General features: G+C 43.1%; 1 protein-coding gene and 1 non-coding gene across 8 annotated transcripts; both read right to left on the bottom strand.

The window, feature by feature from the left end:
• Positions 1-113,610: 113,610 nt before the first annotated feature.
• FGF1 (fibroblast growth factor 1) lies at positions 113,611-220,210 on the bottom strand. 7 transcript variants are annotated; one of them, XM_070374540.1, is made up of 5 exons: positions 219,814-220,210; positions 210,006-210,160; positions 137,168-137,370; positions 123,688-123,791; positions 113,611-116,876 (listed from the first exon to the last, which is right to left on the bottom strand). In XM_070374540.1, exons 3-5 carry the CDS (start codon positions 137,334-137,336, stop codon positions 116,685-116,687), a joined length of 465 nt encoding a protein of 154 aa, XP_070230641.1. In that variant the 5' UTR covers positions 137,337-137,370; positions 210,006-210,160; positions 219,814-220,210; the 3' UTR covers positions 113,611-116,684. The 7 variants fall into 7 exon arrangements, with proteins under 7 accessions (XP_070230641.1, XP_070230637.1, XP_070230638.1 ...); XM_070374536.1 differs by having other exon boundaries at positions 113,611-116,879; XM_070374537.1 differs by having other exon boundaries at positions 113,611-116,879; positions 210,006-210,256.
• Positions 155,227-155,350, bottom strand: LOC138988693 (small nucleolar RNA SNORA36 family). Its single transcript, XR_011464959.1, has one exon. It is a non-coding gene; the product is annotated as a small nucleolar RNA SNORA36 family (small nucleolar RNA).
• Positions 220,211-288,358: the final 68,148 nt, after the last annotated feature.

Here is a 288,358-nt window from a genome sequence, read left to right on the forward strand (position 1 = left end):
GGAATTTAGGACCCATGTTGCCAGATTTTCCAGTTTTCCCCGAGAAGCCAGAAATACATAATCCTGTTTGGACTCTCTCAGTGATTGAATGTTGGTTCAAAAATGTCTGTATGGACCAAAGCCCATCTGAGAACCATGTCTGAGTATGGACCACCTGTCTGGGATAACGGTTTGACTCATATACTCCAATTATTGGTTCACGGCTCAAGCCAATTATTCTGATGTCCACAGTCCTTTCACTTTGAATGTGCCCCAGACCAACTTTTCCCCAAACCCTCCCCTCCTCCTCTTGCACACTTTTGCTCAGTTACTAGCACTTGCTTCTACCCACTCATTGGAGCTGGACATATGGAGGGAGGGTATCCTTCTTTCCTCCCACCCCCGCCATTGAATCCACCATCAAATGCCACCAACATAACTTCCTCAGGTCCATTATTATCCCCCCATCTTTTACCACCACTATCATAGTTTAGGCTTCTAGCATCTTTTGCTTGGACCAGTAGCTTCTCAAGTGTTTCAGGCGATGACTCAGAGTAACTGATTCTTCCTGTGTATAAATTATTATTCTAAGCCAAATATTTCATCTTATTTCCTTGATAGTGGTTGGTTTTGGAATGGATTTGTGACCCAGTCTGGAACAGTGGGATGAAAGGAAGGATGTGCTGGGAAGCTTCTGGAAAAGTTTTCCTTGCTAAGAAGGAGACTAAAGAAGAGATGATTCCCTTCTTACTGTGGTCCTTGCTGTGCCTATATGTCACTCTAGGAAACTGCTGTCACCACCCTCTGAAGGTGAGGAAAGGCAGTCTGCGGGTAGAGCCCACCACAGAAAGTGGTAGAATGGAGAGAGAGGGCACCTGGGCCCATGGTTATGTTGGTGAGCTACTGAGTCAACCACTTCTGCTGTCTGTCATCTCAAAGCGTACAGCTGTGTTGGTTAATGAGTCTCTTGATTAGTTCAGCTGATGAGAGTCAGGGCTTTGTGCAAAGGCAGCAGAGGCATCCTGACTGGTACCCTTGTTTTCTGCCTCCAGGTCTGTGCTCCATCACTCCACGTGACACCTGACTGGCAGGGTGGTCCCTTTGGATGCTAATCTGACCACATCACCTTCTGTTTATGCCTCCCGTTGCCCAGGATAAAGTCTCAGGACTTTGGCAGAATATACAAAGGCCTCTGTGACAGGCGCCCTGCCCCCACAGCCCAATCAGGTCACTCTCTTTAACGCGCCCTCTGTACCTACTTTAATCTGATCTGCTTGCAGTTCCCTGCGTAATGATGCTGTTTAACTCTTTCATTCATTTGACAAATCTGTACAAGTGCCATTTCTGGGCCAGGAGCAGTTCAGTGCATACCAACTACTATCCACAGTCCTCGGCTCCAGCCACCTCCTCTCCCTGGAGTGCTTCCCTTCTGTCTTTATCTGACTTGTGCTTTTCTTTTTCCAGTGTGGTGTTTAACCCTTGTAATCTCTCTCTCTCTTTCACACACACACACACACACGTACATTTGTATATGCATACTTTAAATTGTTTATCCAGCGGCTTTTCAAAATTGTTAAACATACAGTAAATGAAGAATAGTACAGTGAATATTCTTATACCTAGATTCACTAACATTTTGCCATATTTGTTCTCTCTTCCCTATCCCCTCTGTGTACATACATTATATGTATACAGATAAGTCCTTTTCTGAACCATGTGAACATAATTTATAGACTTGATGACTCCTCACTCATAAATAGTTGAGCTTGTATCTAAGAAAAAGGAGATCTTTTATGTAACTGCAATGCTATTATCACATCCAAGAACTGTATCAATACAGTATCTAATATGTTGTCCACATTCATATTTCTTCAGTTGTCCCAAAAGTTTGTGGCTTTTTTTTCATTCAGAATCTTCTAGGCTTAATTCTCATAGTTTTTGGGAGCCTTCCTTGAACTCCTTCTGTTCTTCCATGCCTTGTGCAGGTTGCCACCAGGACATTAACCACTCTGTTTCTCTGGGCTCCTTTCTCTTCACATCGCATCCTTTGTCATTTGATTCTTCCTGTTCTCTGTGCCTAACACAGTGTGTGGCACATAGTAGGTGCTCAGCATTTGTTGGCTGAGTGGGTGATTAAGTGGCAGAATTGAAGGTAAGGCTGTTTTCCTTCTTTCCATATTTAACTGCTTTTTGCAGTGATGTTAATAATGTAAGAGCAGAGAGACCCACCTGCCAGATGGTGAGGAGAGAAATGATCCAGATAGAAAATTGTGAATAGTGGAAAGAGCTATCAATTAGTGATGGCCAAGGCCGTGCTCTTATAGGATCATGTCCCAGGGAACTGAGAGTATCAGTGGAGAAAATCACCAGCCTTCTAGCTGTTGTTGCAAAGCCCTTGTTGTATTTGCAGGTCCATGTTATAAACAGACCAAGAATCCCTTCCAAATGAAATGACCATAAAACCTCACATCTACCCAGAGCTGTCCTTTTCCCAGAATGTATTTGTTGGCCATTGGGATAGGTTTGATCACAACCAGGTGAGGGAAGTGTGTCTTAGCTCTGATGACAGCATTCCTTCCCTGCCATCAGAGCTAAATAGTTTGACATTAATTTTTGGAATCAGGTCTGAGAAATTATCGAAGTTTATAGAAGTAATACCATAATGAATATTTGGATCCAGAGACTCTAAATATGAACTCAAAGAACATGTTCATTCTGCTGCCGCTACTTCCTCAGCCAAGAAGAATGTGGAGGCAGGATTGGGACTGGTGAGGTCACTGAGGAAGCTTCTGACTGTGGGGAAGAGACCACTTACTGTCTTCCTTGGAGGTCCTGTATTTCTTTCCTAACTGTCCACCTAACTGGTCTCATAAGACCCTCTGCATTCCCTGGGTAGGGGTCACTGATGTTAAAAAATAAATTCATCATAAGCCACTCAAAAACATAGGAAGATAGTCTTCCCAACTGATCTAAAGACAAGGCAACCCAGTTACCTCACTCCTCCTCGGGACAGCAGCTTTGAGCATCTCCAAACGGCCAGGTGTCATGGGTGCAATGGTAAATAAGCCACTGCCTTCTGGAGCTCATCACCTACTGGGATAAAGAGATACACAAAGTTTCCATGTTTATGGGGAATGTAATGGGAGCTGTGTGGGCCACCATTCCAACTTGGGGAGGGCGAGGCAAGGAGGGGCCAGAAGGCAGAAGCAGGTATAGGGTAGGTAGGAGTTAGATAGGTAGGCTGGGGGCATTCTAGGCCTAGTGCAGGGAATGAGGCAGTGATGGAGACTTTGATCATCATGGTGAACACAGGAACAAAGTAGGCATTGCCTCTGTGCAGGTGATCCTGAGAGTGTGCCATTTGAAATGTTTATTTTTTTGGCCAGGTTGAGTCTTAGTTGCAGCATGTGGGATCTTTCATTGTGGTGTGGGCTTAATTGCCTCGGGACATGTGGGATCTTAGTTCCCCGACCAGGGATCACACCCGCATCCCCTGCATTGGGAGGCAGATTCTAAACCCCTGAAGCACCAGCAAAGTCCCGAGTTGTGCCATTTTTGTTAACGTAAGATGCCAGCAGAAAGTCTGAAGGCTACCTGTGAACCGACTTGAGTAGACTTTGCCTCCTTGGCTCTGGGTGATCCTTTAACATTACTCCCACTAAGGGTTAAAGGTGGGAGACCCCCCCTCCAACCCCCCAAATTAAAAAAAGTCAGTGAAGGTAATTACACCACCATCTATTTAGCTGCTGAAGAATTTACCATTCAAGGAGATAGGACCCTGCCTCACCAGAGGCGTTTAACAGTCCAGTACTATCACATTACCCAGATTGTATAAAGAGTATGAATGATTTCCGCTCACAGACCTCTAATGGAGGTATCTCTTTACAAAGCCCCTACTTCAGTCCAGCTGAATGCCTTAGCAGTGCCTCCGAAATCCCGCAGCCCTAATCCCTTTAGCAACAAAGATCTGTTTCTTTGCTTAGCATGAAGTAGGCCTCAGAGGTCTGTGTGTGTCTTCGCCTGTAGACCAGAAGCCTCCTGTTTACAATTTCCCTATTCCTGTTTTTAATGTTGTTCTGAGAGCAGCCACAAAGGACTAGTTTTGTCCAACAGGAACAAGGGAGCTATTAGAGAGATGGAGGAAGGAAGGAAGGGCGATCGCAGGGAGGACTCCTCGAGGGATTAGCAGACACAGCTGTTCCCGAAGGGAGAGGACCTTTAGGCTGTTTATAATTTCCGTCACATTTACATTTTTTAATATTTTATTTCCTTAAATTCTTTTTTGTTCTGATCAGTTTCTTATCCACCATTTAAATCAAGCATCTTGCTGCCATATTGACCGACTTAGGGACGTGTTTCATATAAATTTAGTTGTGATTTGGCTTTTTCCATCAGTGCTGTGCGGCTCTGGTGTGGTGGTCTCGGCTTCCTGTGAGGTCACAGACTCCAGACCACCAGGTGCCTGAGGAAATCACGAGAGGGGACCAGTTTCATTTCTTGTCCCGTTGTGCAAACCATTGGAATTCTTTAGGCTGTATGTGATCCATTTCGATTCCGTGCATCCTGTCCTCACTCACTTTTCAAATGTACCTCATTTTGTCCTGATGTTATCTTTCTAGCCTGGGTGTTATAAAGCATGTTAAGTACAGGTAGAGACTCTTTCATATTCCATGTTGCAAAAACTCAATGACTTTATGAAAATTACTCATGGTTTCATCCAGAAAGCAAGCAGAGTTTCCATTTTTGGCGCCTTCCAGTTCTTGTTTTTGTGCATGTTCAATTTTTGCACACTTATAATAAAACCATAACATTTTAGTTTTAATTTTCCGTACTATGAGGCTGTGTATATTTTTTATATCCAGTGACAACCAGTCTCTTTTTTTAAAACTCCCTTTCTTTCCTTTCTCTTACCCTTTTCTCTGTTATAAAGATTGGCATCATAGACATCTTTTCACACCTAGTTCGGTGCTCAGATAATCATACGGAAAAAAATTTTTATCCTGCATTGAGACGATTGCTGTTTATTTTATTAAAATGGATTATGTATTTCCCTTACATCTGCCTTCTTCACTTAGCAGAGGAAATTGCATTTAATGTATTTTTAACCTCACATGATCTGTACAGGTTCATTCTGCCTGAGAAAACTCTGACTCAAGTGGCAGATGCCCATTTATACGGCTATTTTATTTTCATTCTGTTTTTGTTAAGTTTGACTTTTTCCAGCAGAGCTTTAGTCAGAAAACAAATGATTTTATCAAATGTCCAGTCAGCCACTGTTGACCCTTTGGGCTCTTGCTGTCTTAGGGTACATTTCCGGACTCAAGTGTCTTTTAGATCTGACTGACCTGCTAGTACTGTTACAGAAGTATTCCTGACGATTGTCTCAAAAGCTCTGCGTATACGGTTTCCTTTTGTAGGGGCCTGGGATGTGAGCTAATCTTTAAGTCCAGGAGACTTAAAGTCCTAACTCACTCAGGGACAGCTGTTCAAACCCTTCCTTCCTGCTCAAAGTAGTAACTAGTTTTCAAGAGGAACTTAAAAATCTTTTTTAATTAAAGAAGAATATGGAGTTCTTCCAGGATTGCTTAATTTTTTTAATTTCTCTGAAGTGAAATAGTACAAAGCACGTGCCATTCCAAGTACACTGTCTGAGTTCAGCCTTCCTGGAAATGTGGACCATCAGGTAAGATGCATAGCCTTGGGGATATTATTTCCCAGTACTGGCCAGGAAGAAGCCACGATTCCAGTTGCTTTAGTTTCCCCACGAGTCTTAGAGAGGAACGCTGAAGATATCTGAGGGAACGTGAGCTTCCACAGGCCTGTCACCTGCTGCTGCTCCTCTTGTACAGGTTCTTGGCAGGATTACAGACGGGAGATGCTGATTATTGTTTTGGTGATATATACATTTTGGGGGATCATTTTCTGATAAAAAAAAGTTTAAGATGTCTTCACATTCCAAGTATAAATTAAAGGTCCTGTGAATTTTAATAAATGCTTTTATTAAAAAACATAGAATTGCCCAGTATACACATATCCTGTAGGTTATGAGTGTTTTGATTTTGGTGGCCTGTGCCAAAGACATGCCCTTGGAAGATGCCTTGATTGGAGATCTGTATTTCTTCTTATGGGAATCTGGGTCTTCTGTCTTTTAATTATTATTATTTTTTTAGTTGGAGTATAGTTGAGTTACAGTGTTGTATTAGTTTCTGCTGTATAGCAAAGTGAGTCAGTTTTTTGTTTTGTTTTGTTTTGTTTTTTGTAGCCTGCCAGGCTCCTCCATCCATGGGATTCTCCAGGCAAGAACACTGGAGTGGGTTGCCATTTCCTCCTCCGGGGGATCTTCCCAACTCAGGGATCTAACCAGCATCTCTTAGTTCTCCTGCATTGGCAGGCAGGTTCTTTACCACTAGCTTCAGCTCTGTGAGTCTGCTACTTTTCTGTTATATTCACTATTTGTTGTATTTTTATTAATAATGTGTTTTTTTTTGTTAATATAAATTTATTTATTTAAATTGGAGGCTAATTACTCTACAGTATTGTAGTGGTTTTGCCATACATTGACATGAATCCACCATGGTGTACAAGTGTTCCCCATCCTGAACCGCCTTCCCTCCTCCCTCCTCATCCCATCCCTCTGGGTCATCCCAGTGCACCAGCTCCAAGCACCCTGTCTCATGCGTCGAACTTGGACTGGTGATCCGTTTCACATATGATAATATACATGTTTCAATGCCATTCTCCCAAATCATCCCACCCTCTCCCTTTCCCACAGAGTCCAAAAGACTGTTCTTTACATCTGTGTCTCTTTTGCTGTCTCGCCTATAGGGTTATCGTTACCATCTTTCTAAATTCCGTATATATGCATTAGTATACTGCATTGGTGTTTTTCTTTCTGGCTTACTTCACTCTGTATAATAGGCTCCAGTTTCACCCACCTCATTAGAACTGATTCAAATGTATTCTTTTTAATGGCTGAGTAATACTCCATTGTGTATATGTACCACAGCTTTCTTATCCATTCATCTGCTGATGGACATCTAGGTTGCTTCCGTGTCCTGGCTATTATAAACAGTGCTGCGATGAACATTGGGGTGCATGTGTCTCTTTCAGTTCTGGTTTCCTCGGTGTGTATGCCCAGCAGTGGGATTGCTGGGTCATATGGCAGTTCTAGTTCCAGTTTTTTAAGGAATCTCCACGCTGTTCTCCATAGTGGCTGTACTAGTTTGCATTCCCACAAATAGTGTAAGAGGGTTCCCTTTTCTCCACACCCTCTCCAGCATTTATTGCTTGTAGACTTTTGGATCGCAGCCATTCTGACTGGCATGAAATGGTTACCTCATTGTGGTTTTGATTTACATTTCTCTAATAATGAATGATGTTGAGCATCTTTGCGTGTGTTGATTAGCCATCTGTGTGTCTTCTTTGGAGAAATGTCTGTTTAGTTCTTTGGCCCATTTTTTGATTGGGTCATTTATTTTTCTGGAATTGAGCTTTAGGAGTTGCTTGTATATTTTTGAGATTAATTCTTTGTCAGTTGCTTCATTTGCTATTATTTTCTTCCATTATGAAGGCTATCTTTTCACCAGCAAAGTGAGTCAGTTATACACACATGTATCCACTCTTTTTTAGGTTCTATTCCTAGAGAGGTCATTATAGAATATTGAGTAGAGTTGTCCATGCTGTTCAGTAGGTTCTTATTAGTTCTGTGTGCTATCTATATTAGTGTGTATATGTCAATCCCAATCTCCCAGTTTATCCCTCCCCCCTGAGATATGGTTATTTTGATGAGAGGTAGTGGGAGGTATGTCCATAGGGCCACGATGGCTGGCAAGGATCTGTATCTAGACATTTAAAGAAACAGACCAGACCATCAGTGGGTGACACATATCATAATGCAAGCATCCTACATTCACAAAGACTGTGTAAATGAAAATGTGTAGGAGATAATGGTAGGACCCTTTTATAACTGTATAGTATATGTCAGTTTGGCTAATTCCATAGACATGTCTAGCAGTTGGATCATGTTATAGGTGAAGGATAAGGAAGAAGGATTTTTATCCCTTTTATCTTTTCTCATTTGCCAATAGGCAGACAGTTGAAAAGAAATATTAACCAAAAAACAAAAAGGGAACTTGGTAAGATATTAATTTTTTTTTCTAAAAGGTAAAAACTGCTTTGGGGGAGGCAAATAATAACCATGCAAATGAGACAGAATCTAGCAAAGTAAAAACAAAAATTGACATGCCCAAATTACACTCCCTAATAATTTATGTGAGCTATTAAAAATTAATTTGCGAGATGTCAGTTTGTGCTCCTGTGGCCTAAATAAGAACTGACCCTTAATGGTGCCAACTCAGTTCATTGAAAAATGAAATCGGAAACTATTTTTTTCATGTGTGTATGTATCCAGACAGTCAGTAGAGGACAGAAAAGATCACTGGGTGAGCAGTCAGGGGAGCGGGTTGAGCTTCTAGAACACTGCTTTACTAGAGCGATTTCTCTTTTATCCATTTTATATATTTATCTTCTGTACAAGACAGTGTGTTGTTTTATGGGAGATGTTGGGGGAGGGGCAGTGGAAGGGGAAACATTCTGTTGCTTCTAAAAATTATTTGGAATTAGCAATTTCTTTTTCTTTTTTGTTTTTTTCAGTTTAAAAAATTGTTGCACTGTTGTGCTAGTTTTAATGCTGCATTGATTAACAGAATTTTATTTGGGTTTTATGGGACAAAGTCATAGTTATGGTTATGAATGGAGTTTTGCAAAGGTGAATGCTTTCGAATTGTTCAGATTTTGAATCTTTCAGAGGTTGGAGGTGATTGAGAAATATTTTTCTGTGTTGAGTATCAAGAGAAAAAACAAGTTCCAAATGCCCGAACATCTATCTATAATACAAATCACCCAGAGCTCTGAGAATGTTTCCTGTAGGAGAAAATCATGATGGCCATCCCCATAAAATGTTAACTTTGAGTTGTTGACGAACACTGCTAGACCACAGTCAGGGTCCAACAAGTTAAGTGTGTGGAGTGAAGGAACCAGAGGTCTTCCTTCCTATTATTGATGGTTTGCCTTTTTCTCGTCCTGATAAAACATTCTTTCCTTGGGATTTAACCAGTGACACGGTACAGAATTAGATCCACATGTGCCTGCTGATTTTTTCCATTCTCTTCATTTCCAGTTATTTTTTCTTAGAGTCTGAAGAAAAGGGACGGAACATCAGCCCTGGATTGCATACATCAACTCTGTTAGAGAATTCTTTCCATAACAAATACTTTTTCCTTTGTAACTTGGAGTGCTGAAGTTACACAAAAATATCCATTATAATCTTCACTTTCCTTTGCTTCTCACTTTCCAATAAGGTATCCTTTTGGGCTGAAACTTTCCATGCTCAGTTTCAGCTCAAAGGTGAATTTATTTTGGAAAGTTCACACTAATCTAATTCAGGGACTTGGAAGGGATGTGAGAGTAAAAATATACCTTCTTCAATTCTACAAATAAATGTTAAGACTTCAGTCATAGATAACTTCAGAGCAGCCAAGCAGCGGAACAATAAACAGGGCTTGGAAAATCTCTGTTAAAGTCAAGCAGGTTGAAGTGATTAATCACAAATTTCCTGCATGCACTGAACAGCCTGGGCTTCCTTGAGGCTCCGTGGTCCCTTCTGAAGAACAATGGCCACAACAGGGAACTTGGAGGTCTGTTTGGAAGAGATGAAAGATTTAGTTTGGATCAGAGCAAACTATTTTATGGTCTACAAAGTTTTAAATCACACTGATTATTGTGGAAGGCTCTTCTTTGGACAAACAGGCTAGTTGAATTGCTGCCGGAACTAAATTACCCAAGCCTGTGACATGATGTCTGTGAGTATAGGTCCAGGAACCCTAGATGTTGACGTGTAATGGTCTAGAATAGGGGTCCCCAACCTCCAGGATGTAATGCCTGATGCTCTGAGGTAAAAACTGATGTAATAATAATAGAAATAAAGTGCCCAATAAATTAGTGCACTTGAATCATCCCGAAACTGCCCCCTTCCCAGCCCATGGAAAGATTGTTTTCCATGAAACTGGTTGGGGACCACAGGTCTAGAGCAAGGTTTTTTAACATCGGCATACCTAATTCCTTGGACCAGACGCTACTTTGTTGGGGGAGGGAGCTATTCTGTGCATAGGATGTGTAGCTGCGTCTCTGGCCTGCACCTACTAAATGGCAGTGGTCACCTCTCCCTCACCCCACTTCCCACCCCACCTAAGTTGTAACTATCAAAAAATGTCTCCAGAGGTTGTTGGATGCCTCTAGGGGTAGGGGAAAGCCCCTAGTTGAGAACAACTGGTAGAACTGAGTTTAGCCCCATCTGAGCAGGGCATTTACAAGAGAGGAGAATCCATGCAGTGTAGAATCTGGCATTGCTAATGGTTTTCTGCATAGCAGAGCTGGCCTTGTAAAGGGGTAGCCCTCCTGTTCAGAGCTCCCCTCCCTCACTTGAGCATCTTATCCCCTTTCTCTTCTGCTACTTTTGGGAAAGGTCCCTTCATTATACTTCCTAAGTTTTTGCATCTTGAATTCTTCCTTCTCCAGTGAAGCCTTTCCCTCAACCCTCAAGTGTGTTTCAAAATCTCCATCTTAGAAAAAAATAGCTGCTTTCATTATCAGAATTATTAATGTAAAGAAGAACATTGGCTCACTCCATCAACAAAAGGTAGCACTAACCATATATACCGCGTATGCATTTTACATCTTAACGGTGTCATTCTGTTGTGGGTACCGTCCTATCTTCATCTTCTAGGTGAGGAATAAGACACAGCGAAGTGAAGTAACAGGTTCAAAATCCCGCAGAACCAGCACAAAGAAGATTGGGATCTAGACTCCTGAGCCCACCCTCTTAACTGCTGTGCCATACTCTCCCACGTCTCTACAAGGCCTCATTACTCTCATAACAAGGCAAGGTTTTAAATAAGCCTTTAAGAGTCTAACAAATACTAAGTAAGACAAGGTCTTCATACTGTATATTGGGTAATGCACTGACGAACACAGCATCATAGCTGCCCACAGGATGGCCAGTGGTCAGAAGACAGAAATGAACCTCAGAGAATGGTACAAAATGTGAACCGTTACTGTAATAAAAGTATGAACCAAGGGCTGTTGAAGTAAAGAGGTTGGTTCAGTTCAGTTCAGTTTAGTTGCTCAGTCGTGTCCAGCTCTTTGCGACCCCATGGACTGTAGCACGCCAGGCCTCACTGTCCGTCACCAACTCCCGGAGGTTACTCAAACTCATGTCCATTCAGTCGGTGATGCCATCCAGCCATCTCATCCTCTGTCGTCCCCTTCTCCTCCCGCCTTCAATCTTTCCCAGCATCAGGGTCTTTTGAAATGAGTCAGTTCTTAGCATCAAGTGGCCAAAGTATTTGGAGTTTCATCTTCAACATCAGTCTTTCCAATGAATATTCAGGACTGATTTCCTTTAGGATGGACTGGTTGAATCTCTTTGCTGTCCAAGGGACTCTCAAGAGTCTTTTCCAACACCACAGTTCAAAAGCATCAGCTCTTCGGTGCTCAGCTTTCTTTATAGTTCCACTCTCACATCCATACATGACTACTGGAAAAAACATAACCTTGACTAGACAGACCTTTGTTGTCAAAGTAATGTCTCTGCTTTTTAATATGCTGTCTAGGTTGGTCATAACTTTTCTTCCGAGGAGTAAGTGTCTTTTAATTTCATGCCTGCAGTCACCATCTGCAGTGATTGTGGAGCCCCCCAAAATAAAGTCTGACACCGTTTCCACTGTTTCCCCATCTATTTCCCATGAAGTGATGGAACCAGATGCCATGATCTTCATTTTCTGAATGTTGACTTTTAAGCCAACTTTTTCACTCTCCTCTTTCACGTTCATCAGGAAGCTCTTTAGTTCTTCTTCGCTTTCTGCCATAAGGGTGGTGATTCTGCATATCTGAGATTATTGATATTTCTTCCAGCAGTCTTGATTCCAGCTTGTGCTTCCTCCAGCCCAGCGTTTCTCATGATGTACTCTTGCATATAAGTTAAATAAGCAGGGTGACAATATACAGCCTTGACATACTCCTTTCCTGATTTGAAACCAGTCTGTTGTTCCATGTCCAGTTCTAACTGTTGCTTCCTGATGTGCATACAGATTTCTCAGGAGGCATGTCAGGTGGTCTGGTATTCCCATGTCTTTAAGAACTTTCCACAGTTTGTGGTGATCCACACAGCCAGAGGATTTGGCATAGTCAATAAAGCAGAAATAGATGTTTTTCTGGAACTGTCTTGCTTTTTCGATGATCTATCGGATGTTGGCAGTTTGGTTCCTCTGCCTTTTCTAAAACCAGCTTGAACCTCAGGAATCATGGTTCACGTACTGTTGAAGCCTGGCTTGGAGAATTTTGAGCATTACTTTACTAGCGTGTGAGATGAGTGCAATTGTGCAGTAGTTTGACCATTCTTTGGCATTGCCTTTCTTTGGGATTGGAATAAAAACTGACCTTTTCCATTCCTGTGGCCACTGCTGAGTTTTCCAAATTTGCTGGCATATTGAGTGCAGCACTTTCACAGCATCATCTTTGATGATGGTTTGAAAGAGCTCAGGATTTGAAAGAGCTCAACTGGAATTCCATCACCTCCACTAGCTTTGTTCGTAGTGATGCTTCCTAAGGCCCACTTGACTTTGCATTCCAGGATGTCTGGCTCTAGGTGAGTGATCATACCATTGTGATTATCTGGGTCATGAAGATCTTTTTTGCGTAGTTCTTCTGTGTATTCTTGCCACCTCTTCTTAATATCTTCTCCTTCTGTTAAGTCCATACCATTTCTGTCCTTTATTGAGCCCATCTTTGCATGAAATGTTCCCTTGGTATCTCTAATTTTCTTGAAGAGATTGCTAGTCTTTCCGATTCTATTGTTTTCCTCTGTTTCTTTGCACTGATCACTGAGGAAGGCTTTCTTATCTCTCCTTGCTGTTCTTTGGAACTCTGCATTCAAATGAGCAAATCTTTCCTTTTCTCCTTTGCTTTTGGCTTCTCTTTTCTTCACAGATGTTTCTCTTCTTTCACAGCTATTTCTGTCTCCTCAGACAGTGATTTTGCTTTTTTGCATTTCTTTTTCTTGGGGGTGGTCTTGATCCCTGTCTTCAGTACAATGTCACGAACCTCCATCCATAGTTCATCAGGCACTCTGTCTATCAGATCTAATCCCTTGAGTCTATTTCTCATTTCCACTGTATAATTGTAAGGGATTTGATGTGGGTCATACCTGAATGGTCTAGTGGTTTTCCCCACTTTCTTCAATTTAAGTCTGAATTTGGCAATAAGGAGTTCATGATCTGAGCCACAGTCAGCCCCTGGTCTTTTTTTTTGCTGACTGTATAGGGCTTCTCCATCTTTGGCTGCAAAGAATATAATCAGTCTGATTTCGGTGTTGGCCATCTGGTGATGTCCATAGATGGAGATCCATAACCAGATGGATCTTTCGAAGGAGGTTGCCATTATCTTCATTACCTCCACTGTGGTTTGGCCCCATGTAAGCAGCAGGGAGGTGATGGAATTCCAGTTGAGCTATTTCAAATCTTAAAAGGTGATGCTGTGAAAGTGCTGCACTCAACATGCCAGCAAATTTGGAAAACTCAGCAGTGGCCACAGGACTGGAAAAGGTCAGTTTTCATTCCAATCCCAAAGAAAGGCAATGCCAAAGAATGCTCAAACTACTGCACAATTGTACTCATCTCACATGCTAGTAAAATAATGCTCAAAATTCTCTAAGCCAGGCTTCAACAGTATGTGAACCATGAACTTCCAGATGTTCAAGCTGGTTTTAGATGTGTCCATAAATGTATAGAGTCTTCTCTTGTGTTGTTGGAAGAGGGTGTTTGCTATGACCAGTGCATTCTCTTGGCAAAACTCTATTAGCCTTTTCCCTGCTTGATTCTGCACTCCAAGGCCAAATTTGCCTGTTATCCAAGTATTTCTTGACTTCCTACTTTTGCATTCCAGTCCCCTATAATGAAAAGGACATCTTTTTTGGGGTGTTACTTCTAGAAGGTCTTGTAGGTCTTCATAGAACAGTTCAACTTTAGCTTCTTCAGCATTACTGGTCGGGGCATAGACTGGATTACTGTATAGTGAATGGTTTGCCTTGGAAACGAACAGAGATCATTCTGTCGTTTTTGAGATTGCATCCAAGTACTGCATTTTGGACTCTTTTGTTGACTCTGATGGCTACCCTATTTCTTCTAATGGATTCTTGCCCACAGTAGTAGATGCAGTGGTCATCCAAGTTAAAATCACCCATTCCAGTCCATTTTAGTTTGCTGATTCCTAAAATTTCGATGTTCACTCATGCCATCTCCTGTTTGACCACTTCCAATTTGCCTTGATTCATGGACCTAACATTCCTAATATTCCTATGCAATATTGATCTTTACAGTATTGGACCTTGCTTCTATCACCAGTCACATCCACAAATGGGTGTTGTTTTTGCTTTGGCTCCATCTCTTCATTCTTTCTGGGGTTATTTCTCCACTGATCTCCAGTAGCATATTGGGCACCTACCGACATGGGGAGTTCATCTTTCAGTGTCCTATCTTTTTGCCTTTTCATACTGTTCGTGGGGTTCTCAAGACAAGAATACTGAAGTGGTTTGCCATTCCCTTCTCCAGTGGACCACATTCTGTCAGAACTCTCCACCATGATCCGTCCGTCTTGGGTGGCCCTACACTACATGGCTCATAGTTTCACTGAGTTGGACAAGGCTGTGGTCCATGTGATCAGATTGGTTAGTTTTCTGTGATTGTGGTTTTCAGTGTGTCTGCCCTCCTATGGAGAAGGATAAGAGACTTATGGATGCTTCTGGATGGGAGAAACTGACTGAGGGGGAAGCTGGGTCTTGTTCTGATGGGCTGGGCTGTGCTCAGTAAATCTTTAATTCGGTTTTGTTGATGGGTGGAGCTGTGTTTCCTCCCTGCTGTGAAGGTGATGGCCACCTCCTTCAAAAGGTCCCATGCATGTACTGCTACACTCAGTGCCCCCAGCCCTGCAGCAGGCCACCACCAACCTACATCTCCACTGGAGACTCCTGGACACTCCCAGGCAAGTCTGGGTCAGTCTCTTATGGGGCACTGCTCCTTTCTTCTGGGTCCTGGTGCACACAAGGTTCTGTTTGTGCCCTCCAAGAGTCTGTTTCCCAGTCCTGTGTAAGTTCTGTCAGCTCTTTGGTGGGGGTAATGGCGACCTCCTCCAAGAGGGCTTATGCCATCCCCAAGTCTGCCGCACCCAGAGCCCCTGTCCCTGTGGCAGTCTGCTGCTGACCCGTACCTCTGCAGGAGACATTCAAACACAGTTCTGGCTCAGTCTCTGTGGGGTCCCTGGAGAGGAGCTGGAGGCTGGAGAGACTGTTAAACCTCAAGCGGGGGAAAACCAGTCATATAGATCCCCTAAGCGTACAACACTGTAGTGCCCCCTATGAGCCTGAGCTATATGGCAAGGACCATTCTAGGCATGCGGGATGGTTTTTCCAGTGGGGGTCTTGCAGAAGTGAATCAGGTGATCACATGCATTTAGGTAGGAGATGCTAGATTTGAAAGGAATATGGTACCATGAGAGTATCTGAAAAACACTGGACTAACTTTGGGATAGGAGTCAGGGAAAGTTGACCTGAGGAAATGGTGAGCAATGTGAGAGGTGAAGAATGAGGAGGCATTAGCCAGTTGAGACGAGTATGTATATGTGTGGACACATGTTTGTGTGTATATATTTAGGCACATAGTTGGGTGGGAGATGAGGACGTTTGCGGCAGAGGATCAGCACACGCAAAGGTCCTGGAGTTAAAGAGAGCACAGGGAGCACTAGAGGAAACCAGAGAGGCTGGAAGGCAGAGAGTGAGAGGGAGCAGGGGCCAGAGCCTGCAGGGCCTTGTGGGCCATGATAAGGATTTTACTCTTTAGTGGAAGAGCAGTGAACATCGTTAAGGGATTTGAGGAAGATGGGTGACATCATCTGACGTGAGTTTTTAGAAGATCTCTTCAGTGCATTGTAGAGAGTTGACTGAAAGCAGTTATGATAGATGTGGAGTTGTTGTGGTAGTTCAGATAGAAGATCATGTAGCACAGAGGCCCATAAACATATATACTTTCGTTCTCTTTCATTGAAAGATTTTGCTGTTTTAAATGCTGCCCCCCACCCCATTAGGGTCCTATTCCCAGCCGACTGGTCCCATGCTTATCTCCTTGTTTCCTGTGGTCAGCATTCCTTGACTTGTAGGTGGATCTCTCCATTCTCTTCCTCTGTCTTCACATGGCATTCTTCCCTGTGTGTTTGTATCTCTGTGTGTCTGCTCTACAAGGAAACCAGTCATTGGATTTAGTGGATTTAGGGTGGACCTAAATCCATTACGGTGAAGGACAGGGAATCCTGGTGTGTTTCAGTCCATGGGGTCACAGAGGGTGAAGGACAGGGAAGCCTGGTATGCTGCAGTCCATGGGGTTACAGAGTCAGACACGACTGAGTGACTGAACAACAACAACTAATCCACTATGCTTTAATCTTCAGCTTTACTTAACTAACCACATCTGCAAAACCCTTATTTCTTGATAAAGTCACTTTCTGAGGTTCCAGGGAGGCATGATTTAGGGGACACTGTTCAGCCCACGACCTGGACTATCCTGACTGTGTGTCAGGATATTATATGAACTTAGTTTCTATCAGGGAGAAGGCGATGGCACCCCACTCCAGTACTCTTGCCTGGAAAATCCCGTGGACTGAGGAGCCTGGTCTGCTGCAGTCCATGGGGTCGCTGAGAGTCAGACACGACTGAGCGACTTACCTTTCACTTTTCACTTTCATCCATTGGAGAAGGAAATGGCAACCCACTCCAGTTTTCTTACCTGGAGAATCCCAGGGGCAGGGGAACCTGGTGGGCTTCCGTCTATGGGGTCACACAGAGTAGGACACGACTGAAGTGACTTAGCAGCAGCAGCAGCAGCAACAGTTTCTATCAGAAGACATCTGCAAAAAATTCTTCCAGAAAAGCATTCTGAAGTTATAGCCATTGACTAGAGCAGAAAGTGCTTCTCTCTTTGTCCAGGCAGGGTCTATCTTGTTGTCAATAACCTGCTTTGGTCATTTATGTTATCTGACTGGCTCCCATAGCTATTTGGGTTTACAACTCCTGATTTAGAGTAAAAAGTGAGCAATATCGTGATGCAGAGAGAATGGGAGGCTGCTGAGTAGTGTGTAGCAAGGGACCTGATTCCATAAACATTGTTGAATAAATGAATGGCTCTGTTGGAAGAGTGCAGTGGGGCTGTTCTGGCGGCTTTCTCTCTGGAAGACCACAGATGATGTCTGTTATGTCCCCGTGCATCAGCCATTACCTTGGAAACAGGCCATCCTGACAGCATGTCAAGGAAGTTGTTACAGGGAATTATTTCAGCCAGAAGAGATCTCTGCAAAGCAATCTGTTCCAGCCTACTGTGTCATGGAGTAGTCCCCATGTCCCCATTTTTTTTTTTTTTTTTGCTGGAAATGCAGTGGCAACCAGCATGAAGCCTACACCTGTCATGAGCTAATGTGTGATTCCTGCCAAGGTTTGCACTTGGGCTCCATTAACAGGGAAGAAGAGACCTTCCAGGGAAGTGTGTTAATGTTTAACCCTTTACCCGCAAATTCTCTCTCCCCGAGAAATCTGCCTCTTGCCAAACCACCCCAAGACACATGGAATTTTGCTTTTTAACATTTTTTTTTCATTTGGGAGGTAGATTGGAGAAAGGCAAGTTAATAGATATTGACCTTCAAGGGCAAGTTTCATGGACCTTCTTGAAAAATCAAGGAAGAACAAAGCTGAGCCTTGTCCTGGAGAGTGTTCCTTGGCAGAAATTATATAAAACTGAGATGAGAACCAAATCTCATTGGTGTCAGATATCTCCTTTCTGTCCAGCTCAGCCAGTGCAAAACTTGGGTGTCTAGGAGGGAGGTCAGCAGATCCTAAACTTCAAAATGACAATCTGCTGTTTCTGTGTATAGCAGAGGGTAGGGGGCAGTTTTCAGGTGGGACCTGCATTTCACTATGGTTTGTTTCCTACCATGAGATGTGGGTGGGGAGAGATTGGTGGGGAACGCTCCTCCCCATGCCTAACCTTTGTAGACTTGGGAACGCTACCCATCAGATCAAGGGTGGGGTAAATGCAGTTAAATGGTATAGAGGCTGATGGTTATGTTCATGTTTGCAGAGAAAGAGCTGAGTACCTGGAAGGACGGCTGAAACTCAAGGGTAAGAGCTGGAGAACCAGAGCTTAGGAGTCTGGGGGTTCTCAGTGGTAAAGGACTTGGGCTTAGAAGGTATACTCTGGGAAGTATTAGGGAGTGAAGAAACTCCAGAGAGGGTGGCTCTGTGCTGAAGACAGAGGCTGGCTTACAAAACATGGCTCTGCACATAGTAGGCCCTCAGGAAACATTTGTTGAGAGGGAGAAATTGGGCAGTCTCCTGGGGTGGAGGAGAGGTTCTTTATTTTGTTTAAGTGTGTTCACGGGGAAGGACCCCATTGCTCGAAAAGACCTATCTGATTTCTTTAAACATTTTAATATCATTTCTAATTAGGGCTTCCCTGGTGGCTCAGCTGGTAAAGAATTCGCCCGCAATGCGGGAGACCTGGGTTCGATCACTGGGTTGGGAAGATCCCCTGGAGAAGGGAATGGCTACGCACTCCAACATTCTGGCCTAGAGAGTTCCATGGATTGTATAGTTCCTGGGGTTGCCAATAGTTGGACACAACTGAATGGCTTCTACTTTCTTTCAGTGCACAAATATATTGTCCCTCATCTGCAGGATGAAGTGTGTTTTCTTTATATGCATGTTGTGACTGTGACATGTAAAAGTGATTGGTATATAGCAAGTGCTCAGTAAATGTCAGCTATTATAATTTTTTAAATGTTTGTTCTTTAACCCAGAAATTCTGCTTCTAGAAATTCACTCTAAGAACATAATCGTGGATTTATACAAAAAAATTATTCCTTCAACATTTATGATATCAAAATCTAGGTACAATCTAAGTATCCAAGGAGGAAGAACTGGTTGAATAAATTACAGTATATCCATGAAATGAAACACTATTCAATAATTAAATGCCAATATGTCTCTGCATATGACATGAAATAATGTCATGAAATATGGTTAATAAGTGATAAAAAACAAAAATATAACGGCTTCCCCATTGGTCCAGGGTAAGAGTTCACTTTGCAATGTACAGGACACCAGTTTGATCCCTGGTCAGGGAAGATCCTACATGCCACGGGGCAACGAAGCCTGTGCACCACAACTCCTGAAGCCCTTGCACCTAGAGCTCATGCTCTGCAACAAGAGAAGCCACCGCAGTGAGAAGCCTGTGTGCCGCAACTAGAGATAGCCCCTGCTCGCCACAACTAGAGAAAGCCTGCGCACAGCAGCAAAGACTCAGTGCAGCCAAAACATCAAATAAATAAGTTAAAAAAAAAGAACATTTCAGGGTAAGACTGAGGTTTCCTTTAACCACTAACCCAAATCCCAGGGCCCTTCCCCCATATTCTTTATGGGAACTTAGGTTTTTCAGATTGGTCTGTAGACTTGCAGACCTTGATATGCCTTTATGTGTGTACATATGACTATATAAAACATATGAATTTGCTTGTAGGTGAGGAATGATGATATGTAAATCATGGTGGGCATTATTCTGCCAGTTGCTTTTGTCACTCAGTAAAATGCTCTAGAACCTCTCCGGGTCTGTCTGTATAGATCTGCCTCCCTCTTGCTACCCGCAGCACTGTGTTCCTTGGGTTGACTGTGTCATAGTTTATTGATCCATTTTCCCTGTTGATGGACATTTAGGTTGTTTCCAACTTTGTGCTGTCACCAACAGTGCTGTGAATAAATATTCCCATACATGCCTTCTTGTCAAGTATGTGGGTTTAATCTGATTAAATACACATCTGGAGTACGTCTGCCATCCATAGTAAAAAATTTGTGAGCTTTGACAATTGACTGTGCTCTACCATAAGTGGATTTTATAGGGAAGAGATAGGATAAGATAATTGATAAGAAAAAGATAGATACCCCAAGACTAGGGTCTCTGGAGACAAATCATATACCTCAGGCAGTGTTAACAGAAAGCTCCTAGAGTCTGGGGGAACCATGTGTCTTGCAGGAACTCTTGAGGGGTCTGGAACATAGTCTCATTGTGAACAAAGCACAGAAGAAACCCTGTGGACTTGAGAGACACATTTGTCTGTGCTACTACCTGAGACAGGCTGCCTTCCAGCCCTGATCTAGCCCTTTCTCCACCATGGAAAGCCATTGTTCTCTAGATGGCACATGCAATATATGTTTGCTTTGTTTCTTTCAGGTATGCTCAGGGGTAGAGGACTTAAGTGCATCTATGTTTGTATTGTGTATATGTAAGTATGTATTTGTCGCTGCAAACCCAAATCTGTCTGTTTTTGGTTGCTACATACGTTGTGGTACATTTCCCAGCTGTAGGTGGGGAAAATTCCTGCAGATGGCATTTGCATCTGATATGGGGTTGATTTTTTTTCCCCCCCTTCCCTCTGATCTGAGGTTGGAGCCTCCTCCATCAGTGAGATGCAACCCACCTACTCTATTGAGCAACGAAGACTGTATCTGTTTTAGACACAGGAGTCATGTCTCTTTGGTGATTTCTTTTGTCATCCTGAAGCATTCTCTGTACTGTCCACCAAATTGCTTTAACCACTTTGGTGCCCTATGCTGCCCAATGTTAGGTTGGCAAATCATTTGTGGACCAAGTTAATAATCCCATCACTAACATGTCTTCTCTGTAGGTAACAAATAGGGATATCATCATTTCTTAACCATTTTTGTGTATGCCAGGCTGCATCCTCCCAATCTAGGAGCTTGGTGCTGAACAGACAGGGTAAGGAGGTTATTGGCCATGGGACTGTTTTCCTTGCACTGGTTCTTTCCGAAGACTAGGATAAATAAATGTAGGTTCAATTTTCTTCTTTTAAAAAAAACTTTTGCTGTTATTGAAAACTCCTCTGTGATCACTTCTAACAATACTGTGGATTCTTAAAAGTCCTCAAAGATGACACCAAAGGACCCATTCTTATCAGTTGTCTTGCTGTTGTTAGTCACCTTTGACAGACTTCTTTTAGGCAGTTCAGTTTACTGAAATAGAACTTGGACTTCCAGGGGAATCCTTTAACATGCTGCTCATAGTTTAATTTGACTTTCAAATTCCTGGCCAGACCCAGGAACCTTCACAAGTTTTTGTTTTTTCCCCCTGTTCTACCTCAGTGCAACCTTTACTGGGTAAATTCAGGTAACATCTTCTTTCTTTTTGTGCTGTTTCAGTGTCCAGGCTTTGGAGGGACTTTGAATTCTGTCTCCATTATTTGCCAGCCGTGACCTGGGTTGTCGTTTAAAACATGTGAGCCCTGGATTTATCACCTGAAAATGCTGATAATGATAGTCTATGTTGCTAGTGTATTATGAGAATTAATGAGGCAGTGTGTGTAAAACAATGCCAGGTGCACAGTAAGAGTTCAGAAATACACGGTGAGGATGATGAAGGTGACTTTACTGAGTATTTCAGAGAAATCACCAGTCTAGGAGCTGAAAGAGGGGCCTGGGGGCTGTGGGCAATAGAGGTGGAAAACAATCACTTCTTTCCCCCAATAACTATGCTCTCTTTTCATGCCCACAACTGATGAGCCACAAACTTATCCTTCTGATGCTTTTAGGTGGTTTTCTAGAAAGTCTCAAGGCCAAGACTTAGAATAAACAAGATATTCTAAAAACTTAGAATTCCCATTATTAGCTGGAGAGCATATACGCCAAACCCCTAACCCTCCCCTTGTTTTTGCTGAGAAATGGCCCATCTTGTTTTTAAGAGAGCTTCCTGGGTCTGCTTCGATAGAACAGATTTGAGAGTCCACCCACAGGCTGTTCAGTGAAGGCTGATTGTGACAACAGGTCACAGAGACATCCAGCTCAGGCAGTTACAAGTGGTGACAGAACTCAAGACCTTTGAAGTCTCTAGTTTAGCCTGAGACACTGAAAACGCAGAGTCTCAGTCATTGGAGGGTTTCCTTATTAGGTGTATCAGCTTCTGTGAGTTTCCTGAGAAATCATTTATTATAAATCAAGAAAAGGGAAAGAGTGTAAAAAATGTCTTCCTGAAAAAGGCATTTCTCTAACCCACTCCACGCTGGTCCAAATATCTGGCGACTGCCAGAGTCAACATAATCTGTTGCTGGATTTCAGGCCAACCTGATGTGGTCGATAGCGGTATTGAGGTTAGGTGATTTCCTCCTTTTTTCCATTTTCATCTTGGCCCAAGCACCTGAAAACCCATGGAAACGATTGTGCTAGGCTAGTGATTTTTGAGCTTTTTGAGTTTTTTGTTTGTTATTTTTCTTGATCTGACACCCCGATCTGTAGTCAGCACCTGGAAGTGGCAGGACAGATACCTGGGGAGTACAAACGTAGAAAGAGTTTGAGAACCAGTGTGGTAGGTAGCCTTATCCAAAATACAAGTGGGCAGAAATACGATAGCATTTGACTGTATGACCAATGGATTCTTTCCCAAGGCACATTTGCTTTACAACTCAGCTGATGGCATGTCCAGCTTCCCACCTCACAGGAAATAAGTTGTTTCTTACCAAGCAGTGGAATTTTTTAATAGTTATCAGACAGGGTTTCCTTCTGGTCCATTTTTCTCTTGTTTAAGTTGGCTCAGTGGAGCCGAAATCCATACTGCTGCCATCCCTGGAACCTCTCATGGTAGGCACTGTGTGCTGGCCTTTTCTTTGTCTGAGAGGAAACCAGTATTCCTCACAAGCCTGTTTTATGGTTGACATGGAATTCTTGGACAAGTCTCTCCCTCTTTATTTGTAGAACTAAAATTCATGCAAAACTTGGACAAAGAGTTTATTTCATTCTCATTTCAAAGTTTCTGGTGGTTGAAGAGATGGACGGAAGAAGGGCCGTGAAGGGCACTGTTGTAGAAAAGAGGAACAGAGACCGTGAACTTACCAAGGACCGTGACAGAACTCACACAAACTTAGAGGGAGACACGGGGGGCCCATTGACAGTGTCCGTGGAGGTATCAACAGAAAGATGGACACCCCCCGGGAATCTCAGGAATGAGTTCCTCTTCAGTGATGGAAATTGCTTCTCAGCCCACCAGGGTGCTGATAAAGCGTATTAGTGACTGTTCCCAGGACAGCAGAATATCTTGTCTACGTTGCCTTGAAACAAGGTATTGGGATCACTGCACTAGAATATAATTCACAGCAACTGTGTTTCTTTTCTCATGGACCATGTTGGTATTAATGTAATTAGAAGAGAAGATGCACAGAACTGTCTCATGACTGTCTGCAAAGTCCATTTCCTGCAGCCATCTCTGCCATTCCTTTTTGTCTTGGAGTGAAGAATGCAGGCCCAGAGAAACTCCTGCCCGTGTGAGTGAAATCCCTGGCCTCTGCAGAGGGTCTCTCCTGCCAGCAGTGAACTTACTCATTTGGATGGTTACGCCCTTGGCACCAATCTAAGCGGATTTATTTCTTCCTCACGTTGCATGAAGTTCTCTATGCTCTATGTGTCCTAATCAAAAGACTAAGTAAGGTCAGTGTAGGGAACAAAGAATTATTGGCAAATTTGATACGTGTTTTTGTTTATACATTTTTTCCCATAATAAATTGCCCAGGAGAGTGACTAGGTCTTGCTTGCGATTGTTAGTTGTCTTTTAGTTTCCTCAAACATTAATATCTCAGAAGCCCTGCATTTCACACAAGGGAGCCAAACTCACCTTCCCCTGGACCCATAGGAGCTTTCAGTCAAGTTATTAGACCACGTGTTCGTTGGTGAGAGTTTTCAGTGTGAGCTCTGGGTTCTAGGTCCCTCTAGCATTAAGCACAGTGCCTCATGGGAAGGTTGTTATGGATGGAGGAAGGGAGGTAGGGAGGAAAGAAAGGGTGGATGAGGCAGACGGAGGGCAAGCGGGAAGGGATCCATGGATAGTATGTGATAGAAGAGTGGTTTTTCAAACTTGGGAGTGCGTAAGAATCCCTAGCTGGGCTACTGCACCAACATAGATTCCTGAGACTGGCTCCCGTGAACTTCCAATTTAGCTATCTATGTTCTTGACAAGTCTCCCTGGTGTTTTGACGCAGGTAGGCCACTGGCCTCACACTGAGTAATGTTGTTATAGAAACTGTGAATGTGACTAATCAGTTTTACCTTGTGGAGCGTGACAGTGGGTGGATCAGCCGGAAGAAATGTTTCCCAGAGCTGTGGTCCTGACTCTTGATGGAGAAGGAGAGTGTATTGAGTTTCACAGCATGCTGGTGAGGGGACAAGCTGATTTACCATTTCATCTTTTAGAGGATGTAAGGAGGTAGTAATCACTGAAAGGTCATCATCTTTAATCCCACAGGTAAATTTATCACTGCGCACCTGGCCATTTCCTTTTCCTGGGGCTCTTTTCTTCCCTTGAGATTCAAGCCAGCCATGTCATATGACTTTATTCAGGGAACAAGAACGTGTAGTATATTGTAAGCTTAAACTTTGCGGGAGTTGGTTTGGCTGCCTCCTCGAGATGGAGATGTTATATAACAGTACTGCTGCTGTTTGCCCTATGCCCCAGCTCTTCTCTGGAACTTGTATTTCTTGCAAAGTGGAACCTGCCACTGACTAACGGGATTCTTTTCCGGCATTTTGATCCCTTGTCTGGCCTTTCTCTGCCCTCACCTCCCCACGTCACCTTGTGTGGGGGCCGCTGTTGTGCGCCGGTGCCCTGCCAGCCCCTGTGCTGGATGAGGTGGTATTACTTGGTGTTGCGTCCACTTGTGGAAGGATTTTATGTGAAAATAAAAACTTCTCCATCAGTTAAGTTACTTATGTGCCAAACTGCCTTCCATGTACTGGCCTTTGGCAGACACAAAAGATCTTTCACCCTGCACCATCCTCAGTCTCTGGACTGAGGCGAATGTCTGTTGCTTTTGGCTTTTGTGCTGGTTGCTGGTAGAGAAGTCAGCAGAAGGCTCCAGATAAGCCCCGTCATTGGTACAAATAGGAAACTGAATTGACTCCCGGGCAGCTGTGTTTGGAGGTCTCTTCTGCTTTTGTGATCCTGCGAGCCAGTGGCACTGCCATAGCAGTCTCTGATTTGGAAAGATTTCATTCAGGATGCTGGCCATGGGATGTGGCCAGAGGAAGCCTGTGTTGATTATCTTGCTGGAAAGGCCAGATGGCAGTGGACTTTAGAGTTCTAAGTCCCACTTTGCCCCAAGGTGCCTGAGCAATTGCAGCCCACTGACAGCTTGAAGTATGGTGCGCTGGGTAATTGGCTTCCTCATTTAGTAATTTGTCTGCTTTCTTTCCTCTTCCTCTGCTTCCTCTCTTCTTGTAAACTGATAGCCTCCTGCCTCTTCAATAGACTGATAGAGAATCCCCTGAGCAGCAGCTGAATGGAGGGGGTGGCCAGAGCCCCAGGTGGAGGGTTGTTTGGAAAATGACACAGAAAAATCATCATGTTTCTTCCCTGCCTTTCCTCTTACCTATCTTGCTTTTGTCTCTTTTTCATTTTCTCCTTAGCTTCTTCTATCACTGTCCCCTCTTGCTACTTCACCCTCATATTTTTCTTTCCCTTTTATGGATGAATTTCCCTATTTTGTCCCCATCTTTTTACTTTTTCTGTCCTTCCATTTTTCTTTCTTTTTTTGATTCCCCTCATTCTTTGCCTTTGCAGTTGATCTACTAAAATTCAATTCAGAAAAGGAAATTGCACCACATTTATTCAGGCCAACCTACCTTTTTCTTTCATTTTTTTTTCCTCCGAGGAAGAAAAAAATTTGAAAGCATGTTTCCGGCCCTTTCTGGCACCTTCATCCCTTCTAATGTGTGTTTGTCTTCAGGTGTCGGAAGTCCCAGAGCACAACATCTCTGCTTCATTGAAAGTACAGATGCACCACTTTGAGCTTTTACTCCTGGACCTGGAGAATGATGTCTGGTTTCAGTTAAGAAGTCATTTTGTTCTCCAGGTGGAATTCAGATTATTTCATTGCAAACTTAGGAGCAGACCTGACCCTAGTGTTGGGAAGAGTTAAACTCCTTTGCCCCTCTAGATTGCAAGCAGGCTATGTCAGTGTTAATCACCTCTTCCGGATGTTTTCCCCAGAAGTTGGGTCATCCTGCTGGCAGAGATAGAAAAAGATCACCATCTCTGCCTTATGGTAGACCAGTTGGCTCTACCATCACAAGGCAGCCTGAGTGAATGCTATGGACAGGGATTCTGTTCAGAGGTAAAAGGAACAGCTAACTGCAGTTTACCACACTTGCCCATTTTTTACTTTAATTATAATTTACAGAGGGCATCTAGGTCTGTTTTAGAGGGCAGGCTCAGGAGTCAGGGTACTTGAGTTCACATTCCAGCTCCACCAGCTGTGTGACCTTAGACAAATAACACATCCTCTCTGAACTTCAGTTCCCACATAAGCTTCCTGGAGAACTTTGTCTTCCCCCTTTTTTAGAGCTGTGTCTCTAGTATTTAATATACACAACACATAGTAGATGTTAAAGAAATGAATTTCAGACATGAATGTAATGGTTAAGAGCAAGGACTTCATGCAGACTCTTAGGGTTCAAATTCCACTTCTGCCACTTACTAACTTTTTATATTATTAGTTTCCTAGTTTACTATATTAGTGTCCTAGAACTGCCATAACAAATTACCACAGACTTGGTGGCTTCAAACAACAGGAAATCATTCTTTCTCAGTTCTGGAGGCTAGAAGTCCAGCCTCCAGAATCAAGGTGTCTGAGGGCTGCACTCCCTCTGAAGGCCCTGGGCAAGCATCCTTCCTTGCCTCTTCTAGCCTTTGGTGGCTCCAGGTGTTCTCGGCTTGTGGGTTGCATCACTGTGGTCTCTGCCTCTGTCTTCACATGTGTTCTCCTCTTATGTTTTCTGTGAGGACACTTGGCATTGGGTTTAGGACCTGCCTGGATAATCCATGAGGATTTCATCTTGAGATTTTTAACTTAATCGAATCTGCAAAGACCTTTTTCTAAGACAAGCTTACGTTAATAGTTTCTGGTTAGACCATCAACATAGCTTGTTAGGGCCACCCTTAAACCCACTCCAGGGCTGTCATGAGTATCAACTGAGTTACCATATGTAAAGTGCTTAGGGTAGTTTCTTACAGATGGTGAGAGTGAAATAACTGCTTTTTCCCACCTCACAGTCATCCTCTAACAAAATAGCTGAGACAAGTGTGTGTAAATTTGTACAGTGTGTGGCACACAGTAAGAGGCCAGTGAGTGTTACTAATTTAGTAAATTGGTATTGAAGGCCAATATCTAGTTAAGTAATAATAAAGGATAAAGAATGCAAAAAAGGCTTTTTCCTTGACTGTGCTTACGTTCTGGTAGTTTTCATTAGTATTCTTTCAATGACTACCACCATGATAGACTCGAGCCTTGTAATACTGAACCACCCTTGCAAGATGCTGAAGAATGAGTTTCCTTGGCGGAAGAGGTCAACACAGACAGCCCACAGCTGAAACCAAATTTCTGCTTGTGGTTCCAGAAGCATGAAAGATCAATTTTAGCTTTATCAAAACTGAGTTCAAAGGTTTGGGGTTTGGTTTTCTAGGGAGCCTTTTTTTTTTTTTAATCTGGTAGATGTGCAAGGAGCATCAATCTTATCTGAAAGCTGCAGCTGGCTCTTGGTCTGGCAGTGGTGGCAATCTGCTGGGGGCAGGGCACAGGTCGCATCCTGGCCCAGGGTAGGCAAGACTGTTGGAGAGGAGGCTGAGGCCCGTGGGCAGTGGGCCACAGGGTGCATTAGCCTCAGAGAACAGTCCTGCTAGTCCCTGTTGCTGTGACAACAGTGAGCCGTGCCAGCAGCCCCAAAGAACGAATTAAATGAAAGGAAATTGCTGGTGTCCTCAAAAGAGAAATTAAAGCAGGCTTCTCAGGAATCTTGGGATGTCTCTTTGACCTCCATACTCATGTTGAACTTGTCAGCAAGAGACACTCTCGGGGGTGCCAGTTGGAGGGACCTGCCTTACCCACTGGATGTCCTTCAGAGAAGGAAGGTAGATGGCACAGTTCACAGACACTGGCTCTCCCTGGCTGGCCCTGGAACAAGGACCCCACTCTGTGGTGGCGGCCTGGGCTCAGCATCAGCGGTGCTGGCCTGTTTTATCTCCCAGCTCATCCCACATCTGTTGAGTTTGCCCTGATGAGACGCAGTGACCTGGAAACTCACACAGAGCTCTGTTTCGGAATAGACTGTATAGAAAATAAACATGTGGGATAAATAAAGCACAAGGCAGGAAGTAATGGTTTGAAAAAGTTACCAGGAAAACCACGGGTGAGGTCAGGTTCAGAAACTGAACGGCGTTCGGAGGCCCTTGGTCCTGACATCACTCAGAGGGCTCAGTAGAGACCTCCGAGTGGAGCGGCTGCTTTTGGAATTGGCCCAGCACTCAGTGTGCTAGCAGGCAGAAGAGCCCTGACCTACTTTTTTTCCTTTCTTTTGTTCTTTTTTTTTTTTTGAAGAAAGTTTTGCTGCTTGTTGTGAGGCCTCCAACAGGGCAGTGAACTTGAAGAAGTAAGCTTTTTGCGGGGGGGGGGGCTGTTTAATATGTCAGGTTCCATGTCTCCCTCATGGAGATGAGCCAGCCCTCTTAGTGGGCTGTGTGGGGATCTGGCTGAAATGAGAGCCTTGGCATAGTGAGCCCCCTCCCTCTGGCCCCTTCGGCTCAGGCTGTATCCCAGGGCACCGTAATGCATGTTTGGGGTTCTGCCCTGCTGGGAAATTGATAAAATGGCCTTTTGAGCAGTCAGACCAGAGGGCAGGCTGCAACAAAACCTCCTGGTAATTGGATCATGGTTTGTCATGCCCTGTTGCACATGTGCCAGTGCCTTCTCTCTGTACTTAGAATAGCACCCAGACTCCTTGCGGTGGTCTTCAAGGCCTGACCTGACCTGGTTCCCGTAGACAGCTTCAATCTCAGCCTCAGCCTCTTTCATGCCATTCTAACTACTCATACATTCTTTCTGCTCCTGAATCACCTCAGGCTCATTTCCTCCCCAGGCCTTTGCACATGGTGTTCACTTCTTCTTGGAAAATTGTCCCTAGATCCCCACATGCTGGCTCCTTCTCTCATTGCTGCACAGATGTCACTTCTGGAGAGAGATCGGTGCCACCATCTTGTCCAAAATGGTCCTACACCCCACTAGTCACTTTCTATCCTGGCACTCTGCTTCCTTTCCTGCATGGTTCTTATTGCTCCCTGACATCATTGATTTACTTCTTTGTTAACTCATTTATCGTTTTTGCCCCTCACCCTCAAATATCAGTGACTGTGTTGTTCTTGGTCACCAGTTTATTCCCAGCTTCTAAAAGAGTGCCTGGCTGATAGTTGGTACTTAGACTTTTGTTAAGTATGTGAGTGATTACCAAAATCGTGGGCTTTCTGAAATGCTGCCCAGAGGAGAGATTCAAAATTCTCAAGTGACAGATGTCTCGACCCAAGACATATATTTTAAAAGATGTGGACAGTTTTTACAGAGATGCTTTTGGCCAAGAGTGCACCTAAGGGAATCTGGAAATCAGTTTGGGGTTGGAGGTAACTGTTGGGATAGTTTCTGTTAGAAGAAATGGAAAATCCACTTAAAAGCAACTTAAAAATTTAGGGCATTTCCTAGCTCAGTTAACAAGCAATCCTAGGGTAGGGCTGTTGCAGGGTGATAGCGATAGTGTCAGGGCCTTACTTTCCTTCTACCTTCCAAGGGCTACATAGCATCCATGGGGTTGCAAAAAGCTGGACATGACTGGATGACTAACACTTTGATTTTTCATCTTCCATTCCACCATTCTCCATGTGTGGCTTTTCTCTTTGGGTGTGTCCTCATGTCATAGGATAGATGCAGTCACTAAGGGTATCATCTCACACAGTCAACTTGAAAAGTAGGAAAAGGAATTGGTCCTGTCTGTGGCCTTTGGGACAAAATGAGTTATTGAGCAGACTTTTCCTCCTGTCTCTTGACCAGAATGGCAGTGATGTTCATTCCTTAAATAGTTACTGGCAAGAGGAATCTACTATCTTTGGCTTTGACTAATAAAAATTCACCCCCTGGTATAAGGGAGGGGCCCAACTTCCCATGGTGCACTCGACTTACAGATCCCTGTGTCAGATAGAGGCTGCTTGGTTGACATCAACAAATTTCTTTACCAACTGAAAGGCCTTTTCAAAGCATACTTTGCTCCATGAGCAAGTGACAGGCTTGGAGGCAGCCTTAAAAACCCGATTAAATAAACCTTGGGGCCAAGTTGGCAAAAGCTTAGAGGGAAACAGAGTGGAGCAAAAGTGGGTAAAAGCAGAAGTAAAGGGGGAAAGATAAAGTAGAAAGCTTATGTGGTCCATGAGGATAGAATTTTATCAGGAGAAGTGTCATTTCCCTTTGTCTGGTTGCCTTGGTTGTCCTCTTTGTCAAGGCAGCTCTGCAAGTTCAGCAGATGCCCACCAGGCATCTGTGATACATTAGATTCTTTCTTCAAGCAGTATTTCACTCAGTCATGACTCTTGTTCATTCTCAAAGGTTTCCAGAAAAGGAGATGCTCTCACTAACCTGCTAGCCCTTCAGCCGTGACTTCAAGGGAAACTTTTTGCCTAGGTTGCACCCAAGAGAAGAATAAGCCCTCTGGGTCTTGCTATGCTTTGCTTGGAGGCCAACCTCTGCCAGTCTATGACCAAATGTATTTTTTCAGGATATCACAAAGGATACCTTAGTTTTCTGGGTTTCACATTAACTGTTACAGGTCTCATCATCTCTTTGGTTCTTCAGTGGTATTTTTATGACACATTTATTTAGTGAGAAGAATCATAACCACATTATCTTGTATCTGCTAAAAACACTTGGTTTCAAGACAGCATTTCACACATGATTTTTGTCAGCATCTCCTTTGTTCTGTCCATGAGTAAATATTACTCCTCCAATTTTGCTTTAACCAAATTCTGTAGGAGTTAGCACTTGGAAAAATCTTTTCATTTCGACTTCCCACCAGATTTTTTTCAAAAAACGGTGACCTAGACTCCCACCCACCTGGCCTCCTTCCTTGTATCACACAACTATAATGGACTGTGCCAGTCTTACACAAGCTGATAATATCTTTGTGGTTGATTTTTGTTTGTTTTTATTTTAATTCTTTATTTTTCTTGTCATTATGAAGCATTTCAGCCTACACAAATAATACAGCAGACATCCGTTTACTCACCACTGAGATTAACACATTAACATTTTGTCATATTTGCTTCAGATCAGTTTTTAAAAACATGAAATGCAATAGCTAAAGTCCATCCCCAGAAGATTAACTGAATGATATGTACCTTGTTTGCATGCATGCTGTCTATCTAGTTGTTCACCTAATTATATCGTATTTGTATGTCAAGGGTTTAGTTAAATGGTATTCCATGCATAGACTTTTGGAATACGCTTAACTTTTGATATTGTGTTTTTTAGATGTATCCCTGTTACTTCAGTATATCTACTTCATTTCAGTTCCTGCTAGTGATCTGCCATATGGATATAGCACAGTTTGTTTATTCACTGCCCTGTTGATGGATATTTTGGCTTTTAAGAAAAGCATTCTCCATATTTCATTTTTTCTTAATGTATAATTGTCAGTAAGGCCAAAATGAACTTTCTTATACACATTTCTTTGTGCACATATAGGAAATTTTCTTCACTGTTTACTTGTAAGTAAAATTGATGGGTCATAAGGTAATATATATTTTATAATTAAGTAGAGCTTAAGAAATTGTTCTCTAAACTGATTCAATGAATTTATAGTACCATTGCAACCCACTCTAGTACTCTTGCCTGGAAAATCCCATGGATGGAGAAGCCTGGAAGGCTGCAGTCCATGGGGTCGCTAAGAGTCGGACATGACTGAGCGACTTCCCTTTCACTTTTCACTTTCATGCATTGGAGAAGGAAATGGCAACCCACTCCAGTGTTCTTGCCTGGAGAATCCCAGGGACAGAGGAGCCTGGTGGGCTGCCGTCTATTGGGTTGCACAGAGTCGGACGCGACTGAGGTGACTTAGCAGCAGCAGCAGCAGCAATGTACAAGAGCTGTCATTTCTTAAGATTCTCACAAGCATTTAATATCAGTTTAAAATATTTTTTCCATTCTGATGGGTATGAAAATAACATTTAATTTTTTTAAATGTTTGCATTTTCTGGAGTGTTAGTGAGTTGAGCATTTTTTCATTTGCTTGTTGGGTATTTCATTTGTTTATATTGTGAACTGTCTGTATCCTTTATCCATTTCTATAGTGGGTTTTCTATTTCCCACTGATTTGTAAGGAGTTCTAGTAGACTTTTATCAGCTCTGAGTCTTTCAAATATCTTCTCTTAGTTGGTTGCTTATCTTTTATATTTCAAATCTTATATATAAAGATTTTTAAAAAAATTTTATGTAGGCAAATTGATAAATCATTCTTTTTTACTTTGGTCTTATTGTGAAAGTGAAGTTGCTCAGTTGTGTCCAACTCTTTGTGACCCCATGGGCTGTAGCCTACCAGGCTCCTCCATCCATGGTATTTTCCAGGCAAGAATACTGGAGAGAGTTGCCATTTCCTTCTCCAGGAAATCTTCCCCACCCAGGGATTGAACCCAGGTCTGTCTCATTGTAGGCAGATGTTTTACCATCTGAGCCACCAGGGAAGTCCTTTGATCTTATTGTAGCTTGTTCAAAAAAGTCTTTCCCTATCACAAAATGAAAATTTCTTCTTGTTCCTTCTAAAGGGAAAGAATTGCTGGTTTTTCATATTTCCTTTTTTTTTTCATTCTCCTAGAATTAATTTTGTGTATGGTGTGAGGCAGAAGTCACATTTATTTTTTCACATAGATTCCAGTTGTCCTAATCCTATATTTTGAACAATCTTATCTTTATTGTGTATGCAACACTCTTGGCCCGTCTGAAAGTAGAGGTGAAGGCAATCTATTTGTTTTATTGCGCAAGGCCAATCCTGTAGGAATTCTTCCCATACCCTGTGCTCATGCGTCTCAAACTTTAGGGCACCTGAGACTCACTAGGGGAGTGTGTCAGGAATGCAGATTCCCAGGACCCACCTCTGACCACTAAAGGAGAATATCTGCGGGTAGGAGCCTAGGAATCTATATGTTAAACAGATGCCCCAGTTGAGTTTGATGCAAGTGGCCTGTAGAGCACACTGAGAAATCCTGCCTTTAATTCCAGGAAGTTACAGTTATCTATATCCATACTGCACATCTTCCAGGGGACACAGTCGAAAATGTTATGTTTTCTCTTCTTTTATACACACATACCCTTACAGTCCGGAGAAGGCGATGGCACCCCACTCCAGTACTCTTGCCTGGAAGATCCCATGGATGGAAGAGCCTGGTAGGCTGCAGTCCGTGGGGTTGCGAAGAGTCAGACACAACTGAGCGACTTCACTTTCACTTCTCACTTTCATGCATTGGAGAAGGAAATGGCAACCTACTCCAGTGTTCTTGCCAGAAGAATCCCGGGGACAGGGTAATCTGGTGGGCTTCTGTCTATGGGGTCGCACAGAGTCGGACACGACTGACGCGACATAGCAGCAGCAGCAGTAAATCTTCTAAGGAAATCAGATAATATTTGTTAGGCAGGTAAAATGAACATCTAGGAGTCCAGAGAGGTTAGAGACCCTATGAAGTGAAGTGAAAGTCGCTCAGTTGTGTCCAGTTCTTTGCAACCCAATGGACTATATAGTCCATGGAATTCTCCAGGCCAGAGTACTGGAGTGGGTAGCCTTTCCCTTCTCCAGGGGATCTTCCCAACCCAGGGATCAAACCTAGGTTTCCCGCATTGCAGGTGGATTCTTTACCAGCTGAGCCACCAGGGAAGCCCAAGAATACTGGAGTGGGTAGCCTATTCCTTCTCCAGCGGATCCTCCCAACCCAGGAACTGAACCGGAGTCTCCTGCATTGCAGGCAGATTCTTTACCAACTGAACTATCAGGGGAGCCCTAGAGACCTAGAGCACAGGCTGATTTGCTGCTCAGTTTGACCACCATGTATATTCCATTTTGTTAATTCCTCTCTTTGTAATCTTGCTGTTTCCTGCCAAATCTATTCTGTTAACTCTGGTTGGACCTGGAAGGAAGTTTTATAATTTAAAATAGTAATAATTCACCCACAAGCCTCCATCTTGGGTGGTGGTTTCCATTGCTGCTGTCATCAGGGCTTTCCCAGGGGAGAGGTTGTATAGCCTACAATCTAAGCTCTTTCTTAGGATACCTAGACTCCTTGGCACCATGGGGCCAAGGCAGCCTTTCATACTTTAGGAGCAGGAAGATTGTGTTTCTCAGACTGGCATGTATGTGTGTGGAACGAAATGTGGATGAGTTACTGGCAGCAACAGAGCTTTGTCTGCTCATTTCAAATGTTAAAGAGGCCAGAGAAGAAACATTTCTTAATGCAAGAGTACAGGAGCTCCATTTACTGAGACAGTATGTAAAGTTAGGTGAACACTCAGAAGCCTTTGTTGGAACATTTATATTTTCACTTGTAAATGAGTCACTGTTTTCTCTGTTTCACTCTGAAGTGTACTCTTAGTTTGATACTGTAGTGGTTTTGACTGTCAGGGTAGCGTAACAAGTATATGCGAATCATTAGGAAATACCTATTTTTCTTGTTGCTTCATTTTCAGGCAAATTTCAGACCTCCAAATGAGAACAATGGGAAATCTAATCTTTGAATAAATGACTCTCAATATAATTTCTAGACATGAAACATAACCACTCTCAGATCTTTTCCTTTGACTTGAGATGGGAAATCTGATCCTTTCCATTGATGTGGAGAGTGCCCTGTCTTTTAATAGGTTTCATGGTGAAGTATAAATTTTGTCTTGTTTTGAGTATTATTAGTTCAGATAAGGCAGAGGGGAAAGAGTGACTATGTAGACAAATATGACCAGTTGTTGGAAAACCAGTAGGAAATCCCAGGAAAAGCATAATCTTTGTAACAGGTGCATTTCTGTCTGACTTATCTCTCTGGATCTCTCTTAGGAAAGGCTTTGTTGTGTTTGCCTAGTGTTGACAACACTGATTGCACCTCTGTAGCCACAGATAAAATAAGTTGTTCATGATTAACCTCTTGGACTTTGCACAGACACCTGCTTATGCAATTTAGTGATCCCTGGTGGCCAGAAATGCTTGGACTAGCTCACATCCGCAGTGCAGATACTGAGTGCAGGGCTCAGGTCACCTGCATTTATAGTTGCTGGTGCCGAGGTAGATTTTAAAGTGGTTGCAGGACATATGAGCTACAGTTGCATGCACAGGGCAGTCATTGAAACCAAGAATGAAAAGTCAGGTATAGAAATGAAGTCTAGAAGACACACAGAAAGTTGACTAGTGATCTGTGTTTATTATTTTGAAAAATAGAGCTTTAGAAGGAGGCAGAACCAGAACTTAGACTTGGATCTGAGTCATACCAAAGTCTGTATTCTTATCACTACCTTGTATTGCTCCTCTAGGGACTGTAGGAAAGACCAATGCAATTCATCACCAAAAGACTTGACTGCCCATATCACCCAGAGAAAATTCTCATATTATACAAGGATTTCTGTATATATGTATTTGACATTTAAATAGGATCTTAAGTGTAGAACTGTTAGAATCAGTGACCACAAGGTCCCTATCAATAATTACATGACAATGGGATTCTGTATCCATTGATACTAACTACATAGTTGACCAGTCCTTATTGGTGTTAAAGACAGTGAAATGTACACTTTCCTCATCTTTGGGAACATGTAGAATAGAAAAAGGGGAGCAAGAACTGGCAGGATACATTGGAATCCAGCCATGACCACACAGTAAAGGCAAGTGGATATTCCCTACCAGTATACATACATTCTTTTTTTTTTTTTTAATGTACAAATAGTCTTGTATCTCCAATATGAAACTGAAAAAAGCTTTCTTTGACCCACATCCCCCTTCAGACACTGGCCGATTTATTTCCTGTTCACTGTAACTTTTACAAATATTTTCCATAGCCACGAATGTAACATGTTCCTTCCCTTCAGTTTTCTCCTCAAGGATGACCCACATGGGCTTCAGACCCTTACTCACAGATACCCTCCAACACGAAGTCTAACTGTTGTTTTCTGTCTTCATTTTACTCAAATTCACAGTAGCAATCAACTCATGATTCCTTCTTTTTTTGAACTTGGGTCATAATTGACATAACATTACACATTAAGTGGACAACATAATAATTTGATGTCTTTGTATATTATGAAATGATCACACAATAAGTCTAGTTAGTATCTATCACCATACATAGTCACATAATTTTTTTTTCCTGTGATAAGGACTTTGAAGATCAACTCTTAGCAAAGTTCAGATATGCAATACAGCTTTATTAACTATAGTCACAATGCTGTACATTATGCATGCTGCGTGTGTGCTCAGTTGCTTGGTCTTGTCTGACTCTTTACAAGCCCATGGACTGTAGCCTGCCAGGCTCCTCTGTCCGTGGGATTTCCCAGGCAAGAAGACTGGAGCCAGTTGCCATTTCCTTCTCCAGGGGAATGTGTGTTTGTGAGCTCGGAGCTTAGGTGTTTTTGTTTGTCTTTTTAGGTTCCACATATAAATGAGATCATACTACATTTGTTTTTCTCTGACTTATTTTATTTAGCATAATGCCCTCAAGATGTGCCTGTGTTGTTGCAGATGGCAAGATTTCATTATTTTTTATGGCTGAATAATATTACCTTATAAATATATGCACCACATCTTATTTACCCATCTATCCACTGATGGAGACATAGGTTATTTCCATATCTTGGCTATTGTAAATAATGCTGCAGTGAATGTGGGCGTGTATATATCTTTTCGAGTTAGTGTTTTCATTTTCTTTGGATAAATACCCAGAAGTGGAATTACTAGATCATGAGGTAGTTCTATTTTTAAATTTCTGAGGCACCTCCATAATTTTTTCCATAGTGGCTGAACGAATTGACATTTCCATCAGTAGTGCACAGGGATCTCTTTTTTTCCGCATCCTTACTGGATACTTGCTATTTGTTGTCTTTACAATAATAGTCATTCTAACAACTATGTCAGCATCTCTTATTAAAGTTTTGTTTTTGTTTTTTTTTCCTCTACCATTTTTCTCCTAGCTTATTCTTTGATTCCTTTTTTTATTTCTTTTTTGCTGGCCTCTTCTCTGGTGAACCTCTAAATTTTGATAAGTCCAAGAGTTGGTTCTTGCAACCACCTCTTTTCATCTCTACTTTCCTTAGTCCTATTATGTTATAGACCTTGTGTAAACTGAAGATATCAACTCTATACCTTCAAGTGTAACCTCTGCCTTGAGCTCCTGTGTCATATATCCAGCTTGCAAGTAGTCCATTGTAAATTTTTAAATGGGAGACCACCAAGAAATTTTATTTACTTCTTAAGCATCATATATACTTGATGCTTCTTTAATAATCTCATAAGCACCTCAAACTTAGTATGTCTTAATATACCCATCCAGCCGCCTTCTTCCTGAGTCTTCTCTATCATGAAGAGAGACCATTATCTACCCAAGTGCTCAGGCTATAAACCCACCAGTAATCCTGGCATTTTCTCTTTCTCTCACTCATCACATCTAATCTTTTAGCAAATCGTGTTTACTTTACCTTTACACGTGAATCTTTCTGCTTCTCTCCATGGTATAAGCCACCTCAACTCTTTCCTAGACCATTAAAGTGGCTTCATAACAGCTTTCCTTGCTTCCACTATTGATTCCTGCTACAATTCATTCCTGCTATATGGCAGCCAAAATTACTTATTTAAGAAGTAAATAAAATTTTTTGGTGGTCCCTTATTTAAAAATTTACAATGGACTACTGCTAGTAATATCTAACAGACTCCTATCAGACCAATCCTCACGTAGATAACAGCTATAAACTCTGGAAAAAATAGATAAACAGCTACCTGGAGTCATCAAAAGCAGATACAATTGGGAAAGAGTCTGCGTTTAAAAGTGGGATAGAGCAAAGATGGGTTGCCCAGAGACCTGGCTGATATCTGAATTATGCTTGTGTGGGGTAGACCCCAGTGAGCCCAGAATAAGCTTTATAGAACTCAACAGAGATATCAGCTGCCACCCATTGCAAGGGAAGCAGAGCTTAGAGTTTCATGTTAGTCAAGTCAATTGGCCTGCTAAAAGTGAGCAAGGTGATAATAATAAAACTACTTGGAGAAATACAACAGAGTCCAGGGATTTTACAGCATTTCATTCTCTCTGGTCAGGAAATACTACAAAATTACCAGGCACATGAAAGAAACAGAATAATGTGACTCACACTCTAGCGAAGACAATCTTTGGATACCCATCACTGGATGATCTATTTGTAGTATTTAGCACACAGAGGTTTTAAAGCAGCTATTATAGCTACATTCAGGTACCTGTAGGAAAATACTCTCACAATGAATGAAAAAATGGAAATCTCAGCAGAAAAAGAGAAATTACAAAAAGAACTAAGTCAGAGTTCTAGAACTGAAAAATAAAGTATCTGGAAAAATTTACTGGATGAGATTAATGGAACATTAAAGATAGCAAAAGAAAGGCTTCATAAACTTAGAGGTAGATCGATAGAAATCATCCACACTGAAGAATAGAGAGGAAAACAATTTCAGAATCTCATGACCTGTGAACGATATAAAAAGGTCTAGCATACATTTAATTGGAGTTCCAAAAGTAAAGGAAAAATCATGGAACAGAAAAATATTTGATGAAATGATGGCTGAAGATGTCCTATCTTTTGTTAAAGTCATACACTTAATAATTTATGAAACCAAATAAGCCCCAAATTGAATAAAGAGAAAACTATACCCAAGGCAAAATATCATAAATCTGAAGAAAACAAAAGATGAAGAGTAAATCTTAAAAGCAGCCAGAGAAACAGAGTTCGAATGACTGGAGGCTTTTCCCACTGTTTTCAGGCTTCTAGAGATGACTGTAATTTAAAAATGCTGGAAGAAACGAAAACCAACCTAGAATACTGTTTTCCACAAAAATACTTTTTAAGAATGAATGGGGCACAGAGAGGACATTTTAAGATAAATAAAGTCAAGAAACTTCATTGTGAGTTGACTACACTACAAGAAATGCTACAGAAGTTCTCCAGGTTGAAGGGAAAGATACCAGAGGGAGATCTAGTCTATCAGCAGGGGATGAAGAGCATTGGATATGGTAAATATGTAAATAAATAGGAAAGCCGTTTTTCCTTCTAGTGCTTTTAAACTACATATGACTGTTTAAAAGAAAAATTACAACATGTTTGGGGATTTATTAATATCCCACATTTACAGAAAACTGCTTAATAGCCCACATTTACAGAAAACTGCAGTGTTAAGAATGGGAAAGGAGAAAATGGGTATATACAGTTGTAAGGTTCTTATGTGAAATGGTATCACATTAAGAGGATTGTGAAATGTTAAGGATATATATTGTAATCTCTCCAGCAACCGCTTAGGTAAAGTAAAACAAAAAACAGAAAGAGATGTACCCAAAACACCAATAGATAAAATGGAATTCGAAAAACATTTGATTAACTCAAAAGAAGGTAGGCAAAGAGGAACCAAAACAAAGAGGACAGGCAGAAAACAAAATAGTAACGCGTTAGACCTAAATCCAAATAACCATGAAATGTAAATAGAATAAACACTGCAGTTAAAGCAGAGATTAACAAGCTGCATAAAAATACAAGCTCCCGTATATTCTGTCTATAAGTAACCCATTTGAAGTATCAAGGCACACACGGATTGAAACTAAATGTATAGATTTAGTTATAACATGCAAATAGCATAAAATGACTAGATTGGCTTAATATCAAGTAAAGTAGACTTTAAGAAAAAGGGGTCAAGAGAGACATATCATAATGATAAAATGGCCAATTCATAACTGATCAGTCATAAATATGCATGCTCCTAATAGCTTCAAAATACCTGACAAAAATTGATAGTGTTAAAGGGAGAAACAGACATATCCACAGTCATTATTAGAAAATAATGATTTTATAACTCTTCTCTCAGCAATTAATAGAACATTTACACAAAAAGATAAATAAAACTATTGAGGAAATGAATAGCACTATCAAATCTTTTGATCTAATGGATATTTACTAACACAGGGTAACAACTGCAGAATACATGTTTTCAAGTGCATATGGTACATTCATCAAGGCAGACACATCCTGGGCCATAAAACACATCTCCATAAATTTACAAGGCTTAAAATTATATGCAGAATATTTTCTGACTATAATAGAATTGAAATAGAAATTTAAAACAGTGGAAAGTCTAGGAAAACTCCAAATATTTGAAAGACAACACAATTCTAATAGGCTCCTTTTTCTTTTTTTTTTTCCTTTTTCTTACTTGAGGCTCACCTTAAAATTTACATCCCTTTATGACGGCTTCTCTGACTGCCTGTTTAAGGTGAGCTCCCTAATGAACTTTATTATATAACTTTGCTTCACTTTCACCATAGCATTGTTCACATTACCAGATATTTACTTGTTTGGCCATTGGCTTAACTGTTTTCCTCCACTATTGTGTAAGTTCTAAGAAGGTAGAGATGTTTATTGTTCACTGCTAGGATGGTGACAAAACACAGAAAGCGCTCACCAGGAATTGCTGAATGTGTGAACAGTAAACATGGGTGCTCCACAATCTATCATAAGCCCATCTAGATGCTGATTATGAGAATCTTGATAACATCACCAATGACAATAATAAAGAACATTCTATTGATATTATTATTGCTCAGGCACTTTAAATGCCATAATCCTTTCAACTGCCCGTGCAGTAGTACTTCTGGTATCCCCAGTTTACAGAAAGAGAGACTGGGCTACAAAATATTATAATCAGTGTCACTTAACTAGTGAAGAGGAAGATAGAAAACCTGGGTTTTCTGATTCCAGAGTGCTCATTCTGAGCAACCAGTAGTTTGTGATGGAAGAAAGAAAGGCTGGTAGTTCTGCTTGCATGTGGTTTATGAAGCAGCACAAACTCTGTCAATTCTTAGAAACAAGGCTTTGATCCTCTGCTTCAGAGCCACAGTTAACTGTCAACTAAAGATGTGGAAGACTCTTTTCAGTATTAAAGTCAGTTTCATGTTTCTGTAGACCAGTCCTGATAACGACAGCATTTTAAACCAGTGAAGAAAGGATGGGTTAGTAAATGCTGTTGACACAACTGACTAATATTTGGAAACAAAATTATATCACTGCTTTATGTAATCTAAACAACTTCTAAAAGCAAGATTTAAAATATGAAATCATACACAAGGATGTGAGAGAAAAAATGTAGGTGAATATTTAAGCCTGAATGAGGTGGGTTTTCTAAGTATGGTAGTATGCCCTAGTTGAACCTGAACTGGGATTCAGATTTAGTGCATTTTAGTGATCAAGTGGGCCAGCACAGAAGGTACAGCATGCATCTGAAGGTTGGGAAGTAATCCTTTCACCTGGTTTTTAACAGCTTTTAACAGCTGTTCCAGCCTTCCTCTGCCTCATCTCCCACTATCCACAGGAAAAAGAGACTAGGGGTCTTAAACTATAAAGTGATTAACTCATTCATCCTTACCTTCTTGTCATGGGTTTCAGAGGAAGTGGTGTCCGTCTTCTTGACCCAAGCCATTCCTTCTACAAGTACTTTAAAATTTATTAGTTTACAACAGGAAATAGTACCATCAAGCACACAGGTGTCATCCTAAAATGTGTGAGGTGATATCTGATTGTGGTTTTGATTTGTGTTTCCCTAATGATTGGTGATGTTGAATGCCTTTTCATGTTGGTTATCTATATGTTTTCTTTGGGAAGATGTCTATTTAGATCCTCTGCCCTTTAAAAAATTGTGTTTGTTTTGTTTTTTTGCTACTGAGTTGTATGAATTCTTTTTTTATTTTGGATATTAATCCCTTATAGATATATGACTTGCAAATGTTTTCTCACAGTCAGTAGATTGCTTTTTTATTTTGCTAATGATTTCCTTTGTTGTACAGAAGATTTTTAGTTTGATGTAAACTAGTTTATTTTTGCTTTTGTTGCCTTTGCTTTTGGTGACAAATCCAAAAAAATACCATCATGAAAAATGTTGTCAAGGAGCTTATCACCTATGTTTTCTTCTAGGAGGTTTATGATTTCAGGCTTACATTTGAGTTAATTTTTGTGTCTAGTGTAAGAGAGTGATCCAGTTTCATTCTTTGGCATGAAGCTGTCCAGTTTTCACAGCACCATTTATTGAAGAAATGTCCTATCCCCATTGCATAGTCATGGCCTTTTTGTCATAAATTAATTGACTGTATATGCATGTGTTCATTTTGGGGCTGTCTATTTTGTTTCACTGATCTGTGTGAAAATCTATTTTATGCCAGTACCATACTCTTTTGATTACTATAGCTTTGTGATATACTTTAAAGTCTGGGAGCATGATGTCTCCAGCTTTGTTCTGCTTTCTTAAGAATACTTTAGCAATTTGGGGATCTTTTTGATCCCTGGGTTGGGAAGATCCCCTAGAGTAGGAAATGGCAACCCATTCCAGTTTTCTTGCCTAGAGAATCCCATGGACAGAGGAGCCTGGTGGCTACAGTCCATGGGGTTGCAAAGAGTTGGACACAACTGAGCGACTAACACACAGCACAGTGCTTGGCTTATAGTGGATTATGGTAAATATTTGTTTAAGGATAAGTTAATATCAGCTAACATTTATTTAACATTTACTATATTTTGAGCACATGCTAAACACTATGGATATACTATCTCATTTACTCTTCACAAGAACCTATAAGATGTAGACTATTATTTTCTTCATTTAGCAAATGAGGAGACTAAGAAAACTGGCTCAAAGACTACATGGATAGATTGAGGCTGTACAGTTAGTAAGTAGCAGAGCCAGGATCTGACTTCTGAGCTGGTGTGATCTTTACACTAGGCTGCAGTTACTGTGTGACCTTGGGCAAGTCACTTTCCTTCTCTGGTATTCCAATTCCTCACTGAAACCAATGGGTCAATCTAGATTATCTCTAAAGCCCCTTTCAGCTTTTAGTTTGGTTTAGTGCAGTCGCTCAGTCGTGTCCGACTCTTTGTGACCCCCTGGACTGCAGCACATCAGGCCTCCCTGTCCATCGCCAACTCCCTGAGTTTACTCAAACTCATGTCCATGGAGTCGGTGATGCCATCCAACCATCTCATCCTCTGTCGTCTCCTTCTCCTCCTGCCTTCAATCTTTCCCAGCATCAGGGTCTTTTCAAATGAGTCAGTTCTTCACTTCAGGTGGCCAAAGTATTGGAGTTTCAGCTTCAGCATCAGTCCTTCCAATGAATATTCAGGACTGATTTCCTTTAGGATGGACAGATTGGATCTTCTTGCAGTCCAAGGGACACTTGGAGAGTCTTCTCCAGCACCACAGTTCTAAAGCATCAATTCTTTGGTGCTCAGCTTTCTTTATAGTCCCAGTCTCACATCCATATATGACTTCTGGAAAAACCATAGCTTTGACTAGACGGACCTTTGTTGTCAAAGTAATGTCTCTGCTTTTTAATTTGCTGTCTAGGTTGGTCATAACTTTTCTTCAGTTATAAGTAGAAGACAAAGTTATAACAAATTCCATGTGTATGAAAATATCCTTAATAGAAAGATTTCCAAGTCCCAAACAGTGCTCCATTTCTCTATAAACACTAATCATAACATTGATGTTTCCATTGAATCAAAGAGCTTCGATGGCTTCTTGAAATTCATTGCCTTTGTATTTCGCTAACACAGTAGACAGGGACATTGAGCATGTTCTTTGTCACCAGCCCCATAACATACTCCAGCTAGTTGAAGCAGAAATGGAAATTTACTGAAGGATATTATGAGATTCACGGGTTCTCCAGAGGGCTAAGCAGTATCAGACTATGGCCAGGGAGGAGGCCCAAGCCACCTGGACAGACTGTCCAGGGAAAGTTCTGGGTTTGCCACAGCCAGGCACAGAGTGCAGTTCACACTATGATACTAGGCCCTGGATACCTAAAATTCTGCCAGGGCTGCCCCTCAAGCTTACATGCTTGGGCCCCCAGCCTCCCACAAAATGGATTTTGCATGTTACTCTTGAGAAGAGAAGGCTCTCTGGCTAATTAGAGAAGACTAGTCCCACACCTCGGAGAAAGAAATGGCAACCCACTCCAGTGTTCTTGCCTGGAGAATCCCAGGGATGAGGGAGCCTGGTGGGCTGCAGTCTATGGGGTCACACACAGTCGGACATGACTGAAGTGACTTAGCAGCAGCAGCAGCAGCAGTCCCATACCTGCACTTCATCTTTAAGGGAAGCCAGATATGTGGGTAGGCATCTTCTACCTCCAGGAAGGAGAACTTAGGATGTGGTCCACTCCCTAAACTGGAAATCACCCAGGGGGTGCTGGGTGACCACATATTCTGGGGCAGCTGAGCACTACGTAGATTTATTTCACTGCTGTAGAAAGGCACCTGGACCTCGTAGTATAAGTATATGGCTAAAACTGGGAACCTCCTGGGATTTCCCTAGTAATCCAGTGGTTAAGACACCATGCTGCCAGTGCAGGGGGCACAGGTTCAATCCCAAGTCTGGCAACTAAGACTCCACATTGGCACATAGAGAGGCCAAAGCCCCCCGCCCCCCGAGAACCTCTTCAAATCCAGACATTGAAATAATAGCTGCTGACACGCACTCTGCATCAGGCTTTCTGGTAAACAACGTATACTTTCCACTTAGGCCTCACAGCGCTCCTGTGAGGAGTCTGCTGTTGTCCTGAGGCCCAAAGAGGAGGTACTGCGTCCTGCACTGCTCGGCTAGTAAGTGGTAGAGTGTAGCCTTGAACCAGATGAGCCTCCGGACCGTTTTGCCTCAGGCAAAGAGACAAGCGCGTCTGGTGCCAAGTCACATCTGACTCTGGCCGTCCTCAGGTCTGAATTTAGGGCGTGCTTGAAGCACAGAGAATTTCCTGAGAAAGGAGATGGACCAGGTTTGTAAGAATCTTCGCACATCTTCCTTTTAAATGTTTTCTGAGGTCAGCAAGTTTCAGGATGCTCTTATGTCTAGTTAAAGTTGAAGCTTTGAAAATGCTTTGGATCTTTGTCCTTCACCCTAGTGTTCTGGGAACTGGGTCACTATGGAAAATGATCACGTTAAATCCCTGGGGTTCCTTTTTAGTTCTGTGCTGCTGCCTCAGGTTCACAGTTGCTGTAAAGTTCTAGAAACCTGATTTAGGGGAGGAAAATAATTTTTCTTGACCCTCTTAGGATTCTTGACTGGGTCTGAAAATTAACCTGACAAAGGCGAATTAACAGGAGAAAAGTATACAAATTTAATATAACTTTTACATGACCCAGGGATCCTTCAAAAGGCAATGAAGACTTGAAGAGACTAAGTGTTTTTATGCTGGGTTTGAGCGAGAGTGGGCAGCCCTATAGAAATAGGATAGAGCAAAGAGTATGAGGCAGTAACTGTAGTAACTGGGAAAAACTTCTCAGGGCCTGTTTGTTTGATGTCTTCTCCATGTTTCTCTGACTTGGAGATAAAGATGCTTCCTTCCTCTGGATGTAGAGAAGGTATCTCCTACAAGAGGGTCTGATCTTCAGGGAAGAAAATGAAAGGAGAAGGTCAGAGAGACCTTCCTGCTTCTGCTATTCTTTCAAACTCCTTCAGCTTAAAATAGTCGTTATGCCAAGGTGCTTTCTGGTAGGGTAGTATGTCTTTGACCCCATCACTTGATAGAGGTGGTTCCTGGTCTCATCCCTTCACATGTATTCTTGCAGCTTTCCCAGACAGAGTCAGCAGCCACTTTGGAGAAACAAATATTTAAGACAAAACAACCTCACCTTCCACCTTGCCATAAATATATGAGCATAAACTCTGGTTGTGAAATTCAATGCTTATTTGGCCTACGGCGAAACCATAAAGGAGTTTTACAGGCCCCATTCAGGATGGAGATAAATGCATAAATGAAAATACACAGAACTTAGGGAACACACATAATTAAAGATGGCCAGAGGGAAAACCCCCCCTCCCTGGGCAAACAGCTCTCCTGTATGGTACGGGTTAGAGAGAATTGGCAGGAGGCAGGAAGAGGAGATGCTGCTGCTTGAGAGTGAGATGACGGGTAGAGCCAGGAGGGGCAGGAAGTGGGAGGAGAGGCCCGAGCAGAGGGCCATGATTTCATTATGAATTCCTGCCTATTCTGAGCAGATTGTCCCCAAATTTGTCATTAAAAGTACAATTTCCTCTATGAAAACTGCCTTTCCAAGGACCCCAGGAAAGATACTGAGAACAGGAAGCGGGGTACCCAATTATTCATGTGAGTAATGAACTTTATTCTGTATTAATTATTTATGATTCTGCATTCTATCCAATCTTTGTTTAGTAATAGAGTTATCACTTTTTGTTCCTTCATTTGTGCATTTCTCCAACAGACATTTATGGACTTTCCACTATGCTGGGACACTGGGCATACTGAGGAGGGCCTTTTTACTGTCCTCTGATGCTTACATTCTGTCAGGAGAGGCAGACATTAAGCATCACATTACACACTGAAATTACAGAGTTATCAGGTTGTCATGTGCTGTGATGAATCAAAGGGTGTGATGAGAGGAGGTAACAGGAGAGGCTGAGGTGTCCGAGGGTCAGGAAAAGTGACATTTGAGCCTGAGGACGAAAAAGCAATCAGTTGCAAGGAATGGGTGTGAAAAGATATAAAAGTGGTTTCTAAGCATGGGTTCATCATCTCTTGTCTCATTGTCTTTAACTACATGAGAGTTTTTCTAAGTGAGATCTGGAGCCACCTGTATCAGAATCACTTGGAAGTGAGTTAAAAATTCAGATTCCTGGGCCTTATACCAGGCCACTAAATCAGTATCTCTAGGAGCAGGGCCGAACAATCTGAACTTTAAATTTAGCGCACTCCCCTTCCCCCAGTCATTCTTACCCGCACTACTTGATTTGAAAATCACTTCCTTGTTATCGAGGAAGCTTTATAATTCTTACAAAGGTTTCTGCTTATTTCACTGTTTGATTCCCCACTGCAACCTTACATGATACTCAAGCCTAAGTATCATTATTCCACAGTTACAGGTGACATACCTGAAACCTGCAAAAGTAAAAGGTATACGGACTCATCAGTGAGCCTTGTGCCCTTCTCCTTATACCACACTGTGTCTCAGCAGTGGATTAAAATGATACTCACTTTACATGTGATGTAGTACACCCGGGAGTGGATTGCAGGCTTGAAGACATATTTCCTGCACCATGATTGTTACTGGCATAGTATCATATAGTAGTTCAGCAGTTCTGAAGTCAGACATACCTGGAGTCTAGTACCAGCTCGTCCACTTAACACATTATTGACCTGGGGATTTTGCAGAAATTAAGGCCTGTGGCCAGCGACTTGTTACATAAGTGAATATTAAAACACTATGGTCAATAATGTTTGGGTAACAAAAGATGTATTAATATGTCTCTGGTCAATGTTTTGTTTATGGCTGTGTGACCTTGAACAGGTTACCTAACCACTCTCTACTTCAGTTATGTCATTTATTAAATAAGGATAAATAACAACGCTTACACTATTGAACTGTTACAAAGATTAAGTGAAGCACTGCTGTGAAACACTTAAGTATAAGCTTTTGAGTACTTAGTAAATACCAAAAGATGACAGCTATTGTGCCTATAATATTTCAGTTCAGTTGCTCAGTCATGTCCAGCTCTTTGCGACCCCATGGATTGCAGCACGCCAGGCCTCCCTGTCCATAGACAGCTCCTGGAGTTTATTCAAACTCATGTCCATTGAATCGGTGATGCCATCCAGCCATCTCATCCTCTGTCGTCCCCTTCTCCTGCCTTCAATCTTTCCCAGCATCAGGGTCTTTTCAAATGAATCCGTTCTTCACATCAGGTGGCCAAAGTATTGGAGTTTCAGCTTCAGCATCAGTCCTTCCAATGAATATTCAGGACTGATTTCCTTTAGGATGGACTGGTTGGATATCCTTGCAGTCTAAGGGACACTTAAGAGTCTTCTCCAACACTACAGTTCAAAAGCATCAATTCTTCACTGCTCAGCTTTCTTTATAGTCCCAGTCTCACGTCCGTACATGACTACTGGAAAAACCATAGCCTATAATATTTACAATCCACTGAATGTGTAGTAGTTACCAACTAACTGAAACCCAGATAGAAATCACAAGAGATGTTACACATGTAAGGTTTAAATAAACGTGTGAGTCATTCAGGCAAAAACATCTGAGACAGCTTAGTATCAATAAGCACATCCAGCACCCAAATCTTGGTTTCTAAATACCATTATTCACAAAGAAACTAGGTCTTCGTGAAGAAGTGCCACTTTTAAGTTCTGGAGAAGGAAAAATACAAGCTGGTCTGGAACATTTTCTTGTCCCATAAAATAATGAAGTGCTTAAAGATTGGGGACATGTCAAAAAGACGATGCTCTGGCCTGAATTGGCTCCCACTTCTCAAATTTGGAACAGTTTGAAAATCAGAAAAATAATGACAGTGATGCTGACTATAAAACTTTGAGAGAAAAAATTCGTGAGTTTGCAATGATTTAAAAGGTGGAATAGAGCCAGAAAAGCTTTTTTTAAAAACAAAAAACCAAAAGCGAAATTCCAGCAGCTGTATGTGGAAGGAATTACAGAGTTAGAAAAGTCACAAAATTACTGTTTTATGGCACTTTTAATAATCGGATTCAGGTAAGGATCATTATTGGAGGCTAAAATCTTTGTTAAAGGTTGTTGGGAAAATGTACGGAAGCAGTGATAGATTTTATTTTCTTAAACTCCACAATCACCGTGGACAATGATGGCAGCCATGAAACAAAAAGATGCTTGCTCCTTGGAAGGAAAGCTATGACAAACCTAGACAGCATATTCAAAAGCAGAGACATCACTTGACTGACAAAGCTCTGTATAGTCAAAGCCACAGCTTTTCCCGTAGTCATGTACAGATGTGAGAGTTGGACCATTTAAGAAAGGCTACACACTGAATAATTGATACTTTCGAATTGTATAGAAGACTGTTGAGAGACCCTTAGACTGCAAGGAGATCAAACCAGTCAATCCTAAAGAAAATCAACCCTGAATATTCGTTGGAAGGACTGATGCTGAAGCTGAAGTCCAATACTTTGGCCACATGATGAGAGAAACTGCCTCATTGGGAAAGAATCTAATGCTGGGGAAGATTGAGGGCAGGAAGAGAAGAGGGCAAGAGAGGATGAGATGGTTAGACAGCATCACTTACTCAATGGACATGAATTTGAGCAAACCCTGGGAGATAGTGGAGGACAGAGGAGCCTGGTGTGCTTTCACCAATGGGGTGGTGAAGAGTCGGACACAGCTTAGTAACTAAACAATGACAAATACTAAACAAAGAGAAAAATATATCTTTCTTATGGGAAGACTTGGTAAATACCAAATAATCAAATGGTCAAATTTAGCTTCATAAATTAAGATATACTGACATTATGTGCTTTCTGATGTGCTGGCAATAGGAAATACACAACCTCACCCACCTGTGGCATTATTGCCAAAATTGTCTAACCCAAATCAAATTTTAGGAAACATCAGATAAAATCCACAAGGATATTCTCCAAGAGAATCAATCTGTACTGTTCAAAAAATTTAGTGTTGTAAAATATAAAAAGAAAAACAGGGGAAGAATTTCTAGAATCTAATGTTCTAGCATTAATGATGTAGAATGGTTAATGATTTAAATTAAAGGAAACTAAAGACATGGCAGTTAAATGCAGCATGTAGTCCTTGATCAAATTCTGGCTTTTAAAAAGCTATAAAACAACCCAAATTTTCATCATTTAACAAAGGAATAAACAAAATGTGGTATTTCTGTACAATGTGATATGTTTTTAAAAATTTTTATTTACTTGCTTATTTTTTACTGTGATGGGTCTTCATTGCTGTGAAGACTTTACTCAAGTTGTTGAGCACAGGGGCTCCTCTCTAGTTGTGGTATGAAGGGTCCTCATTGTGATGGCTTTTCTTGTTGCAGTTCATGGGTTCTAGGGCACAGGGGTTCAGTAACTGTGGCTCTCAGGCTTAGTTGCTCCGTGGCATGTGGGATCCTCCCAGATCAGGGATCAAACCCATGTCTCCTGCATTGACAGGCAGATTCTTTACCACTGAGCCACTAGGAAAGCCCCAAAATGTAATATTTTTCAACCAGGAAAGGAATGAAATAATACATGCTACAACATGAGTGAACTTCAAAAATCGTTATGCTAAAGGAAAGAAACTAGATATAAAGGACTACATACTTTATGATTCTATTTCTATGAAATTTCCAGGATAGGCAAATCTGCTGAGACAAAAAATAGACTAGTGGTTGTTAAGGAATTGGGGGAGGGGAGAATGGGGAATGACTGATAATTAGTTACTGGGTTTCTTCCTGGGATGTTGAAAATGTTTTGGGTTTAGATACAGGTGATGGTTATACAACCTTGAGACTATATTGAACTGAGTTGAACACTTGAAAAAAGTGGATTTTGTGACACATGGATTATATCTTAGTTAAAGCTATAAGGACATTGATTGGGGCAGTTGGGGAAATTTGAGTATGAGTTGTCAGATGATATTTTTTCAATTTGAAATTTCTTAGGTGTGATAATGGTATTGTGGCTGTATAGGAGTATATTCTACCTCATAGGAAATACTTAGGGATGTATTTAAGGATGAAGTACTGAGGGATAAGGGCTTATCTGATAGCTCAGTTGGTAAAGAATCTGCCTGTAATGCAGGAGACCCCGGTTCGACTCCTGGGTCGGGAAGGTCTGCTGGAGAAGGGATAGGCTGCCCACTCCAGTATTCTTGGGTTTCCCTTGTGGCTCAGCTGGTAAAGAATCCACCTGCAATGTGGGAGACCTGGGTTTGATCCCTGGGTTGGGAAGATCCCCTGGAGAAGGGAAAGGCTACCCACTCCAGTACTCTGGCCTGGAGAATTCCATGGACTGTACAGTCCATGGGGTTGTGAAGAGCTGGACACAACTGAGCAACTTTCACTTTCACTGAGGGATAAAATGTCATGATATTTGTAAGTAATCAGGAAAAAATAGAGAATTGGGAGAAAGCCAGTGTAGTAATATTTGAACAATTGGTGATCCGGGTAAAAGGTACACAGGAGTTTATTGAAGTATTATTTTAACTTTTTTTTTCTTTTTTTTTGTATCTTGAAATTTTTCAAAATAAAAAGATTGAAAGAGGGGCCCACTTATGATATATCTATTACTCACCAGACCGAGGATGAAGACCGTTGCGGACTGTGACAAGGAAATCAGAAGCGTAGAGGCACAGGCCTACCTCCTGAGAGAATCCTTGAAGGAGAGGGGATTGTATGCCTCCCTTCAAAACTTCTCTCAGACTTCCCTGTCTGAGAAGTGGCTAAAACACTGCCCTTCTACTGAAGGGGGACCAGTTGGATCCTTTATCAGGGAAATTTCACATGCTGTGTGGAGTGGCCAGAAGGAAAAAGAAAAAAACAAAAAACTTCTCTTGGTCTCACTGGCATCAGAGACAGATGGTCAAGGTGTGTTCCAGAAAGTCATTCTGTAATTGGGCTTCTTAGGTAGAGTGGTAGCATCTTAACTGTGTTGTCTGACTTGATAGCACTGTCTAGGGGGTCTTAAGATCTTCCAAAGATGAAGTGTTAACTGTATCAGTGAAATCAACAGAGTGATAAGATTAAAGTAGGTTGGGAGTGAGGGCTTAAGGACTGGAAGGAAGAAGGAGGTGGGCATGCATGCGTTTAGTAGGGAAGGCAAATGGTCCAGGCCATCAACCAAGACTTGCTATGTTTGAGTAACAAGCAGGAAGGGAGGTGAGCCAGTGTCCCAGCCCCATTTGTGGAGTCTGAGTAGTAAAACTGATCCTTGGGAGCGTCCCTGTTCTGGTCGCAGCTGCTCCTGGATGCTGGTTAGAAAAGCCCCCTATCAACCCACCTACTCACATTACCCCTTTCAACCAAGGAAACATTGTCATCAGTGGCCTCTTTTTTTGGCCTTTGTTCTTTTTCCTTCAAGAATGCCAAGAGAGCGTCTATTAGAGCTGAACTAACTGGTGGTTATTCTTGGACCAAGATGGGAGGTGGGGGGCGGATCTCAATTTGGAGGAGGGGTTGGAGGTGTGGAAATGGCCAGGCAGCAACAGCCATGTAAGGTAGGTTTTGTGAGGCCAACCGGGGAGGGTGGGGAAGACTGGTTTTCTGGTTCACCCGGAGCTCTTGGACCTTCTGTTTTTAAAACAGACGTGCTTCATCCTTCCCAGAGCTGGGGCCAACGATGGGAACTCAGAATGCAAAGTCGCAGCCGGGGAAATTAAGCTGCAAGAGCTCAGCGCCTAAAAAATATTGACTGTTTCTTTTTTTAAGCTAATATTCCAAATTTCTTATGAAAGTCAACTTAAGACATCCAGGACACAGGAAACAAGGCAAGAGGCCGCAGCCAGCTGCCTCAGAGGACCCGGGACACTTTCTTAATAACATCCAGATGGTTCCACAGAAATTGTTAACATCTTGAAAAAGAAAAAAATCAGCTGCAGGAGAAATGAGATTCAAGTGGTTTAGGAAGGACAGCCTGGAGGAGAGTCCCAAGGGATGAAAGTGGGTCTGAAATAGAAACCTCTGTGGTGGGGTTACTGCTTCCTATGGCAAGGCTGCAGGGGAGTGGGTGTCAAAGTCCAGGTTTTTAGTAGAGCCTTTGGGTTGGAAGGGAGCCCTAACAGAACTGAACTTCTGGTCATGTGTATCCATTTGCTAACCTGGGTTTGCCATAACTTTTTACATGAATATTTTTTCTTTGTTTTTTTTTTTTAGGATTATTTACCTCCCAAGTTTATCTTTTAGGCTCTAAGAGGCCCAATGCTTAGATCCCATGAGGTTTTAAGGAAATGGCAACCCACTCCAGTTTTCTTGCCTGGAGAATCCCGGGGACGGGGGAGCCTGGTAGGCTGCCATCTATGGGCTTGCACAGAGTCGGACATGACTGACATGACTTAGCAGAAGCAGAAGCAGAAGGCAGTATCTAACCCTGAAAAAATATGATAGTATTTTTCTAATCATGTGTACATGAGAGATAGATGGCATAATATCAGTGTATTTTTCAACATATGAAAAGAAACTCAAAATATAAATCAGTAAATGTCTAATTAAATGCCTGCAATAGCTAACATTATGGCAACTCAATGAGCTCTTAAATTTAGTGTCCTTTAGATAATTTATTTCATTGGAAAACAATTCGTACGTTACAGTTTTGCATTTCCCATGCATTTGTGCAGACATCAGTTCCCTGGACTCAGATAACTTTTTAAATGAAAATTTTAAATCCTTCTGTAATTTTACCAGGGAAGAAACACACGTCTTTTAACAGGGAATGTGAGTGTTTTGTAATGCATTTACATGGAGTGGGGAAGAGAGTGGAGCTCTCAAATGAAGAGCCCAAGGGTGTAGGAAAGCCTTAACACAATCCCCTTTTTCTAAAGAGGTGTGTGTTTCTTCCGGCCTCTCCTCTCAGTCACCTTCCCCCAAGGAAGAGGAAATGGCTTGTTTGTGGAATGCAACTGTTGGCACGCAAATCACTTATTTGGAAACAGAAGTAGGGGTGAGGGAAGTGGGAGCCGCAAATTCAGGGCTCAATCAGCATTCAGCAAGGTGCCCCACCCCTCTCACCTGGGCCACTCAAAGCCCATTAGAGGCACCTCTTGCCTCCCACCTATTGAGTTCCCCCCCTGTAATAGGATTGGCTTGTCTGACCATAACAGTAGGAGATTAGAACTGGAGAGGCTGGTGAGGGCAGGTTGGTTGGCCTTCCTTGCAATTCCCATGTCCTAAATCAGGAAGCACGTAGGAGTGAAGAATGAACAGTAAGAATATACACATCCTGAAACTTGCTCTGAAATGCCTAGGGTATTTAGTATGAAAAATCTGTGTGTAACTGTAAAAAACAAACAAAAAAACCCCCCAAGAACAGCTAATACAGGAATCAGACTTTTCTATAACAAGCAACATTAAAAAAGAAAGACCAGCAAAGAGAGCTCAGAATCAGGCTATGGAACGCTAACCAGGTAAAGTCATTAAATGGAGGCATCTCTTTCCTTTGGGAGAACACTGACATTGAAGCTTTGGCTTCTTGGGATTCAGCTGGAGGACTCTTCAGTAGAATGCAATGACTCCTTCCTTCCTCCGCAAACTGAAATCCGGGCTATTACAATTCCAAATGGACACAGAGTCCTGCCAAGTTTATAGGAAATTGGAATGACAGCGTAGGTTCCCACCGCTGGGGATAGCAGAACCTGAAAGCTCCGAGAATAAGTAACATTTCCCTTGTGATTCCCAAATGCGTCTATTTTTATTTTAAGGGCTCTGTGCTTTCATTCAGTTTTGTGAACTGAGGAATCCATATGGAATTTTCACCAGCTCTACTAAAATAAAACCATGCAATTTCTCGGCAGTGTACTGAAATAGCCACTATGATAGGTCAGAAAGAATTGCAGAATTCACTTCTGAGGATCTGTGAGAAATCAACTCATCTTCAACAGGTACTTTCTAGGTGCACGACAGAGTACAGTATCAATTGCTAAATTCATAAATGGGAGATACTGTCTTTGACATGGTATAGTTCATCATTTAAAGGAAGTCATAAAGTGGCTGCTCTGAGATGGACAGCTTATATTAATATATATGAAATAGAAATATACATTTATTTTAAGGGCAGGATTTTTTGTGGGGCCCAGGATGGAAAGAGACTCTGAAGTAATGCGTACTTACTCAGTGGTGTCTGACTCTTTTTGACCCCATGGACTGTAGACCTCCAGTCTTTTTTGTCTATGGAATTATCCAAACAAGAATACTGGAGTGGGTCCTCCTCCAGCGGATCTTCCCAACCCAGGGATCAAACCTGCGTCTCCTCTGTCTCCTGTATTACAGGTAGATTCTTAACCTGCTGAGCCATTGGGTAAGCCCATGACTCATAAGTAAGTCCCCATGTGTAAAACCAGATATATTTTTACTGGTAATTTTTAGAAAATTTTCTTAAAACATATATATTATTAATCATTATTTGAAACAATCTTGCTTGCTGATTGATGCTTATTTCCAGCTTCTTCAACTTGAACTTGTACCTGCCTGTTTTCCTCTGTAATACAAACTCCACAAAACAGGGCCTTTCCTATCTTAACTCTATACTCCAGAATCAGAATAGTGCCTGAGACATAGTAGGTGCTCAATAAATGGTTTCCCTCCCATTCAGCCAACAACCAGAAACTTCCCTTCTCCTATGCTTTTAATGGGTTCATTATGGAAAAAAAACAAAAAAGGTTAGCTGTGAAAAAAAGGCATGACATATTTTCATATAGATGACTAGGTTTTCTGTTGTCCTGGGGGCTATTTGGCCTCATGCCATCTGTGAGCTGGGCAGTGTGCAACACCATTGTTTTTCAAGTATTTGTCTGCTCCATACCAAGCACTGTTCTACGGAGAAAATATCCTGCATCCACGGGACTTATAATTAAGTAGGGAGAGATGGACAGTAACCAGTAAATATATATTCTGTCAAGTGGGGATAAATACTATGAAGAAAAGTAAATAGGGTAATTGGGTAGTTGGGGAAGGTTTCCGACTGGGGAGCTTTTGAGAGTGCCTTGCAGAGAGTGTAGGAGCCGACTTGGCAGATGTGTGGAGGAAAGCTATGTGGGCAGGAGTCGGCTTGCCTGACTTGTGAAGAGGGGAGGGGGCTGAAGCACAGCCAGGGAAAGGCATGGGAGGTGATAGCTGGAGAGGAAGGCTTGGAGCCTGGTATGGATATGGACTTTTACTCCACATGAAATGGGGAGGCCCCCAGAGGGTCTAGAACCAAGGGCTGTCCTGACTTGGTTTAGTTTTTCCAAGGTGAAAAGAATGAGTGGGTTGGTGAGAGGAAGCACCAAGTCAGGAGGCTTAGTAGTAACTCTGGTGAGAGGTTCTCCTGGACCAGTGGGAGTGGTGAGAAGTGGTCAGGTTCCAGATGGGCTTTGGAGGCAGGGCCAATAGAATTGGCTGATGGTTTGGAAATGGGGTGTAAGAGAGGGAGCTTTCAGACTGAGCACTTGGCAGAATACCCTGTTCGTTTAGTGAGCTAAAAAACTGGGAGGTGAAGGTTTGGGACTCAAGTCATGTCTTAGGTTTCAGCACCTGCATAGAACCTGTAGGGCACAGGCTCAGTAGGCAGTAGGTGCCATCCTAGCTTGACACATTCTCTGGCTGGTGATCAGTGAGTCGTGACTAGTCAAGGGCCTAAGAGCATGGGGCCAAACACGCGGCCAGTGTCAGATGCTGATACTGATGCTGAAATAAAGTGGTCCCAAATGCTCAAGTCTAGAGTGATGCTTCTCCATTGTTATCAGAAAAGGGAGCCTCTAATTCCCACCTCTCTGAGTCATTCTCAGGGGTCTGTCTGAAACCTTCATGTCACTGATCTGTTCCTTTGACTCAATATTCTTATGCTATTTATTAATCAAGGAACCATAAAGTGACTTACTTTTAATAAGGCAGAAGACCACACATGGAGGTTCACTTTCAGATTTAAACATTTGGCTTTTTACTGCTACCTGATGGTCTGTAGGCTAGGATACGCAAAAGCACTGTACTTGAACTCCTAGTGAAAAGGTGTCCCACGTCTGGGAACTTGCTGTAAGTGACAGGTATGGCCAGTGCAGGAGCACTTCAGGGCCTTTGTTGAAGAGACTCCCTGAACTACCAGTCTTTGGTGTCTCTGAAGATGGGTATTCAGTAGGAATGCCTGGAGAGCTGCTGCTTGTCTTCTCTGCAAGAGGAATTAGTCCTTCTTAACCTTGGGCAGTTCTGAAATCCCAACTGCTTTATGACTGTTAACAGTATTATCCATAGTCCCCAGGGATACTGTTTAATCAGCTGATGAACTCCTTTTTCCTTGATTCTAAATCTGAAGCCCCATGGGCTTTTCCCATAGTATAAATAGCATTCTATTCCAGTGTGTATTATCTCATTTACAGGAAATAGTCTTTGAATTACATCACTGACCAGTTTTGCTGTTTTCTGTTGACATTTATTGTGGAAGTATTGTAAGATTGACATGGATCCTGTCCCCCAGAGTTAGTATATCCCATCCATGTTTAAGATTATAGAGCTGGGTTCAGAGATGGGAGAAACAGTCGAATGAACTCCAGGACATTTTGCCATTTTTTCATTGTTACAATATTAGCAAAACATTTTTTCTAAGCTTATAAATGTGGGTATATGGCAAAATATGATGATTTTCTTTAGCTATGCCATTTGCTGAAATGATGTTTATATTTGAAAAATAGGTTAGGGGGCAAGGGAAGGTAGGTTAGATCAGTGTTGGAGAAACCACTCAGCATCTCCCAGTGTCCATCCAGTCTTCTGTTCTTCTGTGGTAATAACACAGACAGCCCCATTTTAAGCTGTGTATAGCCTCCTTACACTAAGATGTCATTTCCAAGCTTCCCTTGCAGCTAGGTAGGCCATAAAATGGTTCTGGCCAATATGAATAGATAAAAATGTCTAGTGGCAGCTTCTAGAAACTCCACTTAAGGGGCCTTATGTGTGTATACTATGCTCTTCTTCTTCATGTCTTCTTCCATCCTGCTCCCTGAAATGTAGAAGCTGCCATCTCAGACCATGAGGCTGAAGCTATGCACAATGAAGTAGCAAGAGAAAAGGCACAGCCTACTGTGCCCTGTCTTTGAGACCTTGTTCTAATTTTAAAATTTTATTTATTTGGCCTCACTGCATGGCTTATGGGAATCTTAGTTCCCTGGCTAGGGATTGAACCTGGGCCACAGCAGTTGAAAGCCCGGAATCCTAACTACTAGACCAACAGGGAACTCCCCTGAGGCCTATTATATGAGGGGGGAAATGAACTTTAGTCATATTTAAGGTGCTGTTTGAGATTTTGTGGGCCTTATAACTGAGCCTGATCCCAGCTCATACGAACAACTAACCTTTCCTTGAATTTAGAGAGCTCAAGGCAGAGTGTCATTCTCAGCTGAAGAGAACAACGTACCCATTCTGCCAAGTCACCAATCTTTAACTTCTCCAAGATACTGCATTGTATCATTAAGATCATTTTTATAAAAGCCTCATGTCGTGACATCATTTATTACCTGAGAACCAAAAAGTGAAAATAATGGTGTTACACCTAACGTGATTTGAACTCACATCCCCTCAGCCACAAGAACTTGTCCATCTCACACCATTGTCCTCCACTTTTGTGTTTCTGTCACTTGGAATCTAGATATAGATGAATAAAACCAACAGAATTTCTAAACACAGGTGAGAGGGGCACCCACCACCTCTAGAGGCTGGTCTTTATGATCACAGAAGTAGCACATGTAAAAAGTCAAAACTCTGGAAAAATGTGCTCCATGTCCCCAGTCCCACCACCTCAAAGTCACAAAAGCTTTTAGGAACATCCTTACAGAATTTTCCTATGTGTATAGAGCCTTTCTTTTTTTAAAAATATATATGTATAAATGGGAACATATTACATATACTATAATATACTTCATTTTTAAGTTGAATAATTATAAACGTCTTTCCAAAACAGCATGTACACATTGACTCTGTCTGATGCACAGCACAGTAGATGCCACATAATTAATTTAACCAGTCTCTTGTTAATGGCCATTTGTTCCAGACTTTTGCTGAGATAAATGTTGCTGAACAGATTTGCTCGTATGTCTGTCTCTGTGTGTATGAACCCATATAACTTTAGGACAATTCATGGAGTTGCTAGGAGAGACGGCATGTTTAAGATATAAGCAGAGTCCTCTACATTTATAATCCTGCCAACAGAAGCAAGGCTGCTTTTTGAACTCAGTTTCCCCTCATGAGCCACAATTTAGCATTCAGTTTTATTTCCTGTTCACTTACTACTTTAAAAATTTGGGTTTCTGTACAGAGCAAGCATGACATGTGACTAGTCAAAAGACAATTGAGAGGCAAATGAGTGATCTGCTTCCGCTTAATACTGTGCACTGTTTAAAGGGCATTATGAGCAAAAACCCCACCTTATTGCTGAGCATATGCTAGCCATTATTCTTGTTTAAGGTCTGGGCCTAGTGAAGGGGATGGCTGAAGAGCTTTGGGGAGAAAGAATCAGGAGTGCAACCAGGAATGTAAAGGTAGCCTTCTAGGTCCGAGGCTACAGAGATGTTGTTTTACCACAAAGACAAAGGAACTTTGAATATCACTGGAAATAGGATATTTTATATAAGGGCTGGGAGAAGGTCCAAATTTAGGGCTTATTCAATATCCCATGATCTCTAACCACCCATCCCTACATTAAACACTTGCTCTATTTTCTCAGGATCTTTTAAAGTATGCGTCTTTTAAAGTATACCTAAAGTATGTGTTGGTCATAGAGTGGTGTTGTTTTTTAAGTTATCCAGTGCCCAGCAAGCTGCTTGGATAATGCGTGGGACAAAAGGGGAAGCTTTGCATCTGTTCTGCTTTTATTCATGCTCCCTAGACTCCTAACTATGGTTTAATTTAGAAGATGAGGTCCTCATATCAGAGGAGGACACAGAAAGTCAGAGCATTTTCCCTGCACTGGTAAATGGGCTACTCTGAAGCCCAGACCCCAGCCTCACTTCAGGGGACAGGCCCTGCCCAGCTTTCTGAGTGAGTTTGTCTTGGAAGTAGGCAGCACCCTCTCCTGGGCTAAATCCAAATGTTTTCTGTTGGTCCTGAAGTCATCTAGGATAATAACTGGCATCTCCCTTTCTCTGGCAAGCTGTGCCCCATCACTGCCCCCTCCTGGCCCCTGCTATTTTTTATCTGAATGGTGCTCACATTGGATATTCTACAGCCTCAGGTGACTCAGACGGCAAGGAATCTGCCTGCAATGCGAAAGACCTGGGTTCAAGCCCTGCATCAGGAAGACCCCCTGGAGAAGGGAATGCAACCCGCTTCAGTATTCTTGCCCGAAGAATTCCATGGACAGAGGAGCCTTGGCAGGCCACAGTCCATGGGTCGCGGAGAGTTGGACACCACTGAGCAACTCTCACTTTCACTTTCACCTTTCACATTGGATATTAGAGATTCCAGGTAAGATTTGTTAGGGAGTAAGAACTTATTGCGTACTTACTATGGGCAGGACACCAGGGAAGAGGTGTGAATGTAAAGAAATAAAAGCTTGTAGTTAGTATAGAAATGGACTAGGAAGAATGAGTAGCTAAATGCAGACAAAGTACTGTTTTAAACTATTCTAAGACAGCAAAAGCATGGAAGAGACTACTGATGACAGAAATCTTGGAGTGGTACAGTGATGCTTGTTACCTAGCAGTCTCTTCGTGAAATGACAGATGCTAGGAAAGTCATTGCCCAAAGGAAGGGGATAAATCCTCACCCCTGAGAAATAGTCTCTGGAAATAGATGTACTAGAGGTTTCTTTTACTGAACCAGTTAAAATATGACTGCAAATTTTAAGCCTTTGAGAACCCTTTAGCATCTAACACCATTTTCTACATTCTTCTCTTTTCTTCACTAGACCTGAATATCTGAATGAAATTTTCAGAAAACTAAGAGACTATGATAGCGCCTTCTCAACTTTACTGTGTTCTAGTTTCTGTTTCACCCAGGCTTTTATTCTAATTGGCATAGAGGTTCTGTTTTATCTAACTGCATCTGCATGCTGAAGACCATGGACATTGTTCATTTTCTCTCATAAATCAAGGATTGTGTCTGTTTTGTATGTTCAGTTTTCAGTGCAGCAACAACAGCATATATAGTTGTTGCTTAGTGGGTCTTTACCTGAAGCCAGGAGCAAAATGACATTACACTGTTTCATCTGATTGATGCCCACAATTACCTGATGGAATAAGTACTATCTTTATTATCCCTGTGTTTTTTTTTTTAAAGATGAGGAATTTAAGGTTCAGTGATGTTGGGTAACTTGCCCAGGTGGCAGGGATAGAATCTGATGGAGGACCAGCTCTAGAGGCCTTGTTTTTATCTACAGTGCATATTTCAACCATAGCATTTGCAAGTAATTAATAAATGTGCAATTGAGGAAATAATCATGTTAGCAGGTATAGTTCATTTTATAGAGATGTGACATGAAATTGAGCTAGGGAGGAAGTAAAGCATGTCTGATGTCTGGGGAGTGTTTTGTAATTGAGGAGGTGGTGGGCGCAGAGTTGGCTAACTCCTAACAACACACTCAGCACAGACCCTCAGAGTCATAGTCAAAACTTGAATGCTTACTCTATTCCAGGAAGCATTCTTGCTCAGAACCTGGCATGTTGTTTCATTTCATTCTTGTGACAGTCGCACTTTACTGGACAGGCTCAGAAAGGTGAAGTAACTTGCCTAGGGCCCCACAACTAGTGATTGGTGGAGTCAGGACACTTGACCGCTGCTACCCTGAACTTCTCTCGGGTGCCGTGAGGGAGCTTCTAGCAGCCTCACTTTCTCAGCCCATAGGGGAAAGATCAGATTGTACCCCCCTGCCCCTGGCTCCTGAAAAATAAATGTCCTGCTGCCTCTCAGAGAACCCCCTCTGAAATGGGAGTGTGGGCAAGAGGAATGGAATGTGTCAGCTCCAGGCAAACTCAGAATAGGCCTGTTGTTTAGTTGCTAAGTTGTGTTGCACTCTTTGTGACCCCATGAACTGGAGCACGCCTGGCTTCCCTGCCCTTCGCTATCTCCCAGAGTCTGTTCAAGCAAACTCATGTCCATTGAGTTGGTGATGCTATCCAGCCATCTCTTCCTCTGTTACCCCTTTCTCCTCCTGCCCTCAATCTTTCCTACCATCAGGGTCTAGAATGGGCCAAGAAGTATCATACCAAGAGACTTCTGTGGTGGTCCAGTGGTTAAGACTCCACCTGCCAATGCAGGAGACACGGGTTTGATCCCTGATGTGGGAAGATCCCACATACCTCGGGGTAACTAAGCCTGTGCACTGCAAATAATGAAGCCTGCACTCTAGATCCCTGCGCAACTAGAGAAAGCACCTGCACAGCAATGAAGACCCAGCGAAGCCAAAAGAATAATAAAATAATTTAAAAAAGAAAGAAAAAGTGTGTATCAAGACCCAGGAGAAGACTGTAAATATATTCGGACTTTTAAGTCTGTAAAATGTGTCCTCTTACTGTCTTTAGAAGCAGGAATGGGTCTTGTAATTTCATAGTATCTGACTCTGCAGGTCACACCATCAGTGGTTAATAGATACAAGGAAGGAAGAGAGGAATGAATGGATAAATTGATGAATGAATGAAGGATGGGCACGGAGAAGGCAGCACCTGTGTTTGGGTAGGAGTCTGCTTAGGAACCTCTTTCCACCAGAAACATATATAAAATAATGACTCTGATGCTCTAATGACAAATATCCACAGCATATGTTTTCAACTGGATTTTGAGTGTGGAGCTCTAGAGACATATTACCTGGGTTCAGATTCTTGTTATGCCACCCCTAGCTAGTTATCTGCAGTGAGTCATGGAACCTCTCTAGGTCTCAGTAGCCAGGGGAAGGTTGTTGTGAGTTAATACAGGTGATGTGCCTAGCTCCAGTGAGAATTTGGTAAATGCCAGATACAGTCGTCTCAGTCATAGTGTGCCTGGCCAGCTGGAATCCGTGCAGCCACCGTGCTTGACTTCTCAGTCCCAAGGTGAACCCTAATGTAGAGCAACAACACCTGGCCCCAAATATAATTTCCTCTTGCAGCTCATTGCAGCCATGAGGAAGTCGCCAGGGGAGGGCTGGGGAGGGCGGCGCAGCAGCACCATAATTTCCAGAGCCCTTCTCCTAGACTGACACATAATTGTCAGATTGTTTTATGAGCGCAGCTTCCTGCCCCCTTCCTGCCTCGCTTCCAAATGTGCTCATTCCCGAGGAAGCCTCACTGCTCCCTCTCGCCCTTAATCGCTCCTTTCCTGCCCGCCCCGGGGCTGGGCCGATTTCCTAAATCACTCGGAATTGGCTTCCAGTGCTGGCGCCCAGGGTGGGCTGCAGGAGAGAGCGCGTTTGTTCTGAGTAGCTTGTGACCTAGAGGTCAGAGATGCTTCCATTCTGTTTGATGTCTTTCCCAGGGGGCCTTCCTTCGCCTACCCCTTCTCCTTCCCTCCCGAGCTGACTTTAATTCTAAGGTCAGGAAGAGATTAAGGAACCAAATCCTGCTGCTTTTCCTAACCAGTGCACGCTGGGGATGCAGGCAGGCAGGAGTGGGAGTGGGGGAAATAGTAGGTGCTGGAGAGTGAGAACCCTGCCTCATTCCTCAGCCCTTCAGCCCCATGCCTCATGCATACCCACTGGGGTACGGGATGGGGGGCCGTTCAGAATACTCAGACTGAGAGCCCTGAAAGATTCATCCAGGTGATTCTTTTTCTGGGCATGCCCCTCTCTCTCCAAAAGCCCACACTTAAGAAGAACTGATAAGTCCTAACATTTTTAGCTTAAGTTTTCCCACTTGAGGAATTTCAGAGGAAGCAACATGGAGCGTTTTGTGTTGTCAGTGTATTTTTTTTTTTTTAATTGCTAAAGCAATACACAATCACGGTAGTGATTTCAAACAAAATCGTTTCTAGACGTAACCACAGTTCACAGCATTTTGTATATCCTTCCAGAAATGTTCTCAGCATACACAAGCTTACATATGTGTATATATATTTAACACAAATGGGAGCAAATTGGACATCTTGTTCTGCAACTTGCTATTTTTCACTTAGCACATTTTGGATGTTTTCCATTTCAATAAATGTAGATTTACCCATTAAAAAAATACGACATAGCGTTCCATTGTGTGAGTGTCTAATGTATTTAGCCAATTTCCTGTTAATGAATATTTAGGTTGTTTTGTTGTTTTACAAATAATGCTCTAAGTATCCTAAATCTATATCCATATCCTCGTTAGAGTACTTCCACTTAGGTGTATTTTTTGGATTAAAGTGTCTGGAAAGTTAACATTTTGACAGATGTTGCCAAATTGTCCTTCAGAAAGGCCAGATGAGTTTAAACTCTAGAATTAATGTATGAGAATAACTGATTGGCTGCAACGTCACAAATAATGGTAAAATCAAACTTTTTAACATTTCTAATCTTAAAATAAATATATTTTTATTTAAATTAAATTTTCCTTTAAAGTGGGCTTCCCACCTTACTCTCAAACAATGACCATTTATTTCTGTGAATTTCTTGCTTATGTAAATTTGACCATTTTCTTGTTGTACTATTTATCTACATATTAATGATTTGAGGATCTCATTATATATATTAATGAAAATAATCCTTTTCTGTCACAAGTATTATCAGTGGTTCCCCTTTGTATCATTTACTATTTGGTTTTTTTAAAAAATTTATTTTTTTTTAATTGGTGGAAAATTGCTTATCAATTTTGTGTTGGTTTCTGCCGTATAACAATGTAAATCAGTCATAATTATATATCCCTTCCCTCCCTCACCTCCCCTGTCCCACCTGTCTAAGTCGTCACAGGCTGGGCTCCCTGTGTTATTAAGTTGTTATTAGCAGCTTCCCACTAATTATCTGTTTGACACATGATAGTGTATATATATCAATGCTTCTTTCGCAATTCGTCCCACCCTCACCTTCCTTCACTGTGTCCACAAGTACGTTCTCTGCTAGGTTCATCGCTTCCATTTTTCTAGACTCCATATATATGTGTTATACAATACTTGTTTTTCTGCCTGACTTCACTCTCTGTAAGAGACTCTAGGTTAATCCATTGTAAATTGTAATGGATTTACATTGTAAATGCCATTTGTTTTGTTTGTTATTTTTTCAGATAATATTTGGAAAATTATCTTAATGGCAAATTTATCAAATCTTTCTCTCTCTCTCTCTCTTTTTTTTTTTTCTGGACATGCTTAGAAACTAACATAAACTAAGATTTTTTTTCCTTAGATCACCCATGTTTTCTGTTTTTATATTTAAATTTTAATCCTACTAAAATTTAAGGAAGAACAATAAATGATATGATAGAGGTTGACTATTTCTCGCATCGTGAGTTGTTTCATACTGTTTGTTAACTAATGCATGTTTTCTTGTGTTGTGTGCTTAGTCGCTCAGTCATATCTGTCTCTTTGCGACCCCGTGGACTATAGCCGTCCATGGGGATTCTCCAGACAAGAATACTGGAGTGGGTTGCCGTGCGCTCCTCCAGGGAATCTTCCCAACCCAGGGATTGAACCCAGGTCTCCTGTATTGCAGGCAGATTCTTTACCATCTGAGCCACATGGAATGCATGTTTTATTAACACTTTAAAAAACGGAGCTTCTTAATACAAGAACATCTACCGTTCTGTAATGATGGTTTTCCAAATATGTGCAGCTCTTTACAGAAGAAAATAATTTGATCCTTCTAACTTATAAGGATGCAGAGACCCATCTTCAAGAAAGAAGCATAAATTAATTGTTAATGGTTGATGAATCTTTGTGAAATGAATAAATCCTAAGATGGATTTCCAGAGGCTCTATTTTTCATTCATTCAATCCAGAAGCCTTCTTTGACACTTTTTGCAGTGGCCTATGGGACTACAGATGGGGCAACAATGGAAACAGTGAGAGGCTTTATTGTTTTGGGCTCCAAAATCACTGCAGATGGAGACTGCAGCCATGAAATTAAAAGACACTTGGTCCTTGGAAGAAAAACTGTGACGAACCTAGACAGCATATTAAAAACCAGAGACATTACCTTGCCAACAAATGTCCATCTAGACAAAGCTATGGTTTTTCCAGTAGTCATGCATGGATGTGAGAGTTGGACTGTGAAGAAAGCTGAGCTCTGAAGAATTGATGCTTTTGAACTGTGGTGTTGGAGAAGACTCTTGGAGTCCCTTAGACTGCAAGGAGATCCAACCAGTCCATCCTAAAGGAAATCAGTCCTGAATATTCATTGGAAGGACTGATGTTGAAGTTGAAACTCCAATACTTTGGCCATCTGATGTGAAGAACTGACTCACTGGAAAAGACCCTGATGCTGGGAAAGATTGAAGGCAGGAGGAGAAGGGGAAGACAGAGGATGAGATGGTTGGATGGCATCACTGACTCAATGGACATGAGTTTGAGCAAGCTCTGGCAGTTGGTGATGGATAGGGAAGCCTGGAGTGCTGCAGTCCATCCAGTCGCAAAGAGTCGGACTTGACTGAGCAACTGAACTGATGGGACCACAGAAAGTATTACCATAAGTATTTGCCCTCGGGAAGTTTATAATCTAATTGGAAAGTGGTGGGCCTTTCATTTTGTGGAATGTGCCTATATTCATTTATTTAAAGACTAACAGAGTTTTGCCAAGAAAATGCACTGGTCATAGCAAACACCCTCTTCTAACAACTCAAGAGAAGACTCTACACATGGACATCACCAGATGGTCAACACCAAAATCAGATTGCTTATATTCTTTGCAGCCAAAGATGGAGAAGCTCTATACAGTCAACAAAAACAAGACCAGGAGCTGACTGTGGCTCAGACCATGAACTCCTTATTGCCAAATTCAGACTGAAATTGAAGAAAGTAGGGAAAACCACTAGACCATTCAGGTATGACCTAAATCAAATCCCTATGATTATACAGTGGAAGTGAGAAATAGATTTAAGGGCCTAGATCTGATAGATAGAGTGCCTGATGATCTATGGAATGAGGTTCGTGACATTGTACAGGAGACAGGGATCAAGACCATCCCCATGGAAAAGAAATGCAAAAAAGCAAAATGGCTGTCTGGGGAGGCCTTACAAATATCTGTGAAAAGAAGAGAAGCGAAAAGCAAAGGAGAAAAGGAAAGATATAAGCATCTGAATGCAGAGTTCCAAAGAATAGCAAGAAGAGATAAGAAAGCCTTCCTCAGCGACCAATGCAAAGAAATAGAGGAAAACAACAGAATGGGAAAGACTAGAGATCTCTTCAAGAAAATTAGAGATACCAAGGGAACACTGTACGCAAAGATGGGCTCGATAAAGGACAGAAATGGTATGGACCTAACAGAAGCAGAAGATATTAAGAAAAGGTGGCAAGAATACACAGAAGAACTGTACAAAAAAGATCTTCATGACCCAGATAATCACAATGGTGTGATCACTCAACTAGAGCCAGACATCCTGGAATGTGAAGTCAAGTGGGCCTTAGAAAGCATCACTATGAACAAGGCTAGTGGAGGTGATGGAATTCCAGTTGAGCTATTTCAAATCCTGAAAGTTGATGCTGTGAAAGTGCTGCACTCAATATGCCAGCACATTTGGAAAATTCAGCAGTGGCCACAGGACTGGAAAAGGTCAGTTTTCACTCCAATCCCAAAGAAAGGCAATGCCAAAGAATGCTCAAACTACCGCACAATTGCACTCATCTCACACGCTAGTAAAGTAATGCTCAAAATTCTCCAAGCCAGGCTTCAGCAATATGTGAACCGTGAACTTCCTGATGTTCAAGCTGGTTTTAGAAAAGGCAGAGGAACCAGAGATCAAATTGCCAACATACACTGGGTCATGGAAAAAGCAAGAGAGTTCCAGAAAAACATCTATTTCTGCTTTATTGACTATGCCAAATCCTTTGACTGTGTGGATCACAATAAACTGTGGAAAATTCTGAAAGAGATGGGAATACCAGACCACCTGACCTTCCTCTTGAGAAACCTATATGCAGGTCAGGAGGCAACAGTTAGAACTGAACATGGAACAACAGACTGGTTCCAAATAGGAAAAGGAGTACGTCAAGGCTGTATATTGTCACCCTGCTTATTTAACTTATATGCAAGAGTACGTCATGAGAAACGCTGGACTGGAAGAAACACAAGCTGGAATCACGATTGCTGAGAGAAATTCAATAACCTCAGATATGCAGATAACACCATCCCCATGGCAGAAAGTGAAGATGAACTCAAAAGCCTCTTGATGAAAGTGAAAGTGGAGAGTGAAAAAGTTGGCTTAAAGCTCAACATTCAGAAAACGAAGATTATGGCATCCAGTCCCATCACCTCATGGGAAATAGATGGGGAAACAGTGTCAGACTTTATTTTTCTGGGCTCCAAAATCACTGCAGATGGTGACTGCAGCCATGGAATTAAAAGACGCTTACTCCTTGGAAGGAAAGTTATGACCAACCTAGATAGCATATTCAAAAGCAGAGACATTACTTTGCCAACAAAGGTTCGTCTAGTCAAGGCTATGGTTTTTCCTGTGGTCATGTATGGATGTGAGAGTTGGACTGTGAAGAAGGCTGAATGCCAAAGAATTGATGCTTTTGAACTGTGGTGTTGGAGAAGACTCTAGAGAGTCCCTTGGACTGCAAGGAGATCCAATCAGTTCTTTCTGAAGGAGATCAGCCCTGGGATTTCTTTGGAAGGAATGATGCTGAAGCTGAAACTCAAGTACTTTGGCCACCTCATGTGAAGAGTTGACTCATTGGAAAAGACTCTGATGCTGGGGGGGATTGAGGGCAGGAGGAGAAGGGGACGACAGAGGATGAGATGGCTGGATGGCATCACTGACTCGACGGATGTGAGTCTGGGTGAACTCTGGGAGTTGGTGATGGACAGGGAGGCCTGCGATTCATGGGGTCGCAAAGAGTCAGACACGACTGAGCGACTGAACTGAACTGAACTGAGAGCCTTTTAGTTTCTGGGTCCTTGAAAATGTAAAAAACGAAGATGCAAATTTGTTTAATTGATTCTTTTAGGAAATAAGCTATTGAGTAAATGGATGTTGGAACAGAACAGCAGAAAAATCTTGTAAGGGAGCTGAATTGTAGGAATGGGTAATCTGTGTGCATTTGTCGTAGAGACAAAGTCGTTTCTGAGGTGAGCCCTCTCAGATCTAGAATTTTAGAGTTGAGGGGTGAAAAGGAGAATAACTACTGAATATTATCTCCATTTTACTGAACCCAACCTTTGTGTTTTACCCATGGTCACTGCTCAGTGGCAGAGGTAGTCCAGCTCTTTCTACTCAAGAGTTGTGGTAAATATTAATTGCCTGTCTAGTAGCTACCACCACAGCCCTTCCTGTGCCGGAATCACTGGTTTTGTATGGGGTGAGAGTGCCAGCATAACACAGTCATGCCATCTCATCTCCTTTCCTAAATCTCTCTTTTAGAGACCCTTTTGCAGCTGAGGGGCTGTGTTAGTTTACTTGGGCTGCCACAGACTGGGTGGATTAAATAACAGACATTTATTTCTCACAGCCTGGAGACTAGAAGTCCATATTCAAGGTATTGGCTGGACCATTTTCTCCTGAGGCCCCTCCCTTGGCTTGCATACGACTGCCTTCTTGCTGTGTTCTCACATCATCTTTCCTCTGTGTGCAGGCATCCTTGGTATTCTCAATGTATTCAAATATGCTCTTCTAACAAGAGGGCCAGTCAGATTGGATCAGGGCCTATGTTAATGGCTTTGTTTTAACTTAATCACCTTTTCAGAGGCCATGTCTGGAATATAATCTCATTTGAGATACTAGGGGTTGGGCTTCAGCTTATGAGTTGGGGGTGGGAAAGGGGTCTCCGTTCAGCCCATAAAAGGGACCAAACCTAATTGGCCATGAAGACCTAAGGAGAAGTCTACTGGATGCTCCTGGAGTGGATTTTCTTTCCAGATCAATAGACCTTTGTGAAGGGAAAGCTTGGGATGGTGATGCTTGGAGCAGTGGCAGCTATCTTGTCATCACAAATTGAAAAATATAAATACAAAAAGCCTCTATGCTGGGTATGATTAAGCAGAGGGATAGATAGAACTGCAGCCTTCACATGATTTTTGAGTTGCTGAATGTACTGTGAGATCATCCATTTCCAGACTTCTTGTTAAATAAAGAATAAATGTCCTGACAATAGTAATGCCATTATTAGATTTTCTGTTATTTGTAACTGAAAGGATTCCTAACTAATAGGTAACTTCATTATTTCTTCAGTGAACTTTACTTTCAGGGGAAGCATAGCTCAGCTTTCTCTCATAGCTCAGCTTTTTCCCAAGATTATCTTGGGACATGCAGATGCTGTGTCTCTCAACAGCCTGCAAAGCCTCATCAGCCAAGAATTCACCTTAAACCTTCCTGAGAACTTTTCCCTTTTTAAAAAATGTCTTTTCCCAACTTTGCACTCTGAAATGATTTGTGCCTTTGGATCTGCAGGTGAATTTTTTTTAATGGTTTTTATTTGTTTGGCAGTGTTGGATCTTGGCTGTGACACACAGTCTTTGTGTGGCGTGAGAACTCTTAGTTGCAGCGTGTGGGGTCTAGTTCCCTGACCAGGGATCAAACCTGGTCCCTGCACTGGGAGTGTGTAGTCTGGGCCACTGGACCACGAGGGAAGTCCATACTTTTGCCTTTAGTGCCAGTTCCCCAAAGAGAGAGTTTTAGGGACACTTTGTGCTAAATGTGGCTCTTGTGTGTTTATAAAATGACTCCTGTAAAGTTCTTAGGTTTTCAGGGTTCTCATGTTCAAGGATTTGGTGAAAAATTCTGTATTCTGTCTATGCATGAACTCTGATTTTTATGGACCTTAAACATACCCTTTCTTACTCTGATGATGAGAGCAAGAGGTTGAATGTTCAGGGAGGTTTTGATTTTAGATCCTTGTTTATAGCTTTACTGTGTTCAGTTATTATTTAAAACATGAATACAAATTGTGGTAACTTGGAAGTGGGCAGTAAACAAAGCCTATCTCTTAAATCTTCCTCTTTGTAAATGAGCACCCTAGTAGTCTATTCTTTTATTAGATGCTGTTTTATGTCTTTGAGTTTTCTGCTCAAGGAAGAGTTTCCTCATCTTGTGAAGGAAAGAATTGGTGGAACAGGAGGTGCTTGGCATGGCAAGTAAGGAACAGTCCTTGAAAATTATTCTGTCTAGGTCTGAATTCTGACTCTGCCTCCTACCAGTTTTGTGACTTAGGGTTTATTACCTAACCTCCCTAAGGTTCAGTTCCCTCCTCTAAGAAATGGGGATGAAATTGGGGTTCGTGTCATAGAGTTGTTGAGAAGCTGTCAGTCAGAGGCTTGGCTGAGTGCCCAGCGTATCGTAAACACTTGTGAGGCATCTCCTATCACTGTTATGCTAAGGTTTCCATGCTGTGACATCATCATGGATTTTACTTTCTCAGAATTGCATTTTTAAAACTTTTTGCTGTAAGTTTAGGTTCAAAGAAAAGTTGCAAAGAGGTACAGAGAGTTTTCATAAACCCCTCACCCAGCTTCCCCAATTTTTAAGATCTCACATTGCCAGGGTACATTTGTCAAAACTGAGAAACTAACAGACATGGGTAGGTTACTGTCAACTCCGGAACCCAGTTCCTCTCGGGCTTCTGTAGTCTCCAGCTGCTCAGTCTTTCCTTGCTTTTCATGACCTTAACAATCTCAAGGAGTGAACCCTGGGCATTTGAGCAAAAGTAGAAAAACCGATGCTACTTCCCTCAGCCTGTACCTTTTCTGTTCCAGAGTTTTCTGTGTCCACAGACAGGAGCAGAGGACACTGATCAAAGGAAGTGAACTGCACCCTTCTCCTCTGAGGGCATATGTACATCTGCTTTTGGAGGAGTCCCTTTAGGAAGACTCTACTTGCAAATGGGTTCTATGTATTGATTGCAGAGTGAAGTGTCCCAGGGGAAAGTTTTGATATATTTGTGGTCAGCTTGGTAACTGGCATATCTTCTCATTTCTGTTGAGAAGTGGGCGACATTAGAAGCGCCCTCTGTCCGCCTTCATCCTGAACTCATCCCTTGGCCCCATCGAATAGCTCTATAGCCACCCCTTCAAGCTTAGGTGTCCAAGGGACAGAATTCATTTCTAAAGGGAAGAGAAAGTCTCTGATTGAGCAGGTCCACAGCCATGCACACTAGTACCTTCTGGGGCGTCGTACTTTTCCATTCATGGTCATGTTCATACATCCCTAAAGGACATCTGAGTTCCGTTAAGTCCAGATTTACATTCTTCTCCAACAAAGGACAGTGCTTTAGAAAATTTATTTAATGTAAAGTGCAGTTTTAAAAAGTTTTAGGCCCTAGAGTACAGGAGTTTGTGTAACTTCATGCCCCTCTTTCTGGGGCAGAATAAACAAAACAGGGAAATGGCAAACTCTGTAGGCTTATCCTCCCTCCTCATGGATGGCAAGGTTGGTTTTTTTTTTTTTTGCTCATAATACTGTAGGAAGAAAAAAGAAAGATGATTTTCTCTTGAATGGAGTTGTTTGTATTTATATTTCTGGAAGCTGATTAGTTTTGGAAAACCTAACTCCTTCCTTACCATTTATTCACTTTATTCTTTCAATTTGGGAAATTAATTTCATTGCTTGTGTGTGTGTGTGATGTCTTCGGAGGGAACCTGGCCTTGATGGAACTGTTCCTTATGCAGATGTGTGTCAGGCACGTGTGCTGTCGTCGCCTGTGGGACTGATGTGTGTGTTGGGCGTGTGTGTGCCTGTCCCCTCCTTAGGGTCTATTGTCGCCTGTGCGACTCATGTGTGTGTTGTGCACATGTGTGCCTGTCCTCCCCTTAGGGTTTCTTGTCACCTGTGGGATTGACAGCTCATAGCGCCCAAGCTAACCAGACCTGGACCCAGAGCAAGGGGATATCCCTGAAGGCAGGCAGTCCTTCCCAAAGTGAATTTCAGAGATCCTCAATTAAAAAAGAAAAAATTAACAGCTTAATTGAGATATAATGTACGCCCTAAATTCACTTTAAAATTGAGGTTTAATTGAGATATATAATGGCTATCACAAGATGTCTAGTTAACATCTGTTACTCAGAGATCTTTTTAGAAAGAGTCTTTGAGCCAAGAGATGCCACTTTGAGGTGGACCAGGTATCAACATAGAGGCCACAGGGAAGGGAGACTTCAGGAGATCAGAGAAACAGAGAGATGACATGTACATAACAAATGGTCATTGTATTTAAGAAAGAAGTAGGTCTCGATATTAAACATCTCAAAATGCTATACAGTTGTCAGTCATTGATGAGAATAATTTGTGGAAGGAGTTAATCAATACTTGACTAGTTTCTCCCTCTTCAGTGTTAATACATTCAACCTGAAAAAACTCCAAGGGATTATCAGATTCTTGGATTGTCCTGGAGTTACATGGTATAAAAGGTTGCTAGAAATAAATGGGTCCTGAAAGGAGTTTGGAATTGTTTTTTGTTGCAGTTATACTGTTGCAACGGCATTTGGTCTACCTGGAACCAGAAGTTCCTGCTAATAACAGCTTTGTTAAAATTCAAACATCTATCACAGGTTTTAACTGCCACTTACAGTTGATTTTTGGAATGCTATGAAAAATTGTCTTGTTCTCATTTCAGAGGTGAGGGACACAGATTGAGAGGCTGGGCACGAAGTCACACAGCACATGGTTGACAGGCACGACTCCTGGCCACAGGCCTTTTCACGGGCTCTGGGAATCTGTGTTCTGAGCTTCTTTCCTATTCCTCAGCCTGCTTCCCTTCATAAATAGCACTAGGAATGGGACTGAGGACCCAGGGGTCCTGGAGGATCAGCCAGATTGTTCTTGGGATAAACAGTCTTGGAGCAGGCGAGGTATGTGGAGGTGAGGCCAGGCCTCGTGGAAAAGTGGTCAGCCTGGAATGGGGCTGGTGCTGACTGTTACCCCTCACTGCCCACATCCCCTGCCCCAAGGTGCCAGGTTAGCATGTAAAAGAGGCCCCACCCTTTAACTTCCTTTGCTTTGAGACTCCCTCTTATTTTCATGCTGCTCTCTCCAGTCTTTCATCATGATTCTAATGCCTATCCTGTCAACATACTATCTTTGGGAGTCTCTGAAAAGGCTTCACTTCTGGAGAACGTGCCAAAGGAGACCAGGGGTGGCTCTCCATCCTGCTCCAGTCCCCATGGCTCCTTTCCCTCAATGAGCCTGTTTAATGAGTCAAGAATATTCCATTAACCAAAAGAGTGCAGCTGCCAACAGGAGTGCTCCAAAGAAAATAAATGAAAACTTGTCTACTTTGCACTGTTTTGATGGGCAGTCTCTTTTTTCAATCATGGTGCCTGAGCTGTTTCTTTTCAGGTTGTAGCAGAGTAGAACAAACTCACACTGGAAGGCCTGGCAGTATTTTCATGTAGTGATAATTCACAGCTCCAAATTTACAGGACTACATACTGCTCTCTGCTCACTGCCTAAGGCACTGCCTGGTAAGAAACTAAACACTGAAGGAGGTACATTGAATCTTTGGAACCACTGGCTTGCAGATCCAAACTGATTGCAATCATGACAACAACAAAGAAATAACAACAATTGTTATTTTAAAACATAACCTATTAGCAAACCTCTCATGAATGCTGTTATATCTCTTCAATAAGTCCTTGGCAGCTGAATTTGAAGGAGTGAAGAGAACTCCCATCAAATGACCAATGCCATCATTCTCTCCAGTTTGGAAAATACAGAGTTCTCTTGGTAGATACTGAAGACTCCAAAGCTGGAATCTTGAAGCAGCTAATGCACTTCCTCAAGTTCCAAATATTCCTGCTTATTATTATAAGCACTTTTCAGATGAAACTGCTCATCTTCAGCTAGCTAGTCTAGAGAAGCCATGTAGTAAAGTGGATAAGAGTCTGACTGTCTCAGACAGGTTTGAGTTCAAGTCCCACGGCTGCCACTCATACTGAGGGTATGTTCCCAAAGCTCTCTGAGCCTGTACTTCACCTCCTCCAAGTCCATACATGTTGTTACAAATGTCAAAATTTCATTCTCTTTTATGGCTGAGTAGTATTCCATTGTATCTATATTCCACATCTTTATCTGTCTTCTGTTGATGAACACTTAGGTTGCTTCCGTATCTTGGCAACTGTAAATAATGCTTCTATGAACATTGGGGTGCATGTATCTTCAAATTAATGTTTTTGCTTTTTTTTGGATGTATATACCCAGAAGTGGAATTGCTAGGTCATATGGTAATTCTGCTTTTAGTTTTTTGAGAAACCTCCATGCTGTTTTCCTCAGCATCTACATCAGTATACATTCCCATCAACAGTATACAAGGGTACCCCTTTCCTCACATCCTCACCGATATTTGTTATTTATGTTCTCTTTGATGATAGCCATTTTGACCCATGTGAGGTGACATCTCATTGTGGTTTTAATTTTCATTTTAAGCATAGTTATTTTAAAGTACTTATCAGCTAGCTCTGAAATTGGAATCATCTGTGAATCTGATTCTCTTGTCTGCCTATGATTCTTTTTTTTTTTTTCTGCCTATGATTCTTATCCTTCATTTTATTATTTTGGTGTGTCACATTTATTGATTTGTGTATGTTGAACTGGGGCTTTCCAGGTGTTCAAGTGGTAAAGAATTCACCTGCCAGTGCCGGAGACATAAGAGACATGGGTTTGATTCCTGGATCGGGACACTCCCCTGGATTAGGAAATGGCAACCCACTTCAGTATTCTTATATGGAAAATTCTATGGGCAGAGGAGCCTGGTGGGCTACAGTCCATAAGAATTGCAAAGAGTTGGACACGACTGAGCATGCCTGCATGCACACACACACACACACATTTTCATGTTATTAATTCCGTTCAGTTGCTCAGTCATGTCTGACTCTTTGCGACGCCATGGACTGCAGCACACCTAATTACTGTCCCTTTATTTCAGCCTGAAGAACTCTTAATTTTTCTTGTACAGCAAGACTGGTAGTGATGAACTTCAACTTTTGTCTGTCTAGGGAACTCTCTTCTTCAATTCTGAAGAACAGCTTTGCTGGGTAGGCTGTTCTTTATTGGCAGTTTTTTTTTTTTTTCTCCTTTCATCAGTTTGAATACACCATCCGCTCCCTTCTGGCCGGAAATGTTTCTCTGCAAAATACCCTGAACAAGGGTTCCCTTGTACATAATAACTAGCCTTTTCTGAGCTGCTTTTAAGATCCTCTGTCTTTAACATTTGACAATTTGATTTATGTGCTATTATGGGTCTCTTTGGATTCTTTTAAAGTATTGTTTGAGCTTCCTGAATCTGGATGTCTGTTTCTTTCTCCAGGTTAGGGAAATTTTTAGTCATTATTTCTTTGGATAGCTTTTACTGCTCTCTCTTTCTCTCTTCTCTGAGACATCTGTATTATGTATATTAGTCAGTTCAGTTGCTCAGTCATGTCTGACTCTGCAACCACATGGCTGCAGTATGCCAGGCTTCCCTGTCCATCACCAACTGCCGGAGCTTGCTCAAATTCATGTCCATCAAGTCAGTGATAACATCCAACCATCTCATCCTCTGTTGACCCCTTCTCCTCCTGCCTTCAGTCATTCCCAGCATCAGGGTCTTTTCAAATGAGTCAGTTCTTTGCATCAGTACTGGAGTTTCAGCTTCAGCATCAGTCCTTTCAGTGAATATTCAGGACTGATTTCCTTTAGGATGAACTGATTTGATCTCCTTGCAGTCCAAGGGACTCTCTCAAGAGTTTTCTCCAACACCACAGTTCAAAAGCATCAATTCTTGGGTGCTCAGCTTTCTTTATAGTCCAACTCTCACATCCATACATGATTATTGGAAAAACCATAGCTTTGACCAGATGGTCTTTGTTGGCAAAGTAATGTCTCTGCTTTTTAATATGCTGTCGAGGTTGGTCATAGCTTTTCTTGCAAGGAGTAAGAGTCTTTTAATTTCATGGCTGCAGTCACCATCTGCAGTGATTTTGGAGCCCCCAAAAATAAAGTCTCTCACTGTTTCCATTGTTTCCCCATGTATTTGCCATGAGGTGATGGGACCGGATGCCATGATCTTAGTTTTCTGAATGTTGAATTTTAAGCCAACTTTTTCACTCTCCTCCTTTACTTTCATCAAGAGGCTCTTTACTTCTTCACTTTCTGCCATAAGGGTGGTATCATCTGCGTATCTGAAGTTATTGATATTTCTCCCAGCAATCTTGATTCCAGCTTGTGCTTCAATCAGCCCAGCATTTCACATGATGTACTCTGCATATAAGTTAAATAAGCAGGGTGACAGTATATAGCCTTGACGTACTTCTTTCCTGATTTGGAACCAGCCTATTGTTCTATGTCCAGTTCTAACTGTTGGTTCTTGACCTGCATACACATTTCTTAAGAGGCAGGTAAGGTGGTCTAGTGTTCCTATCTCTTGAAGAATTTTCCACAATTTGTTGTGATCCACATAGTCAAAGGCTTTGGCATAGTCAATAAAGCAGAAATAGATGTTTTTCTGGAACTCTCTTGCTTTTTCAGTGATCCAACAGTTGTTGGCAATTTGATCTCTGGTTCCTCTGCCTTTTCTAAATCGAACTTGAACATCTAGAAGTTCCTGGTTCATGTACTGTTGAAGCCTGGCTTGGAGAATTTTGAGCATTACTTTGCTAGCGTGTGAGATGAGTGCAATTGTGTGGTAGTTTGAACATTCTTTGGCATTGCCTTTCTTTGGGATTGGAATGAAAACTGAAAATGAACTTATGTTTAATGAAACGGAGATAAATAATTTATCTGCATAAATTTATCTCCATTTCATTACATATATGCGCCCAGTTAATAGTATGATAAGTCTTTTCAGCTATCTTCACTCTTTTTTATTCTTTTTCTTTTTTTGTTCTTTAGATAATTTCCACTATCCTAAATTCAACTTTATTTATCTTTTCTTTTGCTTTAGCTACTATGTTGTTGAACCTCTCTATTGAACTTTTAAGTTGTTATTGTATTCTTTAGCTCTCTGATTTCTCTTTGGTATTTTTATACATATATACATACACACACACACACACACACACACACACTTTTCTTTATGAAATTCTCACTTTGTGTATTGGTCTCCTGACCTTGATGTTGTTGTTTAGTTGCTAAGTTGTGCCTGACTTGCAGATGCATGGACTGTGGCCAACTATACTCCTCTGTCCATGGGATTTCCCAGGCCAGAATACTGAAGTAGGTTGCCATTTTCTTCTCCAGGGGTCTTTCTGACCCTGGGATTGAACCCATGTCCCCTGCATTGGTGGGTGGATTCTTTACCACTGAGCCTCTAGAGAAGCCCTGACCTTAGTGACCATTTTATGACCATTATTTAGAACTATCAGATGAATCACTTATCTCCATTTCATTAAGATTGTTTCTGGAGATTTATTTTATTGTTTGGAACATATTCGTTGTGTCTTTATTGTCCTTGACTCTCTGTATTGGTTTCTACACCTCAGATAAAACAGCTGTCTCACTCAGCCTTGACAGACTGTACTTGTGCAGGAGATGAGCCCAGCCTGAGCTCTTAGTTGCCTCTCAGATCTTTGTGATTGTCCAAGCCAAACAACTATATGTATGTTTCAAATTCTCTTCAATTACAGGTTATTATAAAGTATGATTATAGTTCCCTGTGCTATACAGTAGGTCTTGTTGTTTATCTATTGATATTTTATATTTAGTAGTGTGTATCTGTTAATCCCAAGGTCCTAATTTTTCCTCCTCCTCCTCTTTCCCCTTTGGTAACCAAACATTTATTTTCTGTGTGAATCTGTTTCTGTTTTGTAAATAAGTTTATTTGTATCTTTTTTTAGATTCCACATGTAAGGAATATCATAATTGTCTTCCTCTGTCTGACTTCCCTTAGTATAATTTCTGGGTTTATCCATGTTGCTCCAAATGGCATCATTTCATTCTTTTTTATGACTGAGTAAGATTCCACTGTGTGTACGTGTGTGTGTGTGTGTGTGTACACATATGCATACCACATCTTCTTTATTCATTTGTCTGCTGATGGAAACTTAGGTTGCTTCCATGTCTTGGCTGTTGTAAATAGTGTTGCTGTGAACCTGGGGGTGTGTGTATCTTTTTGAATTACGGTTTTCATCTTTTCTGGATGTATGCCCAGAAGTAGGATTGCTCGATCATGTGGTAGCTCTAGCTTTAGTTTTTTAAGGAGTCTCCAAACTGTTTTCCATAGTCAAGTCACCATCTTTGTTCTTAGTGGTTCCTAGTAGATGAGGATATGCCAAGATCTGTCAGTGTATGAAAGACTTGGGAAATGCCCATATGCTTGTTGACATTCCCAAAGTACTACTAATTGCTTCCCCTTTCAACTCCCCACTGCAGTCTAATTGGAAGACTGACATTCAGACAGCAGCTGGGAAAATGAGGACTTTATATATGCAGTCTGGCTTCTGTAAGGAAGAAACTGAGATCTGGGTATTTTTGTTTACTTACTCTGTGCTGAGCCGGAGAGATAACTTAGGCACACAAGCACTCCCACAGACTAGAACCATCTCTTTATTTTCATGTGGTCCTCATGGACTCTTGAACGCTGAGGCCCATTAGTTGCCAGAACTAGGTAATTTGGGAGTGAGTCTCTTAAGTAGCAGTTATAATTGTTGGGGAGCTAGATGTATGGACAAGTTCCTTCCAAGGAGAAACTGGTAACTTAGTTTTACTGTTGGAGTAAGCCGTGGGTAGACAGTGGAAGATGTGCCCACCAGCTCTGTTGGGTTTCCAAGAGGATCCTTGTCAGTTCCTGCCTGCAGGCTGATTAGAAGCCAGACCCTCAGAAAGGAGCTGGAGAAGTTTGCAGTCAGATCGCTTCCAGCGAGAAACTGAGGAATGGGCATTTCTGTTTGATCCTTCTGAGCTGAGCTGGGTGTTGGGGGAGTGGTAATTGCCAGAGTCCTTATGTACCCATTTAACAACTGTTTGTTTATTCGCTATAGTTTTGTAGGATGTTTGTGAATGCAAGCCCCTTTGGCTCTCAGAGCTAGGTGATTTGGAGACCATACTTCAACTGGTACCCTTAAGAGTTGGGGCACTAGATTTGTGATCCAGTTTCTTCATTCCCTGGGTGAAACCTGAAGGTCAGAGTTCCCTCCCAATTGTAAGGAACCATGCCAGGGGTTGGGTTTATGGGGAGAGTGTCTCAGCCTTTCCTACCCATTTTAATGTGGGTATTTTCTCAGTCACCAGTGTGTAGGAGTTACTCAACCAGGTTTTGGATTTCTCTCAGAGGGAACTGATCCACCCATTCCTGTATTGAATATACAGGAATGTGTATATTCAGGAATATACTGGAATATACAGGAATATGCTGAATGTGCTCCCATGGGAAGAGGGAAAGTCAGGGGCCTTTTATGCCACCCATTATGTTTAATGGGTATAGAGTTTTAGTCTGTCCCCAACAATGTGAATGATCTTTATGTCCCTGAATTGCACCTTTAAAAACATTTAAAAAGACAAATTTTATGTATATTTTACTATGATAAAATTTTTTAAATCCACAATGAATAGAATGTCAAAATTGCTTTCACATTACTAATAGTGTCTTTTGATGAACAAAATAATTAGTTTTGTATTAATAACAGAACTGTTAATTTTGTAGATCAGTATAACCCAATTGGTCAGTTTTCCCCCTCTATGGTAGAATGGTTGTGTCCTCTGTAAGAAATCTTTGCCTTTCCCCAAATCATGATGATTTTCTCCTTAGTTTTCTTGTAAAGTCTACATTGTTTTATTTTTCACATTTAGATCTTCTGTCTGTCTGAAACTTACTGATGTGCAGTTTAAAGTAGAGTGTCAGTGTTCATTTTTTTCTATATGGATATCCAGTCAACTCAGATCCTTCTATTGAAAAGAGTATCTTTGCCCATAGTAGTACAAAGTCATGTATGGGTCTGTTTCATTAGGCGGTCTATTTTTGCATGAATTAGTATAGACAATGAATGCCTTCATTAATATGACTTCATAGTAAGTCTCGATATTCGGTAGTTTAAGTCCTTCAGTTTTATTCTGAATTCAAGATTAGCTATTTTATTTTACCTCCTTGTTTTTCCATAAAAATTTCAGTATCAGCTGGTCAGTTTCCAGGAAAAAGAAGAAACAACTATGCTGAGATACTTGCATTGTATCTATAGAAGAGTGTGGGGAGACTTGTCATAATTGAGTAGTGAGCTTTCCTATCTGTGAACATATTGTATTTCTTCCTTTTTTAGGTCTTATTTTTCTCAGTAAAGTTTTATAGTTTTCAGTGCAGCAGTCATACAGATCTTTAATTATTTCCAGGTGTTTCATGCTTTTTGATCCTATTATAAATGGCATCATTTTAGTTTTCCTATTTATTTTCTGCTTGTAGGCTATGAAGTCAAGTGGGCCTTAGGAAGCATAACTATGAACAAAGCTAGTGGAGGTGATGGAATTCCGGTTGAGCTATTTCAAATCCTGAAAGATGATGCTGTGAAAGTGCTGCACTCAGTTCAGTTCAGTCACTCAGTTGTGTCCGACTCTTTGTGACCCCATGAACCGCAGCACGCCAGGCACCCTGTCCATCACCATCTCCCGGAGTCCACCCAAACCCATGTCTATTGAGTTGGTGATGGCATCCAACCATCTCATCCTCTGTCATACCCTTCTCCTCCTGCCCTCAGTCTTTCTCAGCATCAGGGTCTTTTCCAGTGAGTCAGCTCTTTGCATCAGGTGGGCCAAAGTATTGGAGTTTCAGCTTCAACATCAGTCCTTCCAATGAACACTCAGAACTGATCTCCTTTAGGATGGATTGGTTGGATCTCCTTGCAGTCCAAGGGACTCTCAAGGGTCTTCTCCAACACCACAGTTCAAAAGCATCAATTCTTCAGTGCTCAGCATTCTTTATAGTCGAACTCTCACATCCATTCATAACCACTGGAAAAACCCTAGCCTTAACTAGACGGACCTTTGTTGGCAAAGTAATGTCTCTGCTTTTTGTCAGCAAATTTGGAAAACTCAGCAGTGGCCACAGGACTGGAAAAGATCAATTTTCATTCCAATCCCAAAGAAAGGCAATGCCAAAGAATGCTCAAACTACCACACAATTGCACTCATCTCACACGCTAGTAAAGTAATGCTCAAAATTCTCCAAGCCAGGCTTCAGCAATACGTGAACCATGAGCTTCCAGATATTCAAGCTGGTTTTAGAAAAGGCAGAGGAACCAGAGATCAAATTGCCAACATCCACTGGATCATCGAAAAAGCAAGAGAGTTCCAGAAAAACATCTATTTCTGCTTTATTGACTATGCCAAAACTTTTGACTGTGTGGATCACAATAAACTGTGGAAAATTCTGAAAGAGATGGGAATACCAGACCACCTGACCTTCCTCTTGAGAAATCTGTATGCAGGTCAGGAAGCAACAGTTAGAACTGAACATGGGACAACAGACTGGTTCCAAATAGGAAAAGGAGTTTGTCAAGGCTGTGTATTGTCACCCTGCTTATTTAACTTATATGCAGAGTACATCATGAGAAACACTGGGCTGGAGGAAGCACAAGCTGGAATCAAGATGGCTGGGAGAAATATCAATAACCTCAGATATGCAGATGATACCACCCTTATGGCAGAAAGTGAAGAAGAACTAAAGAGCCTCTTGATGAAAGTAAAGGAGGAGAGTGAAAAAGTTGGCTTGAAACTCAACATTCAGAAAACGAAGATCATGGCATCCGGTCCCATCACTTCATGGAAAATAGATGGGGAAACAGTGGAAACAGTGGCTGACTTTATTTTTCTGGGCTTCAGAATCACTGCAGATGGTGATTGCAGCCAGGAAATTAAAAGACGCTTACTTTTGGAAGGAAAGTTATGACCAACCTAGACAGCATATTAAAAAGCAGAGACATTGCTTTGCCAACAAAGGTCTGTCTAGTGAAGGCTAGGGTTTTCCCAGTAGTCATGTATGGATGTGAGAGTTGGACTATAAAGAAGGCTGAGCTCCGAAGAATTGATGCTTTTGAGCTGTGGTGTTGGAGAAGACTCTTGAGAGTCCGTTGGACTGCAAGGAGATTCATCCAGTCCATCCTAAAGGAGATCAGTCCTGGGTGTTCATTGGAAGGACTGATGTTGAAGCTGAAACTCTAATACTTTGGCCACCTGATGCGAAGAAATGACTCATTTGAAAGGACCCTGATGCTGGGAAAGATTGAGGGCAGGAGGAGAAGGGGATGACAGAGGATGAGATGGTTGGATGGCATCACCGACTCAGTGGACATGGGTTTGGGTGGACTCCAGGAGTTGGTGATGAACAGGGAGGCCAGGAGTGCTGCTATTCATGGGGTCACAAAAAGTCGGACAGGACTGAGCTACTGAACTGAACTATATATAGAAAAAAAGGGTTTTTATATCAACCATAAAGCAGTGACCTTATCAGATTTGCTTATTAAACCTAGTAGATTCTTCTACAGTATTCAAATGTTTAATCATGCCATCTCTAGATAAGGACAGTTTTATTCTTTTTAAACCTTAGCCCATCCCCCATTTTTTGTATTTGCCACCTTATTGTTGTTATTATTCTGAGAAAGCCCTCTGATAAAATGTCAAAATCAGGTTTCTTGGTCTTATTCCAGCTCTCAAGCATAAAGAGATTTCAATATTTGACTAATATTTCGGGTAGCCTTTGCTGGACAAAGCCCGCTGCCCACACACCCGCCCCCCCCCCCCCCCCCCGCCGCCTCCCGCCACACACACACATAGGGCTTAATATAATAATGAGTTATTCTTTCTCACCACCCCGTAAACTGCTTGGATCGTTCCTCTGCTGGATTCATGTTAGTTTACTCATGCGCTTCCTTGACTATTTGCATCTAGGCTGTAAGATCCAAGATGGCCTTACTCATATGTCTTGTAGTTGATGAGGGCTGCTGGCTTGGGCATTTCCTTTGTCCTCCAAGTGGCTTTACATCCTCCAATTGCTAAGACTGTTTTCTTTAAAGATGTCCTAAGAGCAGTGTTCCAAGAGGCAGTTTGTTGGGAATTCCATGCCAGTCCAGTTGTTAGGACTTGGTGTTTTCACTGCCTGCACCCTGGGTTCGATCCCTCATTGGGGAAAAAAGATCCTGCAAGCCGTGTAGTGTGGCAGACAGAGCAAAACAAAAAAAGCAAGAGGCAGCTTGTCTTTTCAACAAACCATGGTTGACAGTTGCAATTAGGGCAGCTAGAAGGAGGGAGAAAGCAAAATTAAAGACCTGAAAGTTCTATAGCTAATTCGCTTATAATGAATAATCTAATGCAAGAGTCCTTAGAAAAAATGAAATGTCTGAGGTCTTTGGGAATAATCCCAGATACAAAGAAGTGGATAGAAATGTAGGAAATAGGAAAAGTGAAACTATCATCTGGAATTAGAGAATAGGAACTTCTAGCCACTCAGCTTTTGAAAATGACTTTTCTTGTAGTGAAGACTAAAAATATAAACCTGCCCCAGGTGAACCCCTGACAGAGTGATCAATGGGACATCCTGGTACCACTTCGGTTTTTTCACAAAGTTGGATGTAAAATAAAAAATTTTTAAAAACCTTTGAGCAGGTTATTATAAAATAGTTTCAAAAGGAGCTTTTGAATTGGTATGACTCCAGTGATTTCCAAGGAGGCATGTGTCCATCTTACTTCTACCTGGGTATTATGCTGCTATAATGTCAGGTTTCTAAGCAAAATATTACATTCAAAGAATTTTAAGGGGAAAAGGGGTATTTATTAGTAAGTTGCCACTGCTTAGTGAAATCAAAGGGGGGTATTTTATAAATTTCTAATAAACCATTTTGATTATGCCTGGAAAATTGCATCTTTAAAAATTAAAGTATGTGTACCTTGTGGTACATGGATTTAGTTGCTCCAACCAGGAATCGAACCCATGTCTCCTACATTGGCCCATGGTTTCTTATATGCTGTGCCACCAGGCAAGGCCAGTACCTAACATTTTGAGAGTCTGTTTGCCTGTGTTGTTTGGGAGACTCACCATAGACTAATAAATAGGCTGGAACAAGTTACCTGAACCACGGCCATTCACAGAAACTCAAGGTAGTTCGTCCCTATTACCGGCAGTTCCATTGTGGACCAGGCATATTTTTTAGATGGGAAACCAAGTCCGAGTGGAAGGCATACAAGAAAAAAGGATTGGTTTGCTGGAGTGGTTGGAGTTTGACCTTGAATACAGCAAGATATTTGGGTAAACCAGTTCCCATGAGCCACAGAACCAAGATGATACAGAGAGGCCATGTAGTGGAGACAAGGAGAAAACTTCAGAATGGAGGGGAGTCAAGACTTTGTTTTAAAGCGTTGTATCTTAGGAGATTGAAAAGGACATAAGATGGAGAGGTAAAAGTACTCAAACTCATCAGGTTCCCCACTACCACAGTTTTGTGGCCCTAGTTGGGCCTTAGTTTCCTTATTTATTAAAAGAAAGTTAAAGAGTTTGGTGATTAGACTATGTCTAGATTTCAAGCCCTAAAACTGTCTATGAGGATATATATGTTCTTCATTTATGTTTGCTTTTTTGTTGTATGATGCTGTTGATAAAGTCATCAACTAGTCTGAGACTTATAAATGGAAACTAAGTTTATTTTGGTTGCATTTCAACTAGAGGCAGTGGCCAGGCACAGCAGAAAACCCAGTGTTTTTCAGAAAAATTCTTGAAGAGGGGGCAAGAATCAGAGACTGCTCGACATTCATTCCTTTTAGAAGATTTTTCTCTTATTCTTTCAATAATTTTGTGTTACGAAAGTACAGGATGACTTTGCTAAAGGAAGCTATAAAAGCTCTGATATTCAAAGAGTTAAGCAAATCCCACAGAAATCTTGTAATTTTCCTTACTTGTGAACAATAAGATGGGTCCTCTAAATGATCATACTGAGCATAAATATAGAAAATTATTGAAGTTGGCAGTGGATTATTTGACCAGACTCTCCAACTTTAAAGAAACCATTTCTGTCTCCTGGGACATGCCCCCTAACTCCCACCCCACTCCTCCCACCCGCCTCCGCAAGCACACATACCTCCCCATACCCATCCGCCTCAGCGTGGGCAGGTGTGTAGAGCAGGGTAAGAGCTGTAGGAACAGCTGTAGTCACCCAAGGAGAGTGAAGAGGCCGAGAACAGACCGTTTTGACAAAAGAGGGAAAAGAGGGGACCAAAAGAGATGTCGAAAGATGGTTACGGCTGTGGGCCAGACCTGTGTCACTGTCCTTTCTCTCAGAGGAGACAGCCCATGGCTCATTCACATGTCCTATGTCTATTCTACAAATCACCAATTTTCGATGTTTTGTGTCTAGGATGTCAACATTTCCAGGATATATTAGTGTTCCAGCTTGTCTAGCAATCTGTCCACATGCGCCATTAATTCCTAAGTAGGTAAGATAAAATATCTGGCCTTGGTGTGTCTGCCACCTTCTGATCTGTTCAGATTGATGAAGATACCCATTAAACCTTTTGGAAGGGATCCAAGAGGGTGGACAGCAGTGTCACAGCCTTGGTGACTTGCTCTAGGCCAGAGAAAATCTGTGAGTGTTAGAATTCATCTCCCGGCTTTTTGATCTCTCATTTTCATTGGGAAAGAAAATGGGCTGTGTAGCTTTTTTCTTATAGGGGACCAAGAAAGGAAGGGCTTCTGGTTCTTATGGGCAAGAAAGAGCGCCTGAGGTTCAGATGAGACCTAGAGTCTTGGATTCTGCCCTTGGGCTTCGTGTAAACACTTGGGACCTTTTCCCTCAGTCCCACTCAATTCTCACCAGTAATGAGATGGAGTTGGATGCTTTGCCCCCAAAGAGTCTAGTAGTTCCCTCCTGTATCCACAATACCAGAGACAGACTCAAACACAGAGAAATACTGATTTGGTTGAGTGAATGTTTTTATATTTCATTTTACCAGTTCAGAAAATAAATGGACATGGTTTCAGTTTGAACTATATTCTGAGGCTTTATTTATATATTTAAAATCTTAGTTTTGCCTTTGAAAGAAAAAAAAAAAAAGAAATGCTTGGGTTCAGTTCAAAATTCACAGAATATCCAGCTTTTTGGTACACAGTATGGTTCAAATCCCTATTTATTCTCAGCTGTTTGCTTCAAAGAGAAGTGGGGTGACATTGTCCCTTTACAAGAAAGGCCTATGAAAAATTGGTTATTATTTATTATTCCTCCTCTATTTCTCTCTGGATAAAGATGAATATTCCTAAAATTTAGTAAAGTCTAGGTAGATGATCTCTTTGTCACGTCCTTCCTGTTTTATTCGTGATCTGGCACAACTCTTGTGGTCTTACGGGTTTTCTTTTTTTTTTTTCAGGCAAAGTGTTACTGTTTCTTTTTCTTCTCAAGTGTTCAGGATGGAACCTCTGTAGTAATTCCTGAGGCTCTTGCCCTCAACAGAAGAACAGTGACGAGGTTAATGAGGTGTTGGAAGATGGCAAAACCAGCTCCAGTGTTACGCTTTCCAACTTTTAAATTAGGAACCCTGATGAATGGCTTGCTTGTAAAGTATTCTTTCCCTGGGTGACACCCCTACCCAGCCAGGAGAGGTGAGGAAGAGCATGATGAGATCAAGCAGGCCAGCTCCTCTTTGCTTTTTCCCATCTGCCTGACTCCCACCCAGCGCCTTTAACTGTCATAAATAATGCCCCAGGGGCTTTCAGAGGCTTCCAAAGGCCAGGGCTGCCAGTGCAGCGTGAATTGCCACAGAAACATGAGCTAGCTGGGAGCTTTCTCTTTCCATTTTTCTCCTGCAGACCATTGGTTTGGATCCAGAGTTTCCCACAGCTTTTTGGTGTGTTTATTAGATGGAGCCTTAGATGTGGGCTCTGGTGGGACTGGCTCCTTCCAGGTACTCATAGTCATGGAACCAGAAACGTTTTTTAGGGGGAGTGGTGGTGGAGGCTATCATTGTTAAACAACCTGGGAAGCTCCACTGGGAGAACACAAATTTGTCGAGTTCGTACCTCAGAGGAAGCGCTCTGAGCGTTCCCATCATGTCGTGACAGATGTGTAATCTGATCATTTCCAAGACCCTGTTTTCGGCAGCAGTGGGACACAGCCACATTTCTTTTCCCAAGTGATTCACATTTCATCCAGGAAAGGTATCAAGGCTAGAAAGACAGACAGGGTGATTACATGTGGATGGATGTGATGCAGGGAAAAGAATTCCTTCTAGGAATAGCAGCACGGACCCTTCATTATAATTTTACAAAGCGTGTTTTCCAGTCTGTGATCTTTGGATATTTTAAGAGATAGAGAAATGCATAGAAAATACAGGGAGGCACGAGCAGGGAAGCAGTGATCGGTGGTTACAAGAACCAGATAGCAATGAGTGCTATTTCTCCTTGTACCCGACAGTTTTTTTAAACTTAGCTTGAAAAAATATTTGTGAAGAGTAGTTCTGGATTTTAATATGTGCTTAGATGCATGTGACTACCACCACAGTCAGGGAACCCCCCCCCCCAAAACCTCTGTGCCATCTCTTTATAAGCATACGCTTCCCTTTGTCCCAGCTCCTGGCAACCACTGGTCTGATCTCTACCCCTCGAGTTTTTCTTTCTGAGAATGTCATTAAATGGACACTTACAGTGTGTCATCTTCAGAAACTGGCTTCTTTCACTCAGCCCTTGGGATTCATCCCAGTTGTTGTGTGTATAAGTAGTTTGTTCCATTTTTATTGCAGCTTTGGGATATACAACACCTGTGAAGGACATTTGGGTTATTTTCAGTGATTTGAGTCTCTCATTTTTTAAAAGTGTGGTAAAAAAATACATATAACACAAGACTTGCCACTTTAACCATATTTAAGTGTACAGTTATATGGTATTAGTTACATTCACAGTGTTGTGCAACCGTCGCTACTGTTTGTTCCAAAACATTTTCATCACTTCATACAGAAACTCTTTAACCACTAAGCAATAATTCTCCATTCCCTCCAACCTCTGCTAACCTCTTGCCTGCTTTCTGTCTCTGTAAAGTTGCCTGTTTTTGGCTATCACAAGTAAGTAGAACCATACAATAACTGTCCTTTTGTGTCTGGCTTATTTCATTTAGTGTAATGTTTTCAAGATTAATTTCTGTTGTGGCCTGTATCATCACTTCATTCGTTTTTGTGGCTGATTAGTATTCCCTTGTATGTATATACCACATTTTGTTTATCCATTCATCTGTTGATGGACACTTGGGTATCTTCTACTTTTTGGCTATTGTGAATAGTACAGCTGTGAACTTGGGTATACAAGTATCTGTTTGAGTCCTTGCTTTCAATTCTTTAGTTACTCCCACTTTTTAGTTTAAATTGGTAGGGTGGGAGGTGTTTGGTCTGAATCTAGTCATTGTTCGTTGTACTTAAAGGATTTGAGGAATTCCAGCAATTTTTTATCCTTTGGTCTCCTCAGGTTCCTGGGAGGAGGAGGCAGTCAAAATTTGGGTACAGGGAAAGTGGACTCCAGGTAACAGGCTAGAGCCCGACAGTGGAACCAGCCTCTGTGTGCAACTTTCTCAAGCAATGGTGTAATGTCTTACTTGGGTCAGAGTTCAGTTCAGTTCAGTTCAGTTGCTCAGTCGCGTCTTGACTCTTTGCGACTGGATGGACTGCAGCACTCCAGGCTTCCCTGTCCATCATCAGCTCCCAGAGCTTACTCAAACTTATGTCCATTGAGTCAGTGATGCCGTCCAACCATCTCATCCTATGTTGTCCCCTTCTCCTCCTGCCTTCCATCTTTCCCAGCATCAGGGTCTTTTCCAGTGAGTCAGTTCTTCACATCAGGTAGCCAAAGTTATTGGAGTTTCAGCTTCAGCATCAGTTCTAATGAATAATCAGGACTGATTTCCTTTAGGATTGACTGGTTGGATCTCCTTGTAGTCCAAGGGACTCTCAAGAGTCTTCTCCAACACCACAGTTCAAAAGCATCAATTCTTCGGCGCTCAGCTTTCTTCACAGTCCAACTCTCACATCCATACATGACCACTGGAAAAACCATAGCCTTGACTAAACGGACCTTTGTTGACAAAGTAATGTCTCTGCTTTTTAATATGCTGTCTAGGTTGGTCATAACCAGAGTCTTCTCTTGTGTTGGAAGAGGGTGTTTGCAATGACTAGTGTGTTCTCTTGGCAAAACTCTATTAGTCTTTGCCCTGCTTCGTTCTGTACCCCAAGGCCAAATTTCCCTGTTACTCCAGGTATTTCTTGACTTCTTTTGCGTTCCAGTCTCCTATCATGAAAAGGACATCTTTTTGGGTGTTAGTTCTAGAAAGTCATGTAGGTCTTCAAAGAACTGTTCAGCTTCAACTTCTTCAGCATTACTGGTTGGGGCGTAGACTTGGATTACTGTGATATTGAATGGTTTGCCTTGGAAACTAACAGAGATCATTCTGTCGTTTTTGAGATTGCATCCAAGTACTGCATTTCAGACTCTTTTGTTGACTGTGATGGCTACTCCATTTCTTCTCAGGGATTCCTGCCCACAGTAGTAGATATATTGGTCATCTGAGTTAAATTCACCCATTCCAGTCCATTTTAGTTCACTGATCCCTAAAATGTTGATGTTCACTCTTGCCATCTTCTGTTTGACCACTTCCCATTTGCCTTGATTCATGAACCTAACATTCCAGGTTCCTATGCAATATTGCTCTTTACAGCATCAGACTTTACTTCCACCACCAATCACATCGACAGCTGGGTGTTGTTTTTGCTTTGGCTCCATTTCATTCTTTCTGGAGTTATTTCTCCATTGAAAATAAAATGGGTCAGAGTGGTCTTTGTTAAATATTTTGTGAGATCTACTTTGCATGGTCTTTGCCATATTTCCCCAGTGTTTGCCATGCCATTAGGCGAGCACTTAAAGATAGGGGCAGAAAATGCCAAGTGAAAAATAATTTTCTCCTTCAGAAGAATCTGCTTTTTATTTGTAAAATATGTCTGGACCTACCTAGGCTCAGATAACTCAGCAAATTCCTTTCTCATTTAGAATAATTGTCAGTAGGGCAAGTCTGAACTGTAAGTATAGGGAATAGATAGATTTTGATTACCTTCAAGGATGTACCTTTGAGACCAAGAGCTTAATAGACTTTGCTTAATTAAGAGATAGGTATAATTTACTTTTAAGTAGCTGCATTTGTATGTGATAGGAGCTAAAGTCATTTTTTAAAAATGGGTGTGTTTTGAAGTAGTGAAAAGTTTCTCCTCCTATGTTACTAGTTTGCTTGTTAAATTTCCCTTGATAAATATTGTAGCGATTGTTCAATCTAGCTTTTCTTATCATAAGTTTGTGTGTATGTGTTTTGTTTTTAATGTGGAAACATTCTTTTGTCCCTAAAGGATGACAAGCTCTCTCTTTTACCAGCCTTCTGCTGCAGCCTGCCGCCAAGTCTAAGATTCTCACCCCTGGAGGGCCTCCTTTGGCTTAAATCCCTTCATTTACTGGAAGCTGTTAAATCTGTAGTGGTGATGGTGGTGTGTGTGTGTCTTTCTATTTCTGGGAGGTTCTTTAAAAAGGCCTGTAAATCTATTTTGAATCACCTGAATGATTACCCTGTGACTCAGCCTGGCCATTTTGTTTTGGTTCCAAGGTTTGCATGGGTGTTTCTACTCACAGTGGGACCAAGGGAAGGCCATTGACATCCTGTTGCAGAGTAGACTAAAGATAAAACATGGTGTCCAAATTGAGTCCTCAGGTGGCTCCTACTGACAGAGTCATTCCAATCTCTAAAGCTTGGTGTGGTTGGCCCCTTATTTTTATTGCAGTCAAAGATGCAGCAGAGAGCCAACTTTGTAAGTCCCAAGTTCAATAGGATTTCTTTTCCTTGTATGGGATGTTTTTGATATTGTATTTTAGGGTACCACATTAAATTGATTAGCCTTTCAAAATAATGGAACAGAAGATCCAATTGTTTTATTATTTAAAAGCACAAATTACAAAAACAAAACCAATAATTTATAAAGCTGTTTTTGTAGGCTAAGTACTTCACTTCTAGTTAATCCTCACAACATTTCTCTTGAGTTGATACTCACCGTATTTTACAAGGGAGTGGTGGGGCTTACAGAGATTAAGTCACTTGCCCATGTCATTCGGCCTAGGCAGCCTGACTCTAGATCCATCACACTAAGCCTCATTTTGTGAAAGAGAAAACACACAACTGTTATTGAACACTTTTCAGTTTCAGTTCACTATCTCAGAAAATCATATCGTCTGTCACATTTATGTCTGTGTTTCAGATTTTATTGGCATTGCAGTTCTTTTTAAAATTTCTTTATAAATAAGTCACATATGGTTTCCCAGGGTGTCACAGTAGTAAAGAATCCACCTGCCAATTGAGGAGACTCAAGAGACGTGGATTCGATCCCTGGGTCGGGGAGATCCCCTAGAGTAGGAAATGGCAGCTCAACTCCAATGTTTTTGCCTGGAAAATTCCACGGACAGAGGAATCTGGCGGGCTACAGGCTATGGGTTGCAAAGAATGGGACACAACTGAGCATGCACGCATGCTAAACACATATACTTATTTATAAATTTGGTTTAGTAGTCATGTAAGAACTATAAGCATAAGAGTTTATACCTAGTTTTATATATTTGTGCATATTTAAGTAATTTTATAATAAAAATGGCTTAAGTCAACACTGGCAGTCCACAGTATTAAGTCATTAACACCCTCAACACATTAACACTGTTTACTTTAAATAAAATCCCTTAATAGCCTAAGAGACTGGACATATTTTGATGGACTGGGAGTGAATGCTCATAACACAAGGTGCTGTGTAGAAATGACTCTGCCACTGGTTATGAGGTACCAGTAGGGAGCAGGTTGGTATTTTTTTCTTTCAGCACTTTGAAGACCAGATTCTACTCTTCTCTGCCACTTCTGTGCTGAAAAGTCTGCTGCCAGTCTAAAAGCCACTTTATGGGTAATGGCTCTTTCCTCCCTCTGTTTTTGAGATATTCTCTATGGCATTCTCCATATTCACCGCTAGATGTGGATATAGTTTTCTTTATATGTATCCTAAATCTTTGGATGCACATCTTTCATCAAAACTGGAAAATTCTCAGTGAAAATCTCTCCGGATACCCTCAGTCCATGTTTCCATCCTGTTTTCCTTGTCTCTGGACCTCTTATTGATCTTACCATGTTACATTCTGGTTAATTTTTTCAGATTTATTTTTCTGTTTACCCAGATTGTCTCTTCAGATATGTCCATAATATTTAGCCCATCTGTAAGGATTTTTTTTTTTTTAGTGGAAGGGAGAAATATATTTTATCATTTACATTTTTGAACTTTATTGAGATATAATAAATGTACAGTGAAGCACATCATTTGAATTGCATAGTTAGGTGCTGATAAATGCATGCACACAGGGAACTACCACCACAATCAAAAAACAAAGCATTTTCATCACCCCTAACAGTTTCTTTGCTCCCCTTTGAGACATTTTCAACAATTATTTCTTCATATATATGTTTTTCTGGCCCCTTTTCTTTCTCCTCGTCCTTTGGAAATCCAGTTTCATGTGTATTGAGCATTTGGACATTGTCCTCTTAGGTGTCAGGGCTTCTCCTCAGTTTTTCTCCAGTCTTTATTCTCTGTGCTCTTTGAGCGTTTCTATTGCTCTGTCTTCAAGTTCACCAGTTCTTTGTTCTGCTGTCCACCCAATGTGGTTGAACTCATATAGTGAACTTTAAAAATTCAGTTTTTTACTTTTCACCTCTAGAATTTCCATTTGTTTTGTTTTAGTTTCCATTTCTCTGTTGAGGGTTCCTAGCTGTTCATTCAGCGTTATAGTCTAGTTTCCTTTAGTTATTCGAACCTATTTATAATTACTGCTTGTCTGTGTTTCCTAAGTCCAATATCTGGAACTGTTCAGAGTCTGTTTCTATTGGCTGCCCTTTCCCCTGAGTATGGAGCACACTTTTATATTTCTTTGAATGTTCATTACTGGTTGAAAGTTGGAACTTGCAGATAGTACATTATGGCAACTGTAGATTCTGTTGTATTTTTCTGAGTGTGTGTGTGTGTGTGAGTGTGTGTGTGTATTTGGTTCTGGTAGGCAATTAACTTTCCTGCACTCCAACTGCAAACTTTGTCACCCTTCTGATATGAAGCAACTAGAATCTCTGTTCTTACAGCTTCCCACTGCTACTTTTTTTCCTGATCCTTTGAGACTTTTTTCCTTGTTTCTGTTTAATTTGTTGGTCATTCTTTTTTGATTTTCTTCTCAGGATTCCAATTGTCCTAATATCTAGCTGTTTGGCTGATTTGGGGGCTCTGTTCCAGATCTTTCAAGCCTATAAGTTCCGACTTTCTGACACTTGTGCACAGTTGGAAAGTTTACTCAGTTTTAAAAAAAAGGCAGCAGACTTACAGATAGGGCTGCACACAGCTGTCGTTAAGGAGCAGATTTGTCTCTGGCTCCTGCCCACTTTTTCACCAGGCCTTAGTACTTCCTCCTGCACATGCATAGTTGAGTGCCTGGCCTGGGATTTGGGCAGAATTTGTACTCAAAGTTGTATACTCCTGTGGGGTTTTTTTGTTGGTGTTTTTTTTTTTTTTTATTTTTTTGCTGCCAGTGTTTTTCCTCTAGACTTCTAGCTACTTTTTCAGCCTTGAACTTTGATCTCTGGCACCTTCGCTAGTAAGGGTGTGATTTTCCACTGCTTTTTTTTTTTTTTTACAGTTAAAGCTGTAAGAGTTGGGCATTACCTCCAGCCAGGAAGACATAAACTCTCAATTCTTACCCTTTCCTGTGGCAGTTTTTGGAGAGTAAATCCTCCTTCTTTTAGACTCTCTCCAAGGTCTTGAAATGGTTGCTCTTAAAAAAAACAAAAACAACAAACTTCTTTAAAATTGTTTTTATCATTGTTATCTGTAAGAGGGTTTCATGATCATTTTAGTCCTCTTACATTCCTGGAAATAGTCCACCCATTTGGTTCCTTTCTAAATTAAATCTGCCTAAGGGTCTATAGTAGTCTTTTTATTTCTCCCATTATAAGTCCCTTTTGAAAACTATTTTAACTATATTTATTTTATGTTCTATACACAATTAATATCTAATAGTATTTCCAGCGTCTGAAGTTCTTGGGTGTTGAGCAGTGCTGCTGACAAGTTGTTGTGTCTATTGTCTCTCTCTCATTCAACTTTTTATAAGTACTTTTTGGATCATGAACCAATGATCTGGAGTGCATTAAACATGGAAAAATACTACATCCTGATTTGAGGGTTTGAAACTGCAAAGAGGTTTTTGTTTGTTTTTTCCTGATGTCCAGAGAATATTATGGACCATTGTTTTATTAATTTCTATGGCTAGGGGCTCTTAGAGGTCAAACATGTAGTAAAAATTTGAGTCTAAATCTACTTGAGCACAGGCTCATGATAATAAATTCTTGGAGGGAAGCTCCTCTGTCTCATAATACAGAGCTAGGGAAAGCCATATCCATAGCCCAGTGGATAGACTTTTCTTGATCCATTTCTTCACTGACAATATGGCTCTTCAAAACTTCTGGTGAGCAGTAGTCTTGATAATAGTTTCTTGCCTACCTCCCACTCAAGAGTCTGTTGTGTACCCACTTCTCTATAGAAGCTTTAAAGACTTCATTTACTTGATTACCAGAGGGATCAGATGAGTCCCTAGCACTGCCAATTCCTACTTACTTCTCTGATATTTCATTTTCTTATTTGATTTGACTTTCTATTCTGGGAAGTTTGGAACAGAAAAGTATAGAGAAGAGTGTAATAAGGACCTGTATACTCATCACATATTTTTATTAGTTAACATTTTGCCATATTTGCTTTGTCTGTGTTTGCTGAACCATTGTGAAGTAAATTATATATTACATCATTAACATTTTACCCCTAAAAGCTTTAGCATGCGGGCTTTCCGGGTGGCTCAGTGGTAAAGAATCCACCTACCAGTGCAGAAGATGGAGGAGACACGGGTTCAATCCCTGGGTTGGGAAGATCCTCTTCCAAGGACATCACAACCCACTCCAGTATTATTGTTTGGATAATCCCATGGACAGAGGGCCTGGTAGGCTATAGTCCATGGGGTTACAAAGAATCAGACTGAGTGAGTGAGCACACACAGACGCATACACTTCAGTACACATCTACAAAAATTAGGCTTTTCTCTACACAATCATATTGCTATTTTCATGTTTAACAAACTGTATTAATTAGGAGTCTCTGAAGAGATAGAACTGTGAGAGAGGGAGAGAGAGGATGTGTGTTTGTGGCTGGAGTGGAGGGTAGGGGTGCAGAGAGAAAAAGAACTGAGTAAATGGGAAGAAGAAAATTAAGAAGTTTTACCAGACATTTCCTTAGAAAAAAAAGTCATGTATTTCTAGACTAAAATGGCCCACCATAAACTCAGCACAGTGAATAAAAAAGATCCCATACCAAGGCACATTATTATAACCTTTCAAACTGGAGGTGTTTGAAAGAAGATGTTGAAAACTTCCAGAGACAAAAAGAGGTGATAATTGATCAGGAATCAGAATGGCATCACACTCTTCCCATAAGCACTGTACACTTGGGGAAAAAAGAACAGCCTTCATGTTTCTGAGAGAATAATTTCTAACGCTTTCTTACTTGTAGTGTTATATGATTTTTATAACTATGTACCTATGTTAGTTTGATTTTTAAAAATATTGTTTAAATCAAAATTAATCAATTTCAGAATTTTAAATACTGTTTGTAACTACCTGTGACACATTTCATGATGCATTGTAACACTGTCATGTTGGTAAAGGTCTGAGTCATACTAACTTTTTTCAAGGGCAAGGTGTTCCAACTCTTAAATTTGCATTGTTCATTGGAGTGCCATTATCCATGCATGGCTGTTTAAATTAAAATTAAATTTAAGCTTCAGTTCTTCAGTTGTACTGGTCACATCTCCCAATGCTCTGTAGCCACATATCAGTTTGGTTCAGTTGCTCAGTCATGTCTGACTCTTTGCAACTCATGGACTGCAGCATGCCAGGCTTCCCTGTCCATCACCAACTCCTGAAGCTTGCTCAGACTCATGTCTGTCAAGTTGGTGATGCCATCCAACCATCTCATCCTCTGTTGTCCCCTTCTCCTTATAAGGCTAGCGGCTAACATATTGGACAGCACTGCACTGTCCTAAATCATTCTTGAATCCCCCTCTTCCCAGCTCATCGCCATTATCTCTAGGCAGTGTACCATGGAGACTGAAGGTGTGGGCTTTGGAGTCAGACTGCATTAGCTCATATCTTACTAGCTGTTTGACTTTGAACATATCATATAACCTCTTAGTGTTTCAATGTCCCCATCTATAAAATGGGGACACTAATAGCATAATCACATTCTAGGGGTTGCAAGGTAAGACTGTGATAATGCATTTAAATGAGATGCTTAGTACCATGCCTGGCCCACAGTAAGCCCTCATAGGTTTATCCGCTGTAACTACTATTGTCATCATGCCTTGCTGCATATCCCTTCAGCCACTTCTGAGCTCACATGTGGTCCTGGTGGACAGTCCCCTTTCAAGCTGACAACTTCTCACCTCAAGGCCTGCCTCCCTCTTTATCTCTGCCTGAGAACTTCCCTGGGTGCTATGTGACTTTGCTCAGGTGAAGGCAGAGAAGCCCAGAAATGCTGGGATTATACCTCTAGCGGAAGCTCACAACCATAGAAGGAAAGTGCCCACTTTCTTTACTGGGGCAATTCTGAGGTGTCTTCTCCGTAATCCTTGAGAGGCTCCCAGGGAAACCGAGTGCCCCACCCCCACCCTCTGTTCCACAGCAGATGTGATCAGTGATGCGCCGTTTTTGACCTTCCTCCCCTTCCTCTTTTACTTTCCTTCGTTTACTTGTGCTTCTTGGGATCTGCTCCCAACCTTGGTGGAACCCACACTAAGACAGCCGATCATCAGCACTACCACCACCACCATCAATTCTGGTTCTCATTATCTCAAGGCCAAGCTCTTATAGTAGCTTCCTGGCTTGTTTTCCCATCTTCTCTTCCATATTATAACCAGAGCTATCTCAGTTTAAATGTAGAGTTATGACTTACCTGCGTAAAGACTCTGATGCTTCCTTCTTGCCGACAGGTGGAGACTGAACTTAGTCCTGCAATAAAGAACTTTAACAAATTCCTTAGAGCCTACCTTACCAGCCTTACCTCTTGTTAGTCTTGCTGTACACCATCCTTTAAACATACCATTCTGCTTTGCACGTCTGTGTCTGAACACATGCTGTCTTCTCTGATTGGAGTAATAATAATAGCAGTGCACAGCTGTTAACCACCTACTCTGTACCAAGCAGAGCCCTATGTAGTCTGCACAGGTGAGTTCTTTAATCCTTAACTTTATGAAGAAGGTTTTTATGTTCTCCTTGTATTAGGGATGTAGAAACCCAGGCTTAGGGAAGTCCCATTCTTAATAGCAGAGTTTGGTAATACCAAGCTGATATCCTGTATTTGGCAGGAAAGCGGCATGACACAGGCCTAGTTTACTTAAAGGAAATCAACTTTACTCGCCCAGGAGAGAGAGATTTGGGGGTGGGGAGAGAGACAGAAGGAGAAAGATGAATAGCATGGGCGATCTGCCTGCCTGTCTTCTCCATGCGTGTGTGCTCCCAGGGGAGAAAGGGTGGCACGGTTCTGCTGTTACCCACATTGTCCTGGGGGCGCCTTGCCAGTGAGTGTGACGAGAGTGCTTGCTTACTCACAACATTCCTATGACATAGCTGCCTGAACCCTTCCCAAAGACTTCCGAGAGATGGTATATCCATCTCCCTGCAGGCTTTTCAGGGTTGCCTTTGACTGTGTGACTTGTTACAGGCTGACTCTCCACTGCCTGATCCAAGGACGAGGTGAGACTCCATGGTCTTGCTTTCCTTTCCCACTTTGCCACCTGGTAGACACCTGCTCATCTCTTGCACAGCACCTCCTCGGGTAAGCTTTCTCCATCTCCGTTGGGAAGAGCCTTTCCTCCCACCCGGGCCTCTGTGGCCCCTGCACATGTTTCTGTCAGTGCTGTCCCGTGTGACCTTCTCATGATTTGTTTCTGTACCACGTTCCTCAGCCAGGCAGTAGCTTCCTGAACCCCCTCCTCTTTCCTTTCTCCAGTATCTGCTACAGTCCCCTCTCCATAGCAGTGAGAACTATCTTGGTTGTCAGCAAGGCAGGTCTCCATGCCTTCTAGAGAAAGGAGGGAGATCAATTCTGAATGGTTATTGTAATCAGTCATGTTCTTACAGAATCTGGAGACCGAAAATAATCTATTCTGTCTCTTTTCTCTTTCTCTTTGGTTTCTATTTTCTTTCTGTGGGGTTGCTATTTGATGATAGGTCTTTAAGAAGCCAGTTACTGCAGGGTAATGTGCCCTATCGAATTTTCCTTGTTAGATCCATGAAAACATGTTTTTGTTATCTGTCTTCGTACCCAAATTAAAACATCTCCGTCAGACAGCCAACCTCCCCCCAACCCTGAGACTGGCACCATCCCTGCAGAGTTTCCAAGTTATCATTCTGTTTTTCTATCTTGTGAAGGATGTGGTTTTTGGTTGTGTGATTCTTTTTAAGCTGCTTCATTTGTTTTGGGACTGATTAATAGCATAGCTACCCAAACTTGGACAGAAACGTCAAATTCAGAATCTCTGGAAGCAACAGCACCAAGATGCTAATTAGTTCATGTTTTCCATATGAATGAGACTCAAATACACAATCACTGCTTCCTTGTTTTATCTCTCACCCTTGACTGTGCTGGCAAACCTTGCTTTTCCTTTTAGCTAAAAGAGGATTTATTGGGAACAAAAATCCTTTTCCTGTACTTCACCTGCTGGATGGAATGAATAAAAGCCTCAGGGGAAGATCTAAATATTTGACAAATATAACCTCAACCCCCAAAGTTTTAAATCTGGAATACATTTTACAGTCTAAATTTGAACCCAGGCCAGGGACATGCATGCTGATGCTGATTATTTGTGTTCTTTGGCAGAGGGTCTAGAGAAGTGATTTAATTCAATTGTGTGGGAAAGGGAAGGGGGAGAGAAAGATCATGTAAACATAGTGTCCACTTGGGTATCTATGTGCTGGACAGTGGAGTCCACCTGACTTCCCTCTTCCATCACTGGCCTCTGTCTTGCTGGCTGGCCTCAGTTTACACCATGCTCCCCATCCCATGCTCTCCACTCTTGAGCCTCACTGGCACTGTGCTCCCATCTGCCACAGGGCCTTAGCACATGCTACTGCCCCTGTCTGGAATGTTCTTCACAGCCCACACTCCACCTCTTTACCTAGTCAGGCCTTACTCTTCTTGCACATAACAGCTCACTTTCTCAGGGAAGTCCCTAAGATATTTATGAGTGAGATAAATCCTCCATTATGTATTTTGAGGACCCTGAATACTTCTCCCTTGTAAGCACCTGTCACACTCGGAGTTGTATGTTCTCCTGTATGGTCCTTTGTGTAAATTGTTTCCTAGGGTGTGGCATTTTTATATGGGGAAAATGATATGCAAGCGTTCGTGTTTTTCCTTTAAAGTTCTGTGTTTAATAGATGTTAGAAAAAAGTCTATATAGTAGTAGCTTGTCCCTTTGTGAGTATTTCTGCTTACAGTAGGCCTAAAATAGATAAAACTGTGAATCCACCTTTCATAAGCCATATGAATAAGGCAATGGGCATATAGGCAGAAATTTTGGAAGCAGTACGCAAATAACTGCAATTTGGAAAACAGTCTGTTCATATGTTTCCTGTCACTAGAACATGGGCTGCAGAAGAGAGTCTCATCGTGCACCGTTGTACCCACTAGGCCTGGTGCATATTTTGGCCTTCATAAATATTTGTAGAAAGCCTGTTACATGACTAGATGAACAATTTAATGACTCAATGTGTGCCCCTCCCAGGCACATCAGGGAGCCATAGGTCAGATGACTAGAAAGAAGGCCAAGATTTGTCTTGAGGATCATCCATATGGATGCACACAGTAGAGACAGGTTGGGACTTTGTATACTTAGAACATTCAGCTTGGGATGCCGAAAGATTGTGGAGGGTCTTGGGGATGTAGGAGACCTCTGCAGTTATCCTGCTCAGAGTGGTGCTTCTAGCATCCTGGGCAGGTACAGTCACAGACAAGCTTCCCTAATAACAGACTCTGTGATGAAAATTAGCATGCAGGAAGTTTGTTAGGATCTTGGGATGAACACCTGTGGGAGGAGAGGAAGCAGGACAGGGCAGAAGGAGAAGTTGAGGCCATCTCAGCATAGAGACCTCAGCTGACTTTATGAGAAGGTCTGAAGCTGAAATGATCTTTCAGAACTGCCTAAACCTGGCAGCTTCACAGACTGCCTCAGAGGGACATGCTCTTGAGCAAGGCACCTTAGGCCACCCATCTGCAGGTAATACTCTCAGCAGCTGGAGGATCATTTCTGAAGGGAGACCTGAGGGATGCCTCACAGAGTCAACCATAGACGGCCATCTAGAATCCATGCGAAAATCTCCAGGAGTGGCAGATGGCAGCCACTGTCTGTGGATTTGCTTCAACCATGGAGTGGCTGTAGTTGTTAGAGTTTTTGCTTTATACTGAACCCAAAACCACTTTCTCAGCAAGTTCCAAATACCTGTACTCATTTTGACTATGAGCAAGAAAAGGAAAATGACCCTTGCATGATCTGAGAAGAGCTATGATGAAAAGTGAAAGTGAAGTCGCTCAGTCATATCCAACTCTTTGGGACCCCATGGACTGTAGCCTACCAGGTTTCTCCTTCCATGGGATTTTCCAGGCAAGAATACTGGAGTGGGTTGCCATTTCCTTCTCCAGGAGATCTTCCCAACCCAGGGATTGAACCCGGGTCTCCTGCATTGTAGGCAGACACTTTACTGTCTGAGCCACCAGGGAAGTCTATGATAGCTCATGTCAAATCTTCTCTTGACTGAATCACCTAGTTTCTTTTGCTGTTTTTTGGTATGTGTTTTTCTGGCCCCTTGCTATTCATCTTTTAGCCTCCATTTGCAAAACTTCATTTAATATGTAACATCTAAAATGAGATACAGTAATCCAGATGTGGCCTAACCAGCCCAGACTACAATGGGACAATTACATAACATCATCTGTGCCTTATAGAAGTAAGCTTGGAGGCAATTGAGATTCTTCTGTCTTTTTCAAATGAATTGCTGTGAAGCAAGCTCTCTCCAAATGTGGGCTTATGAAAACAATCACTGGGAACCTAAATGGAGAATCTAGAAGATCATTTTATGCTCTCTCATGTTACATAGTATGTATAATTATATTTTTATAAAAATAATAGCAAATGTTTATTCAATCCTTATCGTACGCCAGATACTGGGTCAAAAATTCTTGCATGCCTCCATCTCATTGGATCCTCTCAACAAACCTGTGAGGTTGGTACTCTTTGTATCCTCATTTTGCAGGGGAGGAAACAGAGGATAGAGGATTAAGTAACCTGCGCTAAGTCACCAAGTCAGTAGATGGAAAAGCCAGGATTCCAACTCTGCCAGTCTGACCCCAGAGCTACCTTCTTCTGTATGTGGATATTATATTGGTTTCAGTTCAGTTCAGTCGCTCAGTCACGTCCGACTCTTTGCGACCCCATGAATCACAGCACACCAGGCCTCTCTGTCCATCAACATCTCCTGGAGTTCACTCAAACTCATATCCATCAAGTCAGTGATGCTATCCAGCCATCTCATCCTCTGTCGTCCCCTTCTCCTCCTGCCCCCAATCCCCCCCAGCATCAGAGTCTTTTCCAATGAGTCAACTCTTCGCATGAGATGGCCAAAGTACTAGAGTTTCAGCTTTAGCATCATTCCTTCCAAAGAGCACCCAGGGCTGATCTCCTTCAGAATGGACTGGTTGGATCTCCTTGCAGTCCAAGGGACTCTCAAGAGTCTTCTCCAACACCACAGTTCAAAAACATCAATTCTTTGGTGCTCAGCTTTCTTCACAGTCTGACTCTCACATCCATACATGACTACTGGAAAAACCATAGCCTTGACTAGATGGACCTTTGTTGGCAAAGTAATGTCTCTGCTTTTCAATATGCTATCTAGGTTGGTCATAACTTTTCTTCCAAGGAGTAAGTGTCTTTTAATTTTATGGCTGCAATCACCATCTGCAGTGATTTTGGTTTGGGTTGACTTAAATTAGTGACTGACTTAACAATGTCTAAAGAAAGGACCTTGAACATACATGATGGGCTTCAGAGAAGCTTAGAGGGCTTAGAAAGATGTTATTTTATAGGGGACAAAGCCAAAACACTTGATGCTTTCAGATAAGGACTTTCTTCATGGCTGTTGTAAGCTTTTAAGGGTGAGGACCATACTTGTTCATCTTCTAACACTGTGTCTAGCACAGTATCTAAGTCATGTTTATGCTCATTACCAGGGCATTGTCTCTCTGCTCCATGTTCATTCTTCTCTGCTTTCTTTTCATGGTGGAGCTGGACCTTGTAATCTTTTCTCCTTCGCCAGCTGATGCCACTTAAGGTTTGTCAGTAGAGGGCGCTGGAGGGCTGCTGTGAGAGAAAGGGGCTTTTTTCTAGGGTTCTTGTGCTTTTCTTTTTGCTCCTATGGCAATGGCCAGTGGGCAGCTTTCTGCTGAAGACCTAGTGGTGCACAACCTCCAGTGAGTGCCACTGACACCCCAGTGAGTTGCTTGCAGAGTTTTGCCAGTACTTCTGTGGGCAGCTCCCTGAAGCACCGTGCTGAGAGCTTCTGTCTCCTGTGTGCCACGGCCACACCTTTGCCCATGAAGTCTGAATGTTGTCCTCCAGAGAGGGGCTTCTCGCTTATTTGTTCCTTCCTTCAATACTTTTCTCAGTCTTGGGGGTTGTAACTGCTCCCTACATCTGCTGTTCAGTTATCTTCAGAGGTCGCTTTACCCCTCTTTGTAGACAGCCCCTTTTTACTAGCTAAAAATTCTTTCCATTGATATTTTCCTATTTAAATTATTGGTGTGGTTTCTGTCTTCTTATCAGACCTTGACTAACCTAGTCCCAAATGCTCAGTAGGTAATGGGTGAACTAATGAGGGAATTGAGGTAAGATGCTTCATTTTCAGCTTATTGATGCTGTTTATCTTGTGGACTGGACTGCATTGACTAGCCTTCTGCCCAATCGAATTCTTCCCAGATGTTTCAGTTGCTTGGGAGTTACACATTTTCAAGTGTTATGTAAAACCATCTCTCTTTTTCATACCAATTAAATATGATGTGACAGGTTCTCGTAGCCCCAAAGATAAACCAATTTCTCCCTCGTTTTTCCTCTGTGCACTGCCACCCTGGATTGGGTTTTTGTCCTGTATTATCAGAAATCATCTGGTCAGTTTTAAAACAAGCACCATTTCCTAGGTGATTTGGGGATCCTCATGTAGATATTCTTATTTTGAAAATGTCATAGATTTTACCTTTCATTTCTATGTTGTTCAGTTGCTAAGTCATGTCTGACTCTTTGCAACCCCATGTACTGCAGCACTTCAGGCTTCCCTGTCCTTCACTATCTCTCAGCTTGCTCAAACTCATGTCCACTGAGTCAATGATGCCATCCAACCATCTTATCCTCTGTTGCCCTCTTCTCCTCTTGCCCTCAATCTTTCCCAGCATCGGGGTCTTTTCCAGTGAGTTGGCTCTTAGCATAATGTGGCCAAAATATTGGAGCTTCAGCTTCAGCATCAGTCTTTTTAATGAATATTCAGGTTTGATTTCCTTTAGAATTGACTTCGGAGAAGGCAGTGGCAACCCACTCCAGTTCTCTTGCCTGGAAACTCCCATGGATGGAGGAGCCTGGTAGGCTGCAGTCCATGGGGTGGCAAAGAGTCAGACATGACTAAGTGACTTCACTTTCACTTTTCACTTTCATGCATTGGAGAAGGAAATGGCAACCCACTCCAGCTTTCTTGCCTGGAAAATCCCAAGGATGGAGGAGCCTGGTAGGCTGCTGTCTACAGGTTCGCACAGAGTCGGACAGGACTGAAGCAACTTAGCAGCAGCAGCAGCAGAATTGACTTACTTGATCTCCTTCCAGTCTGACAGACTCTCAAGAGTCTTCTCCAACACCACAGTTCAAAAGCATCAATTCTTCAGCACTTACCCTTCCTTATGGTTTAACTCTCACATCCATACATGACTACTGGAAAAAAGCATAACTTTGACTATGTGGACCTATGTTGGCAAAGTGATGTCTTTGCTTTATAATATGCTATCTAGATGGATGGTGGTGCTAGTGGTAAAGAACCCGCCTGCCAGGGCAGGAGACCCAAAAGGCTGAGGTTCGATTCCTGGGTCAGGAAGATCTCCTGGAGAAGGGCATGGCAATCCACTTCAGTATTCTTGCCTGGAGAATCTCATGGATAGACAAGCCTGGTGGGCTACAGTCCATGGGGTCACAAAGAGTCGGACACAACTGAGCGACTAACACAACAGGTATGTCACAGCTTTCCTTCTAAGGATCAAGCATCTTTTATTTTCACGTCTGCAGTCACTGTCAACAGTGATTTTGGAGCCCAGGAAAATAAAATATGTCACTGCTTCCCCTTCTGTTTGCCTTGAAGTGATGGGACCAGATGTCATGATTTTAGTTTTTTGAATGTTGAGTTTTAAACCAGCTTTTTCACTCTCCTCTTTTACCTCTTTAGTTCCTCTTCACTTTCTGCCATTAGAATGGTATCATCTATTTATCTGAAGCTGCTGCTATTTCTACCTGCAATCTTGATTCCAGCTTGTGATTCATCCAGCCCATATTTGCAGAGCATGGTGTGCTCTGCAAATAAGTTAAATAAATAGGGTGACAGTATACAGCTTTGTTGTACTCCTTTCCCAATTTTGAACTAGTCAGTTGTTCCATGTAAGATTCTAACTGTTGATTCTTGACCCACATACAGGTTTCATTTCTATAGGCAATGACTAAATTCTGAACATAGTTGATATTCCCAGGCTATGAACAGTCCTGTGTCTACAATTTACACAAAACGTGTGAGCATAGGATAACATTCCTATCACATATTGTGGAGAAGAAAGTTCAGTAAAGTAATCTAATGTCTTGCTCTTATGTATCTCTGCTGCTGCTGCTGCTGCTGCTAAGTCGCTTCAGTCGTGTCTGACTCTCTGCGACCCCATGGACTGTAGCCCACCAGGCTCCTCCATCCATGGGATTTTCCAGACAAGAGTACTGGAGTGGGGTGCCATTGCCTTCTCCTATGTATTTCTAGGTTAGACTAAAATGTTTTTCCTGAGGCACATTTCATTTCCACATGAAATGTGAAAATCACAATGAAGTGTGTTTCTGTGATGATTTGTACAAATTGCCTACCTACAGCTACATCCCCAAACACTACAGCCAAGTGAACTAAATCCTGAAATTGAATACAGTTCCAAAGAGGTAGTGCCCAACCCTTCATTAAGGCTGATAGAAAAGCACATCAAGGACGTGGTGAGGTTTTGCTTGTTTATGTAATAAAATAGACACCAGTGTTTAGCTGCTGAGTGTATAAATTTAGCCTGTGTGACAGTTGGAAGCTAAGAAGGAAGGAAGCAATTTGGGAAATACCTCCTCCCCACATCACAAATATTCTCAGACTCCTTGGAAGACCCCAAAACACCAAAACAAGGCCCTACAGTATATGCATTTTATAAAGCAAATCCACTCTCTAGCTTCAGGCTGTGTGTGACCTGGTTTCTCTCTTTAATTTTATAGCTAGAGTGGAAAGCTAACAATGTAGTATGTCATGGTCAATATGTCAACCACAGAGTAAGTACCATGTTACAGAAAGATCCCAATAGTCACTTAGTATCATTCCTTTGTAACTTGAGAGGGTATTGGATGAATCACTGGGGTCCAGAGTACCTGATGTCAGATCCCCATGTCTTAAGCACTCAGTTGTCTGCCTAGATTTTAGATTAATTTTATGTACAGTGGCAAAGGGAATCTTTCTCAGGGTGAAGAAGAGGTTTAGGGAGCCAAATCGGAAGGAGGGGAGTGTGCCACATTTTATGAGCCATCATTTCAACTTTAATACTTGTCAAACAAATCCTTAGCAATTGTGAAATGGAAAACATACAAATCCCACTGCTTGGCTGGGCTTCTTACTTTGCACGAATGCTCCTGAAAAGATTTTTTTTTTTAATTTGCAAAAGTTCAGTTAAGGGCACATCTCTGTTTAGTGTGTCACTTTTATCATGCTTGTTAATATCCTAACAACTCAAAAGCAATTAGGTTTGGGATTCCCCTCCTCTCTTCACCACGGGCAGACAGGCCATCACTGTCCTGCCAGAAATATGAAAGGTGACCTCATTTATATTTTTCTCTTTGCAGTCCAGTTCACCCATAAGAAGCATCCATAAGAGGTCAATTCTCAACCACCCTAAACCCCTCAAATATTTAGAGCGTAGGGTTACACTCTCTGGTTGGTTCAGCAAGGATGGGAATTTTTGAATCTCTGAGTAAGATGTAGTCCAGTTGCAGTGATGTTTATCTTATGACTGAGTCATGAATGGTATATACTTTTTTTTTTAGTAAATAAGAGCATCATTTCTATAAAGTGATGGAGACTGGAGAGGATGCTTAGAGGCCCTGGGTTTCTAGCCTTTTCCTGGCTTAGTCCACTTTTCATGTCTTGTTCAGAAAAGATTATGAAATAGGAATTGTGGGGTCAAGAGTAAGGCATGAAGTGAAGACAGTGGGAGTTAGGGAGGCGATGACCTGAAACCCCAAAGTCATGAGATTTCTGTAGGAGGAGGTTGTTTTTGTTGTTGTTTAGTCACTAAGTCGCGTCCAAATCTTTGTGACCCCGTGGACTATCGCCTACCAGGCTACACAGGAGGGGAGAGGGTCAGAGTCTCTGTAGCTCTGAGAGCAGAAATCTGCTGAGACCAGCATTGGAGGCAGCACTGAGTGCCCATGGGATCTGCATCACTGCATTTGCTTTGCATGATTAGTAGCAAACCAGCTAAAAGAATTCATTATGCCCTTAAAACAGATGGTTCCTGGGTAACAGGATGTCTCTTTGTATTGTTTATTCAAGAGCAAACCATGTCTTATATATCTTTTTTGTTTTAATTAATTTACTTTTTAATTGAAGGACAATTGCTTTACAGAATTTTGTTGTTTTCTTGTCAAACGTCAACATGAATCAGCCATAAGTATACGTATATCTCCTCCCTCTTGAGCCTCCCTCCCTCTCTCTCCCCATCCCACCCCTCTAGGTTGATACAGAGCCCCTGTTTGAGTTTCCTGAGCCATACAGCAAATTCCCATTGCCTATCTGTTTTACATGTGGTGACATAAGTTTCCATGTTACTCTGTCCATACAGCTCTCCCTCTCTTCCCCTCTCCCCATGTCCAGAAGTCTGTTTCCTTTGTTTCTCCACTGCTGCCCTGCAAGTAAATTCTTTGGTTCCATCTTTCTAGATTCTGTATATATGCCTTAGTATACTATATTTATCTTTCTGACTTACTTCACTGTATAATAGGCTCTAGGTTCATCCACCTCATTAGAACTGACTCAAATGTGTTCCTTTTTATGGCTGCGTAATATTCCATTGTGTATGTGTACCACAGCTTCTTTGTCCATTCATCTGTTGATGGACATCTAGGTTGCTTCCATGTTCTAGCTATTGTAAACAGTGCTGCTGGGAACAATGGGATGCATGTCTTTTTCAGTTTTGGTTTCCTCAGTGTATATGCCTAGGAGTGGGATTGCTGGGTCAAATGGTGGTTTTATTCCTAGTTCTTTAAGTAATCTCCATACCATCTTCCATACTGGCTGTATCAATTTGCATTCCCACCAACAGTGCAAGAGGGTTACCTTTTCTCCACACCCTTTCCAGCATTTATTGTTTGTAGACTTTTTGATGGTGGCCATTCTGACTGGTATGCATGATCTCTCATTGTCGTTTTGATTTGCATTTCTCTACTAATGAGTGATGTTGAGCATCTTTTCATGTGTTTGTTAGGCATCTGTATGTCTTCTTTGGAGAAATGTCTGTTTAGGTCTTTTCCCCGCTTTTTTATTGAGTTGTTTGTTTTTCTGATATTGAGTTGTATGTGCTACTTGTATATTTTGGAAATGAATCCTTTGTCAGTTGTTTCATTTGCTATTATTTTCTCCCATTCTGAGGGTTGTCTTTTCACCTTGCTTTTAGTTTCCTTTGCTGTGCAAAAGCTTTTAAGTTTAATCAGATCCCACTTGTTTACTTTTGTTTTTATTTCCATTACTCTAGGAGGTGGGTGTGGAGGATCTTGCTTTGATTTATGTCATTGAGTGAAGAGCATACCATGTCTTTGAAAACACTAAAGTCAAACAAAATACATGAGCCTAGTAGGGTCCAGTCATCTTTGGGAAGGAGATTGGTTGCATTAAGCCAGTGTATTTTAATCTGTGGTTGTGACCCTGAATGCTGTGACCCCATTTAATTGATGTTTGACCAGCATTTTTTAGGGGAATGTAATAGAAAAATCTCAGTGTGCATTTCATATGTATAATGTTTTACATTTTTTGGTTTCAATTATGTGAATGTTAAAAGCAATATGTGTACTATGTTAGAAAATGGAATAGAAAATGTAGTTGTTATAGTTGCTTAAGCTCCAAAAACTAGACAACTACTAATTTAGGCAACTTTAGAAGGAAAAGGAGGGATCGATCGTGATACATAACTCACAGAGTGAGCAAGCACCACCCAACTATTTTTTATAGTTACATGTACACATGTGAGCATGCATGCATGTGCGAGCATATGCATATGTTTGCATATGTGTGAGGGTGCATGTGTGTGATCTGATTCTGTCACAATGTCTAGGATGCAGTGTCCTTCCTTCTAAGAATAAGAAGTCATAATGTTGTTCAGTTGCTCAGTCATGTCTGACTCTTTACAACCCCATGGACTACAGCACGCCTGGCTTCCCTATCCTTCATCATCTCCTGGAGTTTGCTCAAACTCATGTCCGTTGAGTTGATGATACCATCCAACCCATCTCATCCTCTGTCACCCCCTTCTCCTGCCCTCAATCTTTCCCAGCATCACGATCTTTTCCAGTGAGTCAGCTCTTTGCGTCAGGTGGCCAAAGTATTGGAGCTTCAGATTTAGCATCAGTCTTTTTAATAGTATTCAGGGTTACTTTCCTTTAGGATTGACTTGTTTGATCTCCTTGCAGTCCAAGGGACTCTTAAGAGTCTTCTCCAACACCATGGTTCAAAAGCATCAATTCTTTGACACTCAGCCTTCTTTATGGGCCAGCTCTCACGTCCCTACGTGACTACTGAAAAATCATAGCTTTGACTATATGGACTTAGGAATTTATTTAAGGAGATGTTTTTTATGTGTTAATTTCAGAAAATCCAATGGGCAGACCTCTAACCCTACATCAAGGTTCTGGAAGATGCAAGAGATGCTCTTCTTTCCATTGACTGAAAACTGTAAGTATAGCCTTAAATTTTTTTTCAAGTTATTGTACCTTTGCCAAGTGCAAGCTGGTTAGCTTTCCAATAGTAGCATAATTTTGCATGCTACGATGAAGAATTAGTGTTGCAGGGCCACCCCAGACAGGTCATGGTGTAGAGTTCTGACAAAAAGTGGTCCACTGAAGTAGGAAATGGCAAACCACTCTAATATTCTTGCCTTGAGAACCCCATGAAAAGTATGAAAAGGCAAAAAGATATGACATCAGAAGATGAGCCCCCCCCAGGTTGGTAGATGTCCAATATGCTACTGAGAAGGAGTGGAATAAGTACAAAAAGAATGAAAAAAGGCTGGGCCAAAGAGGAAATGATGCCCAGGTGTGGATGTATCTGGTGGTGAAAGTAAAGTTCAGTGCTTTAAAGAACAATATTGCATAGGAACCTGGAATGTTAGGTACATGAATCAAGGTAATTTGGAAGTGGTCAAACAGGAGATGGCAACAGTGAACACCGACATTTTAGGAATCAGTGAACTAAAATGGATGAGAGTGGGTGAATTTAATTCAGATGACCATTATGTCTACTACTGCAGCCAAGAATCCTTTAGAAGAAATGGAGTAGCCCCCATAGTTAACAAAAGAGTCTGTAATGCAATCTCAAAAATGACAGAATGATCTCGGTTCATTTCCAAGGCAAATCATTCGACATCACAGTAATTCAAGTCTATACCCCAACCAGGTTCTAATGTCAAAGAAGCTGAAGTTCACCAGTTCTGTGAAGACCTATAAGGCCTTCTAGAACTATCATCAAAAAAAGATGTCCTTTCATCATAGGTGATTGGAAATCAAAAGTAGGAAATCAAGAGATACCTGGAGTAATAGGCAAGTTTGGCTTTGGAGTACAAAATGAAGGTGGGCAAAGGCTAACAGTATTGTCAGGAGAACACACTGGTCATAGCAAACACCCTCTTCCAACAACCCAAGAGATGACTCTACCCATGGACACCACCAAATGGTCAATATAGAAATCAGATTGATGATATTCTTTGCACCCGAAGATGGAGAAACTCTATATAGGCAGCAAAAAGAAGACCTGGAGTGGACTGTGGCTCATATCATGAACTCCTTATTGCAAAATTCAGGCTTAAATTGAAGAAAGTAGGGAAAACCACTAGGACATTTAGGTATGACCTGAATCAAATCGCATGATTATACAGTAGAGGTGGTGAATAGATTCAAGGGATTAGATCTGATAGAGTGCCGAAGAACTGTGGATGGAGGTTTGGAACATTGTACAGTAGATGGTGACCAAAACCATCCCAAAGAAAAAGAAATGCAAGATGACAAGTTGGTTGTCTGAGGAGACCTTAAAAATAACTGAGAAAAGAAGAGAAGTGAAAGGCAAAGGAGAAAGGGAAAGATATACCCAGCCTATTGCAGAGTTCCAAGAATAGCAAGGAGAGATAAGAAAGCCTTCTTAAGTGAACAATGCAAAGAAATAGAGGAAAACAATAAAATAGGAAAGGCTGGAGATCTCTTCAAGAAAATTGGAGATACCAAGGGACCATTTTTTACTAGAATGGGCACAATCAAGGACAGAAATGGCAAGGACCTAGCAGAAGCAGAACATATTAAGAAGAGGTGGCAAGACTACACAGAAGAACTATACAAAAAGGTCTTAATGACCTGGATAACTGTGATGGTGTGGTCACTCACTGAGAGCCAGACATTTTGAAGTGTGAAGTCAAGTGGGCCTTAGGAAGCATTACTATAAGCAAAGCTAGTGGAGATGATGGAATTCCAGCTAAGCTACTTCAAATCCTAAAAGAAGATGCTATGAAAGTGCTACACTCCATATGTCTGCAAATTTGGAAAATAGCAGTGGCCACAGGACTGGAAAAGGTCAGTTTTCATTCCAATCCCAAAGAAGAGCAATGCCAAAGAATGTTCAAACCATCATGTTATGTGATCATTTCACATGCTAGCAAGGTAATGCTCAAAATCCTTCAAGCTAGGCTTCAGTGGTACATGAACTGAAAACTTCCGGATATATCAAAGTAGCTTTAGGAAAGACAGAAACCATAGATCAAATTTCCAATATCCATTGGATCATAGAAAAAGCAAGGGAATTCCAAAAACATCTGCTTCATTGACTATGCTAAAGCCTTTTACTGGGTGGATCACAACAAACTGAGGAAAATTCTTAAGAAGTTGGGAATACCAGACCATTTTACCTGCCTCCTGTGGAACTTGTATGCAAGTCAAGAAGCAACAGTTAGAACTGGACATAGAACAATGGACTTGTTCCAACTTGGGAACGAAGTACATCAAGGCTGTATATTGTAACCCTGCTTATTTTACTTATATGCACAGTACCTCATGGGAGGTGCCAGGCTGGATGAATCATAAGCTGGAATCAAGATTGTCAGGAAAAATATCAACAATCTCAAATACGCAGATGATACCACTCTGATGGCAGAAAGTGAAGAGGAACTAAAGAGCCTCTTGTTGAGGGTGAAAGAGGCGAGTGACAAAGCTGGTTTAAAACTCAACATTCAAAAAACTAAGATCATGGCATCAGAAAACTAATTTCATGGCAAATAGATGAGAAAAAGTGTAAACGGTGTCTAATTTTATTTTCTTGGGCTCCAGAATCACTGCTGATGGTCAGTTTCATGAAATTCACTTTCATGACTGCAGTCATGAAATTAAAAAATGCTTGCTCCTTGGAAGAAAAGCTATAACAAACCTAGACTGCATATTAAAAAGCAGAGACATCACTTTGTCGACAGAGATCCATATAATCAAAGGTATGGTTTTTCCAGTAGTCATGTGCAGATGTGTAGGTTGGACCATAAAGAGAAGGCTGAGTGCCTAAGAATTGGTGCTTTTGAACTGTAGTGCTAGAGAAGATTCTTGAGAGTCCCTTGAACCATAAGGAGATTGAACCAGTCAATCCTAAAGGAAATCAACCCTGAATATTCATTAAAAAGACTAATGCTAAAGCTGAAGCTCCAATACTTTGGCCACCTGATACGAAGAGCCTACTCATTGGAAAATACTCTGATGCTGGGAAAGGTGGAGGGCAAGAGAAAAAGGGGGCAACAGAGGGATGAGAGGGGGTGACAGAGGGATGAGATGATTAGATGGCATCACCGACTCAGTGGACATGGGTTTGAGCAAACTCTGGGAGATGGTGAAGGATAGGGAAGCCTGGGGTGCTTCAGTTTATGGGATCACAAAGAGTCAGACACAACTTCGCAACTCAACAACAACAACAACAAGTTAGTAACGGTCCTTGGCTCTTCAGGTGGCAAATTTCCTGCATGTATTTCCCTAATGGATTCCTGGAAAAGCACTGTTATTGCCTTAGGTTTCCAAACAAAATGAAAAAATGTTTTTCCTATCAACCTTCAATGTCTCATATCTGGTAACAAGCTAAGTGAAGGAAACAAAGCAGCCAGAGCTCAGGGATGCCAGCTAAGTCCTTGCGCAGGGAGATGAGACACGGTGACGTTGAAAAACCAAGAGAAAAGTTTTCGCCTATAAGTGTAACATTTACTAATATTTTTAAGGTGCAAAAAAAGAGAGACAGTGATGTGAATGACAGGCATCTTCTTCTTCTGAGGTCTGCTTTGCAGCCCAGGAACTTGATCGGTTTAAGCAGTATGCTTTACAAGGTTGAGGACCTGGGCTCCATCTCCTCCAGCACAAAGCACAGACCCTTATCTTCGGTAACATGGGATGCTCTAGTCAGTTTTTTGTAAGTCCACATGGTTAGCCATAGGAGGCTTTAATTATCACCCCTTCCGAGGAAACAGATTTCCACCACCTCTACCATCATCACATTGAAAACAATCAGAAGCGTATACGCTCCTGATGCTTTGTGCAAAATGCCAGGCAACTCGTAGCAGTTGGCTTGAAAATGAATCCACACGACAGGCATCTGACAGGCAGATGGCTCCGCAACTTTCTCACGGGAGAGAGAGAGCAACAGGAATGCTCCATGCTTGAGGAACGAGAACATGTTCAAAACAGAACAGGGAACTGCCGCCCACTTCCTTCATGTAAGTTTGGAAGGCTTTTTTTTTTATTGATTTGAAGGCTATCACCCTGAACTGACATGGTTCTGCAATTGCAGTGTTAGGTTTACCTGGCCATATCCTGACACTTGGATAGAGGTTTATCTCAAGCTGGGGGCTGCTAATTCTTCCAAAACCTTGGTTTCTGGGAGTTGTTTATTCAGCAGTAATCTACAGATTCTCTGGTCTTTACTTGACTGAAAGAAATGAATCCTCAGCATTTTTCATTATAAACATTATATAATGCCCTGGGAGAGAATACAGCAGCAAACCAGGCAGACAGTGTTCCCAGGGGCACCAGGACCCAGTGAAATGCCTGGCACACCTTTGGCACTTACTCATCGAGCGAATACACAAATAACGACTGGGCTGAGCTTGTCAAGTTCACAGTAATGTTTCTTCTCAATGCTTTGCGTCTTTGCAACCACAGACTTCTGTCTCATCTTTTAGCCACAGTTTTAATTTTTCTTGGCCAATGTTATACTTGAATTTGATTCATAAACTAAAAATTATGGACCATTATAAATATCTTAGAATTTGTCTCTGGGTACCTTTTCCTGGCCAAATCTTTATAGTCAAGAGATGTCAAGCCACACTGCACTATCCCCAACTTCCCTGCAAAGACTTACTAAAATAAAATAAAATTGTCTTATCCGAGTTACAAAAACAGAAAAAGTTATGAAATGTTCTGCTGTACAAATGCAGAATTATATTAATAATGTAGTGTTAACTTAGTTCCTCAATTGTAGTATCATGCTGAACTTTCACATATTGCCATTTTTCTTATTCATAATAGTTCAATTACTAAGGAATTACCTTTCAATTAATAATTACTGAAAATCATTATAAGACATCAGTTTTTATACACAATTATATCATTGCTTGAGAGTCCCCATTTTCAAAAGAAAATTTATAACACCACAGTGAAAAACAAAGAGAAATCTCATTTTCGAAGGTAAATGTAGTAGTCTAAGTAGTAGATAATTAAGGAGCTTATATAGCATATGCTATTATTATCATTCTCAATGGCTGAATACTAATGAGTTTAACTGCCTTTGAGCTATATATTTTTAAATATGGGTAGAAGGTACAATCTCACAGTAAATTTAAATGGCTTATTAAAGGCCTTTACATGGCAACAGTGTCATGTCAGAGATGAATGGTGTTTCTAATTTGCTAGCCACTTGGGTCAAGTTTTCTTGAAGCAGGAAGCATATTTATATAAGTAATCATCACACAAACAGCCTTTTGGGAAAAGCTGTTTGTGAGCGTTTAACATTTTTGAAGTATGCTTTTGTATATCTTCTAAATGAGCATTTTATAGGCATTGGGCCAAAGCGCTTTAAACCCACAATCCTTAACTCAAGCATAACTGCCTGAGTGCAGGAAGATCCATGGGGCATGGGGTCTGGGTTTGAGCCCCTTTATATTTGAATAACACTTTTAGGGACCTTGCTATTTAATGTGTGGGGGTGGAGTGGATAGGCAGCAGCATCTGCAGCACCTAGGAGCTTGTAAGAAACGGGGAAACTCCACCACAGACCCACTGAACCATAATCTGCAGTCAAACAAGATGCTCTATGGTTTGTAAGCAGTGCCCCGAGACCCCAAACCTGTACTTTCTGGTGCCCACACACAGGTCATGGTGTCCCTTTCTCTTTCCTTCTCATTTCTAGAATATCCTTTTTGGAGAATAACATTCTCTCAGCCCATGCTTCCCCTATCTTATCACTCCCACACCCACTCCCCAGACCCAAATGAACTTTGCAACACCTGACAACCTGATTTTTATCAAGAACCCACTTCTGCTCTCCACCTGACATCATCCAAGGGCTTCCTGCTGCTGAATGACCAGGGGGATCTCAAGACATTGTAACAGCTCCTAAGGCTGTGCCTTCATTCTGCTCTCCTGTGCCTGAGCCTCCCACAATCCTCTCAGTGGGATTGTGCACTGAAATCCCACTCGAATCCAGTCAGCTTCCCCTTGCCATTGGAATCCCTTCTGTTCTTGAGAGAGGATTTCTTCATCCATGTTTCCACTCATGGAAAGCTGCCTTCCTCCAACCTAGCCATCAACTTTTCTGCTGACATTCGTGATGGATTGAAAGGATGAAAGGGAATCATGCCAGATGTTCGGGGGACTCACAGGCAGGGTTTACTCTGTAGAGGGAATTGCATGCAGTTACTCCCAACCCACTTGGCAGCCCCCTGCTCATACTTCATTTGGCCCCACCCATGCATTGAGAGGCTCAGCCAGCAGCAGATGCCCAGAGGCAATTGGACTTCCAAACCAGACCCAGACTGGCCAGCCAGCTGGCCCCTAAAAGCCATTTGGTCCCTCAGTTCCAAACTGTGCCAGGACGAAGGGCTCTAAAAATAGTGAACTGGGCATTTAGAAGCGCGTTACAGGTTTAGGCTCTGTGGGCCAGGGGTTAGCACGGCCAATGGTAAAGGGTACAATCTGGGGTCAGCCAGGTGAGGACCCCTTCAGATTCCTCTGGAGTGGTCAGCACCCACAACAGATTTCTTTAATCAGAGGAGACTGGCAGGGGGAGAAACAAGATGGCTTTCTGGCCGAAGTGAGTCCGAGGACCGAGTTTAGACCTTCCGTTCTTCTTGAGACCAACGAACCAATGCTTCTCTGCATGCTTCTTGGATATGTAGGTGTTGTAATGGTTTTCCTCCAACCTTTCCAGGAACAAACATTCCTCATTGGGTGTCTGCTAAAAAAAATAATAAAACCAGAGAGAGTAGAATAATTAGTGAGTGGTTTTCGGTGGGGTTCCTCTGTTTACTAGTTGTGTGACCTTGGGCAAGTTAGTGAGGCTCTCGTGCTTCACTTTTTTTTGTTCATTGAAGCAAATACTGGGAAAATAAGGGAACCTGTGCCTGAGGCTAGAAATGAGGACTTCGGTGAGCCTTCAGTGTGCGTCTGCTGTTACGCAAGCTCTTCTCGTGTCTGTTGTGCTCAGGACCCTGCACTCTCCCATGGAGGAAATCCTGAATGACTTTAAGTACCTCAAGCACAAGGCTGAATCTTTTGTCTCTGTGGAGACCTGACACCTAGGTTTGACCGTGAGAAACATCCAAAATAGGGGAGACCAGATTGTGATGCTGTGGGCCCTTCTTAGGTGTGATCCTGAGGAGTAAATGAAACCTGCCGATTTTACTTTACACCCTGGTGATTTTCACTAACAACATCAGGATTTTACTTTAGTGCTATTGTGAACATGCTGCTGCTGCTGTACTGCTAAGTCGCTTCAGTCGTGTCCTACTCTGAGCGACCCCATAGACGACAGCCCTTCAGGCTCCCCCGTCCCTGGGATTCTCCAGGCAAGAACACTGGAGTGGGTTGCCATTTCCTTCTCCTATACATGAAAGTGAAAACTGAAAGTGAAGTCGCTCAGTCGTGTCCGACTCTTCCCGACCCCATGGACTGTAGCCTACCAGGCTCCTCCGTCCATGGGATTTTCCAGGCAAAAGTACTGGAGTGGGTTGCCATTGCCTTCTCCATTATGAACATGAGTGCACAAAATATGTCCTGAGCACAAAACACATCCTGAACATAAAGGGTTTTTTTTTTTTTAATGAAAATAACTTTATATGTTGCTACTTATCAAAAGAATGGTACTTGTAAAAATCACAGCTTCACTTTAAAAACAGAAAGAAAAAAATCACCCCAAAGCATATCCATTCAGATATAGGCATCTGTTAACAGTTGATGAACTTCCTTCCATACATCTTTATGTATGAGCATACAGAGACTAGATAGGCCATATGGATATAGATTTAGGATGTTATCAAAATGGCATGTTATCTCTGCTGTTTTAAAAATGGGTGATAAACCTATGAAAACATTTAATCTCACTAGCAAGAAGATGCAAATTAAAAAATGATTTAACTTATGTTGGTTATAATAATCTTAAAAAGATTTACAAGGCTTAGTATTGGGGAGAGTGTGGGGAATAGGCACTTTTACATACAGTTGGTGAGATAAATTGGTGGAAACTTTTTGAGGGGACTTTTGCATATGCTGAAGCTGAAACTCCAATACTTTAACCACCTGATGTGAAGAACTGACTCATTAAAAAAGACCCTGATGCTGGGAAAGATTGAAGGCAAGAGGAGAAGGGGATGAAGAAGATGAGAAGATTGGATGGCATCACCAACTCGATGGACATGAGTTTGAGCAAGCTCTGGGAGTTGGTAATAGACAGGAAGGCCTAGCGTGCTGCAGTCCATGGGGTCGCAAAGAATTGGACACGACTGAGTGACTGAATTGAACTTGCATATGCATCAAAATTTAAAGTATTCATTACCCTTGACTCAGTGATTTCCCTTCTAGGGATTGACACTTCTGAGATAGTTGAGCCAGTGTAAAACTATATTTTCAAAAGCTGTTCTTTGAAATATTGGCTATAATGATAACAAGGGAAACAATATAAGTACCCATGGAAAGGTGATTGGTTAAGTGGAGAGCAGTATGTCCACGTGAAAGGATCCAATGCAACTGTCAGTTTATTAACTGGATAGATAGTTAAAACATTTTAAATTGTGCAATTACATTGAAAATATCTACCAACGATTACTTTTCTTTTTTTTTTTTTTACTAAAATGCATGTTAGAATGGGAGGGATTCCAGTTCTTGGCACTTTCTATTTGTCAAGATTTCAGAATACATTAATTATGTTTGGACATAAGACAGGAATTTTAAAATACATGTGCTCTGTATTGACTTAGCTCCAATTCCAAGTCATGTGATGTCTGTATTATCTGTTCACTCAGCAGCGATTGGCAAGTCCCTTTCTGGTGGTTTCCAGTCCTATTGTTTATTCTCTACTGGTGAGCATGTTTGTCTGTATAGACTGTCAGTCCTTCTGAGGAAAGAGATGGAATCTTGTCAGCCTTGTGTCTCCTCCCCAACACAGAGAACTTGCACATAAGAGGTGCTCACCAAGTAGGTGATGAATGTACTTTCATTCTTGAGTTCATCTGAAGTATTCAGTGAGGTTATCTCTGATTAGTAAGGAACTACATAAAAGGATTATGCAGTGAAAGTGACAGATAGATTCAAGGGATTAGATCTGATAGAATGCCAGAAGAACTATGGATGGAAGTTCCTAACATTGTATACGAGGCGGTGATCAAAACCATTCCCAAGAAAAAGAAATGCAGAAAGGCAAAATGGTTGTCTGAGGAGGCCTTACAAATAGCTGAGACAGAAGAGAAGTGAGGCAATGAGAAAAGCAAAGATATACCCATCTGAATGCAGAGTTCCAAAGAATAGCAAAGAGAGATAAGAAAGCCTATCTAAGTGATCAATGCAAAGAAATAGAGGAAAACAATAGAATGGGGAAGACTAGAGATCTCTTCAATAAAATTAGAAATACCAAGGGAACATTTCATGCAAAGATGGGTACAATAAAGGACAAAAATGGTATGGACCTAACAGAAGCAAAAGATATTAAGAAGAGGTGGCAAGAATACACAAAAGAACTACACAAAAAAGATTTTCATGACCCAGATAACCACGATGGTGTGATCACTCACCTAGAGCCAGACATTTTCGAGTGTGAAGTCAAGTGGGCCTTAGGAAGCATCACTATGAACAAAGCTAGTGGAGATGATGGAATTCCAGCTGAGCTGTTTCAAATCCTAAAAGATGATGCTGTGAAAGTCCTGCACTCAATACGTCAGCAAATTTGGAAAACTCAGCAGTGGTCATAGGACTGGAAAAGGTCAGTTTTCATTCCAATCTCAAAGAAGAGCAATGCCAAAGAATGCTCAAACTACCTCAGAGTTGCACTCATTTCACATGCTAGCAAAGTAATGCTCAAAATTCTCCAAGCCAGGCTTCAACAGTACATGAACCAAGAAATTCCAGATGTACAAGCTGGATTTAGAAAATGCAAAGGAACCAGAGATCAAATTGCCAACATCCATTGGATCATACAAAAAGCAAGAGAATTCCAGAAAAACATCTACTTCTGCTTCATTGACTATGCTAGTCTTTGACTGTATGGATCACAACAAACTGTGGAAAATTCTTAAAGAAAGGGGAATACCAGACCACCTTACCTGCCTCCTAAGAAATCTGTATGCAGGTCAAGAAGCAACAGTTAGAACCAGACACAGAACAACGGACCGGTTCCAGATTGGGAAAGGAGTGCATCAAGGCTGTATATTGTCATCCTGCTTATTTTACTTATAAGGAAGTACTTCATGTGCAATTTGGGCTGGATGAAGCACAAGCTGGAATCAGGATTGCTGGGAAAAATATCAGTAACCTCAGATATGCAGATGACACCACACTTATGGAAGAAAGTGAAGAAGAACTAAAGATCCTCTTGATGAAGGTGAGAGAAGAGAGTGAAAAAAGCTGGCTTAAAACTCGACATTCAAAAAACTAAGATCATGGCATCCAGTCCCACCACTTCATGGCAAATAGATGGAGAAACAATGGAAGCAGTGACTGATGTTATTTTCTTGGGCTCCAAAATCACTGCAGATGGTGACTGCAGCCATGAAATTAAAAGACACTTGCTCCTTGGAAGAAAAGCTATAACAAACCTAGACAGCATATTAAAAACCAAAGAGATTACCTTGCCAACAAAGGTCCGTCAAGTCAAAGCTATGGTTTTTCCAGTAGTCATGTGCAGTGTGAGAGTTAGACCCTAAAGAGAAGGCTGAGTGCCTAAGAATTGGTGCTTTTGAACTGTAGTGCTGGAGAAGATTCTTGAGAGTCCCTTGAACCATAAGGAAATCCAGTCAATCCTAAAGGAAATCAACCCTGAATATTCATTAAAAAGACTGATGCTAAAGCTGAAGCTCCAATACTTTGGCCACCTCATAACAATGAACTTACTCATTGGAAAATACCTTGATGCTGGGAAAGATGGAGAGCAAGAGAAGAGGGCCACAGAGGACGAGATGGTTGGATGGCATCACTGACTTAATGGACATGAGTTTGAGCAAACTCCGGGAGATGGTGAAGGACAGGAAAGCCCGGCATGCTGCAGTCCATGGGATTGCAAAGAGTTGGACACGACTGAGTGACTGAACAACAACAACAACAGCAGTGTAATAGGAGGTATTCTGCTCCTTATTCATCTCTAGTCTAGTGCAGTGACAGCTGGATGAGAAACTTTAGACCATTTTGGAACAAGATAGGATATAGATGTCATATTTGATTAGGCGACTCTGCTGCCTCTGGAGGAACTTACCCAGACATTACTGTCTGATGTACATCATCGGGGTGGGAGGAGGTTGGCAGTGTTGGACGCAGGTGGGTTATCCACTCTCCTGCAGGGAGGACTCACCCTATGACAGCCCTCCGTGGGTGTCAGGCCTGGGTGCTGTGATGAAGCTGAGGACGGCCACGTCCCCCACCTGATGTGTCTATTACACAAGAGCAGTTGACACACACAGAATTGCTGAGTCACAGGCTGAGTCAGAGGCCAAATTGGAAATGCTCTATCTGTGCTTCAACCAGGATTTGTCAGCACTTACTGTGCACTTCGTGCAGTGCCATGGGCCTGAGGATTAACAGCTGATTCATGCCTCTTGTTCTAGTTAATTTTTTATATTTAGCATGAAAAAGAATGAGGTGAAAGTGTTAGTCACTCAGTCATGTCTGACTCTTTGCGACCCCATGTCATGCTTTCCCCCAATTACGTAGGCGACAGATACCCACTATAGAAAATTTGGAAAATACAAAAAAGCATTCACGTATTATAAAGTCATCCATTCACCATTCCCAAAGATAAATATATTAATGTTTTAGAGCCTTTCAAACTTTTAAAAAAAATATGTACTTTCCACGTATAAAAATTTGTATCTGGATAAATAAATACCTACTATTGGCTAAGAGCATGGGGCAGAGCTCTGAGATATTTTAGAACTTTGCTTCATCAATGAAGGCAGATGAAAATTAGAATGATATATTAAGATCACCCTGGGCATATTTCAGGTGAATCAGTGACATCCAAGACTATGGTTAGAGAAGCAGGTATTTCAGTCCTAGAGGAAATGGAATTTAGGGGTATTCTCCATCAAAGTTTTATACAAGTAAGAGAAGGCTATAATAAACATCAGGATTGACTTAAAGAAAAGCCATAAAACTGTAACATATGATAATGAAGGTAAGGAATTTGTAAAGCAGTTGCCTTATAGCTGTCATTGCTCCGTGTGTATGGATTCTGTGTGTTGTCTTTCTGACTCTCCTGACCTATGTAAGTATGCGGTAATAACTGTTCATCACCGTCTTTGCTTGAGATACAGCTCAGAGTAGGTGAGTAACTTGCCAAACTGGCAGAGATATGAGATTAAGTTATGAGTCTGAGACTGATTGATGGATTGGTCTATTGATTTCATTACAAATTGGAAGATCTGCCTTAAAAAAAAAAACTCTCACTTTCAGTCACAGCCTAGCTCCAAACCCTTTCAAGTTGTCCAAATCAATCTGTATTTAAGCGAACAGCCTACAGGAGTCAGCTGTTCCTCCGATGGTCTCATCTGCTGAGCCCTAGTGGGCAGCATGAAAAAGATGAACTGTGTTCAAATCCCTAGCCCTAGCTGAAATTCCAGCTTCAAGAAAAAGTTTGAATTGTCACTTGGCAATTTGATTTAAGTTAAAGGGAGCCCCGGACTGAAATTCCCATGCTGGCTGCCTTTTGGTAGATGTCTTCATAAAAGGGAAGAAGGGGGTTTGGTGAAGCCTTAATGTTCAGTTGTTAGGCTACAGAGAAGGGATTATTGAAATCCGGAAATAATTCCAAAACGTGCAACCATTGGCTTTAGCTCTCTCAATTTAAATCGTTTACCAGAGAGATGAATAGGGACAAAATCAAATTGCCCCTGTTTCCTTCCTTTCTCAGAAAGATCAGTATGTACTGAGTCAGACATGTGTAAAGCCTTAAGTAAAAGAGGGAAGGAGCAGGATTTTAGCCACTGAATAAGCTCTTAGACTGTGCTTCTCCAGGGCAGGGATGTGTCTATTCATTACCCTCCCCACTCCCACCCCTGCCCCCCACCCCTGTTTGTTGAATTAACTTATTAAACTTTTTATCCTTTTAGGTGACCCTTCCAGAATAAAAGGACTGTTTTAAAAGTTTTATGTATGACGTATCAACTGCGAGAGTCTGGGCTCTGCAGTTTTTATAAAAAGCATAAGAGACATACCTATATAACCCATGGCACATGCTCAGGAAGCATTTTTGGAATGAATGAACGAATGAATGAAGTGGGATTGGGTATTCTGGAGCAAGTGACTGGATGAGTTACTAAAATTTCAATCAATGTTTTCTCTTTGTGATAATATGTGATAATATGTTGGAGTATTTTGAGAGAATACCGCAAGAAACTCTTATGTTTGTGCCTAAAATAAGGCAGTGTGGAGGGTGGGAATCCTGCTGGAAAAAATAACAAACAGAGACTAATTGGTGCTTTATAGTTTGCATCACTCCATGTAACAAGATTTCTGGAAACCTCAAACCTTGGCTGCGTCTGGAAGCATGTCAGCCTCATACTTACTGAGCCGTACAAAAGCCCGTCGGTGTCCATGGCCAAGAACTGGCCAGTCTCCGTACTCTTAATATACACCTCCCCTATGCTTTCCGCACAGAGCTGCAGCTGAACTGAAATAAAAATAACACGAGCAAAAGTAAATAAACACTAAGCCTTTGCCGATAGAGTCTGGCAGCCAGGACAGTTAGCCATGGAAAATTCTGCTCATTCATCTCACAGAGCCCTCAAGGATGAGCCTCATATTAATCAAAACATAGAAATACAGTTCCTTTTTCTTTGCCCTCCAAAGAAAGCCGTCTGTTGGGAGTCATGTTCTCGAGGGAAGGAGAGGTGGTGGCAGGCTCGCCCACCCGTCTCTGCCTCGTTTGTGACCCCACATGCACTTCACAGGGCAGGGTCAGGGGAGGAAGCTCATTCACTTCCCTGGATCCAGCATCCCAGCAAGTGATCTTGGGGTACCACAGAGTCGGCAGCTGGCCAGCCTGAGGCTGTTCAGCTTCAGCTCTCAACCTGCTTTGGCAGGAGTGCTTTTTATGGCCTGGGCCTTCCTTTCATGGGTGCTTTTCATGGACAGATTGTTATTTTTCAAAATCTAATAGTGTTATTTTCCCAGATGGAAGAGGTTCCCAGGAAGTTAGATTGCTTGGCACGTATGAAACTCAAGAAGCTCACCCACAATGAAGTTCAGTCAAGCCCCTGCCTCTGTGGCAACCCCACTTGGGTACTGGTAGAGGGGAAATCCTGACCTCTGACAGGGAGAATGAAAAAGGTACCTGGGATGGGAGTAGTGGTTCTCACCTGGGGATGATTTTGTTCTGCAGGGGACAGGTAGCCATGTATGTAGACTCTTTGGGTTGTCCCAGCTAGGGTGGGATAGTGCTACCCTCATCCAGCAAGTAGAAGCCGGGCATACTGCTTAACATCCCACAGTGCCCAGGGAACCCCTTCACAGCAAGGAATTATTCAGCCCCAAAAGTCAGTAGTGCCAAGGTTGGGAAACACTGAGGTTAAGGGTAAAGACTGAGATGCTCCGAGTTACCCCCTCTCCAGTTACACTGACTGATACTCCCATGGTGCCTTGCCCACTTCGGGACAATTTCATTGGTCCTAACCATTGTTATGATCAGGAGTGAAATCTGGACTGGGGACCAACTGAGCATCCAATAGTTCTTTGGGAGTCAGCTTTGTCAGAGGCCGAGGTACAGGGGATGCTAGAAGGAACACAGGCCTTCAGGTTGTACCCCTAGGCCCCTCATTGCTTTTCCTTGTTTTCATTTTTTATTTAATGTCTTAGAATCAGAAATGTATTCCCATGTTTCATACTTGGAAACACAGAAGAGGAGATGGTGAACGTCTTCCTTCTGCCCCTTCCAACCTCTCGCTCCCAATTGATGGGGGTCAAGACAGACAAGGATCCTTGCCCTTCGTCTGGGATACATTCTCCTGGGTAGACAGAGACAAACAAGTAAACTCCTCCTAGGTATATTTTGAGTGTGTTCTTCTAGAGAGATTTTATGTATGAGAAATAGACTTTATCCCTCCTGTCTTTTTGTTTTTTTCCTACACAAATGGTGAGATACCCTACAGTCCTATACCTGTGTTTTTCAGTTAAAACTGACTGGAAATCTTTCCACTGAAGCAGTGAAGGAGTTACCCTCCATCTTTGCCAATTGAATTGTGTCCTCTTACGTGGATGTGCGGTAATCATTTTACCACTTCCTTATTAGTATGTCTGTATCTTCTCATTTCCCTCTCTTTCCTTATCTTCTGATTCATCCCAAGGGTGATACGTAGTTACATCACCCTTATTGAAGACTCAGTTCTCTTGTCCTTGAAAGTCTTTGCTGCAGAGACTCAGGACCTCCACTCACTTCCTCTGGTGAGCAGTTTATTTAACTCATAAGAAGAAAGTGAGAAAGCACAATCTCCTTTGCCACCAGGCCTCCTGACTGCTTAGCTCTGAGAGGCAGTTATGAGAGCACAGGCCAGAGGCCTCCTCTCTCCAACCTCGGGTCCCACCACTCGCTCACTGAGTCACTGCTCCAGCCACGCCACTGCTTTCCCACACCAGTCTCTTTTCTGCCACAGGATCTTTGCACAGGCTCTCCCTCTGTCTGGTATTTCCTCTCTCCTAATAGTCACAAAGATGGTCCTTTTCCTCCTGGCCTCAGCCCCAAAGCCTTTCCTCAGAGAGGCCTTCCCCCCACAAGTACCCCACCACACTCTGCACAGCAAGTCCTTTCACTCCCACCCCAGGAGCCCTGGCACCCTAGTCCCTGCATCTTTGTCTTCCTCCTTCCTGGTTTGTTTCCTTCATGGCACTTAGTGTGCACTTATTTTTGTTGTTTAGGGCTTCACTCATTTATTTCTGCCTCCCCAGGGGAGTGTACACTTGGAAGAAAGGGCAGGAATTTTATCTGTCCTGTTTCCCCTTCAGTCTCCAGTGCCTCCCAGAGTGCTCTACACCCTGGGGAGAGCCAGTGTGTATTTGTTGACTGGACAATGTTAGGCTAATCTTTGCAGAGATGATTCTGTTGGCCCATCATTAGTAAGCTGTACATTTTGAATTGTGTTTCCAATAGTGCTTTGTGGGGTGAAGTAAGATGCGACTGAGTTGTGAGTTGTAAGGTTCAAGGCTGGGCTTTGCCACTTATGAGCAGGACCTTGGCTGGGTTGTTTAACTTTCAGGCCACAGTCTCCTTGTTAGTAAAATTGGAATGATTTAGATTCAATTTCTAGAGGTTTTTTCCAGCACTAGCAGTCTCAAAAGCGTGTAAATAAATTTAGTAATCGTGCTATATACAACAGAATATTATTTAACCATAAAAAGGAATAAAGTACTGGTGCATGCTACAACATGGCTGAACCTTGAAAGCATGTTAAGTGAAGAAGCTTACTCACAAAGGACCACACATTGTTTGATTCCATTTCAAATAAATGTCCAGAATAGGCAAAACCCATAGAGACAGGAAGTAGATTAGTGGTAGCCAGGGGCTGAGGAAGGGGTTGGAGAGAGAAGGGGAAACTATGGTTAAGAGGTATAGGGTTTCTTTTAGGGTGATGAAGGCTGACCGTAGAGATGGTTGCACAAATCTCTAAGAAAACCACTGTATGGCATACTTTAAATGGGTGAATTGTAAGGTATGTGAATGTATCTCAATAAAAAATTTTTTTCAATGCTCAGTATTTTCATTGACCTCTGATTTGCAGAGAATTTCACATGTGTTTTCTATCAGTTTCTCGGCATAATCCTGTATATTTAAGAGAGACCAAACTGCTACTGCTGCTAAGTCACATCAGTCGTGTCCGACTCTGTGCGACCCCATAGACGGCAGCCCACCAGGCTCCCCCGTCCCTGGGATTCTCCAGGCAAGAACACTGGAGTGGGTTGCCATTTCCTTCTCCGATGCATGAAAGTGAAAAGGGAAAGTGAAGTTGCTCAGTCATGTCTGACTCTTAGCGATCCCATGGACTGCAGCCTACCAGGCTCCTCCGTCCATGGGATTTTCCAGGCAAGAGTACTGGAGTGGGGTGCCATCGCCTTCTCCAGAGAGACCAAAGGAAGGGAATAATTGTTTACTGATCATCTACAATGTGCCAGGCATCTTGCTAGTTTCTATCTTGGTATAAATAGTGTAAAACTGAAGAGTTTGGACTCAAGAAGCAAACTGCATGAATTTAAATTCTGGCTTGGCTGCGTATTAGCTGTGTATTGATTGGGTATGGTATTTACCTCTGTTTCCTTATCTGTAATGATAGTGTCTGCTCCATAGAGTTGTGAGGTTTAATGATCTGACACCTAGAAGTGTCCAGTAAAATTGCTATCATTTTGATTGTGTTTAGGTGACATCATCACTTCTCACAGCATCCCTGGAGGAAGGTGGCACTGGCTGTGTCCTACAGGTGAGGAAACTGAAGCTTGGTAAGAGCACCTTTACTAGACATTGTACTTAGAATCATAGACAAAACCATGGCCAGAATCCAGGCCTGACTATTTTAAATATCCTGCTTTTTCCTCTATTTCATACAATACCTTGAACAGTTACCAGAAAGATTGGTTCAAATCAAGCCATATTCACTTCCCTCCTTGGTCCCCCTTATGTTCAAGGTCTGACTTGCACAAGATGTCGGATGGCCATCCAGAACCCCGTTTTGTAGCCATGATGATGTTAGCTACCTGGGACTTTTGGCTCAGATGGTAAAGAATCTGCCTTCAATGTGGGAGACTTGGGTTTGATCCCTGGGTGGGAAAGATCCCTTGGAGAAGGAAATGGCTACCCACTCCAGTATCCTTGCCTGGAAAATCCCATGGACAGAGGAGCCTGGCAGGCTACAGTCCATGGGATCACAAAGAGTCAAACACGACTGAAGTGACTTAGCACGCACACCTATATAAGTAGGTCACAGTATTATAAGTCAGTCACATTATAGCTACAACAGAAACCCCTAAAGGGCAAGTCCTTTTGGGTAATCAAGAAAAATGTTTTTTTAACAGACTTCCTTTTGTAGAGCAGTTTTAGGTTCACAGCAAAAATATGGGGAAAGTATGAAATTTACCATGTGCCCCTCCCCTGCATGGCACAGTCTCCCCATTATTGTCACCCCCCACCAGCGAGGTACAGTTGTTATAAATGACGAACCTACACCAGCACATCGTGATCACCTAGGAAGACATTTTCTGTAGCTTTTTATTTTCTAGTCCATTCCTGTTCTGCGCCTTAAATACTGCCCGTTTGTCTCGCTGTGGGGGTAGGCAGAGTTGACTTTGCCGTCTGAGGAGCCCCGTCTTGGCCATGTTAACGCCCCACGGAGGTAAACATGAGACAGAGCTGCCTGGCGCACGACTCAGACCTCGGCCCTGAGCCCCAGCACCAAGTTGTTGCACTGGTGAGAGTTTGTCTCAGGAGTTTCCTCTGTAAATATTATTTCTCCAGGATGTCCAAGTTTCATAGCTCATTTTCACTGGATTTCTTTCTGGCTAAGTTGCTTAAACATATATCCTTCTACAAGCAGAGCTGGCAGGAAGGAGTAACACCCAGCGCGTTGCTCGCGTAGCTGACTAGGTGTCCAACTGCCTAGTGTGACTTCATTCCAGTTTTCCAAACCTACATCCTCCTGCAGCTGCTGCTGAGGGGTGGGAGGGAAGGAGAGCAAGTGGGAGAGGGGGGCTTACAAAGAGAGGAAGGGACTGGCCAACAGCCTTGGCGGAAGCAGCAGCCCTTCCCTCTTGGAGGGAGCAGGGGCCTCAGGGGAAGCCACGAGTCAGCATGTATGCATGTTCCGGGCATTACTTGCTGGGTGCTCCGCTCAGTGTGGGCAAGGTCTCCGCCTTCAGGGGCTTACACCTATTGAGGGTCAGATGACCCAGAGTAATCAAGCAGTACAATAGCAAAAACTCCACTTGTTTTCGAGCTAAAAGCAAACAAAAGTGCAACAACCAAAACCCTCTTTTTTCCCTCTCTCTATAATTGTTTTCTCTCTCAAAAGCAGAAAATAATGTACAGTGCGGGAAAAAAGCAAACTGCAAAAGAGTATTTATGGTAAATCCTTGATGAAAATTTTGTAAACAAAACAAACCAATGCACATAGCTTATGAATAGATAGGGAGTAAAAGATAAAAATGTGCACTTGATTCAGTCCAAATTCATAGCAGTGGCTGCTCTGGGGAGGATGAAAATGACTGAGACTGGGGAGGGGAGTGGAGGGAAATTGCCTTTCATCCTAACTCTTCGTTCCTTTCAAAAGACAATACTGAGGCAAGAACAGCCAGCAAGTTGGTAACAGTGGTTAACTTTGGGTAATGGGGCTGCCGATGGTTTTGTAGTGTTCTGGGTGAGGCTGGGTAGTTGATGTGAAAAGCCTGGTTTGTAGTTGGTGGGCAGACACTCAGTTTCTTGCTGCTGGTGCTCTGTGACCCAACACAGACTTGACCTCGGGGACCATCTAGACCTGAATGCAGGGATCTGCAAAAGATGTGTCATCTTGAGGGCAGACACACCTTTCCGACTCACTGGAAAAGACCCTGATTGAGGGCAGGAGGAGAGGGGGGCAGCAGAGGATGAGATGGTTGGATGGCATCACCAACTCAATGGACATGAGTTTGAGCAAAGTCCGGGAGATGGTGAAGGACACGGAAGCCTGATGTGCTGCAGTCTGTGGGGTCACAACTTAGTGACTGAACAACAATTTAAGGGCAGACAGGGAACCAGGAAAGCTGGTGAAGGGCCACTCAGGTCACACCTGCTCTGTTCAGTGTCTTCTTCCAGCACCTTCCACCAGGTTAGCACCCAGGACACAGGGGTGGAGGGAGCGCCTCCTCTCTCCCATATGGGGAATTTAGGACTTGCTCTCTATGAGCTGGGTGGTCAGTGGCTCTGTAGCATCCCAAGGATGAAGGGGCAAGTACTTTTTGAAAAACAAGGCAAATCACTCAGCCCTCTGGGGAGTTACTGTTCCCCATCTCTGAAATATGGACAGTGACTTTTGACTTAGCAGAAGAAATGAAAAGCAATTTTCAAAAAAGGTACTCTAGTGATGGTTACAAGTTTCTTAGAGAAATTCAAACTTACAAAGCACTTTAAAAATGTGCTACAGAACGACTGGAAGCACTTGCCTGATGGACTAGTAACCATAGTGTCCCCGGTAGAATCCAGTCCTGCTCCTTGCCCAGGAATGCATTAAGGTGTGCTGGTTTGGGAATGGCCAATTTATCAAAAGTAAATGTCAAATAACTGAAATATACAGGATGACCTTTGCAACCCATGCTCCTGTCTCATCCTTTGGACCCTTCAGGGGTCTTTGCTTAGGGGAACCTAGGTAAGGGGGAGGAGAAGGCAATGGGGTCACGAAGAGTCAGTCAGCATTGGAGAAGGAAATGGCAACCCACTCCAGTGTTCTTGCCTGGAGAATCCAGGGACAGAGGAGCCTGGTGGGCTGCCATCTGTGGGGTCGCACAGAGTTGGACACGACTGAAGCGACTTAGCAGCAGCAGCAGCAGGAAAGGGGGATGCCAGGAATCTGAGTGGATATGCTGGTCCCTGTCTAGAGATCTTCCTTCTTTTCCTGAGGAATTATAAGCTGGTATCTCTGGTTTTCTCTTCTGTGCCTCAGAGCCTTCCGTTAGCTCTTCATAGTAGTTTAGTCAGTAAGACACATGATCACTTACATTCCAAGGATAGAAAGAAGGAACAGGAGTTAGAACCTGCCAGTGCCAAGAGACATGAGCTTTGGGGCACCATGCTATTCTCTTCCTGTCCTTCCCTAGGAATTTTGAAAGGTAAGACTACAGCTGCTGCTTTCAGCAGGATGAATGCTGCGGAGGGAGGTCCTGCTTCTGCAGCACATTCCTCCATGGCCTTTAAGCCTGCTTTCCACCTCTGCTCTCCAGATAGAGGCCCAGAGAGATTACGTGCCTGGTTTATTCTGGGTTGGAGACTTCCCGTCCTTTGCCTTGTTTACCCAAAATGAGGTCAGCCTCATTCAGAACTTGGTGAGGTTGTTTTATGTCAGTGGCATTTATACTTAAAATGTAGCCACAAGCCGGGCACCGTAAAACATTAGAGAAAGACGGAGAAGAAATAAAATGGAGTTTGTGGGGGAAAAAAGTTACAGTGGTTTGGATACGTGTGTGTGTGTGTGTGTGTGTATGAAAAAGACTTTTCTTAGAATGTGTAAAGGTGTTTGCTTCTCCTCTAGGGTCTGAAAAAGGTGCCTGGAAAATTTTGATACAGTCCATGGACTGTGTGATATTTAAAAAAAAAATAGTCTATCTGGAAAAATCCCTCTTGTGTAAGCAGATAAAGAGCTGGTAGGGAGGAGAGGGTAGGAGGCCTTCGGCAGGGCGTGCCACCAGGGAGAGTGTGCCTGTCTGAAGACCAGTCACTCTCTCTGATGCCTGGCTCTGCCCACTGTGGTCACTTGAAGAGCACACCAATGCAGTGGGGAGCACAGTGGGTTCGCCGTCAGGTGGTGAGCCACAGCAGGATGGGGAATCTGGATCGCCCCCAGAACTGCGGGCAGGAGGGATTCACTAAAGGGAAGGAACCCTTTCTAAAGGGCTGCAAAGCAGGGTTCTGGGGACCGGTGAACTCCTCTAGTGCCTTTAGGATGTGGTTTGATTTATAAATATTTGATTGGCACACACTTTGCTCAGGAACATTTCCATTTGTGTGGTGAGTGGTGCCGGTAATCCTGCTCCCCATGAAGCCTCGTACGTGCTTGGGGAGGTGAGGGGTGCGTGCCACGGGAGGGGACTGCAGGTTTGGGATGCTTGTGAGCTTTTTCCTATCCTCCAGTTACTGCTCCAGAAATAGGTTATGGCCCCCTTAGACAGAGAGTGAACTCCCTCAAAAGGAGCGGAGTCAGGCACGGAGCTCCTTCTTGCTTTGCCCAAGACAGCTTGCTGTGCAGAGAGGCGAGACAGGGCAGGGCTTGCAGAGCTGCTGGTGCCTGGGTACAAGGTAACCACATGCCAGGCCTCAAGAGCTCCAAGCCCGGACAGTCCTGAGATACCGAGATGCAGGGAGCTGGTGTAGCATTGGTTTAACTCAGCACACTCCAAAGATCAGATGGTGAGACGAGGAAGGCCCAGCAAGCCTCAGGATGCTGCTGCTGATAAACACCATGTTCCAGGCACTTATCATGTGCCTGGCAGGCTGTTAAAGACATTCACAAACTGTCATACTTAAAATTCCAACTTTCTTATGAGGGTGGGTACTGTTGCCATCCTTGTTTTTAAAACAAGGAAACTGAGGCATGTGGAGGAAAAGTAACTTCCCGACAGGGAAGCTGACAGGGAGCCAGTGAACCGCAGTGATGGGTCCTGCATCTACTGGGCCCGCAGATGGGCTGTGTGAATCCAGTATGTTCATTTAATTAGTGTGTGGTGTGAAACCACGGCTGTGGTGTTGGTGTCAGGGGTGGAAGTGTACTATAAGCTGCTGCTGCTGCTAAGTCGCTTCGGTCGTGTCTGACTCTGTGCGACCCCATAGACGGCAGCCCACCAGGCTCCCCATCCATGGGATTTTCCAGGCAAGAGTACCGGAGTGGGGTGCCATTGCCTTCTCCGAGTGTGCTATAAGAGAGCCTTAGTTTTGGAAGATGCAGCTGTGGGTCGGTGCCAAGTTTCCCAATTACTGGCTGTTCCCAGAGCGCAGTGTTCACAGAGTTAGTTCACAGGGCAGTTCATTATGAATGATAATTAATAACCTCATCAGGACCGTGGCTAAGAGGAAGTTAAATAGTCTAGTGCAATGCATGGCATATATTAGGTGCTTGATAGATATTTATGGAATATATTATTGAATTTGAATTTATTTGCTTCCAACACAGTTCATTCACTCATCAAATTAATATTTATTGGCCATGATCCTGACCGCCCAGCCATGTGCTTGACACACAGATTGCAGTGTTGAGCTGAGAGAGACGAAGTCCCCATCATCAGGGAGCCCAGTGAGGCAGGAGACCATTAGATAATTGCACAAGGAAATGTGCAGTATGACCCCGAGGAGGGCTGCCTCGATACACAAGGCGCTCCTCAAACACTACATGTCTGAGGTGGAGCTGGTCCTCATTCCCTGCCCCTGTTCCTCCTCCAGGAGCTTCCCTCTCCTGGTGATGCGGCCACTTACCAGCCCCCCAAGCCACACCCTAGGAGTCAACAAAAATCTCACACCCTGCCCCCAGCGCCCCTTCTTGCAGTCCTCTCTGGTCCTGCCTGGCCTTCCTAGTGTGGCAAAGTAACAGATGTCCATAGTCTGCATTGCTAACTGCCTACAGCTGTGATTTGAGCCATTGTAAAGGGATAAACCAAAAACATCTTCTCTGTAGGCCAGGAATTCCCACCTATGGAGACCTCTGACTCAGGTCTACCGGACAGTGGTCCATGCACATCCATCCATCCTGGGTTTATCCCACTCCAAGAAAGACCTTGGGTTAGGTTCTGGGAAACTTACTCTCCTGGAGGTAGGAAGGGAATACATTTTGCAGACTTCTCAGTTTTGTCCAGGGTAGATCAACTGGTTGGGGACAAAGAGAAGCTGTGAAAGGAAAGCTGTTTTTTTTTGTTTGTTTGTTTGTTTGTTTTTTTTGCTTTATAGTACTGGAAGGCGTATAGTTCCATTTTGCATGGTTTATGTAGATTTATTTAAATATTTGATTGGCTTTTAGAAATACTCTCCCTGGAGGAAGTTTTAGAGTGTGGTTATCCACATATCTTCATGGTCTCTAGTCATGCTCAAACTAATGATCAAGGAAGACAAACCACTGTGCTAACCACCCAGGGATCATCCACTCCGTGCTTGCCCAGGTTAATTGTTTCTGAAGAACCTTAAAATTCAGAAAGATTGTGGCAGTACCACCACTGGGCAGAAGAGGGCGACAGAGCCACATTTAGTGGGTGCATCCATGGCAAGGAGTCAGTCCTTTTGGCTACAGGGTCTCATGAGTTTTCAGCTTTGTCAGACACACAAGGCAGTGTTGCTTTTCCCATTGCACAGGTGAGGAAACTGAGCCTCAGTATTTCCCCACTAGTTGAGATAGCCAGGAACACTGGAGAGTTTCACATTTTTGTAGAGGAGAAGATGGTGGGAAGGGTCTGGGGGCTGGGAGACTTACCTCCTTTTGCAGAGCACTTTATGCCAAATGGAGAGAATGATAATGGTCGGGTGCTGATCCAGTTAGAAAGCGGCAGCACAGGAATATGACCTCAAGGTTTCTGACTCTAAATCTAGGCCTCCTGACTGCAGGGGGTACATGGATTACCTGGGTGTCCTGGCACTGACAGGTAGGGCATGGATTTTGGCTTACTCAGCCTGCTTTGCTTTCTGTCCTCCTTGGCCCTTGTTCTTAGTTGTAGACTAAGTAAATAGGCCAACACAGCAACTCTGAATGTTGCCAGAGAGGCCTTGAATCCAAACCTGAATCCGAACCCTCGGCTTCCTGGGGGGCAGTGTTCCTGAAGAGAAGGGCCTAGGGAGGGCCCTTAAGTGCTACACAGTGTCCATGTGCTGTGCTGAGTGCCTGGAAATGTTGGCGGTGGTAGTGATGGTGACAGTGGGGACGACAGTAGCAGCATGAACCGACCTATGGGGAACTGTTACTCTCGGGCAAGAGACTGTGCCGAGAATTCTCACTACATTGTCTCACGTAATCCGCCCAAGAAACTTGGGAGGCAAGTAATATTGCTCTTCTTTTACAGTTGAGAAAAGTAAGGCCGGAACAGTTACATAACTAGCCTGAGTTCACTTGGGAAGTAATTAATCCACCATCACTCTTGTGTCGACCTCCTCACACACGCTCCTGTGCTACTGTATGCTGCCCTCCAGGGCTTCTGACATCTCAGGGCAGGCAGCTGAATTTGCAGCACTATGCAGAAGTTGTCTCACATTCTGTACCCAGAGTGCAGACTATAATGTTAACAGTGAAGTCACATGCCCTTTGTACAGAAATTCTAGTACTTGGAATTGTAATTGTAGCCTCCTGTGACCCCAGAATTTAAGGTTTCACAGAAGAGCCAGCTTAACCCCACAGAACACATCACTAAGGTTGTCTTTTCCTCTGGGATGCGGAAGACCAGAGAACATTCTCGTTGATTCAAAAAACTGATAAGACTTACTGCTGCTGCTGCTGCTAAGTCGCCTCAGTCGTGTCCGACTCTATGCAACCCCATAGACAGCAGCCCACAAGGCTCCCCCGTCCCTGGGATTCAGGCAAGAGCACTGGAGTGGGTTGCCATTTCCTTCTCCAACGATAAGACTTAATATAAATGTTTAAAACCTTCTAGAAATGACAGCTTGTTCCGTTTGTGTTATATGAGGCAGATCACACAAAATGTGTAGCTTGCCTGATACAACACAACAGATTGAAGTCTAAGTTCATTTATTTGCAGTGAACATTGCTCGTGTATATGTTTGACATACTCAGTAGTCTTTTTTTTGCTATACTCTGGCACATATTTTTCATCGATTATAGGCATTCAGAAGTCCATCTGAAGACAAGCCATTAAAACTAAGCTGACCCTGCAGCAGTCAGCCCCAAACTTCCTGCTTCTCATTGCAAGGGTCTGCTTGGTGGGTGAGAGGGAAGGGACAGTGCCACCTGGTTGGTAAATGCTAGCTCCCGCCCCCATCATCTGTGCTTCTGTGGATGGAGAGTGAGCACCACTGGGGTGACCGTTTGTGCTTAGCGCCTGCAACCTTTGGTGTGTGTGCAGACATGCTAAGTTGCCGCAGTTGTGTCCAGCTCTTTGCGACCCTGTGGGCCATAGCCTGCCAGGCTCCTCTGTGCATGGGATTTTCCAGGCAAGAATACTAGAGGGGTTGCCATGCCCTCCTCCAGGGGATCTTTCCAAGCCAGGGATCAAACCCATGTCTCTTGAGTCTCCTGCATTTTCAGGTGAGTTCTTTACCGCAAGTACCACCTGGGCAGCCTTAACCTTTGGTGTAAATCAAATCAATAATAAAGACTACCATCACATCAAAGCAGTGTTCCGTATCTCATTTTAAAGCCATCCTGCACAACCTTAAATTCTACCTGTGCTATTCTGTGTCTCCTGATTTCATCCATACTTTCCTTCCCTTGGTTCATGACACATTTGACCCCTCAGACCCTCTGAACAGGGACCAGATCTGACTTTTGGCTCCACTCCAACATCTAATGATTTGGTGGGGCTCAGGGAATCCCCAGTGACATCACAGTAGAACCCAGACACCTCATATCAAACATACACACCACTGCCAGAAATACTAAAGCAGAAGGGAGAGATTTTTGTTCTTAGATAGTCAAGGAGAGTCTTTTCTCCAAAGTCATACCGCCATTTATCAACACCATCTGAGAGCAGCGCTGGCAGGAAAGCCCAGAAGAGATAGTCAGCCTTTGGCTCAAATCGCTCCTACTCTCCTGTTTCTATAAGGTCTGGAGAATGACTTTACCCCTCCCAGTTACCGCAGCCACGTCTGCATGATACGCAGAGCAAGAGCAGCATAATTAATGATGTGTAAGACTACGATTGTGAACTAGGATTTCACAAATCAAGCCCAGTGGAAATACAACCTGGAGAATCGGTTAACTTGAAATTGAGCCCTTGTCTGTTGGGAGTTTATTGCCCCTGCCCCGTGTGGCCCTTCCCGTCATGGAGTGAGAAGGGCCCTGACTGGCCTTGGGGATCAGGCCTCTCGCTGCTTACAGGAATCTGGAACAGTTGAACATTGGCAGCCTGTCTGATCTCACAGCAGATATGTTAGGTCAACAGAGAAGTCCTCTTAAACTCTTGAAATCAGACTCCTTTAGGCAGGCTGTTGCCCTCACAACTCCCCCTTCTCCACACCCAGACCCTCTGTACCTTGCTACCCCTGCGTCTGAGTGTGTCATGTCTGAAGAGAACCTTGGAGAAGGGGAGAAGGGGGTACAGCCCTTAGCTATTCTCCCTATTCTCCCTTCTCCTGTCCCTGAGTAAGGAAGATACCAGAAATGTGAGATGGGTGCTTACTGTGCTGGTCGCTCCTGTCCTTCGTCCCATCCACTGTGCCATCTGGGAGGATTCTCAGGAAGTAGCCCCCGTTGCTGCAATAGAGGAGCTTGGGCTTCTTGTAATTGCCTAGAGGCAGGTTAAACTTCTCAGTCAGGGCCGTGAAGGTCGTGGTTTCTCCTTCAGCCATGGCTCAGCAGCTGCTGGTTGTGGCTGTTTCAAGGCTGTAAGAAATGAAACAACCCTGTAGGATGTTCTTCCAGCGAAGGTGCTGTGTGCACTTTCAAGAAGGCAAGGAGAGCCTCAGGGCACCGGCTCCTGGGTGGGCGGAAACCACAGACTGCCCAGGTGCTGCCCACAGTAAACGGGCCTGCGCAGTGGCCAGTGGTTAAGGAGGGATGGTCCCCGGCAGGGGAGGGATTTTCAGTCATTTCCCACTTACCAACTGGACACAGCTTTGGACCAGGCTGTGCGTTTTTTGGAATATCAAATTTGATCATTTTGGCGGATGGAAAAAAAAATAATGTTTTGGTCCCTCCTTCTGATCCACACACATCCTCAAATTAAACACTGAAGTTGCACTAAAATAACACTCAGGGTCTGGCTGAAACCCACAAAAGCCAAGAGGCCGGCACCGAGGTTGTGCCCTCCACCTCCCACTGTTTTGCCCAGGTGCTGAGGCCTGTGTACAGAGATGGCCCAGGGAGCCTAGGCACGCGAGACCCGTGGGGGAAGGGGTGGGGTGGGGTGGGGTGGAGTGGAGTGTTTCGAGCTAGCCAACAGTTAATGTGTAAAGGAAAATTATGGGTTTGCTGGTGGGAACGGAACCAGAAGTGGAGAAGTAGGCACGTGGAGGTGTTAGGTGGGGTTTTTAAAGGGCCATCACTGTGCCAAAGGAAATTTTATGGGGTGGAGTATTTTGAAGGTTCTGCTGGCTGTTGCCTACGTCCACAGCTTCCTGTACATCCTCAGATCACACAGGGAAGACAGTAGTCTATCCCTGGTACAAAGACTTCCTTCACCCTAATTACTTCCTAATGAGAAGTCTTATGACACAGAAACCATTGTATGACCTTCTATGACCCTCTAATGCTATGCATACCCACTGTACACAAATTATATTATCAGAAACGCACATATGTATAAATGCATTAGTGGACCCACTGTACACAAATTTATATTATCAGTGTACAAATAGATTAGTGGACGCACTCTACACAAGTTCGTATTACCAGTGTACAAACGCATCTGTGGCTCTCTACGAACTAAAAAGCAAGGCCGATAAACTTCAGTATTTTAAAATATCTACTTGCTCCACCATGTAGAAGACTGGATCGGTGCTCACTACAAGGACTGCACAAGAAAGGTGAAGAAGAGACCAGAAGACCACCGTGGGAATTTCATCTTATAAGAGTGAGTAGATGCCAATTGTACACATTGATTATCAAGTGGCTTTACAATACTAGTGATCATCAGCATCATCATTAACATATTATAGGCTAGGAGTTAACTTATGTCATTGAGGCAGACACTGATATTATCCTCAATCTTTTTATAAAGTGAAACCAAAGCTTATAGCTGCTCATGGCCTGTCTCAACAGCTAGTAAGTGAGCCTCTAAAGGGGTCTGTTGAAAGAAAGCCCCAGCCTGCCCTTCATTACCATGACAGTATTAAGTGACTTCAGTGATAGCACAGTATTATTAGCAGAAGGGGGGTTTACTCATAGCCTGGCACCTACCTCTGCACCCATGACCTGATCATTCATTGTTACTCATCTGTAACCCAGGTATTGGCTGTCCCCACCAACAGCCTCCACTTTTGCCCCCATGCATGTTATCATTCCCTGGAGAACCCATGTCACCAGGCGTTAGGAGCCCTGTGAACTTAACAGAAGGCCAGCCAGTCTCCTACATTCCTCACACTCCCCTTCCAGCCATCCGGCCATCCCTGGAGTGGCTTCAGGGAGCTGCTTGCATAGAAGGTAATTCCAGCAGAAATCAAGACAGCAATTTGGGTGATTTGTCCTGGTGACTTTGGAATTAGAGTTCATGTTAGAAGCCTCCATGTGTTCCTCTGCTCCGGGCATTTTAATGTGTCTGGTACATCTCTTCCAATCTGCAGCCACACGGGCTATGGTTTGAAGTCCCTCCAAGGATCCTCAGAGTTTTGCATACACCATGTAAACTATCTTTAAAGTCAGACCACCTCCAAATGTCTCCTTCACATAAGGCAAAACTTTGTCTGGTCCTTTTCACATAGTACCATAACAGATGGAAAATTAATTTCATATACATCAGTTCCACAGGGCAGATGGCAGAGTTCACCTTGCACAGCTCTTTGCATTCTCTTCCCAAAACCTCACTCTCTTTTCCAAAACCCTCTCTATCCACAAGGCTCCGAGTGTCTGTGCCCACCTCTGTCTCTGTACTCATCCCTGTTTCTTCCCAACCTCTCAATGTCCCTCTTCCTCCTCTTCCCCATTCCACACAATTCTGGAATCCCCTCTGATGTAAAGCAATTCAGTGTTTCCAAACATGGGCATTTTCACCCATTACCTGTCATCAGCATACAACACTGACCAGATCCTTGTTCCTTAAATTATAGCTAAGAGATAATCCATACTTTTTGTTCTATTAGTCTTCTTTTCAAGCACCTAGTACTTAATTAGGTACAGGAGACAATAACTGTATACTAGTGGTGGCCATTTCACTATACTCATTTGTATTCTCCATCTTAGACAGACAGAATTTTGTTTCTTGTTGTCCCTGGATTTTCTCAAAGGGAGGTCCCCATGAGCCCTGGTCATGCAGCAGTTGCTGTGGTGAGGATGGTCTCTGTTCTAGATCTGGCACCCATTAGGAGTCTCCATTAAGTTGGTTTCTAAGTGTTGCATATGAATTTGGCTCTACTCATTTACATTGTTGCTTCCATCCCATTGGGATGAAGGGAACATATGCACCAAAAGTCTGGCCAAGGTTGGAGGCATTAGTTCTGGCCAAGATTTCTACTTATCCTCTCACATTCATGTGTGTGTTAAGCCATGAAGCCTGGGCTTTATCACTGCAACTCTCACCAGATAGGACCTCTGCCAGAGGCCAGGCACCCCTTCCCTCTGGTTTGCATTGCGGCCTGGGGTTATACAAGCCCCCGCCTCTGCTCTTGCCTGCTCCACCCAGTAAGAGGTGCAGTGACAGTGTGGCTGCATTGACTTAAGATTGTTCCCATCACCCTTCAGTTCAAATCCATACCTGAAATCTGAAGGTGATATGCTGATGCCTGAAAATAAGCCTTGAGTTCAATGTGAATTTGGTAGACTGTGACAGTGGCATTTATGAATCAGCTGTAAAACATACAAAAACGAAATATTTTTTCAAAAATGAAATTCCAGAGGCACGAAATGCCCCTCCTCTTTTTGTTTTGTTTACAGTTTACTTGTATTTTTAGTAGTGGTTGGTCCAAAGTTCCTTGCCAATCCAGTAAGTGTTAAAGGGACAGGCATGAAGAAAGTATATGACGTGATAAAACCATTAGGCAGCAGCCTTACCAGACCCTTGGGGATTTTCACAAATTGCTCTAATAAATGAATCCATTAACTATGTGAAATCAGGCATAGAGTATAATGGAAATTTATAAGCCCTACTCCTGGTTACTGTGATCTTTTTGTTGGCTGTCAGGGAAGGGAGTTATCTCTGGGTATGTTGGGAGATAGAAAAGACCAAGCCCAGAGGTCTTTTGTCATGTGCTTGGCCCAGCCCTCTGGGATTGGGGCCCTGGGGAGATTTTCTCGACTTCCCAGTGACAACCAAAGTGAGGAGAACACCAAGCCTATTGGAACATTCATATTAAGTCTGACATATTTTGTTAGCTGTAGCCTCTGGAAGAGAACCTGAGCTCTGACACATGAATAGGATGTTAAGTATATGCTCTTACCCAGGAATACAATAGTCACTTTTCAGTGTGAGAGAGTAAGGAACACTGTACAGCTCTAGCTATGCTCAAATTGTCTCTGGGAGCCTAGGCGAGTCATTAACTTCTTCCAAGATGTTTCCTCTAATAATCCCCACCCTGCTGCCTACCTCAGATTTAACCCTTCAGCTGTCTGAAGGGTTAAATGAGCATAGTATTCATAACACTACTTAGAAAGTTTACAAGTGTGACCTGACCTCTAGGAGAGAGGGGTAAGTGGTTATGTTGAACTGGTCGAAGCCTAATGTGTTCTAGGTCAGCTGCAACTGAATGCTTAATTTAAAGTAATTTTTTCAGAGAGACGGCCCTAAGATGGTGGAGGAATAGGATGGGGAGACCACTTTCTCCCCCACAAATTCATCAAAAGAACATTTGAACGTTGAGTAAATTCCACAAAACAACTTCTGAATGCCAGCAGAGGACATCAGGCACCCAGAAAAGCAGCCCATTGTCTTCGAAAGGAGGTAGGAAAAAATGTAAAAGACAAAAAGAGAGACAAAAGAGGTAGGGATGGAGCTCCATCCCGGGAAGGGAGTCTTAAAAAAGAGAAAAGTTTCCAAACACCAGGAAACACTCTCACTGGTGAGTCTGTGGCGAGCCTTGGAACCTCAGAGGGCAACATAACCGGGAGGAAAAATAAATAAATAATTAAAACCCACATATTATGTGCCAGCGTAACTCCCAGTGGAGAAGCAGTGCAGACGCCTGCATCCGCCACTAGCAAGCAGGGGCTGGGCAGGGGAGGTGTGGGCTGCATTGCTTAGAGTAAGGACCTGGCCTGAATGCTCCAAGGGCAATCTGAGGGAAATAACTTGAGATAGCAAACCAGACTGTGGGATAGCTACCCCGCAAAAAGCCCTAACTTAAGACACCACCAGGCCCGCTCACAGATCAAAGGACTGACTGGAGCTAGCTGGCTTCGGACCAGCCCATCCCCTGCCGGAGACAGGCAGTCAAGGGCAGCCAGAGCCGGAAGGGGCCAATCCTGGCCCCAGAGAGGCATTATCTACCAAACTGCAAGCAGGTTCGTTGCTAACCAAGACTTCTTGGGATTCTGGACGGTCAACATCTGCCTGAGAAGGTGTGCTGGTTGTACACCCAGAAAACCAAGCGGCAGGGATGGGGGAGGCGATAAGTCTCAGCCACCGTGCTCGCCAAACACCTGGTCGCCTGAGCTGCTCGGACCTGGAAAGGGCACGAAACGCAGGCCCAACCGAGTCTGTGTCTTTGAGGAGTACCCGAGTACCTGAACCTGAGCGGCTTAGACCTGGGAAGTGCATACAATCCAGGGCCGGCCTCAGACAGTTCCCGGCAGAGCAACCTAGAGCCTGAGCAGTGTAGACAGGGTAAGCACACACACCGTGAACGGGGGCAAACCCAGCGCGGCCGAGACACTGCGAGCACTCCCCACACACGCCAGTGTTATTTGTTTACAGTGTTCCTTCCTCCCCAGAGCACAACTGAACAAGTGACCCTAAAAAAGTGTCCACCACCACCCCCTTGTGTCAGAGCAGAAATTAGACACTGACAAGACCAGCAAACACAAGAAGCTAAAACAGAGGGAACCACCTTGGAAGTAACAGGTGCAATATATTAAAACCCTGTAGTTAGCACCGACTACATAGGAAGGGGCCTATAGATCTTGAGAAGTATAAACTGAATCAAGGAACTATCTGAAAATGAACTGACCCCACACTGTCCACAACACCAGAGAAAATCCTAGATATATTTTTACTATTATCATTCTTTAAAAAAAATTTTTTTTTAATTTTTCAGTCCTCTCTTACTCCTTTAATTTTTCATTTTTATAACCTACTATTACTTTGCAAAAAAAGACCCTATTTTTTAAAGCAAACTTCATATATATATATTTATAATTTTTGTGACTTTGTTCTTTTTTTCTTTAATATTGTATTTTTGAGAATCCAACCTCTACTCTAGATTTTTAATCTTAGCTTTTTGGTATTTGTTATCAACTTTGTACCTTTAAGAACCCAATCTTCAGTACCCATTTTTACTTGGGAGCAAGATTACTGACTTGACTGCTCTCTCCCCCTTTGGACTCTCCTTTTTATCCACCAGGTCGCCTCTATCTGCCCCCTCCCCCTTCTCTTCTCTACCCAACTCTGTGAATCTCTTTGTGTGTTCCGGACTTTGGAGAACACTTAGGGAACTGATTACTGGCTGGATCTGTCTCGCTCCTTTTGATTCCCCCCTTTATCCTCCTGGCCACCTCTGTCTCCTTCCTCCCTCTTCTCTTCTCTGTATAACTACATGAACATCTGAGCGGTCCAGACTGTGGAGAGCACATAAGGAAGTGATTACTGGCCAGCTTGCTCTCTCCTCTTTTGATTCCCCCTCTTCTCCTCCTGGTCACCTCTAACTCCCTCCTCCCTCTTCTCTTCTCCATGTAACTCTGTGAACCTCTCTGGGTGTCCCTCACTGTGGAGAAACTTTTCATCTTTAACCTAGATGTTTTATCATTGGTGCTGTATAGATGGAGAAGTCTTGAGGCTACTGTAAGAATAAGACTGAAAACCAGAGGCAGGAAGCTTAAGTCCAAATCCTGAGAACACCAGAGAACTCCTGACTCCAGGGAACATTAATTGACAGGAGCTCATCAAATGCCTCCATACCTACACTGAAACCAAGCACCACCAAGAGCCAACAAATTCCAGAGCAAGACATACCACACAAATTCTCCAGCAACATAGGAACACAGCCCTGAGCTACAATATACAGGCTGCCCAAAGTCACTCCAAACCCATTGACATCTCATAACTCATTACTGGATACTTCATTGCACTCCAGAGAGAAGAAATCCAGCTCCACCCACCAGAACACTGACACAAGCTTCCCTAACCAGGAAACCTTGACAAGCCACGCATCCAACCCCACCCACAGCGAGGAAACTCCACAATAAAGAGAACTCCACAAACTGCCAGAATACAGAAAGGCCACCCCAACACAGCAATACAAGCAAGATGAAGAGGCAGAAAAATACCTGGCAGGTAAAGGAACAGAATAAATGCCCACTAAACCAAACAAAAGAGGAAGAGTTAGGGAATCTAACTGATAAAGAATGCCAAATAATGATAATGAAAATGATCCAAAATCTTGAAAACAAAATGGAATTACAGATAAATAGCCTGGAGACAAGGATTGAGAAGATGCAAGAAAGGTTTAACAAAGACCTAGAAGAAATAAAAAGAGTCAATATATAATGAATAATGCAATAAATGAGATCAAAAACACTCTGGAGGGAACCAACAGTAGAATAACGGAGGCAGAAGATAGGATAAGTGAGGTAGAAGATAGAATGGTAGAAATAAATGAAACAGAGAGGAAAAAAGAAAAACAAATTAAAAGAAATGAGGATAATCTCAGAGACCTCTGGGATAATGTTAAATGCCCCAACATTTGAATCATAGGAGTCCCAGAATAAGAAGACAAAAAGAAAGACCATGAGAAAATATTTGAGGAGATAATAGTTGAAAACTTCCCTAAAATAGGGAAGGAAATAATCACCCAAGTCCAAGAAACCCAGAGAGTCCCAAACAGGATAAACCCAAGGCGAAACACCCCAAGACACATATTAATCAAATTAACAAAGATCAAACACAAAGAACAAATATTAAAAGCAGCAAGGGAAAAACAACAAATAACACACAAGGGGATTCCCATAAGGATAACAGCTGATCTTTCAATAGAAACTCTTCAGGCCAGGAGGGAATGGCAGGACATACTTCAAGTGATGAAAGAAAATAACCTACAGCCCAGATTACTGTACCCAGCAAGGATCTCATTCAAATATGAAGGAGAAATCAAAAGCTTTCCAGACAAGCAAAAGCTGAGAGAATTCAGCACCACCAAACCAGCTCTCCAACAAATGCTAAAGGATCTTCTCTAGACAGGAAACACAGAAAGGGTGTATAAACTTGAACCCAAAACAATAAAGTAAATGGCAACGGGATCGTACTTATCAATAATTATCTTAAACATAAATGGGTTGAATGCCCCAACTAAAAGACAAAGACTGGCTGAATGGAGACAAAAACAAGGCCCCTATATATGTTGTCTACAAGAGACCCACTAGAAACAAGGGACACATACAGACTGAAAGTGAAGGGCTGGAAAAAGATATTCCACACAAACAGAGATCAAAAGGAAGCAGGAGTAGCAATACTCATATCAGATAAAATAGACTTTAGAACAAAGGCTGTGAAAAGAGACAAAGAAGGACACTACATAATGATCAAAGGGTCAATCCAAGAAGAAGATATAACAATTATAAATATATATGTACCCAACATAGGAGCACTGCAATATGTAAGACAAATGCTAACAAGTATGAAAGGGGAAATTAACAATAACACAGTAATAGTGGGAGACTTTAATACCCCACTCACACCTATGGATAGATCAACTAAACAGAAAATTAACAAGGAAACACAAACTTTAAATGATACAATAGACCAGTTAGACCTAATTGATATCTATAGGACATTTCACCTCAATGCAATGAATTTCACCTTTTTCTCAAGCGCACATGGAACCTTCCCCAGGATAGATCACATCCTGGGCCATAAATCTAGCCTTGGTAAATTCAAAAAATTAAAATCATTCCAACCATCTTTTCTTGACTACAATACAGTAAGATTAGATGTCAATTACAGGAGAAAAACTATTAAAAATTCCAACATACGGAGGCTGAACAACACGCTGCTGAATAACCAACAAATCACAGAAGAAATAAAAAAAGAAATCAAAATATGCATAGAAATGAATGAAAATGAGAACACAACAACCCAAAATCCGTGGGACACTGTAAAAGCAGTGCTAAGGGGAAGGTTCATAGCAATACAGGCATACCTCAAGAAACAAGAAAAAAGTCAAATAAATAACCTAACTCTACACCTAAAGCAACTAGAAAAGGAAGAAATGAAGAACCCCAGGGTTAGCAGAAGGAACAAAATCTTAAAAATTAGGGCAGAAATAAATGCAAAAGAAACAAAAGAGACCATAGCAAAAATCAACAAAGCCAAAACCTGGTTCTTTGAGAGGATAAATAAAATTGGCAAACCATTAGCCAGACTCGTCAAGAAGCAAAGGGAGAAAAATCAAATCAATAAAATTAGAAATGAAAAAGGAGAGATCACAATAGACAACACAGAAATACAAAGGATCATAAGAGACTACTATCAACAATTATATGCCAATAAAATGGACAACTTGGAAGAAATAGACAAATTCTTAGAAAAGTACAACTTTCCAAAACTGAACCAGGAAGAAATAGAAAATCTTAACAGACCTATCACAAGCACGGAAATTGAAACTGTAATCAGAAATCTTCCAGCAAACAAAAGCCCAGGTCCAGACGGCTTCACAGCTGAATTCTACCAAAAATTTAGAGAAGAGCTAACACCTATCCTACTCAAACCCTTCCAGAAAATTTCAGAGGAAGGTAAACTTCCAAACTCATTCTATGAGGCCACCATCACCCTAATACCAAAACCTGACAGAGATGCCACAAAAAAAGAAAACTACAGGCCAATATCACTGATGAACATAGATGGAAAAATCCTTAACAAAATTCTAATGATCAGAATCCAACAGCACATTAAAAAGGTCATACATCATGACCAAGTGGACTTTATCTCAGAGATGCAAGGATTCTTCAATATCCGCAAATCAATCAATGTAATACACCACATTAACAAATTGAAAAATAAAAGCCATATGATTATCTCAATAGATGCAGAGAAAGCCTTTGACAAAATTCAACATCCGTTTATGATAAAAACCCTCCAGAAAGCAGGAAGAGAAGGAACATACCTCAACATTATAAAAGCTATCTATGACAAACCCACAGCAAACATTATCCTCAATGGTGAAAAATTGAAAGCATTTCCCCTAAAGTCAGGAACACAACAAGAGTGCCCACTCTCACCACTAGTATTCAACTTAGTTTTGGAAGTTTTGGCCACAGCAATCAGAGCAGAAAAAGAAATAAAAGGAATCCAAATTGGAAAAGAAGAAGTAAAACTCTCACTGTTTGCAGATGACATGATTCTCTACATAGAAAACCCTAAAGACTCCACCAGAAAATTACTAGAGCTAATCAATGAATATAGTAAAATTGCAGGATATAAAATCAACACACAGAAATCCCTTGCATTCCTATATGCTAATAATGAGAAAATAGAGAAATTAAGGAAACAATCCCATTCACCATTGCAATGAAAAGAATAAAATACTTAGGAATATATCTACCTAAAGAAACAAAAGACCTATATATAGAAAACTATAAAACACTGGTGAAAGAAATCAAAGAGGACACTAATAGATGGAGAAATATACTGTGTTCATGGATTGGAAGAATCAACATAGTGAAAATGAGTATACTACCTAAAGCAATCTATAGATTCAGTGCAATCCCTATCAGGCTACCAAAGGTATTTTTCACAGAGCTAGAACAAATAATTTCACAATTTGTATGGAAATACAGAAAACCTCGAATAGCTGAAGCAATCTTGAGAAAGAAGAATGGAACTGGAGGAATCAACCTGCCTGACTTCAGGCTCTACTACAAAGACAGTCATCAAGATAGTATGGTTACTGGCACAAAGACAGAAATATAGATCAATGGAACCAAATAGAAAGCCCAGAGATAAATCCACGCACCTGTGGACACCTTATCTTTGACAAAGGAGGCAAGAACATGCAGTGGAGAAAAGACAGTCTCTTTAATAAGTGGTGCTGGGGAAACTGGTCAACCACTTGTAAAAGAATGAAACTAGAATACTTTCTAACAGCATACACAAAAATAAACTCAAAATGGATTAAAGATCTACACATAAGACCAGAAACTGTAAAACTCCTAGAGGAGACATAGGCAAAACACTCTCCGACATACATCACAGCAGGATCCTCTATGACCCACCTCCCAGAATATTGGAAATAAAAGCAAAAATAAACAAATGGGACCTAATTGAAATTAAAAGCTTCTGCACAACAAAGGAAACTATAAGCAAGGTGAAAAGACAGCCTTCAGAATGGGAGAAAATAATAGCAAATGAAGCAATTGACAAAGAATTAATCTCAAAAATATACAAGCAACTCCTACAGCTCAATTCCAGAAAAATAAACGACCCAATCAAAAAATGGGTCAAAGAACTAAACAGACATTTCTCCAAAGAAGACATACAGCTGTAACAAACACATGAAAAGATGCTCAAGATCACTCATTATCAGAGAAATGCAAATCAGAACCACAATGAGGTACCATTTCACGTCCGTAGGAATGGCTGCTATCCAAAAGTCTACAAGCAATAAATGCTGGAGAGGCTGTGGAGAAAAGGGAACCCTCTTACACTGTTGGTAGGAATGCAAACTAGTACAGCCCCTATGGAGAACAATGTGGAGATTCCTTAAAAAACTGGAAATAGAACTGCCTTATGACCCAGCAATCCCACTGCTGGGCATATACACCGAGGAAACCAGAACTGAAAGAGACATGTGTACCCCAATGTTCATCGCAGCACTGTTTATAATAGCCGGGACATGGAAGCAACCTATATGTCCATCAGCAGATGAATGGATAAGAAAGCTGTGGTACATATACACAATGGAGTATTACTCATCCATTAAAAAGAATACATTTGAATCAGTTCTATTGAGGTGGATGAAACTGGAGCCTATTATACGAGTGGATTAAGCCAGAAAGAAAAACACCAATACAGTATACTAATGCATATATATTAGAAAGATGGTAATGATAACCCTATATGCGAGACAGCAAAAGAGACACAGATGTATAGAACAGTCTTTTGGACTCTGTGGGAGAGGGCAAGGGTGGGATGATTTGGGAGAATGGCATTGAAACATGTATTATCATATGTGAAGCAAATCGCCAGTCCAGGTTTGATGCATGATACAGGATGCTCGGGGCTGGTGCACTGGGATGACCCAGAGGGATCGTATGGGGAGGGAGGTGGAAGGGAGGTTCAGGATGGGGAACACATGTACACCTGTGACAGATTCAAGTCAATATATGGCAAAACCAATACAACATTGTAAAGTAATTAGCCTCTGATTAAAATTTAAAATTTTATATTATAAAATAATTTTTTCAGCTGGTATGGAAATAGAGTTTTTCTCCCCTCTAATATTTGGCAGAAATTAGCTAAGCCCTTCCTCCCTCATCATTCAAGCCGCAAACACAGTGGAAAAGATGGAGGAGGCACAGGTAAGCCATGGTTATGTGAGAGAATCCAGGTCACTGTTTCAGACTCAACTCTCGTTATTTAAGGATGTTCGTGAGGCTTGCTGTTTCTAGGACACAGTTGTGTTCAGTGTGGCCCTGGGCAAGGTCAGAGGGGAAGACATGGTTCTAAGAATTCAAAGGAAGACAAACACTGATGTTTATTAGTTTTTAATTTTGTTTTTAATTTCTGTCTCCGCTTAAGCAATGCAGAATACCCATGAAGGAGGATGTTTTGCAAAGTGTATTAAGCCATTGAAGGTAAGTGCATAGACATCTGTTAAGGTGATAATTGGGTATGTGTCCTTAAATTCAGTATATGTAAAATAGATCTCACCTTTGGCCTCAAATATACCCCATGCCCTTTATCTCATCTCTTTGAATGGTGTGACCCAAAAGCCTGAACTCTTGAACTCTTCCTTAGAGATACTCATTTACCTTAGATTTTGATAAGTCAAATATACATGTTAAAAGAAATAGAATGTATTCATTTCAACCAGAAACTGACAGGTATAAGGGAAAAGAAATGAAATGAATAAAACTGTACTTATCCAAAAGAATCTAGAAAAAAAGAGAAAACTAATAGAAACTTTTAAAAACATTGCTCATAATTAAGTGGCAGAAATAAATTCAAGTATATTTATAATCACAAGAAATGTATATGGGCTAAATTTGCTAGTTATTTGATTTTTTAGAAAATCCATCTACCCTGATTACAAGAGATGCATTAAAAGCGTGAGGAAACAGAAAGGTTAAAAGAAAAAGGATGAAAAATAGACACCAAAAGTTAACAAAAATTTAAGTTAGTATAGCAATATTAATATATTAATAATATAAAATAGGTCTATGGCAAAAAGAATGATCAGGGATAAAAGGGATCACTGCATAATGGTAACTGGATCAATTCAACAGAGAGGGGTAAAACTTCAAAGCCTGTGTATACTTAATGAAGTAGCCTCAAAAATGAAAATGGACAAATATATGAAGAGAAGTTGTTGACCAGTCCACAATGATGGTGAGAGATTTTAGCTCATTTTTATCATAAATAATAGAGCAAATAGACAAAAAATACTACAGATGTGGAAGATCAAAATACAAAATTAACATGCTTAATTGAATGAACTGTATAAGAGAACCCTATAGCCAACAATTAGTGAACACCATTTTTCTCATGGACACACAGAGCATTTACAAAAATTGACCATGTTCAAAGTCATAAAGTAAGATTCAACACAAATAGAATTTTGTTGAGACTATTCTTTGGTTAGAGTAGAAATCACTGACCCCATCCCACGTGTGACAAAGCCCTTTCAACTGTGCCTCTTCAGTGTCTGCTCGCATCACCCTCCCTCTTGCATTTTCACTGTGCTCCTGAGAGCAAGTGTAACATCTTCTCTCACCTGGGCTGCTGAGACGGACAGCAGTGGCCTCTCTTTTCCAGCACTGCTCTCTTCCAGTCCACTTTCTACCTTGCTGCCAGTGACCTTTCTAACGTATGAAAATGAGCATTTCTCTCCTATTGAAGACCTTTGACTGTGTCAGTGGGTTCTCTGCTGCCGTCAGGATAAAACCCAAACCTACGACCTATAGCCTTTCCTCATCTGTCACACCTAACCTTGTCACAATCACCCAGTCGTGTTCTCTCTCTCTCTCTCCCTTCTTCCACCCTTCCTCTGTGGCCTGGCTAAGTCATACTCATCTTTCAAAAATTCATCTCAGATATTTCCTCCTCCAGAAAGCCTGTTTGGACACGTCCCCAGCCCTGACCTCCCTACTTTTCCTCCATTCCACAGACACCAGTTGAGATGAGTTGATTTCCTGATGCTCCCAGGGCAGCATTCCATTTATTCTGTCATAGCACTAGGTGTGATTGCTGTACATATTCCCTACTTAAAGCACTTATTATTTTCCAGTTGCTCTGGGATAAAGAGTAAGGCCAGAACAAGGACAGCAGGGTTCTGTGAGGACCAGCCCTGGCCTCTACCCCTGCTAATGCCCCTTCATGTTCTCTTTCTAAGCTTCTACTTCCTTGAAAACATGGATTCCCACCCCGCTTAAAACCTTTACCTATGCCATTCCCTCTCTCTGGAGCACCGTTCTCCTCCTCCTCCCCTCCACCTTACTACCTTACTCAAGAGTTAACTGCTTAACTCCTACTTTTTTTTCCAGTCTTAGTTCAGTTCTCATTTCCTCAAGCCTTGCCTGACTTCCATTAACTGGATTAGGTTCCTCTAGTTCTCCCAGGACCATTTAACATTTCTTCAGAGCTCTTATTACACCTTCATTCTTATGATTATTTAATTACTGTCTTTTTGTGACTGAGCTGTCAGCTCCATGATAATACACACCAATCTGTCTTGCTCACCATGGTAGCCTAGTAACTGGCAAAATGCCTATTACTGAATGGGCATTTGATAAATATTTGTTGGAAGAGTGAATGAATATAATTTGACTATGTTTGCTTGACTGTCTCCTACATTAGTCTCCAAGGCCCTGGAACAGAAACTGTGCTTTTTCATTCTAGACACAGAACTTAGCAAATGACTGGACATAATCAGTGTTATGTGCATTTCTATTGATTGAATACCAGACCAGTCCCTTCTTGGGAGCCTCTCATGGAAACATATTATCAGGACACCTATTTAGAAGGTGGTGTCCTAAAGGTGTTAACAGAATAGCTAAGCCAAGAGCCTACATGTATTTTAATTTGGTTCAGATTAGGTCTGGAATATCCTGTCCTATGTTAAAAGCAGGCCAAAACCTGGTTCTCATCTTGTAGAAGATACTTACTACTTCGAAGGAAATGTTAGGGAAATTCAAGATCTTAAAGGAAGGGATCAGACCCTTTGATCTCAAGTCTGACCTCCTTGTCTCACCTAGAGAAAGTTGGTAGGGTCTGGAAAAAGGTTCCAGGTGTTGTTGTTTCTGCCAGGGAGTGTCAGGTTGGCAGGGACCCACTTCATACCCTCTGGTGAGGAGAGGGAGACAAGTGTGTTCTTCTCCCCTATTTCCTGTTCTGCTCTTGGTGTGTACCAGGTCTGCACCAGGAATGGAGCTGTGACTCACTGGTTTGGGCTATCACTTCTGCGTGTTCTTCCTAAGCCAGATCTGTTCCATGAGCTGAAATCTCATCTTCCAAAGTTAGCAGTAAACTATGGACATGGCCATGGGATGGACTTGACAGTGGCATGTAGGAGATGACTCCTACAAGTTTGCGAAAGCCAATTTACTAATTCATGAGTTTTGCTAGCTGGTTGTTGAACCATTAATAACTTGTAAATTGGCCCCAGGGAGAGTATTTACACCACAGAAATTGGCAAATGCTGTAAGAAAAGACTTTCTCTCTATTCTTCCTTTCCCTCTCTCCCTCCCTGCCTTTCTTCCTTCCTTTTTTTCCTCTGACTGCCAAACTCAGGTTGGAGTTCTGGCTGGACACTCACTAGTGGGTGTCTTTTTTTTTTAACTCCTCATCACCAGAATAGGTCCCCCATAGTAGCAGCTACTTCATGTAGTTCTGTAAGCCATAAATAATAATACATGCAAAGCACTGAGCCCAGCACTTGAAAACTTGTAAGCATTCAGTATATGTTAGCTTGATTACCAGCCTCCATGTATCTTATTGTTTGGGTTTGCCACTTATCTGTGCTATTAAAATTGAACAAAGTTGATTTTTAATGTTTACTGATATTTTAGCAATATTTGAAAATATTTTTTAAGTGATAGGGTAGAAATTTTTCATGTCACTGACATGCATTGATGCTCTTTTCTCATTTGGTTAGGTGTTGACTATGATATCCTATGGGTTTGTGTGTGTTACTGTCCAGGATGATAGAAAATCTATGTTTCAGTTGTCTTCATCTCCAATACTCTTTAATTTAGTATTCTTCTAATCCTTAAGAATCCCAAAGTCATTGAGAATAAACTATCCCCTGGCTTCCAGAATCAGATATTACATGAGGGAGATCAAAATGTCATTTTTTTTTTAAGATAACTTCTACTCTGCACCTATTAAGGGCAGGATGCTGCAGATGTTCTGAAAATTTGCAAAAGAAAAGAAGGAAAAATAAAATAAAAATTTAAAAGGCCTGAAATCTCTAATCCATAATTCTGAAATTCAGTTCAGTTCAGTTCAGTCACTCAGTCGTGTCCAACTCTTTGAGACCCCATGAATCACAGCACTCCAGGCCTCCCTGTCCATCACCAACTCCCGGAGTTTACCCAAACTCATGTCCATCGAGTCAGTGATGCCAACCAGCCATCTCATCCTCTGTCATTCCCTTCTCCTCCTGCCCCCAATCCCTCCCAGCATCAGGGTCTTTTCCAATGAGTCAGCTTTTCGCATGAGGTGGCCAAAGTATTGGAGTTTCAGCTTCAGCATCAGTCCTTCCAAAGAACACCCAGGACTGATCTCCTTTAGAATGGACTGGTTGGATCTCCTTGCAGTCCAAGGGACTCTCAAGAGTCTTCTCCAACACCAAAAGACTCTGAAAACCAGAAGTCTTCTCCAACACCAAAAGACTCTGAGAACCAGAAGTCCTTTCATAATTCAAATATGGCAAAACCTGACACAAACTGTCCTGAGACTTTTTAAAGTTTTTTTTTTTTTTATTCCATTTTGTGTTAATATTTATATAATCTGGTGCAGAGTTACTAACATGCTTGATTTTAGGCTACTATGCCAGACACCTCTGGAATTGTTCCATCATATACAATATACACACCATACTACCTTTCTAAAATCTCCCAAATTCTGGATTTTGAAACATATCTAAGTCTTTTCGAAACAGGAATTCTGGACCTGTAGTAGAAATCATAATGTCTGCCTTTAAGGTATTCACAATCTGGCCATACCAGAAGTATGAAGTCATGAAGAGGGACATAGATGCTTAGACCAAGTGTAGCCAGCAGGAAGTGGGGACTGTTCATCTAATTGGGCTGTGTCACCCAATGGCTCAGTCCCATCCTTAGGTCTTATACCCGTCAATGAAGAGTAGAAAATATGAGCAGACACACACATTCCAAAGAATCTCCTCCAGTATCCTTCATTCCTTCCCTTGATTCCCAAATTTAATCCTCTGCAGTCTGGCTTAACCATTCCCAAAACACTTCCCCTTAGAGCATCATTTGTTTAGACATCAGGAATTCTTTTAAATGCTTAGAGAAAATGACCTCTGTTCAAGAGGAAAAACAGTGCTCCCTGACGCAGCTGTGTGTTCTGTGGGCCCCAGGTCTGTCTGGGCTTAATGGTACACCCCAGGCCAGAGCATCCAGCAGGCACTCAGCCCTTCTGAAGACCTGCACACATCTTCAATGGAAACATCTTTCCTGCAGACTGACACTTTAAAGCCCCAGGGCCTTGAGCCAAATGCAAAGTGATTCTGCAGGGGCTCTAGCAACCCTTTCCACCCATCCTCTAGCCTCCTCTTACTGATGTGTCTCCAAAAATCTTTTGAATCTGTTGTGCAAATTAACAGTCTCCAGGACCAGCCCAGCAAGGACATTCCTTTCTTGAAATCAACAGACCTTCCAGCTCATAGAAAGAGTCTGTTTGCTGAGGTTTTTTTTTTTTCTTTTCTCCTGACCTAGAAAATTTGGCTTCTACAAACTCAGTCTTTTGAAGTATGTGTTTGTTATCTCTTTGGAAATGCTGAGGCCTTGCCCTACCATATGTTTCCCAATAGCCTCCTCTGGACATACCCATAAATAATAAAATATGCCCATAAATAATAAATTAGTGACCTTTTCTTGAATATTTACTATGTACCAGGTACTGTCTTAAATGCTTTGTATATATTATATTAATTAATCTTGAAGAAATTCTGTTAGGCAGGCATTGCTTTTATTTCTTTGTTTTTATGGCTAGGAGGTAAATTAATAGAGAAATATTTTCTAGCCGTCAGCTACCCTAGCCAGTTTGATGTCCCTGAGTTTAATTAACAGAACAGAGATGCTGCCCTGAACTGAACTTCAAGGCATTCCTTGTTTGTCCCTTATTTTGCTTCTAAAGACCCTGAGACTCAGAGAGCTTAAGTAATTTGTCTTAAGGTCACACAGCTGCTGCTGCTGCTGCTGCTAAGTCACTTCAGTCGTGTCCAACTCTGTGCGACCCCATAGATGGCAGCCCACCAGGCTCCCCTGTCCCTGGGATTCTCCAGGCAAGAGCACTGGAGTGGGTTGCCATTTCCTTCTCCAATGCATGAAAGTGAAAAGTGAAAGTGAAGTCTCTCAGCTACATAAATGTGAAAACTGAGAGCTGAAGAAAGAGTTTTCTGACTCTAGAGTCCATGATTTGAATTGCCAAAGAAACATGAGGAAGAGAATAAAATGCCTGTTGGATTAAGTGATCCTTAGCTTTTCTACTCATTTTACCCCACCAGCTTTCATAGCTTGCAGAGGCCCCTGGACTGTGTTCTGCTGAAGGTACTTTTTTCCTTGAATGGAGTCTTTGACGGGTTCTCCTTTGACACATGACTATCATCTTCCCCAGCCGTATAGTGGCCCCCACCAGCACTTTCCTTATTGTCACTGTGATGCTTGCCCCATATAACCCAACAATGGCTAAATCTTTCTTGGCTTTTGTCACTGCAGAGTCATTTGCCTTTCTTTTAAAGGGCTGGGGTGAGGTCTGAGGTCACTGGGCAGACTGAGTGAAAGATCTTCCTTCCTACTATGTTGGAAAGGCCATGAAAAAGGGAGGTTCTCATAGACATGGCTTTTATTTTCTGTTGGGTCTTTAGCTACCTGCATGACCTGGTGAGTCATTCAATTTTTCCGATCCTTACTGGTAAAAGGAAGCTGTTAAGAGGACTGATCTATTGTGGTGCCATGAGGACGGGAGAGAGTGAGGCCTGGGAAGGGCCTTACATGTAGTGAGTGAGTGCCTTGAAAATGGAAGGTATTATGACTGTTGTTAGTAAGAGCATATGTTTTATCCTATGTGTTGATTATTTACTTTTTTACAGCATTTAGGGTTTCACAAAGCATTTTACATGAGTAAACTATCTTCTTGGAGTGCCAGTTACATAGACTGTACGTTAGGTACTTAATCATTTCATACTTGCTCTTCCTGCTGTTATGCTGAATGGATGAAGACCTCTCCTTTTTCTCTGGCCAAGAGACCTGGGGTGCAGAGAGGCTGAGTGACTTACCAAAGCAAACCTATGACTTAGCCAAGACTAAAACCCTCAGTCTCGAGATATCAGTTTATCCTGCTGCCTCCCCTCTGTGGGGCAACCTCGTTTCCAAGGGCCCCATGCTCACTCGAAACATTAAAAAATCAAAAAGACAAAACTCACATTTCTTCCAGACAGTGATTTCCAAATGTCTCTGGAAGAAGAGTTAGCAGTCCTGGCAGGCGGTTTTGTGTTGCAAGGTGCTTGGATACGAAAGAGGAATGTAAACCCCATGGAACTCATTTCACATGTCAGAGTCTGTTCTGGATCTTGAAAGTGGGTCACGAGGCCCCAGCTCTGCCCCTAAGAGCTACATTCCTGCGGAGGCGTCCAGCAGGAAGCGGGCAGGGAGCAGGGCCCAGGATTCACAGAGGGACCCAGTGGGTGTCACAGCCAAAGGGCAGGAAGAAAAGAATCCCCCACCCCAGCACTAGCCTTCCAGAGCCTGGTCCCTGCAGAGCTTGCCTCAAGGCAGTGTGAAATTTGTTTCCTCTTGTGTTACTTCTTAAGGACTTTGGCTATTTTTATAGGTTCCTTTCACTTGCCTACTGTCTTTGATCCCACATGAAAAGTCCAAAAGGGACCAGTGTCCAGTTTGCACTGCTTGCCCCGTTTCAGCACGTCTAATGGCTCTTTAGCCCTGTGACCCCATGACTGGTGTTGCCCACATGGGTCTACACATAGCTCAGCTATTGGTGGGAACCAGGGGGACTTTATGGGAAGGGGATGGAGCAAGAGAAAATCACCACCAAAGGCCCCGGGAAATGGCTCATGTTTGATAAAGCTTGGAAGTAAGTTGAAATTTGTATCCAAGAAACTCAACTAAGAGATAACTCTGCCCCTCATAGCTAGTGTCTCCAGGAACATGCACATTGCAACCAAGACATCATTTATCAGGAAAATCACAATGATAGCCCAGGACCAACAACGAGGGCAGTACACTCAGACATTAAACATGGCCTCATGGGAGTTGTCTTTCGTTCTGGCAGGTAGCTGGAAGCATGCTTTGCTCTCATCCTTCCCACTCCACATGGTTTCTGTCCTTGTTTATTTCTTTTTTCTAACTGACTTTTCAAAGTCACTAATATCCTCTACCATCCATTGCTCCCCTCTGATGTTTTAGAGATCAAAGCGCCATTACATTGGGTGGAGTGGTTTGAAAAATGGGGCACTTCTATATTACTGGCCTTTGAAGGCAGATTAAGCAACAAGAAATAAGGGGAAATGTCAGAGAGCCTTCTTACTTCTCTGGGCTGCCATCTTTTTGCGCATAATTCCTCTTGACTTTCAAGGAGCCTACATTCCTTGGCTCCTTAACATTGTCAGGTTCGGGAGGCTCCTCTGGAATTTGATAAATCTAGACGTTTAGGTGGGACCATGGGGTGGGGCAGTCAGAAAGCTGAACATTTCCTAACATTTTCATGATATTGTATTCCTAAACCCTTGATGGTATGAATAACTTTTTTGTGGATTTGTTCATACAGAAGATAGATAAATAAATGGATGTTGCTTTTCAAAACTGGCCTGCACTGGATCAAATCGTTAGGTTGTCAAGTTTCACATTCTGTAAGGAGCTTGGTTGATTGGATTTGCAAAAATTCTTCTTAACAGCATCTTCAACTGCATGACCATTGGGAGCCTCCCTGAGTCTACTTATGTTGGGCCCACCCTGTCTAGGGGAGGTCCTATCACTTCTTTATCCTCTATCTCAGACCCAAACATTTATGATAATTTATGAGTTTATTTATGTATTTGCTTACTTGTTACTGTCTGTCTCACTCCAACACCACACACACACACACACACACACACAGACTCTAATGGAAGCCCCAGGAGGGCCCAGGTCAGGTTCCTTTGGCTTCCATGATATTGTCAGTGCCTAGCTGTGTGCCTGATGCATAGTAATTACTCAATAAACATATGGGAGTGCATGAATTCAAGAAATATGTTCCCAGAAAAGTTGTTGGGAAGAAGTGTAAAGAAAACCAATTTATCAAAAATGCTTCCTATGGAAGAAGGTGATATTTAAGGTTAGTTTCCTTTTCCTTTGAATCCTTTTAAGCAAGGTAAATAGCGTGTTAAAGAATAGTGTTTGACAAAGTTGGAACCACTGGTTATCCCTATAGAACTTTGAAGGAATTAGTGGAAAGCCCATTCTTTTTTCTTTCTCTTATTTTCCCTTCTATCTATTCATCCATCTTTTCTTCCTGTATTTATTAAATGCCTGTCAGGTGTGGATATATGCCAGACATGGTAAAATAGGTAATAGTATATCTACCTAGTATATATTACTCTGAGGATTAAATGAGATAATTGTACTTAACTGTTTCTGGCAAAGCACCTAACATATTAAGAGCTTGATAAATGTTAGTTATTACCATTCCCATCAGAAGTATTTATGAAGCAACTATTTACACCGTTTGTCTCAGTCTCCACAATAAGGAAGGAAGGATACCATCGAAACCACCAGGGGCTTTTGATGATATATGTCATTAATTCCCCTTCCATCATGTCTATTTTAGAGCAGAGTTACATATGGCCTCTTATTTTATAGATGGGGGATGGTCAGCTCGACAGGACAAAAGTGAGGAACAGAACGTCAAATTGTTCAGTAAAGATAGGATCAATGACTGATTTTCCCCTTTGCCCCAGCTCCATTAAATGGCTTAGCTCAGCACTTGTACTGAGCTCAGCACTTGTACTCTTTTTAAAGAAGCTTGATATTTTGTTCATCATGGACTTTTCTGCATAAAATTTGATTTTTAAAAAGCCTTGCATTAAAATATCACTTCTTTTGATTTCTAAGTATATTTTGTGCCCAATGCAAGTGCCTTCCTCATCCTACCCTGGTACCTCCTTTTAGCTGGTTGACCTCTCTGAGTGCTCATGATCAAGCCATTCGACTCTAGCTAAGGGCTGTCAGATTCACGTTCTTGACACCCACTGCCAGTACCCAGCCCAGTTCACCACCGGCTCCTGTCTTGACGTCTGAAGTAGCCCCTCGTTTGTTCTTGGTCCCCTCAAGTCAGTACTATACACAGAGTCAGAAAATCTTTTAAAACCTATTTCAGGTGATCACTCCATGGCTTAAAACCTGTAACTTTCTATTTCCATGAAGTAAAACTCAAATCCTTAACCATGGTCTGAGACCCTATGACCTGGCCTGACCTCCCTTTCCTCTCTCCCTTTGCTCATCACTTTCCATCCACTCCGTTCCCTTGGATCCTTGACTCCACGGTGATCTCCACATGGCTGCCTTCATCACATGGTTCCCTCTCTCAGCAGTACCCTTCGCCACCTCTTTCTACCTTGCAGATGGCAGCTGAAGCGCCACCTCCTCAGAGGTCTTCCCTGACCTCTGGTCTAAGTTCTGCCACCCTCTACCTCTTTTGTTCTCTTCTGTTGCCTCTTTTTCTTTCCCTTTTCAACACTTCTCATCATTTGTAATTTAATTGTATGTCCACCCATGTGTTTACTTGCTTTATATCTTTCTCCCTGACTCAACTGTAAGCTCCTGGAGGACAGACCTGGGCTTATTCACCACCTTCTCCCCAGCCTCTAAACCATGCCTGGCACAGAGAAGTCACCCAGCCCTTTATTGAGTAAGTGAGGGAAGGAAGGGAATGAGTGGAGAAATCGGTCTTCAGCTTGCAAAATCTTAATCTAAGGACTCTCCCACACACTGAGGAACTTTTATGTCCTATTCTACTCTCTGTCGTCATGAACTTTGCTCTTCTAAAGCAAGTGTTTTTCCCTTGGATTATTTTTATAGAAAAAAGGGAAGCAAATATAGAGATAATTATTGATTCTCACTCATCAAGTCGCTGCTCCCTATCACCAACATCCTTCTGAGAGCCTGCTGCAGAATTCTTGGGAACCACAGGAAATAAGTCCACTAACCACTTGAAATGCTTTTATAAAAATAGACTGGACTTGACCTTCTTCCTGTGGAAAGGCCTTTCTTCAGGGCACATGTTACAGAGAAATTCTGTCTGCTCTTAGGAGCCTCCCTCTTCCATCATCCTTCCAGCAGGACTTATCTGGACAAGTGTGGAATCCTGTTCTGACCCTCTGCCCGGGTCACCATCTGAGCAAATTCTTCCTTTATTATTTTCATGCTGTTGTTTTTATATTGAAATGGTGAGATAAGCAGACAGAAGTCAAAGCCTGGGGGAGCTATTGGGATATTCTGCTATGCACTGGTACTCCCTGAGGAGTGGTGTTACTCTCGCCAGAGGTCATCATCACTATGCCCGGGCTTCAGTACAGGGGTGCACCTAGATCACTCTGATCATTATCTGCTTACTTTAAAATCTTATTACCAAAGTGCAGTTTTACTTCAGTTCAATGTCCTTGTGTAAAGGAGACTTTATATCTCTAGTATAATCACAAAAATATCCCATCAGTAGAAGGCAGTGGTCAAGACAAATAAAATCAAAGGACACAGTCACTGGCTTCTGCTTAGGTGCTGTTCTCTGCCTGCTCAGCTCTTTTGGTTATCAAGAGAGAATGACAGTTCTGCTGCTGCTGCTAAGTCACTTCAGTCGTGTCCGACTCTGTGCGACCCCATAGACGGCAGCCCACCAGGCTCCCCCGTCCCTGGGATTCTCCAGGCAAGAACACTGGAGTGGGATGCCATTTCCTTCTCCAGTGCATGAAAGTGAAAAGTGAAAGTAAAGTCGCTTAGTCGTGTCCAACTCTTCGCGATGCCATGGACTGCAGCCCACCAGGCTCCTCCGTCCATGGGATTTTCCAGGCAAGAGTACTGGAGTGGGATGCCATTGCCTTCTCTGGACAATTCTAGGGGAGTTGAAAACAAAATTGTACCAAGATGAAGCTTTCTCCTTCAACAGTGAAAATGATTGAAGGAGACTTTGAAGGGGACAGTGGTCTCCCTACAGTGGTCCTGCGAGATGTCATAGCACCACTCAGAACTTCTCCTGTAGCAGCAGGGGCACGTGCACCACACCTGATGAAGCAAAGGGTCGGTACTTAGGCTTTATTGTTATACCAGTTCAACAGAGAAGCAGAGAATGCCAGTCAGTCCCCTTAGAAATCCTGAAATACGAGGAGGTGATAGAAAAATTAGAAAATACAGATAAACAACAGTAAAAAGTTTTAAAAGATTGTTCATGATCCTGTCAGCCAGAGAGAACTCCTTTTAACATTTCCATTCATGGAAATGTAAGCATTTTACAAAGTGGAATCGTATATGTGAATCATATATACAAATATCTCAGATTTCCTGCGACACAAAACTTGCTGCTTTGTTAATTTTCTGCATTGTTTGCCTAATTTCTGTTTTGTTACTATCTACTTTTATCTTTATTTTTTCCTTTTACTGCTTACTTTTAGTTTACTTTCCCCTTTTATTTTTCAAAACATTTTCCTGCAGAATCTTGGATCATCAATTTTAATCCTTTTAAAATATTTTAATGTGAGCACTTAAAGGTAAAATTTCTAATAATTGTCTTGAGTTACCTCCCCAAATTGTGGTATGCTGGGTTTTGTATATCATTTAGCTTAAGCTATTTTGTAATTTCTTCTTTTATTTTTTTTCTATATGTGTAGTTCAATTGAAAATATAGTTTTCCTAGATATGTTATGGTTATTGATATCTAATTTAATTTACCAGTGATCATAGGATTTATTCTCTATGGTTTCAGTTCTGTTAAATTGATTCAGACTTGGTCTAAAGAAAGTGGAATCACATGTATAATTTTTTTTTCATTAATAAATGTAAACCTACGTACATCCCATTTGTAATGGCTACATAGGATTATAGCATTTAGTTATAAGTACAAGCAAAACTGTGTCAACTAAGCCTCTATTGTTAGACATTTAGGTTGTGTACTCTCTGTCACTGTTATGAACAAAATTGCTCTAGGCAGCCTCACCCACCAGGCCTTTATGTCCTTAGGAGGATTTATGGAAATAGAATTGTTAGGGAAAAGCACATACATTTTAAGTTTTTTACTCAAAATTTTCAGAAAGTTTGTACCCTTTATGTGCTTAGGTTCTATTTACACTCCTTGACATATTATCAGTATTTCCCTTCTTATTCCTATGTCTGCTTTTCAAGGTAGAGAAATTAATTTGAAACCTTCTGACCTGCTGACTGGTTTCCAAGTCCCCTTGTAACCTGGGGCCCTCGCTCCTTTTGCCTCCACTTGCTCTGAGGGTGCCTGGCACCACTTGTGGGATCTTGCTGCACACTTTCCCAAGCCTATGACCCAGCGTGAAGGATGCTTTCCCAGCAGTGTGGGCCTATGGAGCTTGCAGAGTCCAGTGAGCCCTGGGCTCCCGGGGAGCAGATGCCCCAGACCAGCACTGGCTCAGGCGACCTTGGAGGCATCCTTTGTCTCTTTGACACTTCAAGCCACTTCACTCCTTTGCTACACTGCCCTCATCTCTCAGTTCTGACAAACCACTCCTGACTTCTCTTCAAAACTCACCTCCTCTGTGAATCACCTAGTACTGATGCCTGTTCAATCCAGCAATTCCAAGACCTCTTGTGATATCACCTCTGAGTGATTTTATCCACTATTAATTTATACATTTACAATGAATTCTTGCAAAGGGGCCCCACACACACCTTATTAAATGTGGAGCTCTTGTGTAGCATGAAGCACAGTGTATTGAAGGCAGTCAGTAAACACTTGCTGAAATAAGAACTCAGCATCTCCCAGACTGAGGCGTGGCTTGGCATAGCCAAATACAGAATGGCAGACAACTGGGAATTCTTGCTCATTGAGTATCCCAAGTACTGTCCTTGTGTCTAAGAGTTTAAGTAAGAGACAGCCAAGGCACTGGGTAGAAACACTGAGATTCAGACCAGCAGGTGTAATTCCATGGTTGGTGTGTGATTCCAGGCCGGTGTCTTGTTCTCTCTGCGTCTGTTTCCTCTCCTGAATGGTACCTGCCTGTGAGGTTGTTGCAAAGACCCAACTTGATAAGAAGGTGTAAAGTGAATAGCACTTGTGCAGCATGTGATCAGCTCACCATGGATGACATCATTAATATCCTTTGTATTTAGGGCATGTACTGAAAGATACAGTCTCCCTCCAAGTTTAGCCTGTGGTCTCCCTTCTGTGTGCAGCAGAAACAGGCTGGGAAGGCCTCTTGGTTTTCTCTAAAATCCCCTCACTTCATCCTTCCACAGAGGAGGGAAAACAGCTCCTTTGCTTTCAGGGTTTGCCTTTCATGACTCCTGAGATCCAAGGAACAGAGCCTTAGCCAAGTGGTTAGCTTAAACAGGATAAGACTCATCCAGTGTCCCTAGGTTGATGGCTCATTGTTTCATGAAACTATATAGTTTGTACCTATTCTTTTGCTTGTCTTATGCCTTTCCTGTTAATTATAATTAACCAGGGGCTGGCTATCTCAAGAGCACTTGTGTGCTAACAGTTCACATGGAAGATGGATTGCACAGTTAGGAAGACTTGGGTTTCAGTCTGGGTCTGCACTTACTTGCTGGGTGACTTTGGGCAAGTTATGTCATTGCCCATGCCTCGGTTTTCTCATCCATCGATGGAAATAGTAATAGTAATACCTCCATAGGTTGGTTGAGCATTAAATGAGATCATGCGTGTAAAGCACCTAGCACATTCTATGGTGCCAATACCTGAGAGTTACCATCATTTTCATGCTTACTTCCATCCCTGTCATCACTTTGCCTTTGCACCTGGCACAGGTCCTTGCCTATGAGATCCTTCAGTCAGTGTCAACTTAAGTGAATGAAATGAATAGAATATGTGTCCCATCCCCCTTTCTGCCAGAAGGCGAAATCAATAATCTTCATTGTCCTACCAATCTTAACTATAGTTTGTGGTGTTTTACTATGAGCAAGGTTGTCAGTTCCCAGGAGCAGATGTGAGTCTCTTACCTGGACCCTGTGTTACTAAGCAAGCACAGGGCATGACATTGCCTTCACATCCTGAAGGTTATTCCTCAAGGCGGTGCCTCACTGCAGTGAGGTGCCCCTCCCCAGGGGTCCTGATTCACTGGGCCTGGGTTGGGGCTGGCACCTGCAAGTTCAGCAGACCTCCCCTGGGGATTCTGGTGCACACCAGGATGTGAGAAGCACTAGTTTGGGATAGCCTTCTTCTTCTTTTTTTTTTGATGCATCAAGAGAGAGGAAAGGAATTCAGCCTAGAAGGGCCAGCTTGGTTCTTTTTCTCATTTTAGCAAAGGCACTGAAATAACTCTAAATCTACTCACGCTGTTTTCTTTAAAAGCAGTGGCTCAGAGGACACTGCCATTTTGATATGTTTATTTTTTCTCTTTCTTTCCATTACTCATATTTCCTTTGCTGAATTATTGTTTGCGCCTGCTGGGGGTGGGGGCGGGGGCAGGATAAGACAAAGGGTAAGGTGAAATGAGTGAGGGCTCCAGGTCCTTCTCAGCCCTTTTGCTCTGCGAGGCTGGGATGGGAGGGAGGCCTTCCTTTCTCTGCTGTGGGAGCCACAGGCCACCAGCAGGCAATGTGTCGCAATTAGGTCTGGTTTGCTCTGAGGTTCTGGCTTACTGATCATGGTAGAGCCTGATGGAAAGGCCCAGATTTCTCTGAACTGAGTCCGAAACCAGTTCTGAAGAATTAACTGGGGCCTCATCACAATGTACAAGCCAGAGTAAGATTAAATCAGGCCTCCAGAGTGAGGGAGGTTGTGCAGCTTGGAATTGCAATGCAGTTCTGTTGTATTCTCATTTCTCTCTGCTTCATAATTTATTTGGTAAAGTTGTTCTCAATTGTTCAAAGATCTGAGTACTCATTCATTCACTTGACACATATTTAGTGAGCACCTACTACGCATCAGGCATGAGGAATGTAATGGAGAAGAAGGCAGATGCAATGAGATCCTCTTGAACCTGGCATTCTAGTGAGGAAGACCTACCATAAAAGAAATTCACAGTGAACTGAATGTTAGAGCAGCGAAGTCCAGGGCACCTTCCAAACTACATACTAGGTAACTTACAGAGCCTGGGAGATGGGAAGACTTCCTGGAAGAAGGAGCATTTATATTCCTAGTGAACAAGGGGAAGAAAGCAGCAGGAAGAGTGTGTGAAAAGATCCTGAGCCCACAGAGGGCATGTTTCATTTAGAGAACTGAAACTAGTCCGCTATAGGGGAGGTGAGAAGGCTATGGATGGGGAAGCGGGTGGGGCCAGGTCATGCAGGGCCCTGCAGGCCTTTGTCTAAAGACCACCAAACAATGCAGGTTACAGGTTGACATGATCAGATTTGCATTTCTAAAACATCTCCTGGCTGCTGAGTGGAAAAGTACTGGAGCAGAATTCAGGGAAACTAGATGCACTGGTGAGAGGTGATAGGGACTCAGCAGTTGGATATGGGCACAGGCCAGATGTGGTGTACACACTTCACAGCTACCCAGCCACTAGCCTTCTCTCAGAGGGACAGCAGCATCCAGCCAGCACATGGTATCATGAGATGAGCTAAAGTTGGAAAATCTGAAAAATCTCACCACCAGGTATACCAGGAAATGTCATTTCCACAGGAGATGGTGCTGCTGGGGAAATGTCGGCACGTTGATCTTTAGGAGCAGATTGGGAAGGGAGGCACCTTGGTGTCTTGATAAATGACGCAGAATCCGGGGCTCCAGAAGGCCTTGCTACCTGACCTGCCAACTAGGACTCTTGTCCTTGCTTTTCTTCATCCTTCCCTGACTCACCAGGTCACTGGACAAGTTGTCTACCCCTTGGCTGTACGTGTATGAGCTCAGAGACCCGAGTTTCTGAATCACGCTACTAACTTTATAAAATCTACAAGATTGTATCAGCTCAGGGCAGGTCAGACAGCCTGGAGGGAACAGAGTGGGCCAGCTGGCTCTCTAGATGACTCTTGGTCTTAGGATTCTGTGGGGCTTGGTGACACCAGAGGAAACGGCTGGGGACACCTCCAGGGCACTTCATTCATTCATTCAGGAAATGGTTAAAGTCTTCTGGCCTCATCCTCACATGGTGAAGAAAGTGGCAGAGTCTTCCCCTGGGGAGCTTATGTAACAGTCACTTCCTGAGGTGTAACTGGTAGTCTGCAGTGCCCCTCAGCCCTCCTGGTCTTCGTATTGAATAGCAAAGCCCAAGAGTTCCCTGGCCTCAGATTCCTCAGTGACCTCTGACAGGGGTAACCATCTTTCGGTTCCAAGCTGGCAATCACCTCTGGGCCTGTGAACTTGTTTCCTTGTGGCCTGCACCTGTCTTTGCCAGCACTGTCCACTGCTCCCTGCCCCCAGGGTGTTCCTGCTGCTTTCTCAGCCACGCCCTCAGGTGTTCCTCAGATGGCCTTCCCTGACCACTCGCCCCAGACCCAGGCCCAGCCTCCCCTCGGATGTCCTTGCCCCTCTGTAGTCCACTAGCTGCTTACTGACTGTCCCTCCCATCAACTTTGCTCCATCGGGGCAGAGCCCTTGATTTTGTTGCTCAGCTGTTTATCTCTAGCATCCTGCATGGACTAGCACGTAATACGTGAGTAATAGTGTTTGTTGGAAGAAAGAGGGGTGGGAGAGAACGATGGTCTGGACATGTTGTGTATTGTATCCGTTTTCCTGAAAAGTCACATGCTACACTTAGAAGACCCCTTGTGAATCAAAGCCTGAAAAACCGTACTAATTTGCCACTTGCCGTACTGAACGGAGATATTGGTATTTTTAATATATTAAGTCTATCAGAAATTCATCCTATATGTTTTCTGAAACCATTGATCCCATCCCACAAAAACTAACCCAGTCAGCCAGGAAGATGAAGAGACTGTGGGAAGAGATGAGGTTGAGTCAGTCTGTTATTATTCATTACTTCATTCCAACTTTATACTATGATTTCTCAGGCACTGAGGATACAGCACAGTCCCTGCTTTCATTGTCTGTTCTTATTCAAAGTGAACAACCAAATGAGAACATCTTTCAGTGCTAATTCCTGTATCTCCCTGTTGAAATCCCATAGCAGATGGCTGGAGGTGGCGAGGGCACTGGTAGATGGAGGGTGGTTGGGGTGTCTCTAAGGAAGTGACATTGAGCTGAGACCTTGGGGATGGGCAGAAGTTGAGTGCGTGGGCCCAGGGATGTGTGCACAGCCACGTGTCCTAATCTGGAGGAGACTGTGTGATCCTGCTGGGTAAGGAACTGGCACACTTCAGGAAAGCAGTGTCAAGATGCTGAGCCTTCTTGCAGTAGTTAGCCCAGTCTAGGCAAGGGACTCAAAGTAATTAAGCCATTGGGGGCCATAGGAATTCATGTCATCTTTTAAAGGACAGATGCGTCTCAGAAGGCCAGTGCTGCCTCCTTCCTGACCCTTCCCAATCTGCACCAAGCCGAAATTGATTGTTTCCTCCCTCGGCATCCTGCACCTAGCTGGCTAGAGCTGTCTGTGGCAGTTACTACCTTCTACCCTGCAATTAGAGTTATTTGCATCCTTCAGTTGGCCTCCGTAGTGAATTTTCACCTCCTCAAGGCAGGGATTGGATCTTAGGGACTCCTTTCCTTCATAGATACATACTCTTGGCTTGCATCTAATGGATGCTTGGTGATATTTGTTGGCATTTATTAAATTGAGTCACTGAAATTTCTGACATACTTTGGAACCATACATTTTTTAAAAGAGTTTGATTTGGGGGATGGGAATGATAATATGGGTCATGTAGGAGACTCATACCTGGATGGTTCTAGTGGAGACCATTCAGTGCCTCAAGGCTTTGCAGTGGGGGCGGCTGGATAAGAAAAGAAAGCTGATGAAAGCACAAAAAGGGCTGGGGCTGTGAGGACTAACTGGCTGTTGATAAAAAGCTATTGAAAATCACCTTGCTATGCCACACTTGTATGTGTTTGCTCTGAGGTTATGCTGATTGGCTTGTTGGTTGATTTGGAGTTTGGGGTTTCATGTTTTCTTGTGTTCTCTTTATCATTTCCTTCTTTAAGTGGGTTTATTTTCTATATATACAGAATGTATTGTCCTGAATAATCTAGATATAGGCAGCTTTGTGCAGCTGTGTTATAATCGGTATTTTTGAAGTTGAACCTGTGTTCAATCTGGAATTCAGATCAAATAGAAACTTAGTATCACTACTGAGGCTTTCCTGGTGACTCAGTGGTAAAGAACAGACCTGCCAACGCAGGGGACTCGGGTTCAGTCCCCGGGTCGGGAAGATCCCCTGAGGAAGGAAATGGCAACCCCCTCCAGTATCCTTGCCTGGAAGATCCCATGGTCAGAGGAGCCTGGTCGGCTACAGTCCGTCGGGTTGTAAAGAGTCGGATGTGACTGAAGTGACTAAGCACACCACATGGCACATTTTAAGTACTGAGTTGGCCAAAAAGTTCGTTTGGGTTTTTGTATAAGCTGCTATAGAAAAACTCAAATGAACCTTCGGGCCAACCCAATATTTCATAGATGTCATCTCATGGTTCCATGTAGGAGCTGAGGTGGCATAAACATTGTTATTCTCATTTTCACAGAGGAAAAATCAGATTTGAGCAGTGAAGTAGCTCCTAGAGTTATGAGGTGTTTTAATATAAATTATCGTTTAGTTTTTTGTTTGCAATTGGAATAATGGAGCTAAAAAGTAGAAGGTGGGCCTGAAAATGATTAACTTTTAAAGTGGATACTTAAGTACTGTTTAACTGTTTACTTTTGTAACCAAAAATAAAATCTAATGAAGCACAAGAAAATAAAGCAAAAAAGCAAGAACAGAAAAGACCTCTGTCCCAGGAGGAGTGAGGTAGACTGTCTGCTGTTGTCAGAGGAGCCAGCTGACCTTTGGCCTGCTGGGCCATCAGTGTGGATGTCCTTGGTGGTGCCGTCACCTCAGTTCAGGATGAGGAGTGGTGGCTCAATAAGCAAAGGGTTACATGAAGATGCAAAGAAAGGAGAGGGACCGGGTGCTCTCTTCCCTCTTGACTGTTACCTATTAACTAAAACCAAGTCCATTTTCCTTGTCCCCTTGGACTGGGAGCAAAGTGCTGATGGAGGCCGGAGGGGATAGTTTTGTGGGGTCTTTGAAGGGTCAGAAAACTCAGATGAAGGCAGCTTTGTTTACATCAGCAATCCAGCTGCAGCATGCAAGCCCTTGACCGGCCAGTGACTCCCAACACAAAACAGATGTCTGAGCTGCACAGAGTGAGCACACGGGGCTCCTCAACTGGTAGAACTTTGTATTGATGAGCTGGGAAAAGGGCAGGAGATGGGTGGCACTGGGTGTGCCAAGAGTTGACAACAGCAGTGACCACACAGACCTGTCTTTGTGCTGGCTTGAGCCACATGGGCTCCAAGAGATGATGCTCAGAGTGGGCTGTAAAGGCCAAGCCGCATTCCTGCCTAAGAAGGCCGCATTATTGTGTACGCTGGACTGTGGGGGTTTGAATTGCCTGTGACTGGAACATGGGAAGGGATGGGGTTCCCTAGGCCAGAGAAGGGGACGTGGGGTCAGAACCAGGATTCCACTTGGTGCTCAGTCCTAAAAGCTACTCTTCTACTTTTTGTCTATATAGCATGATCAACGTCATCTGTATGGTAGGTAGATTGTGCAATAAATCTCTCCTAATTAATAAATCGTTATCTGATTAGGTTAATCATTATGTTAAACATTTTTCAGGTAATGCTTGCCAACTAGAAATATTAATAAACAATGAAAACCCAAGTCCTCCTAAAAGAACCAGGCACATACACTAGATCCAGTGCGCCCCAGGAGGCCCCCATGTCTTCTGTCCTTTGAACAAAGGCCCTTGCGTTCCAGATCATGTTCTAGTCTGTTCACTGATATTCATTTAGTAGATTTACCAATTTGAATACTCTGGTACAATTCTTCCTCAAGGAAAAAGGTGAAATCAAGGCAATATTATTTAAGATATTAAGAACTATGATTTAAAAACATAATACCTGTACATAGATATATATATGCAGTTTAAAGAGAGACTGTAGATTATGTACACACACAGACCCCAGAGTATGACCATAGCCATTATTACGTGTCAAGGTTACAGATGATTTTTGTTTTCTTATTTATATTTTCCCATAGTTCCCTAGTTTTTTATAAGTAACATGTATTATTTGTATAAAGACATTTTTTATTCTAAACATCCCATCAAATTGCTATATATACCTCTTGCTGCAACCTAGAGGTTAATATCCTGACTTACTGCTACAGGCACCTCACTAAAGTGTTCCTCTAGGAAATGAGTCTTTTTCCCCTCAGATAAAAATTTGAAAATTTCTCAGTAGGGAGCAATAACTGACCTTGAGATTCAAAATGGTACCCATGAGAGAAGCAATAGCTAAGGAATGAAGCTTCCAACCTCTTAGCATAGAAAACAAAGTGTTTTCTTCTGTGATGACAGTTTTTCTTCATTGACGCTCACTTTGCTTTTTCTGTCAACACACTCTTGGTTATAGTGAAGTAAATTACATTTGCATCCCAACTCCACAATTTGCTAATGATGGGACCTCAGCCAAGCCATTTATAATCTTTGTGCCTCTGTCTGCTGGTGTCTAAATAGACTTCTAATGAGGATTAGATGAAACAATGCACGTAAGTACGTGATAGCACAAGCAATAAAGGCCAGTTATTGTCATGATCCCATTGGCTTGTCCCAGTCATCTTCTCTAACTGTTTCACAGAGAGTATTTTTCTGATTTAGCTGCTCTCTATAATCTATGTCAAGCATGTACTAAGAACTGTGACCTTCCAGAATGGCCCGAGGAACACCAAAAATTTTTTTTTTTAATCCAATATAGTTCCTACTTACCTGCTGTCAATAGGCTTATTTCCCCACAGAGCCTCCAAGTCTCTGAGCAGCAAACTTAATTCACTCAGGAAACCGTGAGAGCCTGGCTGTGGCCCCAGTGCCTGCTCCCCTCAGTTAAGTCAGTGCTCCCTTTAAGCTGTTCCTTTTGGCTTTTCTGACTCAGTGTCTTAGGTCATTCTGAGACAGCATTCTCCTCCCCACCTTCTCCACTTGTACCTGTTGTCCTGGACATTTGTCATCCTTTTTGACTGCCCAGCATCTAAAGCCCCAGCATAAACACACAGGTCTTGATCTGGCTGGACCCTTCTTGCAGTGTGATTTGGGGGTACCACACCTTCCCATTGATTCTGTGCAACTGCGGGTTCTCCATATTCTCTTTATGTTTATTGTTAAACTCATTGGTTGCTTACAGTTAAGGAGCTTAGCCAGCTCCTGCTTGTCCTACTTTGACATAAATCCTTCAGCTGTTAGTTCCCCAAACTCTCTGAGCTTCCTATGGCATACTGTTTATTTCATTCTCCTGGTTGTGACATTTTACTGGAATTACCTTCTTATTCTCCCCTAGACTTAGCTCCCTGAAGACAAGAACTAAAGCCATCTAGATCACTGTAGCAATGTTCTATCATGGAGCAGAGTGCCTGGCACGTAGTAGGCCCTCTGCAAATGTCAAATGAGTAAACAAGCAACCACCTGGGAAGGGACCAGAACAACCACAGTAGTTCCACTTGGAGAACCAGTTAACTTGCCAAGTTTCTGATAACCTGGCACCATTCCTAGCCTGATTCCAGGAGAAACCAGATTTCCTTTAGGCTTTGGCAAGGAAGAGGCTATTCCAGCAGCATCCTGAGTGGGCGGGTGAGATGTTGGCCGCATCTTAGAGTGGGTGAGTAATCCCCCAGGCAGCACTTAGCTTGCAACCCTGGCTTACATCACGGTCATCTCCTGAAGCTCCCAGCTTAAAATGGAAAGTGGCATTACTCATGGTGGAGAGCAGACAATAAAAAAACATTGAGGTGGGGCCCAACACAATGGAGTGAATATTCCCTGATGAAGGATGAGAGCATCTCTGCTCTGAGGGCTCATGGCCCTGGCAGACAGCTCAGTCATAGCAAGGCTTTTGAACTACACCTCCAAATTAGCTCATCACCAGCACCTCACTCTTTGGGATGTTGGAAGACATTGTGTTTCTCAGCCTGCATCAGGCCTGGGGGAGAAGAAATGCCCCTGAATCAATATTAGAAGGTGATAGCAAGCAGCAGTTATGAATTGAGGCTTTGACAGTAACAGAACTAAGCCTGAATCCTAGCTGTTCTAGTTGCTAACTCTGTGACCCCAAGTAAATTACTTAACCTCTCTGCTTTTTATGTCCTTCAGCTGTAAAATGGGTTGAATAATAGTACCGACTACAAGATCTTGAGAAAAGTCAAGTCAGAGAATTTATGTAAAATCCTTACCACAATGCCTGGCTTGCAAGCAACACTCAGTAGATGATGACTGAGGTTGTGCTTTTACCGTCTTCCTTCAGCAGCTCCATACTTCTCCATCTTTTATATTTGTATCCCCTTTAAATCTCTCAGCCTCACACCCTTACTCCTGCCAGCAGTCCTCCTTTACCTCTCACACCCTTCTGAGCTGAGGCCACCACCCAGCACCCCTGCATGCTCACTCCTCTCCATTTCTAGCTCATCTTTCTCTCACTTGCTCGGTGTCTGTCAGCTTGTGTCCCCAGACCCAATGTCCGGCCCATCATGGTCTCTTCTCCGCTTTAGAATCCATGACCTGGCACTTGGTGAAGCAAAAGACACTGAAATCAATCAGTCTGGTTTTAGTGACACCTCATGGACAGGTTGGGCCTAAGGTCATAAAATGGTCAGAGCTCAGTGCCCATTCCAGCACCCCAGCGTGCTGAATGTGTACCCACAGAACATACAGTGGACCAAAGTCCGGTCTTATCAAAGCTGGGCATGGCACAGCAGTGGTGATGATCACAAAGGCAGTATTTTTCTCAGGAAAGATCATATACCAGCTTTTCTATTAATAGCCTTCTTTAGTAAGTTCTAAATAGATTCCTTTTTTTGTTTTAAGGGGCACACTTTTGGCCTAAGCAGGTTACATGCATTACTGTTGAGAGATAAGCAGTGATATACATGAGCTGAGACTCTTAACATTGTACTAGGGAGTTCTTTACCAATGGTCTGAGGACTCCGCAAACATCAGTTCCTCCATGGTTAAGAAAACTTTCCACCTTTGATCTCCAATGACTAGATTAACCACAGGCTGTCATCCCAGGATGTGTCCTGATCATTATTTATTCAACACATTGAATGAATAGCCTTTTATATTCTAGGAACATTGTGGATTCCATGGCAGTGTTATGAGGAGACACAAATCCCACAACTGATGGAGATATTAGGGAAGATATATGTGTCTTTTTCAGATTCTTTCCCACTACAGGTTATCATGGGATATTATCTGTAGTTGCCTGAGCTATACAGTAGGATCTTATTGTTTTATCTATTTTCTGTATAGTAGTATGTATCCATTAATCTCAAGCTCCTAATTTATCCACCCCAGCCTTTCCCCTTTAGTACCCGTAAGATTTTCTGTGTCTATGAGTCTTGAGAAACAGTACACTTTGAATTAAGGATGGCCCATATATAATGAGTTCATGGGGAAGGGGTAAGTCTGGAAAGATAATTTATAGCCAGATCTGTACTTGGATGTCTAGTATTTATCTTAAAAAAGATGACCTCAGGAATCCCCTGGAGGTCCAGTGGTTAGAACTCAGCACTTTCAGTGCCATGGCCTTGGTTCAGTCCCTGGTTGGGAAACTAAGATTCCACAGGCTGCTCAGTACCAGGGAAAAAATAAATAAATAAAATAAGACCCAAAAAAAGCCTCTTAAGATGACCTCGACAGAACGATTGGTTCCCCTCACCCAACCCCCAGCTTTCTCAAGTATTTCAAATCTTCGTAAATGTCCCCAGTCATTGTTTCTGTCTTCTTCACCTAGCCCCCTTCAGCTCATCAGCAAGCTCCGTATCCAAAATGTATCCTCAGTCTGACCTCTTCTATCTTCTCCAATACTACCCCTGTGTTCCAAGACGTCATCGTTTCTTACCCACTTCCTTGTTTCATTTCTTGCCCTCATACAGCAGGTAGCTTAAGTCAGATCATATGCCCTTGCTTGCTGAAAACCTCTTAGCAGCTTCCTGTTGCTGTGTCTATCCATGGGAAGACTGTGTCCTCCAGGCTCATGATTGGCCCCAGCCTCTTCCCAGGCTCGCCCTCTCCTCTCCTCTCCTCCCTTGCTTGTCCTGCTGCATCCACACGACAGGCTTCTCTTCTCTTCCTTGAACTCTCCAAGCATGGACTAGCATCTTTGTGTTTACTGGTCCCCCTGTCTGAAATGCTCCTCCTTGCTTAGACCTCTGTTTGTCCACCTCCTCATGGCTTATATCTCAGCCTGAATGGTACCTCTGCTGGTCACCCTCACTATCCTAACTAAAGTAGCCCCTTCTCAGTTTTTCTCTATCTCAGAACTCCATTTTTCCTTTACAGCACTTATCTGAAATGCTCTTGAGTATTTATTTTTCTCTTTTATCACCATGACTTCTACTAACTTGCAAGCTCCATAAGGCTTTGTCTTATTTACCACCACTTCTTTAGTCCTTAGCACAATCCAGCCCAAGTAGGTACTCAGTAGTCACTCACAGAATGCAGATGCCTAGACCACATGCCCAGAAAAATTCTGATTAGTCTGGGTTAGGAGTTAAAGAGAAGTTAAATTGTTTAAGGTGTTTTTTTTTTTTTAAACTATATGCATATTTTTAGCCATGTTATATCTAGTACAGTTCCCAGGTGATCCTGATTTTTAGATGGTTAAGAATCCTTGACCTAGAGAATAGAAATCTCTGTAGCATCTTTTACTCAAAATGGGGTCCTTGGACTGGTATCCACCAGGTACTTGTTAGAAGTTCAGATTGTCAGGCTCCACCCCCACCTTAGAGAACCAGAATCTGCACTGTAAGAAGATGACCCAGCTGACTTGTATGCATATTAAATTTGAGAAGCACCAACCTAGCAGAAATACAGAATTCCTGAAGAGTAAAAACCTTGAATTTGGCAGGTTGAGTTTGCTTTGTTTGCAGGACAGTGAGATGGGCATGTCTCCCAGACAGCTAGAAATGTGGTTCTGAAGTCATGGAAAGAGAACCCAAAAGGAAATTAGCATCTTCACCAAAATGCTCATTAAGGGTTGGAGTGCAGGCTGTAGTGAGGTCATGAGTGGAGAGAAGAGGACAGAGTTGGTGGACCACGGGGGCAGGCCCAGTAAGGGTACAAGAGAAGGGGAGCTGAGATGAGGAAGTGGGGAAAGAGACTGATGGAGAATGATGGCTCAGGTGAGGGCAGGAGGCAAGGTCAGGAATGGAGTGATCCAAGCATCAGATTCTGCAGAAACATCAAGGAACATAGAAACTAAGAAATGGCCATGGAGTTCTGTCCCCAGAGGTGGGTGATAAGAGAGGCTTGAGTCAGTGGTGAGCAGTTGGAAGAAGTGAGTCCACACCACCCGCCTAGGAAGGACTGTGGTCTCACCAAGAGGAGAATTGTGCCTTGAAGCAAGAGGAACGGAGAGAAACTTTTCTCAAATGAGAGACTTGGGAATGCTGTCAAGAAAAAACCTTCAGAGAAGGGGACTGAGTAGATTAGAGATCAGAAGAGAATTTAATTGATGAGACTGGGTTCTGAGGCAGGTAGGAGGGAATCACATTAGACTCATATGCTTGTTAACACATAGACTGACCTAGATGGGCATGAGATAAACAGAAGGCCACCTTCAAGGAAGGAGACTGAGTGACTAGAGAGGCAGGGTGGCTTTCTTATTTTAGAAAAACAAAATAATAGTAAAAAACAAAAAACCAAAAAACCTATGTGTGCTCTGCCCAGATTTAACAAATGTTAACATTTTCTCAAATTTACCTTAGATTTTTTATATATAAAAGAAAACATTAGAAAGTTAAAGTTCCTCCTGTTTTCCTTTTTCTTAACATTTTTGTCCTCTCTTCACCAAGGGCAGGGGCAGATAGATGGTGGAGAAAGGGTGTGCTTGGGGAGAGATGGAGAATGACATTGATCAACAGCTCCCCTGTGCCAGGCACTGGGCTTGGGTTTGACATTTGAAGTAGGAGGGAGAGGGAATCCACAGGGATTTATCAGGATGATGTGTGCGAAAGGTTCAAAAGGTCAGGAAAGGTGAGTATGGCAGTTGAAACAGTCTGTGAGCCTCAGTTTCTCCATCTGTAAAATGGTCATAGTAATACTACCTACCTCAAAGGTGAAGATCGAATGACTTGGGTGAATAACTTACTCAGAACTTGAGACTTCTTACATGGCTATTAAATGATGACAGTGATGGCAAGGAGGATGCTTATGACTGTGATTGTTCAACCCCCTTTATAATCAATATATATATTTTTTCAGTTCCGTTCAGTCACTCAGTCGTGTCCGACTCTTTGCAACCCCATGGACTGCAGCAAGCCAAGCCTCCCTGTCCATCACCAACTCCTGGAGTTTACTTAAACTCATGTCCATTGAGTCGGTGATGCCATCCAACCATCTCATCCTCTGTCGTCCCCTTCTCTTCCCACCTTCAATCTTTCCCAGCATCAGGGTCTTTTGAAATGAATCAGTTCTTTGTATCAGGTGGCCAGAATATTGGAGCTTCAGCTTCAGCATCAGTCCTTCCAATGAATATTCAGGACTGATTTCCTTTAGGATTGACTGGTTTGATCTCCTTACAGTCCAAGGGATTCTCAAGAGTCTTGTCCAACACCACAATTCAAAAGCATCATGTAATAAAGGGTAATATGTTCATAATGATGGTTAAGTATGAAGGTTTAAGTGTTTAGTTCCAGGTTCTCCATACTACCTTATCTAGTCCTTCCTGAACCCTAGGATGTAGATATTATGAACCCTCCTTCTTCATTCAGATGAAGAAACTGAATCCCAGGGAGGTTAAGTCATTGCTCAAGGCCACAGATCCAGGAAAGGATTGGTCTGTTACTTGAACCCAGACATTCTGACTTCAGATGTTAGTATTGGTAGTGCTGTAACCTCCCTGAAAAGTTCTTAACAGTATTTGGCATGTAGTGAAAACATGCTCATGTTACCTCTTATTATTGTAAATATTTTTGGAGCAGAGCTATTTAAATGGTCAGGTTGCAATTCTTTTCTAATGAGACATACAGAGCACTGAGATGTTTGGAAATTCCCTAGTGCCATGCTGCCAAGGGGTTACAGAACTGAAATGAAAAGCTGTGGGTACTGGAGGCTCCACGCTGCTCTGAAGAGAGTGCTACTTGACTTGTAAGCTGAGCACTTACCAGGTAGGTTATCCCATTCCATGCTAAGACAACCCATTTTAGGAAACAGGTGCCCAGGAGCCTAGCCTTGCTCCCCCTGCTCCCCAGAAGCTCCTTCCAGGTTGCTCATCCCACACCACTTCTCCCCATCTGAGCCCAGGGACCAATGTCAGCAGACCGAGCACATATCGGAGCACAGAAGCAGCCTGAGAGCGTGGGGTCTGGCCTCAGGTGTGGGTGCCTTGGCAGCCAGCTGCAGCCCCTCATGATCACCCTAGCCACAGTACATGCTGGTCCCTGCAGGGCGCCTCAGCCTGGGCACACCTGCTCACTCCCTGTCCCCTCCACTTCCTTCTGCCCTGGATTTCCAGACAGAGTCCAAAATGGGTTCACATCAAATAAGATTTGTTTTCTTTCAGTGTAATTTTCCGTTTATAGACAGCCTTCTCGCAGGAGGCACTGTCCTCCTTCCTCTGTCTCGGTTTTTTTCTGGGTGTTTGGGGATAAACTGCTGGTGGTGGTTTTGGAGCCCTGTGGTCAGCAGTCCAGCCGGTCATTCATTCAGAGTGTCTCCAGAAAGCCTGCCCTTACGCTTACAAGAGCTTATGCTGATTTCTGTGGCCTCTGAGCCGTCTATGGAACTGTGCCCATGTAGCTAAGTGTTAAGAAATATCTGACCTGGGCCAGCAGGATCCTTATCTGCAGGCTCATCCTGGTGAGATGACGCAGATGATAATTACAGCATTATAATAGCAGCCGATCCTCTTTGACACTCCTCTAAGTGCTGAAAGGGATTCCATTATTCCTGTGAGATAGGTGCTGTTTGGACCCCCTTTACAGAGGTGAGGAAATAAGCACCCAGAATTAACAGTCCTGGCTGACCAGGGGGTGTATGGGATCCAGCCCTGCTGACCTCTCTGGCTCAGCCACCCTACCACCCCCTCTGACCCTTTGATCTAACCACACCAGCTTTGGTTTCATCCCTTGGATACACAGTGTGACCTCCTGCACAGGTCCTTTGCACATGCTTTCCCTCTGCCAGGACCCCCGTTGCCTCCACTCCACAGCTAATTCACCCTGAGCCATCTTTCACATCTCAACTGCGTTACTCAAGGATGTCCTACTCAACCTTCCCTGACCACATGTCCCATTAAAACTCTCATGGTGCTGCCTGCCTCTCCTCCATGGTGCTGGTCAAAGTTTAAACTCTATTTTTATTTGTGCCCTTTACCAGTCAATGTCTGGCTCTCCCCCAGACTGTGGCTCCATGAGAGCAGAAGCTCGAAAGTGCTGCCTTGTATGTAATTCTATCATTGCACTTACCATGCTGAACTGAAATGATTTGTTTATTCATCTGTCTCATCCCTTGGTCTAATGAGTTTCCTAAGGGCAGTATCCAGGTCTTTTTCTAACACAGAACTCAGCTTAGTAATTACTTGGTGAATTGAATTGAATGACTGGGATTTAATTGAACAGAATAACTTGGGGAAGGGCACCTGAAAGTTCAGAACTTTGGATGGAGCAAGCCCACAAATACTCTATCAGAATCACCCCCTGTGGAAATCTGGAGTGATGTTTGAGAGAAGGTTAGTGTTTTTAAAAAGCCAGGTCCACTTATAATTTGGATAGCAAACTAGGAGGATCTATGACTTTCCTTAAGAAGCATCATATTATGGTTATAAATCTAAGAGAAGTGAAGACGACATGGTGTCTGCCTGTCCGAGGTTCATCTGAAGTTTAGTAAAAATCAGAGCATAAATAACAAGTGGAATCTCATGGAAGTTGTGCTGGGATTTGGCTCCTCAAGCCCTCAGCCTTGCGTCATTTCCTTATCTCTCCTGGATGACCTTGCCTGGCTCACTTCCCAGTGCGGTTATTGCTGTCTTTGACTCCATAAATGTTGTGGTCTGGTTGCAAGGAAGTATTCTCATCTTTGGAGCTGATCCTTTCCATGACCTGATGCCCCCTAGTCTGGCAGATGGTCCCTAGGGATTACTTGAATGAGACTGAGGGAGGCAGAAAGGGAAAAGGGGCTTCCCTTTTGCCCAGAGGATGAGCAGGGCCAGGGGCAAGCTGCCCATTAGAGGCTGGTGCTGACCCAGCAGGGTTTATGAAGAAAGTGCCAGGTGACTGTGGGCTCTCGCATCCAGACAGGACCTGGCCTCAGCTCTGCCCACCCTGGCTCCAAAGGAAACAGGCAGTTTTTCAGAAAAGCTGTTTTCATTCATCATGCCTCCTCCTTCCTATCAAAAGAGATTATGAGCGTGTACTTTGGAGGATTGAACAGCACCCTTTAAGAAGTTAGAAGCCATTTCTGAGTTGAGAGGATTAACCTAGTTAAATTTAATAGTAGCGGCACATCATAGATAAGCAGGTAATTTGAAAGAACATGATTGAGGCTCCAGTAACCCATTATGATGTGCATAGTTTTCAACTATTTTGCAATAACAATACCACCTGGTTATCACCTGTGAGGGATTAAAGTAACACTATCCTCTTATCCCCGTGTGAAAACCTCTGGCACATAGCAGGTGCTCAGCAGTATTTGTTAAAGGAATAGAAGAAATATGAGGCTGTTCTAAAGTTCTGAGAACTTTCTAAAATGGGACAGAAACCCACAGTTTTTAATAGACTTTGCCCAAATGCATTGGGTAATGGCACATACAGCTGCTTGCTGTTCTCCTTGGGTTTCTAGATCCAGTTCCCACTCATTCAAAATTAGGAATGTATTCCTGACAGCAAACTTACAAGGAATCCCAAGGCTTAACTCAGATCTAAGGAGGGTATTTTTTTTTTTAAGTCACCAAGGAATCATTCTTAAAGAGGAGACAGAGTCCTGTGTAACCTGAAAATGTAGCACAAATATTGAAAAAGAACATCCTGGGGCTTCAATGGCTAAGGCAGAGGAAACTCAAAGCTGTGTTGAGGTTAGAATTGGAGCCGCTTTCCAAACTGAAAATCAGACTTGTCCTGTCTTTGGCGGGCTGGACACAGGCTGGTGCAGAGGAGCCCAAGTCCAGAAGAGGGCGCTCCGAGCTAAGGGTGCTGACGCAGCTGGGAACTCAGGGTCCTTGAAAGAGGCTGTTCATGCTTCATCTTTGTTTGTCCTGCCTGTTTTTGTGTTCTCTGTAGAAATGAGAGGGGCTTTTTCCCTCTTCTCTGCCAAAGAATGGTATTCCGAAAATATAATTAAGCTGATGATTTCACAGATTAAATGCCAAATCCTAGGTGTAAAATTATGTTTACAAAAATTTTTAATAGCCTTCAACCTTTGGTCTCCCTGAAATCTGTGAACAAATTTTCCACATCATGGCTCTTCTAACTTATTTCAGTGGGCCCTTGGGAATCAGTATCTTTTTCAGATATTGACTCTAGTCCTAGAAGATGGTTATTCAAGAAGAGTAGACTGTCATTTTCTCTCTCTGCAAGTGATTTGTGTTTGTTCCACCTTTATCAGGTTAATGAATTAAAGTTACCTATGCGTAAGTACCACCATACCCGCAGCATCTTGATTAAAAAGAAATCTGTACAGTCATAAGACTGGGATACATCAAAGCCTTGTTTTCAGTTGTATAAGCTCCCTTGGAAATACACCTTCTTCCCTGCCTTTTTCACCCCCAGGCCCTGAGGAGAAAGCAGACAAATCCAGCAAGTCTTCAAGGAGACATCACACTGTGTACAGACTCTGATTGGTAAGTCCAATGTTAAGAATTTGTCTTATGGAGGGATTCACCCTAGGACCCAGAGATCAATGTCTAAAGTTCACATAGGCACTGTTTCCCATAACAAGAACTGGGAAACCATGCTGCATCAATAACAGAATGATAAAATAAATTATATAGTCAAGCAAATACCAGGCAGCCATAAAAAGAGAGCTAGACATATGGGGAAAAGAAAGCCCTAGAACAGTATGTGTGGAATTATCCCATAACTGGTTTTCAAAATTATATGTGTATCCATAGATACGTAGACAGAAACCTGAAAAAACAATTACCTTGGATTGTGGAATGGAGTTGGTGAAAGTATATTGGGCATATTCTTCTCATTTAAAGGAAAAACAATAACACTTGTACAGCCTTCTGGAAAGAGAGCAAGAATGCTGTGCTCTCAGCCTGTCCCTTCAACCCCAAACCCGCTCGATGTCTTCCACCTAAAGATTCGTTCCCACCCTCCCTGGGGCCCTCTTGCTCCCACTTCACTCTTAGCTTTCCCCATGGCCAAGCTTCCCCTCACCGGTGTCACTGCCTCCAGCCCCTCTCAGTCACCCTCAGCCCTCTGGAGTCCTTCCACCAAAACTGCCTCTGGAAAAGCTCGCCCGTGATGTTCTCCAAAACTGGGACTGCAAACCGGTGGCCCGTGAGCCAGAGGCGGCTGAGGCTGTGCGGTTTGCTGGAGCTGTGCTTGGGTTGTAGTTGCTCTCAATCAATTAGACATTACCAGTTGGGAGGTTAACCTGGACCCGGCACTGTCCTCTCTTTAACCATCCGGAGATCTGACCCGCTGCACCCACCATCAGACTGAGGGGCAGCCCGACTCAGGGTCTCCACTGCTCCCTCCTGTGGGTTCTTCTGCTTCCACAGGCAGTAGAACTTTCCAGTCCCATTCGAAACCATTCTGTTCTCTCTGGTTTCAGCCATTGCTCTGGCTTTCAGGTCTTCCTCTTTCTTTCCTTTTTGATTTTTTTTAGCAGCTTTTCATGGCTTTGTCCTTTGGCCCCTCCTTGGATGTTCAGACCCCTCAGGGGTCTGCCCCACGTGTCTTCTCTCAACCATGTACCTGCTCTCCTCCTCTCCCAGCATGCCCTTGTCTGCGTCAACTTCCGCCCATGTCTCCAAAATCCCAAATTGCCTCTGCCTTAATGAATGACAGTACGGTGGTTACAAAGTAACCCAAACTATAAACCTTGGTCATATTCCCTTTCCCTCGCTTCCCACAGGCATTTCCTAATGATTTGACCTAAGTATGCCTTACGTCTTCATTCCTCTCCTTCCCGACCATCAGTGTCTTGGGCCAGGATGGTGAAATCTTGACCCCAATCTGAGGCGATTGCTTCTAATTTTTCCCTCTGTAGCTTATTCCTCTTACCTCACCCACAACACCTCCAGCCTTGTCCTTCCAAACCACAAATCTGATCATGCCTCACGTATGCATGCATGTGTGCTAAGTCGCTTCAGTCATATCCGACTCTTTGCGACCCTATGGACTGTGGCCCACCAGGCTCCTCTGTCCATGGGGATTCTCCAGCAAGACTACTGGAGTGGGTTGTCATGCCCTCTTGCAGGGGATCTTCCCCATCCAGGGATCAAACACAGGTCTCCTGTGCCTCCTGCATAGCATCCTTGCTCAAATACCCTTCCATATTCTTCACTGCCCACAGGTCAAAGCCCAAACTTCTTAGTTTGGCATTCAAGGCTCTTTACGATCTAGTTCTAGCCTTTATTTGTTCGGGCAACAAACTGAGGACCGATGGTATGTCAGGCCTTGGAGGTACTTGGGTGAAAAAATTAACTCCTTTTCCCTGTCTTTATGGGACCACATTTTACCTGGAACTTCACAGAGAACACTGCACACACACTCGCACACATACACACCACACACACACACACGTGACTTAAATGACAGAGGAAGAAAAATTCAATATCAGGAAACAAAGGCAGAGAATAAAGAGTAAATTCAACTTTAGAATAGTCAGGCAAGACTCCCCAAGGAGGTGACATTTAAGCTGAGACCTTCTGAAGGAGGAGAAGGTGCAGAGATGGGGGGTAGCTCACCAGCAAAACCCCTCCTTCTCATGCCCGCCTATCTTCACTCCCTTCTTAAAAAACCTGTTCTCTACTCCATGGACACTGAACCACCATCTCTACCTATAGGTGCTGTGCTGTGGGGGTGCTTCTGCCCCAACTGTGATCCTCTCAGGGAGGAACGTTGTTGTTCATTTGGGCCTCTGGTGCTTTATACATACTAGACTGAGATGAAAAAGTGGGATGAAATGCTGAGGAGAGAGGGAAAAGTAGATAGATCAATGGTTGGGTAGGTGAATGGATGGATGGGTAGGTGGATGGGTGGATGGGTGGGTGGATGGGTGGATGGGTAGGTGGGTGGGTGGGTGGATGGGTAGGTGGGTGGGTGGGTGGATGGGTAGGTGGGTGGGTGGATGGGTAGGTGGATGGGTGGATGGGTAGGTGGGTGGGTGGATGGGTGGGTGGATGGGTAGGTGGGTGGGTGGATGGGTAGGTGGGTGGGTAGGTGGATGGGTAGGTGGGTGGGTGGGTGGGTGGATGGGTAGGTGGGTGGGTGGGTGGATGGGTAGGTGGGTGGGTGGATGGGTAGGTGGGTGGGTGGATGGGTAGGTGGGTGGGTGGGTAGGTGTGTGGGTGGATGGGTAGGTGGGTGGGTGGGTGGGTAGATGGATGGGTGGATGGGTAGGTGGGTGGGTGGGTGGATGGGCAGATGGATGGGAACACACATGCTTTGAGCTGAGCTGGGTGTAGTGTCTTTGGGGTACAGTTACATGACCAACAAAGCTGAGGTCTTGGGTTTGCTGGAGGTGATTTATGCTGGGAGAAGAGTCACTGTTAAAGAGTGCTCACTCAGGTTCTCTACCAATTTGTTCACTAGTCCACTTTGGTCACTTTTTTGGGCAATATTTTTTTACAAATATGAAACAATAACATTAACATTTTTTCTTCAGTAAACAGCTCTTGCCTCAAATCTTAAGGGGAATTTTTAGATAGATAAGTGAGAGACCATGTATCCAGTGGTCCAGTCTTCAGCCTCTGTAGCTAAATCACTGTGCTTCCAACACTGATGCCAATACATACATGAGAGATCCCGGGGGACCTCACCGAGCCCCCAGCTTCTTTATGAAACACAAGCACCAGTAGTCCTCACTTTCACAGTGTCGCTGGGAGGATTCGATGACATGGGTGTCAGCACAGCACCTATAATAAAGGAAGGGCTCAAAAACTCAGAGGAGCCACTGTTCGAGAGGTGATGTTTTCTCAGCCTGACCCTTCCGCACATCTCCAAAAGCTTCTAAAGGATCTGAGCCAAACATGACAAAGGACGTGCACTTTGAACTGATTTTCTGGTTGTAGAGGAGAGTTGCCCAGACACTCCTAGACCCTACAGTGGACCCTCAGAAACAACTGCACACACAGCCACACTCAGGCTGAGGTTGGATTCCGACCATGTCCCGTGCCCACTGCCCATGCAGCCTGGTCACTGCTGAGTGAATCAGCCCTCCAGGGCCCCAGGTGGCACGTCACCAGTTTCATCACACAATGTGACTGGAGCGTCTTCATTCATCTGTCATCTGGGCTTCTTCCCAAGACCTCACGTGTTAGGTGGCTGAAAAGCAGCAACGTCAGTCTCACCCAGAATAGGAATCTGAACAGCCCTCTTGGGTGACGCCCCAGCCCAGAGAGCCCCCCGTCTTTGGCCACTCTACCTGCCCCTGTCTGAAGCATCATCTAGCTGTAATGGGAGCGGATGTCCCTCAGCCTCTTACTGGAAATGTCAAGACCCTCACTCAGGGCCTCTGGGGCCCGAGATCTCCGTGTGGAGCCCTCCGCCTGCTCTTGAACTGCCCGACACGGCCTTCCCGACATGGCCTTCCCGACACGGCCTTCCCGACATGGCCTTCCCGACACGGCCTTCACAGCTCAAGTTGAGGCCCTGGTTCCACTCGGTTTAGCTGGGGCCCAGGGTGACTCCCTGGCTGAGTGGCTCTTGCTGGCCATGGCCCCTCTGGGTGTCTGCCTCCCAGCCTAGGAGACCTGTCCCTGGTCCTGCTACAGGTCACCATACAGTGGCCTCTGGCCCTCATCACCCAGGAACAGCTGGAAGTCTGGAGTCCAGGCTGCATCCACTTGCCAGGGGCTCAGGCCTGTCCACCCTCTCAACTCTCCAGGCCTCCCTATGTGGCAGGCCCAGGGTTCCTCTCAACTCACTGGGATGTCACAGAGCCGCAGCTGCCTCCAGCCTCTGCACATGCACAGGCAGATTGTCCTCAAGGCTGACCCCCAGCAGCGGGCGGGCAGCCCCTACACAGCGGCAGAAGCTCTGTAGTTTGTCTGCCAGGTCCGGCCTGCCCTGTGTTAAAAGGGAACTTAAGCAGTTTCACAAATCTTGGCAGTTGGGTTGACTGCCCTCTTTTTCCGCGTTCCAATTTCCCTCCCTGGCTCTGGGTGCCAGGCCTCCTGACCCAGCCTCTGGGAAGGGAGGCTCCAAATGGAACATGGTTTAGAGGCAGCAGGATGGGGTGAGAGGGATCAAAATACATCGCTTCATTTTTGCAAAGTATACGCCCTCATCCAACCACTCCTCCTCCAGGCCTGCTGTGGCTCATGGAGCCAGCGTCCTTTAAGGCATTTTTCTTTGCTACATTCTTAGTTGTGTTCATTCAGTGGCATTGTTGAGCACCTGCGACAGGCATGCATTGTTCTGGGACTCAAGTAAGTTGCTGTCTCACAAACATAATTTAGATATTCTCATCTCCATATGGAGAGATACTCAGGATCACTAACCTTCAGGGCTGTGCAGACCAAAACCACAATGAGATGCCATTTACATCTACTAAGATAGCTGTAACCAAAAGACAGATAATAACAGGTGTCGACAAGGATATGGGGAAATTGGAGCCCCTATACATTGTGGGTGGAAATATAAAATTGGTGAACCACATTGGAAAACAATTGGACAGTTCCTCAAATGGTTGTCCAAGGGTTACCATATGACCCAACAAAACCACTCCTAAGGACATACCTAAGATAAGTGAAAACATGTGTTTGTACAAAAACATATAATAATGTTCAGAGCAGCTTTGTTTATAATAGCCAAAAAGTGGAAATAGCCCAAATGTCCAACAAATCATGAATGAATGGATAAATAAAATGTGGTGTATTCATACAATGGAGTATTACTGGACAATAAGGATTGAAGTACTGAAAAAATGAAGAGATGGAGCCAAAGGAAAAACAACACCCAGTTGTGGATGGGACTGGTGATAGAAGCAAGGTTTGATGCTGTAAAGAGCAATATTGCATATGAACCTGGAATGTTAGGTCCATGAATCAAGGCAAATTGGAAGTGGTCAAGCAGGAGATGGCAAGAGTAAAGCTGAAACTCCAATACTTTGTATACCTGATGCGAAGAGCTGACTCATTTGAAAAGACCCTGATGCTGGGAAAGATTGAGGGCAGGAGGAGAAGGGGACGACAGAGGATGAGATGGTTGGATGGCATCACTGACTCGATGGACATGGGTTTGGGTGGACTCCAGGAGTTGGTGATGGACAGGGAGGTCTGGCGTGCCGTGGTTCATGGAGTTGCAAAGAGTCGAACACGACTGAGTAACTGAACTGAACTGAACTGATCCAACATGGATGAATCTTGAAAACAATATGATAGTGAAAGAAGCTAGTCACAAACACCTATATAGCATATGATTAATTTATATAAAATGTCCAGAATTGGCAAGTTCATAGAAATAGGAAGTAGATTTGTGGTTGCCAGGGCGTGGGAGAGGAGGGATGGGGCAGCGATAGTCTAGTGAGTGTGTAAGTGTTAGCACGATGCAAATGCCCTGAGATTAGATGGTGGCAATAGTTGCACTACTCTGTCAATATAATAAAATCTATTGAATTGTATGCTTTATATGGGTGAATTGTATGGTATATAAATTACATCTCAATAAAGCAGTTAAAAAAAATGTCTTCATCTCATTCTCTAACTGACTCTCCCTTTCCTAGTTTCTTAGCCCTCCTGGGACAAGCATGAACTCAAGACCTCCAGCACACTTATTAGAGTCCAGTACTTGGTGACTAGACTTCAATTTAATGATTTTCAAACCATCCTTTTCCATTAGAAGTGAAGCTTCAGGGACTTCTCTGGTGACCCGGTGGCTGAGACTCCACGCTTCCATTCAGGGGTTCCAGGTTGGATTCATGGTTGGGGAATGGATCCCACATACCACAACCAAGAGTCCTCATGCCACATCTAAAGATCCCACATGCTACAGCTAAAGATTCTGCAAGCTGCAACGAAGATGGGAGAAGATCCGGTATGCCACAGTTAAGACCTAGTGCAGCCAGATAAGTAATAAACATTTATTAAGGAAAAAAAGTGAAGCTTCAGGATAGCAGTGACCACAGCAGGGGAAGGAGAGGGTGGGACAAATTGAGAGAGTAGCATCGAAACATATACATTACCATATATAAAATAGATAGCTAATGGGGAGTTACTGTGTAACCCAGGGAGCTTACCCTAATACTCTGACAACCTGGAGGAGTGGGATGGGGTAGGGGGATGGTCAAGAGGGAGAGGACAAATATATACTTATGGTTGATTCATGTTCTTGTGTGGCAGAAGCCAACACAATGTTGTAAAGCTATTATCTTCCAATTAAAAATTTAAAAAAAAGAGATCAGAGACTCTTATTTTATTCATACCCAGCATGCTTGACATAGGGTCTGGCACATGGTAGGGTACCACAGAGGTGTGTCAAACGAACAGATGCTTCACGGTGCTCATATCCTAAATGGAGGCAGAAGCCCAGCGTTGGCTGCGGGTCATTCATTCCCTCAGCACATATCCACTGTGTCCTCATGACCCTCGGATGGAGTAAATGTACAAAGCAGACAGGTCTTTACTCTGAGGGACTCCGAGCAAAGGAAACCTGTACTGAGCAGGGTTAACGCTTTGATCAAACACTTTTCAGTAAAAATTTACATAGATGGAAAGTGGAAATTATGTTAAAGGGGGCTTTGTGGGAAGTTAGACTGAGTTGAGACAGCCGTACAGTAAAGAAGAGAGATTCTGAAGGATAGAGGCAGAGTGAGAAGAAGCTTAATCAGAAAAAAAGAAAGAAAATGGGCATTTTTCAGTACAGTGATTCTGCCAGTTAGGAGGTGTGTCCACCTTGTGATTTTAATTTCTCACTGAAGTGGGGTAGTATTCAGAAAGTGGAAAGTGCCAAGTACCCTCCTTCATCTCCTGTGTCAGGAAAGCTCTGAGAAGAGATGTGCAGGGAAAGAGTGACTCAGTGGCCACGAGAGGAGGGAACCAGAGTGTTTCAAAGAGATGGCAGAGATTTCATTAAAGTGCGACTGTCTCCTTCACTTTGGAAAATCGTGGGAAGGAAAGCTGAGAGGTCAGGACACCCGGCAAGCAGATACACAGTGACACAGGCTGGGAAACCAAGAGGCCAGCTTATAGCTGCACAGCCTGTGGCAGGTGATGGAGGTCTTGGCAAGAAAAATTAAGGAACCTTGGCCAGTTGGCTTTGTCCACACATAACAACCATCTCATTCCACGTCTCTTTTCTCTGTATTTTCATTTGGACACACGGGGATTCTAGAAAGCCTTAAATGAAAAGGAGGTATGAAACAAGGCTAGGAAGTGATTAACATGTGAATAACGCTCTTGAACAAGGCAGGGTTAGGCCAAAGAGTTAAGACACTTGGGAAGATGGGAGGAGGCAAGGAAGATGTGGGAAGAATAAAGTTCAGGGTCAAGGAGGATGCTGCAAAATCTGGTACACATCACCAGCTGGAGTTTGGGAAAAAGGAGATGTGGGTCAGAGAGAGACCCAGGACTGAGGAGGCTTATGAACTCAGAGACGAAAGAGCAGAGCTGAAAGGTCTTCCTGAATGGGTCACCTGGGCTGGCAACCAGAGGCTGATGCATCCCCAGAGTTCAGAGGAGCTTGAGATTTGGAGTGAGTCCAGGCACAGATGAGCCTGTGAAGAGCAATGAAGCAAAGTTTTCTTTTCTCTTGAAAAGTGACTCTGTTGTGTTTTTAGTTTGCTTAGTTGGCTGCCCACCAGAAGGAAGAAATGGCAAAGATGGCCCATCTGCCTCAGAGGCAGTGTGGTCTGGTGGTTAGGCACAGGGGTTGTGGGCACAGGAGGTTGCTGAGCACCCTTCTGGGCTCCGAGGCTCCATAATGCTGTGTCACTGACCATGGCACAGGCTCTGCTGCTCTAAGTGGTGTGTCCCCCTCCCTAACAGCGGGGGTGATCAAGGGCTATTGTTAGCTTGAGATAAAATAGCCAAGGCAAGGCTTTTAGTGCATCATGGCACTTAGAACCTTTTCTCAAGCCTCAGATGCAGTTTTCCTTTGGTATTTTAACATCTCTGATATTAGGATGTACAGCATTGATTTCAGTGGGACATAAAATACAGTTTATGGTGCCTTAGATTTGATCTGGGAGAAGGCAATGGCACCCCACTCCAGTACTCTTGCTTAGAAAATCCCATGGACGGAGGAGCCTGGTAGGCTGCAGTCCATGGAGTCACAAAGAGTCGGACACGACTGAACAACTTCACTTTCCCTTTTCACTTTCATGCATTGGAGAAGGAAATGGCGACCCACTCCTGTGTTCTTGCCTGGAGAATCCCAGGGACGTCGGAGCCTGGTGGGCTGCCGTCTATGGGGTTGCACAGAGTCGGACACGACTGAAGCGACTTAGCAGCAGCAGATTTGATCTGGAAGTAGACAGCCAGTAAGTGGCAGTGGAGGTGTTTTGTGTCATTCTCCCTGGGCCAAACTCATGGCTCTGTCCACATCTTGGGGTCCCCTCTTCTCTCTGGACTGATTGAGCCTTTTCCCTGGGGGACAGTTAGGCTTCCCTTGTAGCTCAGTCAGTGAAGAATCTGCCTGCAATGCAGGAGACATGGGTTCGATTCCTGGGTTGGGAAGATCTGGAGAAGGAAATGGCAACCCACTCCAGTATTCTTGCCTGGAGAATCCCATGGACAAGGAGCCTGGCAGGTTACAGCTGATGGGATTGCAAGAGTTGGACACGACTGAGCAACTAAGCATGGCATGGCACCTGGGGGACAGGAACTTGGGCCCTGCAGTTAGGCCTGCTGAAGCTAAGTCTCATCTTGGCTACTACTCTCTGTGGCTACTACTCTCTGTGTGACCCAAGCTAAGCACTTCGCCTCTCTGAACCTGTTTCCTCTGCTCTGCAAGGGAGAAATATTACCTACATTCATAGGGTTATCAGATGAGGATAAGAGGAGACAAAGTTATATAAAGTGCTTAGCACAGTACCACATTGGATAAATGTTAGATGATGATACAAATAAACAATGTTACCTTAGGTAGCAAAGTTACACTTTGTTACAAGTATTACTATTCCTGAGGTATCTTGGGAGCTGACACAAACATTCATCTCAAACTCTCAATGGGAGGGATTTCAGAACCCAAATCCATCCTCCTGCCCTGTGATGGTGGCTGAGGTTGCAACCTCCCACTCCCTACCTGGAACCCTTCTCGCACTTCCTGCCCTACTCCTTTCTCAGCACTCCCCTGCACTACCCTCAGGACTCTGGACTCATTACTTCAGGAATTGTTTTTCTTGGGAAATGGACTGGCTTGCTCCCTCCTTGGGAAAGACCACCCCAAACCCTGGCTGGGGTTTTGTCAAGCAGTTAATCACCGGAGACCTCCCCCATCAAGACTTCTCTGTGGCTTAATCTTCCTGTCTCCTCTTAAGTGCCCTGACTCAATTCACAAAGCTGTCTGCCTCTGTCCTTGCTGGCATCCTCTACCCTAAATGTAAATACCATATTTTTCTCAAAGCTTCTTACCTCTGCCTAATGAGTCTTATGTATCAGAATCAATCATGCTTTACATTTATAACGTTTGTAACTCACGCACCCAGAGCCTCCCCGGGTCTTCAGATCCCCATGTGGTCTTTCCCATTCACAGCTCTCCATGGTCCTGAGGGCATCAAACAGCCTTCCTCTTTAAGTGCCACAAGCAAGCCTTTCCTTGTGGGGGAGGCTACAGAGCCTCATGGAGAGAGAGGTTTGGCCAGTCCCTTTCTTGAGCCCTCCTAATCTTTCTCATCATTTTCCAGCACAGAAGATAGAACTAATGAGTTTTCCCCAGGAAAGCCCTTCTCTTTTGAGGTAAGACACCCCACCCTAACCCTACCCCTACCTTGCAATCTGCCTTGTGCTGCCTTTTATAACTGGCCTGCCTCTTTGCACCAAACCTAGGGGCAGGAAACTCAAAGACTTTTGCCTGCACCTTGGCTGGGGGATTCCAGGGTAACACAAGCCTCTCAGGTATGGAATGGCATCAGATTAAAATCTCAGACTTTGTCAATGAAACAGCCACTAGCTCCCCCTCAAGATCTTTTTCAGGGGGCTGGATCTGGAGGAGCATGGTAGGCCTGCCCCTCGGGGAAGCTGTGGAATCTCTAGTCTTCACTGCGTTTGTAACAGAATGACTCTCGTGGTCTTAAGGAGTGTGTCCCAAATGTCTTGGCTTCTCAAAACTGGTTTCTGCTCCCTTAAAAATCTTCTGGACAGAGTGCCGTGTGCTGAAAGGGATGGGGCAGATTTCACAAAATGCAGCAGCAGCCACGTGGCATCATTGAGTTGAGAAAGCACGGCACGTTAGACACAAGTCCCCACGTTTACTTCTTTATCAGCCTGTTCATCTGCCTGCCTGTCTATACATCCTCTGATATGTTTAGAGAAGGACATGTGGCGTATACGCCAGGATATGAATGAAGCTGAGGGTGGTGTATAAAGGCATCTGTAGGATAGCGAGATGAGGAGCCTCAAGGCACCCTCTCCGGAGTCCCTCCCAGGCCACGGGAGGGACAGACAGCAAGAAGGCAGGAGTGATGCCTTCCCCCTGTCAGAGGTCCCACACTGCAGTGTGTCCTGGGGGCTCTGAGAGGCCGCAGTGTCTAATGCTGTCAGGCTTCGGAGCCCAGGGCTCAGAACCTTCCTGAAGGTTCTGTGGGGCGAGCTCCGACCTCGCTCATCCCAGAAAGGAATGGAGGAGGCGCCCAGCTGGCTGGTGGCAGCTGCGTGTCCAGCCATCCGGGAAAGAGGCCCTTTCGCCTCCCCAGCCTTCCCGCTGCAGCTCTCCCCTCTGGCCCAGCTCCCAGGATGTGGGATGCCAAGCAGTTCCCGCCTCCTCCCCCTGCTCCCCACATCCCACCTTGCTCACAAAGGCAGGTCTGTCTGGAGCTGAGCAGGGCAGGCCCACGGGGAGGTCTGGTGCTCCACACCACACCCTTTCCTTACGGAAACGGACAGGTCTTGTCCAGTGACGGGGAGAGGGAGTTCCCCTCGTGGAATACCTCCTCTCAAGCTCAGCAGAGAGGCAGCGGGTGTATGTAAGTGGGAAGTTCTCTGCTTTGCATGTCTGGTCAAAAGAGGGCTGTGAGTGCAGCACGTCACCACCCAAGCCAAGTCAGAGTAAATGCTCCCGCATTCAACAAGTCGCCTTCTAACCCTTTGCTCCTGAGTCAGTCAGAAATGTTTACTTTGCTTTGAAAATGGCCTCCATTTCCTAGTTAATATGCGTAAGAGAAGATGTTGCCGCTCAGCATTGTGCTTTTGCCCAGCGATTGTGACCTGCAGTATGACCTTGAGAAGACTGCCCTGGGCTTCACTGTCTCCATTCACTTGACTTCACTACACCTAGTAAGGGCCCATGCATCCTACTGTTAGGCACATGGACTTGACAAGACACTGCAAGGGAATAAAGGTGGAGATGAAGTCCAAGTGTAAGCTCTGAAGTCTGGCTTCCTGGACTTAAATCCGGAGGGTCAGGTCACCTCTCTGAGCATCAGGTTACTTGACCTGTGATAGCCCCCACCCCGCATTGTTCGTTATGAGGGTGCAACAGGGTAACATGAGTAACCTCAGTTGGCACAGCCCCTGGCACATCTGATCTCTGTAGCTGTTATTTTGTTAGTTATTCAGAATAAATAAGTTCCCTGTCCTTGATGGAGGGTGAGAAGGAAAATCATAAGTAAGGCAGACTGGTAAGTGCTTTGATGAAGGTACCCTGCACTGGAGGGAGAAGAGGTCCAGGAGGATTTAGTGGAAGCTGTGGCAGGTCAGACACAAGGACAAACAGCTTCATGCATGTGGACATGGAGTAAAGGGAAAGTTGACCAGAGGCCTGAGTGTGGGCAGGCAGAGGCGGTCTGGTCCCAGCGTGAGTGACTGGGGCTGCTGGGCCGGGGCACGCACACTAATTTACAGGTCAGTGCTCACTAGTTTGGAGTCACGCCAGAGAGGACCCCAAGTGGTGCCACCTGAAGAGTGTAGACTTCTATCTGCAAGTGGTGGGCAGTCAGTGGAGATCTTTGAGAAGGGAATTAGAAAGATGTTTCTTGTAACATTTTATGGGAAAATCTTGGTGGGGGCGGGGGGGAGCTGGGCACTGAGGCTGAGGGATACTTGCTCTGTGTTCCCATCTCTAAAAATTCACTAGGCTTCTAGTCCTTGCTTAATATTCACCTTCTTTACTTGACTACAAGGTCGTCTAGGACAAGAGCCATATGCTTCCTTCACACAGCTCTACCCCAGCACAATCCCTGGTGCTTCATAGAGAGCTGTTGAATTAAAATAGACAAAAGATCTGAAGCTTGAGCCATGAGAGTAGAGGGAAGGGATGGTCTAAAGTCACTTGAGGAGGAGCATGAAGAGGATTTGGCAAATGCCAGGAACTCAGCAAAGGAATAATCAGAGATAGCATAGGACATGGTGGGGAAGATGGATGAATGGACGGGAGAATGGACAGAATCAGGAGAAGCCTGGTCAGCGATGCAGGTACCAAGTGCCTGACAGAGTGGGCTGCTTCCCAGGGGCGAGACACCATCCATTCAGAGCTGGGTGTTGGGCAGGCCTTGGACATGGGGCGCTGGGGAGAAGCCAGAGTTGGAGGCAGATGCGGGAGGGTCAGAGATGTGGGGAGAGATGGGGATCTTCAAGGGAGAAGGACCCAGAGCCTGAAAAGAGAGGTGGACAGAGGCAGCTACCCTGGGGGACACCCCACAATCTCAAGAGATGCCTAGTGCAGCCAGTGATCTCAGAGAAGTCGCAGGGGACTGGAGGCCAGAGGGTACAGGATCACAGCATTCAGCGGGAAAACTGGCTCTAGGCCACACCGTTCAAAGCCGCTGAGAGGCTAAACAGATGGAAAACAGAAGCCAGAACCTCGAGATTGGTCTCGTGGCATTGCTGTGCCAGTCACTCCTTCCAGCCTTCTAAAGGAAGATACATACTCACCAACCCTCCCATTATCAGAACCTTCCATTGCTTCCCACTTCCCAAACATTAAGGCCCTAAGTCCTTGGCAAAGGGTTTCTGTGACCCCCCAATCTTTCCTGGAAGCCTCACCTTGCTGTTGCACGTCCAGGCCTTCATGAGTTGGTTCATGCTATTCCTTCAGCCTGGAAGGGCCTTCCCTTCCAGTCTCTCCTAGCTAAAATTCTTCTTACCCTTCAGGGCCTACATCACATTGCACCTCCTCTGCAAAGCCTTCCCTAATATCTCCAGTAAAAAGAGTCCTTCCTTTGAGGACCCATGGTGCAGTGCTTTGCCTAGAAGGAATTCTTTCGTTCCTTCTGAGATTCCATCCAGTTGTTGGCTTGTCTCTCCCTTCACTGGATTATGACATCATGAGCAGAAGACATATCTTGTCTTTGAACATCCTGTGGCTTGATCTCTTATGCACAGAAGGGACTCAGCCAATGCCAGCAAAACATATGGAGAAACGAATGTCTTGAGGACAGTAGATGCTGGCTGTTCCACTTGGAAATTACAGGGCCTAGGAGCTGTTTGACTTCAGGGCTTGGCCCTGCAACTAAAATCTTGGCCCAGCATTAGGTTGCTTTACAACCAGCTGTGCTATCTGTGATCTCTAGAGTCATTTTGATATTGTGGCTACATTATTACAGATACACTTAAGATTTTCCTGAACATTTCCCATATTTAGACAAAGATGGAAAAACTTGGCCTGGTCATCAGAAGTGCTTTATCACATATGTTCCCCTTGATGGCGATTTAGAGTAATCCCTACACAATTCCATGAGGATCATAAACATATTTCGAGAGCCATGAATTAGGAGGAGAAAGTTTCCCAACACTCAATTTACAGACTCAGAAAGCATCTGTTCGTTTAATCATCTGTCATCTTCAGCCCCTCTGAATAGGCTCTGACAGTATTTAGATAAAATGAATATAATGGTTTTGCGACAGCTTGTTATTTGTAAGGAAAACATGTATTCAATAAACATATTCAACAAGGTTCAGCGAGCACCTACGATGTGCCACTCATGTGTCCTTGTTAGACAGTGTATGAGTTGGATGGATTCTTTCTGTAGACTGTGTTTTAGGGGTTAGATATTCTCTGTTTTGTTGTATAAAACTGAGAGCAATTTAGGACTGATATAGACAGCCCTGCTTTTTTTGGTTGGCTTTGTTTTTATTTTAGGATAGACAGTTACAAAACACAGCTGGCAAAATGGAAAGAAAAGCTACGTTCTTCATGCAGCTGTGAACAACAGAATTTAAATATCTCTAATCCAGCAGACCTGGTTCTTGGCAAGGGAGGGAAAACGAGTACGTTGTTTTTTACTACTTTAGGCTTTCACACTCATACACACATGTGTGCACATGCATATCCAAAGAGTAAAAAGGCAGTGAAGCCGGAGGGTATGTTGAGTGCTTTTAAAATTCTTTTTCCATGGGTCTTGCAGCGTTGGCTGGGAAGGAGTTTCCCAAAGAACTAACCTCGTAAGGAAAGCCTTCCCCTGCCTTTGTAATAATAAGAATCGCTTTCTCCTGAGCATTTGTCCTGTGCTAGTCTGGTGCCTGAAGAGCATTACTTGTTTTATTATATCCTCTGAGGTGTGTGGCGTCTACACATACAAAATGAGGCTCAGAATGATGACACAGGTTGCAAAACTGGGTAGGCATGGAATTGGAATTTAAATCTAGTTGTCTGGCCACAACTGGGATTTTCCTTAACCCATCTCCACTGTGGCAGAATAGCACCAAAACATACTTGAGAGGTGAATAATGACCAGACTTGGGGAAATGGGGCACATTCCAGATGACGTCTCCCCATCTTTAAGTGATTCCAAAGGACAGATGTAAGAAATGTGGTTGGCCTGCACAAAAGAACCCTAAAAATAGGGGTCTTTATGTTTTTTCTATTTCAATATATATTGCTCTTTCCTCCTTAACAGTAATAGAGCTATGCTTAAATGTTTTTGTAGAAGGATATTCAATATGGCATTATTAATAATAGTGACAATGAACTGAATATCCGATAATAGAGGACTCATTAGATTATAGAGGAGTACACTGCCACCATTAAGAAATCTGTTTCAGAACAGTCTTGAGTGGAGGACACCCACTATGTTGCTAAATGAAAAAGTAAGTTAAAAGTCTATAAAGACAGTATGATCCCATTTTTGTTTCACACACACACAGAAAAAGACAAATAGAGACACACAAACACAAAGAGAGACACACAAACACAGGCATATATATAACACAAGAAAAGAACTGGGAAATTATCAGTATTTTAACTGATTATCTCTTGATGATGGGTAAACTTTTATTTTCTTAAATTGTATTTTCTGGTATTACTTCCATTTCCTATAATGAAATATATTACTTAATTATCTAAGAATAATTTTTTAAGTAGTGCATACTCATTAACTCAACAGCTTCATCATACAAACAGTTTTTGAGAATCCACTATGTACTAGACTCAAAACATTAAAAAAGAAAAACAGAAATTAAAGTTACTCACACCCTTGTTCACTGGAATTTTGGATGATCTTCATCTCATTTTCTGTGCTGCATTGAAAGCATAATGGTGACCAAAGCAGACAGCTACCAAGCCCTGGGACAGTTAGGAGTCCTGCCAATGGAGATTGAGCAGCCTCTGGTCCCTGATTCGGCTGCTTCTACCTCCAGACATCATTTCCCTTCCCTCTAAGTCTCAGCTCCATCATCAGTAAAAAGGATGGAGAGTGGTACCTACGTCATCAGCATTTTGGAGGATTAACCAAGTTACAAGTAAGTGCTTTGACGGAGACAACAAATGATAGCTGTTATTACTATTACTGTGTAGAATGGCTGCGTTGCTCTTCTGTTTTCCATCTCTTTTCTTCCAAAGAGTGTAGCATAGTTGTATTGCTCTTGGAGAGAAGGACCACTTTTTAGGTCTTTTTTGAAATTTTCTTTTAATTGGAGGATAATTAGTTTACGATATTGTGACGGTTTTTGCCTTACATCAACTTGAATTGGCCACAGGTATACGTGTGTCCCCCCCAACCCAAAGCCCCCTCCCATCTCCCTCTTTTTAGGTCATTAAGGCTTAGGACTTCCCTGGTGGCTCAAACAGTACAGCGTCTGCCTACAATACGGGAGACCTGGGTTCAATCCCTGGGTTGGGAAGATCTCCTGGAGAAGGAAATGGCAACCCACTCCAGTATTCTTGCCTGGAAAAATCCCATGGACAGAGGAGCCTGGTAGACTACAGTCCATGGGGTCACAAAGAGTCGGACACGACTGAGCGACTTCACTTTCACTTTCTTTCAAGGCTTATAAAGTCACCTTTGACTTTTGTCTGTGGTCAGATCACTCAGTCCAAGCCATTTTCAGGCAAAGCTATAAAGGACAGAGGAGCTGCCATGGTTTAAAGAAAAACCGGAGTATTTTTACATCTTTCAGAAAATCTTGGGAGCCAATGTTGGACAAAGATCTTACTTAATTGTGTTTGGAAACCTCATAAATGTGGTTCGGTATAGGCCTTATGATAGCTAAACTCCTACTTATTCTCACCAACCCTGTGACTTCGGGCCTTGGTGTTCTGTTTTGTCTTATCAGCTCTGTTATTGTATGAGCTCTTTGGAGAGAGGATGCCTAGTAGTGGGCTAATTCCTGGAGGAGCCAGCCTGTTTCTGGTTGTGGCCCTATTTCAGCCTACCCCATCTCCTTTCTGCATGACTCCCAGACCTCCTAACTCGGACCCCTGCCTTCCCTCCACCCATCTTAGAGTCAAATCTCCACTCAGGATCAAGTGAGGGTCTTAAAATGTCCATCATTGCATGTCACCTCTAATGCTAATCCCCCCGTTATTTTCAGTGCGTTCAGAATAAAGCCCTAGCTCTCTGCTTGACTCCAGGTTGTGCATGATCTGGTTCTTGCACACCTCTCCAGCTTCATATTGACCCATTCCTTCACTGTTTATTCTTCTTGAGGTATCCTGGCCTCTGTTGGAGTCTAGAACACACGAGTTCTTGTCCACCTTGGGGCTTTATCTCAGGTTCTTCCTTCCATGAAGAATAGTCTTCATCACTCCTCTTGGCATGCCTGGAGCCCCTTAATCCTTCTGGTCTTTGCTTCTGTGTCACCTTGGAGAGACTTTCCCTTTCCACCTAATTTGTAGCAGCATTTCTTGTTTCAGGACCTTGTTTGTTCTATTTGTAGATCTTAGCATGGTTTTTACTTAGTTCTTTTTGTTGACTTACTTGGTGTGTGTGTGTGTGTGTGGGTGTGTGGGTAGGTGTGTACATTATTTGCCATTCACCTGCTGCATTAGAATGTCAGCTCCTCAAGGGTAGGGACCATGTCTGTCTCATCCTCGTATCCTTGAGGCAGGGCCCTTCACGGAGAATGCACCCGATGTATAGGGAAGGGAGAGAGGGAGGGAGTCTCTGAAAAGTGGGATGCTTCTCCAGGCAGCCCAGTTTCCCGTGAATGTGGGCAGTGTGTGCTGCTTAGCCCTAACATTACTGTGCAAGTTTAAAAATAAAACCCCTGGGTGGAGTGAGAAACCTTTAAAGAGGATGGGGGAAAGATAATGAGAAACAGAAGCTGGCCAACACAGCAGGATGTGGGGCTGGCCAGGAAGAGAAAGGGACCCTGACTCCAAGAAAGCACTGCAAGAGTCTGATGAAGGTAGTACTTCGTGCTACTAGAGGTCTTCCTCTTAGTCGACAGTGGATGAAAGACTTGAACTGTTTCAGGCTGTGCTTCCATCCCAGAGCGAGATGTGTTTAGAGTCATTTTTTTTTTAAAGAGCTATTCTCTACAGTTCCTAGAACAGAGGCCTCCACACCCCACATCTGACTGCCATGCTGTCAGAAGAAGAAGGAATAGCAGGAGGTTACAGGGAGGTGATGAAGCCTGCTTTGGCTCACTCTCCCCGTGACCTTCCCCTGGGCCCCTCCCAGCGTGGAATCTGAACCTCCCACCACAGTAGGGCCCCAGCCAGACAACCCAAGGTATAGCCACCCTCCACAGTCTTGGCTCAGTTCTGGGGATGTGCAAGGCAGGGAGGGTCAGGTCAATGGGTCGCTAGAAACAACTGGGACGTTGCCTTGGAAACCCTTTTCCCCCACTTGCACTGTGTGCCTTTGGATCCACCCTGAACCAGCTGTGTATTAAATCCTCTGGCCGCAGTGGGAGGTAGAGAGTCATGTGGAGGAAGGTCAGAGTGTGTCAGGAAGGGGTCCACCTCCTTGATGGGAGACCATCGATCTTTGGGCCTTAGTGAGAGGTCTGACGACCCAGGAGAGCCATGGGCTGAAAATCCATACTCCGGGCCTGGTCTCTGTGGTGCAAGAATGGGCTGGGTTGAGTGTGGGGGCTGCCAGCATCCCCTCCTCCAGACTGTGGCCTGGACCCCTTCCCGTAATCATCTCTCTCTGGTGCTCCAGAAGCCAAGTGATGTGCTCATGGTCACCTAGTGCAAGGGAGTGTTTGCAGACCTCTACAGCACTGTTCACCAGTGGGTTTTTCCATAATCCCTGCTCTGTGGTGGTCAGAAGGGCCATGAAGGAAATCAGCAACTATAGAGGGAGACAGCTGGAGCTTTCCATGCCCCTTCATAACCTCTGCTCCCCCTTCTAGAGATGAACTCTTGTAAAGAAGGAAACCAAAGCACAGAGAGGACCAGTTCTTACCCACAGTCACTCAGGAGGACAAGATGGGGCATTGAGCAGCCTGGGTGCAAGATAATTGTGCAGTTCACAGCCTACAGCAGGCCATGCTGTTCACTCTGCGTTTAGTCTTCAAATGTGTTAAACTCAAAGCCCAGGGTCAGGGGACATAGAGGAAAAGTTTGAAAGCACCCGAGCACCAAGGAACCACATGTACCCTGGAGGGGTGGGGATCCCACAGCCTTTTGGGAAATGGTGCTAAAGGAGCCTTGCTAAAGTTGAAGCTTCTTTGTTTGTTGCAAACTCCTACAGCTTAAAACTGTTGAACAGGAGGCTTGTCTGCTCCATGCTTAAACTCTTCAAAGGAGCTATTGCTTTCTTGGCTAGTTCTAGGTTCCTGACGTGTGAATTTTAAGTGCTGAAAGAGCACAGGATGATCATTGTCCCTTGGAACAAAGAAGACTGACGGGGGAACAGCAGGTGACCTTCATGTTCCCAGATCATTTTTTTAGTTCAAATACATTCTCAGGTTTCCTGCAAACCTTAGCCAGACTGCAAAGTGTTGGTAGCAATAATAATTAATATTTTATTGATCAAACGCTGTGTGCTCTGCATTATGTACTGAAACATTTTTGTCTCACTGACATCTTAAATCACCTCTGTGAGGGAGTAACAGCTAATGCTGATAATAAAACACACTTTCTCAGACTTCACCTGTATAAATTCACAGAGTCCCATCAACAACCCTCGGGTGTGTGTGCTGTTATCATGTCTCTGTTTCAGAAGTGGAAAGGTTACAGAATTGGGCCAAGGCCTTACAGCTCTTGTGTGTCAGAACCAGAATTCATACCCAAGCAGTCCTGCCTGCCCCAACTGGTATACTCCTATCCTCAGGCCCTGCAGACTGTCACTATGGAATAAGAAAAGGATGATGAGAGAGATGGGCCAGAAGTGGAGGCATCAGGAGAGCTCTTGGTCTACCACATCAGCTCCCTTTCCAATGAACTTAGGACACTGCCTCCCGAGTCTTCAGCAGAGACATCCCAGGACCAGCCTTGGAAAATGGCAGCTCATTCTGTGTGGCCAACCAAGCGGGGATTTTACCCTTGGGAGGAAACGATCCTGAGGCTAACCTGCATCTCTGTCCCAGAAACATCCCCATTAGCATTTCAAACATGAAAAACCAGTAGAGGCTTAAGGAAGAACATTTTGCTCCTTTAACCTAACCACCACCTTAGCACTGAAGACAAAGGAGCCAGGGCCACGCCAGCCTTGAACTCTGAACCAGGGACATGCTCTCCCGGGGCTGCAGCTTGCCGTGTAGACTCCAGGGAGTGACTCTGCAGTGGTCATTCCCAGCTTTCCTCCAATTGCCATTTCAAAATTCTGACATAGATTCTGAGGAAGAACAAGCACAGCCTAGTTTTCGAACAGCTCTCTGTGTCCCCGATTGGTACTGAAGCAGCACTTTGTGCCCATTGATTAATCAGTGCAGACACTGCTTCCACCCCCATGGACCTGGTAGCCAAGGTGGGGGTGAGTGGCTTTGTCCACTCCTCCCTGAGTGCAAGGGCAGGAATGTGCTGGATCAATGTCACCCTTCTGGGTGCCTGACCTCACTTGTTTGCCTTTGATGCCCATCAGCCAAAAGGTGTTATTCATCTCTGAGCATGAATAACACAAACAGGCTGAATTTTTCTAGGCTTCCAAAGTGAGTTCTCTGAAGAGACGAGATTATGCACCCTAGGCCAGAGCAGCTGATGCAGAGCATGGGGTTCTGGGGGCTGTGAGGGGCCTGCTCACCCAAGCCAGGGTCTGAGGCCCCGAAGCACACTTGGCAGCACTGCTTTTCTAGAGCTGTGAGGAGTGACAGAGGCCGGGAGGTCCCACTGCTGCCCTTGGTTTTGGCTTTTCCACTCCTAGGATTGAACCAGTCGCTCATTTATTGAGCACTTACTATGTGGGTCAGTTCTGTTCTAGGCACTGGGGATACAGCAGGGAAAAAGAGAGACAAGGCCTACCCTCCTGAAGCTTATCTTCTAGGGGGAAGGATGAATCAAAGCAAACTTAAAAAAAAAACTGACAAGATGATACAGACTGGGCTCAGTGCCATGAAGGAAATAGAGATAGAATAGGGAGTAACAGGAGAAAAAGCCACTTTGAGGAGTTGACCAGAGAGATGAGGCCTGAAGGACAAAGAGGTCTCCTATGTAAAGAACAGCAGGGAAAGTACTCCAGGCAGATGGAACAGCAATTGCAAAGTCCCAGAGGCAAGAAAGGGCGTGGAATGGCTGAGGCATGGAAGAGAGGCCAGTGGGGCTAGAGCTTGTGGGGAATATGAGAGGAGTGGGAGGATCTTGTCCCCATGAGACCCCCCAGCTGCTGTCACCTTCCTGAAAGTCTCCTCTCTTCTCCACAGTGGACTCCACTTGCCCCAGGGACTCATCCTTGCTAAGCCAACTCTAGCTCCTCTGCTGGAAGGAAAAGGAAGGGAATTCTTTTGTGACTGTCAGGAAATATGGCAAAGGCATGGTGTTCAATTTGACATCAGGACTCACTCATGGTTTATGTCAACAGTGGCTGGCGTCGATGAGAAGTTTCCGAATGATGGGAATGGTGTGTGTGTGTGTCTGGTAGGGAAGACACCTGAGAGGGCTACAAACTCCAAGCTGGAATCCCATTGCCACAGACCTATCTTTCTGCTTCTCATGTGAAATCCTGAATAAGGCACATTTTGGCTTTAAGTCCTTTGTACTCCTTCTTTATATTCTCCGCCTATTGTCATACCCGTGTCTGCCCACTTCCACCCTTTGCCACAAGGGTTCTGCCTGGGTTTCTTGCCCCCACTTCTTGCCTCTTTACGACTTGAATCTCAACTGTTCTCCACAGCCCTGCTGAATGAGCCTGCTGACTGCTGACCTGTTCCTGTAGCTTCAGGATAGGTTCTGCAGGCAAAGGAGAGGTTACATTCATGAGACCTCTGTGTGTCCTTCAAGTGATGCCAGAGAAGGTCGGGCTTGGCTGCCTGGTCAGCCCCAGTCTGAGCCTGGCCCGGCTCCCAAGGTCTTGAATTAACCTCATCAGTGGGAGACAATGGCCCCTATTTAGACTCTAAAATGCTGCACTCAGTATGTCAGCAAATTTGCAAAACTCAGCAGTGGCCATAGGACTGAAAAAGGTCAGTATTCATTCCAATCCCGAAGAGGGGCAATGCCAAAGAATGTTCAAACTACCGCACAGTTGTGCTCATTTCACATGCTAGTAAGGTTATGCTCGAAATCCTTCAAGCTAGGCTTCAGCAGGATGTGAACCAAGAACCTCCAGATGTACAGGCTGGATTTCAAAGAGGCGGAGGAACCAGAGATCAAATTGCCAACATGCATTGGATCATGGAAAAAGCAAGGAAGTTCCAGAAAAACATCTACTTCTGCTTCATTGACTATGCTAAAGCCTTTGACTGTGTGGATCACAACACACTGGAAAATTCTTAAAGAGATGGGAATACCAGACTACTTTACCTGTCTCCTGAGAAGCATGTATGCAAGTCAAGAAGCAGCAGTTAGAACCCGACATGAAACAATAGACTGGTTCCAAATTGGGAAAGGAATACGACAAGGCTGTATATTGTTACCCTGCTTATTTAACATCTGTGCAGAGTACATCATGTGAAATGCTGGGCTGCATGAATCACAAGGTGGAATCAAGATTGCTGGGAGAAATATAACAACCTCAGATATGCAGATGATACCACTGTAATGGCAGAAAGCCAAGAGGAACTAAAGCCTCTTCATGAGGGTAAAAGAGGAGAGTGAAAAAGACTATTACAGAGACTGGGAGGCTTAAACAACAGAAATTTCTTGTCTCACAGTTCTGAAGGCCAGAAGTCCAAATTCAAGGTATTCACAGGGTTGGTTCCTCCTGAGCGCTGTGAGGAAAGGATGTGGTCCAGGCCTTTCTTCTTGACACGCAGATGGCTGCCTTCTCCTGTGTCTTGTCATGTTCTTTCCCCCGTGTGTGTCACTATGGCTTAATTTCCCCTTTTTAAAAGGAGACCAGTCATACTGGATTAGGATCCACCCTAATGACCTCATTTAAACTTGATGACCTCTGTCAAGACACTGTCTCCAAATAAGGTCACATTCTGAAATACTGGGGGTTAGGACTTCCACCTACAAATGTGAGGGGGGACACAGTTCAGCCCATAACTACTACCTTCCAACTACCCTTTGCCCCCACCCTTTTGGTTTATTGAATGAGATAAAAATAGGGAACAACAAGGATACATCATCTTCTGAAGAAATTATGTGGGAGTCTCAGGATGGGGGAGGACAAGATAGGAATATGAAGAGGAGAAAGACACTGAAGGGTGAGAAAAGAGGGTTGAACTGACAAAGAGCTAAAACTACCCTCACGTATCTGTGAGGAGCTCCATGGCTATGCTATGGAAACCTGTGGGGCCTGGGTTCCTATCTGAGATCTGCCACATACCAGCAGTGAGGTCTTTACCCTCGCTTGTGAAATGTGATAACAACAGTACCTAACTTATGGGATGGTTGTGAAGGGCTTAGCACTGTGCCCAGCACCTGATGGGCTGCTACTGTTGTTCCCACAGTGTAGGTTTAGCCTAAGTAAAACGGTGGTTCAGGAAGAAGTCCAAGTCAAAAAAGAGGCTAATCGCCACTGATTCAGGCCACACAACTCTGTTCTCATTAAAAGCAATGAAGACAGGGAACCAGAGCAACTGAAGCAGCCCTGGGCTTCTTCAGCTGTGACCTGTCGACTGGAGGCATCAGAACCAGCTGGGCCCTACCCAGGAAATGCAGAATCCTGGGCCCTTGTGAACCCAGCTACGTCAGTACTTGTGTGGGTAGTTCCCAGGAACCTGATGTTTTGACATTTTTAATTAATTTTCGGCTGCTCCGTGTCTTTGTCGCTTGCATGGGCTTTCTCTAGTTACCGGGAGCGAGGGCTACTCCTCCTTGTGGCGTGCAGGCTTCTCGCTGAGTATCTCCTCTGGTTGCAGATCACAGGCTCTGGGTGCATGAGCTTCAGTGGTTGTCGTGCACAGACTCAGTACTGTGGCTCACGGGCTTGGGTGCTCCACAGCCTGTGGCATCTCCCTGGGGCAGGGATCGAACCCACGTTTCCTGCGTTGGCAGGTGAATTCTTATCTGCTGCCCCACCAGAGAAGTCCAACATGTTTTATAATTATTATTAATTAACTTATTTTTTGAATATAGTTGATTTTATCATGTGTTAATTTCTTCTGTACAGCAGAATGATTCAGTTACATGTATATATACATTTTTAAAATATTCTCTTCCATTATGGCTTATCACAGGGCATTGAATATAGTTCCCTGTGCTATATATATAGATATAGTAGGACCTTGTTGTTTATCCATTCTATATATAATAGTTGGCATTCGCTAGTCCCAAACTCCCATTCCATTCCTCCTCCCCCTTCCCTTTCAGTTCAGTTCAGTTGCTTAGTCGTGTCCAACTCTTTGCGACCCCATGGACTGCAGCACACCAGGCCTCCCTGTCCATCACCAACTTCCAGAGTTTACTCAAACTCATGTCCATTGAGTCAGTGATGCCATCCAACCATCTCATCCTCTGTCGTCCCCTTCTCCTCCTGCCCTCAATCTTTCCCAGCATCAGGGTCTTTTCCAATGAGTCAGTTCTTCACATCAGGTGGCCAAAGTATTGGAGTTTCAGCTTCAACATTAGTCCTTCCAATGAATATTCAGGACTTATTTCCCTTAGGATGGACTGGTTGGATCTCCTTGCAGTCCACAGGACTCTCAAAAGTCTTCTCAACACCTCTGTTCCAAAAATATCAATTCTTCTGTGTTCAGCTTCCCTTTAGCAACCAAAAATCTGTTCTCTCTGAATCTGGTGTTTTAAACAAGCTCCCATGTGATGCTTATGCACATTAAAGTTTGAAAATGCCTGGGCCAGACCACAGGTTCTGGAGCAGCAAGGGTGAGTCTTGTCCATCAGTAATCCCCACATCTACACAGCTCTGGTACAAGGTAGGCATACCTTCCCATCACCAGCATTCCTTAGGTAAAGTCAGAGAGATGGGCTTGAGCAACTATGCATAAAACAAATCTCTGTGTCATGTTTTGAACATTCAATTTAGAGAGATTACATTAGCAAATCAAGCCTTTTGCATCACTATAAACTTCACTGTGCCCAGATGCTAAGTTCTTTATTGCTCATTCCTTCTCTCTCCATGGCTGGAGTCACCTAGTCTTGACCTTCGGCTTAGCTCAAGATGACCTCTGACCTTAGGCTGGAGGTTTGTCAAGAGCCATGGCCCAGCACCCTTGCTGTGTCCTCGTCTCTGTTGTTAGGCACCATTTTCTCTCTTGTTGGTACCATCCTCTTGCAGGAAAGCCTGTGGCCCACCTTGTCCCCCAGGGCCTGCGTTCATGTCTTGTTCCTAAACACCCAGTCCCAAGGTCATGAGTCCTCAAGGCTGAGATTCTGTCTCCAGTCCAATCCAGGGTCTTGCCATATCTTGACAGAGTTTCCAAATCCTGGCCTACTTTCTAGGGCCTTCAAGAATCATCTTTTCCTGAAGTCCATCTGTCACCAAACTCTACCTGCCTCTCAGAACACCTCCAGTGATCCCCCTAACTGTAAATGACACGCCAGCTAGGAGCACAGCCTAGGTATAAGTTCGGCTCTGCCACTTTTTAACTGTGTGGCCGTAGGCGAATGGCCAAACCCACCAAGCTCAATTCTGCGGCCATGAGAGCCCCCACTTCACGGAGTTGTTACTAGAATCTGGCGAGGTCACATACAGAGTCAAGAATGGTACCTGGCTCATGTAAAGGCTCAAGAAATGCTGGCCACCAGCACAGAAGCTCCTCTATTCTTTTTTTTTTTTTTAATTTCAATTGGAGGCTAATTACTTTACAATATTATAGTGGTTTTGCCATACATTGACATGAATCAACCATGGCTTTACAAGTGTTCCCCTTCCTGAAACCCCCTCCCACCTTCCTCCCCATCCCATCCCTCTGGGTCATCCCAGTGCACCAGCCCCGAGTACCCTGTCTCATGCACTGAACCTGGACTGGCGATCTGGTTCACATATGATAATATACATGTTTCAGTGCTATTCTTTCTATTCTAAAAGCTCAGAAATGTAAGCAAAACACCACACCAAGCAAAAGCATCTCTGTTTCCCAAAAGGTGGCACTGGTGGTCACACAGAGAGTCACTTGGACCTTGGAACAAAGGGACTTGTGAGCAGCCTTTTCAGAACTCACCTTTCAATAATGATAATAACAACAACAGATACTTAAATTTTGCTCACTATAAACCAGCCACTGAGCTAAGAGCATTTACTCATTTGAGCCTTTCAATTATAAGGCTAGCACTTTATTGCCCCATTTTATAGATGAGAAGACTAAGGCACAAGGTCACAGGACTAGTAAGTGTCAGAGTCTGAATTTGAACCCTGGCTTCTTCCTACCTGCAGAGTCTGTTCTTAGCTTCTGTTCTGCTGGCCTGTCTTAAGTGGTAACATTTAGGAATCAAGGTAATTGCCCTCCTCCTCTTCCCTCTTCTCCTGCTGTAGGCCAGATGCTTGTCCTTGTTCCTGTGGACTCCTTTACCTCCCAGCTGAGTTGGACATCCTGTCAGCCCAGGTTCATTCGCCCTTACCTGCCCATCCAGTTAAGCCCCCGCCTTTCTCTATGGTTGGCTAGGCTGGATCCAGTCCCATGGGACACCTTGCCACAGTATTTGATGGACTTGATGAGAGATACTTTTCTTAAGGAAAAATAGTCATTCACCTGTACTTTATATGTCATGGATAGTTGTTAGATTTACCTAAAACAGGGTATGTCTGTAGCCCGAATGGCTGCAGATTATCTTTCCAGTAGCTTAAATCAAGGAGTATTTCATTAGCCAAGCACTGCCTATTTGATGACGTGGAAGGGGTGTGCCTTCCCCTCTGTATAGTCCCTGACTGCTGGAAGCTGGCGCAGTGGGTAGCAGCTCCACGATCCTTAACCATTTATTCAGGATCCACAGAATGCACATCAGCAGATTGAGCAAACACATGTCTGTCTTGGCATCAGACATCCCTTCTCTGGGTGTAGATGGAGCGTATAGGTGTCTGTCCACTGTCACCATGGAAATTCATCATCAGAGTTTGTGCTGCCTGCCTGTGAAATCAAGCCACTTAATCAACTGGATACTTCCTCCTCGAATCCTTTTTGGAAGCTGGCCAGGCGTATATGCATATGTGCACACCAGGTCTGGGAGGAAGTTTATAAGTAACTCAGTGTCTTCTTCCTTAGTTCTTTTGTGTTAACTTTGCTTTTGATATAATAATACATTTGCAAATCCTTTTCTTCATGCTAAAAAGGCAGTATCAATAGAAAACAGTTTCCCTGAGTCTACCCATTGCCCTTGGCAGCAGATCTGGCAAATTTGCCTTCGGATACATGATCTCAAAAGGGGAATTTCCTTCAGAGCCCTCAATGACCAACACAAAGAAAACAAAGGAAGTTTGTGACTGTGAATCACAGTCTCCACCAAAATCCACACTCATTCACCCAGACAGCCACTTTGCTAGACACCACTCAGCTTAGCTGGTTTCTCCCTAACCCTTTGCCACCACTGGGCTGGGTCACCCTCAGTCAGAACCCGGATGCTTGTGTCCACCCACCGGTGTTCGTGGAGCTAAGTCATGAACAATTGTATCCTTAGAGCAAGTGAAAGGGAGAGTACTAGTCACCACAGCAGGAAGGTGGGGGTGGATTTAAACAACTGGAGAGAGCACAGAGCGAGCTCTTGCACCTGATAGATAGGTGTGTTCCCTCTTGAAAAAAGGGTCCTTGATTTTTTAAGGTCTGGATTTTTCTAATGTTCTATCTAGAAGCCTTGCATACTTTCAGCATGTAATGGTGATGTGGGTGTGGATAGCATCAGTGCCAGAGAATGTGCCCAGTGGCTAGCCATTCCCGTTCCCTCTCTGCCAGTGCCTATCTGGAGGGGCACTGAGATGACAGTGTGATTTTCAGAGAGGATTAGAAGGATGGTAGGAAGTAATTGAGGTGACCAGTGGGGCCATTGGAATCCCACCCTCTCAAGCATACTCAGATAATTGCATATTTCAGCCTAACGTTTATATCAAAATGTTGACTAATTCTAAGGTGCCCACCCAGTAGACAGGGTTGCTAAGACGGCTGAATTTCCAGGCTACTTAAGAGGGTGAATGTGACAAGCAAAATAATGCTAGCCATGCTCAGTATGGCCACAGAGTCCTGCCAAACCACAAAGGTTTTAGTGAATGAGAGCCTTCTGCTCCCTCTGGTCCTCATGGCCGGCAGTAGGGGATGAAGACACAGGAGGAAGCACGCTGCATGACTGTTCTCACAGGCTCTGCACTCCAGGTGCTATTTTTTACATGTCTGTGATATTAGCCAGCCTTTCTTTCTTTTTTTTTTCCCAAGAAGCCTTATACTTGCACTCAGATAGACAGACAGACAGACACACACACACACACTGTCTCTCTCTCTCTCTCTACCTCAGCACTGGATGTATATAACCTGCTTTCTGCTCCCAAGAGTAGAAACCCTGATTCCTACCTGAACAGCTTGCAGGCTGAGGGCTTTTCCTCTCCAGTCGAAGGGAAAGAGGATCCTCTCAGTCTCATCCGCCCTGCGTTGTCACTGTCAGTATGCTGCGACTGCTTCTCCAGCAGCCCCAAGCTGGCTCTCTGCACCTCCCGGTGACTGCAGCTCTGTGTGGGGAGAGGGGACGGGCCGTGGCATGTACATCAGGTTGCTGGTCCGCCTCCAAACACCGTACTCCAGAGCCGGCTCCCAGTCCTGCAGGGCTGTGTGGGAAGCAGGGAGGCAGGCAGGGGGCTGAGCGCGCAGCCTGTAGGTCTCTCTCCAGCCCCGTTTTGATCGGCAGAGGGGACCTGCCTTTAGACAGCTGCCTGCACCGACCCTGCCCACAGGGGTGCACACGGAGTACCCCTAGCCTTGGGCAACCAACAGCAGGCTCAGGGACACAGAGCTCATGGCCAGCGGGGAAGGGAGAAAGAGACAGCAGACAGCGGCGGCAGCTCTCCTGGGTGTTATTTTAACGTGGTTTGTCTTGGGGCAAATGGCTGCACTGAATGGACTACTAGCCCGTCTGGGCAGATTCCTGTTTATTTTGAGGCCTCAGTTGGCAGGGAAACAGCAGGTCATGGCTCAGAGACAGTCCTCTGCAATCAGAAGACTGCTGGATGAAAAGGAATCCTTTTCTGTTCTGACTTCTGGCATCTCTGCACAGGGTGTAGATGTCTGTCTGTCTGTCCCTGTTTTGCAAAGCCACTCGAGGCAATGGCCATGCAGTTTAGAGCTGGGGAGGGGCTGCAAAGAGAATATTTCTGCCCTTTCTCACCAGTAGTCAAACCTGTCCCTGCTGAACTAAGCAAATCATCAGGTGGGGTTTCTTCAGTGGACCACGGGCATCATCTTTGTGCCCCTGGCCAGGATGGGGTAAGGAAGAGGGGAAGCTGCTTGTATGAATGACTTTTGGCTACAACATGAGGAATGAACCTGAACTGAAAGGCTATGGATCAGGAGGTATCTCTGAAGAGACCAAATGGAAACATGATTAATAGTTTCCTATAATTGACAAAGAGTCCTGTTCCTGATGCAGGCATTTGAGCCTGGGAGGTGTCACTGAGAGAGAGTGTGTGTATGTGCGTACATGCATACAAGCCTGCCCACCTGGTGATTCAGATAGGAGGTACAGATTGACCTGTTGGAACTAGAAATATATTCTCTGGTTTCTCCCTCCTCTGGGAAGGTGGAGATGGAAAACTGTTCTCCAAAGTCATCAGGGAAACTTCATGTGCCTCTGAAGGAAGGAGCTCAGAAAAGCTCACCTCCTGCGACAAAGAATTAGAAGCACAGACAAGCATAACTCTGATAATGGATGAAGCACAGCTCTGCTAAAAGGAACTTGAGAGGTACAGGAATAATTGATTTTTCTAAACTTTATTAACAGGAACTTCAGTGAACTGTCAAAGGTCCTTTTGACAAAATTTAAAATTTGCTTTAAAAAAAATAGTAATCTTCTTAAGCATCTGCACAATTCCGAAGGACCTTCTAGATCATAGATGAAGGAATGATAGGAGGTAAAGTTAGGAAGCACCCTAAATCTTCCCTGCAAGCTGCTGTGATTATGGTGACAATCAAATGTGCCCAAATGTGTGACAACACCTCAAACACCAGTAAGTGTGTGAATGCAAGTGTAAGTCATTATTTTAGTGCTGTTTCTTCATTACATCTAGTCATCAAATGCTATTAAGGAAAAAAAGCCAAAAAACCACACAGTTCCTAGGCAGACATAGGCAAGTGCAATCCCTAGCTACCGATGTAAACCCATTAACTTACTACTCTCAGGTGTCGTTTGGCAGTGTTCCTGTCCAAATACTGGGAAATCATGATTTCTCAGTTCCTTAAAGTACTTAACGTAATTCTCCTCAATACTGAATTTTTAATGTTTTAATTTAACATCTCTCAAGTTCCATATTTGTTTCAATTTCCATGTCTAGTGTATAGATTTATCTTTAAAAAAATTTATTATAGTTTATTTACAATATTGTGTTAATTTCTGCTGTACAACAGTGATTCCGTTTTATATACATATATATACACACACATACACACATATCCTTTTTCATATTCCTTTCATTATGGTTTATCACAGGATATTGAATATAGTTCCCTGTGCCATACAATAGGACTTGTTGTTTATCCATTCTGTATACAATAGTTTGCATCTGCTACAACTCCAACCTCCCACTGCATCCCTCTCCCTCCTCCCCTTCCCCACGGCAACCACAAGCCTGTTCTCTGCCTGTGAGTCTGTTTCTGTTTCATAGGTAGGTTCCTTTGTGCCATATTTTAGATTCCACATGTAAGTGGTATATGGTGTTTGTCTTTCTCCTTCTGATTGAGTCTACTTAGAATGATAATTTCTAGTTCCATCCATGTTGCTGCTTATGGCATTATTTCATTCCCTTTTGTGTCTTCATAGTATTCCATTGTGTATATATATCATACCTAGATTTATCTTTTAAATAATATATATTCAGATGCATGGAATCATGAGATATGAAATGTTGGCCCTTCTGTTATTTAGCATGGTAAAGAATGGGAGGTTTTCTAGTTTAAAAGTCTGGCCTCAGAATAGCCAGCCCCCTAGCTCTGGGCTAGGAAATAGTCCATGGAAATAATAGCTGTCAAAGCCTCTTGATAAGCATTCACAAGCCACTAGATCCTGTAGAGAGTAAGTAACAGAAACCATAGTGTCCTTCAAAGCTCTGAGGCCACTTTCAATGCCATTAAAACCATTTAAGGTTGTGAAGTAATTAAAACTTCACATGTGCACTTACTAGCACTACAGAGGGTAGGTCTGAGAAAACAAGAAAATGACAGATTTGGAGGACCAACAAAAATCCAAGTAGAAGTCTGGTAGGTTTATCCACAGAGGTGTGGCCTTGGCCAGAATCAGCCCTGTCTACAATGTTGTGGCTGGCACTGGAGCTGAGATTTTTCCTTCCCTGACCTGAGAGATTGACTTACTACCAAGCACTTCAGCAGTTGCTATTACAGAAAGTGGTTCTAAACCTCTTATAAGAGCTTTAGAAGGACAGGAAAAGTAAAATGTGGCATTTCTATAATTTTTTCTTATTCTGTGTTCAGTGCCTCTGAAAATCAGACATAAAACTATCACTTTTTAACTGCACCAACATGAGAGGAATCAGAGCATGATAGATTCAACAGGACTCCAAATGTCCACAGGAAATAAATTTTCTTTCTCTCCCGTCATAACACATAAGCCCTGGCTTCTTGTCTCTGAGTCTTGAGGCTGATGTTCAATATTTGCTTTAAAGTTTCCCTGTCATTCATCCTGTTTACATAAACAATGCAGTTATATGAAACGCATACCGGACACTGCATTTTCTTTCTAATCTCGTTTGACCTTGTTTGGACTCAAAAAATCCTAATCAGCTGACAGGAGAAATCAGATGCTGCCTGCCTGTCTCTCTCCCCACAGCAAAGTATTTCCTTCTGTTTATGCTCAATCATGCAATTAAATGAAGGGCACGCTGGCCTCCTGGTGAACCAGTGCCGAGATGACGGAGGGAAGCAATTTGACAAACAGGCCACAGGGAAACACAGCAGACCTTCACAGGAAATTGTGTTAGCTGCCCAAGGAGACCCAACAGACACAAACACGACCAGAGCTACAGGACGGAAGCGGGGTCCAGAGGTTCTCCAGTGGGAAGGTGCCTTGCTCAAATCTCAGTGTGACCCAAGAGCAGGAACTAGGCCCTGTTTGTCGGCCTGGCTCTCAGCGACTACAGGAGAGGATGCTTGGAGAGGGTCACACCCATGAGAAGCAGGCTTTCTTTTTCTGATACTGGTACCCATTGCCTAGTCAATGTTTTCCTCAATCTCAGCTTTTCAATTTTACTTTAAAATATTTTATCTTTAAATAAAAGGAATGCTTTGTGTATATATAAAAAATGTACAGTATACAGAGAGGCACAAAATGACCCTCACTAACCCCCTTCTTCCCAAAGATAATCATTATTCACTTTTTTTCTGGATCCTTTGAAGGGAAAAAATGTCTTTATATGCCTGAGTGTATTGTTTAAAAGTGATTTACTAGGCAGAGGGTCCTGCATTGTTTGTTTTTCACCTAATGCTAGATCTTTGCATGTAGGTCTGGTCTATCCAGGAGCCAGTGTTCCTTGCCTGGCTTGTTGCGGTACCTCCTTGCTGACTTCCCTGCTTCTGCCATTAGCCTCTACAGTTCATTCCAGAGGAATCCTGCTAAAAGGTAAATGGGATTGTGTTTCTATTTGAACAGAACTGCCCAGTGCCTTTCTCTGGCACTAAGAACAAGAGCTAAGCTCGCTGTCACCACCGGCACCTTCAGGTCCGTCCCTGATACGTTTCTCACTGTGCTCCAGCCTCTTGCTCCTCATACAAGCCACGTGTGGTCCTGCCGCAGGGCCTTTACACTTCCCGTGCCCTCCCCCTGAAGTGCGTGGATTTCTTTTCTGCCCCTCGATTCTTGACATGGCTGTCTCTTCCTCATCATTCTGGTCTCACTTCAGACCCTCCTCCCTGACCACCTGTTCTAAATTAGCCTCTCATCGATCTTTCTTTTCCTTCATAGATCTTATTACTATCTGAGAATTATCATGTTCAGTTATTTGTTGACTTATTTGTGTGTCCTCCTGACACACACACTAAAATGTAATGTCCATGAGAAGAGCCAGGGATTTTATTTGTCTGTTCAGCCTTGTATTTCCAGTACCTAGACCAAGGGTTCTCACATTTGAATGTGCATCACAGTCACAGATGACTGGGCCTCAACTCCAGAGTTTCTCTTCAGAAGGCCTGGAGTGGGCCTGGGAGTTTGCATGTGTGACAAGCTCCAGGCGATCCTGAGGCTGCTGGCCCATGGGCCAGACTTTGAGAACCACAGTCTGCACAGTGCCAGCTACACGGTGGGTGTTGCTTATACATTTATTATGTGAATACACAAGTCTGCACAGAAGGATCTGCTACTTTGTTTGGAATGGCAGTTTTATTTTCAGTTTATCATTTATATTTACTGGACTATAAACCTCCAATTCTTTGTGATAGGAGGGCTCCAAGTTCTGTCAGCTAAAGTGATGTATTAGCTCCATTCATTTGTCAGCAGATGATTAGAAACCTAAAGTGTTACAGGTCCGGGGGAACCAGTGAGAGGCATTTATTGTTCTTTGCCTTAGTAACACCTCAAAGCCAAAGGTGGTGGGATTCTCGCTTGACATGTGACAGAGTACTTTCCCTGTGGGTAAGTACTCAGGCCTCCCCTGTATTTGTTTAACAACTATCCTATTGACTTGGCTTACACCTCAGTGCATTGCAATATATACAACACACACACACACGCACACACACACACACACATTTTCATATTGAATTTCAGGAAGTTACAAGATACCTCAAATCCATTTTGATCTAAAATTTAAAAACTCCTGATCTAATCATTGGCTATGTACTTGGCAAAACAAAGACAACCTGGATCCTCAATTTGTTAAATTCCCGATGAATAAAAATTTATTAAATGTAATGAGACAAACCTTAGAGGACAGCATTAGAGGACATCACTAGGTAATAAGGTTTCCCATCTTAGGTTGGAGAATGCTTTTTGAAGCATATTTTGAAACCCAGAAACAAAAATAGAGTAGTGAGATTGATTCCATAAAACTTAAAATGATCTTTACAAGAAAGAGGAGAATACGATCCATCTAGTCTAAATTCCAGGGAGAAATCTGCATCCTATGTCTTCCATCTATATTTTTTCCACTTGAATTGTCTGGGGGACCTATAGCCAAGCTCAGTGGGATGAGACATAAGCTTATCAGAGCAGACAGGGTAAGACTACATCCTTCAACAAAGCCATTTTGTCACTTTGTTAATTATTTCATTAGCCATGGTTTGGGTTTTTTTTTTTTTTTTTGAGAGATTTTTATTGAGATATAGTTCACATATCATCCAGTTCATCCATTTAAAGTGTGCAGTTAAGTGGTTTTAGCATATTCCCAAAGTGGTGCAACCATCTCCACTTTCTAACTTAGAACACTTTTGTCATCTCCCAAAGAAACCCTCACACCCATTAGCAGTCATTCGTCATCCCCTCCCCACTCCCGCCAGGCCCACACAACCACCGGTCTACTCTCTGTCTCTCTAGATTTTCCTGTTCTGGCCATTTCGTATAAATGGGATCACATAGTATGGGTTTCTTTTCCTTAAAAAGCATAACGTCTGTAAGGCTTATCCGTATTGTAGCCTGATTCATATTTATCAGAATGCCATTCCTTTTTATTGCCGAGTATTTCATGTGTATGGATGTGTCCCATTTTATTCGTCCATCAGTTAAAGGGTATTTGGCTTGTTTCCTCTGTTTAGATATCAAGACTTATGGTGCTGTGAATGTGTGGTGTCCAAATTTTCATGTTAACATGTTTTTATTTCTCTTGAGTCTAGTAAAGGTTTTTCTCTTAAAGATTTACCCAAAACATTTTACTTAACTTATATAATTCTTTTCGTTTTTGTTTTGTTCTATCATGATCACTTGGGGAAGCAAGAAGGCTGGTATCCTAAGGACTTCAGAACTCCTCTGCCCTGAGTTTGAGCCCTCCTTGCTTCTGTGTAATTGGGGGTGTGACTTCATCTCACTGAGCCTCACTTGTGAGGAAGCCAGCTCTCTGATCCTCTCAGGGATACTGTGAGGATTAATGACATAAACCCAGTAGGATCTGCTCTTGAGAAGATACTATCCCACAGGAGTAGGTTCCTGTGTATCAGAGAAACAAGATACCCTCAGGCCAGGCAGGGGCTCCCCAGCACCACAGGTGACGGCATCAGCCAAGAGGCCAGTGGGTGAGTGCAGAGGCACAGAGGGTATAAACAGATACTGTTTACTTGAGATTTGGGTTTCCTCTGCGATCTGAATTTGGTTGCATTCTAAATCCTTCAGACCACCCTCTGCAGGAGGCCCTGGCTTGGTCACCCTGCTCAGAGGGCAGGAGAAAGGTCAGGGCCTTGCTCAGTGATGGGCAGCCAGATCAGCAAACAAATTCTAAAGCCCACCCTCCAGCTAACATTTTCCCAGAGACTACTCTAATAAAAGTACCACCTTTTGTAAAATTCCTGTACCCTTGACCTTCTTGTTGGCTCTTGGGTAAGGGTATGACCCCTCACCCCTGGATACAGTCTAATAAAGACCCCCCTGTAGAGGCACTGGGAGCACAGGTGGCAGGAGAGGAGGCTAAAATATTTGAGCTTCCTCATGGTCTCTGACCAATCGCCTGTGCCCTTCACTCTTTAAAATCAGGCAGCAGAAAGTGCTATCGATAAACAGGGAATTAATGAGTTTAATAGGAAACAAGATGGCAGGCTTGCTTGGGCTCTAACTTCCAGACCACCACTTACTAGCTTTCTGATCTAGGACAAGTGACTAAGTTCTCTGAGACTAAAGTAAATGTCTGGATAATAGTGGTACTTACTTCACAGGGTCAGTGTGGGGACTTACTGAGAAGATGCCCATAGGGTCTCTAGTCTATCAGAGCTCTGTCAGTGTTTGTCATAGTTATTATATTACTTGCAAAATAAGAATGAAGGATCTCAAGTAATCTAACCATCCTCTCTAAGCTATTTAGTGACAAAGTGAAAGTTGCTCAGTCTTGTCCAGCTCTTTGCAACCCAATGGACTATACAGTCCATGGAATTCTCCAGGCCAGAATACTCGAGTGGGTAGCCTTTCTCTTCTGCAGGAGATCTTCCCAACCCAGGGATCGAACCTAGGTCTCCCACTCTGCAGGTGGATTCTTCACCAACTGAGCCACCAGGGAAACCCCTCCAAGCTATTCAGGGAGGCTGTTTTTATTTTTATTTATTTTTACTAATTGGAAGCACCTAATATGTGTTAGACACAGCAGGTAGGGCTGGGGATGAAACTTAATTTTCCCCAGGAATATAGAATTCAAGTTGGGAGAGAAACGAAGATACATGCAGCTCTTAAAGAGCAGGTAAACAGTGATGGAATGCTGAGGGTCAGCACTGCCCCAGCTCAGAGAAGAGAGGAACAGAGAAGGTCGGATGGGCCAGATGAGGTGTCGGAGGGAAGGCACTTCAGAGGCCACCCTTTGAGAGGCAAGATGGGTTCCCATCAGCAGAGCAGGGCAGAGGGAGGCAGAAGTGGACAAGGGTGGGTGAGGGGAAAGGGAGACCCCTGTGAGCACAGCCAGGTTGGGGGTCCAGTGGTTCTGGGCATGGTGGGTGGTCTGGGGACTGAGCCAGAGACAAGCCTTCCAATGTCTTTCCCATTCCCAGGAGTCTCTAGGGATGGCATACCATGGGATCTTTTAGTCACCTGTTCTATTAATTATCTTTTCTATGAGACTTTCTGTCACTTATACATTTTTGTGAACTCTTAAGAGGGAGGAAAGAGGAGGGGCTATGTTGGAGGAGTTTTGGCTCTTAATCTGAATGGTCACCAAAAAAGCAGTACAAAGTGGTAACTGTTGACCCTAGCCGTCCTGCATCCAGACCCCTTCTTGTTTTGGGACCAGCCTTTCGTTGCTTTCAGGTCATTTGGTTTTGGATGGTGATGACTATACCCCTGTGGCATGGCTGGACACAGTTCCCACATTGGTTCAGTGAAATGACATCCCAGCTAGAACTCTTGGGAAAGGACAGCACCCATTCTTGCAGGGCAGCTGTACCAGTAGGGTATCAGCCCCGAGCTGCTGGGAGCCATCTTCTACCATGATGGGTGGGTCTTCCTGGAAATGGAATGATCCAAGGATGCAAAGCAAGAAATAGAGACTCTGAGACAGATTCAGGACACCATCGTCTGAACACCTGGATCCTACCAAATCAAAACTGTGGCCGTTTCAGTTACATGAGTAAAACATTTCCACCCCTCCTCTTTCTTTTTTTGTGTAAGTCTCTTCAAATTGGATTTCAGCCCATTGTCACTCAAAGAATCTAGATTTATTCAAGGATTTATCTTGTTCCCACCAGCATTTTGTTGGCTTACCCTTAACATAGCATTCATAGTCAAGAGCTGTGTCAAGGAAGAACAGTATGTGCATGCAAGCGATGAAGACATCTCTCTGTACCTCCAAACAGGCACAGGTACATGTCACGTGCTTGGGAGGCAGAGACATTAAGAAGAGAACACAAGACTCTGAAAAAACGTCTTTCTTCTTCTTCCCTTGACTCTGCTTACAGAGCAGTTCTCCCCCAAACCCTTGCTTTTTTCCGAAGAGAAGAATTTTTGGATCTGTTAAGTGTATTTTGCAGGGTTCCAAGACGTCAGGAGATAGGGAGGAGGTGAGGGGAAGGGAAACTCTGCAGATGCTTTTCGATCTCATTTGTGTTCTTCCCTTTTGCCCAGTTACAAGGAATTAGCTGGCATCTTTTCTTTTTTTATTTCCTATTTGATGCAGAGCTTTTTAAAAAAAAAAACAAAACAACAACTAAGCATTAACATTACCGTAATGGGATTTGTTAATGATTTTCTGGGAAATATCTTCTTGAATCTCAGCAAAGATAATTCACTTGGTAGCAGCCCTTTCCTGCTTCCCTGCTAAGAATTCAACTCACCCAGTTCTTTCCGGAATCTAGCTAGTGTCTGAATGAGAGAGGGGAGTACAAGGAATGTTTCAGTCCAGCATCCATCACATAGACTCGAGCCTGCCACTGACTGAGGTCAGGGAGAAGAGGGTGGGGGAGAGCATTCAAGCAGAGCAAAAGCCTGAAGTCAAGCAGAAAGTCCACAGTAATCTGAGCCCCTTGGAGAAACGAATGTACTCACCGCTGCTTTGACTCTGGGGCGCTTTCTTTCTGGGGTGCTAGCAGCTGCGGCAGCCTACGGCGTCCACACTGTCCTAGCAGGACTGCAGCAGGCAGGCCTCTGCGGGAGGAAGGGAGTTCCCATCCTCCATCAGAAGGGAGTGGCCTTCACCAAAGGAGGCGATGCCCTTATTCCCCTAGGGGCCAGACGGTTGGGTCTGAGTGTCCTCTCCTGCTCCCTCTCTGATGTGTATGGAGCTCAGGGGAGCCCCCAGAGGCGGGCTATGTGCAGACCACACACCACACGCACCCTGTTCCAGGTTGTCTCCCCAGCCTTGCAGAGCCTGGGGAGGGAGGCAGCGGAGTGTGGCGTGAAGCCACTCTCTTGGGGCCCTACTAGAGCGGCTAGTGGACCCACAGAAAGCCCAAGGACGAATACTTGCGTATTTATTTCTCCCCTTCTCATGTGATCTTATTTTTGGACCAAACACAAGAGCTATTTGAGGGCTGGACAGCTGCCAGGTGAAAGGACAGTTATCCCATCCAACTTGTCTCCATGCCTCCCTCTGAACTGTCCCTGTTACCTTTCCCCACGTAAGGCAGGAGGGGGAGGCGGGGCTTGCTCTAAACCTTACTTTTAATATATCTGAGCAATGAGTCTAAATTACTACTTTATTTCAACTGATTCATCCCCACCCTTTAAGGTTTCACAGAGGATCTATCCAATGAACAAAGTCACTGTTTCTATGTCTGAGGCTACACGTATAGCCATCATCTACACAGTGCTGTAGACACAGAGACCCTGTTACAACACTGGGTGGGACCTCAGCCCTGGAAGGCACTTGTGAGTGACATGGAGGAGCGAGGCTGTAACTCTGAATCTCTGATTCTGCCTGTTTCCTTTGGCTGCTTCTGCTTCTAACTCCTGGATTTGTAAAACTTACAATATGTAAATAGCTTGTTTTTTTCACTTCTGATTCTTCCTCTTCAGGCCTAAATGGGAAGCTCTGAAACGCTCATGCCTGACAAAATGCCAGTTCCATATCATTATCTTCGCCATCACCACAGTTATTTCTTGAGCCCTTGCAAAATGCCGTTCCCATCCTGAGCTCTTTTCTCGCGTTATCTCATTTATCCTCACAGCAGCTCTGTGGAGAAGGTAATCCTGTTCCCATCTGACAGCCAGAGAAGCAGAGGCCAGGAAGGTGAGCTTGCCAAGAAGAGAGATCCCAGCCCCATTGGCCGACTCCAGAGCAGGAGTTTTCAGTCACTTTGCTCCCTGCCTCCTGAATCAATAAATCATTGAAATTTCACTGTTGTTTTCATCTCATAAGAATAACAAAAACCCACGTTTGATTCAGATCCATGACTTCACTCCTCAATTTCTTTTCTCAAACTCAGTTCTTGAAGAGGAGAAAGAATAAGGTTTACAGTCCCAGGCCCTGATTCGAGGTGCAGGATGGAGAGTCTTGGGCCTCCATTCTCTGTGGAGCCAGTTTCCTATGAATAATTCACTGTGCAAACACAAGACACCAGAAAGGACTGGGCTGAACTGCCCAAGCTGTGGTCCCCTCTGCATCCAAGGTGAATTGCCCTTTCTCTCTGATAACTTGAGAGCCAGGGAGATAGAGCCTAGCAGCTTGTACAATACTTCCCTCTGCTGGCCACTGGTATGAATTACCCCAGAATGGTGGTCTTCAAGATTTTCCAATGGGCACACCAAAGAATATTTTTAGAGAACCCGTTTCCAGGTTCCCAGATTTTATAAGGTATCTTTTCCTAAAACTGGTTAGCCTGAGAACAATGTCTGTGTTCATAATAATCCTATCCTTACTGGAAGGCATACCCCTCACTTTTCACAAATCTTAACTCAGGAGCCATAGCCCCAAATGTGAAAATTTCCAGGTCCAAGTTCCCAGACAAAAAGGTTCCTTTAATAATTTAACTCAACTTCCTTCAATAACTAATTAAGGCAATTTTAAATTTCACAGATTTTTCTTTTCCATCCCTTGAATTTGAAGGAGAGTACTGTGAAAGTTGTAGAGGATATTGGAAATAATAACAATAGATTAATAGGTACATTTAAAGAATTATATCAGAGTTTAATTTTTAAATCCAATATTTATAATATGCTGGAAGTTATTATCTTAATTCCATATGAACTTGGTGGTGACCATTTAGCATCAATTTTTAAATGTGAGTATAGATAACATAATTTTTCATAATTGCTTTAGAAGGCACAGGGGCAAAAATGGGTGAAGCCCATTGTAGCCTAGGGTGGCCCTTGTTGACTGATAATTTGCTCTCATCCACCCACCCACCCATCCATCCATCTATCTTAACCACCCATCCATCCAACACCCATTGAGCATCTACTATGTGTCAGGAATTGTTTTAGGCACTAGATATAAAAATGATGAGTAAGAACTGACATGTGATATGCCAACTTCTTACTTATGAGTCCCTCTAGGGAGTTGAGTGAAGGGAAATAGATTAATTTAGTAATTTCTCAAATAAATGTAAGGATTCACCTTTGGTAAGTACTTCCAAGGAAGGGTATTCAGTGATGAGACAATGTATAATGAGGATTATATGTATATAATATATATACATATATAAACATTAATGTATATATACATTAATATATAAATGTATATAACATATATATGTATATAATGTCAATGTATGATGATACTATATAATGAAGATTGACCTAACTCATGGTGAAGATGTCAGGAATAAGATCTGAACTCAGAAAAAGGTATTCAGCAATCTATATGAAAATCCAGGAAGAAAGGGCATTTTAATGAGGCAGGATTGGCAAGAAGTAGGATCAACCTTTGCCGAGTCAGTTGTGTTTTAGAAAGGGCATTTACTCTTACACAAAACAGTCCATATTGAAAATCAGTGGGAGCAAATTTTCCCCAGGGAATATTTGGCAATTTTTGGAGACATTTTTGGTTGCTGCAACTGGGTTGTGCTCATGGCATCTGGTGGGTAGAGGCAAAGGATGCTGCTAAGCATGCTACAGTGTTCAGGATAGCACCGCACAGCAAAGTGTCCAGGCTGGCCCTAAGGTCAGTGGTGGAGATGCTGAGAGGGCAGGGAAGGCCCAGTAAGGGTCTACCCTGGATGTGGATTCATTCATCTGTCCATTCATTCATTCAGCAGGTGCTCATTGGGTACCCACTATGTTTGAGACACTCTTCTGGGCGTAATCAAGGCATACCAGGCACTCCCTAACCAAAATTGTCACTCCAATGGCCTGATTGTGTTCCTGTTACCCAGCCTAAACTTTTCACTATTAAAATGGTGGGTAAAACTGGTCTGGCTGCCTGTAGAAAAAAAGACAAAAATCTATGGATATTATTCACAATCTGGTCACTGCAATAAGGTAATGGTGAAACTGTATGTCTGTCAACAGGGAAATAGCTTCATAATTTGGTGCATCCATACAGTGGAATACTGGGCTGCCAAAAAAAGAAAAGAGATAAATTTCTTTGAGATGACTCAGAAAATAACCGTGAAGATATTAACTGGAAAATTTTTTCTGAACAGCAGATTGAATGTAGTTGATTTGATTTTTTTAAAAATTGGTTTATATGAGTGTTTACTTGTGCATGCAATTGCTGGGAAAATTCTCACCAAATTTTTTAAATGTCTGTTTCGAGGAAGTGGGGGAAAATGTTTAACATGTTCATCAGGAAAAGTTCCCTACCTGATTTCCTCCTTTAACACCACCTAGATTCTCCCTGGTTCATCCTCTCAGTTACTATCACCTTCCATCACAGTATCTATTCCATGCTGTTAATCCAAGGTCCTTCAGAATTTGCTGCCAGACAGTCTTCATGGGCCCTTCTTGGGAGCTGGTCTTCCTGCCCCAGCCCTGTTCCCACCCCACCTCCCCAGAGCTTAAGTCAGGTGAACTTGTATCACACCACACTCGTACAAGACAGGCTTACCTCTGTGCCTGTAAAACAGTCCTTTGCTTTTTCTACTTGTATTAATTCAGATAGACTGGGTTACATGACATTTATAAATAATCTCCAAATTTCAGGAACTTAAAGTAACAAGGGCTTCCATGATGGCTCAGCGGGTAAAGAATCTGCTTGCAATATAGGAGACATAAGAGTTGCTGGTTTGATCCCTGAGTCAGGAAGATTCCCCATGGAAGGAAATGGCAACCCACTCCAGTATTCTTGCCTGGAAAACCCCATGGGCAGAGGAGTATGGTGGGCTACATACAGTCCATGGGGTCGCAAAGAGTTGGACACAACTGAGCAACTATGCACACACATGAAGTAACACAGGTCTAGTTCTCACACATCAACATCAGCATGTCCGTTTGTAGGTTGACTAGGCAGCTCTGCTCCGTGTCATCCTCAACTGAGGGTCCAAACTGAAGGAACTCTAACCCTCCACTTATAGGAGGGAAAGGGGAGAGGTGTTTACTGTTACAGCTAGCAGCTGGAAGTTACTCCTACTCACATTTCATTGGCCAAAATGAGTCTTACAGCCACAACTAACATAAAATGAGACAGAGAATTTTAGCCCTATAATTTGCTTGGAAGGTCACGGATCATAAATACTTGGGGAACCTGAATTCTATAATTGCTGTATAATACATAATAGTGCACCAAATCAAGTTTACTAATCATGTTCAAATACTCTACATCCTTACTTCTTTATCTGGTCACTTCTTGTGGTTTTTGTCAATCTTAGCTACATATTTTTTGAAGTTACATCATAAAATGTATGATGTACAAGTTTTATAATCAAGATTTATAGTCACTATTTTCTTTATGAATTGAACTTTTTATTATTTGATATATCCTTCTTTAGCTGTAGTAATGCTTTTGGCCTGAAAATATGTTTTGTCTTACATTAATATGTACTATTAATATAATTTTGTCTAATATTTGTATTTTGTCCACCCTTTCAACATTTTTATATTAATATTTTAGATGTGTTTCTTATAAACAATATATAGATTTTTAAAATCCAGTTCAGTATTCTTTGGCTTATAATTGAAGTATTTTTTCATTCATATTTAATGTAATTATTGATATATTTGGGTCCATATCTACACCTTGTTAAATGCTTTCACTTGTCCCACATGCTTTATATTCTTTTTATTCTTCTTTTTTGCCTTTGGAGTGGTTAAATATTCTATTTTTTCACTCTGTTACCTTGCAAGCTATATACTTTTTTACTATTCTTTTTAAAGTTATCATGGCAATCACAATGTTATCTTGGATTTATCAAAGTCTAATGTTAATTAATGGGGCTTCCCAGGCTCAGTGGTAAAGAATTCACCTGCCAATACAGGAGACAAGTGTTCATTCCTGGGGTCGGGATGACCTCCTGGGAAGGCAATGAATGGCAACCACTCAAGGATACTTCCCTGGGAAGTCCCATGGACAGGGGAGCTTGGCATGCTGCAAGTCCATGGGGTTGTAAAAGAGTCGGATGTGGCTTAGCAACTAACCATCAACAATAACAACGTTAATTAACATTTCAGTCTTCTTCCATAGTAATACAAGGACTTCCGAACATTTTAGTTCCATTTGTCCTCCCTCCTTACTACGTGTATTTGTTATAAAAATATAACTTTTTAAATCACCAATGGACGTTGCCATGTTGTTTTGTAGCGTCTACTTCATTTGGATTTCCTCAGATTAACCTTTGCATTGTTCTTCATTTCTTCCTGCATCTATATCTATCATATTAAATCATTTTCCTTCTGCTTAAAGATGCTTTAGTATCTGCAGCTATTAAAGAATCCTGAAAATGTCTTAACCTTTCTTATTAGAGGCTACTTTCACTGGGCATGGAATTCTAGGTTGGCATTTATTTTCTTTCAGTACTTGAAAGATACTTAAATTCTGTTAATTTCTAGCTTCCATTGTTTCTGTCAAGAAGTAAGCTAACAGTCTATTCCATTTTCTCAAGTAGTGATAGCTCCTTTTAACATTTTTTTTTTGGTCTTTGGTTTTCATATATTTTAGTATGACATACCTAGGTCATGTTGTTATTTAATCGCTAAGTCGAGAATGACTTTTTTGTGACCCCATGGACTGTAGCCCACCAGGCTCCTCTGTCCATGGGATTTTCCAGGCAAGAACACTGGAGTGGGTTGCCATTTCCTTCTCCAGGGAATCTTCCTGTACCAGGGATTGAACCCCCATCTCCTGCATTGGCAGGATACTTAGGTGTAGTTTTCTTTTTATTTGTCCTGCTTGGGGTTCCCAGGGATTCTGGAAACTGTGGCTTGCTTTTAGTCAATTTTGGCAGTTTCTCAAATATCTTCTCTTCAAATTATTGCTATTGCCCTATTCTCTCTCATCTCTTTCTAAAACTTCAGTTTTCACTTTATCTTCCTTATCTGTTATTCTCTCCACAGTATTTTCCATCATTGTGTCTATGTTTCATCCTGATGTTTTCTTCTAACTGACTTCCCGGTTCATCAGTTCCCCCTGTGACTATGCCTAATCTGCTTTGAAGCCATCCACTGAGCTCTTCACTTTTGTTATTGTATTTTTCAACTCTAAATTTCTACTTGGTTATTTTTCAAATCAAGATTACCCCCCACGCACACACACCTTTAAGTTTACAGTTCTCTGCTGTATTTTTACATCTCCAAAGTCTGTGTCCAGTAACTCCAAAAGTGGAATTCTCTGGGATTGTTTCTACTGTAGTTGTTTCTGTTGGATCTCATTCATGTTGTCTTCTTTCCTTAGGTATCTGGGTATTTTCATGCTCAAATTGTATGTGAAAAATTGCTAGTAGAAGTAACATGTGACATTATGGTGTTATCTTCTTCCAGACAGTACTTAACATTTGCTTCTGCTAGACACCTGGGGATATTAGCAATTTAGGATAGTCTTAATCCAACTTAAAGAATTAAACTCATTGAAAGCTGGGTTGAGGCTCTACAAAATCTGTGGTTATTTCTGATTTGCCTAGTCTTAAGGTGTAGTCCTTCAGGGTCTTTGCCTAAAATGGGGAGTTACAGTGCCTCTCTTCTTTGGTGGGCACTGGATTCCACCTTTTGTCCCATTCAACATGCAAAATTGCCTAGGTACTGCTTAACTTTTCAGTTTCTTAGCTCTCTCTTCCTGAAGCAGTAAATGTCCCAAGGGGGAAGAACCCCTAGTTTTGGGGCTTGTCTCCTTGAACAGCTGCTGCTGCTGCTGCTAAGTCGCTTCAGTCGTATCCAACTCTATGCGACCCCATAGACGGCAGCCCACCAGGCTCCCCCGTCCCTGGGATTCTCCAGGCAAGAACACTGGAGTGGGTTGCCATTTCCTTCTCCAATGTGTGAAAGTGAAAAGGGAAAGTGAAGTCGCTCAGTCGTGTCCGACTCTTAGCGACCCCATGGACTGCAGCCTACCAGGCTCCTCTGTCCATGGGATTTTCCAGACAAGAGTACTGGAGTGGGGTGCCATTGTCTGCTCTGCCTTGAACAGCTATCTTTTCCCAAAACTTGGTTTGGCGATTCTTCATTATCTTATTGTCTTTGATGCCTTCAGGCTGATTTCATTCTCGTTTGGTCCAGACTTTCTAATTGTCCTCAGGAAGAGAGGAGAGCCCAGTGATGTAGTCTGCTGTGATCAGCTGGCAAGAAATGTAGATTCAAGAAGTCGTCCCTCTGTATGTACATGTGCGCACACTATGTGAGTGGCGAGCACTAAGGTCAACCAGAGAGCAGGGACCTATTTTTGTTTTAGGGAATAAAAGTCTCATGTTGCCAGATTTTCCAGTTTTTTCTTTCCAAGAGAAGTAGGAAATGCAGACTTTTTAAATGTGAAATTCCAATTTTCAATGGTGGTTAAAAAATTAACTCTCAATGAGCCAAACAAGACCCATCTAGGGTCCAAACCCAGCCCATAGGACACCAGTTTGAAATAGCTAGACTATAGTCTGTGTTGATGGGAGAAGTGGGGTGAAGGGTGGCTCTCCTGCACCATTAAACACTAGCTTCCAGTAGTCCAGGCTGCCTTGGATAAACTTGTGAAAGTCACTCAGTCATGTCCAACTCTTTGTGACCCCATGGACTAGCCAGAATACTGGAGGGGGTAGCCTTTCCCTTCTTCAGGGAATGTTCCCAATACAGGGGTTGAACCCAGGTCTCCAGCATTGCAGGTGGATTCTTTGCCAGCTAAGCCACAAGGGAAGCCCAAGAATACTGGAGTAGGTAGCCTATCCCTTCTTCAGTGGATTTTTCTGACCCAGGAATCGAACCGGGGTCTCCTGCATTGCAGGCAGATTCTTTAAAAACTGAGCTATTAGGGAAGCCCATAAGTTAATCAAAGTGAAAGTTGCTCAGTTGTGTCCAACTCTTGGTGACTCTATGAACTATACAGTCCATGGAATTCTCCAGACTGGAATACTGGAGTGGGGAGCCTTGCCCTTCTCCAGGGGGTTCTTTCTAATCCAGGGATTGAACCCAGGTCTCCCACATTGCAGGCGGATTCTTTACCAGCTGAGCCATGAAGGAAGCCCAGATAAACTTGAGGCCCTCATATAAAAAATAGCTTTAAGACCACTTTATGTCTGAACTGAAATCTCTTAAAAATGCCAAGGGGAGGATGGGTTCCAATCATAATATAAACAACATTTCTGAACAATCTCCCATCTCTCTCCCAAATTCTCCTCATAGCAACCTAGCAGCTACTCCATTTCCCCTTAATTTATCTCTTAATTCCTCCCAATTCAGGCAATTCCTGGCTCCTATCTCTCGTCCCCCTTCTCACCTATTCTGCTTTCTCCAATAGGTGATTTCCTGTCTTTTCTTCAGTGAACCCATCAACTTATCCAACCCACAGCATCACAAAGTTCAGAACCCCTCCCCTATTTTCCTACAATCTGCACTAGAAAGTCTCCAAAACTTAGCTGGCCAAGACTAAATCCTCCTTCAGAGGAAGTGGAGGTGGCAAGAAACGGTGCTGTAAATACTCTAAAATACATATGTTTTCCTATCCCATCAGCTGTGCCATCTGGGCTGGGGTGAACCAAGGACAAGATGTCATTTGCAGAGGAGGTAGAGCCCGTATCCTGGATGCTTTGGCAGCAAGGTGACTTTTCCGATGGCTGTCATCTCCTTGTCACTTACCCTCTGTTGAAAGGACAGGGCCCCCACCCAAGCCACCACCCCTCCCATAAATGGGGAGGGAGAAGTTAGAAGGAAGAGAAGTCAAACATGGACTTTTTTCTGATGTGTCTAATAATAGAAAGTTGGCAAAGCATGTCACAGAATACAAAGTATTTGATAAAAATAGCATATGTTGAGCTTGGGATTCAAGCTAGAGATGCATGGAAATGAAATTTGTTCCTTCCTTGAGTGTTCCCATGCTAGTGTAACAATTCTGTCTCTCTCATTAATGAGGGTTCAAATGCTGTTTTCTGTGGCCAAGCAGCTTCCTTTCCCAGGGTCTGATGGTGGAGGAGGTGCTGGCTCGATTAAAGAAAGCATGAGACTGAGAGGGTCACGGGCCATGGGCGTGGCTCCACCACCTGCAGACCCACCCTTGACTTTGACATGCAGCGTCAGGTCTACCTTCCACCAGCGTGAGGGTTTTCTAAACAAGCTCGGAGCCTGAACAGTAGTAATCTTACTCCCCTAGAGGAAGGCACTGCCCAGGCGGCCCTCAGTAAAGCCAAGTCCATAAAGGCTGCTGTTTTCCTTCCCCTCAGTCACCTTCTGGAGAAGGAAACAAATACCACTCCAGTGTTCTTGCCTGGAGAATCCCAGGGACAGAGGAGCCTGGTGGGCTGCCGTCTACAGGGTTGCACAGAGTCGGACACAACTGAAGCGACTTAGCAGCAGCAGCAGCTTCTCAAGGTGTCTGGGACTCAGATTCCGCTCTTGCTCCTGAGGAACCCACAAGGCTATCCCTCTCAGTCAGGTTGGAACTCAAGGCTTGCCCTTTCTCAAAGCACATCCCACAGCCCAGAGAATTACTTACCCTTGGACTGTTGCCTCTCACCAGCTCTTCCAGATCCATCTCCTCAACATCCTGCTCTTGGCTGAGCTTCCTTTATTGAGAAGCAAAGCTGAGCCAATCTAATAATAAGAACAAGGGATCAGGTGGCCCCTTTTAAATTGCTTTTTAAAATTGTGGGTAAGATATACATGACATAAAACTACCATCTTATTTTTAAGTGTACAGTTCCGTTTACATTGTTGTGCAACCATACCATCATCCGCCTCCGGAACTCTTTTCCTCTTCTCAAACTGAAACTCGGTACCCAGTAGACAACGCTGCCACATGTCCCCCTCCCAACCCCAGCCTCTGACAACTGCCATTCTATTTTCTGTCTCTATGAATTTAACTACTCCAGATACCATATATGGGTGGAATCATACAGTATTCATCCTTTTGTGACTGGCTTATTTCACCTAGCGTAGTGTCCTCAAGGTTCATCCATATTGTGGCATGTGTCAGAATGATGTTCCTTTTTCAAAAGGGCTGAACAGTATTCCATAGCATGAACATACTACCTTTTGTTGATCTGTTCATCCATCGATGGACACTTGGGTTGCTTCCACCTTTTGGCCATTGTGAATAACGCAGCAATGAATGTGGATGCTTTTTTCCTGACTGTTTTGCCCCATTTGTTTTTTAACAAGACTTTTTAGGAAAGTTATCCAAATGGTGCATTATTTCAGGAATCTGAGGCCAACCCTTGAGAGCTGTTTTAGACAGACTTGATGTTTCTTGCAAAAAAAAAAAAAACTGTCACATGCATATAAGGCTGCCTGGGGATATGTATTCTGGCTTCATGTGTTGTGTGCTTTCCTCACTGATAGGGTTAAGAAATTATGTCCAGTGAGGGGAACATGTTTCTGACTATAGATGCATAACTTCTCAGGCCACTTGACCATGGCACTCTTGACAGTGGCTGATTGGCAGACAGTGACGGGGGAGGTGATAGGCTAATACAGGTGCAAGAAGGCTTTGACATCAGCAAACATGTATCCTGACATGGGCTTCAAACACCTCCCTTGTTCTGACTCTTTAGGGTCCTTGCTGATTCACATCCACCCCCTCCCCAAGCTTTTAATTTTCCACCGTCAGCATTGCAACATGCTCATGTTTAACAAAACTACAAAGCAAATCATCCCTCACCTTGCCCCCACCCTGAGCCCTGTCACATTTCCTCTCCCACCCTCTCTCCCTGTCTTCTCCAAGAGACCTGCTTCACCCTCACTTCCACATCCCCACCTCCATCCGCTCCTAAACCCATCACACTCTGGTGCCCATACTCTGCTAGCTCTGGGTCCCGATACATGGCCTGCTGGGCCTCCCGGTTGAACTCCTGATAGACCTGAGTCCCAGCCCCCTGTTCAAGGCGAGAGCACTGCATCTTGAGTGGTCCTGGCATCTTGCTCCAGAGGCAGTCCTTAGAACACCAAGAATTTTGTATTTTATTATTTTTTAAAATTTAAAATCTTTTATACAGTTTTTAAAAGCTACACTCTGTTCACAGCTATTACAAAATCTTGACTGTTTGGACAGATCACATTTATATCCAAATTCTTTCTTTTAAAAAATTGTTTTAAAATCTGTAATGCAATTTGTAAAGGTTATTTCCCATTCACAGGTATTGCAGAATATTGGCTATGTATCCCATGTTGTGCAGTACACCCTTGAGCCCATCTTACACCCTGTAGTTCTGTATCACCTACGACTCCACCCTTATATTGCCCTCTACTCCCCCCTGGTAACCACTAGTTTGTGCTCTATACCTGTGAGTCTGCTTCTTTTCGTTATATTCACTAGTTTGTTGTATACTGATATTATACAGTATTTGTCTTTCTCTGTCTGACTTATTTCACTTAGCATAATGCCCTCCAAGTCCATCCATGTTTTTGCAGATGACAAAATTTCATTTTTATAACTATATATAAAGTATATGTTTAATACTATGTAATAGTATTCCATTGTATAGATGAATCACATCTTCTTTATCCATTCATCTGTTTTTTCATTTTTATTAAATGAGTTTATTTATTTACTTGGCTGCACTGGATCTTACTTGCGGCATGTGGGATCTAGTTCCCTGACCAGGGATGGAACCCGAGTCCCCTGCATTGTGAGTTCAGAGTCTTAGCCACTGGACCACCTGAGAAATCCCCCATTCATCTGTTGGTGGATACTTACATTGCTTCCATATCTTGGCAAGTGAAATAATACTACTATTTATTTCTCTTCCCCATCAAGAGAAGAGCTAAGACATATATAAAGTAGATAGCTAGTGGAAAGTTTCTGTGTAACACAGGAAGCTCAACCTGGTGTTCTGTGACAAACTAGAAAGGTGGGATGGGGGTGGGGGGTGGGAGGAAGGTTAGAAAGGGAGTGGACATGAGTGTACTTACGGCCGATCCACGTTACACAGCAGAAACCAACACTACATTGTAAAGCAATTATCCTCCAATTTAAAAAAATTTTTAAATTGAAAAGAAAAAAGAGAAGAGGTAAGGGATATAATCTAGACCCACACTCTTACAAACTCAGAAATGAAGTCAATACTTGCAAATCACCTTTCAGACAGTGGAGCATGGTGATGAGGAGATCACCTTTATCATCAAACTTTGATACAATTCCGCCTCTGTCAGTTGCTAGCTGGGACACCTTGGGCAAGCTTCTTATACTGTCTGTCTCTTCTCCTCATTTCTGGATGGCAATTGTAATTGCACCTACCTTGTAGAACTATTAGGAAAAATAAGAAAATGTGTGTTGAGTGCTGAGCACAGCATATGGCTTGTGGGAATATAATTTCAAAAGGATGAGCTCTTATTACAACTTTTTATTGGTGTAAGTTGATGTTAGTACTTATATCTGTCTTGATATTCATGCCTGTAAAATTTGAACAAATAAATCTCATAAGACTAAGGGATTTACTGCAGAATTCTCTAGGGAGTGATTTTTTCCAAAGAGATCAGATCAGAAGCATTTACTGAAGACGGCATGAGAACTGCAGGGAGAAGCATTGTCTGGGGGCCACTGAAAGGCACAGTCACTGAGGGAGGGTGAGCATTCCTGGATGTGAGAGGATAAACCAAAAAGACAGGAGAGTGTGAAGAAATGTGTGCCTCACTGATTAGTGACACTTAAGATGGTCTCCATGATGCAGATACAAACACAGACTGTGGGAAAACAGCCAATGGAAAAGCTGTAGGAACTAAAACTACATGATAGCTAACAGGCTGGCCACCAGATGAGGAGTCTACTGTTTGATGAATTTCACAAAACTGCAACCCTCGTTTTAAAGTAAGTAGAGATATTCCAAGAAGAGATTGCAGGGTCCATGAATAGGTACACGGGTCTGATAAAACAACTGAAGTATAGGCCGAAACTAAAAGACATTGAGGTGAAATTGACACATATGTTCCACACGTGGAGGCTGGAGGGTGGCTGGGCTGAGGTGCAAGTCTAGTCCAGGGTGATTCTGCACAGCCCTAGAGCGCCTGACCTGTGGCTGGTGGGCACTGAGGTGCTATGAGTGTAAAACATGCACAACTCTCAAGGTGGAATAAAAAAATGTAAAATATATCAACAATGTAAAAAACTATTAGTTGCATGTTAAAATGGTAACAGTTTAGACATAAATGTTGGGCAAAATAGAAGATTGTGTTCAGTCGCCAAGTCATGTCTGACTCTTCACAGCCCCATGGACTGCAGCAGGCCAGGTTTCCCTGTCCCTCACCGTCTCCTGGGGTTTGCCCACATTCATGTCTATTAAATCAGTGATGCCACACAACCATTTCATCCTCTGTTGCCCTCTTCTGCCTTCAATCTTTCCTTGCATCAGGGACTTTTCCAGTGAATCGGCTATTTGCATCAGGTGGCCAAAGTTTTTGAATGTTGAGTTTTAAGCCAGCTTTTTCACTCTCCTTTTTCACTTTCATCAAGAGGCTCTTCAGTTCCTCTTTGCTTTCTGCCATAAGAGTGGTGTCATCTGCACATCTGAGGTTATTGATATTTCTCCTGGAAATTTTGATTCTATCTTGTGCTTCATCCAGCTTGGCATTTCGCTTGATGTACTCTGCATATAAGTTAAATAAGCAGGATGACAGTATACAGCCTTGACATACTCCTTTCCCAATTTGGAACCAGTCCATTGTTCCATGTCCAGTTCTAACTGTTGCTTCTTGACCTGCATACAGATTTCTCAGGAGGCATGTAAGATGGTCTGGTATTCCCATCTCTTTAAGAATTTTCCACAGTTTGTTGTGATCCACACAGTCAAAAGTTTTGGTGTAGTCAGTAAAGCAGAAGTAGATGTTTAAAACTCAACATTCAAAAAACTAAGATCATGGCATCTGGTCCCATCACTTCATGGCAAATAGATGGGGAAACAATGGAAACCATGACAGACTTTATTTTCTTGGGCTCCAAAATCACTGCAGACGGTGACTGCAGCCATGAAATTAAAAGACTTGCTTGCTTGCTCCTTGGAAGAAAAGCCATGACCAACCTAGATAGCACATTAAAAAACAGAGACATTACTTTGCCGACAAAGGTCTGTCTAGTCAAAGCTATGGTTTTTCCAGTAGTCATGTATGGATGTGAGAGTTGGACCATAAAGCTGAGTGGCAAAGAATTGATGCTTTTGAACTATAGTATTGGAGAAGACTCTTCAGAGTCCCTTGAACTGCAAGGAAATCAAACTAGTCAATCCTAAAGGAAATAAGTCCTGAATATTCATTGGAAGGACTGATGCTGAAGCTGAAGCTCCAGTACTTTGGCCACCTGATGCAAAGAACTGACTCATTAGAAAAGACCGTGATGCTGGGAAAGATTGAGGGCAAGAGGAGGAGGGGACAACAGAGGATGAGATGGTTGGATGGCATCACTGACTCAATAGACATGAGTGTGAGCAAGCTCTGGGAGCTGGTGATGGACAGGGAGGCCTGGCGTGCTCCAGTCCATGGGGTTGCAAAGAGTCAGACACAACCGAGTGACTGAACTGAACTGGCCAAAGTGTTGGAGCTTCAGCTTCAGCATCAGTCCTTCCAGTGAATTTTCAGGGTTAATTTCCTTTAAGATTGACTGGTTTGATCCCTTGCTGTCCAGGGACTCTCAAGAGTCTTCTCCAGCACTACAGTTCAAAAGCATCAGTTCTTTGGCACTCAGCCTTCTTTATCATCCGATTCTCACATAGAGGATATGAAAATTAGTTTGACTGTTTTTTCTGTTTTAATGTGACTTCAAGAAAATGTAAAATTATATATATGGCTTGTATTTGTGACTTGCTTTATATTGCTATGGGACTGTGCTGGTTGGCTCAGCCCCACACTCCCCTGTCCCAGCCAAATCTAACTGGTATTAACCATGACCTTGGACAAGTTATTTAATCCATGGAAGCTCCATTTTCCTCATTAGTAAGAAAGTGGTTGTAGGAGTTAAAGAGGGTAATTAAAAAGCATTAGTAGAGTGCCTTGCCTAGAGTAGGTAGTCAACGAATGTAAGCTGTTATTTTTTGTTGTTAGTTAAACCCATCGAACTGAAAATTTACTGTAGGTCAGTAGCATCTTGTATTAAAGGCAACACTATGGGACACTGTCACAGTCTACCAAGTGAGAGAGGAACATCTACCCACCTTTTAGAGCAGCGGTTCTCAGGCGCTAATGCCTGAGAGGGGTGCTACTGGCATCTAGGGGGTAGAGGACAGGGATGCTGCTAAACATCCTACAACATACGGAATAGCTCCCACCCCCCAAAACACACACACAGAAAACTATCAGGTCAGAATATCAGTAGGGCCCAAGGTGAGAAACCCTAAGTTAGAGGCTTTTGGTTGCTTGCAACTTACACTGATTGATGGTCAGATTCTGGTGTATGTATGATGTAAAGAGAAACTACAAATGCCATCCAGTTGCATGCCTCCCAGCCAGCAGCATCTTCGTCATCCAGGAAGTTATTAGAAATGCAGATTCTCAGGCTGTATCTCAGTTCCGCTGAATCAGAATCCCTGGAGGTGGAGCCCAAAAATCTATGGTTTAACAAGTCCTCTAGCAGATGCTAATATACTATAAAGGCTGAGAAACCTGCTCCGCTGACGTTTTCCTGGTTACCATTTCCTGCACATCCCAGGCCTGAGCAGCAGGTGGCAGCAAAGCCTATAAAGATGTTGTAATTCCTGCAAGAAGTTTGTGCTTTTGCCAAATCAGTTAGTAACAGAGTTGGGCGCCAGAGTGTTTTCACACTAGATCACAGTTAATAATGCCAGCTTTCTCATTTCAGGGAGGCCAGAGGGGAAATGGTTCATAGTCCTCCTAAGGTCCCTTCTTGGTCACACAGTGCTTCCAGGGCTTTGAAATTGTCCAATTCTAACGTCTGTTACCGGAGAAGACAATGGCACCCCACTCCAGTACTCTTGCCTGGAAAATCCCATGGATGGAGGAGCCTGGTAGGCTGCAATCCATGGGGTCACTAAGAGTCGGGCACGACTGAGCAACTTCACTTTCAGTTTTCACTTTCACGCATTGGAGAAGGAAATGGCAACCCACTCCAGTGTTCTTGCCTGGAGAATCCCAGGGATGGGGGAGCCTCGTGGGCTGCCGTCTACGGGATCGCACAGAGTCCGACATGACTGAAGCGACTTAGCAGTAGCAGCAGCAACATCTGTTACAAAGGCATCTTCTCCAACAGAGAATTTAGTGAGTAATCTGGTATGGACTATTCTCCTAAAATACTTCTCACCCTGTAAAATCCCAAAGCCAAGAGAATAAATCATTTCTGCTGTCCTCAGAAAGGACAAGAATTGTCCTCAGAATGCCAAGTATTCAACTCATCACCCATCTGAATGGACCCTTGGCCCTTCCTCATGGGCCAGATCTAGTGAATGATGAGCATCTCAAGTTTCCAGGGATCTTTTGTCTGGCAGAAATAAACCTAAGTTTGTTTAACAAACTTTATTAAGGATAACAGTGTCAGATTTTGTTTTTCTGGGCTCCAAAATCACTGCAGATGGTGATTGCAGCCATGAAATTAAAAGATGCTTACTCCTTGGAAGGAAACTTATGACCAACCTAGATAGCATATTCAAAAGCAGAGACATTACTTTGCCAACAAAGGTTCGTCTAGTCAAGGCTCTGGTTTTTCCGGTGGTCATGTATGGATGTGAGAGTTGGACTGTGAAGAAAGCTGAGTGCCGAAGAATTGATGCTTTTGAACTATGGTATGGGAGAAGACTCTTGAGAGTCCCTTGGACTGCAAGGAGATCCAACCAGTCCATTCTAAAGGAGATCAGTCCTGGGTGTTCTTTGGAAGGACTGATGCTAAAGCTGAAACTCCAGTACTTTGGCCACCTCGTGCTAAGAGCTGACTCATTGGAAAAGACTGATGCTGGGAGGGACTGGGGGCAGGAGGAGAAGGGGATGACAGAGGATGAGATGGCTGGATGGCATCACCGACTCGATGGACATGAGTTTGAGTGAACTCCGGGAGTTGGTGATGGACAGGGAGGCCTGGCGTGCTGTGATTCATGGGGTCGCAAAGAGTCAGACATGGCTGAGCGACTGAACTGAACTGAAAAGTGAGATTTCAGTTCAGGTAATTTTCCATTTGTGCCACAAGGGGGCACCCTATGATGTCGTCGGCATTTAGGGTCTGGATGAAGGCCCTGAAAACGAAAGGTTGAGTGACCTGCTAGGCAGGGAAGAGTGGAGCAGGGAACAGTTACTTTTCTTCCATCAAGTAGCTGAATGATGTGGCTTCAGAGTTAGACTTCAGTCCTGGACTCTGGGCTTCCCTGGTGACTCAGACAGTAAAGAATCTGCCTGCAATGCTGGAGACCTGAGTTTGATCCCTGGGCTGGGAAAATGCCCTGGAAAAGGGAATGGCTACCCACTCCAGTACTCTTGCCTGGAGAATTCCATGAACAGAGGAGCCGAGCCGGCTACAGTTCATGGGGTCACAAAGAGTCAGATGAGACTTAGCGACTAACACCACACAACCTTGGACTCTAGAGCTAGGTTTCTCAAAAGTGTGATCATTGGTCCATCTACCTGGGAAGTAGTTGGAAAAGCAACTTCTTGGCCCCATCTCAGATAGCTGTATCCAATACCCTGGATGCAGGGCAGCCATTTCTTTTAATAAGCAGCTCCCACTCTCCCCCAAGGTGATTGCTCTGCAGGCTCTAGCTTGAGCACCACTGCTCTCCAGTCCAAAGCATCTCTCTGGTTATTGGCTGGGAGGCAAAACCACCTTGCTATATGATCTCATCACACTTCTGCCAGGAAGTGAGATCTAAGAGCCCACTTCTTGATGCCTAACATCTTCTTCAGGCCACTTACCTGAGAACACCTGAGGATACTGAGGTCTGTCACTCTGCATGAACCTGTGGAATCTCTGGCTCTGGGAGAAACAATGGAGTGCTAAGTTGGACGTCTGTCCTCATGGAGCTTCCACTCTTCCTGTAGAATACAGAATTGCCATAGAAAACCAAAGATGGAGGGGGTCCTGAAGGGTGTGGTTCTGGCTACAGGGGGAAGCAGCATGGAAGTTCCCTATATGCCAAATTCCCTTCCTGACCTTGGACTTCCAGTCTTTCCCAATGCTGCTGCAGCCCCTCCCTTTCTCCTTCCTGTGCAACTGACCCCCCTGGGTTAGCCCTGATTGTCTCTTCCTTTTCCCCTAATCTCCCATGGCTCTTGTCTTATTTCTCCCACCCCATTCTGGTTTTGTTTAAAATCACAGAAGTCCAGGGCTAGGTCCAGCAGGGATGGGGACCCCAGAGGGGCAGGGGGAAAGGAGAGAACAGAGTGGACAAAGGCAGGTTTCCTTGTGGGGTAAAGCCCAAGAACCTCTGACTGCACTGGAATCCTGGTTGCTCCTGCCCATCATGCCATGCAAGTCTGGGGGATTGAGAGCACCCCAGGCTGCAGAGAGTGGGAGAAGTGGCTGAACCTGAGCTTAGCTTTGGCAGGTGAGCAGAAGGGAGGGAAGGGCCATGCCAGCCCCATAGCAGGGAGGAGCTGAGGTGTGATGGGGAGTCATGTGAAGTAAGACTGGATGGGTCTCCAGACTGAGAAGATGACAAAGTTTGACTTCAATGATGGAGGTACTAGAGAGCTATACTAGATTTTTGAACAGAGGAGAACTGTGCATAATAATAAACTATATTGGTATTGAGAAGGCATCATATATGACAGGGGTTGCAAACTCAAATACCTATAATGTGAAGCAGGCCAAGTAAGAAGCAGTGGGCATGGGAGGTGCTGGGGAAGCTAGAGCGCTGATGTCTGCCTAAATGAGCAGTTAGTATACAAATCCAGACAATTACTGCCATGGAGACGTAGAAGCCCATAGCAGCCAACTCTTCTAGCTTCTCAAGAGAAGTCAGAACTCTGGATTTTTTCCTTAATATGAAGTTTCTTCATTATTAAATATGGCTAATTAAAAATGTTAAAATCTGGACCTCTGGTTGGCCAGTTCTCACATGCATTTTTTTGTCTGACCTGGGGGTTTGTATCATAGTCTCAAAATACTATACTGTTTCTTCCTCCCTCAGTCTTTCATTATCAAATCCATACATTATGAACAAAAAATAAATACAACATTCATCTGTAAGTGGGACTATCTCATTGATCCTCCCACAATCCTGTAAGATGAGTTAGTCCCACTTGTGGATGGGACTCAGCATCAGAGAGGTACAGTCACTGGCTCTGCATCACATAGTTACCAACTTGGGAGCCAGGATTTCAGGTGGTCAGATTCCTGAGTCATGCATTTATCCTATGTGTTATGGCCCTTCCTGTATAGTTCTGTTAGCATATTTGTGTCCTGTTTTTCTCTCTTCCAACCATGAGTGATATTCATGAGGTTATATTTACCATCTTGTATTAAAATGCCAGTTCTGCTTTTTCTATTGCTCATACCCTTGGTATATAAAGCATGTGAGTCAGTTCTGCTCAGTTTGACAGACATTTATTGGAAACCAATCATGTGCCGTGTAGAGAGGTGGACACCAGTCCAACTTCATGAAGTCATTTTAATAGGGGATTCTGAAAACTAGAAGTGCCACCTGTCATGGGATATCGTGTTGGGATAAAGGCATCTCCAGTATGCAGCGAGATCACACTGTGGAGTTGTGAATATGGGGAAGGGGTGGGTTGGGGGTGTCTTCCTGAGGTAAAGGTTGTAGGGCTGAGTGTCAGAGAACTCTGAACAACACCAGGGTTCAAGAGACCAAACAGTGGGAGAGCCGCAGAGTGGAGGGAAAATCAGGAGAGTGGTGACAAGGCATCAGGGGAAGTGAGGAGAATCTACCTGGGAGGGCTAACAGGTGGGAAGGAGGGCCAGTGTCAGAGTGTGTAAGGTGGATAGGCTGAGGGGACACCGCGTAAGAATAAAGGTTTGTAGTATGAATAGATCAGTGAATCCATGGAAAGGCATGAAGAGGACATTGCCTCAGCTCAGCCTGGCACACAGGAAGGGCTGACTGCCTGGGAGTCTGTTCTGTATCTCCTTTATTAAAAAAATTTATTTACTTATATGTTTATTTGACCATGCCGGGTTTCAGTTGCAGCACTCGGAATCTTCGATCTTTGTTTTGGCATGTAGAATCTTTAGTTGCAACATGTGGGATTTAGTTCCCTGACCAGGCCCAGGCCCCCTGCAATGGGGGTTCAGAGTCTAAGCCACTGGACCACCTGGGAAGTCCCTGCTCTATGTCTTATTGTTTGTGGCATCTTAGACAGTCACCTCTTTGATCCTCAATTTCCTCATCTGTAAAATGGGATCTCTCACTCATATGGTTTGATGAGAATTGCATGAGATGGACGTGCCAAGCCTAGACCAGTGCCTGGCCCAGGGCAATCACTTAGACAGTGTGAGTTGTGATTATCATAGTTGGCGCTTGGTAAATGTTTGTTGAATGAATGAGAGAGAACAATGGCTTAAGCAGCCCCAGTGATACTCACTAGAGGTGGGAGATTAGGAGAGGAGCTAAGCTTAAGACTAGCCCCATGGTTCCATTGTCTTTGACTGGAAAATGGGAGTTACGTTCATTTGAACGAGACTTCAGCTTTATCATAAACTACAAATGAAGCCATCTGGTCTCCCTGAGAAGCATCCCACCTGGACAGGCAAGTGTGACCACAAGTTCTGCAGTTGAATTGGGTGCTGAGGCTGCTGATTTTCCCCAGTGCGCTTGTCTGCATGCAGGCGTATCTAGCATTCCTGAAGATTACATCATTCCCTCCAGGTGCGGCTAGCCCTGCTGACAGAGAATGTTCTCCCGGGCAGTTGCAACAACCTGGCACCTGGCATGGAAGAGCCCAACCAGTGCTCATATGCAGCTGTTCAGGATGTGTGCCAGCCTCGCTGACTCCGGATGATGGGCGGATACAGCTATCGCCACTGCCTCCCTTGCTCCTGAATACAGTGGAGCGGCCAGTCTCCCAGTCAGGTGGGTGACTCTAAGTGGCCGCTTTCACCCCGGGGATTTCCACGAGACCCAGGAAAAGAGAGAAAAGCTCTGTAAAATGGTTACACTCGTACTTTCCATTTCTGTAATCATTTTTGTTAAAGATCTCAACGACTGGGGCACGTCAGAATTTTTCTTCAGAGATTCTATGCTGACAAGTATTGTACCGTGGTTTTCAGGTGGTGCTGGGTGCCCCAACACCCGAGGAAGGGATCTCAAAGATGAAAGTCTGCTTTTTTCTGAACGAAGTACTTCCTGTGGCAGTGGAGCCCCAACTTAGAGTGAGCTGGATTCCTCTGTGGAGAAGAACAGACATAGCGCCATAAGTTCTGATTGGTAGGTGAGTAGCCAGACCCAGACATTGGGATCACTAACCAGGTCCTTAGGAGGTGTTTCTCACAGTGTGGTCCATAGGCTGCCTACATTGTCTCCTGGGTACTTGTTGAAGAATCTGTACAGGTTCCTTGTTCCCACCCCAGACTCACTAAATAGACTGGGTACGATGGCTTCCTGTGGTTAAAGGTGACTTTAACCACAGATCTCTCAGCAATTTGAACACATTTACATTGAAAACTGCTGCATAAAAGATGCTAATGTACCAGGACACTCAGGAAGCCACTGCTTTACAACCGTCAGTTTGAATTTCTGTCCAATAGACCCCAATTTTTTTCCTGACTCAACTAGACTTCCCTCAGCAACTGAGGGGAAGTGTTGATCAACAGAGCACAAAGAAGCAGAGAAAGAAAAGTGATATAATCTGAGGCCACATTGAGTCTAAGGCCAAGAAATTACGATGGAAAAACACCACAGCTTCTGGCCTGGCCTGTGACAAAGCTTTGGGGGGGCGAAGGGGAGTATGCGAGAACCATCAGAAAACTGTCCACATCACCCAGTTCTATTTTTTTTAAAGAAAGAAGCAGTCTTATATTTTACTTTATTTTTATTTTTTAATTTTATTGGAGTATAGTTGATTTACAGCGTTGTGTTAGTGTCAGGTGTACAGCAAAGTGACTCAGTTATATATATTTGTTCTTTTTTAGATTCTTTTCTCATATAGGTTACCACAGAACACGCAGTAGAGTTCCTTGTGCTATACAGTAGATCCTTGTTGGTTATCTGTCTTATATAGAGTGTGTACATTCATCCCAAGTTCCTGATTTATCCCTCACCCCCTCATTTCCCCTTTGATAACTATATGGTTGTTTTCAATATCTGTTAAATCTGTTTCTGTCTGTAAATAAGTTCATTTGTATCACTTTTAAAAATTAGAGTCCACATATGAGTGATATATTTGTCTTCTCTGACTTCACTTAATATGGTAAACTCCAGGGCCTTCCATGCTGCTACAAATGGCATTCTTTATTTTCAGTGGCTGAGTAGTATTCCAGTGTGTGTATGTACCACAGCATCTTTATCCATTCCTATGTCAGTGAACATTTAGGTTGCCTCCATGTCTTGGCTATTGTAAACAGTGCTGCTGTGAATGTTGGGGTGCATGTATCTTTGCGGATTATGGCTTTCTCTGGTTATATGCCCAGAAGTGGGATTGCTGGACCATATGGTAGCCCTATTTTTAGTTTTTTAAGGAACTTCCACACTATTCTCCATAGTGGTTTTACCAATTTACATTCCCACCAACAGTGTAGAAGGGTTCCCTTTTCTCCACACTGTCTCCAGCACTTATCATTTATGAACTTCTTTGATGATGGCCATTCTAACTGCTGTGAACACCACTCAGTTCTTTGATGAAAGGGCTCATGGTAGTTTGCAGCCTCCTCTGGGAGAAGAAGCTGCTGCTGCTTTCAGACCGGAGTGGCTTTTACCTCTGCCACAGGCTGGGGGCAGGACTGTGTGAACACAGCAATTGGGAACTTGGATACCAGAGGTCAGAGCACTGTCCCTGGTCTTAGCCTGCAAGATCCAACCCCCAGGGAACAGAGGGGCACAGGCCAAGTGTCTGTGCAGAGGTTGGGAAACCTTTACCCTGTGTTCCCTGTCCCTGTGGTCAGTGTGAGCCCTATGAGTGTGACAGCCAGTGAGGGGTGTTCTCTAGGAACCCAGTCGGCCAGACAGTGTTCACTCTGTCCCCATGTTTCCTGGCACCTAGACACTTAACTCAGAAATTGCCCTTGCGCCCTGTGGGGGTGGGCAGATTTAAGGGCTCTCCTTTCAACTTTAGCCTGACATCTCATAAGCTGAGAAGATGCACTTTTCTATCCCAAAGTGCAGTTTTTCTGCACTCTTTGACCATCAGGCCTTCAAAAGAGTCTCTTTTCTTCTGCTGAAGCTGATGGTCCCTAGGAGAATTCACTGAACTTCAGAAGAATTCCCCCAGAAATTCCTGTGACCAGGGGACCCCATGTCCAGCGATTTGGACTGGGACCACTCCAGTGTCCTTTCCCACTCCCAAGGCAGCCAGAGATCAAACAGCCATCTCAGAAGGCCAGAAACTGGAGAAATATTTTAAATGTCTTCGCAAGTTCATTGCGTTGTACTCAATGCCATTTCTGAAACTAAGGCAGCTTGCCAATGCACACAGTATATCTCAGTAAAAGAAATAAAAGCAAAAGGAAAACAGGATGGGAAACAGACAAAACCAGGTTCTTGCATATATGCTTGAGTGCGACTTAGCAGCAGCAACCCTTAGTAAAGACAGCACACAGATGGGTTCTGAGCTTTCTAACAAGAAAAGTGATCAGTCTTAAAGGTGACTCAAATATCCTTAATTCCTTCACCCTTTCTTTTGTTAAAAGATCCCCTGGAGGAGGGCATGGCAACCCACTCCAGTATTCTTGCCTGGAGAATCCCTATGGACCGAGGAGCCTGGCAGGCTACAGTCCATGGGGTTGCAAAGAGTTGGACACGACTGAGCGACTAAGCACAGCACACAGCACACCCTTTACTGAACTTCTCTATGCCGGGCACTGTCGCTGGCACTGAAGATAGAGCCATGTGAACAAAATTAAGCCCCAGTCTTCAAGGAGCTTACTTGCAAGTTGAGAGAACTAAACAATATCCAAGGAAACAATGAAACATATGATAATATATCAGGTGCTACTAAGTGCTAAGAGATTCGAAACTATGTAATGAGGTCCAGTTAGAACAGTTAGGAAGGTCCTCTTAAGGATGATGTTTGAGGGTAACCTGAAGAGTGAGGAAGAGAGTCACGCTGATGTGGGGGGAGAAGGTCTGGGGCAGAGAGGGCAGTGTATGCAAAGGCCATGGAAGGACAGCAGTGTATCTGAGGAACTTCTGAGCTGTCAGTGGGGCTGGAGCACAGTGAGGGGGAGGAGCAGGACTTGCAGGACGCCCTGGGGAGTGCTGCGGCCTGGCAGCCCTGGGAGGTAATGTAGGCAGGAGGAGAATGGGACGTTCCAGGCCACGTGAGGACTGAGACTCTTACTCTGAGTGAAATGGGCAGCAAACGAGAGTGTTGAGCAGAGAACTGATATAATTCTAAAAGATCTCTTGGGCTGCTGTATAAAAAATGGGTGGCAGAGGGATGTTTTGCTAGTTGGCTAGGACTGCCATAATAAAATACCACAGACTAGGTGGCTTAGAAAAGAAATGCAAAAAAGCCAAATGGCTGTCTGGGGAGGCCTTACAAATAGCTGTGAAAAGAAGAGAAGCAAAAAGCAAAGGAGAAAAGGAAAGATACAAGCATCTGAATGCAGAGTTCCAAAGAATAACAAGGAGAAATAAGAAAGCCTTCCTCAGCGATCAGTGCAAAGAAATAGAGAAAAACAACAGAATGGGAAAGACTAGAGATCTCTTCAAGAAAATTAGAGATACCAAGGGAACATTTCATGCAAAGATGGGCTCGATAAAGGACAGAAATGGTATGGACCTAACAGAAACAGAAGATATTAAGAAAAGGTGGCAAGAATACACAGAAGAACTATACAAAAAAGATCTTCACGACCAAGATAATCATGATGGTGTGACCACTGACCTAGAGCCAGACATCCTGGAATGTGAAGTCAAGTGGGCCTTAGAAAACATCACTATGAACAAAGCTAGTGGAGGTGATGGAATTCCAGTTGAGCTATTTCAAATCCTGAAAGATGATGCTGTGAAAGTGCTGTAACAATATGCCAGCAAATTTGGAAAACTCAGCAGTGGCCACAGGACTGGAAAAGGTCAGCTTTCATTCCAATCCCAAAGAAGGGCAATGCCAAATAATGCTCAAACTACCGCACAATTGCATTCATCTCCCACGCTAGTAAAGTAATGCTCAAAATTCTCCAAGCCAGGCTTCAGCAATACATGAACCGTGAACTTCCAGATGTTCAAGCTGGTTTTAGAAAAGGCAGAGGAACCAGAGATCAAATTGCCAACATCTGCTGGATCATTGAAAAAGCAAGAGAGTTCCAGAAAAACATCTATTTCTGCTTTATTCACCATGCCAAAGCCTTTGACTATGTGGATCACAATAAACTGTGGAAAATTCTGAAAGAGATGGTAATAGCAGACCACCTGACCTGCCTCTTGAGAAACCTATATGCAGGTCAGGAAGCAACAGTTAGAACTGGACATGGAACAACAGACTGGTTCCAAATAGGAAAAGGAGTATGTCAAGGCTGTATATTGTCACCCTGCTTATTTAACTTATATGCAGAGTACATCATGAGAAATGCTGGACTAGAAGAAACATAAGTTGGAATCAAGATTGCCGGGAGAAATATCAATAACCTCAGATATGCAGATGACACCACCTTTATGGCAGAAAGTGAAGAGGAACTAAAAAGCCTCTTGATGAAAGTGAAAGTGGAGAGTGAAAAAGTTGGCTTTAAGCTCAACATTCAGAAAAGTAAGATCATGGCATCTGGTCCCATCACTTTATGGGAAATAGATGGGGAAACAGAGGTAACAGTGTCAGACTTAATTTTTTGGGGCTCCCAAATCACTGCAGATGGTGATTGCAGCCATGAAGTTAAAAGACGCTTCCTCCTTGGAAGGAAAGTTATGACCAACCTAGATAGCATATTGAAAAGCAGAGACATTACTTTGCCAACAAAGGTCTGTCTAGTCAAGGCTATGGTTTTTCCTCTGGTCATGTATGGATGTGAGAGTTGGACTGTGAAGAAAGCTGAGCGCCGAAGAATTGATGCTTTTGAACTGTGGTGTGGGAGAAGACTCTTGAGAGTCCCTTGAACCGCAAGGAGATCCAACCAGTCCATTCTAAAGGAGATCAGTCCTGAATGTTCTTTGGAAGGAATGATGCTAAAGCTGAAACTCCAGTACTTTGGCCACCTCATGCGAAGAGCTGACTCATTGAAAAAGACTCTGATCCTGGGAGGGATTGGGAGCAGGAGGAGAAGGGGACAACAGAGGATGAGATGGCTGGATGGCATCACCGACTCGATGGACATGAGTTTGAGTGAACTCTGGGAGTTGGTGATGGACAAGGAGGCCTGGCGTGCTGCGATTCATGGGGTCGCAAAGATTTGGACATGACTGAGCAACTGAACTGAGGTGGCTTAAGCCAGTGGTTCCCCAACTTTTTTGGCATCAGGGACCAGTCTCGTGGAAGACAATTGTTCTGTTGACCAGGATGGGGAAGGGGAGTGGGGAGGGAGGGGAATGGTTGGTCTTGGAACGATTCAAGCACATCACATTTATTGTGTGCTTTATTTCTATTACATCAGCCCTCACCTGATGGATCATCAGACATTAGATCCTGGAGGTCGGGGACCCCTAACTTAAGCAACAGAAATGTATTTGTCCGGTTCTGGAGGCTGGAAGTCCAAGATCAAGATGTTGGCAGGTGTAATTTTTTCAGAGACCTCCCTCCTTGGGGTGCAGACCGCCTTCTCCATGCATCCTCATGTGATTTTCCTCTGTTCTTGTGTATCCCTGGTGTCTCTCTGGGTCCCCGTTTCCTTCTCTTGTAAGGACATGGCTCAGATTGGATTAGGGCCCACCCTCATGTACTCATTTGAACTTAATCATCTCTTTCAGGGGCCTGTCTCCAAATACATCCCAATTCTGAGGTACTAGGGGGTTAGAGCTTTGACACATGAATTTGGAGGGAACACAGTTCAGCTCATACTGGAACAAGGGTAGAATTGGGAAGACTACTTACGGGGCTAGCAAGAGATGATGGTACCTTGGACTAGAGTGATAGATGTGAAAGTGGAGTAGTCAGATTCTACAAGTATCTTAAAGGTAGAATAGGGTTCATTGATGTATTGAGTGTGGAGGGTATAAAGAAGGACAATAGACAAGAGTCACAGATGGCTCCAAATTTTTTGGCCTGGGCAACTTGAAGCAAGAAGTTGGCATTTACTGAGTTGGAGAAGACTCTAGGAGGAACAAATTTGGGGAGATGCTGAGACTTCAGTTTGGGATATATTAAGTTTGAGGTTCCTGCTAAGTATCCAGGCAGAAATGTCAAGTACTAGTAGGACACACCAGTCTGGAGTTTAGGGGAGAGGTGAAGGTTTCTCTGATTTAGAAAAGACACCTGAGGTTCTATGGTTTCTTTCTTTTTTATATTAATAACAGCTTTATTGAGAGCTAATTCACATACTGTAAAATTCACCTTTCTAAAGTGTAGTTTGAAGGATTTTAATATATTCACATGATTGTGTAACCATCAGCACTATCTAATTTCAGGAAATTTCATCACCCCCAAAAGAAACCCCATACCCATTAGCGGTCACTCCTCTGTCCCCTTGAGCTCTTGGCAATCAGTGATCTACTTCCTCTCTCTACAGATTTGCCTGTTCTGGACATTTCATAAAAATGGAATCATATAATATGTGGTCTGTTGTGTCTGGCTTCTTTCACTGAACGTAATGTTTTCACAGTACATCCATCAGAGTCAGTACTTGATTATTATGGCTTAATAATATTCCTGTGTATGGATATGCCATAATTTGTTTATCCCTTTATCAATTAATGGATAATTGGGTTGTTTCCACTTTTTATCTATTATGAATAATGCTATTATGAACATTCATGTACAAGTTTTTGTGTGAACACATGTTTTCAATTCTCTTGAGTATTTACTTAGGAGTAGAATGGGGATGGGGGAGCCTGGTGGGCTGCTGTCTGTGGGGTCACACAGAGTCGGACACGACTGAAGCGACTTAGCAGCAGCAGCAGCAGAATACCAGGTCATAGGGTAACTCTACGTTTAATTAAAACTGTTTTCTAAAGCAGCTAAACCGTTTAACCATTTTACATTCCTACCAACAATGTATGAGGATTCCCATGTCTCCAGATAATAACCCTTGTTGTTGTCTGTCTTATTGATTACAGCCATCCTAGTGGGCATGAAGTGGTATCTCCTTGAGTTTTGATTTGCATTTCCCAGAAGATTAATGATGCTGAGCTTTTGTAATGTGCTTATTGACCACTTGTGTATCATCTTAAAAAAAAATCTATTCAAATTTCCTGCCAATTTTTAATTGGGTTATTTGTCCTCTTATTCTTGGGCTTTGAGAGTTCCTTGTTTAATCTGGATAGAACTCTATCTCTGAAATATGACTTATAAATATTATTCTCTATTCTGTGGGTTGTCTTTTCCTTTCTTGATGATGTTCTTTGAAGGATAAAGTTTTTACTTTTGATGAACTAGCATATACATTTGAGAGTCATCACCTTATAGTTGCTATTTTATTTTATTTTTTATTTTTTTAAAATTTTATTTTATTTTTAAACTTTACAATATTGTATTAGTTTTGCCAAATATCGAAATGAATCTGCCACAGGTATACCTGTGTTCCCCATCCTGAACCCTCCTCCCTCCTCCCTCCCCATACCCTCCCTCTGGGTTGTCCCAGTGCACCAGCCCCAGGCATCCAATATCGTGCATCGAACCTGGACTGGTGACTCGTTTCATACATGATATTATACATGTTTCAATGCCAGTCTCCCAAATCTCCCCACCCTCTCCCTCTCCCACAGAGTCCATAAGACTGATCTATACTCAGCCATTAAAAAGAATACATTTGAATCAGTTCTAATGAGGTGGATGAAACTGGAGCCTATTATACAGAGTGAAGAAAGCCAGAAAGAAAAACACCAATACAGTATAGTTGCTATTTTAAGCCACAAGACTCCATGATATCCTCCAGGAAGTTAGTTTAATAAGGAATGGAAGTATCCAAGGACTTGCCCATCATTCACAGGTCCAAGATGTGAGAAGACACCAGCAGAGGAGACTAAGAAGGACGCCGCTTCTACTTTCTCTCTTCTCTCAGCTTTGGAGTGTTCATTACTTTCCAAGGTGACAAGAGAAAATTTAGAATCATTGTTCATTAATTGGGCAGTGCCTCAATTCTCGCCTTCAAGGCCATGCAAATCCCAGGGGCCTCTCCCATTCCAATGAGGAGTCTTTTTCATTCATGACACTTATCAGATGATCTGATGGACTGAGCTGATAAATCTCTATATATCCTTACCTCTTATTACTTTTGCTTTCACACAAAATGGGTGTCCACGTGCATCACTTGCAGCTACACCTATTGAGAAGATTTTCTATCTCCATCTCATCCATTAAAGGCCACCCTTGAATATGGCTATATTGCAGCCACCATCAGGCAATGGCACCCCATTCCAGTACTCTTGCCTGGAAAATCCCATGGATGCAGGATCCTGGTAGGCTGCAGTCCATAGGGTTGCTAGGAGTCGGACATGACTAAGTGACTTCACTTTCACTTTTCAATTTTATGTGTTGGAGAAGGAAATGGCAATCTACTCCAGTATTCTTGCCTGGAGAATCCCAGGGAGAGGGGCGCCTGGTGGGCTGCTGTCTATGGGGTCGCACAGAGTCAGACACGACTGAAGTGACTTAGCAGCAGCAGCAGCAGCGTCCATTTTTGCCTTGTACCTGGCAGCCAGACCAACTCATCTGTAAAGCCAGCAAGGGATTCTTCCTCTGCTTATAGATGGTCTTAAGGACCCTAGCATGGCATTGGTGCAAGCTGGGAAAGGGATGTTTATGCAACTGCAGTAAGTGACCTGGGAGTCTGGACTGTCCATCCATACAACCTGGTCCCAGACACATCATTTCCAACTCAACACTGCACTGCTGCTGGGCCCACACAACTCTGTGACTTGGTGGGTCTGACAGACACCAGCTCATAATAGGCAGTTACAGACTGTCTCTACTGGTACCAAGCAGCATGGCATGAGCTGTTTCTCCAAAGGTGTGTGCTTGTCTGCTGTAGATTGCTTGACCCCGCTTTAGAATCCTAAATTCTTGGTTCATCATGATTCTTCCACTGGGTCTGTCAGTAGTTTTCCTTTTACTTTAGAGGGGATGTTCTGGTATACATCTGACCACTGGACACCTAAAAACTTCACAGTGGCTTTGGCGGGTCATTGAATCCTCACGGCATTCATGTCCTAACATGTATAGTGTAGCTGTCTTACTAAGGTCTCCACTGTTCTGCTCATCCTGCTCTTGCTCCTCCTATCTGACCAGTCTGATGCCATCAGTGTAATGTTCCATGGAATGCCCAGGTGGTTCAGATCTCTGTGGACTGTATTATTACAGAAGGTGAGAGAGTTAGAAGAGTAGAGAAACAAAACTAAATAAATGTCCATTTCACAATAACGTGAACTGTTTCTCATTTTGTTTGCTAATCAAAATAGAAAAGGCATTTACCAAATCAAGAGCCACATACCATGTACTTTAGGCTTTATAAATCTTCTAGAGTAAAAATGCCCCATCCAGCACTGCAGCTGCAATCAGGGCCACTAATTGATTGAATTGTAATAGTCTTCAGTCACTCTCCAGATCCATTTGCTCTCTGCTGGATTCTAACTGACAACTTAAGTGATGATACAAGAGGAACCACCATCCCTGTCCTTTAAGCTTTTCATGGTGATGTTAATTTTTTCCATCCCTCCAGGATATAGTATTTTTTATTTACATTCTTGGCCAGGAAAGAGGGGGCACCTTCCGAGGTTTCCATTTGACCTTCTCCACTACGATAGCGCCTATGCCAAAGGCCAAGGACCCAATGCAGGTATTATACCAACTGCTGAACTTATCAATCCCAACTTTACACTCAGGGATGGTGGAAATGATCACCCGGTGGTTTCACAAGCCACCATGAGCCAGATGTTAGCCATGATTTCATTTATAACCTGATCCCTACAAGCCCCTGCTCTGAGGTGGATCATGATAATGATTCATGTCTCTGGCTATCAGTGTCACCTCACATCTGCCCAAGGGTCTCTTCAGTATCAGGACATTCCCATTTTCTTAGTGTTTAGTAACCCGAGTAATGCTCTAGTGCATACTTGCCATGGAGTGGCTGGGTCATTTCTGTTAAGGACCCATCTGCCTCTTCAATCAGCAGATTCTGGATCTGAAAGTGGACTTGATTCAGAAACTGAGTGAGGGGCCACGACTCTTTCTGCAAGGAATCCCTGCTCCATCAGCAGTCTCCACAGCCCCCTGCAGGTCAGTCTCCCTTGGCTGCCCCTCCACACTTGACAGCTGTTACTGTGAAGGCCAGCAGAGCTGGCTTCTGATGATTGACATTTGGCTTATGTTACTTGAGAATGACGAGTCATCCCTATGGATACTAGCAAGCCTAGCTCTGTGACTAGCCCTCTGGCCTGCAGAGGAAAGCTACCACTAAACTTCTTACTGGCACGTAAGTTAATAAGGTCCCAATGGTCTTAGTTAATAATGTGTCCCCTGGACTCTCTTAGGGAACAGGGTCCTGTGATCCCCTGGCCACACGTAATGGATTTACTCCAGCATTCAGCTTCTTCATTCCTCCCTTGCCTGTCTTTGAGAGAAAATCAGGCATTTCCACTTTGTCCTTCATGGCTCATCACTGTCTAGGTTTCTGAGAGCTATTGGATTTCTTGTCTATTACTATAGAACAAATCCCCTAAAACTTGGTGGTTTCAAACAACAAACATACATTACTTCACAGCTCTTGTGGGTCAGGTTGGAAGTGGTTTAGCTTAGGGACTGTCATAAGATTGCAGTCAAGGCATCAGCCAGGTACACATCATCTGAAGCCATGGCTGGACTGGAGGGGTAGCTTCCGAGAAGGCTCGCTCACCTGGCTGGCAGCTGGTCCTGGCTGGGATGCCTCGGTTCTCTTCCGTGTGGCCTTGCATCCTCCAGGACTTCTCCTCTCCATGTGGCTTCTCTAGTCTGAATTTCTTTACATGGTGGCTTGACTGTGAGAGAAAAAGAAACTGTGCATTCAAAAAAAGAAAAAGAACCCCAGAAACAGAGAGAGAGAACCTGAAGGAGAGAGAGACAGAACCCAAAACTTAAGCAAGCCTAATCATGGAAGTGCCATCACATCACTTCTTCTGTGTTTTTCTTCATAGAAGTAAGTCATAAGTCCAGCCTACAGTCAGTGGGATGGATTACACATGGGCATGAGGACCATCTTGGACACTGCCTACATGGCTACCATAGCAGCAAATTGGCCCTGGACCCTGGGATCCTGGACAGGGTATTAACTTCCATGTATCAGGAAAATCCCTCCAAGTCAAAGCATTTTGAGTAGTGTATTCTTACCCTTTGATCAAGAACCCTCAAAGTGAATCCCTGAGGTCTTCAGCTTCTGCTGATACATGTTTAGCTAATTCTTATAGCTCTCATTGAATGGCCCCTTTCCTCCCTTGTCAGGCCTAGCACATGCTGGAATTTAATCCTTACTAGTGGAAGGTGAGAGCAGTTCTCAAGAGGGCTTGTCAGGGGAGAAACCTGTGCAGGACCATCCTGCACGGGCAAGTGCTCTTACTAGAAAGAGGTGGGCTACCTCTGTGGAGGCATCCCGGGGAAGCAGAGTGTTGCCATGGATATGAAGAAGCCTGGAGCATCTGTCCAGATGTCCCCATCCCCCATTTCAGGGACCAGATTTTCCAGCCAGGGTTTGACACAGCACAATAGCTGGGCTAGGCTGAGTTTTTTTTTTTTTTTTATTTTATTTTATTTTTAAATTTTACAATACTGATTGGTTCTGCCATATATAGAAATGAATCTGCCACAGGCATACACGTGTTCCTCATCCTGAACCCTCCTCCCTCCTCATACCCATACCATCCCTCTGGGTCATCCCAGTGCACCAGCCCCAAGCATCCAGTATCGTGCATCGAACCTGGACTGGCGACTCGTTTCATATATGATATTATACATATTTCAATGCCATTCTCCCAAATCATCTCACCCTCTCCCTCTCCCACAGAGTCCAAAAGAATGTTCTATACATCAGTGTCTCTTTTGCTATCTCGTATACAGGGTTATTGTTACCATCTTTCTAAATTCCATATATATGCGTTAGTATACTGTATTGGTGTTTTTCTTTCTGGCTTACTTCACTCTGTATAATAGGCTCCAGTTTCATCCACCTCATTAGAACTGATTCAAATGTATTCTTTTTAATGGCTGAGTAATACTCCATTGTGTATATGTACCATAGCTTTCTTATCCATTCATCTGCTGATGGACATCTAGGTTGCTTCCATGTCCTGGCTATTATAAACAGTGCTGCGATGAACACTGGGGTACACGTGTCTCTTTCAATTCTGGTTTCCTCATTGTGTATGCCCAGCAGGGGGCTGAGTTTTTTCATGCCTCTGGAACTCTGAAACTCAAACGATCAAGTCCTCTTCAGGTCATCAGCTCTGTTAGCTTTTCTACTGTAGGAAATAAGGGCCTTTTTGTAAACTACCAAATAAACCCTGTGGCTGTCACACTTAGCCTTTTAACTGTTTGTTTAACTATTTGTTAATGACCTTCGGTTCTTCCTCCCTGGCTGGGCTTCAGGACAGCTTAGCAATAACTAGCTAACTCTGAGCTCTTTGTAGACATCATCCCAAACCTGTTCCTCACCCCCAGTATCATTCAAATTCCTCAGCCTGACAGGCCACTGGATGCCTCCCTAGGCCACCACCAATGAAACAATCAGCCATTAGGCTACCAGCTCATGCCAAGGATTCTCTATGCCCCCATTCCACTCAGGATGATGTCCTCAGTCTTCCTGGTGGTAAACAAGGCAGGTCCCAAGCCTCACCTTTCTGCCTTCCTTCTCCAACTGTTCCTGTGCTAGTTTGGATTCTCTGAGAAGCAGATGCCACGATGTGATGAAGTGTGAGAGATTATTTGTGGAAAAGGGAGGGAGCAGGATTGGACAGGGAGAGTCTTCAGACTGTTCTGCTGTTCTGATAGCTGTTTAAGGAAACCTTGGGAAGGATGATTGAGAAAGAGACTCAGACCACAATGTGGTTCTAAGAAAGCTTCAGTCAGACAACGGAGAGTGCTTCAGCTGGAGTTAGAGGAGTCATGGGCTCAGACCTCATCATTCTCAGTCATTGCTGGGAGCAGCTCTGGAAAGTACCTGGGCACCAACCCCAAAGGATTCAGAGGGGCTGTCAGTCAGCTACACACTCCACCCCTTCCCTAGCTTCTGGAAGGAGCAGGAGAACTGAGCAGCCTTGTTTTGCTTGTTTTAATTTTTATTGAAATATAGCTAATTTACAGTGTTTTTTAGTTTCAGGTATACAGCAAAGTGAGTCAATTATATATAAGAAGAGAAGCAAACAGCAAAGGAGAAAAGGAAAGATATAAGCATCTGAATGCAGAATTCCAAAGAATAGCAAGAAGAGATAAGAAAGCCTTCTTCAGCGATCAATGCAAAGAAATAGAGCAAAACAACAGAATAGGAAAGACTAGAGATCTCTTCAAGAAAATTAGAGATACCAAGGGAACATTTCATGCAAAGATGGGCTCGATAAAGGACAGAAATGGTATGGACCTAACAGAAGCAGAAGATATTAAGAAGAGATGGCAAGAATACACAGAAGAACTGTACGAAAAAGATCTTCACCACCCAGATAATCACGATGATGTGATCACTGACCTAGAGCCAGACATTCTGGAATGTGAAGTCAAGTGGGCCTTCGACAGCATCACTACGAACAAAGCTAGTGGAGGTGATGGAATTCCAGTTGAGCTATTTCAAATCCTGAAAGATGATGCTGTGAAAGTGCTGTAACAATATGCCAGCAAATTTGGAAAACTCAGCAGTGGCCACAGGACTGGAAAAGGTCAGTTTTCATTCCAATCCCAAAGAAAGGCAATGCCAAAGAATGCTCAAACTACCGCACAATTGCACTCATCTCACACGCTAGTAAAGTAATGCTCAAAATTCTCTAATCCAGGCTTTAGCAGTATGTGAACTGTGAACTTCCTGATGTTCAAGCTGGTTTTAGAAAAGGCAGAGGAACCAGAAATCAAATTGCCAACATCCGCTGGATCATTGAAAAAGCAAGAGAGTTCCAGAAAAACATCTATTTCTGCTTTATTGACTATGCCAAAGCCTTTGACTATGTGGTTCACAATAAACTGTGGGAAATTCTGAAAGAGATGGGAATAGCAGACCACCTGACCTGCCTCTTGAGAAACCTATATGCAGGTCAGGAAGCAACAGTTAGAACTGGACATGGAACAACAGACTGGTTCCAAATAGGAAAAGGAGTATGTCAAGGCTGTATATTGTCACCCTGCTTATTTAACTTATATGCAGAGTACATCATGAGCAATGCTGGACTAGAAGAAACATAAGCTGGAATCAAGATTGCCGGGAGAAATATCAATAACCTCAGATATGCAGATGACACCACCCTTATGGCAGAAAGTGAAGAGGAACTAAAAAGCCTCTTGATGAAAGTGAAAGTGGAGAGGGAAAAAGTTGGCTTAAAGCTCAACATTCAGAAAACGAAGATCATGGCATCTGGTCCCATCACTTCATGGGAAATAGATGGGGAAACAGTGGAAACAGTGTCAGACTTTATTTTTCTGGGCTCCAAAATCACTGCAGATGGTGACTACAGTCATGAAATTAAAAGACACTTACTCCTTGGAAGGAAAGTTCTGACCAACCTAGATAGCATATTGAAAAGCAGAGACATTACTTTGCCAACAAAGGTCCGTCTACTCAAGGCTATGGTTTTTCCTGTGGTCATGTATGGATGTAAGAATTGGACTGTGAAGAAGGCTGAGCACCAAAGAATTGATGCTTTTGAACTGTGGTGTTGGAGAAGACTCTTGAGAGTCCCTTGGACTGCAAGGAGATCCAACCAGTCCATTCTGAAGGAGATCAGCCCTGGGATTTCTTTGGAAGGAATGATGCTAAAGCTGAAACTCCAGTACTTTGGCCACCTCATGCTAAGAGTTGACTCATTGGAAAAGACTCTGATGCTGGGAGGGATTGAGGGCAGGAGGAGAAGGGGACGACAGAGGATGAGATGGCTGGATGACATCACTGACTCGATGGATGTGAGTCTGGGTGAACTCTGGGAGTTGGTGATGGACAGGGAGGCCTGGCGTGCTGCGATTCATGGGGTCGCAAAGAGTCAGACACGACTGAGGGACTGAACCGAACTGAACTGAACTGATGTACATATGTACACTTTTTTAGATTCTTTTCTCATATAGGCCATTACTGAGTAGTGAGTAGAGTACCCTGTGCTGTGCGGTAGGATACTGAACAGACTTTTGATAGCCTCCAGTCCGCAAGTGTGCTGACTATTGGGAACTCAAGTTTACACAGCTTGTTAACTGACCTGGTGAGAAGATGTAATGACCCTGGACCTCTAAGTTTCTGAATTTGAGGCCACTTCTGTTCTAGAAGCGCAGGGCCTCCTGGACTGCCCCCACCTCCCCTCACTGGCCCTGGGAGCATACCTGGTCTCAGGGGTAAAAAGACTGGTTGTGTGTGGAATTGTGGAGAGTCAGGCAGAAGCAGTGGGGCACATTTGGCATCCTTGGAGAGTCTTTTCTAGGATTTACTGGTCAGGACCAGAAAAGCTGGGATAGAGAAGCCATCTCAACAGCCGAGTGGGTTCCTCGGGCTGTAGCCAGAGACTTGCGTTGTGATGTGATGGGTCCCAGCTGTTTGCTGCCCTGCCTCTGTGGCTGAACTTCCACCATTGGAGTCATTCCTTTGTCCAAAACATCATCTTCTCCAGGCTCCTCTTTTTAAATGATATTCTGTATCCTCATCCCCATCCTCCTCTCACTTCCCAAGAAGGAAGTGATTAAATCTCAAATGCTCCCATATGAACTCATTTTCCTGGGCCTTTCCTCAGTCCAGGAAAAACCCTGGCAGTAGGGCTGCACTGGAGGTGCAGTGAGGGATGTGGTTAGGGCAGCAGATGGGAAGCCCCCCTTTTTTTTCTTTTAATGACATGCTGCATAATAGATTATGATCACTTTGCTGATCCTTTCTAGGAAGGGCAAGTGGTCATATTTGTTTCTATGTGATATTTGCCCACTTCACGTATCTCCAAGTATTCTAGGAAGAGATCTTTGTGTTTTTGAGGCAAGAAAACAGCCTTTAATATCATGCAGTGGGCGGGTGAGGAAAAGCTAGGATCAGGCAGTGCTTCTGTTGCCTTGGGTGCCTCCAGCAGGTGGTGAGGGAGAAGAGGACTCAGCTGCCTCACTCCACCTCACAGCGTTTGTGTGGTAGCCTCTGCAGGGTGAACAGTATTCCAGCTCGACGCTCTAGAGGAAAGCGATCCCCACCCCCTTCCCTTACCCCACAGCCATGTGGGACTGAACACCTCGTCCTAGCCTGGAGAGCAGATGCGGGGATTGTTCTCAGCCACAGAAGGGCAGGCAGCCTTTGGTTGCTTCTGTAAGTAAGACAAAGAGCTGATGCGAAAAGGCCTAGCCCAGGGGTTGGCTTTTGGGCAGGTGAAGGTGGTAAGGGGGCTGACCTCAGAGTGGAGCCACCTCTGCATGGCGAGAAGCAGGGAGCCTCATTCTCTGCCGCACACTCCAGAGGGACCTGAAGCTGGCTGCCAAGCAGCTCTTGGCTTCTAAATCTGTTGAATAGATACATAGATAGGTAACCGATTGATAGATACATGATGGATTAAATAGATAATAGGAAATTATAGATAATACTGGTGATAGATAATGATGACTAGATAATGATGGTAGATAAATAGATAAATAATGGATAACATTGGGACATGTTATAATAATGAATAACATTATTTATCTATTTATCTACCATCATTATCTAGTCATCATTATCTATCACCAGTATTATCTATAAATAATGGATAACACGGAGAAGGCAATGGCACCCCACTCTAGTACTCTTGCCTGGAAAATCCCATGGACGGACGAGCCTGGTAGGCTGCAGTTCATGGGGTCACTAGAGTCAGACACGACTAAGCGACTTCACTTTAACTTTTCACTTTCATGCATTGGAGAAGACAATGGCAACCCACTCCAGTGTTCTTGCCTGGAGAATCCCAGGGACAGGGGAGCCTGGTGGGCTGCTGTCTGTGGGGTCGCACAGAGTCGGATAACCATAGCACCTCTCTCATAGCCTTGTTTTGAGGTTTAAGGGGAGTAAGGGACAAAAAGTGCCCAGGCCAGGCCTGGCATTCTAAAAATCTTAATAAATGAAGGTTGCTGTAAATGTGGGTGTTTCATTAGTCCATACTGGAGCAGTGCATGGAGTGTTTTCCAGAACTCAGATGCATCTGAAATGTCCCAATACTTTCTTATTTTTTAAAAAATCAAATGAAGTCCAAGTCTAAACCATCAGGTTTTCAGGAAGCTCGGTCTCAGTTGCTATTCTGGATCTCACAGCATGCCCAGACGTGGGGGAGAGGCCTGTAGGCGGCTAAGGGGACTGTTGCACCTGAAGTCTGCTGACCCTGCACTCGTAGGCCTCTAGGGCACAGGATTTCTAAGCCAGGCTCCATGCCTGTCTTCCCGAGCCCCCATGAAGCTTTCCCCCTATGCTATTCTGCAATTCTCAGGTCTCCACGTGACCCCAGGGAATGTCTCCAAGGCATCTTCACTCACCAAGCTGCAGTCCTGCTCCTCCTCTCCCCATCAAAGCCAAGCCCCTCGCCCTCCTGGCCCTCTGAGTCCCCTACTATCTGCTCTTCAATTTAGTAAGATCTTCATAAAAGAGGAGGACAGGATGACTTCAGGCATCTTCTGCTTATAACTCCACATCACATATTCCCCATGGCAGGGAGGTGGGGACGGGGGAGGGTTTAAAAGGGTTGAAATGCATATTTACTTACTTAGTTAATCAAGAAATCCTGTCTCTGTCAGGTACCACTCTAGTCCCTGAGACTGATTTATGAACAAGTTCCCTCTCTCCAGAGGCTCACATTCTAATGTGGGGAGGAGGAGTCTGATGATAAGCACATAAGCAAACATAGCTGGTGATTTTGCCTGGTGGTGGTAATCTGCTAGAAAGCAATAGAATAGAGAATTGAGCAGGAGAATGAACATTTGGTTGGGTCATTGAGGAAGGCCTCTCTGGGAAGGTGATTTCTGAACTGAGCCTCACTTGCAAAGATGTGGTAGGAGCAATCCAGACAGAGGCAACAGCGCTGCAGTGGCAACGTGCTTGGCCTGCTCGGGAATCATGAGCAAGATGATGGTGCAGAAACAGTGGGAGGCCAGATGGTGACCTTTCCGGCCATGGCAGGAGAGTGGATTTAATTTGAAGTCCATTGGGAAGCCCTTAGAGCAGATTTGAAGCAGAGCAGTAACATAATCTGATTTATGATTTTAAAAGATAACTTTGGCTGCTGGGCAGAGAACAGTTTATATGGGGGTATAAGTGGGAACAGAAATCATCAAGAGACTGCCTCTGTGGTGCTGGGGAGATGAAGACTCCTGCAATAAAGCAGTGCAAACAGTGTTCTCTGGCCACTGGGGCGGCCTCAGTGTTTTGATATTACAGCTGAAGCAGCCTGGCCTTCTTTCCCCCTTCCAATAGACATTTTAATTCTACTTCTTCTTATTTCCCTTTTTATTTAGGAACAAACGCAAACAGTTTCCTACCAAGTTTTTTGTTTTAATTTTTGGCCAAACTGTATAGCATGCAAGATCCTATTTCCTCAACTGGGGATCAAACCCATGTCCCTTGCATTGGAAGGCAGTCTTAACCATTGGACAGCTGGACAAGTTATCCCTCCTGCCAAGTTATTTTAATTTTTAAATTGTAATCTATTTATTTTTGGCTGCTCTCAGTCTTTGTTGCTGCATGTGGGCTTTCTCCAGTTGTGGCGAGTGGGTGCTGCTTTCTGGTTGCAGCTGACTGTCTTAGCATGTAGATCTTGCTAGACCCAGGATCAAACCCGCATCCCCTTTATTGGCAGGCAGATTCTTAACCACTGGACCACCGGGGAAGTCTAAGTTATTTTAAATGTTATCCTCTGTCACAGACAGATAAACTTGTGCTGATGGGTAGGCATGTATTCTTACACTGGGCTCTTTCTCTCCTCCATCTTCTGTTCCTGCTTGGTATTTCAGAGCCTTACTCATTCATTCCCCTCTTCTCTCTTCTTTTATTTTCTTATAAGGTATGGATTTGGTCAAATCTTGCCCCATTTCTGTGTCAATCCTCTTTGTACTGTTAAAATATAAATGGAGTCATATTAAAATTTTTAAGTTTATTTGAGCAAAAATTGATGCAGAGCAGGCAGAGCCCATCCAGAAGTGGTTAGGAGTGCTCCTTTGACAGGGAGTGGGGAAAGACTTACATAGAGAAAATGTGGAAGCAAGGAAAAGAAGTTCTTTGATTGGATGCAGCTTAAAGGGTAGTTGACTATGATTGGTTGTCCTTAGGTTTTGATTTTGTAAGTTTGAGGCACTTTCAGTCTTAGATTTTGGTTTGCATTCATATGCCGCCACATCATGGCATTAGAACCATCTCATTTTAATGACTTCCTTGTTTAATTAATTTAACAGTATGCTTTGATGTTCTATAGGGGGGCAGGACTTCAAAGGTAGTAATAAAGATCGTTACTACAATAAGAATCAGTCCTACTTAGTTGTAATCATACATTACTTAAGCACTTGCTATATGTCAGGCTGCGTGTGAGCTAAGTCACTTCAGCTATGTCCTACTCTTTGCGACCCTATGAACCGTAGCCTGTCAGGCTCCTCTGTCCACGGGATTCTCCAGGCAGGAATACTGGAGTGGGTTGCCATGCCCTTCTCCAAGGCATCTTCCTGACCCAAGGATCAAACCTGAGCCTCCTGCACTGCAGGCAGATTCTTTACCATCTGAGTCACCAGAGAAGCCCTGGCAGGTTGCAGTCCATAGGATAGCACACGTGCGTCAGGCACCAAGCTAAAAATTTATTTCATTTAATTTCTCACGGCAACTTGTGAAGTGGTTGTATTATCCCCATTTTACAGAAAAAGAAAAGCTCTGGAAAACTAAGCACATTTCCCCAGGTTTCATGCCAAAGTACGTAGCAGGGCCAGCAATCAGACTCAGGCTGTCTGATGCCAAAGTGCCCTCTTGATTAACCCTCTCACTCCTTCCTGCCTCGTGGTTGGTTGTTTTATGCTTGGCTAACGAACCTAGTTTGAAATTAGAAGAATGTGGAGCTATGTGAGCATACACTACAGTTCCTTTCTCTGCACCTAAGTGAAATAAACAACATGCAAATTCAAATTCTAATGCAAATTAGCATCTATTTGGTTTTCAGGTCAACTATTCAAGCATTTTCTGTACCAAGTCAGTGGCTCTCTGCGTCAGACTAGGGCTTTATTGAATGTGATGTTGCTGTCAGCCCAGATTTGTGCTTCCACATGTGTGCAGGTCCCTAGAGGCTGCAGAGCACTTAGATGCAGCCCAGCAATGGCTCCTGCCCACTCTACCTTCCCCCCAAGAGCACGGAGCTGGTGCAGCTGCCGAGCCTGTCCTAGCCTAATGACTCTTCATTTTCGTGCCTGGCCATTGTTAATGACATTTGGCCATGACACACACACGAACACACACTAAATAGAATTAAGATGTACTGGAAAATGTGACTTCTGTATAGGAAGTTAAAAAAATCAAAAAATTGCCATCTGGATTTTGATTTTAAGTCTTCTTACACAGTAAGTCTGCCTCTCAAGATGGCACATTTTAGGGTCTGCTTGGCAGCATCATTGCAGCTTACTTCCTCTCCATGCTTCCTGCTCCCAGCTGCTGAATCCAGCTCTGTAGCTTGTAGGGTAGGAGACAGGTCAGTGTATACAGAATCCAAGGCTGTGCCCTCCTTGTTCTCTGACTGTGACCATGGATGGGCCATGATTCTTCTCTGTCTCTTTGCTCAGGCTTCCATGAAGGCTTCTTTCCTCTTCTTTGAAATCTTAAGGAAACCATCCTCTAGCTAAATCTGGCCCTCATTCTCTGCATAGACAGCCCTTTAATTGTTTCATGTATTTTATGAAGGCTGACACCGCTTCCCCAAGGAAGACAAGTAAGGAGAGGGTAAACATAAATTCTCACTAAAGGCTAACCACTGCTATTACCACTGGTAAAATCCCTGATTCAGTGTCCATGCTTTCTAAGTCTCTTATATTCTAGAAGAATGCTGGATACAGAATAGATATTTATTAAATAGTAACATAGCTGCATGTTTCTGTGCCACTGCCTCTAAAATACTCATCAGTGTTTCCCAAAGTTCAGTCATTTACTTATTACTTTTGCATATTTTTGTACCATCTGTATAATTTTTTTTTTTTACTATTCTTCTTTAAATCCATGGATCATTTTTGTTTTACCTGATTTAAATTAAAATTTATTTATTATATTATCTTCACAAATGGAAAGTCAGCATCTTATGCATTAAGTAAAAGAGAACTTTAAACCTAATTTATTACTATTAAAGAAGAAATTTGAACTTCCCTGGTAGTGCAGTAGATAAGAATCCACCTGCCAGTGCAGGGGATATGGATTCTATCCCTGGTCTGGGAGGATTCCACATGCCATGGAGAAGCTAAGCCTGTGTACCACAACTCCTGAGCCTGTGTACTGCAACTACCAAAGCCTGTGAGCCTAGATCCTGTACTCCATAACAGGAGAAGCCACTGCAATGGGAAACCCATGCACTGCAATGAAGAGTAGCACCCACTCACGGCAACTAGAGAAAGCCTTACTGCTTTCTTGTTCTCTGCTGCTGCTGCTAAGTCGCTTCAGTCGTGTTCGACTCTGCGACCCCACAGACGGCAGCCCACTAGGCTCCTCTGTCCCTGGGATTCTCCAGGCAAGAACACTGGAGTGGGTTGCCATTTCCTTCTCCAATGCATGAAAGTGAAAAGTGAAAGTGAAGTCGCTCAGTCATGCCTGACTCCCAGCGATCCCATGGACTGCAGCCTATCAAGGCTCTTCCGTCCATGGGATTTTCCAGGCAAGAGTACTGGAGTGGGGTGCCATTGCCTTCTTGTTCTCTAGACCCTTCTAACTGCCAAGATCTGCACCACTATGCTTGAGAGCCCCTCTGCCTCTGCCCTGTTCTGTGGGCTGTCAGGAAATTACATCCCTGAGAGTAGCCTCTACCAGTGACTGAAGGGAATTGGTGTACAACTACCCTAGCTCTTTACCCCTCTGATGGGATACTTCTGAGGCATGCATTTTGTACTATTTCCCAGAGTTTCTCTGGAGGGTTAAGTTCTAGTCACTTGCTGTAGTTGCTACCCAACACCTCTTGTTGGCTGCCTTCCTTCCCTCTATCACCTTTACCTGCATCTCTGCACCTCCCACATGAGCTGCTGCTGCTGCTGCTGCTAAGTCACTTCAGTCGTGTCCGACTCTGTGTGACTCCATAGATGGCAGCCCACCAGGCTCCCCATCCCTGGGATTCTCCAGGCAAGAACACTGGAGTGGGTTGCCATTTCCTTCTCCAATGCGTGAAAGTGAAAAGTGAAAGTGAAGTTGCGCAGTCGTGTCTGACTCTTCGAGACCCCATGGACTGCAGCTGCCAGGCTCCTCCACCCATGGGATTTTCCAGGCAAGAGTACTGGAGTGGGGTGCCATTGCCTTCTCCCCAACATGAGCTAGTTTCTCTCAAATCCAGGTCTTTTTCTAGGTGGACCCAAACTATGTCAAGGGCTGCTTGCAAATCAGGAGTTGATGGTCAAGTTTGCACTCCCCAGTTGACATTTGCATGTGTGCTCCGTATGACTATGCACTGTCTATGAAAATTTATTAAATCATGAAAGTGAAGAAGTGTGACCACAACTTCGACAAATATTTATCCAGGTAACATGTTTCTAACCAAAGTAACAATTCAAAAATATTTCCCAGGAAAAGAAGTTTAACTACATCGACTCATTTGAGAAGACCTTGATTCTGGGAAATATTGAAGGCAGGAGGTGAAGGGGACGACAGAGGATGAGATGGTTGGATGGCATCACTGACTCAATGGACGTGGGTTTGGGTGTACTCCAAGAGTTGGTGATGGACAGGGAGGCCTGGCTTGCTGCAGTTCAAGGGGTCGCAAAGAGTTGGACACAACTGAGTGATTGAACTGAACTTAACACAGTTTCTAATAGCAATGGCTCTTTACAATAACACAAGTAAGCATGAGACAAAAGTTTTATTTGGATAATGTCCTTCCATGAGGAAAGTCAATATCTAAATGCCTGAGTGTTATTCAGCAGAGAAATTGGTTATAACTGCAAATAATTACTTAAAGAGAATAGTTGAATGAGATGTTCATTAAATAGTAGAATCATCACAATAGTGACTATGGTTAATAATTTCAGAACTCTCATAATTTTATCACTTGTGCTTTCTTTTAATGGAACCCTCTATATAAAAGCTGTGCCAATGTCTCCTGCAAAAACTTACTCCAAGTGATGGAATAACAAGACATCTTGGAATACAAGGTTATTCTGCTTTGTTGATCTAGATGTTCAGCTGATATTCCACTTTGGTCTTCAGAGATACCAACATTACTGCAACCCCTTTGAAGGACTCCTATGTGCTTTATTGACATTCAGCTATTGGTGGGGCTGATTAGCAATGGAGTACAATGGTCACCCCCAAATCTAGTTGTCCAGATTTCTAGGTGCTGAGAATATAGCAGTGAGCAATGCAGAATGAGTCCTGCTCTTCCTGGAGCTTATAGACTATTTATCAAACAAATAATTATAGAGTTTAAGTGCTATGAAGAAAGAGGACAATAGGTTTTTAGAGAGAAATCAAGGAAGTAGTTATTTACTCCTGTGAGGATTATCAATGGAAGTTGTAGTCACCTAGAAGTAATAGAAGTCAAATGAACAGTAGCTTAAGCAATTTAGGGTTGGTGCCTTCCCATTGGGGGATGAGAAGTCTGGATGTAAGTAGACAAGGGTTGGTATGGCATCTCTTCAGTGTCATCAGGGTGTTGGTGAAAGTTGCTCAGTCATGTCTGACTCTTTGTGACCCCATGGACTATACAGTCCATGGAATTCTCCAGGCCAGAATACTGGATTAGGTAGCTTTTCCCTTCTCCAAGGGATCTTCCCAACCCAGGGATCGAACCCAGGTCTCCCTCAGATGTTAGGTTCCTCCTAATTTTCTGCCATCATCAGAGTATGGTCCTTGACCTCATCCCTAGTAGAAGGATGCTACTAGGTGAATGAATGAAGTGCCATTCATCATGACAGAGGTCCAGTTGCAGGCAAGGAGGAAGTGTCAAATATAAACAGGGTTAGCTTGCTTGCTGGTTGAATTGGCTTCCCTTTTAGGGAAATCTTCTGAAAGTACAGTCTTAACAGCTTCTGTTCATACCTCATTGGCTTGAACCATGTCATGTGACTACTCTTAGTTGCAAAGGAGGCTGGGAAATGTAGTGTTTTATTGGGAACTTTACCACCAACAAAATCAGAAGGATGCAGTTAAGAAGGAAGAAGGAAGAATAGATCCTGGATAGGCAGCTAGAAATAGCTGCTACAGAAAAAAGGTTAGAGTAAGCTCTGTTGAGTTCACTTCAGTTCAGTTCACTTACTCAGTTGTGTCCGACTCTTTACCACTCCATGGACTGCAGCGTGCCACGCCTTCCTGTCCATCACCAACTCCTGGAGTTTACTCAAATTCATGTTCATTGAGTTGGTGATGCCATCCAACCATCTCATCCTCTGTCGTCCCCTTCTCCTTCTGCCTTCAATCTTTCCCAGCATCAGGGTCTTTTCAAATGAGTCAGTTCTTCCTATCAGTTGGCCAAAGTATTGGAGTTTCAGCTTCAGCATCATTCCTTCCAATGAACACCCAGGACTGATCTCCTTTAGGATGGACTGGTTTGATCTCCTTGCAGTCCAAGGGACTCTCAAGAGTCTTCTCCAACACCACAGTTCAAAACCATCAATTCTTTGGCACTCGGTTTTCCTTATAGTCCAACTCTCACATCCATACATGACCACTGGAAAAACCATAGCTTTGGCTAGATGGACCTTTGTTGGCAAAGTAATGTCTCTGCTTTTTAATATGCTATCTAGGTTGGTCATAACTTTTCTTCCAAGGAGCAAGCGTCTTTTAATTTTATGGCCGCAGTCACCATCTGCAGTGACTTTGGAGTCCCCAAAAATAAAGTCTGACACTGTTTCCCCATCTATTTCCCATGAAGTGATGGGACCGGATGCCATGATCTTCGTTTTCTGAATGTTGAGCTTTAAGCCAACTTGTTCACTCTCCACTTTCACTTTCATCAAGAAGCTCTTTAGTTCTTCTTTGCTTTCTGCCAGAAGTGTGGTGTCATCTGCATATCTGAGGTTATTAATATTTCTCCCAGCAATCTTGATTCCAGCTTGTGCATCATCCAGTCCAGCGTTTCTCATGAGGTATGCTGCATATAAGTTAAATAAGCACAGTGACAGTATACAGCCTTGATGTACTCCTTTCCCTATTTGGAACCAGTCTGTTGTTCCATGTCCAGTTCTAACGGTTGCTTCCTGACCTGCATACAGATTTCTCAAGAGGCAGGTCAGGTGGTCTGGTATTCCCATCTCGTTTTTCCACAGTTTGTTGTGGTCCACACAGTCAATATGATCAACCTAGACAGCATATTAAAAAGCAGAGACATTACTTTGTCAACAAAGGTCCGTCTAGTCAAGGCTATGGTTTTTCCATTGGTCATGTATGTGAGAGTTGGACTATAAAGAAAGCTGAGCACAGAAGAATTGATGCTTTTGAACTGTGGTGTTGGAGAAGACTCTTGAGAGTCCCTTGGACTGCAAGGAGATCCAACCAGTCCACCCTAAAGGAGATCAGTCCTGTGTATTCATTGGAAGGACTGATGTTGAAGCTGAAACTCCAATACTTTGGGCACCTGATGCGAAGAGATGACTCATTGGAAAAGACGCTGATGCTGGGAAAGATTGAGGGCAGGAGGAGAAGGGGATGACAGAGGATGAGATGGTTGGATGGCATCACCAACTCAATGGACATGGGTTTGGTTGGACTCTGGGAGTTGGTGATGGACAGAGAGGCCTGGCGTGCTGCAGTTCATGGGTATGCAAAGAGTCTGACACGACTGAACGACTGAACTGAACTGAACTGAACACAGTCAAAGGCTTTGGCATAGTCAATAAAGCAGAAGTAGATGTTTTTCTGGAACTCCCTTGCTTTTTTGATGATCCAACGGATGTTGGAAATTTGATCTCTGGTTCCTCTGCCTTTTCTAAATCCAGCTTGAACATCTGGAAGTTCATGATTCAAGTATTGTTGAAGCCTGGCTTGGAGAATTTTAAGCATTAGTTTACTAGCGTGTGAGATGAGTACAATTGTGTGGTAGTTTGAGCATTCTTTGGCATTGCCTTTCTTTGGGATTGGGATGAAAACTGACCTTTTCCAGTCCTGTGGCCACTGCTGAGTTTTCCAAATTTGCTGGCATATTGAGTGCAGCACTTTCACAGCATCATCTTTCAGGATTTGAAATAGCTCAACTGGAATTCCATCACCTCCACTAGCTTTGTTCGTAGTGATGCTGTCTAAGGCCCACTTGACTTCACATTCCAGGATGTCTGGCTCTAGGTCAGTGATCACATCATCATGATTATCTGGGTCGTGAAGATCTTTTTGTACAGTTCTTCTGTGTATTCTTGCCACCTCTTCTTAATATCTTCTGTTTCTGTTAGGTCCATACTATTTCTGTCCTTTATCGAGCCCATCTTTGCATGAAATATTCCCTTGGTATCTCTAATTTTCTTGAAGAGATCTCTAGACTTTCCCATTTTATTGTTTTCCTCTATTTCTTTGCACTGATCGCCGAGGAAGGCTTTTTTTCACTTCTTTTCACAGCTATTTGTAAGGCCTCCTCAGACAATCATTTTGCCTTTTTGCATTTCTTTTCCTTGCGGCTGATCTTGATCCCTGCCTCCTGTACAGTGTCACGAACCTCCGCCCATAGTTCATCAGGTGCTCTGTCTATCAGATCTAGGCCCTTAAATCTATTTCTCACTTCCACTGTATAATCATAAGGGATTTGATTTAGGTCATACCTGAATGGTCTGTGCCACAGTCAGCTCCCCACTGTGGAGTGGTTTTCCCCACTTTCTTCAATTTAAGTCTGAATTTGCCAATAAGAAGTTCATGGTCTGTGCCACAGTCAGCTCCCGGTCTTGTTTTTGCTGACTGTTGAGGAAGTAACATACTAACAGCAGTGGGAGAGGCATTGCAGGAAGTGAGACCAGTAATATAGGAGAGAGAAAGAAGGGGTGGGGGAAAGAGCAAGCTTTCCAGATTTAGCATCTCATCATGAGCAAGGTGAGAGCATTCCAGCGCTCTTCAGACTTCCCAATGAAAGCCATGAGGAGTGCAGTCAGAATATAAAAGTATGCCGAGCAGGAATATTCAGTGACTGCTCTTCGAAATAGAGTATTATACATCATCACTCCTCCATGACTCATGCCTTCCCAAATAATTTCAATTTTGAGCACTTAGTACTTTTTCCACCAAAAGTATGAAGTGGTGATCCTTCTTCCTGCCAAACTTCTTGTCAGCTTTGTTGTGGACGTAGGAAAAAAAGAAATCCTGTTTCCTGTCCTTTGTTTCCTGGCTGCAGCCTCTGGTTCTGCCCACTTCTTAGTCTCACAGTGTCTATTTCCTCCTCAGGCTCTCAAACAAACTCTTCCACAGTTACTAGTTAGTCACACAGAATTATCAAAGTAGAGAACAACTTCTGTGCCTTTGTGAAGTTTGTTTTCTCTTTTTTCGCTCCCCTTGGATCTTTTTGTTTTGTTTTTTTTCTTAGGTTAATTTCCCAGACTTCTCTCTGCAAAGCCAGGAAGAAACCAAGCAGGTGTTGAGGGCCTGGTTCTCCTGGGGAATATACTGGAGCAACGTTGATTCCAAACCAGAAATGATGTAATCAAGTCACTGGCAACAAACGAAGACAAGGAAAACTCCAGGGTTTTCTATTTTGAGTGTGGGAATTGAGATCTAATAGTATGGCCAGGGTGGGGGAGTAAAGGGTTCCTCATCTAAGAGAATAGCTCCTGGGTTTGTGTAAGTTCTCCCATTTCTAGGCTGGCTGACTTCCAACCAGTTATTTGATTGCTCTAAAGTTTGTTTTTCTTTTGCATTTGTACAATAGAAAAGGAGATAATAGTTCCTATCTAATCAAGTTGTTGTAAGGATTAAATAGGCCAACGAATGTAAAGTGCTTGTTGAGTGCCACATTGAAAGTACTCAACAAATGATTATCATTATTAATAGTGAGATTTAGGTCATGTGTGTTTTTAAATTAAAATAATACTACTGATTCCAGCAATGAGAAGAAAATATATGGAAGATTACTGATTCCTTCATGGACAGGCTGGCTTGGGAATAGATGACATGTATAAGGTTGGCATCAACCCTCAGCCCTTTCTCTATTATAAACTCCTTAGAGTGAGAGCCACTGGGCACGGATGATGTATCTGAATGTGTTCCCAGTTTGGGGTCAGTCAGCTACCCAACTTCCCTGAGCAGTGCATATGGATAAGAGAAACAACCTGCTCTGGGTTCTCTCCAGGATGTCAGTGGCCTAGTCTGTATGTAGATGAAATTCCAGCTGGGTATACAGATTTAGGAATTGTGTTTCTTACTCTCATGGTGGCACAGAAATCTCTTTGATCACTTTTGGAAAGGTCTCTTTGAATCTTTCCACTAGTCTGTTAAAACTGTTCTGACGTTGATTGTTATTTAGAACTTCATTTCTCCATCCCACCAAATCAGTAGCTTCTGGAAATTATTGACCAAAATGAGAGAATTTAAGCATGGCACCACGACTGTGCCTATTTTCTATGTCACCTGCATTCAGATTTTTGCTGTATCAGTTGGGATAAGCTAGATTATGCTCTAAAATTTAGTGGTCCTAAAATCTTTGTGGCTTAAAACAATAAAAATGTTATTTTATACACACTATACGTCCAGAGCAATCTCAACTGACCCTGGTAGGGAGAAGGGGGACATATAAAATCATGTTCTGATTCTTAAAGACTACTGCCTACATTTCCATAGCTCAAAAAGCCACAGTCCTTGTAGCCACACCTAACTTCAGCAAAAAATTTCTCTCATCCTTGTATTAGGATTTTCCCCATTTAAATGAGCCTACCTGTAGCCAATGGGATCTGGTAGGTTTCTTGATCCTTTGAAATCAAGGAAACTGGCTTGAAACTGTCAAGGACTGACTAAAGATCTAATGAAAATGAGACAGGATAGGGGTTTTAAAATGCCTGTTAAGAGTCTCTTCTGAGAAAGTAGTAATGTTTCATCTGCATACTGTGTTCAAAATTAAACCTGTTTCATGCCTCACATCTGAACCTTGAAATAGAAACAGAACGTATGGACCATAAAACAGTCAAGTTTTGTGTAATATCAATAGTTATTTTCCTTGAGAAATGATCAAAACCATCTTTGTAAGAGTAATAGATTTAGTTTATTGAACCTTTTCCAAGGGAGAGTTTAGTAAGAAGTACTATGATAAATAAGTCCATGTAGCTTCATTCCCTTATTTCCAATTAATTCTGCTCATACTTTGGAAGTAGAGAAAGTAATCTACATGCTTCAAGGATGACTTCAGACCACACTTGCCACTCAGAACACTGAGAACACACTGGACTTTTGGACTGTTTTGAATAAAATGTGTAAATGGAGCCAGCTGAGATATCACTATTCCTAAGTCATCAGTTTACTGCCTACCTGTCACGTGCCTGGCACTGGACTAATTATTCTATACACATTATCATGTTTTGCCATTCTTTCAACAACAGACAAGACTGCTGAAGCTTTGAGAGTTTACACTGTTCTGCCCAAGGTCACTCAGCTGGTACAGGGCCCAGCCAAAGGCCTGAATCCAAAGGCCAAACTGAATTAATAGCAGAGAATGAATGAGACTCTATCAAGGGAACCCTGTAGACTTGGTGTAAAATTTGGTTGCTTATTTATGTCCCTATTTGACTGTTTTCCACATTTGAGGAACTGAGGCACAAAAGGATATACAATAGGTCTTATATCAACCAAAGATTAGCTTTAGTTCTGAAAGTAATAATAAAATAACATTATGCTCCCAATCCTCAACAGAAAGCAAAATAGCTGGATTTGAGGGTTTTGTGAGCTAACCAGCACTGGAAAAAGTATGATTGATACTTCAGCTTTTAGTTTATACTTCCCCTATCAGATTTTTGCCAACTTTCCTGGTGGCTCAGTGGTAAAGAATCTGCCTACCAATGCAGGAGATGGTGGGTTCTATCCATGGGTCGGGAAGATCTTCTGGAGAAGGAAATGACAACCCACTCTAGTATTCTTGCCTGGGAAATCCCATGTATATAGGAGCCTGGCAGGCTATGGTCCATGAGGTCACAAAAGAGTCAGATACAATTTAGCTACTAAACAACAACAGTCAGATTTTTAAAAGCTTCAATTCCTCATAAGCTCAAGCCAAAGCATGAATGTGCATAAAAGATGGAAGGAAAAGAGCTTCCAAATGTCACAAGTTCACAATCATCTGATGCTGTCCAAAGGCTTAACCAAACTTTCACATTGGCTGAATTTTCTAGCAAGTGAAAGTGGAAGTGAAGTCATTCAGTCATATCCAATTCTTTATGACCCCGTGGGCTGTAGCCTACTAGGCTTCTCCATCCATGGGATTTTCCAGGCAAGAGTACTAGAGTAGGTTGCCATTTCCTCCTCCAAGGGATCTTCCCAACCCAGGGATCGAACCCAGGTCTCTGGCACTACAGACAGATGCTTTACCTTCTGAGCCACCAGAGAATTTTCTAGGGGTACTTGAAATTTCTGTTTCCTGAGAGAGGAAACCCTCTGCTGGTCCCTAGGTCTGAGGATCCTACAAAATGGTTTTTAGTTTCCCAAGCATTTTTTGAGCATTTCCTTCATACTAGACATGTATGGTGATGGAAATTTTCCACCGTGGTGGAAAAAACATAATTCCTGTTCTCTAGTAATTTATAATCAGGGAACAGAACATGACATGGACAAGTGAGTTCAATTGCCACTCTATCTGAAATGCTGTGACACATTTAATATTCTTTCCAGTGATACTTTGGACTAAGCAGGCACCTTCCATTTAAGGCAATAGTGCACAGTGGGAGGAAGGGTTGGAAACAGATGGGGACATAGTGATAGTAAATGATTAAGTGATTCTATTGCCCATTAGTCCCATTACTTAACCTCATTAAATTCTGTTTTCCCCTCTGTAAAATGGGGATAATAATATGACTTTGAAGGACCATTATAAGGATTAAATGAGGTAATGCATATAAAGCATCCAACATTATGCCTGGTTTACACAAAGTACTCAATGACTGTTAGCTAGAATCATAATAATGAAGATGTCAGCAAAAGACAAGAGACAGTAGTAATTGTAACAATGAGATGGGGTGGAAAGAAAATAGAGGCTAAAGAGAGGAAAGAGTTCAACCACTAAAGCTCTTTCCTCTGCAGTAGTCACACCTTAAAATGCATATTAGAATGCAATTTCCAACATTCTTTTAAGTAGTTAAAGTATAGGCCTTTTCTTAAATTTGTGGGTAAAGGTTGAGATACAGCTGAAGGGGAAATGATTTAAACTGAAACCAAGATCTTCCTTTTTCCCTTGTCTTTTCCTTCCCTGAGGTCCAGAACAATGAACCTCCTTTAGATAAAAGAGTATGTACCCAAAGCCTGTTTCCATTTAGGATATTTCAGCAGAACAGTTAATCTTTTATTCTATTGAGGAATTTTCACTGTCTGTTATTATTGGAACAAAGATGTCTTTGTTAAAATAAACTCTTGGCTTCCCAAAGAATTGTCACCTTAGTTAAAAGAGCATTATTTGTGATGGTTTTATAGGAATGGAAGCTATGACATCATCATCATATGGAACACTATCAAAGATCTTGATTCTAAGAAACAGGAGTCCTTGGGGGCAAGCAACAGAACCAATTCTGGCTCATTTAACCCCTCCCATACTTCTCCTCCTCCACCCCTCCCCCCAAAAAGAAGACTCCTGCTCATAGATCCCAAGGAAAAGGCAGTAAACCAGATTTTTTCCTCTTTTTTCCATTTATTTATTTAGTTGTGTCAGGTCTTAGTTGCAGCATGCGGGATCTTCATGTGGCATGGGGGATTTTTTTTTTTCTGTTTTTTGGTTGTGGCATGTGGGATCTAGTTTCCCAACCAGAAATTGAACCCCTGGGCCCCCTGTATTGGGAGTGTGGCGTCTTAACTACTGGACCACCAGAGAAGTCCCCAAACCAGGTTTCTGAAAGCACGGGAACCAAGATAGCTCAGGGAGCAAGGTCCCTGATCACCTGTACCAGATGAATCAACTTCGTTTTTTTCTGTCTCTGCTTCATTTGTCCCACGATTTTATTTCCTGGGAGGGAAAGTCTGGTTGGCCAAACTTGGGTCTTATGCCTACAAGTCCGCAGGGGGGACGTCAGAGCTCCTTGATTGATATTCCTATCAAGCCCACCTGCCGTGGGAGAGTGGGAGAGGAGTCCTGCCACCTCCAGGGGGTGTAGATAATAGAAAGGCAATAAGAATTTAACGATTGAGAGAGCTGCTGGGGAGGAGAAGTAATGAAAGAATCACCATTACGGTACTTTGTGGGGGAAATTGAGTCACTGAATGAAAGCAGTTTTCCTGAGGGTCACAGTGAACAGCAGAAATGAAACGTTCTGACTCCTAAGAGCCAAATGTGGAGTTCTCCCTTATTCTGTCCAGCTTGCTAAAGCAGTGGTAGAGAACTGGCAGTGCGTCAGGATTACTTACCTGTGGAACTTGTTAAAAATAGAGGAGCTGGGTTTGGCATGGGGCTGGTACCTCTGTATTTTTAATAAGCTTCTCATCTGATGCTGTTTACAGCTAACTTGGAGGCCCATTACACCAAATCTCCACAGGCTCCAATATAGAAAAAGAACATTATAGAACTAAAAATGGAAGAATGTGATTTTGGGAAAGAGATTCAGGTTTGGTAATAAAGTTTTTGAGGTCCAGTTAGTGTTAGCTGTCTCTGTGGTTTGGGGTTTGGAGAAGGTGAGGACAGGGAGAATTCTTCCTTGTTTATGACGAGCCTGGGCCAAGTGGATTAGGAGGTTAGGCCATTGTCCCAGAAAGCACTTGCAATTGAGCACTGTGGAGAGGGGGCTGGGGCCCCTCTGAGGCTGTCCTGACCATCTATAGTGTGAAGGGGGAGGATCAGATTATATGGATAGATTACCCAAGGGCTAAGATCTGGAGCGTAGAAAGGGTTGGGGAAAAAGGCCTGAGCTGACACAGACAGGAAAAGGATCTGTTACCTTTATCTTTCTGTTTCATCACAACTGATGAGAGGCCACACCAAGTCTCTTAACCAGCTTGGAGCATGGAGGAGAAGGGGGATGCTGTTCTTCTGCTGGGAAGCTGCATGCCTGCACTTCTCACCTGGCTACTCCCATCCATCCTTCAGACCCTTGCTTAAATATCATCCTCCTTCCTGGCCCCTGAATCTAACGAGGCCCCCTGCTGTTCTCTCTTGTGGACGCCTGTTCTTTCCCAGGGCCAGTTTCTTGGGCATGCAGCTTGAGCAAATCACAGGGCCCTGTACTTAGGAGGACTAAGCTTGGTTGGTTGGATGCTCTGCTATTGTCATCTTGCAATTCTTCATAATTTTTGAACAAAGGGCTCTCCATTATCATTTTGACTAAGTTCTGATGATCATAGAGCTGGTCCTGTTCGTTCCCTTCCTTAAACTTAGCATCATTTAATTTCAATAGCTCTAGCATCTAATTCTATGCCTACCACTATAGAATAGATTTGATAAACATTAGGTTTAATCATTTGAAATTATTATTTGACTATTTGACTTATTAAAAAACATTCATGTGATTCAACCTAAAATATTCTGAGTGACTGCATAAACGAATGACGGAAAGAAGAAAGATACCTTGAACACAGTGAGTTGCTCACCCAGTATCCGCTTTCTTCCTTCCTACCTACCTTCCACCAGTTTTGATTGTGTCCATCTCCTTCCCAGTGATTCAGAGAAGGAGACTCCATCCCTAATTCCAGGGTAAATCCTGATCAGTCTATGTACTCTTTCTTCTAAGAACAATCTTTCTTTTTTCTCTGGACATTGTCAGGTTTGGAGGAGACCTGCTGTAGCCATCTGCCAGTCTAACAACAACAACAACAACAAACACTCAAAGCAGAGAGCAGACGTCAAGGGATTTCAGGAAAGCAGTATCAGGATATGTTGTGGCTAGCCTGTAATCTACCCCTGAACTTCATATTATGTGAGATAATAAGATTTCTGTGCTGTTCATTTTGATTGTCTATTATTATGAAACAGTTATCCCAAAATGGAATGGCTTGCAACAGCATCCATTTTATTATATTTCACAATTTTGTGGGCCAGGGAGCCAAGCAGAACTCAACAAGGAAGTCACTCAGTGCTATTCAGCTGACTGTTGGCCTGGACTGAAGAGTCCAGGATGGCTTCCTCGTGCTCGGCATCTTGGTGGTGATGGCTTGAAGGCTTTTTGTTCGTTTTTTAGTTAATTAGTTCTTGGCTGTGCTGGGCCTTTGCTGCTACATGCGCACTGTCTCTAGTTGCAGTGGGTGGGGCTTGCTTTCTGGTTGCATGCGGCAGCTTCTCTCGTTGTGAAGCACCAGCTCTGGGCACATGGGCTTAGTAGTTGTGGCACACAGGGTAGTTGCTCCTTGGCAGGTAGGATCTTTCTGGACCAGGGATCAAACTGTATCCCCTACATTGGCAGGCCAGTTCTTAACCTCTGGATCACCAGGGATGTCCCATGGCTTGAAATTTAAGTTCAGCTGACACCTTCAGCCAGAACATGTCCATGTGGACTCTCCAGCATGGCCATCCAAGGCAGTCAGGCTTTTCACAAGAAGCACAGGGCTCTCAAAGTGCTGTAAGAGGCAGAAAGCAGAAGATTCCAGTCTCTTTAGGCCCAAGACTGGACTGGCACAGAATCGTTTCTATCATGTACTATGGATCAAAGCAGGCACAAAACCCACCCAGATTCAAAAAGAGATGACATAGATTCTATCGCTTGAGGGGAAAAGTCCTGAACGTCACATAAATCAACTGGAAACAGGTTTTCTGTTATTTACAGTCAAAGGGGTCAGAAATAATTAAAGAAATTCAAGGTTCTTTCAAGCCTGGGAAGATATTTCTTCCTGTTCCTACAATATAGAGGTCAGTAAACTTTTTTGTTAAGAGCCAGATAGTAAATATTTTAAGTTTTACCGGTCACACAATCTCTTTTGCAACTATTTGGCTTTGCCAATGACACATGAAACCAGCCATGGGAAATATTTAAACAACTGATATGTGTTCCAAAAATTTTTATTTATGATCACAAAAATTTGAATTTCATATAATTTTCATGCATCATGAAACATTTTTTCCCAGCTATTTAAAAATGTAAAAGCAATTCTTAGCTTTTGGAGTGTACAAATAAAGAAGGCAGGGCAGATTTGATCCCCAGACCACATTTTACCTACCCCAGCTGTAATGTAGCAAGCTTGCTCCAGGCTCAGGGCCTTTGCATGTGCTGAATTTCTGTCTGGAATACTCCTCTCCAAGGTCTTCATGTGATTTGTACCTTCACTTCATTTAGGTTTTAACTCAGATATTACCGCCTCAGAACAGCCTTCTCTGATCACTCTTATCTGAAATAGTTCCCTAACTATTTATATTAGCCCTTTATATTTTCTTGATAGCACTTCTCACTGTCTGATAGGCATCAGATAGCACTGTCTGATGTTTTGTTCCTTTATGTCATATGTTTATTTGCTGCCTCTTTTTGACCTTCAGCAGAGTAGGAGTTAAATGAAGCCTGTCCTGTTCTCTTTTGTATACACCTTACCTAGTACAGTGCCTGGCACATAATGGATACTCAGTAAATATTCATTGAATTTGTATCGAATGGTTACAGTGCAGTTCTCTGGGGCTTGACAAGAACATAGAAGCCTACTGAATTCATATGTACTGAATGAGAGAAAGATAATTAAAGCAGAAGGAGATCACCTTATCATCTGCTCTCAGAGAAGCATTGGTCCCTCTGTTATTCCCTGTGTTTCAAGAAAATGCCAAAGGAAAAACTCTTATCCTCTTGTATAATTCTGAAATAAATTGTTTTCCTTTCCTGGCAGGTGTTTCCAAATAGATACCTTGCCTGTTTAGAGGAAGGAAAAAAGGAAACCAAACCACCTTATTTGAGGACAGAGAGTGTCATCTTGGTAGTTGTGAAATAGTGTTTGGAAGCTAGATTCTTCTAGACTACTAAGGTATGATTTCCCAGAAATACCTAAGATCCCTGAAGGAAAATGGCAAAGGTCTTTGACGTCACGACAACAATCGAGATGACAGAGTTGGGAATAACATCAGGGTAAACTTGTCATCTGGAGAGAGAAGGAAAAAGCAGTAGGTGTAACATTTGGGATAAGAAGATCTGAGCTTGAACACAGTGTACCGGGTGATGTTGGGTGGTGGCCAGAGCCCAGTGGCCTTTGCAAGCCTGGGGACAGAAGTGGCTTCCATCCAGTCCTGCCTTTACTTATTAAAACAAACAATTGCCACAGTAGAAAGAGCCTGCTGTAGGTGAATACAGAAAACAGGAAGTATCCATGGGAAGCAGTGAGGGCTCCAATCTAGTGGATCTTAGGACTTTCCGAGTTCAGTGAGTTCAGGTGATGAATAGAGCTTTAGGACACAAAGTAGAAATGGAGTGAGGCTGATACAGAAGGTGACAAGAGGCTGATCTGAGAATGCTGAACACAGTGTGGGCTGTGTTCATAGGATGACTTGCCAAAGGAAGTAACTTTGGCTTTAGACAGTTGACTTCATTTTCAGGGGATGAAGTAGAAAGAAGAGAGATGTAGACTTTTTGGTTTCAAATGGTGGGAAAGCTAAAAAAATGTTGCCAGAGTTTAAAAAGGGAATTTATTGATTCACGTAATTGATAAGTATGGCCTTAGGTATGCCCAGATCTAGGATTTCAAACATCTTGGATGTTTTTAAAAGATCATTTATTTTTGGCTGCACCGGGTCTCTGTTGCTGCACAAGGGCTTTCTATACTTGGAGTGAGCGAGGGCTACTCTTTGCTGTAGTGTGCAGGCTTTTCATGGTGGTGGCTTCTCTTGTTGCAGAGCATGGGCTCTAGGCGTGCAGGCTGGAGTAGTTGCAGTGCATGGGCCTAGTTGCCCTATGGCATGTGGAATCTTCCTGGAATAGGAATCAAACCCATGTTCCCTGCATTGGCAGGTAAATTCTTAATCATTGGACCACCACCAATAATGTCTTTAGTAACTTTTGGTCTTTCTTCACCTCTCAATTTCTCTTTTCTCTGTATTGGCCCTCCCCATGATCAGCTCCTACTATATACCCATCCAGCTTTAAGTTCAGTAAAGAGTTTATTTGGCCTAATTTCTCTAGCAAGTCCAAGGATCCTATCTTTGGCTTTTGATTGGTCATGTGCCCATCCTTTGAACCCAGGGATTGCAATGTTTTATTGATCAACTCTGGGTCACATTCCCTCTCCTTGAAGTTTGGTGCAGTCAGCTCCAACCAGATTACTTGGACTAGATATGAGGAAGAAGTGGGTTTCCTAAGAAAAACTGAGATACCATCATCATAACTCAGTATGGATGCTGGGTAGGCAAAACAGAATAAAATGAAAATAAAAACCAGATGACAGACGTCTACAACCAATAATCCACACACTCACATAAAATTGAATTGGAAGCTACCATCTATCATCAGCTCATGAATATATTATTAACTAAATGCTATCAGCAGGTCTTAGATATTCAGTTGTTCTCATACTGACAGAATTTTATCCTCTGGTTTAAATCAACATTAGGGAGTTAGACAAAAAAGATCTTCATGACCCACATAATCACGATGGTGTGATCACTCACCTAGAGCCAGACATCCTGGAGTGTGAAGTCGAGCATTTCTTAGGAAGCATCACTACAAACAAAGCTGGTGGAGGTGATGGAATTCCAGCTGAGCTATTTCAAATCCTAAAAGATGATGCTGTGAAAGTGCTGCACTCAATATGCCTTAAAGCTCAACATTCAGAAAACGAAGATCATGGCATCTGGTCCCATCACTTCATGGGAACTAGATGGGGAAACAGTGGTAACAGTGTCAGACTTTATTTTTTTGGGCTCCCAAATCACTGCAGATGGTGATTGCAGCCATGAAATTAAAAGATGCTTGCTCCTTGGAAGGAAAGTTATGACCAACCTAGATAGCATATTCAAAAGCAGAGACATTACTTTGCCTACAAAGGTCCGTCTAGTCAAAGCTATGGTTTTTCCAGTAGTCATGTATGGGTGTGAGAGTTGGACTATAAAGAAAGCTGAGTGCAGAAGAATTGATGCTTTTGAACTGTGGTGTTGGAGAAGACTCTTGAGAGTCCCTTGGACTGCAAGGAGATCCAACCAGTCCATCCTAAAGGAAATCAGTCCTGAATATTCATTGGAAGGACTGATGCTGAAGCTGAAACTCCAATACTTTGGCCACTTGATGTGAAGAACTGACTCATTTGAAAAGACCGTGATGCTGGGAAAGATTGAAGGCAGGAGGAGAAGGGGACAACAGAGGATGAGATGGTTGGATGGCATCATCGACTCAATGGACATGAGTTTGAGTAAACTCTGGGAGTTGGTGATGGACAAGGAGGGCCTGGCCTGCTGCAGTCCATGGGGTCACAAAGAGTTGGTCACAACTGAGTGACTGAAGGAGTTAACACTAAGGACAGAACTGAGGGAGTTAACACCAAGGACAGAAACTAATCATCATAAATGGAGAAAAACATTATCCAAAGTGATTTAAAGCAAAAGCACAGAATAACATAAACTTGGTAATTAAATTTGGGGATTGGAAATGCAACTACTGCCCAGTAGCCCTTGGATTACAAGGTGACAAAACTCTAGAAGACAAGAAATGCTCATTCTTATTTAGATGTGTCTCAAGACATGTTTCACCTTCAACTTAGAAATAATTCATGAAGTCCTTCTAATACTCGATAAAGTGTGTACTTGGGTCCTATGTCTACCTCACTTTATGTCCATGACACCATACCCTTCTAGTCCTCCACATCTCTGACTTTTCCATTTCTGTATCCTTTATCCAGGCCTGAACCATTGGTATTTTCTAGAGCTTCATCATTGATTCCCAGATCTGCTCTTCTTACAAACTCTTGCAGAGTAGCTCTTCATTCATGCTTTTCAACAGATGCCCAAGTACAGCATCCTTTGCGCCAGGTACAGTACCAACCATCCTTGAAGGTTAACTCCTGATCATCCCACAAGCTAATGACACCCAACTCTCCAAAGTCCAGACCTCTTCCTTCAGATTCAAACTTGGACATTCACATGGTAGGTACTTTATAAAGAATTCTTGATCCATGAATAAATGAACGAATGCTTTTCCCTTAATGTTGCAAGTTCAACATACGTCACAATGAAATCTTCTTCCTGCCTGATCCTGTTACTACTTGTATTTGGTAATTCCCTCAGGGATAGAAACCTCAGGTTTATGCTTGCCGCCTCCTTCTTGGCTCCTTCACACTCAGTTCAGTTCAGTTCAGTTGCTCAGTTGTGTCCAGCTCTTTGAGACCCCACGGACTGCAGCACGCCAGGCCTCCCTGTCCATCACCAACTCCTGGAGTTCACTCAAACTCATGTCCATTGAGTTGGTGATGCCATCCAACCATTTCATCCTCTGTCGTCCCCTTCTCCTCCTGCCCTCAATATTTCCCAGCATCATGGTCTTTTCCAATGAGTCAGCTCTTTGCATCAGGTGGCCAAAGTATTGGAGTTTCAGCTTCAACATCAGTCCTTCCAATGAACACCCAGAACTGATCTCCTTTAGAATGGACTGGTTGGATCTCCTTGCAGTCCAAGGGACTCTCAAGAGTCTTCTCCAACGCCACAGTTCAAAAGCATCAGTTCTTCTGCACTCAGCTTTCTTTATAGTCCAACTCTCACATCCATACATGACCACTGGAAAAACCATAGCTTTGACTAGACGGACCTTTGTAGGCAAAGTAATGTCTCTGCTTTTTAATATGCTATCTAGGTTGGTCATAACTTTCCTGCCAAGGAGTAAGCATCTTTTAATTTCATGGCTGCAATCACCATCTGCAGTGATTTTGGACTCTTTGATTTTGGATTCCTTTGCAATAAGTTTTACTAATTTTAACTCAATATTTCTTCTACTTGTCTCCTTCTCCTTCATCTCCACTCCTCCTGTCCTAATTCAGACTTGTAGCACCTTCTACTTGGACGCTTCCATAGCCTCCCTACTCGTCTGTCTGCCTCTAAATGTGTCCATATAGCATCACACTCCCCTCTTCAGTGACTCTCTGTTGCCTATAAACAAAGCTCATACTCCTTAAAATGCCAAATAAAGTTCCCTGTGTCCTGCTCTCTGCCTCTCTTTCCAGTCTTATCTTGAACATGGTTTGGCTTGAGTGTTTATTATTTCTTGCACACCAGCACCCAGATTCATGGCTTTGCTCATGCTCTACTTCCTGTCTGGAATATGACCTACCCTGTACTCCCATTTCTGCACATTATTTATGCTTCCAGTGAGATATCATATCCTCTGGAAAACCTTGTCAACCCTCTTTAGACGGATCTGGGTGCCCTCTAGCTGGCTTCCATAGCACGGTGGCCATCCCGCCATCATTACATGATTAACATCAGATCCTCTTACTTCAACCTGGACTCCTGTGTGAGTTCCTTGAAGATATGGGCATGTCTTGTTCATCCTTGATTCCTCAGTGCCTACCCACTACCTGAAACACAGTAGGATTTCATGTCTGCTGAAGGACTATATTTTAAGTGGAGCAGGTATATTAGCCTTGGTACTTTTATAGTGTGAAAAAAAGCACTCCCTAAAATACTAAAAGCTAGAGGATATGCTATCCAAGACCGAGATCAAGGGTTATCAGTAGAAACTTGGAGGTAATCTAATTTGCATTTTCTGGCCCAAAAGATTAACTCCAGGCAAATACTAAAGACCCTAAAATATTAATATTTATGCTGATTTGATACCATGGGATCTGCTGCTGCTGCTAAGTCGCTTCAGTCGTGTCTGACTCTGTGAGACCCCATAGACGGCAGCCCACCAGGCTCCACCGTCCCTGGGATTCTCCAGGCAAGAACACTGGAGTGGGTTGCCATTCCCTTCTCCAATGCATGAAAGTGAAAAGTGAAAGTGAAGTCACTCAGTCATGTCCAACTCTTAGTGACCCCATGGACTGCAGCCTACCAGGCTCCTCCATCCATGGGATTTTCCAGGCAAGAGTACTGGAGTGGGGTGCCATCGCCTTCTCTGACCATGGGATCAGGGAATGGCAAATTTAAAACATCAGATATTTCTCTAACTTAAACAGTTCATTTACTTATAGTCAGATATTTTAAACCTTTTCCTGAATTTTCAGACTAATACTTTCTAAGTTAATCTGAAATCCATTCAGATTATCAACCAGTTGTAGCAGAGTGAATTGTGGGGAAAAGATGGAAATAAGATGAGAAGAGGTATTCTGGGTCAGATCATGCTTTTGCTTTTACTTTGGTAAGATGGAAAACTGTTGGAGAGTTTTGATTAGAGGAGATTATTGATGAAATTTTATGCTCTGATAGGATCACTCTGGCTGCTTGGAGGAGGCTTTAACTATAAATAGGCAGCATGGGCAGAAGCCAAGAGACTAGTTTTAGAACTATTGTCATTCTAGGCAAAAGATAATGGTGACTTGGACCAGGGTGGTGGCCAGGAGGCAGAAAAGTAGGCAGATTATAGGTGTATATCAAAGACTCAGCCAAAAGAATTTGCCGGTAATTGGACGTGGATTGTAGAGAGGGGAAAAATGGATAATTCCAAGGATTTGGGGTTGAACAACTGCAAGAATGGATTTGCTATTAGGAGGAGCAGGTTTAGGGGAAAAAATCAGGAGTTCAGTTCTGGTCCCTTTTTCTGTTTATGTCTGTTAGATGTACAAGGGGGGAATACTGAACAGCTGAGTTGTGGGTACCTGTCTGGAGTTCAGAAGGGAGATGAAAGGGAGGATAGATATTTGAAGGTTTTAGCCTACAGATGGTATTTGCAGACATAAGGCAGGTAGGGGTCATCTAGGAAGTGTGTAAGGAATAGAGGTTTGAGGACCAACTTGGAACTGTCTGGTGTTCAGAAGTTGGGAAAACAAGGAGGAATCAGCAAAGGAGGCCAAGGTGGAGGGACCAATGAGAAAGGAGATCCAAGAGGCAGTGAATGGGTGGTGACCCAGGGGTCAAGTGAAGACAGATTATTGTGCCTCAAATAAAAAACAACCTACCAAATTCTAATTTACCCTAAGTCTCAGTGGATAGTGTCTTTCTGTATGTGTACACGTGTGTGTCTGTGTGTGTGCATATAATTTTTTGGCTTGAGGTCACTCAGCTACTATGTATTTCCTTTGTTCCCCACCCCCAACCCCCAGGGATTCTGAGTCCCATGTAGTTCTGGACTTTATTACTGAGTCTATGTGGTCATGAATTTTACTAGTTCTCTTTTCCTCTTGTGGTAACTGCAAGATCAGTTCACCTTCGTTTCTACACTTCTAAGGAAAATCTAAAGTCCTGAGCACCTGCTGGGGCTTCCCATTTATAAAATCATTCATTCATTCACCAAATAGTTACTGGGAATTTACAAGACACAGGCACTGTTCTAGGCCCTGGATTTATAGCTGTGAACCACTGAGTCCCAGCACTGTCTATGCCAACAAAGAGCTTACATTCTAGCAGAGGGGGTAGGAGTGGAAGAGAGGGAGATGATGTGTGTGGGGTCAACAAATAAACAAAATAGCTTCAAATTGTTATGTCTACACTGAAGGAAACAATCAGGAGTCTGATATGTAGAATAAACTCGAAGATCCTGATGGTTCCAAAGTAACCAGCAGATCTATTTCTTTTTAGAATCCTGAATTGAACTTGAGGCTCTTGTTAGAACAAGGGAGGAAGCCTACCTCCAGTTCCATCTTCATGCAAGCATCTGCCCTCAACAGTTTACAGGAGTAGGCTGAAAATCAGTTCTTTTATAATTTTATCTAACGTCTGCCAGAAGAAACAGAAGATTATAAAAATGAGACTTATCAAAGTTCATCTTCCAACAAAGAGGTTAGTAACCATTTAATTTTTATTTATTTGTTAATTTTATTTCCCCCCTCACCATTTAATTTTTAATATTTATCTATTTATTTGGCTATACCAGGTGTTATTTGAGGCATGTGAGATCTAGCGTCCTGATCAGAGATTGAACCCTGGCCTTGGGAGGGTGAAGTCTTAGCCACTGGACCACCAGGGAAGTCCCTGATGCTGCTGCTGCTAAGTCGCTTCAGTCGTGTCCGACTCTGTGCGACCCCAGAGATGGCAGCCCACCAGGCTCCCCCATCCCTGGGATTCTCCAGGCAAGAACACTGGAGTGGATTGCCATTTCCTTCTCCAATGCATGAAAGTGAAAAGTGAAAGGAAGTCGCTCAGTCATGTCCGACTCTTAGCGACCCCAGGGACTGCAGCCTACCAGGCTCCTCCATCCATGGGATTTTCGTAGTTACCATTTAATTTAGCTAAAATTTTTTTGGGGAACACTTAATACAGTGCAGACACTGGTCTAAGTAAGCTTTTAACATGCATCCTAACATTTAATCTTCACAAAATTCCTTGAGGTTGATACTATTATTATCCCCATTTTACACTTAAAACTCTTGAGGCTTGGATGAACTACCTCACTGTCTAAGGTCACACAGTCAGCAAGTGACTTCAGTTAAAACCCATGTCTGTCCAGTGTTCAAGATTTTGCTTTCGGCATAACTTTGAAAAAGATGATTTGAAGACATTCTTAACTAGATTTTAAGTACTACAATCCTTATCTTCATAAAATTTTGTTAGATAAGAAAGAAAATAACACGCTTTGAAGTGCTAGGATTTCTCCATAGTGGAATAAACTTTGGGATATTTCAGTGACCAACTTGTTTTCAGTGGTGTCAAGCAAATGCCATCCTAAAGTGGAAGTGTGTCAGATGGTGATTTCAAGTTTGAAAAAGCCCGACATTGTCTTTCAGGAATGCTATGAATAGAAATTGAAGGGAACTATCTGAACTAATAAAGATAAAAATATTTTTGGTAGGACATCAAATATTTAGGTCTTATTTCTTACTCAGCTCATTTAAAACCCACAAATTGAGTACTTTTAAGCAGGTATGGTAAATTGTGAGGTTTTTAAAGTTCACATAATAGAAATTCAAGTTATAATTTATTGAGCATTCATTGTGTGCCCCTTCAGTGTGCTTTGTATATTATTTCATTTGTTCTTAACTATACTTTTATGAGATGTTAATTATCAGTGCTATTTAAAAGATGAAGACATTGGGTCTCAGTTAAGTAACAGATTCAAATCTATGTGTCAAAGCCAGCATTAAAATCTAGGGATGGAAACCCCATGTTTCTTTTTTATAAGATCTTATTTCTTATTCAGGTTTCAGAAGGTATCTTTTCTTATTAGACTGTTTTCATTCTTTAAATAAGTGACCTTTGGGAAGTATCTTTATTCTCTAGTATTCAGTTTCCTTGCCTTTAAAGCAGTGTGATTGCACTGGATGTTTTCCATAATCTCTTTTCGTTCTAAAGCTCCATGGTTCTGTGACTCCATAAATAGCTCAGTTCAAAGATAATTCAATGGTGTTCAATGGGACTTCTGATTTTATTTTTTCAATTAAAAAAAATTGAAAACAGTAGGAAATCAAATCTTTTAAATCAATTTAGTAGATCTGTCTGCTATTTTCTCTTTTATACACATGGATATATTATTTGACCCTTTCCTCCTTGTCATTTATAATACTTTATCAGTAACGATAGCCCTAAAAAATAGATTCCAATTGCTTTTGCCAACTTATAGGTAGGGAAACAGGTTATTCTAGTGCTTCAGTTTGGGTTTTCTGAGGTCGTGGTCACTCAGTGATGAGGAAGGATTGGGACCTGTGTCTCTGATGTTTCTAGCTTTACTCTGTGTTTAGCCACTCATTCTTCCATTTGATTAGTCCAGAGGTCAGTATCCTATGGCTGGTGGGACATAAGATTTCCAAATTTTAATTTGCCAAAGGATGTTTAAAAAGACTACAGCTACTATCTTTGCTTATCATTAAAAAAAATGAGTATACCAATACCAAATATATGGGAAGGACATATCTCAAAAAGCACTTATTTAAATGGAATACATGTAGCTTCATAAAAAATTGATTACACATTCACTTTTTTTTTTTCGTTTCATGACAGAACACAGAAAACTTCTTTCTAGGCAGGCCCAGGTCATCAGGCCAGCTTTGGAAAGCAGAGGGGTTGTTCACACTGTCACTTTTTTAGACAAAACAACCTTTAAAAAATGTCTAGTTTGTACATGGAAAAATGCTAGTATTTTAATTTAAGAGTATTACAGCCACAAGTTTTATAAGTAAAATTTTTCTATACATGAGTTTTGGGTAATAAGAATAGAACAATGGGAAATTCTGGAAAAGAAATACAAAGGGAAGTAAGGGAGAAAATGAAAGAAACCTGCCATCATCCACTGTTGCAGAAAGAACAGATATTATATACTTTTGCCCTGTGCTGAGTATTGATTTTTCCTACTGGCTTCTCCCTAGAAAAAAGTGATGGGATAATTTTCTCTCTTGAAATATTGCCCTCCTCTGCCCCAACAGTGCCATCTTCAATAGACCCAGGAACCCACTAAAAACCACAACATCACCTCAAACCCAGAGTCATCTAACAGAATGTGAATTCCTGTGGAAGAAAAGTCCATCCATTAATAAGGTTTTAAAGTTGGATATGATAGCTTTCTAATTGCTTTAGAAAGTGTATTTGTTCCCCATGACAAAATTTCTATTTTGCAACCACTAAAATGGCAACCAAAAGACCAGTAATTACCCCTTTCTCCTTAGGCTCCTCTTCCATTGTTTATGATATTGTGCACTTTCTGAATGTATTTCCTAGAGCACTATGTGGATGTAACACTGGGGGAAAAAAACAGGATTCTGCGTTCCAAGAAATATGGGAAATACTGGGTTAGGCAAAATCTCACAGTATTATTTACTTCAGGGCTTCTCAGGACCTCTAATGTGCTGAGGTCCATTTAAAGTATACACATGTGTGGGAAGATCCAGAGACAAGAAGGATAGCAAATGTGTGGGGCTACTTCAATTTAAGTTATTTTTCATAAGTAAGCTGATTCGTTTTGTCGTTTTAGCAGCAACAATGGTAAGAAATAGGCCGATTACTTTTATTGACCCGAAAAACCCTGAGGCTGTAGTGAAATTGTATTTTGACAGTTTTCTGGTATCATCTCAGCTTTTGAATAAGTTTCTTTTTTTAAATGGATTATTGTTTTTCTTAAATATTGTTTATTATTTAATATTCAATCCTGCCCTGTAAATCAGAGATTATTTTTACCATAAATGCTTAAGAAAACATTCTTGTAAAGTTGACCAAAGAGGTGAAAGATTTATATTCTGAGGACTATAAAACACTGATAAAGGATACAGAAGACGATTCAAAGAAAAGGAAGATATCCCATAGTCTTAGATTAGAGGAATTAACATTGTTAAAATGGTCATACTACCCAAAGCAATCTACAAGTCTAATGTAATCCCTGTACATTTACCCATGACGTTTTACATAGAACTAGAACAAAGAATCCTAAAATTTATATGGAACTGTAAAAGACCCAGAATTGCCTAAGCAATTCTGAAGGAAAAATACCAAGCTGGAGGCATAACACTCTCAGACTTCAGACAATACTATAAAGCTATCGTAATCAAAACCACGTGGTATTGACTCTAAAACAAGTACAT

The sequence above is a fragment of the Bos mutus genome, chromosome 7 (assembly GCF_027580195.1).
Source record: "Bos mutus isolate GX-2022 chromosome 7, NWIPB_WYAK_1.1, whole genome shotgun sequence".
In the NCBI taxonomy this organism is placed as follows: domain Eukaryota; kingdom Metazoa; phylum Chordata; class Mammalia; order Artiodactyla; family Bovidae; genus Bos; species Bos mutus.

Excerpts from the sequence above, each read along its gene's own strand:
- FGF1 (XM_005904296.3), bottom strand. The coding sequence starts at position 137,336 with ATGGCTGAAGGAGAAACCACGACCTTCACGGCCCTGACTGAGAAGTTT. Across the intron at positions 123,792-137,167 it reads GGACAGGAGCGACCAGCACA|TTCAGCTGCAGCTCTGTGCG; the intron begins GTAAGCACCCAT and ends TTTTTATTTCAG. Across the intron at positions 116,880-123,687 it reads ACGGGCTTTTGTACGGCTCA|CAGACACCCAATGAGGAATG; the intron begins GTAAGTATGAGG and ends TATTTTTTTTAG.